Here is a 243,793-nt window from a genome sequence, read left to right on the forward strand (position 1 = left end):
TGAAGCCGCCCACAAGTTGGGCGCCAGTTAGAGAACCGGGTCTTATGAGCCGAGCGGCGCAGGGCACGCCTAATATCTCCGGGTTCACCTGCCTTGTCAGACAGAGACACAAGACACTCTGTTAGGCGTAGAAAATCAGGTTTATTAGCTGCAGCTAAGCACAGTTATCCAAGAAGTACAATGGTATATTCTTAGGAGACTGCCACTTAATTCCGTGGCACACAATCTTTTATAGCACACATATTTACAACGTCTACTCCCAAAACATACAAAACTGAAAAAGAGGAAACGTTTAAAAACAAGCTATCAAGTATCTTGAATACGCCCTTCTTTCAGACCCCGTGTTCTCTCCTCCCCTCAAGTTAATCAATGCTAGTGCCTGTAATCCAATTTGCAGGTGGCAGGGCGTATCTACATGCCTCAAAGGATAGTTGTGTAATAGGAGAATACAAGGAGTAAGGGAAGAATGGTGGGACCCAAACAGTCAACTAAGACAAGGATCAATCAGTCTAGACATGGATTAACAAACTCGGCCAGACCCTGACATCGGTTTCATAAACAATGACAAAGGGTTACTTTTTAACAGAAGAGACGCATAGCAGCTGGAAAAGCAAAAACACTACGTTCGCCGTGCTGCCTGAGTAAAGGCAACACAAAATGGTGACGGTCACAAAATGGCGGCTAAATACGAAGAGAAGTTGAAAACCACACAACCTCAATTGTGCACCAGCAAAGTGGAAAGACGGGGATTTGCTGCATAGTGTTAAATACGGCACATTCTGCCCTTTCCCTGTCCCGCAGCACGCCAAGGGTGACGTGCTCCACTGTGCTGCGCTGCATGAGTTTTTTATAATGGTTATTTTTCATTTTTCCCCATGGAGAATGCCCTAACCTATGCTCACCGAATCTAGGGGGATCTGTTGTAGGGTGGGACAGCTCTAGATTCATAAATGCTCACAAACGTACAAGCTTGTGGGTATTCAGTAACCTACAAAGTTTAATATGCCTTGTATCGCCCACCCCCCACCCCTGCTCTGAGGAGACCTTGATCTCACTGCACCAATAATTTAGACAGGAAATGTAACATCTATAGCACCCACTCTCTAGGAACTAGAATTCTTCATTGGGGGTAATCTGACCCTGATTTTATATCACAGTTTAAGAGATGAAAAGGAGATTAGTCTGTGAAAGAACCGTACGGCTGGACCTCTGCTCTCGGTGGCAACTTATGGGAAAAGCAAGCTATTCCTTATATTCTGCATTAAAACAAAATAATGAATCATTCATATAGCGCACACTGCCTACAAAGGGCTCGACGCTAGTCTGATTTGTGGCTCTACGATAAAGTACCACTTCTTAAGGACTGATTAAACACTGCAGATGACGGCAAGAGTCACCTGAGGACAATTGTGGCACAGAAGGGACCTGGTAAAGTGGGGATTAAAGACAAGAGTACATATAACCGCAAAGAAGGACCCTGTGTCGGGGGCAAGTTGAGACAGTGTCCCTCTTAACCCCTTCCACACGCGGCTAATTCCCCCGCGGTGAGGGTGGGTGAGGGGGGCCGCGCGCAGCATCGCGGTGCTCGTGACGAGCCCAGCTCGTCATGCTGCACAGTGGAGCTGTGCTCATGACGAGCTGAGCTCGTCATGATTCCCCCCACTCCCATGGAACGCCCGCACAGGAGGGGAATTTGCCTCGCGTTGGCGTTCCGCAGTAGTTATGACGAGCTCAGCTCCACTGTTCCTCAAGACGAGCTGAGCTCGTCATAAGCGTCGAAGGGGTTAAATCATATTAAGAGGTCAGTGTGAGAGCACGGGGGGGCAGTGGGTCCAATCTCATGACATTTCTGCAAAGCCAGACCGTAAACAATTGTAGATGTTTGAAAATGACTTTGATGCTGACCGAGAAAACCATATGGACATAAGGTTACGATTAAGGGGTGCCTTCAACGTATCTCCGCTCTTTCCATAGGCAATTCAAAGGAGGAGTTTATTCCTAAACAATAACATGACAAGATGTGAAACTTTCTACGGCTCAAGTAAGTATTGTTTAGTGGCTGGATGATGGGTCGGGAGCAGAGGGACCCCCCTGTTTGTGATGCAGGCCTCTTTTGGGCTGACAGATTGTGGCCTCTTTAGAGACAAATATTCTTCCTGAGTCTTGGAAAGGGGTGATCCCCCCACACCTTATACTGAAAAATCGTAATCTGGCCCCACCCGCGAACCATCAACTTATCGCATTGAGAGATGCAAAGGCTAGAACTGTGCAAACATTCTGATAAAAGAAGCAGGAGTGAGGAGAATGGAAGCCAGCCGGTCACCTCTATGGAGTGAGGAGAATGGAAGCCAGCCGGTCACCTCCGTGGAGTTAGGAGAATGGAAGCCAGCCGGTCACCTCCATGGAGTGAGGAGAATGGAAGCCAGCCGGTCACCTCCATGGAGTGAGGAGAATGAAAGCCAGCCGGTCACCTCCATGGAGTGAGGAGAATTAAAGCCAGCCGGTCACCTCCATGGAGTGAGGAGAATGGAAGCCAGCCGGTCACCTCCATGGAGTGAGGAGAATGGAAGCCAGCCGGTCACCTCCATGGAGTGAGGAGAATGAAAGCCAGCCGGTCACCTCCATGGAGTGAGGAGAATGGAAGCCAGCCGGTCACCTCCATGGAGTGAGGAGAATGAAAGCCAGCTGGTCACCTCCATGGAGTGAGGAGAATGGAAGCCAGCCGGTCAACTCCGGAGGAGAATGGAAGCCAGCCGGTCACCTCCATGGAGTGAGGAGAATGAAAGCCAGCCGGTCACCTCCATGGAGTGAGGAGAATGGAAGCCAGCCGGTCACCTCCATGGAGTGAGGAGAATGGAAGCCAGCCGGTCACCTCCATGGAGTGAGGAGAATGGAAGCCAGCCGGTCACCTCCATGGAGTGAGGAGAATGAAAGCCAGCCGGTCACCTCCATGGAGTGAGGAGAATGGAAGCCAGCCAGTCACCTCCATGGAGTGAGGAGAATGGAAGCCAGCCGGTCAACTCCGGAGGAGAATGGAAGCCAGCCGGTCACCTCCATGGAGTGAGGAGAATGGAAGCCAGCCGGTCACCTCCATGGAGTGAGGAGAATGGAAGCCAGCCGGTCACCTCCATGGAGTGAGGAGAATGAAAGCCAGCCGGTCACCTCCATGGAGTGAGGAGAATGGAAGCCAGCCAGTCACCTCCATGGAGTGAGGAGAATGAAAGCCAGCTGGTCACCTCCATGGAGTGAGGAGAATGAAAGCCAGCCGGTCACCTCCATGGAGTGAGGAGAATGAAAGCCAGTCGGTGACCTCCATGGAGTGAGGAGAATGGAGGCCAGCCGGTCACCTCCATGGAGTGAGGAGAATGGAAGCCAGCCGGTCACCTCCATGGAGTGAGGAGAATGGAAGCCAGCCGGTCACCTCCATGGAGTTAGGAGAATGGAAGCCAGCCGGTCACCTCCATGGAGTGAGGAGAATGAAAGCCAGCCGGTCACCTCCATGGAGTTAGGAGAATGGAAGCCAGCCGGTCACCTCCATGGAGTGAGGAGAATGGAAGCCAGCCGGTCACCTCCATGGAGTGAGGAGAATGAAAGCCAGCCGGTCACCTCCATGGAGTGAGGAGAATGGAAGCCAGCCGGTCACCTCCATGGAGTGAGGAGAATGAAAGCCAGCTGGTCACCTCCATGGAGTGAGGAGAATGGAAGCCAGCCGGTCAACTCCGGAGGAGAATGGAAGCCAGCCGGTCACCTCCATGGAGTGAGGAGAATGAAAGCCAGCCGGTCACCTCCATGGAGTGAGGAGAATGGAAGCCAGCCGGTCACCTCCATGGAGTGAGGAGAATGGAAGCCAGCCGGTCACCTCCATGGAGTGAGGAGAATGGAAGCCAGCCGGTCACCTCCATGGAGTGAGGAGAATGAAAGCCAGCCGGTCACCTCCATGGAGTGAGGAGAATGGAAGCCAGCCAGTCACCTCCATGGAGTGAGGAGAATGGAAGCCAGCCGGTCAACTCCGGAGGAGAATGGAAGCCAGCCGGTCACCTCCATGGAGTGAGGAGAATGGAAGCCAGTCGGTCACCTCCATGGAGTGAGGAGAATGGAAGCCAGCCGGTCACCTCCATGGAGTGAGGAGAATGAAAGCCAGCCGGTCACCTCCATGGAGTGAGGAGAATGGAAGCCAGCCAGTCACCTCCATGGAGTGAGGAGAATGAAAGCCAGCTGGTCACCTCCATGGAGTGAGGAGAATGAAAGCCAGCCGGTCACCTCCATGGAGTGAGGAGAATGAAAGCCAGTCGGTGACCTCCATGGAGTGAGGAGAATGGAGGCCAGCCGGTCACCTCCATGGAGTGAGGAGAATGGAAGCCAGCCGGTCACCTCCATGGAGTGAGGAGAATGAAAGCCAGCCGGTCACCTCCATGGAGTGAGGAGAATGGAAGCCAGCCGGTCACCTCCATGGAGTGAGGAGAATGAAAGCCAGCTGGTCACCTCCATGGAGTGAGGAGAATGGAAGCCAGCCGGTCAACTCCGGAGGAGAATGGAAGCCAGCCGGTCACCTCCATGGAGTGAGGAGAATGAAAGCCAGCCGGTCACCTCCATGGAGTGAGGAGAATGGAAGCCAGCCGGTCACCTCCATGGAGTGAGGAGAATGGAAGCCAGCCGGTCACCTCCATGGAGTGAGGAGAATGAAAGCCAGCCGGTCACCTCCATGGAGTGAGGAGAATGGAAGCCAGCCAGTCACCTCCATGGAGTGAGGAGAATGGAAGCCAGCCGGTCAACTCCGGAGGAGAATGGAAGCCAGCCGGTCACCTCCATGGAGTGAGGAGAATGGAAGCCAGCCGGTCACCTCCATGGAGTGAGGAGAATGGAAGCCAGCCGGTCACCTCCATGGAGTGAGGAGAATGAAAGCCAGCCGGTCACCTCCATGGAGTGAGGAGAATGGAAGCCAGCCAGTCACCTCCATGGACTGAGGAGAATGAAAGCCAGCTGGTCACCTCCATGGAGTGAGGAGAATGAAAGCCAGCCGGTCACCTCCATGGAGTGAGGAGAATGAAAGCCAGTCGGTGACCTCCATGGAGTGAGGAGAATGGAGGCCAGCCGGTCACCTCCATGGAGTGAGGAGAATGGAAGCCAGCTGGTCACCTCCATGGAGTCAGGAGAATGGAAGCCAGCCGGTCACCTCCGGAGGAGAATGGAAGCCAGCCGGTCACCCTGGAAGCCAGCCGGTCACCTCCATGGAGTGAGGAGAATGAAAGCCAGCCGGTCACCTCCATGGAGTGAGGAGAATGAAAGCCAGCCGGTCACCTCTATGGAGTGAGGAGAATGGAAGCCAGCTGGTCACCTCCATGGAGTGAGGAGAATGGAAGCCAGCTGGTCACCTCCATGGAGTCAGGAGAATGGAAGCCAGCCGGTCACCTCCGGAGGAGAATGGAAGCCAGCCGGTCACCTCCATGGAGTGAGGAGAATGGAAGCCAGCCGGTCACCTCCATGGAGTGAGGAGAATGGAAGCCAGCCGGTCACCTCCATGGAGTGAGGAGAATGAAAGCCAGCTGGTCACCTCCATGGAGTGAGGAGAATGGAAGCCAGCCGGTCAACTCCGGAGGAGAATGGAAGCCAGCCGGTCACCTCCATGGAGTGAGGAGAATGGAAGCCAGCCGGTCACCTCCATGGAGTGAGGGGAATGGAAGCCAGCAGGTCACCTCCATGGAGTCAGGAGAATGGAAGCCAGCCGGTCACCTCCGGAGGAGAATGGAAGCCAGCCGGTCACCTCCATGAAGTGAGGAGAATGAAAGCCAGCCGGTCACCTCCATGGAGTCAGGAGAATGAAAGCCAGCCGGTCACCTCCGGAGGAGAATGGAAGCCAGCCGGTCACCCTGGAAGCCAGCCGGTCACCTCCACGGAGTGAGGAGAATGAAAGCCAGCCGGTCACCTCCATGGAGTGAGGAGAATGGAAGCCAGCCGGTCACCTCCATGGAGTGAGGAGAATGGAAGTCAGCCGGTCACCTCCATGGAGTCAGGAGAATGGAAGCCAGCTGGTCACCTCCGGAGGAGAATGGAAGCCAGCCGGTCACCTCCATGGAGTGAGGAGAATGAAAGCCAGCCGGTCACCTCCATGGAGTGAGGAGAATTAAAGCCAGCCGGTCACCTCCATGGAGTGAGGAGAATGAAAGCCAGCTGGTCACCTCCATGGACTGAGGAGAATGGAAGCCAGCCGGTCACCTCCATGGAGTGAGGAGAATGGAAGCCAGCCGGTCACCTCCATGGAGTGAGGAGAATGAAAGCCAGCCGGTCACCTCCATGGAGTGAGGAGAATGAAATCCAGCCGGTCACCTCCATGGAGTGAGGAGAATGGAAGCCAGCCGGTCACCTCCATGGAGTGAGGAGAATGAAAGCCAGCTGGTCACCTCCATGGAGTGAGGAGAATGGAAGCCAGCCGGTCACCTGCATGGAGTGAGGAGAATGAAAGCCAGCTGGTCACCTCCATGGAGTGAGGGGAATGGAAGCCAGCTGGCCACCTCCATGGAGTGAGGAGAATGAAAGCCAGCCGGTCACCTCCTTGGAGTGAGGAGAATGAAAGCCAGTCGGTGACCTCCAAGGAGTGAGGAGAATGGAGGCCAGCAGGTCACCTCCATGGAGTGAGGAGAAAGAAAGCCAGCTGGTCACCTCCATGGAGTGAGGAGAATGAAAGCCAGCCGGTCACCTCCATGGAGTGAGGAGAATGGAAGCCAGCGGTCACCTCCATGGAGTGAGGAGAATGGAAGCCAGCGGTCACCTCCATGGAGTGAGGAGAATGGAAGCCAGCCGGTCACCTCCATGGAGTGAGGAGAATGAAAGCTAGCCGGTCACCTCCATGAAGTGAGGAGAATGAAAGCCAGCCGGTCACCTCCATGGAGTCAGGAGAATGAAAGCCAGCCGGTCACCTCCGGAGGAGAATGGAAGCCAGCCGGTCACCCTGGAAGCCAGCCGGTCACCTCCACGGAGTGAGGAGAATGAAAGCCAGCCGGTCACCTCCATGGAGTGAGGAGAATGGAAGCCAGCCGGTCACCTCCATGGAGTGAGGAGAATGGAAGTCAGCCGGTCACCTCCATGGAGTCAGGAGAATGGAAGCCAGCTGGTCACCTCCGGAGGAGAATGGAAGCCAGCCGGTCACCTCCATGGAGTGAGGAGAATGAAAGCCAGCCGGTCACCTCCATGGAGTGAGGAGAATGAAAGCCAGCCGGTCACCTCCATGGAGTGAGGAGAATGAAAGCCAGCTGGTCACCTCCATGGAGTGAGGAGAATGGAAGCCAGCCGGTCACCTCCATGGAGTGAGGAGAATGAAAGCCAGCCGGTCACCTCCATGGAGTGAGGAGAATGAAAGCCAGCCGGTCACCTCCATGGAGTGAGGAGAATGGAAGCCAGCCGGTCACCTCCATGGAGTGAGGAGAATGAAAGCCAGCTGGTCACCTCCATGGAGTGAGGAGAATGGAAGCCAGCCGGTCACCTGCATGGAGTGAGGAGAATGAAAGCCAGCTGGTCACCTCCATGGAGTGAGGGGAATGGAAGCCAGCTGGCCACCTCCATGGAGTGAGGAGAATGAAAGCCAGCCGGTCACCTCCTTGGAGTGAGGAGAATGAAAGCCAGTCGGTGACCTCCAAGGAGTGAGGAGAATGGAGGCCAGCAGGTCACCTCCATGGAGTGAGGAGAATGAAAGCCAGCTGGTCACCTCCATGGAGTGAGGAGAATGAAAGCCAGCCGGTCACCTCCATGGAGTGAGGAGAATGGAAGCCAGCGGTCACCTCCATGGAGTGAGGAGAATGGAAGCCAGCGGTCACCTCCATGGAGTGAGGAGAATGGAAGCCAGCCGGTCACCTCCATGGAGTGAGGAGAATGGAAGCCAGCCGGTCACCTTCACACAAACCAGCTCACGACCGAACAGGGATACCTCTGGTCACAACCTCGCCCTGATGATGCTCGCTGAACTGTCTTAAAGTGATCTGTCTGCTTGCTGTTAGAGAGGGCAGTGTCCAGTGCCATTGATAGGGGGCGCTAGACAGGAGACTCCAAGAACCTTGATGGAAACTCTGCAGTCTCTACGGAGTGATATCTGGGTGTGGTTTAAATTAGACTGGAACAGGTTCACTACCTCACGTGACACTTTCCGGTTCAAGTCAAAAGTGGGGGGGTATTTGGCGGGAAGCATATTGCCAAAACACAATGGTGCCTGGAGGGTTGTGCCTCGATAGGGTTGACACCTTCCCATATTTGGGCCTCTGACATGAGAGCGGAAGGGACACAAATGCCACTCATTTTTCTTTTTCTTTATTCAACCAGAGATTTTATTAACACCCGGAGGTTAATGTAGTTCCAGAAAATTCATTACATTCAATACATTACATACAATACAGTTCAAAAAGCATACATATGTATATACCATTTTTACCTACTGGCGGTCATCAGTAGGTAGTTATAGTTAGGACCAAGTTTCCATAGGATTGTTTGTTTTGCGTATAAATTTGGCGTCGTTTGATGAATCTTCATGAAATTTTTTAAACAAATTCTTTGTTCTTATCAGCTCCTATGTTGAAAGCGTGGGGGTGATTCGTCAAGGGGGAGCCGAGAAAAAAGGGGTCCCAAAATGTGTTTTCTCCATGCAATTTCCATTGGAAACTTTAGACTAGGCTACAGGTCGAAAGGGTGAACGGAATTACCCCAGATTTGGCAGGGAGAAGGGTCTTGGTCTAGAAAGAGCGCTTTTGTTTATTTGGTGTAAATCTATTCAGTAGTTTTGGAGAAATATCGGAATTTACAGATATCGATATTTGGGAATCCTGCCATCTGATTGGCTTCACACCCGCTTGCACCACAGATAATTGACACCGCTCTCTCCTGTGTAAAATTGCCATTCCATGATACAAAACCTTACCAGAGTGATCATTTATTCCAAACTTCTTCATGTAAACTATTGCTTTAACTGAGCAGATGGCGTCTGGCACTGAGTACCTGCACTACTTTAATTTAAAAGAAAGAGCATCTGCACTTCTCAGCACTGCTGAAATACATTTAATGGGAGAAGCAGGACTTCGGAGGAGCGAATAGGTACTATAGATAATACGTAGCAGCACTTTTTCTATGTTTCCATTTAAAATACTGCCTATAACATTGCATAGGTGTACGTCACCCCTCCAACCGCATATATCACTCTATCAGCACTGATTGCTCGCTTCTTTTGGACAAGTCGCTTACAAACTTTCGGGTCCACAGGGTTCTGCTAGATTGCCAATCGCCTGAACTGGTGCTGGTGTTCCGCTGATAGCATCTGGTGCTGGGCCTCTCTTGACTTTGGAGGCTCAGGGATGCATTACACAGTTGACAGTCTGCAGAATATTTTAAAAATAGTTTCAAGTTTCAAGTTTCTTTTATTTTGCATAGTTATTTAAAACCATTGCAACATTTGCTTAAAAAAATGTAAAAATGATTGTTGTACAATGATAAAAACCATAATGCAGGGACCAAAATTACTATACAAAGAAAGTAGGCTATGCAGGCGATGGCACGGTTCATCTGTTCACAAGATACAGTGCAGTGCATTTGCTGTTCCTAGCTGGTACTGGACGCAGGCGTGTTAAGGTGCCCTATAGAATTTATTGTTCTTGTTGTTAGTTCCTGCTCAAAAATTGTTGATCTAGAAAAGTGCTGATGCTCTATCCTTTGAGGGAAGCCAGTCCCGGATTATAACTTAGTTGCACCACCAGGGCTTTTTACTCGTGTGTCTTATTTATATGGCTATTCCAATATTAAGTGTTTTTTGTTCAGCCAGCTTTAAGTAGTTCACTAGTCTGCAGTTCAGCTGCGTATTTCCCGGATTAAAGCCAGCCAACACCGCTTGTCTCCTGGTGCGGATTCCTGGCTGCTTAAGGGGGGCTTTTACTAGCAGTGTCCGTTCTTGATGTAGATCCTTACAGGGGCAGATTAGGTGTAAGATGTCTCCTAGCGTGGAGTTGCACAGCCTACACGTGCTTTGGGTTGTGGCCCTCAGCCAAGGTGCAAGATGCTGGATGCTCGGGAAGATACCCAGTCTGTGATTCAAGAATTTCATTTTTATCTCTTTGAAGTAGCCCTGATTAAAGTACTTTTGTGGTGCAAGTAATTTGTAAGAGCTCAAGGTCATCCAGGCATGGGATCTATCTGCAAAGGTTAACTTGTCCTCTCCCACAACACTTTGTTTTACACATTTCCATGCCAACTTCTTGAAAGCTGAATGTCCAAGTTGAGTGTTCCAGGGATCCTTGAGCTTGGTACTTTCCAGCGATGTCTGCAGATATCTCCTTGCTTGGCTTGGCAAGGATCCCTGTGCTGGATTTCATGCCACAGCAGTTGGTTCCGCGTATTTGGAGTGGCGTTTCTGATTTCGGGCCAACAGATAACATAAGACCCTTTTGAAAATAATACAGCACAGAGCTCGTCTGGACGGACACAAGGACCCCACCATTACCACAACACACATGAAGAATGATTTATTTTATTTACATCAAAGGCCCGCAAAGACGGAATCTCTGCCCAGGGGCTAGGGCTGATGAGACAGCAGGGGGCACAGCAGGACTTAAAAACACTCCTGCCTGGTGCCAGTGTGAGCGCAAACTCCTGCGGAGCAGCACTGAGAGGTTGAGCATGGACTGGAGGCCCTCAGTCTGAAGAACTCAAAATAATATTCAAAATCTAGTCACTGCTTTAAATCCGTGAATAAATCAATCATGGGACATCTGAATGGACCCTAACCCACAGCGGCACCACCCTGAGCCTGGAGAGCGGTGAGCAGAGCTACAGGCTCGGAATTTGTCGGGCTGTTAGTTTTAAATACCTCAGTGAGCCACGCAGCCGCCTCTCCTCGATGACAGTCTGTGACCTCTCTTCTCGGAACAGGTCCGGTCGCAGGACGCCATGATGAGGCACCGTGACCAATTTGGCACAGGCAGCCGCGCGAGCAGTGGCTGCCACTTATACTACACACACAATTCGTAACTGCCGCCCGCTCGCACCGCGTCCCCTCCCGCCTCTGGAGTAACTTAACTTCCTGTCTCCCCCTCAAGAGATAGACACACTGTTGCAGTCCTTATGCCATGTCACGTAAACGCAGCCGCCGCAGTAGTGAATGCAACAGCCGGCTAACACTCGGCAGCGCATCATGACTTCTGCGCAGTGTGTAGAGTGGTACAGTTCAGCCCATGTCTGTCCAGTGCTTTATTTGAGCCAGCTCTGCCACAGATGCGCCACCCTGGCCAGCTCGTGGCCTGCACTCCCGCTGCTTGCTCAAATGACTGCTACTTTAACATAATGTACTATAGCCCGGTGATCATGATGCGTGACTTTGCATTTTAGTGCGGTGATGCGGATCCCCGCACTAAAAGGCGTTAGTCTAACGCCTGATGTGTGACACTTGGCAGGGCTGGACCTATGCTACATTTTATTTGATCTGGTGTTTAAAACTCCCTGGTATTTTCCTCAGTTTACTTTCCTATGCACCACGCTGTGGATTTTAAAAACCTGCAAATAAATTATTTAAAAATAAAAAAGCTTCCCAGTTTAATTGCAAAACTGATCGATATGCTCATATATTCATTGAAATACAGATATATTCTTTGAAATACAGACTGCCACTTCCAGTTGTCACCTTTCTGTAATCACTGAACTTTGCCGCAACTTCAACAAGCCTGAAATACCTTTCCCTCGAGGACCGGGCGACATCGCTTGAGGTCCGACATCGTTGACAAGCCCGCTGCTGCAGCCCGGATGAAGGAAACATGGCGGCTCGACATGGGTGGGCTGAGTAGGGACCTTATAGCAAGTGGATGGATGACCTGGGCTGGGCTCTGGAGAGCTCAGTGAGGCGAGATTCAGCGGTATGCCGATGATGGATTCTCTTGCCCCTGAGGCCGTGGGGCAGTCGAGACCCTCTGCCTGCCATCGTCTACCCAGAGGAGTTTGATTTGTTTTGACTGGTCAGATGCAGTCTGACAGCTGGCGAGGCCCCCCCGCTAGCTGGGGCTGGAGCCGTCGCCCCGTCGAGGAGACGAGTCAGTGAACAGTGGTTGCCGAGAAAGACACAGATTCCTCCTGAGGCACAGCCGGGAGCAGCGCTCTTTGCGATTATTTTAAAAATTGTATAATTGTGTGCTTTTAAAACTGTCCATCACTCACCCCCTGGGCTTTCATTTTGCTTCAGGCACTGACGCCCCCGCACAGCGGATCTATCGCTGCAGCGGGTGAGGTGTCTGGACCTTCTTGCCGCCATTCCCCGCGACCGGCGGGACACGCCCACTTGCGTAGGCCACGCCCCTTCCCAACCCCCACGTCACTGGTATAAAGTATGTGTCCTTTCCGGAAGCGAAGAGGACGAGCACAGCGGGCGCGCCGGATGCGCGCCGAAGGCGCGCCTAAGGCAGGCCCGTCTGCGCCCATCCGCGACCGACCGGACCAAGGGCCACCCCCCCCCCACCCCACTGAGACATTATTCGTCGGCCCAACTGTACAGTTTTCAAGGCCCCTGGCTGATTAATGATTCGGTGATCTCTCACATTGACAATTTGGGACTCACAGCCCCCACACACCCCTCCTCTCTTCCCTCCCCGTCTTACTCCCCTTTGCATCCCCCTGTCTCCCGTCCTGAGCACTCTGCTGCACCCACTCCCATTTCTCTCTCTATCTAATACCTTAACACGCGTTCTGCTGTTAAGCACTATCACGAGTTCTCTGTTCTTTTAGACCTACACAAACCTGATCTCTTATTCCTCACAGAGACCTGGTTTCGTGATAGCTCTCTTCCTTCCCTACTAGCGGCTCTCCCTGCCACTTATTACGCGCTTCGAGCAGACCGACCCGCGGATAAAGTGGGTGGGGGTGTTGCTTTGATCGCTCGGAAAGAACTCCTCTTTCAGCCTCTTACTTTTCCCCCTATTGACACTTCGGACTTTCTAGTTGTCCGTTCTCTTTCCCTCAAAGTTCCTCTCACCTGCTTACTTATGTACCGTCCCCCACAACTTTCCCAAGCCTTTCTCCCTGGGTTCCAAGAGCTGGTGGCCACCCTAGCGGTTAACAACTCCTCCGTCATGGTGCTAGGTGATTTTAACTTTTGGCCCTCGGACCCCGCAGAATGCTCTAATTCTAAAGAATTTTCAGATACCCTTCGTTCTCTCAATTTTAACTCCCATGTTCACTCCCCCACTCACAATCTGGGTCACACTCTTGCCCAGATCTGGTCTCTTAACTGTCCTATAGTGTCTCTCTCTATCTCCCCCTGTTCCTGGTCTGATCATTTTTTGATTTCTTTTTCTTTACCTTCTGACCCAACCTCCAAGCCCCCACTTCCCAAAAATATCTGGGCACGCTCTTGGGGCCGGATTGATGCATCCTTAGTGGCTTCCACACTCCTCCCCCTTTGCCCAGACCTACTAGTATTACCGCTCTCAATCCAAGCTGACGCCATAAATTCATGGCTCCAGTCAGGTTGTGACTCCATTGCACCTTTCCGACGAGTCTCTTCTAAACGGCCTAATGACTCCAATCGCTGGTTCAGTGAGGAACTTAAGACGCTGAAACTCTCAGTTCGCCACGCCGAACAAGCCTGGAGACGTCATTACTGCCCCTACCTTAAAACCCAGTACATCTCCCTCCTGTCGCAGTACAAGAAAACTATCTTATCCACTAAAACAGAATATTTCTCTTCCAAAATCTTAGCAGCTGAGAACCAGTCTAAAGAATTTTTTTCCATAGTCCATAATCTCGCTTATGCTGATAGAACCACTCTTAAACCCCCTCCTTCACAGTTTCTTTGTGACTCCTTGAATTCTTTCTTTTTGGATAAAATCGATAAAATCAAAGCCAATATTCCTCCCCCTCCTTTTTTCTTTTACAGCCCCCCAGCCCTCCTGTAAAGGCCCGTTTTGACTCATTTCCCCCCTTAACGGAAGAATCTTTTCTCTCCCTACTTTCCTTGGTCAAATCAGGTTCCCCTCTAGACCCTTTCCCCGCACATCCTTAGGCTCATTTTCACAACCTGCTGGTTACCTCCACTCTCTTTTATTAATTGCTCCTTATCTCAGGGCATTGTTCCTCCATTCTTAAAAGCAGCCATTATTCTTCCTATTTTAAAAAAACTTGGTGCTGACCCCTCTGCTCCAGTCAACTTCCGTCCCATCTCCTTACTCCCCTTTTTAGGGAAAGTACTGGAACGGCATGTGACCCGAGCTCTTACCATCTTTGTGGTAGAAAACCAGGTTTTGGCCTCTCGTCAAGCCGGATTCCGCCCCGCTCATTCCACCGAGTCTGTGGTGCTATCCGTCCTTGACAACCTTAGAGAAGGCATGGACACCAACCTTCCCCAGGCCCTGGTCCTCCTCGACCTGTCCGCCGCCTTCGACACGGTGGACCATTCCATCTTACTTTCCCGTATCGGGGCGGCCGGGGTCGGCGGGGTAGCCCTGGTCTGGTTGTCCTCCTTCCTAAGGGACCGCACCCAAGCAGTGCAGCTGGGCGACTTCTCGGCTGAGCCCTGTAAAGTGCCTTGCGGGGTCCCCCAGGGTTCTTCCCTTTCCCCACTACTGTTCAATCTGTACATTGCCCCTCTTATCTTTGCCCTTCAACAAATGGAGGTCTCCGAATTTAATTATGCGGACGACCTCCAGCTTATTTTCACCCTTTCTTCATCCCCCGATTCTATATCCAATTTTCACACTATTATGACATTCTCCCGGGACTGGATGAGCCACAACCACCTGAAACTAAACCCGGATAAAACCGAACTGGTTTTGACAGGTGGTTGTGCCAGTCCCTGGTCATCTCTCTTTTGGCCCCCTTCCTTAGGTTTCCCCCCTTCCCCGACTCCTTCCGTCAAAGCGCTCGGTTTCAAGATTAATGATCAACTCACTTTGCACTCCCAGGTGAGTTCTGTAGTGTCCTCTTCTTTCCTCTCCCTCCGCACTATCCGCAAGGTATCCCGCTTTTTCTCTCTCCCTGCTCTAAAACTCATCGTATTGGCTATGGTCGTCTCTAGACTAGATTACGGCAACGCTTTATATTGTGGTATACCAGCTTACAATGTTCGACGGCTTCAGCTGGTGCAGAACCAGGCCGCTCGCCTAGTCTATAAATTGACCAAGTCACATCACGTCACCCCGCTTCTAAAATCCCTTCACTGGCTCCCCATTCGTTAACGTTCATTGTTCAAAATGGGTTGCATTACCTTTCAGGCCCAGTCAGGATCCGCCCCGCCTTCATATCTTCTGAAATAAAAGCCTATACACCTGCGAGGGAATTTAGATCATCTTCCCAACACCTGTTGATTGTCCCCCGATTTCGCCGAAAAAAATGGGGAGGCTCCAAATTCTCCACCATTGCCCCCAGTTTTTGGAATTCACTTCCGCCTCACCTTAGGTCTCTGACTGAATATTCTCAGTTTCGAAAAGCTTTAAAAACTTTTCTATTTTCACAGGCCTTCCCCCTATAATCTTCCTTCTGTTCCCCGGACCCCCCTGCTAATTGAGGCTCAGTGAACCACAGCGCCATGAAACCGTAAGGTGTACGTGCGCTTTAGAAGTGATTTAAACTCAAACTCAAAGAGGGGAGCCTCGGATCGAGGGCCCCCTGCTAACAGGCAATGAGTCCTTCCCTCCAGATAGGAAGCGAGACGTAGTGGGGCCAGTGGTGAGATACGAGAGCCTCGGAGGCCTAGTTACACAGGTCCTATCGTTAGTTCCGGATGCAAAAGCCTTTCCCAATGAGACTCCCGTTGGCAATAATTTGCTCACTTCCAATGGACGCAGCTGTCCTCATGACAAAAAGGCTCCCGTCGATGGCGCTATGAGACACAGAGGGATGGGTAAGTGACTTGCCAATCACCCCAGTCTCACTCCTTTTTCTTCTTTTTTTATTTTTATTTTTGTTACGATCAGATAGAGAGCGCCCGCAGTGCACACCACAGGGCGTCAATCGTGAGCCGAATGACAATTGGTCCAACCTGCCTCATTTTTATGCCCACACTGCTTGTTAGCGAACAATGTTTGGTCGTGTATCACCTGCAGTTCCTGCCCCATCGGACGTCTAATCTGCTAGCAGTCTTGTCCGAGGGCTTTGGCCTGACTCCTTGTTGAACACTCCATTGAACAATGTGCAATTTATGTTGCTGAACTTTCATTGAGGCAGATAAATGGATGTGAGATAGAACTGTCGATATAGGTGGTAATTTTCCTTTGTCTGTCCCTGCTCAGCTATTTTTATAGCTACTGGCACTGAAGAAAAAAATTTAAAAATCTTGAGAGACAGAAGATGTCTTCACAAGCCCCTCCACACAGAAACTGAAAAAGGACTGATCAAAGAGCCTCATAGATATAAAAAGAGGACTGACCGAACCTCAGCAGTGGCCATCTTGGCATGGGCAAATGACCAACAACCCTCTCAAACTATTCAGCTGAAGGAGACCCGATAATCCCCACTGTACAATTAGATGGCATAATTTCTATTTGAAGTAATTTTAGTTTATTTACGTCTCGACATTCTTAACATTCAATCATGTGCCCATCTAACCCCACCCAGAACTCTAATCTCGTACGTTATGGACCCAACTCCTGGTACATTAATTACCCTAACAAAATGACCAGTAATGCAAAAAAGAACTTCAAGCACAGCACTCTAAAACAACACCCTGAAACACTCATTGTAGATAACTATCACTCAGCGACCAACCGCAGCATGAAAACAAACTTCATTTTCTACACTAATCGCCCGGCTCAATGGAAAAACACCTTCTCTCTTCATCTTCAAGTCGCAAAGTCAGTAATAATTCCCTATGGTGAAAAAATCTCCACTACCATCTCCCCGACCTTCAATGGGGAACACACCATTTCCATCTACAGAACTGGAACCATTCTCATACAGGCCACTGACGCGCACCTCACCACTTTTGACCGCCTCTTCCCCACACTTTTCTCCTCGCTAACTCAACTGAGCCATCAAACCCTTTCTCCCCCATTCCCCACTACCCTCACGAACATCGTGGAACCGATCCAATCTCCCTGCCCTGAAGACCCTATCCTCAACTCAGGGACTTCCACCATCACCCACTACAATCACACTACCCCTATTCTTACTCTTCCTTACACCCACCTGTTTCACATCTAATGATCACACCAGGAGCAACAAACTCACAGCTAACAATCCCCTCAAGGCCAATTTTAACAACTTGGTCTCCAACCTCAGCCCTCCTGCGACTATAATCCCCACAGGCACTCCCCTCTCTACCCTTGAGAATCTGAACCCTCCCCCACAACCTTCCCCTTCCACCTACCCCCCAGGTCTAACGTCATTTCCAATCCAGTGGTCTCTCTCCTCCCTTCTACAACAGCACCATCCCCTTCCGCTGTCACACCCCCCATACACAACCCGCCTTGAACTCTATCCTCTCGGACACGCCCCGCAACTCCGATGACTTTTCTTTAATTTCTCTTCCTCCTCACCTAGACTCTAGTCCCACTTCTCCTCCTCTGAACTCTGTGAATGGGAACATTACAAATCTGGCTCCCTGCGTCTAACCTCGACCCTCTCCTAATCACAAGGACCTCACAGACTCTCCCCTCTCTACCCCTGATAATCGGAAGCCTCCTCAAAATCTTCCCCTACCACCTACACTGTCCCTGTTCCCCCGACCCTTACTTCCCCCCTGTCTAACGTCAGTTCCAATCCAGTTGTGTCTCTACCCCCTACTACCACTACATAGTCCTCTTCCGCTGTCGTGCTGCCACATTCACAACCTGCCTCCACCGCCAATCTCTCTGACAATGCCCAGAACTCTGATGTCCGTCCCAGAATTTCTCTCCCTCCTCACTTGGACACCAGTCCCACTTCTCCTCCACCGAACTCCTCGAATAGGAATATTACAACACCGACTCCCCGCGTACAACCTCCCCCTATCCTAATCCCGGGGACTCCATCCAACCCCGGACCCCTGCTCAATCTTCCTCAATAGACCCAAGTCATCCCCGACCCCTTCCTAAAACCTTAAACTTTCTCAGCTCAATAGCACAGCAACTGAACAGAATGGAGCAGAAAATTAACTCCCTTGCTGCTGATTTCCTTTACCTACAACAAGACCTTCTTAACGGACCTATGCCACCGAGCTCCCTCCCCGAGGTGTTGTGCTCCTACTACACTCAATCCATCTCACATGGCCCCACAGAGCACCCCTTGACCCTCCAACCCATCATCGAACCAGGCTCTCAGTCCCAACGGGGATAGCCAACCCTTTTCAGTACAGAAACCTGAGGAGCTCTACGACTCTCACCTCGCTTTGTACCAGAAGTCAGTACCTCTCCATATCCCTGTTATTATCGGCACTAACAGAATCGCGAATACTGTCCACTCGCCCAGACCCCCTGCTCAATACGCCTCTATCCACCTAACTCCCCCCATTATCGAGGCTCCCCGTCCTCTCTGTTGCATGCTCCTAAGCTGCAGATCAGCAGTACACGTTATTGACATTGCTGAAACTCTTCTCACTGAAGAAATTGACATCACCTTCCTCACAGAATCCTGGCTCAATGCCCACTCCACCCCCATTCTTGACATTCTCACTCCTCCAGGATACAACATCATCAGACAAGACAGACCGATCAAAACTGGGGGGGACTAGCCCTCATTCATAGAGATGGAATACAGATTACCAAACTCAAACCTGCAGAATACCTATCGTTTGAATACCTAGGCGTCGAACTCACTACCAAGGGCACCCCACCCATCAAATTCCACACCATCTACCATCCTCCTGGAAAGCGTACCCTTTTCCTCGAATAACTAATAGACCTAATAACACGATTCTCCTTGACAGACACTAAAGACGTGTTCTTGGGTGACCTCAATATCCACTGGAACGACCCAGAAGACTCCACTGTCCTGAACCTTTCCAACCTTCTGGAAATATATAACCTCAAGCAACTCTGCAATAAACCGACTCTAGGTGCAACACTAGATGCGATCATAACCAACAACGATCTGATCTCCATGAGAGAGAATACACCCATTGACTGGTCCGACCACCACCTCATTCTGTTCAGGATCGACACACTTGCCAGCCTCCAACCTATTTGTGTTGTCAAACCTAAACTCTTGACCAGAAACATCAAAGAAATACCTCTTTCCGAACTTGAAGCCAAGATTCATCCCCATCTTCAACTCCATCCCTCATCATGGACGGCTGATGACCTTACTTCACACTTTAACTCAAGAATGACAGAGGTTTTAGACCAAGTAGCTCCCCTCAAACTCAAACAACTATGGAGAACCAAATCAAAACCCTGGTGTAACGTGGAGCTGAATGATGAACAGCGTCAACTCAGACAAATGGAAAGGTCTTGGAGACAAAACCCCTCGTCCTTGCACCCAGCACATCTTAGATCTGCTCGGCGGTCATACAAAAAACACATCTTCAGGGAAAAGGCATCTTTTTTCCACAGCCAACTAGCTCTTGCGAAAAACAGACCAAGAGAACTCTTCAACATAGTTAAAAGCCAAACTAACTGCACTCCCTCTCAAGAAATCGAAGCCACCAAACAGCGATGTGAAGAAATTGCCCCCTTCTTCACTAATAAAGTCTCTAAAATTGACCAATCCTTCATACAAACCACGAACATTCCTTCCCTCGTAACCTGCCCCCCTTCTACCTCCCATGACCACTCGGAAAGAGCTTTTAACAAGGACAATCAGACCTACCTCCAGCTAAAAAACAATGCGCATTGGTCCGACTTTGAGCTAATGTCGGTAAGCAAGGTCTTCAAGATAATTTCTAATCTAAAACCTTCCGCCCACACTTTGGATCCCCTCCCTTCCACAATTATAAAAAAACTCAACCACACCATTTCCCCTTTCTGGACAAAAATCATCAACGCCTCTCTCACCTCAGGCTGTGTCCCTGACTCCCTTCAACTAGGACAAATAACACCCATTCTCAAGAAACCTGGGGCTGACCCTAACGATCTTAACAACCTCAGACCTATCTCCAACCTCCCATTCCTTGCAAAATCATTGGAGAAATGTGTTCTCCTCCAACTCAATAAACACATTGATAAGTTCAGCCTTCTCGACGCCTTTCAATCTGGTTTCAGAAAAGGCTGTAGCACGGAAACAGCTATGCTAAAAGTCTCCGATGACATTCACAAGGCCCTAGACGGAGGTGATGCCTGCCTACTCATCCTTATTGACCTATCTGCTGCATTCGACACAGTAAACCACCCAGCCCTTCTGGAGACCCTGTCAAAACGTTCCCGCATGAATGGCACAGTTCTAAAATGGTTCACCTCCTTCCTTCAATACCACTCGCAACAAATTAAAATTAACTCCTGTCTCTCAAATTTATTTATTTATTTATTTATTTATAAATTTGTAAAGCGCCTGGTGACCCGGAGGCATCCCCGCGCTGTAGAAATGCGATGTCCAAAAGGAGGGGGGGGGCAGGACGACTATTTGGGGAATAAGAAGGTTTTAAGTTTTTTTCGGAAGATGGCGTGGGAGGGTTCCAGTCGCAGGTGGCGAGGCAATGCGTTCCACCCTGACGATGCTTTGACCGAGAAGCGGCGGCCGCCGGTACGAGCCTTCTTAAATTTAGGGACGATGGCTAGATGTTCGTCATCCGAGCGCAGTGACCTTGGAGCTTTGTAGGGGGTGACAAGGTCTTTCAGGGCGGCCGGGCCGGCGCCATTAATGAGTTTATGACTGGTGCACATAGCTTTAAAATCAATTCGCTGGCGGACAGGGAGCCAGTGAAGGGCCTTGAGGGCTGGTTTGGCAGAGGCTCTAGGGGGGAGGCCCAATATGAGCCTAGCCGCAGCGTTTTGTGCCCGTTGGAGTTTGGCTAAGGTGAACTCTGGTGCACCAAGGTAGACGGCATTGCTATAATCAAGTCTGGCTAGAATGAGCCCTTGAACCAGCAGCTTCCTGGATAGCGGGGGGAGGAGGGGGAGGATCTTGCGGGTAGACCGCAGGAGGCCAAAGCATGTTCCAGCGGTCTTGGTCGCCTGGGTTTTCATGGTAAGGCTTGGTTCGAGCCAGACGCCTAGCGTTTTGATTTCAGTCTTTGGAGTGGGAATCTCGCCAAAGGTGTCCGGCCACACTGCGGCGGGGATTGAAGACCATTTATTACCCAGGAGCATAATTTCGGTCTTAGCCCCGTTCAATTTTAGGGAGGATTCGCACATCCAGGAATAAATGTCCTGGAGACAGTTCCGCAAGCTGTCTGGATGTTTGTCCAGCTGGGAAAGGGAGACGACCAGTTGGGTGTCATCAGCGTAGTTGACAACCTTGATCCCATGGGGGGTCACAACATCTTCCAGGGGGGCCATGTAGACATTAAACAGGGTGGGACTAAGCGAGGACCCCTGCGGAACTCCGCATGTGAGTGGAAGGGGGTCTGAGCGAGAATTGCCGTCCCACACCTGAAAAGTGCGGCCTGATAGAAAGGAGTTAATCCAGGCGTGTGCAGAACCCACGATTCCTGCACTGGCCAGGCGATGTAGAAGGACACGGTGATCCACCGTATCAAAGGCGGCACTAAGGTCCAGGAGGATCACCGCCACTGATCCTCCTGAATCCAGAATGCGCCTTGATTCCTCAATGACGGAGAGGAGGGCTGTGTCCGTGCCCTGGCCGGGCCGGAAGCCGGTTTGAGATGGGCGCAGGATTTTGTTGGTCTCAAGGAATTGGGAGAGTTGGGAATTAACTAGTTTCTCTGCCATCTTGCTGATGCATGGAAGGAGTGATATGGGTCTATAATTAGACATGTCGTCAGGATTCAGATGGGTTTTTTTTAGCAGGGCTTTGACAACCGCGTTTTTCCAGCTGGGTGGCACTGTGCCTTGGCGTAAGGAGGTGTTGATAAGATCCCTGATGGTGGTGACTATGCTAAAGCCAACTAAAGTCACACTTGAGGTCCCGCAAGGCTCGATCCTCTCGCTGACCCTCTTCAATCTCTTCATGGAGCCCCTCTCAAGCATATTGGACAAGGCTGGAGTGAATTACCAACTTTACGCGGACGATACCCAAATGTATTTCAGGATCAAGTCTCCCAGCGACATCCAACTCCTCAATACTACTCTAACCGAGATCCAAACTTGGTTCTACGTTAACCACTTAAAGCTCAACCCAGACAAAATGGAGCTAATCCTATTATCTCCAAAAAGTAACCATCGCCCAATCCAAGAGTGGCTAAAGAATCTAGTTGCCCTAAACTGCCCCTTACCATATCCGTCTCTAAGCATCATCCTTGACAAGAACTTTTCAATGGCGGCCCGAATCAAAAACTCTGAAAAAAGTGTTCTTTTCTCTCTGAAACACCCCTAAAAATGTAAACCTTTTCTACCACACGATGACCTCAAGACAGTAGTCCAATCCCTAGTTCTCTCTAAAATCGACTACGGGAACGCCATCCTTACAGAGACTCCAAAAGCTCACCTAGCCCCTCTAAGGGCAGTGCTGAACATGTCCGCTCGACTCGTATCTGGAGTTAAAAGATTTGAACACATCACTCCAGCTTTCAACTGCCTCAATTGGCTTCCCATGGAAGGGAGATGTATCTATAAACTGGCCTGCATCACACACAAAACCCTTCACTCTCCTGCCCCCAACTACCTAAATAACAAACTGATAAGAGCAGGGCAATACAGAACGCTGAGAAGCTCCTACTCACTCCTTATTCCTTCGAAACTGAAAAAGAAAACCACCCAATACCGATTGTTTTCTGGCAACGCTCCCAGGATATGGAACGCTCTCCCTGGAGTCCTCAGATGCAACCCCTCCTTCTCCTGTTTCAAAAGGGACCTGAAACTCCATCTCCTAAACAAATACTTTCGTGACCAACGTCAACTTACCTAGACTTCTAAATCTGAGTTGTCTCCTCTCTCTTTATATCTGGGTGCCAACAAAGCTAGCATAAAACGCCTGCAGCGGGTTCAGAACGCAGCAGCACGTATGTTAGTGGCTCTACTAAGATCCCAGTCGGTGTTGCATGTGCTTACCAAGCTGCATTGGCTGCCCATCGAAGAACGTATTCAGTTCAAGGTGCTGTGCATCTCATAAAATCCTGATGCACCAAGCCCCCATTGGGTTATCTGGTCTATTGAAGCCCTATATGCCCAGGCGTGCTTTGCGATCCGCCGACCCTTGGCTTGTCTTTGTCCTTTGAGTCTGGAGAGCGAGGGCTGGGGGCCGTTCATTCAGTCTCTTGGCGGCCAAAGTCTGGAACTCTCTCACAGCGTACATTCGAGACATCCCTAATCTCTTGATGTTTCGTAAGACTATAAAATCTTGGCTGTTTCCCACTATCTGCGGTTCAGGCGCTTGTGGGTCTCTCTGTTGCTCCTCTGGTTTCTGGTTGTGCTCGGACGCCTCGCCGCTGAGGCAGCCATTCGCTCTAAAAATCCCTCAGAAATAAATAAATAATATAAATCTCTCTCTGGACATTCAAGGATAGTGGGTGACCGGACTATGTCATTCGCACCATTTTTTCTTTTTCTTTTTATTGCTCGCTCCCCCTCCGCTGCACTGCATATTTATTTCCCATACTGTATTTTTTTCTTTGGTTTGCTTCCTTACTGCCGGCCTACTATGTAATGTAATGTCCTTTCTGCTGTTTACTGTGTGTATGTAAAGCGCTCTGATACCTACGGGTCAAGCCAGCGCTATATAAAACCTTTAAAATAAATAAATAAATAAAAAATAAATAAAAAAATACTCTTACATCTCTTTACATCAGTGTTTGGAAGATGCTCATCTGGAGTGAAGCTATAAATACTTTTCCACAGCAGCAACCAAGTGTGAGGCCCTGTACTTGAACTGTCTTTCCCTTAAAAACATTCACGTCTGTGACATCTGGAATCCCAGGTCTTTACAGGTATAAATGCTTGTTTGTGTGAAATGTATTCACTGCTGGAGCCTGGAGGCGGTGGTTCCATCAGCGGCCACCAGAGGGCGCTCCTCGCCTGCTGATGAAACCCAATGAGCTGAACATGGGATGAAAGGGAGAAGGGTTTCCTCTTCCGGGTCAGCGGCGGCAGAGACAGCACCAGCAGTGGCAGTGACATCACTTCCTGTCTCTCCTGGTGTGTGCAGCCTGCTGCAGAGGAGGAAGGAGCCCTGTCTGGTGAGCAGTTACCTCCATCTTCAGTCCCTCACAGAACACAAAGGGTAGAGCAAAGTAAATAATAGATATCAGCAAAAATATGAAAGAAATAGGTCTGAAGGGGAGGAAACAAGAGTTCCAAAAGAAGAGCAGAAAAAGAAATGGAATTAACATTATTTATACCTTGTAATAGGTTTAAATATATGTTGTGAGCTAAAAATGAGATTTAAGTGCCATGTAAATGTGATTCTTCAAGAGTTATAGGTGTCATTTGCTGTTGATTGGTACCAATACTTGAACCACATTTAGTGCTATCAATCTGAGATTTAATCCCAGTCACCAAACAGTGTAAATGCCCCATCTGGAGGGATCCATGTATTTATTTCTTGCGGGTACAAATTTCAACTCTAGTGAGATAGCTAAGGTGTCCCAGGTTCCAACTCCTGTACAAGTGAGTTAATGCTCATACTGCACAGATCTATTACCTTTCCATCACAAGTACCAATACTAATACATTCCTAATAAAAATTACAATAAAAAGTACTCAACCAATTTTGCACCCAGGACCCTCTCCAGCTGTCCCAACTCTGGACATGTTTGTACTATTAAAAAGAGCTATAAATGTGTCTTATGTCTAGCTAATATTTAGGTTGTACGTTTGTGGTTTATAAATAATTAATTACCGGTTCTATTTTTCGGGATACTCATATAAACAGATAGCTCAATAAATAAGAGTCAGGATTCGAGGTAGCTAGAGTTTACAGGCTTTAATAGGCATAAAGGACAGGAACAGGACAGCCTGTACGGGAATAGGATGGCAGCTGCCGGGGGCAGGAATAGGCAAAAGGAATAGGCTAGCTTTTAATCACAGTGCACAATATATATAGTTAAACAGAATACATTACAGTCAATACAGTAGGCGTAGCAGTAGGCGTGGTTTCGTAGCAGTCGCGAAAGATAAGGGCAAAAATGATGTAACAAGAAGGCGTGTACAGGGCGTATACATAGACATGTGATGCAAACGTAACAGAATATGTCATAAAAGGGGCGGAAACATAGAGGGGGCTGCTTGAGCAGCTGGGACCTCTAACCTAGTGGTGCGCGCAAATGGGCAATGACGTGTTACCAGGGAGAACTGGGGGCTATGACTTCTGCGCTAGAAGAGGAGAGGAGACTAAAGTCTGGAGTGTCAGAGCGACATGTACCCAGGCATATCTAGTATCTGGTGTTTAGAGTACATGTTGATAGAATCCAAAAGTTATCAGGGCAAAGGCTAATAGACTCTAAGACTGGTGCATGCATAATTCTATATGTAGTGCGTGTGTGAGGAATATTCTATGAATATTAATACAGTATTTCTCTTACATGGAGACATAAAGGCTAGACCATGACGGAAACTATTGATGCGATTCAGTAGCTTAGGAATGCAGAGAAGGAGGGCTGGACTGATAACTAGAAACATAACATATTCTTGGCAGACTGGGAGGCAGAGCCAGGCCTGGCCGGGCACTGCGAGGCAAGAAGTAAGCTAAGGGTCAGGGATACAGGTGGGGGCTGTATCGCTCCTCGGAGAGGGTTCAGGAGACAGGAGCTGAATCTGAGTCCGGGCCCTTTTGAGGCCTAGAAACGGGGACAATTCAATGAATTAACATGCACACTGTGAAATGTGGCAACGTAGGTTTACATAGGCTTAATATTCGTTGTATTCACGAAGACTGGAAACGGGCATACTAGAGAGGGACACAACTGTAATTGCGTCTTTAATCGATCAGAGGGGGATACATGCATATCGATCATGCACATATAACATAAGATGGGGAACACGTAGGCACATACAACATGGCAAAATTTACTTTTCCACAGGTTGGACAAGTGGATTTCTTTAAAGGGCAAGCTGATTCCTGTATTAATCTGCCCTTAAAACAACCAGATTTGAAAAATTATTCCACACCCCCATAAGGGGTATTTACAGATATGTATGGTGCACTGATTATCTCTCCCAGTAAGAGGGTGTTTAGAGTTTAAGAAGTCTGAATGCAGCGCTAGCAGACGAGGAAACCTCTACACTGCATTCGTTTTTACTTCACTGCAGACTTAATCTGTGCACCTGGCACTGATTTTTACCACAACGGGGGAAACAAGTAGACTATGGATAATGTTAAGATATGCTTAGGGTATTTGTAGAGCGCAGTATCACCCGGGAGGGGTGCCCTGGCATAGACACATGGATAATGTTATGTTAAGTGTATTTATAGAGCGCTCTATCACCCGGGAGGGTGTCCGGGCATAGACACATGGATAATGTTATGTTAAGTGTATTTGTAGAGCGCACTATCACCCGGGAGGGTGTCCGGGCATAGACACATGGATAATGTTATGTTAAGTGTATTTGTAGAGCGCACTATCACCCGGGAGAGTGTCTTGGCATAGACACATGGATAATGTTATGTTAAGTGTATTTATAGAGTGCACTATCACCCGGGAGGGTGTCCTGGCATAGACACATGGATAATGTTATGTTAAGTGTATTTGTAGAGCGCACTATCACCCGGGAGGGTGTCCTGGCATAGACTCATGGATACTGTTATGTTAAGTCTATTTGTAGAGCGCACTATCACCCGGGAGAGTGTCTTGGCATAGACACATGGATAATGTTATGTTAAGTGTATTTGTAGAGCGCACTATCACCTGGGAAGGTGTCCGGGCATAGACACATGGATAATGTTATGTTAAGTGTATTTGTAGAGCGCACTATCACCTGGGAAGGTGTCCGGGCATAGACACATGGATAATGTTATGTTAAGTGTATTTGTAGAGCGCACTATCACCCGGGAGGGTGTCCTGGTATAGACACATGGATAATGTTATGTTAAGTGTATTTGTAGAGCGCACTATCACCCGGGAGGGTGTCCGGGCATAGACACATGGATAATGTTATGTTATGTTAAGTGTATTTGTAGAGCGCACTATCACCCGGGAGGGTGTCCGGGCATAGACACATGGATAATGTTATGTTATGTTAAGTGTATTTGTAGAGCGCACTATCACCCGGGAGGGTGTCCTGGCATAGACACATGGATAATGTTATGTTAAGTGTATTTGTAGAGCGCACTATCACCCGGGAGGCTGTCCGGGCATAGACACATGGATAATGTTATGTTAAGTGTATTTGTAGAGCGCACTATCACCTGGGAAGGTGTCCTGGCATAGACACATGGATAATGTTATGTTAAGTGTATTTGTAGAGCACACTACCACCTGGGAAGGTGTCCTGGCATAGCCACATGGATAATGTTATGTGAAGTGTATTTGTAGAGCGCTCTATCACCCAGGAGGGTGTCCTGGCATAGACACATGGATAATGTTATGTTAAGTGTCCATATTTGTAGAGCGCACTATCACCCGGGAGGGTGTCCTGGCATAGACACATGGATAATGTTATGTTAAGTGTATTTGTAGAGCGCACTATCACCCGGGAGGGTGTCCTGGCATAGACACATGGATAATGTTATGTTAAGTGTATTTGTAGAGCGCACTATCACCTGGGAAGGTGTCCGGGCATAGACACATGGATAATGTTATGTTAAGTGTATTTGTAGAGCGCACTATCACCTGGGAGGGTGTCCGGGCATAGACACATGGATACTGTTATGTTACGTGTATTTGTAGAGCGCACTATCACCTGGGAGGGTGTCCGGGCATAGACACATGGATAATGTTATGTTATGTTAAGTGTATTTGTAGAGCGCACTATCACCTGAGAAGGTGTCCTGGCATAGACACATGGATAATGTTATGTTAAGTGTATTTGTAGAGCACTCTATCACCCGGGAGGGTGTCCTGGCATAGACACATGGATAATGGTATGTTAAGTGTATTTGTAGAGCGCACTATCACCCGGGAGGGTGTCCTGGCATAGACAAATGGATAATGTTATGTTAAGTGTATTTGTAGAGCGCACTATCACCTGGGAAGGTGTCCGGGCATAGACACATGGATAATGTTATGTTAAGTGTATTTGTAGAGCGCACTATCACCCGGGAGGGTGTCCGGGCATAGACACATGGATAATGTTATGTTATGTTAAGTGTATTTGTAGAGAGCACTATCACCCGGGAGGGTGTCCTGGCATAGACACATGGATAATGTTATGTTATGTTAAGTGTATTTGTAGAGCGCACTATCACCCGGGAGGGTGAACTGGCATAGACACATGGATAATGTTAAGTGTATTTGTAGAGCGCACTATCACCCGGGAGGGTGTCCTGGCATAGACACATGGATAATGCTATGTTATGTTAAGTGTATTTGTAGAGCGCACTATCACCCGGGAGGGTGTCCGGGCATAGACACATGGATAATGTTATGTTATGTTAAGTGTATTTGTAGAGCGCACTATCACCCGGGAGGGTGTCCGGGCATAGACACATGGATAATGTTATGTTATGTTAAGTGTATTTGTAGAGCGCACTATCACCCGGGAGGGTGTCCGGGCATAGACACATGGATAATGTTATGTTATGTTAAGTGTATTTGTAGAGCACTCTATCACCCGGGAGGGTGTCCGGGCATAGACACATGGATAATGTTATGTTATGTTAAGTGTATTTGTAGAGCACTCTATCACCCGGGAGGGTGTCCGGGCATAGACACATGGATAATGTTATGTTATGTTAAGTGTATTTGTAGAGCGCACTATCACCCGGGAGGGTGTCCGGGCATAGTGACATGGATATTGTTAAGTGTATTTGTAGAGCGCACTATCACCCGGGAGGGTGTCCTGGCATAGACAAATGGATAATGTTAGGTGTATTTGTAGTGCGCACTATCACCTGGGAAGGTGTACTGGCATACACACATGGATAATGTTATGTTATGTTAAGTGTATTTGTAGAGCGCACTATCACCTGGGAAGGTGTCCGGGCATAGACACATGGATAATGTTATGTTATGTTAAGTGTATTTGTAGAGCGCACTATCACCCGGGAGGGTGTCCGGGCATAGACAAATGGATAATGTTATGTTAAGTGTATTTGTAGAGCGCACTATCACCTGGGAAGGTGTCCGGGCATAGACACATGGATAATGTTATGTTAAGTGTATTTGTAGAGCGCACTATCACCCGGGAGGGTGTCCGGGCATAGACACATGGATAATGTTATGTTATGTTAAGTGTATTTGTAGAGAGCACTATCACCCGGGAGGGTGTCCTGGCATAGACACATGGATAATGTTATGTTATGTTAAGTGTATTTGTAGAGCGCACTATCACCCGGGAGGGTGAACTGGCATAGACACATGGATAATGTTAAGTGTATTTGTAGAGCGCACTATCACCCGGGAGGGTGTCCTGGCATAGACACATGGATAATGCTATGTTATGTTAAGTGTATTTGTAGAGCGCACTATCACCCGGGAGGGTGTCCGGGCATAGACACATGGATAATGTTATGTTATGTTAAGTGTATTTGTAGAGCGCACTATCACCCGGGAGGGTGTCCGGGCATAGACACATGGATAATGTTATGTTATGTTAAGTGTATTTGTAGAGCACTCTATCACCCGGGAGGGTGTCCGGGCATAGACACATGGATAATGTTATGTTATGTTAAGTGTATTTGTAGAGCACTCTATCACCCGGGAGGGTGTCCGGGCATAGACACATGGATAATGTTATGTTATGTTAAGTGTATTTGTAGAGCGCACTATCACCCGGGAGGGTGTCCGGGCATAGTGACATGGATATTGTTAAGTGTATTTGTAGAGCGCACTATCACCCGGGAGGGTGTCCTGGCATAGACAAATGGATAATGTTAGGTGTATTTGTAGTGCGCACTATCACCTGGGAAGGTGTACTGGCATACACACATGGATAATGTTATGTTATGTTAAGTGTATTTGTAGAGCGCACTATCACCTGGGAAGGTGTCCGGGCATAGACACATGGATAATGTTATGTTATGTTAAGTGTATTTGTAGAGCGCACTATCACCCGGGAGGGTGTCCGGGCATAGACACATGGATAATGTTATGTTAAGTGTATTTGTAGAGCGCACTATCACCCGGGAGGGTGTCCGGGCATAGACACATGGATAATGTTATGTGAAGTTTATTTGTGGAGCGCTCTATCACCCGGGAGGGTGTCCTGGCATAGACACATGGATAATGTTATGTTAAGTGTATTTGTAGAGCGCACTATCACCCGGGAGGGTGTCCGGGCATAGACACAAGGATAATGTTATGTTAAGTGTATTTGTAGAGCACTCTATCACCCGGAAGGGTGTCCTGGCATAGACACATGGATAATGTTATGTTAAGTGTATTTGTAGAGCACTCTATCACCCGGAAGGGTGTCCTGGCATAGACACATGGATAATGGTATGTTAAGTGTATTTGTAGAGCGCACTATCACCCGGGAGGGTGTCCTGGCATAGACACATGGATAATGTTATGTTAAGTGTATTTGTAGAGCGCACTATCACCCGGGAGGGTGTCCTCGCATAGACACATGGATAATGTTATGTTAAGTGTATTTGTAGAGCGCACTATCACCTGGGAGGGTGTCCTGGCATAGACACATGGATAATGTTATGTTAAGTGTATTTGTAGAGCGCACTATCACCTGGGAAGGTATCCGGGCATAGACACATGGATAATGTTATGTTAAGTGTATTTGTAGAGCGCACTATCACCCGGGAGGGTGTCCGGGCATAGACACATGGATAATGTTATGTTAAGTGTATTTGTAGAGCACTCCATCACCCGGAAGGGTGTCCTGGCATAGACACATGGATAATGTTATGTTAAGTGTATTTGTAGAGCGCACTATCACCCGGGAGGGTGTCCGGGCATAGACACATGGATAATGTTATGTTATGTTAAGTGTATTTGTAGAGCGCACCATCACCCGGGAGGGTGTCCTGGCATAGACACATGGATAATGTTATGTTATGTTAAGTGTATTTGTAGAGCGCACTATCACCCGGGAGGGTGTCCTGGCATAGACACATGGATAATGTTAAGTGTATTCGTAGAGCGCACTATCACCCGGGAGGGTGTCCGGGCATAGACACATGGATAATGTTATGTTAAGTGTATTTGTAGAGCACTCTATCACCCGGAAGGGTGTCCTGGCATAGACACATGGATAATGTTATGCTAAGTGTATTTGTAGAGCGCACTATCACCCGGGAGGGTGTCCGGGCATAGACACATGGATAATGTTATGTTATGTTAAGTGTATTTGTAGAGCGCACTATCACCCGGGAGGGTGTCCTGGCATAGACACATGGATAATGTTAAGTGTATTTGTAGAGCGCACTATCACCCGGGAGGGTGTCCTGGCATAGACACATGGATAATGTTAAGTGTATTTATAGAGTGCACTATCACCCGGAGGGGGTGTCCTGGCATAGACACATGGATAATGTTATGTTAAGTGTATTTGTAGAGCGCACTATCACCCAGGAGGGTGTCCTGGCATAGACACATGGATAATGGTATGTTAAGTGTATTTGTAGAGCGCACTATCACCCGGGAGGGTGTCCTGGCATAGACACATGGATAATGTTATGTTAAGTGTATTTGTAGAGCGCACTATCACCCGGGAGGGTGTCCTGGCATAGACACATGGATAATGGTATGTTAAGTATATTTGTAGAGCGCACTATCACCTGGGAGGGTGTCCTGGCATAGACAAATGGATAATGTTATGTTAAGTGTATTTGTAGAGCGCACTATCACCTGGGAAGGTGTCCGGGCATAGACACATGGATAATGTTATGTTAAGTGTATTTGCAGAGCGCACTATCACCTGGGAAGGTGTCCGGGCATAGACTCATGGATACTGTTATGTTAAGTGTATTTGTAGAGCGCACTATCACCTGGGAGGGTGTCCGGGCATAGACACATGGATAATGTTATGTTAAGTGTGGACTCACCACTGACCACGGACTCACCACTGACCACGGACCCTGCCGGAGGTGTATTGCCTGCCTCCACGCTTGCTTCCTGTGTTTTTCTGGACACTCTGCCACGCCTCGCGGCCCCCGCTTCGCGGGTGCCGCTCGCAGGCTTGCTACATCGTTAAAGAGCCAACTCCTGGGCTTTTTTCTGTGCACCTGGGCACCAACGCGCACTGAGGGAATTTGCTGCTGACCCAAGGTACTGAGGCGGGACTGCGAGGACCAGCGTGATCAGCGGCGCTGATCGGCCGCAGCTGGTCCTCTTCCCGCCCCCTCCTCCTGCAGTCAAAATCAACGCGGAGTGAGCTGTTCCTTGGGACTCACCACTGACCACGGACCCTGCCGGAGGTGTATTGCCTGCCTCCACGCTTGCTTCCTGTGTTTTTCTGGACACTCTGCCACGCCTCGCGGCCCCCGCTTCGCGGGTGCCGCTCGCAGGCTTGCTACATCGTTAAAGAGCCAACTCCTGGGCTTTTTTCTGTGCACCTGGGCACCAACGCGCACTGAGGGAATTTGCTGCTGACCCAAGGTACTGAGGCGGGACTGCGAGGACCAGCGTGATCAGCGGCGCTGATCGGCCGCAGCTGGTCCTCTTCCCGCCCCCTCCTCCTGCAGTCAAAATCAACGCGGAGTGAGCTGTTCCTTGGGACTCACCACTGACCACGGACCCTGCCGGAGGTGTATTGCCTGCCTCCACGCTTGCTTCCTGTGTTTTTCTGGACACTCTGCCACGCCTCGCGGCCCCCGCTTCGCGGGTGCCGCTCGCAGGCTTGCTACATCGTTAAAGAGCCAACTCCTGGGCTTTTTTCTGTGCACCTGGGCACCAACGCGCACTGAGGGAATTTGCTGCTGACCCAAGGTACTGAGGCGGGACTGCGAGGACCAGCGTGATCAGCGGCGCTGATCGGCCGCAGCTGGTCCTCTTCCCGCCCCCTCCTCCTGCAGTCAAAATCAACGCGGAGTGAGCTGTTCCTTGGGACTCACCACTGACCACGGACCCTGCCGGAGGTGTATTGCCTGCCTCCACGCTTGCTTCCTGTGTTTTTCTGGACACTCTGCCACGCCTCGCGGCCCCCGCTTCGCGGGTGCCGCTCGCAGGCTTGCTACATCGTTAAAGAGCCAACTCCTGGGCTTTTTTCTGTGCACCTGGGCACCAACGCGCACTGAGGGAATTTGCTGCTGACCCAAGGTACTGAGGCGGGACTGCGAGGACCAGCGTGATCAGCGGCGCTGATCGGCCGCAGCTGGTCCTCTTCCCGCCCCCTCCTCCTGCAGTCAAAATCAACGCGGAGTGAGCTGTTCCTTGGGACTCACCACTGACCACGGACCCTGCCGGAGGTGTATTGCCTGCCTCCACGCTTGCTTCCTGTGTTTTTCTGGACACTCTGCCACGCCTCGCGGCCCCCGCTTCGCGGGTGCCGCTCGCAGGCTTGCTACATCGTTAAAGAGCCAACTCCTGGGCTTTTTTCTGTGCACCTGGGCACCAACGCGCACTGAGGGAATTTGCTGCTGACCCAAGGTACTGAGGCGGGACTGCGAGGACCAGCGTGATCAGCGGCGCTGATCGGCCGCAGCTGGTCCTCTTCCCGCCCCCTCCTCCTGCAGTCAAAATCAACGCGGAGTGAGCTGTTCCTTGGGACTCACCACTGACCACGGACCCTGCCGGAGGTGTATTGCCTGCCTCCACGCTTGCTTCCTGTGTTTTTCTGGACACTCTGCCACGCCTCGCGGCCCCCGCTTCGCGGGTGCCGCTCGCAGGCTTGCTACATCGTTAAAGAGCCAACTCCTGGGCTTTTTTCTGTGCACCTGGGCACCAACGCGCACTGAGGGAATTTGCTGCTGACCCAAGGTACTGAGGCGGGACTGCGAGGACCAGCGTGATCAGCGGCGCTGATCGGCCGCAGCTGGTCCTCTTCCCGCCCCCTCCTCCTGCAGTCAAAATCAACGCGGAGTGAGCTGTTCCTTGGGACTCACCACTGACCACGGACCCTGCCGGAGGTGTATTGCCTGCCTCCACGCTTGCTTCCTGTGTTTTTCTGGACACTCTGCCACGCCTCGCGGCCCCCGCTTCGCGGGTGCCGCTCGCAGGCTTGCTACATCGTTAAAGAGCCAACTCCTGGGCTTTTTTCTGTGCACCTGGGCACCAACGCGCACTGAGGGAATTTGCTGCTGACCCAAGGTACTGAGGCGGGACTGCGAGGACCAGCGTGATCAGCGGCGCTGATCGGCCGCAGCTGGTCCTCTTCCCGCCCCCTCCTCCTGCAGTCAAAATCAACGCGGAGTGAGCTGTTCCTTGGGACTCACCACTGACCACGGACCCTGCCGGAGGTGTATTGCCTGCCTCCACGCTTGCTTCCTGTGTTTTTCTGGACACTCTGCCACGCCTCGCGGCCCCCGCTTCGCGGGTGCCGCTCGCAGGCTTGCTACATCGTTAAAGAGCCAACTCCTGGGCTTTTTTCTGTGCACCTGGGCACCAACGCGCACTGAGGGAATTTGCTGCTGACCCAAGGTACTGAGGCGGGACTGCGAGGACCAGCGTGATCAGCGGCGCTGATCGGCCGCAGCTGGTCCTCTTCCCGCCCCTTCCTCCTCCCTTACTCCTGATAAACAGTTAGAGCCACGCGCACGCGGGACGCGCGCGGGGCAACGACCGGGGCGAAGACCGGGCAAAGAGCGGGCCGTTTAAGGCCGTTCAAGGACGGCAGAGGACGGCCCAGGCCCCGAACCCCTGCTTCATCTCGCCAAAACCACCTAATCGTTAAGGTAGGCGGAACTGTGTCCTTGTGTGTCGTATCATCAGGGGCCGCCTTTTTAACTTTATCATCATCATCTTCAATTGTTCTTGCGTCACAGATGTCAGCTATGCGCAACAGAATTAGAAGTTGTACTAAAAAAGCTACGGCGGTAGCACAGGTGACCGGACCTATAGACCTTTTTATTTCACGGGTGAATGAGACTATTGATAAAAGCATTGTTTTATTAGAAAAAAGAGTTTCCATGGATCTGGCGAACGCAAAGCGCTCGTCCTTGGGCTCCCTTGCTAACGCCAAATCGCCCGCTCAGCAGTTATCGAACAATTGTTCTTTGCCTTTAACTGTTCCCTCTATTAGTGCTCCGTCTGTACCAAATGCTGTTGATTTATCAGTTGCACTTTCCGACTCAGATCCGTCTTTTGTCGATCTGGAGACTACTCCAGATTTAGAAGCCTGTCAATCATCAAGCAAAGCGGATCCGAGCCTGGGTGGGTTGGTTGATGTGGAAACGGTACCTATACTTTTAAATTCAGGGGGGAGGGTTATCGTTCCTCCAAAAGATCAAATGAATTGTAAAAACAAAGTAAAAGTTGCAGCTAGGAACCACAATCTGATATCACCTACCCCGCAATTGGCGCCAGGCATACCTTGTTGGGTTCAAAATATGGTAACAGATCTTAAATTGGATCTTGAAGCCACAATAGCAGCACAAATCAAGCCCTTAATTTCAAAACTTGACAGGCTCACGTCTTTAATGCATTCGAAGTGGCCAAATAAGACGAATGGGCAAGGGCCTGTTCAGCCACAAGGGTCTATTGATGCAGTTTCTAAATGTTTATCTTGTGTCCAACTTTCTAAAGATGTATCAAATAATGCACAGGTTATTACTGCTTCTGGGAATTTAGTTTTAACTAATTTGTCGCAAACAGGGAATAATCATGTTCAATCCGCAGCTTCATCTACCCCGAAGGCTGTGGGTCCTACTTTGATTCCCCAACACTCTGTTGCTACTAACCAAACTTTTACATCTCAAGTTAAAGACGATGTAGGTAAAGCTAAAACCCTTTTAGTACCTCCCCCTGCACATAAGATTGATGGCTCTAAATCAAAGCAGGCACGTTTTAGGTCAATTAACCTACCACCAGAAGTCTCTCCTTTTGTGGTCGTGCTGACAGCTGTTCCCCCACTGAAGGAGGGAGTAAAAGAAACCTTTGTTGAGCTAAGAAATAAATGCGCTCAGTGGCTCCATCTACATAAACCCTTACCTAATAATATGAACGGTGAAATTCTTACCGTGCGTAGAGGGGACTGGGTGGGCAGAAGCAAGAAAACAATAGTTGGGGATGTAATTACAGTTAATTTTAGGGATGTAGGGGCAGCTAGTTACATATGCAATGCCCCCAATAGTGGTCCTGCTACACAAATCAATCCACTCCCTCTTTCTTATTTTTTACCGGCGCCCCCAAGACCAAACCCATTGAGTTTTATTAATTCTAGTAATAGAAGTTCTGTGTATCCTTTGCAACACACCACCACTAAACCTTGGCAGCAACCACCGCATCTTTCTTCATTCTTTCCACACCACGCCAGTTTTCAGCAGCAGCCATCACATGTTCCATTTTTTCCCCCACACCATGTTAATCCTCACTGGCAATTACCTCCTCATTTTCCACTACCACCTCATTTCCCACCACCTTCATACCAGCCTGCCCATCAGTGGCAACAACCTCGTCAGCCCCCACAACCAGATAAACCTCATTGGCAACAACCATGGCAGGACTTACCCTCTTCCAAAGAGCTCTCGTATTTACAATTTGCCCATCCTAACAGATATGCTGTGTTGGATGAGGTAGATTGACTTAGCTCTGCGAATGAACTAGATTTAAACATTCCTACGTTTAATTTGGAAATGGAATGCGTCCCATCGGCTACTTCATCAATCACACCATATGTACTCCCGACAAAGTTATCACCTACATCCCTTATGTATACAGGAAGTGGGGACAGTCCTGGTGGATGTACCGCTACTGTTACCCCCAGTTTGGGTTTAGTTGCCAACCTCGGGGCGGATGGTTCAATTCTGCCATGCTTAATGGAGCCAGAGTTGAGGATTGGTGACCCTGGTAAACAACCGGGACTTTCATTTATTTCCTGGAACATCGCTGGCTTAGCCAGTAAAATAGGTACGCCCTTCTGGTCCAGATTTATTGAGGAGGGTTTTGACCTAATTTTGTTGCAGGAAACGTGGTGTCTAGACCTTATCAGTATTGAAGGGTACGCATCCCACTGCCTTAAAGCGACTAAATCTGGCTCGGGCAGGGCTAAGGGGGGTCTTTTGTTGCTTTTGTCCACCAAGTTGCACGATTGTACGGTCAAAAGTAGCACGACAGTTGGGACTCACAGTCAAGTAATAAGGGTGGAGTGTAAGAAGGGCATTGATTTAGTTGTAGTAAATTTTTACAACAATATTTTTGATGCCACCAGAGGAGATATCCTACCGCCTTTAGAAAAGGAAATTGTCAAAGCCATGGGTTTTTCGAAAAGAAAGGCTGAGGTTGTTTGGGCAGGGGATTTTAATCTGCAGCCTTGTAATTTGCCTAATGGGAATATGTGTGGCTTTGGAGTGGCCATGAGCAGTCAATGGGGGGGTCGGGGAACGAGGGTAGATTCGCCTCACTTCCAACATTGTAGTTATGGTACTATACTAAATAATATGTTAATCACTCTAGACCTGACCCTGCTAAAATGTAATATAAATAATCAGGCAATGTCATGTCCTACATTTACAGGAAGAAATGCAGGGTCATTCATAGATCATATCCTTATATCTAGTAGTGGAGACTATACCAACTTGCATGTACAGGAAGAAAGTCTCAGTGACCATAATAGCATTCGTGTAACCCTCCTAGGGCATGGTATCACGATAGATCCAGGTGAAAAATGCTCTACTAACTTAGTGCCCATAAGACCGAAGGGCCTAAGGATTAAATGGACTGGTTCAAATTCTAAGGTTAAGCAGAAGGAGGTCGTTACCAGATGTAAGAACCAAATCAGTTCTTGTCTGGACAATGATTGTGACCCAGGTTGCTTACTAGTCCATTTTGTCTCTATGAACAGCATCATTGATGGCATTTTTTCCAAGGCCCCGTCACCCAATAGTGGTCTAAAGCGGGGGTGGTTTGATAAAACCTGTATAATCGCCCTTAGAGACTTAAAGAAAGCTTTAGCTACCAAACCACGCGTCAAAGAGGATATACAATATTTTAGGACCAGATACAGAACAGCAGTTACCAATAGGAAAAAGGTACTGCAGTCTGAAGCATGGGAAAAGCTGAAGGAAGCAGCTGAGACCAAAAATAGCAAACTTTATTGGGATACAATTAACAGCTCTTTTCTCAATAAAGAAGATGTACCAGAACTGACATCCTATGTGACATGCAGCGATTGGGTTAGTCACTTCTCAAACATCTTTAATCCAGAAGGGTTATCCCTTGCATCATTGCCACCTGAGTCTACCCCCTGGTTACCCCTCCCATTGGGTATAACATTAGAGCAAAGCCATGAGGGAATTTCAATTAGTAAGGGAGGCAAGGCCCCTGGCCCTGATGGGGTTCCGCTTGATTTATACAAAGATGAACCAGTGTTGTGGGCTCCCATCTTGGTGAGGATTTTTAACTGTGCGGCAGAAACTAATTTCCCTCCGACCTGGGGTCAATCGGTTATTGTCCCTCTACACAAGAAAGGTAATAAATCAGAGGCCTCCAACTATCGGCCAATTTCATTATTGGACGCCTCTGTAAAAGTAATGAGTAGGATTCTGCTCAAAAGGTTAGAAGATTGGGCTACTGATTCTAATATTTTAACTAGAGTCCAATATGGCTTCCGGAAAGGCTTGGGCACACTGGAGCAATGTGTTAATTTGGACCTTTTAATTAATAAATACACTGTGGCGAAAAAGGGTAACCTTTTTTTATGTTTTGCTGATTTGAGTAGCGCATTTGATTTGGTTAACCACGCTATTCTTTGGGAGGTTTTACTTGGTGCTGGGGCACCGAGGGAAATCGTTCATTTTTTAGCCAGACTTTATGAAAAACTTTCTTGTAAAGTCCGCTATGGTACCCTAGGTGAATGTACCCCGTTCTTTAAAGTATCTCGGGGCATACGCCAGGGATGCGTTTTGGCCCCGCTTTTATTTTCTCTTTTTATCAACGATGTTGACCGTTCCTTGGTGGATATCCCAGCAGATGCCCCTTTGATCAGTGGCAAACCCGTCCCGTTGTTACTTTATGCGGATGACGCGGTACTCTTATCTCGCACACAAATTGGCCTCCAGCGTTTAATTGACAAATTTATGCAGTTTATCCAAGGCCGGAGGCTTCGAGTGAATAAAGCTAAGACATATGTTATGTCATGTGGCCAGGCAGTAAAACAGTCTAAGCATTCTTTTTTCCTGGATAAAGAAAAACTGACTCATGTCAAGTCTTTCTGCTATCTAGGTATTACATATAATGATAGTGGGGCTTGGACCCCTGAATTTGACTCAGTTAGGCTAAAAATGCTGCGGTCTACTAGCAGTATTTTTCGATTTGCCTCTAAACTTGGCTCACGAAGCATTTTAGATATGATGAACATATACAATGTTTGTTGTGTCTCCTCAGCACTGTACGGGGCAGGTGTATGGGGCCACAGCAAGGGTATACCCATGCAAAAGGAGGAAAACAAATTCCTAAGGAGGCTGTTATGTGTCCCCCCTTCGGCCTCTGTTCAACTGATTCATGAAGAAGTTGGGGTCGAGCTCATCTCCGACTTAGCAGCAGTCCGGCCACTTTTATTGTGGCGTTCTATTTGGGCTAAGCCGGAGACCCGATTCACTCAGGATATTATTCTTGATTGTATAGGCTTGCACCATTCTTCACGTATACAGTGGTTGAGATACATCCATTACTGGTATCTCCATCTTTTTAATATCGATGTGTATCTTGAGCCAGAAGAGGTTGTCTCTATTTCAAAAAAAGAAATTAAGACAACGTTTCTAAATTTTCAAAAGGCAGAACGAAATAGAATTTCTGATGATCTTACTACCGTGAAATTCTATAAAAATCTGAATCTAATTCCGGGGTTCCAACCTTATCTGGGGTTTGTGACTCGTCCCACTCATCAGTATGTTTTGACACGTGTTAGATTGGGTACTGTCCACCACTTGGTTGCATTTCCTAATGCAAAAGCCAGGTCAGAGTCACCCTGTCCGTGTGATAGTATCTCTCGCCAAAGTAGTCGTCACTTTTTACTTTTTTGTAAATTTTTTCATTTTTTTAGGTTAAAATACCTTAAACCAATTTTTAAAAAATATAATATTCGTACTACTGAAACAGCACTGCTACTCTTATCCTCTTTAGAGAATGAGGAGATTTGCTTTTTTTTGGCCACTTTTATTTTGAAGTGTACAGCTGCCAGGAAAAGTATAGTACTGTAATATTCTTTGTGCTTACCTGTCTGTACCTATGTTATTTATACAGCTGCCAGGAATTGTATTATGCTGCTATTTTTCTTCTTACATTTCTGTCTGTATATATGAGCTTCTAAATTTTATAACAATATTTTTAATCAAGGTTATTCTTATTTGTTGATGACCACAGTGTGTTATGATTATTTAAATGAAATGTACAGCTGCCAGGAAATGTCTATTGAGTAATCCTTATTGATTTCCTGTCTGTCCATTTTCTGAGTGTCTTGTATATGTTAACAGTATGTTGATTTAAATTTACAAGATCACTTTTTTTTAATTGTTGCCCACTACCCTTTTTATAGCTTCCTACCTCCTTTCTTATATATGTTTATATGTCGATTTTCGAAGTTTTAACTGTGTATTTCATCATGCTTGTATGATTTGTATGTACAAATCGAATAAAAGCTTTATGAATTGAATTGATGTTAAGTGTGTTTGTAGAGCGCACTATCACCCGGGAGGGTGTCCGGGCATAGACACATGGATAATGTTATGTTATGTTAAGTGTATTTGTAGAGCGCACTATCACCCGGGAGGGTGTCCGGGCATAGACACATGGATAATGTTATGTTATGTTAAGTGTATTTGTAGAGCGCACTATCACCCGGGAGGGTGTCCGGGCATAGACACATGGATAATGTTATGTTAAGTGTATTTGTAGAGCGCACTATCACCCGGGAGGGTGTCCGGGCATAGACACATGGATAATGTTATGTTAAGTGTATTTGTAGAGCGCACTATCACCTGGGAAGGTGTCCGGGCATAGACTCATGGATACTGTTATGTTAAGTGTATTTGTAGAGCGCACTATCACCCGGGAGGGTGTCTTGGCATAGACACATGGATAATGTTATGTTAAGTGTATTTGTAGAGCGCACTATCACCTGGGAAGGTGTCCGGGCATAGACACATGGATAATGTTATGTTAAGTGTATTTGTAGAGCGCACTATCACCCGGGAAGGTGTCCGGGCATAGACACATGGATAATGTTATGTTAAGTGTATTTGTAGAGCGCACTATCACCCGGGAAGGTGTCCGGGCATAGACACATGGATAATGTTATGTTAAGTGTATTTGTGGAGCGCACTATCACCTGGTAAGGTGTCCGGGCATAGACACATGGATAATGTTATGTTAAGTGTATTTGTAGAGCGCACTATCACCTGGGAAGGTGTCTGGGCATAGACACATGGATAATGTTATGTTATGTTAAGTGTATTTGTAGAGTGCTCTATCACCCGGGAGGGTGTCCGGGCATAGACACATGGATAATGTTATGTTAAGTATATTTGTAGAGCGCACTATCACCTGGGAAGGTGTCCGGGCATAGACTCATGGATACTGTTATGTTAAGTGTATTTGTAGAGCGCACTATCACCCGGGAGGGTGTCCGGGCATAGACACATGGATAATGTTATGTTATGTTAAGTGTATTTGTAGAGCGCACTATCACCTGGGAGGGTGTCCTGGCATACACACATGGATAATGTTATGTTAAGTGTATTTGTAGAGCACTCTATCACCCGGGAGGGTGTCCGGGCATAGATCCGGGCATAGACACATAGATAATGTTATGTTCAGTGTATTTATAGAGCGCACTATCACCCGGGAGGGTGTCCTGGCATAGACACATTGATAATGTTATGTTAAGTGTATTTGTAGAGCGCACTATCACCTGGGAAGGTGTCCTGGCATAGACACATGGATAATGTTATGTTAAGTGTATTTGTAGAGCGCACTATCACCCGGGAGGGTGTCCTGGCATAGACACATGGATAATGGTATGTTAAGTGTATTTGTAGAGCACACTATCACCCGGGAGGGTGTCCTGGCATAGACAAATGGATAATGTTATGTTAAGTGTATTTGTAGAGCGCACTATCACCTGGGAAGGTGTCCGGGCATAGACACATGGATAATGGTATGTTAAGTGTATTTGTAGAGCGCACTATCACCTGGGAAGGTGTCCGGGCATAGACTCATGGATAATGTTATGTTAAGTGTATTTGTAGAGCGCACTATCACCCGGTAGGGTGTCTTGGCATAGACACATGGATAATGTTATGTTAAGTGTATTTGTAGAGCGCACTATCACCCTGGAGGGTGTCTTGGCATAGACACATGGATAATGTTATGTTAAGTGTATTTGTAGAGCGCACTATCACCCGGGAGGGTGTCCGGGCATAGACACATGGATAATGTTATGTTATGTTAAGTGTATTTGTAGAGCGCACTATCACCTGGGAAGGTGTCCGGGCATAGACTCATGGATACTGTTATGTTAAGTGTATTTGTAGAGCGCACTATCACCCGGGAGGGTGTCTTGGCATAGACACATGGATAATGTTATGTTAAGTGTATTTGTAGAGCGCACTATCACCTGGGAAGGTGTCCGGGCATAGACACATGGATAATGTTATGTTAAGTGTATTTGTAGAGCGCACTATCACCTGGGAAGGTGTCCGGGCATAGACACATGGATAATGTTATGTTAAGTGTATTTGTAGAGCGCACTATCACCCGGGAAGGTGTCCGGGCATAGACACATGGATAATGTTATTTTAAGTGTATTCGTAGAGCGCACTATCACCCGGGAGGGTGTCCTGGCATAGACACATGGATAATGTTATGTTAAGTGTATTTGTAGAGCGCACTATCACCCGGGAGGGTGTCCGGGCATAGACACATGGATAATGTTATGTTAAGTGTATTTGTAGAGCGCACTATCACCCGGGTGGGTGTCCTGGCATAGACGCATGGATAATGTTATATTATGTTAAGTGTATTTGTAGAGCGCACTATCACCCGGGAGGGTGTCCGGGCATAGACACATGGATAATGTTATGTTATGTTAAGTGTATTTGTAGAGCGCACTATCACCCGGGAGGGTGTCCTGGCATAGACACATGGATAATGTTATGTTAAGTGTATTTGTAGAGCGCACTATCACCCGGGAGGGTGTCCTGGCATAGACACATGGATAATGTTATGTTATGTTAAGTGTATTTGTAGAGCGCACTATCACCCGGGAGGGTGTCCTGGCATAGACACATAGATAATGTTATGTTCAGTGTATTTATAGAGCGCACTATCACCCGGGAGGGTGTCCTGGCATAGACACATTGATAATGTTATGTTAAGTGTATTTGTAGAGCGCACTATCACCTGGGAAGGTGTCCTGGCATAGACACATGGATAATGTTATGTTAAGTGTATTTGTAGAGCGCACTATCACCCGGGAGGGTGTCCTGGCATAGACACATGGATAATGGTATGTTAAGTGTATTTGTAGAGCACACTATCACCCGGGAGGGTGTCCTGGCATAGACAAATGGATAATGTTATGTTAAGTGTATTTGTAGAGCGCACTATCACCTGGGAAGGTGTCCGGGCATAGACACATGGATAATGTTATGTTAAGTGTATTTGTAGAGCGCACTATCACCTGGGAAAGTGTCCGGGCATAGACTCATGGATAATGTTATGTTAAGTGTATTTGTAGAGCGCACTATCACCCGGTAGGGTGTCTTGGCATAGACACATGGATAATGTTATGTTAAGTGTATTTGTAGAGCGCACTATCACCCTGGAGGGTGTCTTGGCATAGACACATGGATAATGTTATGTTAAGTGTATTTGTAGAGCGCACTATCACCCGGGAGGGTGTCCGGGCATAGACACATGGATAATGTTATGTTATGTTAAGTGTATTTGTAGAGCGCACTATCACCTGGGAAGGTGTCCGGGCATAGACTCATGGATACTGTTATGTTAAGTGTATTTGTAGAGCGCACTATCACCCGGGAGGGTGTCCTGGCATAGACACATGGATAATGTTATGTTAAGTGTATTTGTAGAGCGCACTATCACCCGGGAGGCTGTCCGGGCATAGACACATGGATAATGTTATGTTAAGTGTATTTGTAGAGCGCACTATCACCTGGGAAGGTGTCCTGGCATAGACACATGGATAATGTTATGTTAAGTGTATTTGTAGAGCACACTACCACCTGGGAAGGTGTCCTGGCATAGCCACATGGATAATGTTATGTGAAGTGTATTTGTAGAGCGCACTATCACCCGGGAAGGTGTCCGGGCATAGACACATGGATAATGTTATGTTAAGTGTATTTGTGGAGCGCACTATCACCCGGGAGGGTGTCTTGGCATAGACACATGGATAATGTTATGTTAAGTGTATTTGTAGAGCGCACTATCACCTGGGAAGGTGTCCGGGCATAGACACATGGATAATGTTATGTTAAGTGTATTTGTAGAGCGCACTATCACCCGGGAAGGTGTCCGGGCATAGACACATGGATAATGTTATGTTAAGTGTATTTGTAGAGCGCACTATCACCCGGGAAGGTGTCCGGGCATAGACACATGGATAATGTTATGTTAAGTGTATTTGTGGAGCGCACTATCACCTGGTAAGGTGTCCGGGCATAGACACATGGATAATGTTATGTTAAGTGTATTTGTAGAGCGCACTATCACCTGGGAAGGTGTCTGGGCATAGACACATGGATAATGTTATGTTATGTTAAGTGTATTTGTAGAGTGCTCTATCACCCGGGAGGGTGTCCGGGCATAGACACATGGATAATGTTATGTTAAGTATATTTGTAGAGCGCACTATCACCTGGGAAGGTGTCCGGGCATAGACTCATGGATACTGTTATGTTAAGTGTATTTGTAGAGCGCACTATCACCGGGAGGGTGTCCGGGCATAGACACATGGATAATGTTATGTTATGTTAAGTGTATTTGTAGAGCGCACTATCACCTGGGAGGGTGTCCTGGCATACACACATGGATAATGTTATGTTAAGTGTATTTGTAGAGCACTCTATCACCCGGGAGGGTGTCCGGGCATAGACACATAGATAATGTTATGTTCAGTGTATTTATAGAGCGCACTATCACCCGGGAGGGTGTCCTGGCATAGACACATTGATAATGTTATGTTAAGTGTATTTGTAGAGCGCACTATCACCTGGGAAGGTGTCCTGGCATAGACACATGGATAATGTTATGTTAAGTGTATTTGTAGAGCGCACTATCACCCGGGAGGGTGTCCTGGCATAGACACATGGATAATGGTATGTTAAGTGTATTTGTAGAGCACACTATCACCCGGGAGGGTGTCCTGGCATAGACAAATGGATAATGTTATGTTAAGTGTATTTGTAGAGCGCACTATCACCTGGGAAGGTGTCCGGGCATAGACACATGGATAATGTTATGTTAAGTGTATTTGTAGAGCGCACTATCACCTGGGAAGGTGTCCGGGCATAGACTCATGGATAATGTTATGTTAAGTGTATTTGTAGAGCGCACTATCACCCGGTAGGGTGTCTTGGCATAGACACATGGATAATGTTATGTTAAGTGTATTTGTAGAGCGCACTATCACCCTGGAGGGTGTCTTGGCATAGACACATGGATAATGTTATGTTAAGTGTATTTGTAGAGCGCACTATCACCCGGGAGGGTGTCCGGGCATAGACACATGGATAATGTTATGTTATGTTAAGTGTATTTGTAGAGCGCACTATCACCTGGGAAGGTGTCCGGGCATAGACTCATGGATACTGTTATGTTAAGTGTATTTGTAGAGCGCACTATCACCCGGGAGGGTGTCTTGGCATAGACACATGGATAATGTTATGTTAAGTGTATTTGTAGAGCGCACTATCACCTGGGAAGGTGTCCGGGCATAGACACATGGATAATGTTATGTTAAGTGTATTTGTAGAGCGCACTATCACCTGGGAAGGTGTCCGGGCATAGACACATGGATAATGTTATGTTAAGTGTATTTGTAGAGCGCACTATCACCCGGGAAGGTGTCCGGGCATAGACACATGGATAATGTTATTTTAAGTGTATTCGTAGAGCGCACTATCACCCGGGAGGGTGTCCTGGCATAGACACATGGATAATGTTATGTTAAGTGTATTTGTAGAGCGCACTATCACCCGGGAGGGTGTCCGGGCATAGACACATGGATAATGTTATGTTAAGTGTATTTGTAGAGCGCACTATCACCCGGGTGGGTGTCCTGGCATAGACACATGGATAATGTTATATTATGTTAAGTGTATTTGTAGAGCGCACTATCACCCGGGAGGGTGTCCGGGCATAGACACATGGATAATGTTATGTTATGTTAAGTGTATTTGTAGAGCGCACTATCACCCGGGAGGGTGTCCTGGCATAGACACATGGATAATGTTATGTTAAGTGTATTTGTAGAGCGCACTATCACCCGGGAGGGTGTCCTGGCATAGACACATGGATAATGTTATGTTATGTTAAGTGTATTTGTAGAGCGCACTATCACCCGGGAGGGTGTCCTGGCATAGACACATAGATAATGTTATGTTCAGTGTATTTATAGAGCGCACTATCACCCGGGAGGGTGTCCTGGCATAGACACATTGATAATGTTATGTTAAGTGTATTTGTAGAGCGCACTATCACCTGGGAAGGTGTCCTGGCATAGACACATGGATAATGTTATGTTAAGTGTATTTGTAGAGCGCACTATCACCCGGGAGGGTGTCCTGGCATAGACACATGGATAATGGTATGTTAAGTGTATTTGTAGAGCACACTATCACCCGGGAGGGTGTCCTGGCATAGACAAATGGATAATGTTATGTTAAGTGTATTTGTAGAGCGCACTATCACCTGGGAAGGTGTCCGGGCATAGACACATGGATAATGTTATGTTAAGTGTATTTGTAGAGCGCACTATCACCTGGGAAAGTGTCCGGGCATAGACTCATGGATAATGTTATGTTAAGTGTATTTGTAGAGCGCACTATCACCCGGTAGGGTGTCTTGGCATAGACACATGGATAATGTTATGTTAAGTGTATTTGTAGAGCGCACTATCACCCTGGAGGGTGTCTTGGCATAGACACATGGATAATGTTATGTTAAGTGTATTTGTAGAGCGCACTATCACCCGGGAGGGTGTCCGGGCATAGACACATGGATAATGTTATGTTATGTTAAGTGTATTTGTAGAGCGCACTATCACCTGGGAAGGTGTCCGGGCATAGACTCATGGATACTGTTATGTTAAGTGTATTTGTAGAGCGCACTATCACCCGGGAGGGTGTCCTGGCATAGACACATGGATAATGTTATGTTAAGTGTATTTGTAGAGCGCACTATCACCCGGGAGGCTGTCCGGGCATAGACACATGGATAATGTTATGTTAAGTGTATTTGTAGAGCGCACTATCACCTGGGAAGGTGTCCTGGCATAGACACATGGATAATGTTATGTTAAGTGTATTTGTAGAGCACACTACCACCTGGGAAGGTGTCCTGGCATAGCCACATGGATAATGTTATGTGAAGTGTATTTGTAGAGCGCTCTATCACCCTGGAGGGTGTCCTGGCATAGACACATGGATAATGTTATGTTAAGTGTCCATATTTGTAGAGCGCACTATCACCCGGGAGGGTGTCCTGGCATAGACACATGGATAATGTTATGTTAAGTGTATTTGTAGAGCGCACTATCACCCGGGAGGGTGTCCTGGCATAGACACATGGATAATGTTATGTTAAGTGTATTTGTAGAGCGCACTATCACCTGGGAAGGTGTCCGGGCATAGACACATGGATAATGTTATGTTAAGTGTATTTGTAGAGCGCACTATCACCTGGGAGGGTGTCCGGGCATAGACACATGGATACTGTTATGTTACGTGTATTTGTAGAGCGCACTATCACCTGGGAGGGTGTCCGGGCATAGACACATGGATAATGTTATGTTATGTTAAGTGTATTTGTAGAGCGCACTATCACCTGAGAAGGTGTCCTGGCATAGACACATGGATAATGTTATGTTAAGTGTATTTGTAGAGCACTCTATCACCCGGGAGGGTGTCCTGGCATAGACACATGGATAATGGTATGTTAAGTGTATTTGTAGAGCGCACTATCACCCGGGAGGGTGTCCTGGCATAGACAAATGGATAATGTTATGTTAAGTGTATTTGTTGAGCGCACTATCACCTGGGAAGGTGTCCGGGCATAGACACATGGATAATGTTATGTTAAGTGTATTTGTAGAGCGCACTATCACCCGGGAGGGTGTCCGGGCATAGACACATGGATAATGTTATGTTATGTTAAGTGTATTTGTAGAGAGCACTATCACCCGGGAGGGTGTCCTGGCATAGACACATGGATAATGTTATGTTATGTTAAGTGTATTTGTAGAGCGCACTATCACCCGGGAGGGTGAACTGGCATAGACACATGGATAATGTTAAGTGTATTTGTAGAGCGCACTATCACCCGGGAGGGTGTCCTGGCATAGACACATGGATAATGCTATGTTATGTTAAGTGTATTTGTAGAGCACTCTATCACCCGGGAGGGTGTCCGGGCATAGACACATGGATAATGTTATGTTATGTTAAGTGTATTTGTAGAGCGCACTATCACCCGGGAGGGTGTCCGGGCATAGACACATGGATAATGTTATGTTATGTTAAGTGTATTTGTAGAGCGCACTATCACCCGGGAGGGTGTCCGGGCATAGACACATGGATAATGTTATGTTATGTTAAGTGTATTTGTAGAGCACTCTATCACCCGGGAGGGTGTCCGGGCATAGACACATGGATAATGTTATGTTATGTTAAGTGTATTTGTAGAGCACTCTATCACCCGGGAGGGTGTCCGGGCATAGACACATGGATAATGTTATGTTATGTTAAGTGTATTTGTAGAGCGCACTATCACCCGGGAGGGTGTCCGGGCATAGTGACATGGATATTGTTAAGTGTATTTGTAGAGCGCACTATCACCCGGGAGGGTGTCCTGGCATAGACAAATGGATAATGTTAGGTGTATTTGTAGTGCGCACTATCACCTGGGAAGGTGTACTGGCATACACACATGGATAATGTTATGTTATGTTAAGTGTATTTGTAGAGCGCACTATCACCTGGGAAGGTGTCCGGGCATAGACACATGGATAATGTTATGTTATGTTAAGTGTATTTGTAGAGCGCACTATCACCCGGGAGGGTGTCCGGGCATAGACACATGGATAATGTTATGTGAAGTTTATTTGTGGAGCGCTCTATCACCCGGGAGGGTGTCCTGGCATAGACACATGGATAATGTTATGTTAAGTGTATTTGTAGAGCGCACTATCACCCGGGAGGGTGTCCGGGCATAGACACAAGGATAATGTTATGTTAAGTGTATTTGTAGAGCACTCTATCACCCGGAAGGGTGTCCTGGCATAGACACATGGATAATGTTATGTTAAGTGTATTTGTAGAGCACTCTATCACCCGGAAGGGTGTCCTGGCATAGACACATGGATAATGGTATGTTAAGTGTATTTGTAGAGCGCACTATCACCCGGGAGGGTGTCCTGGCATAGACACATGGATAATGTTATGTTAAGTGTATTTGTAGAGCGCACTATCACCCGGGAGGGTGTCCTCGCATAGACACATGGATAATGTTATGTTAAGTGTATTTGTAGAGCGCACTATCACCTGGGAGGGTGTCCTGGCATAGACACATGGATAATGTTATGTTAAGTGTATTTGTAGAGCGCACTATCACCTGGGAAGGTATCCGGGCATAGACACATGGATAATGTTATGTTAAGTGTATTTGTAGAGCGCACTATCACCCGGGAGGGTGTCCGGGCATAGACACATGGATAATGTTATGTTAAGTGTATTTGTAGAGCACTCCATCACCCGGAAGGGTGTCCTGGCATAGACACATGGATAATGTTATGTTAAGTGTATTTGTAGAGCGCACTATCACCCGGGAGGGTGTCCGGGCATAGACACATGGATAATGTTATGTTATGTTAAGTGTATTTGTAGAGCGCACCATCACCCGGGAGGGTGTCCTGGCATAGACACATGGATAATGTTATGTTATGTTAAGTGTATTTGTAGAGCGCACTATCACCCGGGAGGGTGTCCTGGCATAGACACATTGATAATGTTATGTTAAGTGTATTTGTAGAGCGCACTATCACCTGGGAAGGTGTCCTGGCATAGACACATGGATAATGTTATGTTAAGTGTATTTGTAGAGCGCACTATCACCCGGGAGGGTGTCCTGGCATAGACACATGGATAATGGTATGTTAAGTGTATTTGTAGAGCACACTATCACCCGGGAGGGTGTCCTGGCATAGACAAATGGATAATGTTATGTTAAGTGTATTTGTAGAACGCACTATCACCTGGGAAGGTGTCCGGGCATAGACACATGGATAATGTTATGTTAAGTGTATTTGTAGAGCGCACTATCACCTGGGAAGGTGTCCGGGCATAGACTCATGGATAATGTTATGTTAAGTGTATTTGTAGAGCGCACTATCACCCGGTAGGGTGTCTTGGCATAGACACATGGATAATGTTATGTTAAGTGTATTTGTAGAGCGCACTATCACCCTGGAGGGTGTCTTGGCATAGACACATGGATAATGTTATGTTAAGTGTATTTGTAGAGCGCACTATCACCCGGGAGGGTGTCCGGGCATAGACACATGGATAATGTTATGTTATGTTAAGTGTATTTGTAGAGCGCACTATCACCTGGGAAGGTGTCCGGGCATAGACTCATGGATACTGTTATGTTAAGTGTATTTGTAGAGCGCACTATCACCCGGGAGGGTGTCTTGGCATAGACACATGGATAATGTTATGTTAAGTGTATTTGTAGAGCGCACTATCACCTGGGAAGGTGTCCGGGCATAGACACATGGATAATGTTATGTTAAGTGTATTTGTAGAGCGCACTATCACCTGGGAAGGTGTCCGGGCATAGACACATGGATAATGTTATGTTAAGTGTATTTGTAGAGCGCACTATCACCCGGGAAGGTGTCCGGGCATAGACACATGGATAATGTTATTTTAAGTGTATTCGTAGAGCGCACTATCACCCGGGAGGGTGTCCTGGCATAGACACATGGATAATGTTATGTTAAGTGTATTTGTAGAGCGCACTATCACCCGGGAGGGTGTCCGGGCATAGACACATGGATAATGTTATGTTAAGTGTATTTGTAGAGCGCACTATCACCCGGGAGGGTGTCCGGGCATAGACACATGGATAATGTTATGTTATGTTAAGTGTATTTGTAGAGCGCACTATCACCCGGGAGGGTGTCCTGGCATAGACACATGGATAATGTTATGTTAAGTGTATTTGTAGAGCGCACTATCACCCGGGAGGGTGTCCTGGCATAGACACATGGATAATGTTATGTTATGTTAAGTGTATTTGTAGAGCGCACTATCACCCGGGAGGGTGTCCTGGCATAGACACATAGATAATGTTATGTTCAGTGTATTTATAGAGCGCACTATCACCCGGGAGGGTGTCCTGGCATAGACACATTGATAATGTTATGTTAAGTGTATTTGTAGAGCGCACTATCACCTGGGAAGGTGTCCTGGCATAGACACATGGATAATGTTATGTTAAGTGTATTTGTAGAGCGCACTATCACCCGGGAGGGTGTCCTGGCATAGACACATGGATAATGGTATGTTAAGTGTATTTGTAGAGCACACTATCACCCGGGAGGGTGTCCTGGCATAGACAAATGGATAATGTTATGTTAAGTGTATTTGTAGAGCGCACTATCACCTGGGAAGGTGTCCGGGCATAGACACATGGATAATGTTATGTTAAGTGTATTTGTAGAGCGCACTATCACCTGGGAAGGTGTCCGGGCATAGACTCATGGATAATGTTATGTTAAGTGTATTTGTAGAGCGCACTATCACCCGGTAGGGTGTCTTGGCATAGACACATGGATAATGTTATGTTAAGTGTATTTGTAGAGCGCACTATCACCCTGGAGGGTGTCTTGGCATAGACACATGGATAATGTTATGTTAAGTGTATTTGTAGAGCGCACTATCACCCGGGAGGGTGTCCGGGCATAGACACATGGATGATGTTATGTTATGTTAAGTGTATTAGTAGAGCGCACTATCACCTGGGAAGGTGTCCGGGCATAGACTCATGGATACTGTTATGTTAAGTGTATTTGTAGAGCGCACTATCACCCGGGAGGGTGTCCTGGCATAGACACATGGATAATGTTATGTTAAGTGTATTTGTAGAGCGCACTATCACCCGGGAGGCTGTCCGGGCATAGACACATGGATAATGTTATGTTAAGTGTATTTGTAGAGCGCACTATCACCTGGGAAGGTGTCCTGGCATAGACACATGGATAATGTTATGTTAAGTGTATTTGTAGAGCACACTACCACCTGGGAAGGTGTCCTGGCATAGCCACATGGATAATGTTATGTGAAGTGTATTTGTAGAGCGCTCTATCACCCGGGAGGGTGTCCTGGCATAGACACATGGATAATGTTATGTTAAGTGTCCATATTTGTAGAGCGCACTATCACCCGGGAGGGTGTCCTGGCATAGACACATGGATAATGTTATGTTAAGTGTATTTGTAGAGCGCACTATCACCCGGGAGGGTGTCCTGGCATAGACACATGGATAATGTTATGTTAAGTGTATTTGTAGAGCGCACTATCACCTGGGAAGGTGTCCGGGCATAGACACATGGATAATGTTATGTTAAGTGTATTTGTAGAGCGCACTATCACCTGGGAGGGTGTCCGGGCATAGACACATGGATACTGTTATGTTACGTGTATTTGTAGAGCGCACTATCACCTGGGAGGGTGTCCGGGCATAGACACATGGATAATGTTATGTTATGTTAAGTGTATTTGTAGAGCGCACTATCACCTGAGAAGGTGTCCTGGCATAGACACATGGATAATGTTATGTTAAGTGTATTTGTAGAGCACTCTATCACCCGGGAGGGTGTCCTGGCATAGACACATGGATAATGGTATGTTAAGTGTATTTGTAGAGCGCACTATCACCCGGGAGGGTGTCCTGGCATAGACAAATGGATAATGTTATGTTAAGTGTATTTGTTGAGCGCACTATCACCTGGGAAGGTGTCCGGGCATAGACACATGGATAATGTTATGTTAAGTGTATTTGTAGAGCGCACTATCACCCGGGAGGGTGTCCGGGCATAGACACATGGATAATGTTATGTTATGTTAAGTGTATTTGTAGAGAGCACTATCACCCGGGAGGGTGTCCTGGCATAGACACATGGATAATGTTATGTTATGTTAAGTGTATTTGTAGAGCGCACTATCACCCGGAAGGGTGAACTGGCATAGACACATGGATAATGTTAAGTGTATTTGTAGAGCGCACTATCACCCGGGAGGGTGTCCTGGCATAGACACATGGATAATGCTATGTTATGTTAAGTGTATTTGTAGAGCACTCTATCACCCGGGAGGGTGTCCGGGCATAGACACATGGATAATGTTATGTTATGTTAAGTGTATTTGTAGAGCGCACTATCACCCGGGAGGGTGTCCGGGCATAGACACATGGATAATGTTATGTTATGTTAAGTGTATTTGTAGAGCGCACTATCACCCGGGAGGGTGTCCGGGCATAGACACATGGATAATGTTATGTTATGTTAAGTGTATTTGTAGAGCACTCTATCACCCGGAAGGGTGTCCGGGCATAGACACATGGATAATGTTATGTTATGTTAAGTGTATTTGTAGAGCACTCTATCACCCGGGAGGGTGTCCGGGCATAGACACATGGATAATGTTATGTTATGTTAAGTGTATTTGTAGAGCGCACTATCACCCGGGAGGGTGTCCGGGCATAGTGACATGGATATTGTTAAGTGTATTTGTAGAGCGCACTATCACCCGGGAGGGTGTCCTGGCATAGACAAATGGATAATGTTAGGTGTATTTGTAGTGCGCACTATCACCTGGGAAGGTGTACTGGCATACACACATGGATAATGTTATGTTATGTTAAGTGTATTTGTAGAGCGCACTATCACCTGGGAAGGTGTCCGGGCATAGACACATGGATAATGTTATGTTATGTTAAGTGTATTTGTAGAGCGCACTATCACCCGGGAGGGTGTCCGGGCATAGACACATGGATAATGTTATGTTAAGTGTATTTGTAGAGCGCACTATCACCCGGGAGGGTGTCCGGGCATAGACACATGGATAATGTTATGTGAAGTTTATTTGTGGAGCGCTCTATCACCCGGGAGGGTGTCCTGGCATAGACACATGGATAATGTTATGTTAAGTGTATTTGTAGAGCGCACTATCACCCGGGAGGGTGTCCGGGCATAGACACAAGGATAATGTTATGTTAAGTGTATTTGTAGAGCACTCTATCACCCGGAAGGGTGTCCTGGCATAGACACATTGATAATGTTATGTTAAGTGTATTTGTAGAGCACTCTATCACCCGGAAGGGTGTCCTGGCATAGACACATGGATAATGGTATGTTAAGTGTATTTGTAGAGCGCACTATCACCCGGGAGGGTGTCCTGGCATAGACACATGGATAATGTTATGTTAAGTGTATTTGTAGAGCGCACTATCACCCGGGAGGGTGTCCTCGCATAGACACATGGATAATGTTATGTTAAGTGTATTTGTAGAGCGCACTATCACCTGGGAGGGTGTCCTGGCATAGACACATGGATAATGTTATGTTAAGTGTATTTGTAGAGCGCACTATCACCTGGGAAGGTATCCGGGCATAGACACATGGATAATGTTATGTTAAGTGTATTTGTAGAGCGCACTATCACCCGGGAGGGTGTCCGGGCATAGACACATGGATAATGTTATGTTAAGTGTATTTGTAGAGCACTCCATCACCCGGAAGGGTGTCCTGGCATAGACACATGGATAATGTTATGTTAAGTGTATTTGTAGAGCGCACTATCACCCGGGAGGGTGTCCGGGCATAGACACATGGATAATGTTATGTTATGTTAAGTGTATTTGTAGAGCGCACCATCACCCGGGAGGGTGTCCTGGCATAGACACATGGATAATGTTATGTTATGTTAAGTGTATTTGTAGAGCGCACTATCACCCGGGAGGGTGTCCTGGCATAGACACATGGATAATGTTAAGTGTATTCGTAGAGCGCACTATCACCCGGGAGGGTGTCCGGGCATAGACACATGGATAATGTTATGTTAAGTGTGTTTGTAGAGCGCACTATCACCTGGGAAGGTGTCCGGGCATAGACACATGGATAATGTTATGTTAAGTGTATTTGTAGAGCGCACTATCACCTGGGAAGGTGTCCGGGCATAGACACATGGATAATGTTATGTTAAGTGTATTTGTAGAGCGCACTATCACCCGGGAAGGTGTCCGGGCATAGACACATGGATAATGTTATTTTAAGTGTATTCGTAGAGCGCACTATCACCCGGGAGGGTGTCCTGGCATAGACACATGGATAATGTTATGTTAAGTGTATTTGTAGAGCGCACTATCACCCGGGAGGGTGTCCGGGCATAGACACATGGATAATGTTATGTTAAGTGTATTTGTAGAGCGCACTATCACCCGGGTGGGTGTCCTGGCATAGACACATGGATAATGTTATGTTATGTTAAGTGTATTTGTAGAGCGCACTATCACCCGGGAGGGTGTCCGGGCATAGACACATGGATAATGTTATGTTATGTTAAGTGTATTTGTAGAGCGCACTATCACCCGGGAGGGTGTCCTGGCATAGACACATGGATAATGTTATGTTAAGTGTATTTGTAGAGCGCACTATCACCCGGGAGGGTGTCCGGGCATAGACACATGGATAATGTTATGTTATGTTAATCAATCAATACATTTATAGAGCGCACTACTCACCCGTAGGGTCTCAAGGCGCTAGGAGGGGGGGGTGCCTTTACTGCTCGAACAGCCAGGTCTTGAGCTTCTTCCTGAAGGAGAGGTGGTCTTGGGTCAGGCGCAGGTCGGTCGGGAGGGATTTCCAGGTCTTGGCGGCCAGGTAGGAGAAGGACCTTCCTCCTGTTGTCGCTCTTCGGATGCGGGGGACGGCGGCGAGGGCGTGGCTGGTTGATCTGAGGTGGAGCTTGGGAGCGTAGAAGTTGATTCGGTTGTTGAGGTAGCTAGGGCCTTGGTCGTGTAGGGCTTTGTGTGCGTGGGTGAGGAGGCGGAAGGTTATTCTTTTGTTGACGGGGAGCCAGTGCAGGTCTCTCAGGTGCCTGGAGATGTGGCTGTTTCGTGGGATGTCGAGGATGAGTCTGGCTGAGGCGTTCTGGATCCCCATGGAGTCTCTTCTGGAGCTTGGCAGTGGTTCCGGCGTAGAGGGCGTTGCCGTAGTCCAGTCGGCTGGTGACGAGGGCCTGGGTGACAGTCTTCCTGGTCTCTGTGGGGATCCACCAGAAGATCTTCCGTAGCATGCGCAGGATGTTGAAGCATGACGAGGAGACGGCGTTGACTTGTCTGGTCATGGAGAGGGAGGAGTCCAGGATGAAGCCCAGGTTGCGTGCGTGGTCCGTCGGTTTGGGTGCGGTGCCCAGGGCGGGGGGCCACCAGGAGTCGTCCCAGGCGGAGGGCGAGGAGCCCAGGATGAGGACCTCCGTCTTGTCTGAGTTCAGTTTTAGGCGGCTGGTCGTCATCCACTCGGCTACATTTCTCATCCCTTCGTGCAGGTTGGCTCTGGCGGTGGCGGGGTCGTTGGTCAGGGAGAGGATCAGTTGGGTGTCGTCGGCGTAGGAGATTATGTTGAGGTTGTGTTGGCGTGCGATGGCCGCGAGGGGGCTCATGTAGACGTTGAAGAGGGTGGGGCTCAACGAGGATCCTTGAGGGACGCCGCAGATGACTTCGGTGGCCTCTGACTGTACGGTGGTAGGCGGACTCTCTGTGTTCTTCCGTCGAGGAAGGAGGTGATCCATTCCAGTGCCTTCTCTTGGATTCCGATGTTGCCAAGGCGCTGCACTAGGGTGCGGTGGCAGACAGTGTCGAATGCCGCGGAGAGGTCCAGGAAGATGAGGGCCGCTGTTTCTCCGTTGTCCATCAGGGTTCGGATGTCATCGGTGGCAGCGATGAGGGCGGTCTCGGTGCTGTGGTTGGCTCGGAAGCCAGACTGTGAGGGGTCGAGGGATCCATTTGTCTCGAGGAAGGCGGCCAGCTGTTTGTTGACGGTCTTTTCGATGACTTTGGCCGGGAACGGGAGGAGCGAGATGGGACGGTACTTCTTGAGTTCGGTGGGGTCCGCTGTAGGTTTCTTGAGTAGAGCGCTGAGTTCGGCGTGCTTCCAGCTCTCAGGGAAGGTGGCGGTGTCGAAGGAGGTGTTGATAATGTCCCGCAGGTGGGGTGCGATGACGTCGTCGGCCTTGTTGAAGACGTGATGAGGGCAGGGGTTGGTTGGAGATCCGGAGTGGATGGAGTTCATCGTGCGGATGGTGTCTTCGGTGCTGATTGGGGTCCAGGCGTGGAGGGTGGTGGTGGGTGGCGTTGCTGCGGTTGTGGCGTGCGTTGGTTGGATGCTGAAGCTGTTGTGTATGTCCGTGATCTTGTTGTGGAAGTAGGAGGCGAGGGAGTTGCAGAGGTCTTGCGATGGGGTGATGTCGTTGTTTCCGGCGTTTGGGTTGGAGAGCTCTTTCACGATGTTGAAGAGTTCCTTGCAGTTGTGTGCGTTGTTGTCCAGACGGTCCTTGTATGCAGTTTTCTTGGTGGCGCGGATCAGTTGGTGGTGTTTCCGGGTGGCGAGCTTTAGGGTGGTCATGTTGTCCGGTGTCGGCTCCCTTCTCCAGGCTTTCTCGAGGGCTCAGCAGTTCTTCTTGGAGCTCTTGAGTTCGTCGGTGAACCATGGGGTTTTTCTGCTGCTGGGCCTGCTGGGCGGGGTCCTCAGAGGGGCGAGTTCGTCCGCGCAGTTGCTGATCCACTTCGTGAGGTTGTCGGCGGCCTGGCTGGGGTTCGTTGAGCCGGCAGGAGGGTGCTGGCTCAGGGAGGCGGTGAGCTGGTCGGCTGTGATCTTGTTCCAGCTTCTTCGGGCAACCTGTTGCTGGTGGTGGTGGATCGTCGTTCTTTTGAAGGTGAAGTGGACACAGCTGTGGTCCGTCCAGTGGAGTCCTGTTGCGTGGCTGAAGGCGATGTCTTTGCTGAGTTGAGGTCCCCCAGGAGGATGTAGTCGGCGGAGGGGAGGGCATGCGGGCTGATGAAGTCGGCGATGTCCTCGCTGAATCGTGTGCGTGGTCCTGGGGGTCGGTAGATCAGGGTGCCTCTGAGGGTGGTCTTCGGGTCGGTGTGGATCTGGAAGTGCAGGTGTTCGGCAGTGGTTAGGGTGTCGTTGGTGTTGGTCGTTATACGGATGGTGTCCCTGTGGATGATGGCGATGCCTCCTCCCGTCTGGTTGGCGGTGCGGTCCCTCTGGGTGATCTTGTAGCCCTCTGGGATGGCGATGGCGATGTCGGGCGCTGAGGAGGCGTTCATCCAGGTCTCCGTGAGGAAGGCGACGTCAGGGGCTGTGGTGTCGAGGAGGTTCCAGAGTTCGATGGCGTGTCTGTGGACGGAGCGGGTGTTGAGCAGGATGCACTTGAGGTGAGTGCTGCTGGTGTTTGGCTTGGCGGCTGCTGGTGCAGGGTAGGTCCGGGCGCAGGAGAACTTGCAGGTGTGGCAGCTGAAGGGTCCGTGGGTGTGCTTCGGGGTGGCTCGGTGACATCCCGGGATGCCGCCGGTGTTGAGTGCGATGAGTTCGGCGGCGTTGTAGGTTCGTCGGGTCGGCTTCCGTCGGTGGGGGCCAGGGGTTCTGGCCCTGGGCGCGGTCCAGGCGCGGACGGGCGCAGACGGGCTTACCTTTGGCTCGCCTTCGCCGCACAATCGGCGCGCCCGCTGCGCGTCAACGCTGCACGTTCGCACGGTCGCCATATATGGCCAAGTGCGCGGGGGGGGCGGAGCAGCTGGGAGGCGGGAGCGGGGAGGGTGCACAAAGAAAAGGGGCGGGGCTAGCGGTGAAGGCGGGAAGCGGGGAGGGTTTGAGACGGGGACGAGAAAAACGAAGGCGAAAGCAGGCGCAAATGGGGAAGGAAGAAACAAAACAACAGCAAATATCACACAGCTCAATACAAACAACAGATCACTATGGCAACAGCAGGAAGGGACACAGGCCGGGAAGCTGGCAGAGACCACGCCGCTCGGTGTGAGGGGGCGTGGTCACGCGGCCGAGCCGGAGCAGAGAGGCAGAAGGCGGGGAGCACCTGCAGCAGCTGGTGGCCGTGCGGCGCGGGGGTGTCCTAGAATTAGGTCACACTCACCTGCGTCGCACGGTCGCCATATATGGCCAAGTGCGCGGGGGGGGCGGAGCAGCTGGGAGGCGGGAGCGGGGAGGGTACACAAAGAAAAGGGGCGGGGCTAGCGGTGAAGGCGGGAAGCGGGGAGGGTTTGAGACGGGGACGAGAAAAACGAAGGCGAAAGCACGCGCAAATGGGGAAGGAAGAAACAAAACAACAGCAAATATCACAAAGCTCAATACAAACAACAGATCACTATGGCAACAGCAGGAAGGGACACAGGCTGGGAAGCTGGCAGAGACCACGCCGCTCGATGTGAGGGGGCGTGGTCACGCGGCGGAGCCGGGGCAGAGAGGCAGAAGGCGGGGAGCACCTGCAGCAGCTGGTGGCCGTGCGGCGCGGGGGTGTCCTAGAATTAGGTCAACAATTGTGTATTTGTAGAGCGCACTATCACCCGGGAGGGTGTCCTGGCATAGACACATGGATAATGTTATGTTAAGTGTATTTGTAGAGCGCACTATCACCCGGGAGGGTGTCCGGGCATAGACACATGGATAATGTTATGTTAAGTGTATTTGTAGAGCGCACTATCACCCGGGAGGGTGTCCGGGCATAGACACATGGATAATGTTATGTTATGTTAAGTGTATTTGTAGAGAGCACTATCACCCGGGAGGGTGTCCTGGCATAGACACATGGATAATGTTATGTTATGTTAAGTGTATTTGTAGAGCGCACTATCACCCGGGAGGGTGTCCTGGCATAGACACATGGATAATGTTAAGTGTATTTGTAGAGCGCACTATCACCCGGGAGGGTGTCCTGGCATAGACACATGGATAATGTTATGTTATGTTAAGTGTATTTGTAGAGCACTCTATCACCCGGGAGGGTGTCCGGGCATAGACACATGGATAATGTTATGTTATGTTAAGTGTACTTGTAGAGCGCACTATCACCCGGGAGGGTGTCCGGGCATAGACACATGGATAATGTTATGTTATGTTAAGTGTATTTGTAGAGCGCACTATCACCCGGGAGGGTGTCCGGGCATAGACACATGGATAATGTTATGTTATGTTAAGTGTATTTGTAGAGCACTCTATCACCCGGGAGGGTGTCCGGGCATAGACACATGGATAATGTTATGTTAAGTGTATTTGTAGAGCGCACTATCACCCGGGAGGGTGTCCGGGCATAGACACATGGATAATGTTATGTTAAGTGTATTTGTAGAGCGCACTATCACCCGGGAGGGTGTCCGGGCATAGACACATGGATAATGTTATGTTATGTTAAGTGTATTTGTAGAGAGCACTATCACCCGGGAGGGTGTCCGGGCATAGACACATGGATAATGTTATGTTATGTTAAGTGTATTTGTAGAGCACTCTATCACCCGGGAGGGTGTCCGGGCATAGACACATGGATAATGTTATGTTAAGTGTATTTGTAGAGCGCAATATCACCCGGGAGGGTGTCCGGGCATAGACACATGGATAATGTTATGTTAAGTGTATTTGTAGAGCGCACTATCACCCGGGAGGGTGTCCGGGCATAGACACATGGATAATGTTATGTTATGTTAAGTGTATTTGTAGAGAGCACTATCACCCGGGAGGGTGTCCTGGCATAGACACATGGATAATGTTATGTTATGTTAAGTGTATTTGTAGAGCGCACTATCACCCGGGAGGGTGTCCTGGCATAGACACATGGATAATGTTATGTTATGTTAAGTGTATTTGTAGAGCACTCTATCACCCGGGAGGGTGTCCGGGCATAGACACATGGATAATGTTATGTTATGTTAAGTGTACTTGTAGAGCGCACTATCACCCGGGAGGGTGTCCGGGCATAGACACATGGATAATGTTATGTTATGTTAAGTGTATTTGTAGAGCGCACTATCACCCGGGAGGGTGTCCGGGCATAGACACATGGATAATGTTATGTTATGTTAAGTGTATTTGTAGAGCACTCTATCACCCGGGAGGGTGTCCGGGCATAGACACATGGATAATGTTATGTTATGTTAAGTGTATTTGTAGAGCACTCTATCACCCGGGAGGGTGTCCGGGCATAGACACATGGATAATGTTATGTTATGTTAAGTGTATTTGTAGAGCGCACTATCACCCGGGAGGGTGTTCGGGCATAGACACATGGATATTGTTAAGTGTATTTGTAGAGCGCACTATGACCCGGGAGGGTGTCCTGGCATAGACATATGGATAATGTTAGGTGTATTTGTAGTGCGCACTATCACCTGGGAAGGTGTCCTGGCATACACACATGGATAATGTTATGTTATGTTAAGTGTATTTGTAGAGCGCACTATCACCTGGGAAGGTGTCCGGGCATAGACACATGGATAATGTTATGTTATGTTATGTTAAGTGTATTTGTAGAGCGCACTATCACCCGGGAGGGTGTCCGGGCATAGACACATGGATAATGTTATGTTAAGTGTATTTGTAGAGCGCACTATCACCCGGGAGGGTGTCCGGGCATAGACACATGGATAATGGTATGTGAAGTTTATTTGTAGAGCGCTCTATCACCCGGGAGGGTGTCCTGGCATAGACACATGGATAATGTTATGTTAAGTGTATTTGTAGAGCGCACTATCACCCGGGAGGGTGTCCGGGCATAGACACAAGGATAATGTTATGTTAAGTGTATTTGTAGAGCACTCTATCACCCGGAAGGGTGTCCTGGCATAGACACATGGATAATGTTATGTTAAGTGTATTTGTAGAGCACTCTATCACCCGGAAGGGTGTCCTGGCATAGACACATGGATAATGGTATGTTAAGTGTATTTGTAGAGCGCACTATCACCCGGAAGGGTGTCCTGGCATAGACACATGGATAATGTTAAGTGTATTTGTAGAGCGCACTATCACCCGGGAGGGTGTCCTCGCATAGACACATGGATAATGTTATGTTAAGTGTATTTGTAGAGCGCACTATCACCCGGGAGGGTGTCCTCGCATAGACACATGGATAATGTTATGTTAAGTGTATTTGTAGAGCGCACTATCACCCGGGAGGGTGTCCTCGCATAGACACATGGATAATGTTATGTTAAGTGTATTTGTAGAGCGCACTATCACCCGGGAGGGTGTCCGGGCATAGACACATGGATAATGTTATGTTAAGTGTATTTGTAGAGCGCACTATCACCTGGGAGGGTGTCCTGGCATAGACACATGGATAATGTTATGTTAAGTGTATTTGTAGAGCGCACTATCACCTGGGAAGGTGTCCGGGCATAGACACATGGATAATGTTATGTTAAGTGTATTTGTAGAGCGCACTATCACCCGGAAGGGTGTCCGGGCATAGACACATGGATAATGTTATGTTAAGTGTATTTGTAGAGCATTCTATCACCCGGAAGGGTGTCCTGGCATAGACACATGGATAATGTTATGTTAAGTGTATTTGTAGAGCGCACTATCACCCGGGAGGGTGTCCTGGCATAGACACATGGATAATGTTAAGTGTATTCGTAGAGCGCACTATCACCCGGGAGGGTGTCCGGGCATAGACACATGGATAATGTTATGTTAAGTGTATTTGTAGAGCACTCTATCACCCGGAAGGGTGTCCTGGCACAGACACATGGATAATGTTATGTTAAGTGTATTTGTAGAGCGCACTATCACCCGGGAGGGTGTCCGGGCATAGACACATGGATAATGTTATGTTATGTTAAGTGTATTTGTAGAGCGCACTATCACCTGGGAAGGTGTCCGGGCATAGACACATACATAATGTTATGTTATGTTAAGTGTATTTGTAGAGCGCACTATCACCCGGGAGGGTGTCCGGGCATAGACTCATGGATACTGTTATGTTAAGTGTATTTGTAGAGCGCTCTATCACCTGGGAAGGTGTCCGGGCATAGACTCATGGATACTGTTATGTTAAGTGTATTTGTAGAGCGCACCATCACCCGGGAGGGTGTCCGGGCATAGACACATGGATAATGTTATGTTATGTTAAGTGTATTTGTAGAGCGCACTATCACCCGGGAGGGTGTCCGGGCATAGACACATGGATAATGTTATGTTAAGTGTATTTGTAGAGCGCACTATCACCCGGGAGGGTGTCCGGGCATAGACACATGGATAATGTTATGTTATGTTAAGTGTATTTGTAGAGCGCACTATCACCCGGGAGGGTGTCCTGGCATAGACACATGGATAATGTTATGTTAAGTGTATTTGTAGAGCGCACTATCACCCGGGAGGGTGTCCGGGCATAGACTCATGGATACTGTTATGTTAAGTGTATTTGTAGAGCGCACTATCACCTGGGAAGGTGTCCGGGCATAGACACATGGATAATGTTATGTTAAGTGTATTTGTAGAGCGCACTATCACCCGGGAAGGTGTCCGGGCATAGACACATGGATAATGTTATTTTAAGTGTATTCGTAGAGCGCACTATCACCCGGGAGGGTGTCCTGGCATAGACACATGGATAATGTTATGTTAAGTGTATTTGTAGAGCGCACTATCACCCGGGAGGGTGTCCGGGCATAGACACATGGATAATGTTATGTTAAGTGTATTTGTAGAGCGCACTATCACCCGGGTGGGTGTCCTGGCATAGACACATGGATAATGTTATGTTATGTTAAGTGTATTTGTAGAGCGCACTATCACCCGGGAAGGTGTCCGGGCATAGACACATGGATAATGTTATGTTAAGTGTATTTGTGGAGCGCACTATCACCTGGGAAGGTGTCCGGGCATAGACACATGGATAATGTTATGTTATGTTAAGTGTATTTGTAGAGCGCACCATCACCCGGGAGGGTGTCCGGGCATAGACACATGGATAATGTTATGTTATGTTAAGTGTATTTGTAGAGCGCACTATCACCTGGGAGGGTGTCCTGGCATAGACACATGGATAATGTTATGTTAAGTGTATTTGTAGAGCGCACTATCAACTGGGAAGGTGTCCTGGCATAGACACATGGATAATGTTATGTTAAGTGGATTTGTAGAGCGCACTATCACCCGGGAGGGTGTAATGGCATAGACACGTGGATAATGTTATGTTATGTTAAGTGTATTTCTAGAGTGCAGTATCACCCGGGAGGGTGTCCTGGCATAGACACGTGGATAATGTTATTTTATGTTAAGTGTATTTGTAGAGCGCACTATCACCCGGGAGGGTTGTAGGAAGGTAGATCCCTGACTATGGTTGCCCCCAACTTTTTGCCTGGTGTTTTGCTGGTTTTCTGACTTAGTTGACCTGAGGCCCTGCTATTCAGGACCTCAGGCCCACTGCTCTCTCTGTTAAAATGGATTCCATGTACCTTAGGTACATATCCAATTGGATACTGAGTCACCTTATCAGTCCCTGTACAGTGTACCTTAGGTACCCAGGGCATAGGTGTACCCAGGGCCTACCAGGGGCTGCAGCATGTATTATGCCACCCCTGGCTGGCCATCCAAATCTGACACAACTGGCTGCTTGACAGCTGGGGCAAAGTGGTGTAATCACCCTTTGCTTTAGATATAGTATACCTATATCTAAACCTAAATGGGCACACAGATCTCCTATCAGTCACTCCTATGGCAGGCCTTGACAATCCTGAAGGCAGAGTGCTTGGAATCGTGTGAGATAGTGCTCTGGCATGAGCTGAGCCTATCTGCGGCTTTCGGGATCTATCCCTTAGCCGTTTCCATGATAGCGTCAGACCATATACTCTTAAGTGCCCTATTTGTTTCATTTCACCCTTGAGGCGGAAGCCGGGGGTTCTCTGCCTCTCCTGTGCCCTAATCTCGCTGTGAATAGCAATAGCGTGTTGGTACTGTTAAATTTCATTTACTGGAGCATATTAGACACTCATACTGTGATTACTACAGCGTGTTTCTAAAAATTGTAAATATTTTAAATTGTTCGTTTTAATAATTGCGCTCACCTCGGAGCGAGAGTAAAGTCGCCTCGAGGTGCCAGACAGGCTCCTGTAACACAGAGACCTCAGCGCTGTGTTAAACGCTGACACCTTACATCACCCACCTCAGCAGCCATCTTGAGCGAGGTAGGGTGGCGGTCTAGTCGCTCAAACCCCACCGCCCTCCCAGTCTTCTTAAGGGGTGGAGAGCTAAGCAACCAGTAATTCTATTTGTTTCATTTCACCCTTGAGGCGGAAGCCGGGGGTTCTCTGCCTCTCTTGTGCCCTAATCTCGCTGTGAATAGCAATAGCGTGTTGGTACTGTTAAATTTCATTTACTGGAGCATATTAGACACTCATACTGTGATTACTACAGCGTGTTTCTAAAAATTGTAAATATTTTAAATTGTTCGTTTTAATAATTGCGCTCACCTCGGAGCGAGAGTAAAGTCGCCTCGAGGTGCCAGACAGGCTCCTGTAACACAGAGACCTCAGCGCTGTGTTAAACGCTGACACCTTACATCACCCACCTCAGCAGCCATCTTGAGCGAGGTAGGGTGGCGGTCTAGTCGCTCAAACCCCACCGCCCTCCCAGTCTTCTTAAGGGGTGGAGAGCTAAGCAACCAGTAATTCTATTTGTTTCATTTCACCCTTGAGGCGGAAGCCGGGGGTTCTCTGCCTCTCTTGTGCCCTAATCTCGCTGTGAATAGCAATAGCGTGTTGGTACTGTTAAATTTCATTTACTGGAGCATATTAGACACTCATACTGTGATTACTACAGCGTGTTTCTAAAAATTGTAAATATTTTAAATTGTTCGTTTTAATAATTGCGCTCACCTCGGAGCGAGAGTAAAGTCGCCTCGAGGTGCCAGACAGGCTCCTGTAACACAGAGACCTCAGCGCTGTGTTAAACGCTGACACCTTACATCACCCACCTCAGCAGCCATCTTGAGCGAGGTAGGGTGGCGGTCTAGTCGCTCAAACCCCACCGCCCTCCCAGTCTTCTTAAGGGGTGGAGAGCTAAGCAACCAGTAATTCTATTTGTTTCATTTCACCCTTGAGGCGGAAGCCGGGGGTTCTCTGCCTCTCTTGTGCCCTAATCTCGCTGTGAATAGCAATAGCGTGTTGGTACTGTTAAATTTCATTTACTGGAGCATATTAGACACTCATACTGTGATTACTACAGCGTGTTTCTAAAAATTGTAAATATTTTAAATTGTTCGTTTTAATAATTGCGCTCACCTCGGAGCGAGAGTAAAGTCGCCTCGAGGTGCCAGACAGGCTCCTGTAACACAGAGACCTCAGCGCTGTGTTAAACGCTGACACCTTACATCACCCACCTCAGCAGCCATCTTGAGCGAGGTAGGGTGGCGGTCTAGTCGCTCAAACCCCAACGCCCTCCTCCCACTTTTTATGTACAAAAGTAACCGCTTTCCCCGTCCGCGCAGCGGGCGGGCGCAGCGGGCGCGCCGATGGCGCGCCAAAGGCAAGCCCGTCTGCGCCCGTCCGCGCCGGGACCGAGCCGAGGGCCATACCCCCTGGCCGATTGACGTGGGCCACAGACCTAGCCTACACGCACACAAAGCTATTAGAACTTAGACCACCAGCTAACGCGCTCTGCTTGCGACGTGATCCCGCTAACGGGGGACATGACCTTGGTGTAACTTGCCCACATTGTAATTATTCTATCCCTCTACATACGGCCACTGAGTATGCTAAACCTCTGACCATTATTAAAGAGCAATCATTTCTAATAGCACTAATCAATGTGTGGAAAAGTAAATTCTGCCATGTTCTGTGTCCCTACGCCTCCTCCATCATATGTTATGTGTGCATGATTAATATGCATATGTATTCCCCATGTTTGATTGAAGACGCAATTACAGTGGTGTCCACCTCTGGTATGCCAGTTTCCAGTCCTCGTGAATACTACGAATATCAGGCCTATGTAAAGCTACGTTGCCACGTTTCTCAGTATGCACGTTATTTCATTGTAAAGTCCCCGTTTCTAGGCCTCAAAAGGGCCCGGACATCAGATTCAGCTCCTGTCTCCTGAACCCTCGCTGAGGAGCGATCCAGCCCCCACCTGTATCCTCGACCCTTCACTTACTTCCTGCCTCGCAGTGCCCGGTGCAGCCTGGCTCTGCCTCTGAGTCTGCCAAGACTATGTTATGATTCCAGTTATCAGTTTAGTCCTCCTTCTCTGCATTCCTAAGCTACTGAACTGCATCAATAGTTCCGTCATTGTCTAGCCTTCACGTCTCCATATAAGAGAAATACTGTATTTAATGGTCATTTAATATTCTTCATCACGCACTACATGTAGAATAATGCATGCTCCAGTCTTAGTGTCTGTTAGCCTTTCCCCTCCTGACTTCTAGTTTATATCAACATGTTCTCTAAACATCAGATACTAGATACTGCTTAGGTACATGTCGCTCTGACTTTCCAGACTTTAGTCTCTGCTCCTAGCACAGAGTTCATAGCCCCCAGCTTCTCCTAGTAACACGTCATTGCCAAGTTTGCGCACACCACCAGATTAGAGGTCCCGGCTCCTTAGGTAGCCCCCTCCAATGTTTCCGCCCATTCATGACATATTCTGTTACGTTTGCATCACATGTCTATGTATACGCCCAGTTACACCTACTTTCACCCTTATCTTTCGCGACTGCTACGCGTCACACCTATTGCTCCACCCACTGTTACGCCTATTGCAATGTAATGCTATGTGTTTGCGTTATGTATATATGCTCATGTATTGTTATTAAAAGCCAGCGCGCTCATCCCAGATCCAGCCCCGGCAGCTGCCGGGCCACGCTAGTCCAAGCCGGCCCCCCTGTCGGGCTTTGTCATCCTATTCCTGTGCAGGTTGTCCTGTTCCTGTCCTTATGCTGTATTAAACCTGCAAGAAACTCCTACTACCTCGAATCTTGACTCTTATTTATTGAGCTATCTGTTATTCATTTATACATTCAAAAATAGGGTATTATTTATTTATTTACCACATAATGGCGCCCGAACAGGGACTTGCCCTTTCCCCACGCGTCGGTGAAGCCACGCCGACCCCCTGACCCTCTGCAGTCGTGACGGAACTCTTCTGCGCAACGGCAGATATTTCTGCTCAAGTATCCCTCAGGCCCACGGAGGAGACGGAGGAGGCGGTCCAGCATCCAGACGAGACGGTGGAGGAACGCGGCGAGTCCCGACCAGAGCCCAAGCCGAGAGTCCAAGGTCCGAGGTATCCGGAGGTCCACCCGTAACTGAAGTCCGAAGTCCGTCGTCGTCGAAGCAGTCCAATCCAGTCCGAGGCCTTCCGTTCTTGCTGCCCGGTGAGTACCATTACTGGGGTAGTATCTAGACAGGGTCAATATAATTGACTCTGGTCCGTGGGTTGGTGGTACCCAGACACACAAACGAAGTGTCCACTTCGGTGGATACGGGTCCTGACGTGTCTCTTTATGAGACCGGTAAGTTTCGTACTGTTTCAGCAGTGCATCTAGTTTCTGTTCTAGTCAGTTCAGTTCTCGAGAAAATTCATGCATTCTGTTTTCCTGAGTCAGTATTTCCGTATTCCAGGTGGTATCCTGTTCGAACTGTTATTTATAATGTTCTTTATGTATCTTGATGTTGTGGTATGAGTGAGAAGTGATTCTCGTGTTTATTGTGTATTGTACTGTGTCCAGATTATAGTTCAGTCATGCCGCTGTTTTCAAAATTACGTCAGTTAAAAACTAGAAAGGGTTTGTTAGAGGAAGCAGTTCCTGTCCCGCCTAGGGACAGTCCAGGTCACTTTATGTATCAGAAGCATGGCATAAGCGCCATATTATATCTAGATTTATGGGTAGAGTATACCAAGGAGCTAGAAGAAAAGTATAGATGGCCCGTATCAGGTACGTGGGATGCCGAGTGCATCATGAGAGTAGAAGAGGCATTATGGAAAAAGAAAGCCAGACAATCACAGAAGGATGCCATCGAGCTATGGCGTAAAGAAGCTCATAAAAGAACCGAAAAAGAAATCAGAAAGTCAGAATTAAGTAGAGAATCTTCAGAACGAGCACAAGAAAAAGAATTAATCGAGATAGGTGAACGAGTTAGAACTGAGCAATCAGACAGACAGAGGAATGCCCTCATTAAGGGTATGTACCCTCTTCTTGCCGAGGGCTTGCCAAAAGCGACCCCGGAGACATCTAGCAACTTTCCGCCACCATTAGTTCCGACCAAGCTACGTCACAAACCGACCGCAGCTGATATTTTTATTTCGTCCTATCTGGACGACACAGTCCCTGAATATGCAAATCCTGTCCGCGCTCCGCCAGTCCATGTAAATCAGGCACTTCCCGCTCCTCCAGACACCGGGGCACCCCATGCAGTACCTGCTATTGTGCCCCCGGTCCAGCCAACATTTCAATTTCCCACTCTGCCACGAAGGGTATCAGTCGACGATTCTAGTTTAGGGGCCGCAGGAGGAGGTCCTCCTCAAACCCCGCCGCCACACAAACGTTTATCAGCAGTCGAATTACATGCTCAAGCATCACAGCGTACGCCCAAGTGCAATAAGTCTGTTGCAGAAATCAGGCGAGCCCTTAGCGAATGTGGCTATGATCCAGTTCCAGGCGAGAATAATATGGTTTTATATTCAGTACGCATAAGGAGGGTGGCCGAGTATCTAGTCACCCTGCCGAATATGAAACAAGATCTAGACAGAATATATCGTTTCATCCGTACAGGGGATGATCCAGAAAGTATTGGCGAGGCTATGTCTCAAAGGAAAGCTGAGATCCAGCGCATGATATTAAGGTTTTTTATTAACTGTCTAATAAGAGAACAAGATTACCCGTCTAAAGACCCGGACGAAATGAAAATTCTAACAAAGTGGAGTGATAATATAGCCGAGGGTAAGCACAATACCATCAGTGCTATGGAGAGTATGTACAAGAAAATCCGTAGAGAAATAATAAAGATACACGACCAGCGTAAAGCAACACAAGTAAGCGAGAAAGAAAGTAACTCTGATACTGAAGAGATAGACGACGAGAATTCCGCCAGAATAGCGTATGTAGGAAAATCTAGATTTCCAGATCGCCATTTACGTCTAGAACCCAAGTCCACTTTTCACCATCCAGTACCAGATCAAGGTTCTCTAGAACAAGTGTTTCAAGCTACCGATCACATTCTGAAATCACGAATCAGTTACAGTGAGTTAAGTACTATGCATGAACAAGAAATAGTCCGATCAGCAGTCCGATGGATTACTGATTCTACCACTTTTCCAGACGAAATAGTGGCACAGATGTTTCTGAAGTTGCCCCCAGCCGAACAGCGACTGGTGGGTATGTATATGATCCAGCACCTCATTACTCTGTATGAGGGTCAACATTCTGATCCAGGTCCGTTACATGATATTCTGAACGAGTTACTCCAGTATAGATGGAGAGGTCTAGGTACCGATTTAATTAGTGTCATTCTAGAACAGCGCCACAAATATAGAACGTTCTTGAACCCGCATTTTGTTCATGTCTCACCCCCAGAGAGTAAACCATTTTACATAGAAAGACAGAACCCGTTACGAGAAGTGCATCCAGTTAAGGCAGAGGATGGTGAAATGCAACGAGTGTTTGTTTACACCCCGATTACAAAGATGGAACTCCTTGAGATGAAGAAATTAATTCCCTGTCATGACAAAGATCCAGCAGGGTTCCATAGAGAATTGAAAGACATGCTCCGTATGGGAGAATACACTTATCCAGATATAATTAAAATGTTAAAAGTTCTGTTGCCCGCAGGGGTGTATGAAAAGCTCAAAGAAAAAGAATGGGAGGTGGGAGAGAAAAAGATAGATTGGACAGTTCTAGAAGCTGAAGACAAGTCACGTGTACCAGGTACCGGTCTAGGAGAGAAATGTAAAGAATTACCAGAATTATTGATTCAAGTTTTACCCAGATTGTTAACAACGAAAAAGGAAGACTGGGATGCAATCTCAGCCTGTAAACAGAAACAAGATGAAGATATTAGTGATTTTTATTCTAGATTTGAAAAATGTTTTAGTATTAACAGTGGTCTCAAGACGAGTAGTGAGTCATACCCTCACCTCTTTGTTACTAAATTAGTCGAGAATTCAAGTCCACCAATTAAAAATCGAGTTCTGAAAGTCGAAAGCACCTGGCAAGCTAATACCCCGTCCCAGATGCTCCAGATGCTCCAGTATCACCAGAATAGAATCAGAGAAGAGCAAGAACACGAAAGAAAACGTATGAAAGACACGAAAATGAAAGTGCTAGTTGCACAATCCGTTCCTCAAGACAGTCAGAAGAGGGGTCCGAATCAAGCCAGTCATCCTGCAGCTCCCGTTAAAGGGAACTGCAACTATTGTAAACAGCCAGGTCATTTCATAAACGAGTGTGCAGTTCTGAAACACAACATAGCTACTGGTAAAACTAAAGAAAGACCACGTCCGCCTAGACAAGAACAAGTTTCACAGACTCCTCAGCCACAGAATGCACCACAGACAGTTACAGCACCGCAGCCTATTGCTGCAACACAGCACGTTACACAGCAGATGTACCAGTATGCACAGTCTGAGTATCCAGAGTATCAGCAGTATTCATGAAACAGCCTAGAGAGGGAGGTAGGTTTGCCTCTCATCGAGATACCTGTAGATCAAGAAGGTCCCTATGTTCACAGTCAAGTATTAGGGAAAGACAGAAAGTTTTTGATTGATACAGGGGCAAGTAGGACCACAATTAGTCACGCCGAAGTTCCAGGGGCTCCGCTCTCAGGCTCAAGAAATGTTTCCCTTGGATTTTCAGGAAAGCCTATCGTAAATGAGATCTCAAAGCCAGTTACTCTAGAAGTAGGTCCATTGTCCCGCACTACTGATCTGTTACTTACTAAGTCATGTCCAGAAAATCTATTAGGCATTAAAACACTGAAAGAGTTAGGTGCAGTTATATGCTGTTCCCCAGAGGGAATACGATTGTTCCTACGTGACTTTAAGGGTCACTATGTATTACGAGATTTTGATCCCAGACTGTCTAATGTCCCGCAGCATCTATGGGCGCAAGGTCCAACTGATGTAGGTTACATGCAAATCACACCCCATCGTGTGACTCTCAAACCAGGTGTAGTGTTACCACGAATCAGACAGTATAGATTGCCACCTGAGGCTGTAGCAGCCTTATCCAAAATTATTGACGAGCTCATCGCTCAAGGAGTAGTTGTAGAAACTGACTCCAATGTATGCAACTCTCCGATCATTCCAGTCATGAAACGTACTGATCCAAATGCACCCCCAGTATATCGATTAGTGATTGACCTACGAGAACTTAACAAATGTATTATTCCTCAATACCCAGTTGTTCCAGATATCTCTTCCCTATTGACAGCCATTGATTCCGAAGCCATGTTCTTTACAGTAATAGACCTTAAGAATGCATTTTTTAGTGTTCCCATTCATCCAGACAGCCAGTTTCTTTTCGGATTCTGTTTAAATGGAAGGAGCTATATGTTTACACGAGCTCCTCAAGGGTTCACAGAAAGTCCTAGTATTTACAGTCAAGCACTTAAGAGACAACTTGATAATGTTCACATGCCAACTAACACTGCCCTGCTCCAGTATGTCGATGATCTACTGATCACAGCCCGTTCTGAACGTGACTGCGAGCGAGCGTCACTGACGGTTCTGTATTTCCTAGCCGAGATGGGGCACAAGGTGTCCCCTTCGAAGCTTCAATTCTGTGTCCAGCAAGTGGTCTACTTAGGACACTTACTGTCCAAGAGGGGTAGGCAGTTGACACCAGACCGTATCCAGTTGATAGCGAGTCTTCCTCAGCCCAGGACCCAGAAGGAGGTACGTGCCTTTATTGGCCTTACTTCTTATTGTAGACAATGGATTCCGCAGTATGCGTTTCTAGCCAAGCCACTGATACAGTTAACGACACAGGAGGCAGCCGCACCGACTGTTCTCCCTTGGACATCTGAACATACACTTAGTTTCAATGAGTTAAAGAAAGCCCTATGCCAAGCTCCAGTTCTAGCTACACCGAACTACAGTAAGCCTTTTACACTTTTCGTTACTGAACGCGAAGGTACAGCATTATCTGTTCTCACACAAGATCAAGCAGGACAATACAAGCCATGTGCTTATTTTTCTAGCACATTAGATCCAGTCGCCCAGGCTTTGCCTGCGTGCCTCAAGTCAGTTGCAGCCACAGCACTAGCTATCAGACAAAGTGATTCCATAGTTTTAGGACATTCCCTGACAGTACAAGTTCCACACTCCGTGGAAGTTCTTTTAAACCGAACACAGACTCAGCACTTGACAATTGCACGTTTAACAGGTTATGAATTGACACTGTTCCAGCCACACATAGAAATCAGACGCTGCAACGTTCTGAACCCTGCTACACTGTTACCATCAGTTAATTCAAATTCTGCCACACATGACTGTGTGGAAGTAGTCAACATTATGACAAAACCAAGACAAGACCTGACAGATATTCCATTATCAGATCCCGACCTGACACTTTATGTGGATGGTTCATGCATGAGAACTAGTACAGGAGATCTAGTCGCCGCGTATGCAGTGACTACTGACACTGAAGTTATAGAAACACATCGTATTGACATCCTGTCCGCTCAAGCAGCAGAGCTAGTTGCTCTGACACAAGCCTGTATATACGCCAAGAATCTGAAAGTTAATATTTACACAGATTCACGCTACGCATTTGGAGTCGTCCACGACTTTGGAGTGCTCTGGCAGGAGAGAGGTTTCATGACTTCTCATGGAACCAAGATTCAGCATGGTCTCCTTATTCAAGCTCTGTTAGATGCCATACATTTACCGACATCCATTGCTATCATGAAATGCAAAGCACATACGAAAGTCACTGACATTATTTCCCAAGGTAATGATCTAGCAGATCGCACAGCCAAGCTTACAGCACAGACTTCAGACATCCGAGTCAATCCGACACAGACACATACTCCAGATCCGACTACATGTATGACAGTTAAGGACCCTACACAAGATGTCATAGACATACAGTTACATGCTACTCCCGAAGAAATTAAGAAATGGTCCGAACAAGGAGGGGTCCAGACAGATCAAGGATGGGTAACGAAGGGTAGAGCCACATGGTTTCTCCCCGACTCTATGGTTCAAGTCATTATTAATACCGCACATAGTCCAGCACATTTAGGAGAAAAAGCAATGTTAGACAGTATCCAGAACATTTGGTTCAACAAGCATTTACGAGCTGCAGCCAAGCAGAAAGTCCGTACCTGTATGATATGTTGTCAGTTTAATCCAGGTAAAAGTGTCCCGGTGGAACAAGGTGGATTCCAGCCCCCTGACCACCCTTTTGAAGTCCTCCAGATGGATTACATTCAGATGGAGCGATGTCGAGGTTTCAAGTATGTCCTTGTAGTTGTATGCGCTTTGTCCAGGTGGACAGAAGCATATCCAGTCCCAGATTACACAGCCGCGACCACTGCCAAGCAGTTGGTTCGTGAGTTCTTCCCTCGTTATGGACTCCCTAGAGTCGTATATTCTGATAACGGCCAGCCATTCTCATCTGAGTTGATGAAGCACGTTTCCCTGTTGTTAGGGTACCAGTGGAAGTTTCATTGTGTACGCCATCCTGAAGCAGCCGGTCTCGTCGAGAGACATAATCAGACTCTGAAAATTCGTACCGCCAAAATATGTAAAGAAAAGGGTGTGGACTGGCTAGTAGCTCTGCCAGTTGCTTTGTTTTATATGCGCATGGTCGCACATTCCAGATCAGGTCTGTCCCCGTATGAGGTCGTATTCGGCCGCCCCCCAAATATGTGGGGTACTCCTAGACCCCGAAGTATTACCGATGTTTCAAGTAATATGCTGACAGATTACCTAGCTTCCTTGATGTCTGCCCTCAACTCATGTCGTTCACAGGTTGCCGCCGCATTTCCAGACAATACCGAGGTGGCACCGCATGAAATCGTTCCAGGATCCATGGTGATGGTCCGCAACTTTGACAGATCAAGTCCGCTGGAGCCCCGCTGGAAGGAGCCCCGACAAGTCCTCCTCACCACCCGTACAGCCGTGAAGTTGGAAGGTCGTAAAGGCTGGGTGCATCTTTCTCATATTAAACTTTTTAATGGACTGAAACCCGTCTTAAAGAACATTTCCCAGGATTTAAAGGATTGCCAAAATATTGTTCTCAAGGACTGTCCCGCAAATGACATTGTTACTGCACCCCCCCTGTTAGAGAAAACTCCGCAACAGGAGTACAAGCTAAAACTCCGGTCTAGTAAAATAAGTCAGTCAGTTTGATTGTATAAGTCCTCCCCTAGGTGAAACGGTTAGACTGTTTCTGACATGTGTAAAATAGACCCCCATAGTGAGAGAGTCAGTCAAAACTCAATCCGATGTATCGTTTTTCTAAGTTTCATATTATTTTTCAGCCTTATGATTTCCTGCACCAGTTATGCATTCTATCTGTATCTTCCAGTTCCTCATGTGAATAAGTCTGCTAATGTTACAGTAGAGCACACGTTTAGTGATTTGCCTCCTCATGAATTCTCTTATCGCCTCGCTATGCGAAATAATACTTTTATCCGCATGTTACATTATTCACACCAGACCAGCAATGCCACTAATTGTTGGGTGTGTGGTCGACTCCCCCCTTTCCAGACGTCGAAGGGAGTTCTGCCACTCTTTCCTTATCCTTTTTCACATAATGGTTCGTGTGGAGCATGGTCCACGTTAACGTCATCCTCAACAGATATGACTTTTCTTAACAGTACATGTTTCCCAGACAAGCAAGGTCTCCCCCACAGAACAGGTTTAGATCTAGAAAATGAAGTATACAATTTAGGTAACTATTCGTCGAATTTTATGGTCCTGAATGTTCAGTCTGATACCACTCCAGACTTACCTGCTATTTCAGTATTACCAGTTAAAGGTGAATTATGTGTCCGTAATTATGGTTCTGTACATGTAGGACATAGTGATTGTACTACTATTGTCAAGTATAGTGACAGTGGGAAATCTATTTTCAAAGCTTCACGTCATTCTTATTTTATTTGTGGTCAAACTGCATATGTCCGTCTGCCCCTCGATTGGGAGGGAACCTGTTACATTGCCTTCCTACTGCCACCTGTTTTTCTAGCCCCATCTGATTATCACAGAAACACACATCTAGTACACATTAGACATAGAAGGGAGTCCCCAATTGTCGATTATACTGAAACTGCTCTAGAACAGTATACAGATTTCAATAGAGGTTTCTTCTTCTTTATAGGACCTATCCAGAATAGTAAACTGATCCGTAGGTTAACAAGAACCCTTGAAGCTGTAGTAAATGAGACTGCCTCTGCTCTAGGTAACTTAACCGAAGAGCAATCTGCTATGAGATTTGTCGTTTTGCAGAATCGTCTCGTCCTTGACGTCATACTGGCCGATAGGGGCGGGGCCTGTAGAGTCATCGGATCCAGTTGCTGTATTTTCATTCCAAATAACGCGCCGTCTGTTTATTCAGCTATAACCAGACTCCATAAAATTGCCCATCTGTTACACCAAGATCCAGGCACCTGGACATGGTCCGGTTGGTTCTGGAATATAATTTCCGCATGGGGATGGAAAATATTGTCCTTTCTAGGTATTGCAGTAGCGATCATATTCAGCTGCTGCCTCTGTATACAATGTGGCCCTGCGATTTGCGGCATTTGTGCTACCTCTTGTATTCCTAGTCCCAAGCCCCGTTCTAAATCCCGTTCCAAGATAATTCGAGATGAGCAAATGATACTGTATGAAATGATAGATGGTATCATGAATATTGATGTTTCCTGATGGAAACGTAGTGACAAGGAGGGAATGTGGAAAAGTAAATTCTGCCATGTTCTGTGTCCCTACGCCTCCTCCATCATATGTTATGTGTGCATGATTAATATGCATATGTATTCCCCATGTTTGATTGAAGACGCAATTACAGTTGTGTCCACCTCTGGTATGCCAGTTTCCAGTCCTCGTGAATACTACGAATATCAGGCCTATGTAAAGCTACGTTGCCACGTTTCTCAGTATGCACGTTATTTCATTGTAAAGTCCCCGTTTCTAGGCCTCAAAAGGGCCCGGACATCAGATTCAGCTCCTGTCTCCTGAACCCTCGCTGAGGAGCGATCCAGCCCCCACCTGTATCCTCGACCCTTCACTTACTTCCTGCCTCGCAGTGCCCGGTGCAGCCTGGCTCTGCCTCTGAGTCTGCCAAGACTATGTTATGATTCCAGTTATCAGTTCAGTCCTCCTTCTCTGCATTCCTAAGCTACTGAACTGCATCAATAGTTCCGTCATTGTCTAGCCTTCACGTCTCCATATAAGAGAAATACTGTATTTAATGGTCATTTAATATTCTTCATCACGCACTACATGTAGAATAATGCATGCTCCAGTCTTAGTGTCTGTTAGCCTTTCCCCTCCTGACTTCTAGTTTATATCAACATGTTCTCTAAACATCAGATACTAGATACTGCTTAGGTACATGTCGCTCTGACTTTCCAGACTTTAGTCTCTGCTCCTAGCACAGAGTTCATAGCCCCCAGCTTCTCCTAGTAACACGTCATTGCCAAGTTTGCGCACACCACCAGATTAGAGGTCCCGGCTCCTTAGGTAGCCCCCTCCAATGTTTCCGCCCATTCATGACATATTCTGTTACGTTTGCATCACATGTCTATGTATACGCCCAGTTACACCTACTTTCACCCTTATCTTTCGCGACTGCTACGCGTCACACCTATTGCTCCACCCACTGTTACGCCTATTGCAATGTAATGCTATGTGTTTGCGTTATGTATATATGCTCATGTATTGTTATTAAAAGCCAGCGCGCTCATCCCAGATCCAGCCCCGGCAGCTGCCGGGCCACGCTAGTCCAAGCCGGCCCCCCTGTCGGGCTTTGTCATCCTATTCCTGTGCAGGTTGTCCTGTTCCTGTCCTTATGCTGTATTAAACCTGCAAGAAACTCCTACTACCTCGAATCTTGACTCTTATTTATTGAGCTATCTGTTATTCATTTATACATTCAAAAATAGGGTATTATTTATTTATTTACCACAAATGCCCGCTCACTATGTAAGCACAGCCAAGAAATAGCCGATCTAATCACGGATAACAAACTTGACATACTCTTTGTCACCGAAACCTGGACAAATGAGTCATGAGAGCCAGATCTAGTTACAGCTGTACCCAGCGGTTATAAAGCCTATCGGCAGGATAGAGCCAGGAAAAAAGGAGGCGGTCTAGCGATTATAGCTAGAGACAGCCTCACTGTTACTATCACTCCCATTCCTTCCATTCATTGCGAGGCCCTACAGTTTAGAATAAAGCTCTGCTCTCTATCTAGTTTTAAGGGATTACTGATCTATCGCCCTCCTGGGACAAAAACCGGCTTCCTGGCCAATCTCACGACTATGATGGAAACGTTAGCTATAGAACAAACGCTAACAGTCTTAGGAGATTTTAACTTTCATTTAGACCAGGCTGATCAAACTGATTCAGCCTTTCTCATTTCGGACATGGCAACTTTGGGGTTGAAACAATTAGTTGCGCAGGCAACGCATGTAGCGGGTCATACGTTAGACGCTATATTTTCCAATCTGGATGGCCTTCAAATAACGGACATCTGCCCAATGCCGTGGACTGATCACTACGCCATTTTTGGTAAAATTACCACCAATTCCTTACATAACAAGAACTCTGCCACAATAACCCATGCGCCGTTTAAAGACTGGAAGAATATTAATCATACTGAAATGAAAATACAACTGGATAAAACCAGTCTAGTAATTTCTACTGACCCGAATGTAGCTACACAACAATTTTACACATGGATTGCCCAGGCTACCGAGAATACAGCCCCCATTAAAACTGTGTCTAAGAATAGGTCAAAACCAACGGCCCCATGGTATTCCATTGAGCTAAGACAACAAAAGCAAATTAATAGGAACTTGGAAAGATGCTGGAGAAAAACATATGATACAGCAAGCAAGAAAGTTTATAAAGATGCCTTAGGACTTTATAAAGACATGATCACCAAAGCAAAAAAGGTATATTACACCAACCAAATTGAGCAAGCAAAAAACTCTAGTAGACGACTGTACGAAATTACCAAGACATTGGCAGGAAATGCCCCTGATATTATCCCCCCTCCTTCCCAAGCCCTCTGCGAGGACTTGGCCAAATTCTTTTTTACTAAGGTGGACGATATCTTTCAAGCCTTCACAACTAAATCATCTAGGACGAATGGCGTGCTCTCAGGTCCACATCAGACTATCGCTTTCTCTAAATTTCAGGAACTGTCAGATGACCGTACATCGACCATAGTCTCTACTATAAAATCTGGCTCTGCTTTGGACCCTTGTCCTTTGTCAGTGTTACCACCAGTCTGGGATTCGATTATACCAACGCTGACACAAGTTTGCAATACCATTCTATCCTCAGGAATCTATCCCAAGCTATTAAAGAAAACTCTACTAAAGCCCCTATTAAAAAAACCTGGCCTCGATAAATGTGAACTTAAAAATTACAGACCTATAGCGAGCCTACCATTTTTGGCCAAACTGACCGAAAAGGCGATGAATATCCAACTCACAGATTACATTGAGAAGCATCGTTTGCTGGATGACTCGCAATACGGCTTCAGGAGATTTCATGGGACTGAGACTGCCCTTATTAAGGCTGCTGACGACGTTAGAGCTATAAGGGATCAAGGTGGGACTGCGATCCTAGTCCTACTTGATCTGTCAGCAGCTTTCGACACGGTCGATCACAACACCTTGATCGATCGTGTCGAAAGGCTAGGCATTGGGCATGCTGCTAAAGACCTGCTTGCCTCCTTTCTCGCGGAGAGAACTCAAGCAGTCTCCCTTGGACCATTTCAGTCTACTCAATTCACGTTGCCATGTGGTGTCCCCCAAGGCTCATCCCCTAGTCCGACACTTTTCAATATCTACGTGTCGGACCTTGCAAATGTCATCAGAGCATACGGGATGGGCCTAACATCTTACGCGGATGACACGCAACTGGTCCTGGCCATCAAGGGGGATGGAAAACAGGTAGCCCACAATTTTAAAAATGGAATGACAGCAATAAGTGCATGGATGGCCACAAATTGCTTAAAACTCAACTCGGAGAAGACCGAGGTAGTCATCTTCGGTTCCCTTCTCCCAGAATGGCCATCCTGCTGGTGGCCTACGGACCATGGATCACCCCCCATCCCAATTACAAAGGTCAGGAACCTGGGAGTCATTTTTGACAATGGGCTCAGCTTTATGGACCATGCAAATAAAGTTGCAACAACGGCTCATTTTAAATTAAAAATGATAAGGAAGATCAGACCTTTCCTACCAGAAGCATTAATTAAAACACTGGTTTGTTCATTGGTCCTGTCCTCATTGGACTATTGCAACGGACTCTTTCTTGACGCCCAGGTTAGAGTCATAAACAAGCTTCAGTCTATACAGAATGCGGCAGCACGCCTGCTTTCTGGGACTGCCAAGTTTCACCCTATCGCTGAAACAATAAGGCAATATCATTGGCTCACCATTAAAAATCGAATAAAGTTCAAGTCCTTATGCATTGTCTACAAAACCCTTAACAACCAAGGACCCCATACCCTTAAGGAACAATTAAAACCTTACAATCCCAGCAGACACCTGCGATCATCGGAGCAGCATCAATTGGTTGTTCCACGTTCAAAGACGGTGTCATGGGGAGATCGTCGTTTTCTTGTAGCAGCATCCAGGCTATGGAATGCACTTCCTCATCACATTAAGACGAGTTCCTCTCTCCTCCAGTTCAGGAAACAAGTAAAGACATGGCTATTCAATCAATGAAATTATTTGCACAACAAGGAAACAAGCTGAATGGTCTAGCGCCGAGACGCCTTAGGGTATTCGTCGCGCTCAATAAATGTCATAAATAAAATAAATAAATAAATAAAATAATCCTTGCGGTTATGGTAACTTTGGACTGACATTATCCAAACATGTCGTGTAAGGTGTCATACGCTTTGGAATACTACCCCCTCGCCAGTTCTGGCGACGGGGGTAGCATTCCACCCCTCTAGAGGGAGAAGACATGTTGGTAACCTGTAACCCGGTTAAAGTCAGACATAGCCTTAGCTCCACAAAATGGATGCTGCCACCGAGACACAAGTCTGCCCTCCTGCTGCTGGGAGTCCTCCCAGAGCAGGAGGCAAGGACAAAGGGTTTCCTGTCAGGGGCGGTGCCAGCACCGTCCCAGACAGGATTTTGTGTATCCTAGGTAGGCAGGGCTTCAGAGGAAGGTGACTGCAAGTGGCACCCCGGTGCTCACTATGCATAGGCCGGCTTGAACCAGTTCCAGGGGCACTCCAGACCCTGAGCTGGGGAAAAGCCCGCCAAGGAAAGGGGTGTAACCACCCCCCTCCTGGTCCCACCCATAGGGCAGGACTTAGTCGCGTGCCAGCCCCCTTTTTCAGGATAAAGGTAGGAACTGGCCCCCTCCCAGATTAGATCATCTTTGAATCCTGAAACTACTTTCCACGAAAGGAACTCTCAACTTCTTCTCAAGATTTCTCCCTTGTGACTAAGGAGTAGTCACCCTGCAGCAGCAGGCACCAACCAAGCATCGCGGTCTGCTGTAAGTCTCTCCTCCGGATCAAGACTGCCCAGCACGACGAGAACCGGCTTCCCTGTTACCTCTGACCTCAACCTGCATCATCAGCCCAGCTGTGATCCGTGGGTGTGACGAGACCTCGAGGGACCGGCCATCTTTGAAGACTGCACGACGCTTGTCCAGCACGACCACCGAGTGACCCTCGACTGGGTGCTTTGGGGTAAGAGAAGCCCCGACCCTGAGCAGCTCCAGCACCGAAGTTCAGCCCCCCTGCATCCACGAGATCTGCGTGGGGCCCTTCTGCTCTTTGCTGCTCACCGCGTTGTCCAGGTCGCTTGCCCGTTGGCTAGTGGCCCTCTCACGACGCTCCACGACGACAAACACTGCTGGTCTGGTTGCTCCAGACTAGCCCTTGCTCCCCTCCAAAAGAGGAGCCCCCTGGACCCTCCTGGTCCACCCAAGACGCCATTTTAGGTCCACCGCGTGGGCCTTGCATTTGCCAAGACTTGTTGCCCAATCCTGGGTCCAGCGACGTCCGAAGCAGATACCTACGTGGGACAGCTCGCACCTCCATCCTGGTCGCCGACAACGCCTCCTGGTCCGAGAGACTGCAGAGCCCAGCAGCGCCCACTCACCTGGTCGAGGTGACTTCGTCCGGTGCCACCCTGGTGCCCACTCAATCACTGGCTAGTGATTCAGAACTTGGTCCCCTCTGCTTTCAGGTCTTCCTCTTCCCTGATCCAGGCTTGGATCACCACGAACTTCTTCACTGGCCGCCTGCCAGCAACTTCTTTCTTCAGGCTCCTGGTTCTTCAACGAGGGTTTCCGACGCAACTTCAACCCTATGCAGCCGCAGCCCCTGGGCTAGGTAAACCGAGTACTCCGGTGCTCCAGCATAGTCCAACACTCTAAGTGTTCGGATCCACTCTTGTTTTCGACCCACCTAGTCGGGTTCGCCCGAGAACAGTAACTTTGTGAATACTAGCCTCCATAGACTTTTTCCCGCCTTACGCGTGAGAGTTCCCACTCTGCACACGACGTCCACAGGCCTCCTGCTTCTAATCCAAGGGTTTAGTATTGTAGGCCTAGCGTTTCTAAAGTCTATGAGAATAGTTACTTACCTGCTAGTAATTCGTATTCCACTTTTGTAATATATGGTTTTCCGTGCCCCTAGGGCATTTGTGTAAATTGTGCGACTGGAAGTATTTTCTTAAGAGTTTTGTTATGTGCTTAGCTCCCTGACTCATAAAGAGTTCAGGGTAGTCTTGTTATAAATAAATACCTGTTTATTTTCATAACAACTTGTGTGGTGTCCTTTCACTTGGTGTTCAAGGGGTAATGTGATGGTAAAACAGCTGGCTTAACACGCCCTCTAGAGTCTTAGCCTTAGACTGCTCGTATCCATGCTACTAGGATAGCTGGTCTATAAGGTTGACTTACAACCAATCATCAATAAGGGTTGTTTGGACTGATACAAAGTGCTCACTAGAATAGTGAACATTATATATCAGGCCAACTTCTCACATTGGTGAGCAGCGGTTGGGATTTGAGCTTGCTGTTGTTTTACCACGCATATCCTAAGAATATCATTTGAAAGATCACATAAAGTAAAGTAAAGTCCACATTTGTAAAGAGCACAATCACCCGTAAGGGTCTCTAGGCGCTGGGGGCCGTCGGGAAGATTAAACGAGCTATTGCCCAGAGTCACATGGTGCTGGGCTAACCTGCCGCCGGAGCCGGGGATCGAACCGTGGTCCCCAGATTCCAGCGTCAGTCGCCCTGGCCGCGGCGCCACACCTCTTCCACATAAGTACATATACATAGTACATATACACAGTACATATAAGTACAAATACATAAGTACTGAGGTACATATAACTTAGCTTAGAATACTCTGAGTTCTACTGAACCAGCTGTTGTAGCTCCTAGGGCCTAGCACACCCTAAACTACAACTATAGCAAGGGATCAGTAGGCAAACATATAGTGTAGGTAAGTGCACCACTTACACCTCACTAGAAAAGCATGTCTAACCATGGAGAGTTCACTGAGACTCCCCTGGTAAGCATTGACCCTCCACAGGTCACTTCAAGATATGCAGCTCTCAGTTTCCAGGAGATGAGACAAGTGTGTACCTCCAGGAAACTGAAGCATGGGTCTAACCCCACCATTCCCTTTCTGATAGGTCTCTTAGAGACATATGATGCGAGAAAGATTTCTCAGCTAGATGGGAATATGCCAGCCTTAGAGGGTACCTCTGGGGATCCAGACCTCCACAACACTACAAATGCAGTTGAGGAGGAGGAACTCGAGGAGCTCTCTGGGGATGAGGCAGACAAGGGTCTTGAGGTAGTCAGACGGCTAACTAGGGCCAACTTAGACTTGCTTGGGCTAGGATCTGGGGGACCCCCAGTACTGACCCGAAGTAGGCCTAACCTTGGAGTTAGGAGAGATAGATCTCTTTCTAGGGACTCCAATAGGTCTCTGCACTCTAATGCCTCTTCTCAGAGGAGAAGGAATCCTCCACAGAGGAGATTGACTTCCCCCCAGAGAAGAGAGCATGAAGCCAGAATGAGACAAGCTGCTCTGATGATTGAAAGGGAAGAACTTGCCCTGGCCAAAGAAAAGCTTGCCTTTGCTAGAGAGCAGCAGATGAGTGGGGTAGTTCCCACTGGTGGCAGCAATCTCCCAAGAGAAAAAGAGAAGGGTTTAGATACTAAACACCTGACAAAGATAGTGCCCCCCTTTAAACAAGGGGATGACATCCAGAAATGGATGGCTGCTTTGGAGAGGGCCTGCACTGTGCAGTGCATTCCCCAGAGTCAGTGGGCAGCTATACTGTGGCTCTCCTTTGATGGCAAAGGTAGAGATAAGCTCCTCACTACTAGAGTTGAGGATGCTAACAATTACCAGGTCCTGAAAAATACACTGGTTGATGGGTTTGGCTTAACCACTGAGCAGTACAGGTTGCTGTTCAGAGACCCCCAGAAAACTCAGTCTCAGGACGGTCTGACTTTGTTGATTGTGCCACTAAGGCTTTGGAAGGCTGGCTACTGGGTAGCAAGGTTACTGACTTCACAGGATTGTATAATCTTATTATGAGAGAGCAAGTCTTAAATAATTGTCAGAACCAGTTATTACACCAGCACCTGGTAGACTCTGATCTGACTTCTCCACAAGAATTGGGTAAGAGGGCAGACAAATGGGTCAGAACCAGGATTAGGCCCAAGAACCAAGGTGGTGACCAGAAAAAGGAATCAACCAAGCCTCAAGAGAAGGGTGGGAATAAATTTCCAGATCAAACCACATCAGGGCCCCAAAAATCCTCTGAGGGGGGTGGGTCCCAGAATCCTTCTAATAACCAGAAGAAACCTTATTGTTACCCCTGTAAACAGGTGGGTCATTTGAAAACTGACAGCAGTTGCCCAAAGAACAACAATAAGGAGAACATACCCCCAGGTAACATTCCCAAACCTCCCGTTACTATTAGTAGTAATCCCCCAGGTGGTGAGAGTGCCCCCAAGAATTTGGGTGCATTTACTTTGGGAGTTCCTGGAGACTCTGGCCTAACCAGGTCCCCAAACTTAGATACTCTTGTCTGTGAGACTGGCATGGGGTTTGCCAACTTCACCACTTGTCCCAACACTTTGGGCAAGTACAGACAGGAGCCCCTCATCAATGGTATAAAAGTTGAGGCCTATAGAGATACAGGGGCTAGCATCACTATGGTGACTGAGAGTCTAGTCCCCTCAAGGCAACTTTTACCTGGTGCCACATACCAGGTGACCAATATTGATGGAGTACAGAGAGATCATCCCATGGCAGTGGTCAATCTCAGCTGGGGAGGTGTCACTGGCCAGAAGAGAGTGGCAGTGTCACCAAACTTGCCTGTAGATTGCCTACTGGGGAATGATTTAGAGCTCTCAGCCTGGGCTGAAGTAGAGCAAGAAACCCATTCTAAAATGGTAAACATCCATGGTAAGGTTAGTGGGGCAGTGATAGCCACAGCCCCAGTCCAAGATATCCTCCCTGAACAGGTCAGGAGGGCTGTGCCAGTCACAGCCCAATCTCAGACAACTTCCTTCCCAGAACAGGTTGTCAAGGCTGTAATGGTAACAGCCCATACCCAGACTGAGCCCCCTCCTGAAAAGGTTGGGAGAGTTGTGATGGCCACAGCTCAAACTCAGACAGATGATAGTGTTGTGAAGCCTGAAACTATGGATCACTCCACTCAGACAGAGAGCATTGAGGAGGAAGATAAATCTCCCTCCCACCAGACTTTAGGAAAAGGTCAGCCTCCTCAGGGAACTGATCTGACCCCTTGTGAAGAAACTGCCACAGAGGTAGTCAGGCCTAGCCTGGCTGAACCCCTGATGTCAGTGGACCCTTCCAAGGTGGGACCCAGTCTGGAGCAGGTAACCTGCCCCTCTCTACCCTGCCTCAGTCAGCCCAGGGCTGTAGAGGTCAGGGAGGCCAGTGTTGGACCCCAAAGGGCCCCCTGTCCAAAATAATTCCCCAATCAGCAGATTAAGGGCACTGAAGCTAGCAGTCCTAGCCAAGTGAAAATAAAACAAACTCCTGAGGGATCCCCCTTAAATTTAGTTAGGGACCTCCCACAGATGGACACTGTTGGGCCCAGCCAGACCTGGGACCTAAGGGCCCCAAACCTGACCTGTCCCTCCAGTAAGCCAAACAGAGAGACCCAACCTCCAGCTGTAGGTAGCCAGAGGTTGACCCTGAGAGCCCAAAACAACTCAGTCTTGGAAAGAAAGGCCTCTATGGTAAAACATGATTGGAGGAAGCTGAGCCCAAAATTAGTGGAGCCTCACTTCAGTACTCCATCTCAGCACCAGCCTTTTTCTTTGACAAAACACACCACAGGTAGGGATTCCCTATGGTGGAGACCCTCAGACACCCTTAGGGTGAGGGATTGCTTAGTGGACCATGAGATAGGGGGTAACCATGCCAGTGCTGGTACTTCCTTATATGGCCACTCAGGCAATATAGGCTTACCTGTCAAGGATAGTCTTATCTCCTTTTGTTTGGGGGGGGGGGGGTTATGTAGGAAGGTAGATCCCTGACTATGGTTGCCCCCAACTTTTTGCCTGGTGTTTTGCTGGTTTTCTGACTTAGTTGACCTGAGGCCCTGCTATTCAGGACCTCAGGCCCACTGCTCTCTCTGTTAAAATGGATTCCATGTACCTTAGGTACATATCCAATTGGATACTGAGTCACCTTATCAGTCCCTGTACAGTGTACCTTAGGTACCCAGGGCATAGGTGTACCCAGGGCCTACCAGGGGCTGCAGCATGTATTATGCCACCCCTGGCTGGCCATCCAATTCTGACACAACTGGCTGCTTGACAGCTGGGGCAAAGTGGTGTAATCACCCTTTGCTTTAGATATAGTATACCTATATCTAAACCTAAATGGGCACACAGATCTCCTATCAGTCACTCCTATGGCAGGCCTTGACAATCCTGAAGGCAGAGTGCTTGGAATCGTGTGAGATAGTGCTCTGGCATGAGCTGAGCCTATCTGCGGCTTTCGGGATCTATCCCTTAGCCGTTTCCATGATAGCGTCAGACCATATACTCTTAAGTGCCTTATAATCCTTGCGGTTATGGTAACTTTGGACTGACATTATCCAAACATGTCGTGTAAGGTGTCATACGCTTTGGAATACTACCCCCTCGCCAGTTCTGGCGACGGGGGTAGCATTCCACCCCTCTAGAGGGAGAAGACATGTTGGTAACCTGTAACCCCGGTTAAAGTCAGACATAGCCTTAGCTCCACAAAATGGATGCTGCCACCGAGACACAAGTCTGCCCTCCTGCTGCCGGGAGTCCTCCCAGAGCAGGAGGCAAGGACAAAGGGTTTCCTGTCAGGGGCGGTGCCAGCACCGTCCCAGACAGGATTTTGTGTATCCTAGGTAGGCAGGGCTTCAGAGGAAGGTGACTGCAAGTGGCACCCCGGTGCTCACTATGCATAGGCCGGCTTGAACCAGTTCCAGGGGCACTCCAGACCCTGAGCTGGGGAAAAGCCCGCCAATGAAAGGGGTGTAACCACCCCCCTCCTGGTCCCACCCATAGGGCAGGACTTAGTCGCGTGCCAGCCCCCTTTTTCAGGATAAAGGTAGGAACTGGCCCCCTCCCAGATTAGATCATCTTTGAATCCTGAAACTACTTTCCACGAAAGGAACTCTCGACTTCTTCTCAAGATTTCTCCCTTGTGACTAAGGAGTAGTCACCCTGCAGCAGCAGGCACCAACCAAGCATCGCGGTCTGCTGTAAGTCTCTCCTCCGGATCAAGACTGCCCAGCACGACGAGAACCGGCTTCCCTGGCACCTCTGACCTCAACCTGCATCATCAGCCCAGCTGTGATCCGTGGGTGTGACGAGACCTCGAGGGACCAGCCATCTTTGAAGACTGCACGACGCTTGTCCAGCACGACCACCGAGTGACCCTCGACTGAGTGCTTTGGGGTAAGAGAAGCCCCGACCCTGAGCAGCTCCAGCACCGAAGTTCAGCCCCCCTGCATCCACGAGATCTGCGTGGGGCCCTTCTGCTCTTTGCTGCTCACCGCGTTGTCCAGGTCGCTTGCCCGTTGGCTAGTGGCCCTCTCACGACGCTCCACGACGACAAACACTGCTGGTCTGGTTGCTCCAGACTAGCCCTTGCTCCCCTCCAAAAGAGGAGCCCCCTGGACCCTCCTGGTCCACCCAAGACGCCATTTTAGGTCCACCGCGTGGGCCTTGTATTTGCCAAGACTTGTTGCCCAATCCTGGGTCCAGCGACGTCCGAAGCAGATACCTACGTGGGACAGCTCGCACCTCCATCCTGGTCGCCGACAACGCCTCCTGGTCCGAGAGACTGCAGAGCCCAGCAGCGCCCACTCACCTGGTCGAGGTGACTTCGTCCGGTGCCACTCTGGTGCCCACTCAATCACTGGCTAGTGATTCAGAACTTGGTCCCCTCTGCTTTCAGGTCTTCCTCTTCCCTGATCCAGGCTTGGATCACCACGAACTTCTTCACTGGCCGCCTGCCAGCAACTTCTTTCTTCAGGCTCCTGGTTCTTCAACGAGGGTTTCCGACGCAACTTCAACCCTATGCAGCTGCAGCCCCTGGGCTAGGTAAACCGAGTACTCCGGTGCTCCAGCATAGTCCAACACTCTAAGTGTTCGGATCCACTCTTGTTTTCGACCCACCTAGTCGGGTTCGCCCGAGAACAGTAACTTTGTGAATACTAGCCTCCATAGACTTTTTCCCGCCTTACGCGTGAGAGTTCCCACTCTGCACACGACGTCCACAGGCCTCCTGCTTCTAATCCAAGGGTTTAGTATTGTAGGCCTAGCGTTTCTAAAGTTTATGAGAATAGTTACTTACCTGCTAATAATTCGCATTCCACTTTTGTAATATATGGTTTTTCGTGCCCCTAGGGCATTTGTGTAAATTGTGCGACTGGAAGTATTTTCTTAAGAGTTTTGTTATGTGCTTAGCTCCCTGACTCATAAAGAGTTCAGGGTAGTCTTGTTATAAATAAATACCTGTTTATTTTCATAACAACTTGTGTGGTGTCCTTTCATTTGGTGTTCAAGGGGTAATGTGATGGTAAAACAGCTGGCTTAACACGCCCTCTAGAGTCTTAGCCTTAGACTGCTCGTATCCATGCTACTAGGATAGCTGGTCTATAAGGTTGACTTACAACCAATCATCAATAAGGGTTGTTTGGACTGATACAAAGTGCTCACTAGAATAGTGAACATTATATATCAGGCCAACTTCTCACAAGGGTGTCCTGGCATAGACACATGGATAATGTTATGTTAAGTGTATTTGTAGAGCGCACTATCACCCGGGAGGGTGTCCGGGCATAGACACATGGATAATGTTATGTTATGTTAAGTGTATTTGTAGAGCGCACTATCACCCAGGAGGGTGTCCTGGCATAGACACATGGATAATGTTATGTTAAGTGTATTTGTAGAGTGCACTATCACCCGGGAGGGTGTCCGGGCATAGACACATGGATAATGTTATGTTAAGTGTATTTGTAGAGCGCACTATCACCCGGGAGGGTGTCCGGGCATAGACACATGGATAATGTTATGTTATGTTAAGTGTATTTGTAGAGCGCACTATCACCCGGGAGGGTGTCCTGGCATAGACACATGGATAATGTTATGTTATTTTAAGTGTATTTGTAGAGCGCACTATCACCCGGGAGGGTGTCCTGGCATAGACACATGGATAATGTTAAGTGTATTTGTAGAGCGCACTATCACCCGGGAGGGTGTCCTGGCATAGACACATGGATAATGTTATGTTATGTTAAGTGTATTTGTAGAGCACTCTATCACCCGGGAGGGTGTCCGGGCATAGACACATGGATAATGTTATGTTATGTTAAGTGTATTTGTAGAGCGCACTATCACCTGGGAAGGGTTCCGGGCATAGACACATGGATAATGTTATGTTATGTTAAGTGTATTTGTAGAGCGCACTATCACCCGTGAGGGTGTCCGGGCATAGACACATGGATAATGTTAAGTGTATTTGTAGAGCGCACTATCACCCGTGAGGGTGTCCGGGCATAGACACATGGATAATGTTAAGTGTATTTGTAGAGCGCACTATCACCCGGGAGGGTGTCCTGGCATAGACACATGGATAATATTAGGTGTATTTGTAGTGCGCACTATCACCTGGGAAGGTGTCCTGGCATACACACATGGATAATGTTATGTTATGTTAAGTGTATTTGTAGTGCGCACTATCACCTGGGAAGGTGTCCGGGCATAGACACATGGATAATGTTATGGTATGTTAAGTGTATTTGTAGAGCGCACTATCACCCGGGAGGGTGTCCGGGCATAGACACATGGATAATGTTATGTTATGTTAAGTGTATTTGTAGAGCGCACTATCACCCGGGAGGGTGTCCTGGCATAGACACATGGATGATGTTATGTTATTTTAAGTGTATTTGTAGAGCGCACTATCACCCGGGAGGGTGTCCTGGCATAGACACATGGATAATGTTAAGTGTATTTGTAGAGCGCACTATCACCCGGGAGGGTGTCCTGGCATAGACACATGGATAATGTTATGTTATGTTAAGTGTATTTGTAGAGCACTCTATCACCCGGGAGGGTGTCCGGGCATAGACACATGGATAATGTTATGTTATGTTAAGTGTATTTGTAGAGCGCACTATCACCTGGGAAGGGTTCCGGGCATAGACACATGGATAATGTTATGTTATGTTAAGTGTATTTGTAGAGCGCACTATCACCCGTGAGGGTGTCCGGGCATAGACACATGGATAATGTTAAGTGTATTTGTAGAGCGCACTATCACCCGGGAGGGTGTCCTGGCATAGACACATGGATAATATTAGGTGTATTTGTAGTGCGCACTATCACCTGGGAAGGTGTCCTGGCATACACACATGGATAATGTTATGTCATGTTAAGTGTATTTGTAGTGCGCACTATCACCTGGGAAGGTGTCCGGGCATAGACACATGGATAATGTTATGTTAAGTGTATTTGTAGAGCGCACTATCACCCGGGAGGGTGTCCGGGCATAGACACATGGATAATGTTATGTTATGTTAAGTGTATTTGTAGAGCGCACTATCACCCGGGAGGGTGTCCGGGCATAGACACATGGATAATGTTATGTTAAGTGTATTTGTAGAGCGCACTATCACCTGGGAAGGTGTCCGGGCATAGACACATGGATAATGTTATGTTATGTTAAGTGTATTTGTAGAGCGCACTATCACCTGGGAAGGTGTCCGGGCATAGACACATGGATAATGTTATGTTATGTTAAGTGTATTTGTAGAGCGCACTATCACCCGGGAGCGTGTCCGGGCATAGACACTTGGATAATGTTATGTTAAGTGTATTTGTAGAGCGCACTATCACCCGGGAAGGTGTCCGGGCATAGACACATGGATAATGTTATGTAAGTTTATTTGTAGAGCGCACTATCACCCGGGAGGGTGTCCTGGCATAGAAACATGGATAATGTTATGTAAGTTTATTTGTAGAGCGCTCTATCACCCGGGAGGGTGTCCTGGCATAGAAACATGGATAATGTTATGTAAGTTTATTTGTAGAGCGCACTATCACCCGGGAGTGTGTCCTGGATCTGTGCCGGTGTGGAAGTCTAGCCTCAAGGGCGGAGTCATTCGAGGAGCTGGTCTTCATCTTCTTGCTTAACTCAAGAAGCGAGGAGGAGGCTCTGATGTGTTGAGGGAAGTCGCTCCATGCTTTCGGAGCAATGTATGAGTTGCCGTGGCCTCCGGATCTGTTTCTGTGTATGTCTGTGATGTGTCCGAGTATGAGTCCGGCTGAGGGGGGTACCTAGGGTGTTGACGGAAGAAGTTGCGGTTGTTCATGGAAGCAGGGCCTTTTTTGTGTAGTGCCTTGAATGTGTGGGTGAGTAGTTTGAACTGTGGGTTCTTATGTATCTGGAGACAATGGAGCTCTCTGAGGTGTGGTGTGATATGTGTTCTGAGTGAGAGGTTAAGGATGAGTCTGGCAGCTGCGTTCTGGGTGGTTTGCAGCCCTCTGGTGAGCTGTTTGATGATTTCTGCATAGAGAGAGTTCCCGTTGTACAGACGACTGGTGATGAGTGCATGGATGACGGGCTTCTGGTGTTGCTTGGGAGTCATTTGAAGATTTTCTTCAGCATTTTCAGTGTGTGAAAGTTGTGACGACGTTGGCCTGGGCGATCATGATCCCTACATCACGTGTGTGCAAGCTGGGGGTGAGAGTAGGTCCTAGGGTGGATGGCCATCAGGTGGAGTCCTGTGGGCAGGTGTTGTTTCCAAAGATCAACACATCTGTCGTGTCAGTGTTGAGTTTGAGACAGTTAGATTTCATCCATGTCATGCAGGCGGTAAGCGTGTTCCTTGTGTTGTGGGTTTTATTCAGAGAGGGACAGTATTAGTTGCATGTCGTCGGTGTTGAAGAGGATGGTGATGTAGTAGGCATGGATGACGTTGGCCAGTGGGGTTATGTAAGTTTTGAAGAGGGTCCGGCTTAGAGATGAACCTTGAGGTGCTCCGCAGATGAGATTTCCGGTTTCCAAGGACTATGATATCAGGTTGCCTGTCTGAGTTCTGTTTGTCAGGAAGGAGCAGATCTATCATAGGCAGGTCCTTGAGTCCCATCTCGTGAAGGTGTCCGTGAGGTTGAGGTGTGATACCATGTGAAATGCCACCAAGACGTGCAATAGGATTAAGGGTGGGTGCGTGAGTGCTGTTTCCCTGCTGTGGTGAGGCCTGAATCCCGACTTGGTGGCCATCTTAGGCAGATCCAGGCAGGATTTTTTCGCTTTGGAAGCAGCTTTGTATTTCTGTATTTTTAAACACTGTTTCACCTGTGCATAACGCGCATAACGCACTGCATATACTTTAGAAAAGGGTAAGTTGGCATATTTTTTAGCACACTGTTTTTAATGTTTCTCACTTAAAATCACGAACAAACGCCTTTGTGCACCTTGTCTCCCCCGCACTGGGATCCTGTAGCCTTTTGATTTCCGGTCTGCCACAGCTTGTGCTGGTTGAGCGGAGAAAGCCTCTGACATCACTTCCGGCGAAAGCGCGGTTAGCGCTCCGGTGGTTGTGGCATACACGGCCATAAAAGCAGATGCCGGGTGTTGGACTTGGCCCATTTTCCCCAAAATGTTTCGCTTTTCACCCCCCTGTTTAGGATGTCGCCCCCATGGTAGGAAAACTGTATAGGCCATCTGTGGTATGAGATGCCCTGTTTAATATGAAAATGTGACGCAACGGTGTGCAGTTATTAATCCCTCATCAAGAAAATGCTGCATTTAAAATGCATTCGCTTCAAAAAATTGAGAGCTACCCAAAGAACCAGAAAGGACTGGGTGTGAATAATGACAAAAAAAAGGGGTGTTCCTTTCTGTGTTGTTACTATTTCAGTATGTGACCTCCAGGCCTACAAATTCACAACATTTTCAATCATGCAGAAGTGACACTAATAATAATTTTCATACACCAGTAGTTTTAATAAAAAAACTCAATTATTTATTAACACATTGGGTTCAATAAAAACATTTTCTGTTTATGTAGCAATGCACATTCATATAACTATTACGAGACAATTGTATGCTTACATACACTGTTGATCATGAGCATGTTCTATACACAATAATTCCTAAACTAAACAAAACAGTTTATACATAGTATATTTCTTAATTACATATTACAAATCCATATCACAAAATAAAACAATATTTAAAAATCCTAAGTCGACGCGTTTCGGTGCTTTGTTCTGTTACCACACCTTCTTTAGGAGAGATCTTGAATGTTTAAAAACAATACATTTTTGATCTAAAAAGTAAATACATACAATTAGTCTTGTTGTTTAAATATCAGAATGTATCTACTATTTGCTACTTTATCTACTGGGTATCATAGGTATTACTGCATGTTGAAGGGAGTGTATATGTGTAAGGCTTTCTTACTTAGATTATTTTGCCTTGTACCAAAATATCTCGGGTTCTGGATATCGTGCCCTGCCAGGGATTTTGGTTGTTGGTTCCACTCTCCACTGATTATAACTTTGTGAGTGGCACTCTTTCTGTGTGGGAAAATAGTATTTCAGTCTTATAATTTGGACTTTGAGGGCGAGGAGAAATGAATAAATATAATCCTGCACACTCACTTAAAACCGGGAAGATCGGTGTTCCTCGTGTCCTCATTACTGTTTGCGCGTTTCAATTGACGCAGAATTTCATACGGTGGTTTGTCTATTGCCTGTAACAATAGGTATGTTTGTTACAACCTATCTTTGTGTGTCATGTACTAACTCGAATGTCCTAATGAACTCTGATAAGCTGTAATACATACCAGTAAAGTTTGTGGTACTGTCCCCTTATCTTTACACAGTAATCACAGCTTAAGTTGTATCCTATGGATATATTAAATCATCCTCAGGTTCCTGGTTTCTTTTTTTCAAAGATCTTTTCTCAGGTCACCTGAAAGTAAAGAGTGGAGGCATCTATCAGGCTTCCATTATTAATATTCACGTGTAATTATGGCTATCTATGTCTACACATGGGTCATCATGTACTATCTTTATCCAGAGGCTTGGAGTTTAATCTACCAAGCTTGAAATATTTCAAAAGAGCGGCGAGCTGCTGCTTTATGGATGCTTTAAACAAGCTACACCGATTTTATGTTCATGTGATGCATCTGAGCATCTGGTCTCACTACTCAAGAACGTTATTAAATACCGTTCTCACTATACCGTATTTACTGAAAGTTAGGAGTGAGTTTTGGTAACGGTTAACCACTTAGTCCCCCACTCTAACAGCAAAAATGTTTATGGGGCCGTAGAGCACGTAAAAACAAGTGCCCTTCTATCTAATCGCGTAACGCTCTCCGTTTCGATCGCGTCCTTACCTCCCGTCTTGCTCGGTATAACATCCGACACGTCCTCTCCTTCCCGGGTGGAATGAAGGAAGGACAGCGGTTGTCCGTATTTATACCGTGCTCGACCTTAATTGGGTCCTCTATTGATGGTAATTATTCGTTCAATTAAGCATGGTGTTCCACCATATTCGTAGTTCCCTGTAGTTGTTTTGTTTACTGGGGCGGCCACGTGATACGAGTATGGGTGTGCCTTGTATCTCGTGCCGGCTTCCTCATTTTAGTTTGTTTACGTATTGCGGGTCGGCCATTACTGCGTGTGTGTTCTGGCGTATAATTTGATATAAAAGGGATTAATTAAATCTCTATCGGGCCCGGTTTTATGAGTTTTGAAAAAACTTTACAGGCACTGTTAATTACGGTAGTGGCACTGAATTTCGGGCCAAGTTGTCGAGTGTTATGTACTTTCACAATTTTTTATTTTATCACTCGACTATGCCACTTCCTTATTCTGTAGTGCAATATCCATCTGCCATTGCTCGATATATTATCTAAGTTTCTCAGTGCATGTGGTTGTGACATCGTGAGGTTATTTCATCTGGTGGTTCTGATACGTTATCTGCAACATCATGTAATCCCTCAAGCTAACAATTCCGATACAATACAAACATCATACTTTAGTGTCTATGCGGTTACAAATGTTCTCCAATTCATAAAGTTTGCCTCGTTACAGCATAGGGCCACCTTTTTTACAATAAAGTAGGTTCTGTTTATACATATCAATAGTCCCTGTCTAGTACATACATTAGAATTAAATATCTTTACATCATTTTTTATACTCAAATATTAAGAAGTTGTTGCAAACCCTCTGGTATATGCTTCCATCAAATTTTTACATAAGACATTATCCACATTGTTTACAGTGTATTCGTGTTCCAATCATAGTGTTGTAACCCCTAGTTCTATACAGTAGGATCCTCCTATATTCCTATCGATATTTCAAGGACCTAGACACATCTCTATGTAATTCCTCATTAAATGATCAAAAACTCCCTGTATATAGGATGAATCTACTATTCCCTACCTGATCAATCTATCCCATTCTTCACGGGCATTGAGCCCTTGGTAGTAGGTTTTAAATTTCGACATGAAGAACTGTTCTCTTTGTTTTCTCTGTTTATCAAGGTCCCCTCCTCTCACAGATATTTAAATTTTTTCGAGGATGAACCATTTGATGTCACCTACATCATGTTTCTCGGCAGCCCAGTGGTCTACCAATGGTGCATTCTTTTTTTTATTTTTTAGGGCTGAGCGATGTTCAGTAAGGCGCTGCCGCATTTCTCGCCCAGTCTCACCAATGTAGCATTTGTTACATGGGCACATGAGCATGTAGACTACATTAGATGTTCGACAGTTCACATGGTCATTCATCCAATGGGAGATGCCACTGACCTCAACTTTATCTGATCTCACGATATTGGTACAGTGCGTACATGTCCAGCACGGAAAATTACCTCTGACGGGGGCATTGGTAATCAGGCTTTTCTGACTGTGGGTTTTAGGTTCGCTATAGGTCTGAACTAAATGGTTTCTGATAGTTTTGTTTCTTCTATACGCATAGGTAGGTTTTTCCATTGGGATTGCTCCTGTATTATTCAGTATAGACCAGTTCTTGTTGATTAGATTCTTCACTTTATTACTAAAACCATTAAACTCAGACACCATTATTATTCCTGTTTCTTGTCCTGCCGTTTTGCTCTTACCTTCAAAGAGGCTATCGCGATTATAGTATTTAGCGCGTTTGTACGACTCTCTAATTAGGCGCTTGGGGTAGCCCCTCTGTGCCAGCTTAATTTTCAAAGTTTCTGCATGTTTATCAAAAGTCTGTCTATCACTGCAGTTCTTTCTGATTCGAAGGAATTGACTAAAGGGTATCCCATCTTTCTGACACCTGGGGTGGTAGCTCGTATGGTGAAGGAGTGTATTCCTGTCAGATGGCTTGACGTATAATTCAACGTTAAGGGTCCCTTCCTTCTCCATAATTTTAATGTCCAGAAAGTCTACTGTGTTTTGACTTTTTGTGGAGGTAAATTTTAAATTGGGGTCCCCACAATTTATCCACTCTAGGAAACTGTTGAGGTCTTCTTCTGGTCCATCCCAAATAAAGAAAATGTCGTCTATAAATCTAGACCAGTGTGTCACATTTTCAAAAAAGGGACTCATTTCATTGTAAATGTGGTGACCTTCAAATTTGCCCACATAAAGGCACGCCAGACTTGGTGCACATGTAGCACCCATGCGGGTGCCTTTTGTTTGTAAGTAGAAATCTTTCTTGAACAAAAATATGTTGTTCTTTAAAATGATCTCTATACAATCTACGCTGAAAGTATCGTGGGGGTTAAGGTCTCTCTCATCATTTCCCAAAATATCTACCATCATGTTTACTGTGTCTTGCTGTGGAATATTCGTATACAACGATTCTATATCCAAACAGACAAGCCATTGGGTATTTTTGTTGAACTTGACACCTTCTATTTTAGAGATCATATGTGTCGTATCTTTTATGTACGATGACATTTAAAATGGATGCCATGGCTATGTGTTGTGCCACCTGACTGCAGTAGGTTAGCGGTCTAGATGTTCGGTACCCAGCAATCCCAGCATTTGGGGGGAAGCCTGGCACCCAGGGTGCTTGACTCCTCCCCCTGAGCCAGTTAGAACTAGTTCGCCTGAGAATTCTAGAAGCTTCTGGCACTGACTGGTAGGTGGGGTGAGGGGCATATAAATAAGGGGGATGTGTCACCATGTGCTGAGACCGAGCTGGGACAGGAACATGAGGGGACCTGCTGTCAGGGGATACCACCCCTTGGGCCTGTGTGCTGGACCCTGAACCCATCTAGAACCCCTCTGCTGTCCCCAGGGCTAGTGGAAGCCCCACTGCAGGAGTTCAGGCTGCTGTGAAGGAAGAGGAGGGCCACATTGCAGGAGGTGACCTTTGTCCCTGCTTGCAGGGCCGGTTGCTCCACGCACCGCGCGGCCCCCCCCTGTGAGTGCCAGGACCCCTGACGCCTCTGCTGCAGCCTCGCTCCAGCTGAGCGCCTGGATTGCTTGTGTTAGTAACTTGTGCCAGTTTCTTCGTTCTGTATTAGCTTGTGCCCTTGTTTTTGCCAGTCTCTTGTTTTCTTAGCTGTACCCCTGCTACTTTGTTGTCCCCGTGTACCAGTGATTGTTTTCCGGCCGCTTCTCCCCCTCCCCGCTCCCCGCCGCTGCTCCCCTGCGCCCGGACCCCTGCCTCCGACGATGCCAGACCACACAACGGACCTACGACGCCGCCACCCTCAACGCACTCAACGCCGGCCGGAACCCGCCTGCTACCGAGCCACCCCGAAACGCACCCACGGACCCTTCACCTGCCAAGACTGCAATTTCACCTGCCTCCGGACCTGCACCGCACCTGAAAGGCAAGGCACCACCAACAACCACCTCAGGTGCATCCTGCTCAACACCCGCTCCGTCCACAGACACGCTGTCGAACTCTGGAACCTCCTCGACACAACATCACCAGACGTCGCCTTCCTCACGGAAACCTGGATGAATGCCTCCTCAGCGCCCGACATCGCCATAGCCATCCCGGACGGATACAAGATCACCCGAAGGGATCGCGTCACCCAGACCGGAGTAGGCATCGCCATCATCCACAGGAACACCATCCGCATCACGACCAACTCCGACGATACCTTCACCGCCGCCGAGCACCTCCACTTCCAGATCCACACCGACCCCAAGACCACCCTCAGAGGCACCCTCATCTACAGACCCCGGGACTATGCACACAATTCAGCGAAGCCATTGCAGACTTCATCAGCCCGCACGCCCTCACCTCCCCTGACTACATCATCCTGGGGGACCTCAACTTCCACCTGGAGAACAACAAGGACAACAACTCCACCACCCTGCTGGTCAACCTCGCCAATCTCGGACTCAAGCAACTGGTGAACACCCCCACCCACTACACCGGCCACACGCTTGACCTCGTCTTCTCCTCCAGCAAGCACATCTCCTTCAGCCACTCCACCGGACTCCATTGGACTGACCACAGCTGTGTCCACTTCAGCTTCAGGAGAACCACGACTCACCACCACTCACAACAGGTTCCCCGCAGGAGCTGGAGCAAGATCACCGCCGGCCAACTCACCACCTCCCTCAGCCAGAACCCTCCCGCCAGCGCAACGGACCCCAACGAAGCAGCCAGCATCTTCACACAGTGGCTCACCAACTGCGCCGACGACCTCGCACCACCGAAGAACCCTCCCACCACCAAAAAACCCTCCCTCTCAAGGCGCTGGGGGGGGTCCGCTATTGCTCGAAAAGCCAGGTCTTGAGTTGCTTCCTGAAGGAGAGGTGGTCCTGGGTCAGCCGTAGGTGGATGGGGAGGGAGTTCCATGTCTTGGCCGCCAGGAAGGAGAAGGATCTTCCTCCGGCAGTGGCTCTGCGAATACGTGGTACGGTGGCGAGGGCGAGGCTGGACGATCGCAGCTGGCGGGTGGGCGTGTAGAAGGTGAGGCGGTTGTTGAGGTACTTGGGGCCCAGGTCGTGGAGAGCCTTGTGTGCGTGGGTGAGGAGTCTGATTGTGATCCTCTTGCTGACGGGGAGCCAGTGCAAGTCTTTCAGGTGGGTCGAGATGTGGCTTTGGCGAGGGATGTCCAGGATGGGTCGTGCGGAGGCGTTCTGTATGCGCTGGAGTCTTTTCTGTAGTTTGGCAGTGGTTCCTGCTTAGAGGGTGTTCCCGTAGTCCCGTCGGCTGGTGACGAGTGCCTGGGTGACCGTCTTCCTGGTTTTGGTGGGGATCCATCGGAAGATCTTACGGAGCATGCGCAGGGTGTTAAAGCACGATGACGATACGGCGTTGACTTGTCTGGTCATCGAGAGGGAGGAGTCCAGGATGAAGCCCAGGTTTCGTGCGTGGTCCATTGGCTTGGGGGTGGTGCCCAGGGCAGGGGTCCACCAGGAGTCGTCCCAGGCGGCGGGCGATGAGCCCAGGATGAGGACTTCCGTCTTGTCTGAGTTCAGTTTCAGGCGGCTGTTCTTAATCCACTCGGTGACGTCATTCATCCCTTCGTGAAGGCTGGCTCTTTCGTGGCGGGGTCGTTGGTGAGGGAGAGGATCAGCTGGGTGTCGTCGGCGTAGGAGATGATGTTGAGGTTGTGTTGGCGTGCGATGGCTGCGAGGGGGCTCATGTAGACATTGAAGAGGGTGGGGCTGAGAGATGATCCTTGTGGTACGCCGCAGATGACTTCGGTGGCCTCAGATCTGAACGGGGGGAGGCGGACTCTCTGGGTTCTTACAGCGAGGAACGAGATGATCATATCCAGAGCCTTCCCTTGGATTCCGATGTTACTGAGGCGCTGTACTAGGGTGCGGTGGCAGACAGTGTCAAACGCCGCAGATAGGTCCAGGAGGATGAGGGCCGCTGTTTCCCTGATATCGAGCAGGGATCTGATGTCGTCGGTGGCTGCGATGAGGGCGGTCTCGGTGCTGTGGTTGGCTCGGAAGCCGGACTGCGAAGGGTCGAGGGATCCGTTTGTCTCGAGGAAGGCGGCGAGCTGTCTGTTGACGATCTTCTCGATGACTTTGGCAGGAAAAGGGAGGAGCGAGATGGGGCGGAAGTTCTTGAGGTCGGTGGGGTCCGCTGTTGGTTTCTTCAGGAGGGCGCTGAGCTCGGCGTGCTTCCAGCTCTCCGGGAAGGTGGCGGTGTTGAAGGAGATGTTGATGATGTCCCGGAGTTGGGGTGCGATGATGGAGTTGGCCTTGTTGAAGACGTGGTGGGGGCAGGGGTCGGTTGGTGATCCGGAGTGGTTGGTGTTCATTGTGCGGGTGGTGTCTTCGGTGCTGACTGGGGTCAAGTTGCAGAGGGTGGTGGTGGGGGGCGATGGTTCGGTGGTTGGGTGCGTGGTCTGTGCGCCGAAGCTGTTGTGTATGTCGGCGATCTTGCGGTGGAAGAAGGTGGCGAGTGAGTCGCAGAGGTCTTGCGAGGGGGTGATGTCGTTGTTTCTGGCGTTGGGGTTGGAGAACTCATTGACGATGTTGAAAAGTTCCTTGCTGTTGTGGGTGTTGTTGTCCAGTCGTTCTTTGAATGTTGTCCTTTTGGTGGTGCGGATCAGCTGGTGGTGTTTGCGGGTGGCGTTCTTGAGGGCAGTCATGTTTTCTGTGGTCTGGTATTGGCGCCAGGCTTTTTCAAGGGTGCGGCAGTTTTTCTTGGATGTTTTGAGTTCGTCGGTGAACCAGGAGGCTTTCTTGCTGCCGGGTCTGGCGGGAGGGTTCTTAAGTGGTGAGAGGTCGTCGGCGCAGTTGGTGAGCCACTGTGTGAAGGTGTGGGCTGCTTCGTTAGGGTCCGTTGTGCTGGCGGGAGGGTTCAGGCTGAGGGAGGTGGTGAGCTGGTCGGCGGTGATCTTGCTCCAGCTCCTGCGAGGAACCTGTTGCGGGTGGTGGTGGGTCGTGGTTCTCCTGAAGCTGAAGTGGACGCAGCTGTGATCCGTCCAATGAAGTCCGGTGGAGTGGCTGAAGGAGATGTGCTTGCTGGAGGAGAAGACGGGGTCAAGTGTGTGGCCGGCGTAGTGGTTGGGGGTGTTCACCAGTTGCTCGAGTCCGAGGTTGGCGAGGTTGTCCAGCAGGGTGGTGGTGTTGGTGTCGTTGTTTTTCTCCAGGTGGAAGTTGAGGTCCCCTAGGAGGATGTAGTCAGCAGAGGGGAGGGCTTGCGGGCTGATGAAGTCTGCGATGTCTTCGCTGAATTGGGTGCGTGGTCCCGGCGGTCTGTAGATGAGGGTGCCTCTGGGGTGGTCTTGGGGTCGGTGTGTTTCTGGAAGTGGAGGTGCTCGGCGGCGGAGAAGGTGTTGTCAGAGTTGGTCGTGATGCGAATGGTGTTCCTGTGGACGATGGGGATGCCTCCTCCGGTCTGGTTGACGCTGTCCCTCCGGGTGATCTTGTATCCGTCCGGGATGGCTATGGCGATGTCAGGTGCTGAGGAGGCGTTCATCCAGGTTTCCGTGAGGAAGGCGACGTCTGGTGATGTTGTGTCGGGCAGGTTCCAGAGTTCGACGGCGTGTCTGTGGATGGAGCGGGTGTTGACCAGGATGCACTTGAGGTGGTTGTTGCTGGTGCCTGGCCTTTTGGGTGCGGTGCAGGTCCGGAGGCAGGTGAACTTGCAGGCTTGGCAGCTGAAGGGTCCGTGGGTGCGTTTCGGGGTGGCTCGGTAGCAGACGGGGTTCCGGTCAGGTTTGAGTGCATTGAGGGTGGCGGCGTCGTAGGTCCGTCGTGTGGGCTGGCATCAACAGGGGCCAGGGGTCCTGGCGCTGGGCGTGGTCCAGGCGCGGACTGGCGCAGATGGGCTTGCCTTTGGCACGCCTTCGGCGCACAAATGGGCGCGCGGGCTCAATATGAGGCGAAGTGGGAGGGAGGAGCAGCTGGGAGGCGGGAGCGGGGCGGCCAATCGGGTAACAGAAGAAAAAGGGGGCGGGGCCGCGAGGGAACAGCGGCGGGAAGCGGGGAGCGGGGAGGGGGCACACCAGGGGTAAGACAATTACAGAATCAAGAAGGCACAAAAAAGATAGTTTAAGAATCACGAAGTACAAATAGTAAAAGGACACAATGCGGGCAACAGCAGGGCAGAAAGGAAACGAGCAGCAGTGGGGGCACCGAGGCCAGGGACGAACCTGTGGCGCTGGTCGGAGACGCGCTACAGCTGGCGAGCCGCGCGGCGTGGGGGGTGTCCTGGGACAGGTGTCGGTGCCAACCCCCACCCCCCTCCGCCTACTACATCCGAGCCCGGTGAGTGGGGCTCAGCTGAGTTGGTGGGTGTGCCGGGGCACAGGGTCGGTGCCCACCCCCAGGAACAGTATTGCTTTCCAGGTGCCCCGTCTGTCAGCGGGCACCTGCAACATTGGGCCCAAGACTGCTCGTCTAGAAAGGAACCGAGGCTCCTGAACTGGGCTGAAGAGCGGCTTATAGCTGGTTGAGTAGTACCTAGGGAGGACCCGCTGGAGTTATATAAATGTATGTTTCCCCTAAGGTGCGGCCCCTGAGGTAATGCCTGATGCCCCGCACCCTGTGTTGGATACCCCCTGCTAAAGTGATCATGCTCAGGTTATGCCTAAACTAAGGCGATTGATTCCCACAGGCTTGTGTCCGGTGCTAATGCTTATGCCCCCATGGTAAATGTGATTCATGCCTGACATGTTTTAGGTGTACCTCCTGTTGCTAATGTTGTTGATGCCATGTTTATGCGCACAGGGTTGCTGGCCTAAGTAGTTTATGCATAATGAGCTTTCATGCCTAGTCTTTCTTTCCCTCACATTGATAGTGCTGATATTTCGAGTTATGTGATAACGCCTTGTCTTTATTTCAGCCCTGGAAACTAACGGACTTACCTTTTTATTCTTTTTCTGATTACCCCAGTGAATAATCCCCCTGGTATATATTGCCCTGGTGCCTGTTGGCGCCCCACTGTGATTACTGTGTCTTACTTTTGCAGGTTGGAGACAATACATGAGTTATTCTTTTTCATCCAAACCGGTGTTGTGTCTCTTTTTGTGCTGTGCCTGGTGTGTTGTCTGTGGGTACTGCGTGGATGCTTCACACATGTCCTCAGGAGTTTGGCCTGCCCGCTCTGCTCCATGCTACCCCCGTAGAATTGGCAACCCCATATCTAACATTGTTGGCGAGCGGTGGGATAGGACTTGAGTTTGCGCAGTACCACAGCGGCCACAGGTTACACTGCAAATAGAGCCCTTGTGGAAAAGTAAAATTTTGCCATGTTATATGTGCCTACGTGTTCCCCATCCTATGCTATATGTGCATGATCGATATGCATGTATCCCCCTATGATCGATTAAAGACGCAATTATAGTTGTGTCCAACTCTAGTATGCCAGTTTCCAGTTCTCGTGAAAGCAACGAGTATTAGGCCTATGTTGCCACGTTTTACAGTGTGCACGTTAATTCATTGAATTGTCCCCGTTTCTAGGCCTCAAAAGGGCCCGGACACCAGATTCAAGCTCCAGTCTCCTGAACCCACTCTGAGGAGCGATACAGCCCCCACCTGCATCCCTGACCCTTCACTTACTTTCACGCAGCGCGGTGCCCGGCCTGGCTCTGCCTGCCTGTCTGCCAAGAATATGTTATGCTTCTAGTTATCAGTCTAGCTTTCCTTCTTCACATTCCTAAGCTACTGAACCGCATAAACAGTTTCAGCTATGGTCTAGTCTTTCTGTCTCCATGCAAGAGAAATACTGTATTAATATTCATAGAAGATTCATAGCACACACAATACATGTAGAATAAGGCATGCACCAGCCTTAGCACCAAGTAGCCTTTGCCCTGATAACTTTTGGATTCTATCAACATGTACTCCAAACACCAGATACCAGATATGCTATAGGTACATGTCGTCCTGACACCGCAGACTTTAGTCTCCTCTTCTAGTGTAGAAGTCATAGCCCCCAGTTCTCCCTGGTAACACGTCATTGCCCGTTTGCGCGCACCACTAGGTTAAAGGTCCCAGCTGCTCGAGTAGCCCCCTCCATGTTTCCGCCCCATTCATGACACTTCTGTGACGTCCACATCACATGTCTCAGTACACGCCCTGTGCACGCCTTTTTTTTCCCACCCATGTCTTCTTATCTTACGTTTGTCATAAGTTACGCCTACTGTATGTAATGTAATGTAATGTTTTACTATATATATGCTGCACTGTCGATGAAATGGTGCAGCTGCCTTCCTTCCTTCTTATTTTATTTCAGGCTGTCCCGTTCCAGTCCCCTCCCTTTTGCCTGAATAAATCCTTTTGACTCGGACACATCGGATCCTGCCTCTTATTTATTGAGCTATCTGTTATTGTTAATATAGTCAAAAATAGTCCCGGTATTATTTATTTATATACCACATAATGGCGCCCGAATAGGGAAGAGCCCCTTCCTCACGCGCTGGCGATGCTACGCAGGCCCCCTGACCCTCTGCAGCCGTGACGGAACTCTACTGCGCACCGGCAGATATTTCTGCTTCAAGTCTCCCTCAGGCCCACGGAGGAAACGCAGACTGCGGTCCGACATCCAGACGAAGCGGTGTGGAATGCGGTTCGTCCCGACCAGAGCCCAAGCCGAGAGAGCAAGGTCCGAAGTATCCGGAGGCCCACCTGTAACCGAAGTTTCCGAAGGTCGTAGTCCGACGTCGTAGCAGTCCAGTCCAGTCTGAGGCCTTCCAGTTTCTGCTTCCCGGTGAGTACCGTCGCGGGGGAAGTATCTAGACAGGATCATTAGTTTGGTCCTGGTCCGTTGGGTTTGGGTACGCAGATCCAGTCTGAAGTATTCACCTAGGTGAATACGGGTCCTGACGTGTCTCTTTATGGGACCGGTATGTTCTGTACTGTTTTTGCAGTGCATCCAGTAATTCTAGTAAGTTTCGTTCTCGAGAAATTCATGTGTTCTGTTTTCAGTGTATCAGGTAGTATTCTGTTCGAACTGTTATTAATGTATTTTTATGTCGTGGTATGAGTGCTTTGTTCGCTATATTATTACTGTGATTATTGTGTATTGTGTTTCAAGTGTATTACCGAAATGCCTCTGTTCTCGAAATTACGTCAGTTAAAGACCAGAAAAGGGTTACTCGAAGAAGCAGTTCCTGTCCCTCCTAGGGACAGTCCAGGACATTTTATGTATCACAAGCATGGCTTAGATGCCATAATATATCTAGACTTATGGGCGGGCTATACTAAGGAACTAGAAGAGAAATATAGATGGCCCGTATCAGGTACATGGGATGCCGAGTGCATCATGCGAGTAGAAGAAGCATTATGGAAAAAGAAAGCCAGACAGTCCCAGAAAGATGCCATCGAGTTATGGCGCAAAGAATCTCATAAAAGAACCGAAAAAGAATTCAGAAAAACAGAATTAAGTAGGGAATCCGCAGAAGAAGCCCAAGAAAGGGAATTAATCGAAGAAGGTGAACGAGTTAGAGCAGAACAGTCAGACAGACAGAGAAATGCCCTTATTAAAGGTATGTATCCTCTCCTTGCTGAGGGCTTGCCAAAAGCAACCCCGGAAGCACCCTGTAATTTACCGCCGCCATTGATCCCGACTAAGCTACGTCATAAACCGACCGCAGCTGATATTTTTCTTTCGTCCTATTTGGACGACACAGTCCCAGCTTATGCAAATCCTGTCCCGCCTGCTCCCGTTAATAATGTAATTCCTGCTCCTCCAGCCGCTGGTCCCGTGGGTCCAGTTAATGTTGCAGTACCTGTTACAGTACCCCCGGCCCAGCCCACCGTACATGTACCCGCTTTGCCAGTCACTCTACCAGCACGTACAGTATTCACCGACGATTCTAGTTCAGGAGCCGCGGGGGGAGGTTCTCCTCGTACCCCGCCTCAACCCAGACGTCTGACGCTACATGAACTAGCGTTACAACGTACGCCAAAGGTGACTACATACGGAGATATCAAGCGAGCACTTACTGAATGTCGTTATGATCCAGTTCCAGGCGAGGATCACATGGTCATATATTCATTACGTTTAAGACGGGTTGCCAGCTATTTGGACACCCTGCCTGACATGAAAGAACATCTAGACAGAATATATCGTTTTATCCGTACAGGAGTGAATCCAGGAAGTATTCACGAAGCCATGGTTCAAAGAAAAGTCGAGACTCAGCTCATGATTTTAAAGTTTTTGATTAACTGTTTAATAAGAGAACAAGATTATCCAGAAAAAGATAAAGAAGAAATGAAAGTCCTGACTAGGTGGAGTGACAATATAGCCGATGGAAAACACAAGACACAAAATTGTATAGAGAGTATGTACAAGAAAATTCGTAGGGAAATCATAACTATACACGAGAAACGAGAAGCAAAACAAGCAACCGAGAAAGAAGATGACTCTTCTACTGAAGAGGTAGACAACGAGAATCCCTCCAGAATAGCGTATGTAGGTAGAACTAGACTTTCCGACCGACATTCACGCCTAGATTACAAGAAAGTTTTTCCTCCTCCAGCACCAGAACAGTGTTCTCTTGAGCAAGTATTCCAGGCCACCGATCACATTCTGAAGTCACGAATAGGGTATAGTGAGCTCAGTACAATGCATGAACAAGAACTAGCCCGATCAGCAGTCCGGTGGACTACTGATTCTACCACTTTTCCAGACGAAATAGTGGCCCAAACGTTTCTGAAACTGCCCCCAGCCGAGCAGCGACTGGTGGGTATGTATATGATCCAGCACCTCATTACACTGTATGAGGAACAGCATTCTGATCCAGGTCCTCTACATGATGTATTAATCGAGTTACTCCAGTACAGATGGAAAGGTCTAGGTACCGATTTAATTAGTGTCATATTAGAACAGCGCCACAAATACCGAACGTTTCTGAATCCACATTTTGTTCACGTCTCACCCCCAGAAAGTAAATCATTCTACATAGACAGACAGAATCCGTTATGAGAAGTACATCCAGTCAAGAAAGAGGGGGGTGGTCTAGAACGAGTATTTGTTTACACCCCTATCACAAAAATGGAACTTTTAGAAATGAAAAAGTTAATTCCCTGTCATGATAAAGATCCAGCAGGGTTCCACCGTGAATTAAAGGACATGCTCCGTATGGGAGAATACACGTATCCAGATATCATTAAAATGCTAAAGGTCCTGCTGCCTGCGGGCATATATGAAAAATTAAAAGAAAAAGAATGGGAGGTGGGAGAGAAAAAGATAGATTGGACAGCATTAGAAGCTGAAGATAATTCACGAGTACCAGGTACCGGTCTTGGGGATGAAGCTAAAGAATTGCCCGAGTTATTAATACAAGTCTTGCCAAGATTACTAGCCACGAAAAAGGAAGATTGGGATGCCATCTCAGCCTGTAAACAGAAACAAGACGAAGATACTAGTGATTTTTATTCTAGATTTGAGAAATGTTTTATTATTAATAGCGGTCTGAAAACAAGTAGTGAATCATACCCTCATCTTTTTGTCACTAAACTAGTCGAGAATTCAAGTCCACAAGTTAAAAATCGAGTCCTGAAAGTCGAAAGTACCTGGCAAGCTAATACTCCGTCACAGATGCTCCAGATGCTCCAGTACCACCAGAACAGAATCAGGGAAGAGCAGGAACACGAAAGGAGACGTATGAAAGACACGAAAATGAAAGTATTAGTTGCACAATCTGTTCCACAGGACAGTCAGAAGAGGGGTCCGAATCAAGCCAGTCATCCTGCAGTTCCCGTTAAAGGGACATGCAATTACTGTAAACAGCCAGGTCATTTTATAAACGAATGTGCAGTTCTGAAACACAACATAGCTACTGGTAAAACTAAAGAAAGACCACGCCCGCCTAGACCAGAACAAGTTTCACAGACTTCCCAGCCACCACAGAATGCACAACAGACAGTTACAGTACCGCAGCCTATAGCTGCAACACAACACGTTACACAGCAAATGTACCAGTATGCACAGTCAGAGTATCCAGATTATCAGCCATATTCATGAAACAGCCTAGAGAGGGAGGTAGGCTTGCCTCTCATCGAGATACCTGTAGATCAAGAGGGTCCCTATGTACACAGTCAAGTATTGGGGAAAGACAGAAAGTTTCTGATTGATACAGGGGCAAGTAGGACTACCATCAGTCATGACGAGGTTCCAGGGGCTCCACTCTCAGGCTCTAGAAATGTTTCCCTGGGATTTTCAGGAAAGCCTATTGTTAATGAAATATCGAAACCATTTACTCTAGAAGTTGGTCCATTGTCCCGAACCACAGATTTATTACTCACGAAATCTTGTCCAGAAAATTTGTTAGGCATTAAGACACTGAAAGAATTAGGAGCAGTCATATGCTGCTCCCCAGAAGGGGTCCGTCTGTTCCTCCGTGATTTCAAAGGTCATTATGTAGTACGTGATTTTGATCCAAGATTATTGAATGTACCACAGCATTTATGGGCGCAAGGTCCAACTGATGTAGGTTGTGTGCATATCACACCCCATCGTGTGACTCTGAAGCAAGGTGTTGTATTACCACGAATCCGACAGTACAAATTGCCACCTGAGGCTGTAGCAGCCTTATCCAAAATCATTGACGAGCTTATTGTTCAAGGAGTGGTTGTAGAAACTGACTCCAATGTATGTAATTCTCCTATCATTCCAGTCCTGAAACGTACTGATCCAAATGCACCTCCAGTATATCGATTAGTGATTGACCTTCGAGAACTTAATAAATGTATTATACCACAGTACCCAGTGGTCCCAGATATTTCTTCCCTATTGACAGCCATTGATTCTGAAGCCACGTTCTTTACAGTTATCGATCTCAAGAACGCATTTTTCAGTGTCCCCATTCATCCAGACAGCCAGTTCCTTTTCGGATTCTGTTTAAATGGAAGAAGCTATAAATTCACACGAGCACCTCAAGGTTTCACAGAAAGTCCTAGCATTTACAGTCAAGCACTTAAGAGACAACTAGACAATATTCACATGCCAACTGACACTGCCCTGCTCCAGTATGTCGATGATCTACTGATCACAGCCCGTTCTGAACGTGACTGCGAATGTGCGTCACTTACAGTTCTGTATTTTCTGGCCGAGATGGGGCACAAGGTGTCCCCTTCCAAATTGCAATTCTGTGTCCAGCAAGTGGTCTACTTGGGACACTTACTGTCCAAGAGGGGTAGGCAGTTGACACCTGACCGTATCCAGTTAATAGCACGTCTTCCACAGCCCAAGACACAGAAGGAGGTACGAGCTTTTATCGGCCTCACTTCTTACTGCAGACAATGGATTCCTCAGTATGCATTTCTAGCCAAGCCACTGATACAGTTAACGACACAGGAGGCAGCCGTATCGACTGTCCTCCCTTGGACCCAGGAACATACACTTGTCTTTAATGAGTTAAAGAAAGCCTTATGTAATGCACCTGTTCTAGCAACACCGAACTACAGTAAGCCTTTTACACTCTTTGTTACAGAACGTGATGGTACTGCATTATCTGTTCTCACACAAGATCAAGCAGGACAATACAAGCCCTGTGCTTATTTTTCCAGCACATTAGATCCAGTGGCCCAGGCTCTGCCTGCGTGCCTCAAGTCAGTTGCAGCCACAGCTCTAGCTATCAGACAGAGTGATTCCATAGTGTTAGGACACTCCCTGACAGTACAAGTTCCACACTCCGTGGAAGTTCTTTTAAACCGAACACAGACTCAGCACTTGACAATTGCACGTTTAACAGGTTATGAACTGACATTGTTTCAGCCACACATAGAAATCAGACGCTGCAACATTTTAAATCCAGCTACACTGTTACCGTCAGTTACTTCAAATCCTGCCACACATGACTGTGTGGAAGTTGTTAACACCATGACAAAGCCAAGACAAGACTTGACAGACATTGCATTACCTGATCCCGACCTGACACTTTATGTGGATGGTTCATGTATGAGAACAAGTACAGGAGAACTAGTAGCCGCGTATGCAGTGACTACTGACACCAAAGTTATAGAAACACATCGTATTGACACCCTGTCTGCTCAAGCAGCAGAGCTTGTCGCTCTGACCCAAGCCTGCATACATGCCAAGAACCTGAAAGTTAACATATACACAGATTCACGTTATGCACTCGGAGTCGTACACGACTTTGGAGTGCTCTGGCAGGAAAGAGGTTTTATGACTTCTCATGGAACCAAGATTCAGCATGGTCTCCTCATTCAAGCTCTGTTAGATGCAATACATTTACCGACAGCTATTGCCATCATGAAGTGCAAGGCACATACGAAAGTCACTGATATTATTTCCCAAGGTAACGATCTAGCAGATCGAACGGCCAAGCTTACAGCTCAGACTCCAGACATTCCAGTTAATACGACACAGACACTCACTCCAGATCAGACTACTTGTATGACAGTTAAGGACCCTACACAAGATGTCATAGACATACAGTTACATGCTACTCCTGATGAAATCAAGAAATGGTCCGAACAAGGAGGGGTCCAGACAGATCAAGGATGGTTGACGAAGGGAAAAGCCACATGGTTTCTCCCCGATTCTATGGTTCAAGTCATTATTAACACCGCACATAGTCCAGCACATCTAGGAGAAAAAGCCATGTTAGACAGTATCCAGAACCTTTGGTTCAATAAGCATTTACAAGCAGCAGCCAAGCAGAAAGTACGTACCTGCATGATATGTTGTCAGTTCAATCCCGGTAAAAGTGTCCCGGTGGAACAAGGTGGATTCCATCCTCCTGACCACCCTTTTGAAGTCCTCCAGATGGATTACATTCAGATGGAGAGATGTCGAGGTTTCAAGTATGTCCTCGTAGTTGTATGCGCTTTGTCCAGGTGGACAGAAGCATATCCAGTTCCAGATTACACAGCTGCGACCACTGCCAGGCAGTTGGTTCGTGAGTTCTTTCCCCGCTATGGATTACCTAGGGTCGTGTATTCAGATAACGGCCAGCCATTCTCATCCGAGCTCATGAAACAAGTTTCCCTTCTGTTAGGGTACCAGTGGAAGTTCCATTGTGTACGCCATCCTGAAGCAGCCGGTCTCGTAGAGAGACATAACCAGACCCTGAAAATCCGCCTTGCAAAAGTGTGTGCAGAGAAAGGTGTAGATTGGATAGTAGCACTGCCAGTTGCCCTTTTTTATATGAGAATGGTCGCTCACTCCCGTTCAGGTCTATCTCCATACGAGATAGTGTTTGGTCGTCCCCCTAATATGTGGGGTACACCTAGACCCCGTACCATAACTGATGTTGACAGTAATATGTTGACAGATTACCTTGCCTCCTTGATGTCTGCACTACAATCTTGTCGTTCACAGGTTGCCGCCGCATTTCCAGACAACACCGAGGTGAAACCGCACGAGGTCGTTCCAGGAGACCTGGTATTGATAAGGAACTTTGATCGTTCAAGTCCGCTGGAGCCCCGTTGGAAGGAGCCCCGCCTCGTTCTTCTTACCACCCGGACTGCTGTGAAGGTGGAAAACAGAAAAGGGTGGCTACACGTGAGCCACGTCAAGAAATTCCATGGACTTAAACCTAAAACTTTTCTCAAGGACTGCCCCGTTCTCAAGGACTGCCCAGACCAAGAATCTAAAATTCCCCTGTTAGAGAAAACTCCGCAGCAGGAGTATAAATCCAAGTTGAGGTCTAGTAAGTCAGCCAGTTTAATTGTCTAAGTCCCTCTCGGGTGAAACGGTTAGACAGGTTCCTGACATGTATGAGATAGACCCACACAGTGAGAGAGTTAGTCAAAACTCTAAAAGATGTATCATCGTTCTGTTCTTTTTATTGTTCCTGAGTCTTATGGTTACATGCATAAGTTATGCGTTACATTTATGTTTTCCTATTTCACATGTACATATGTTTTCTAATGTTACAGTAGAGCACACATTTAGTGATCTGTCTCCTCACGAGTTATCTTATCGTCTTGCTATGCGTAATAATACTTTTATCCGAATGTTGCACTATTCACACCAGACCAGCAATGCCACTAATTATTGGGGGTGTGGTCGACTCCCCCCTTTCCAGACACCGAAGGGAGTTCTGCCACTCTTTCCCTATCCATTTTCACATAATGGTTCGTGTGGAGCATGGTCCACGTTAACGTCTTCCTCGACTGATATGTCCCTTCTGAATCGAACCTGTTTCCCAGACAAGCAAGGTCTTTCCCATAGAACAGGGTTAGATCTAGAAAATGAAGTATATGATTTAGGTAATTATTCCTCGAATTTCATGGTTCTGAATGTTCAGTCCGATACTACTTCAGATTTGCCTGCTATTTCAGTTCTACCAGTCAAAGGCGAATTATGTGTCAGAAAGAATGGTTCCGCACATGTAGGACATAGTGATTGTACTATTGTGGTCGAGTATAGTGACAGTGGGAAATCTATTTTCAAAGCCTCACGTCATTCTTATTTTGTTTGTGGTCAGACCGCATATGTTCGTCTGCCCCTCGATTGGGATGGAACATGTTACATTGCCTTCCTACTGCCACCAGTTTTTCTAGCCCCATCTGATTATCACAGAAACACACATCTAGTACACGTTAGACATAGAAGAGAGACTGAGTCCCCAATTGTCGATCAAACTGAAACTGCTCTAGAACAATATCAAGACTTCAATAAAGGTTTCTTTTTCTTTATAGGTCCTGTCCAGAATAGTAAGTTAATACGTAGGCTAACCAGAACCCTTGAAGCAGTAGTGAATGAAACTACTTCCGCTCTAGGTAACTTAACCGAAGAGCAATCTGCTATGCGTTTTGTTGTGCTCCAAAATCGTCTCGTTCTTGACGTCATACTGGCCGATAGAGGAGGAGCCTGTAGAGTCATCGGATCTAGTTGCTGCATTTTCATTCCTAATAACGCGCCGTCTGTTTATTCAGCTATAACCAGACTTCATAAAATTGCCCATCAGTTACACCAGAATCCAGGCACCTGGACATGGTCCGGTTGGCTCTGGAGTATTATATCTGCCTGGGGATGGAAAGTATTGTCATTCCTAGGTATAGCAGTAATGATCATATTCAGTTGCTGCCTCTGTTTACAATGTGGCCCTGCGATTTGCGGCATGTGTGCTACCTCTTGTATTCCTAGTCCTAAATCCCGTTCCCAGACAATTCGAGACGAGCAAATGATGCTATATGAACAGATAGATGGTATCATGAATATTGATGTTTCCTGATGGAAACGTAGGGCACAAGGAGGGAATGTGGAAAAGTAAAATTTTGCCATGTTATATGTGCCTACGTGTTTCCCATCCTATGCTATATGTGCATGATCGATATGCATGTATCCCCCTATGATCGATTAAAGACGCAATTATAGTTGTGTCCAACTCTAGTATGCCAGTTTCCAGTTCTCGTGAAAGCAACGAGTATTAGGCCTATGTTGCCACGTTTTACAGTGTGCACGTTAATTCATTGAATTGTCCCCGTTTCTAGGCCTCAAAAGGGCCCGGACACCAGATTCAAGCTCCAGTCTCCTGAACCCACTCTGAGGAGCGATACAGCCCCCACCTGCATCCCTGACCCTTCACTTACTTTCACGCAGCGCGGTGCCCGGCCTGGCTCTGCCTGCCTGTCTGCCAAGAATATGTTATGCTTCTAGTTATCAGTCTAGCTTTCCTTCTTCACATTCCTAAGCTACTGAACCGCATAAACAGTTTCAGCTATGGTCTAGTCTTTCTGTCTCCATGCAAGAGAAATACTGTATTAATATTCATAGAAGATTCATAGCACACACAATACATGTAGAATAAGGCATGCACCAGCCTTAGCACCAAGTAGCCTTTGCCCTGATAACTTTTGGATTCTATCAACATGTACTCCAAACACCAGATACCAGATATGCTATAGGTACATGTCGTCCTGACACTGCAGACTTTAGTCTCCTCTTCTAGTGTAGAAGTCATAGCCCCCAGTTCTCCCTGGTAACACGTCATTGCCCGTTTGCGCGCACCACTAGGTTAAAGGTCCCAGCTGCTCGAGTAGCCCCCTCCATGTTTCCGCCCCATTCATGACACTTCTGTGACGTCCACATCACATGTCTCAGTACACGCCCTGTGCACGCCTTTTTTTCCCACCCATGTCTTCTTATCTTACGTTTGTCATAAGTTACGCCTACTGTATGTAATGTAATGTAATGTTTTACTATATATATGCTGCACTGTCGATGAAATGGTGCAGCTGCCTTCCTTCCTTCTTATTTTATTTCAGGCTGTCCCGTTCCAGTCCCCTCCCTTTTGCCTGAATAAATCCTTTTGACTCGGACACATCGGATCCTGCCTCTTATTTATTGAGCTATCTGTTATTGTTAATATAGTCAAAAATAGTCCCGGTATTATTTATTTATATACCACACCCTGAAAAGTAATCACAGGTTTTTGGGGATTATTGTGTTTTCTTTGCTGATTGTTCTTTTCCTGATTATTGTATTTCCTCCTGAAGGTGTTTTGAATTGTGTCCCCTTGTTGCACGGTGGGTGGTGTGTCCCGGGTGTACCTTGCCAGTATGGGGTTGATTTATAATGAGGCCGAACTCATGGATTACACCGAGCAAGAAGTATTGTGTTTCTGCAAGTAGAGAGGGATACCCCCAGTAGGCAACCTTCACAGGAAGCTGTTTCTCTATGAGGCCCTGAAGAGGGGGGAACCCTTAGAGCCCTGGGGGGACATGTCTGATTACCCCTCCGTGTATTTGAAGGGTGGATTTGGTAGAGACCAGAGGGAGGGCTCCCAGTCCATAACCCTTGAGGGTGGTGACTTTCAGGAAGAGGAGGAAGAAGTTTATAGGGCAGAGACACTAGTGCCTGATTCCCAGGAAGATGGGGATGGGTTGGAGTTCAGGGGCAGGGGAAAGCTGTCCCACCAGTTCTGGGGAGAGTTTGAGGTGGAGTGTTGGACTGCATTGGAGGATTGGGTGGTGAGTAGAGCAGTCGAGGATTGGAAAGGGCTGTTCCATGTAGTTATCAAGGAGCACATTCTAAGGAGTTGTTTCCGAAGTCTGTGTCACCACCTGTTGCAGTGTGGGTTCTCAGACCCCAGGGAACTTGCACGGGAGGCAGACCTTTGGGTAAGTGCCAGAGAGTCTGAGAGGACATTGGGGAGTGTTCCTGAAGGGAATGGTGCAGGGATCTTCCGACCCAGCGAGGCAGGAGAGGTGAGGAATGGCCCAGCTAGGTCCCAGAGAGGTGAGAGGGTTGTAGGGCCTCACATCCTATCTACAGGAAGGAATGAGACTGGGAGGTGTCCCGAGGTGCCCCAACCGCAGTCACAGGGCCTGGAGAGTTTCAGAAGGGAACCCCAGGTTGGGAGCCTATGATGTCCTGATGTGCCTTCCAGTGAAAGGGATCCCCTCGTGTCAGGAGAACCCGGAGCATCTGTAATCAGAGCTCCAGAGGTTCAGGGGTCTGCTCAGTCGCAGGGTTTAGATCCTGGGCCTGGGTTCCAGGTTCAGGGGTTGCCTGACCTGGAGGGTGGGACGTCTGTAAACAGTGTCCCCCCGGGTTTGACTCTCAGGGGTACTTCTCCTCTTAGGAGGGTGCGGAACTCTGGGAGGGGGTGCAGAAGGAGGAAGGTCTCTCCTCTGGCACCTGCTCAGCCACAGGGCATAGATCCTGGGCTGGGAGGCCATGGACAGGGGTTGCCTGACCTGGCGGGTGGGACGTCTGTAACCAGGGTCCCCCCAGAATTGACTTCCAGGGGTACTACTCCAGGTAGGGGGGTGTGGGAAGGGGTGCAGGGGGAGGGAGGACTCGCCCCTGTCACCGGTTCAACCTGAGGGTTTCGACTCTAGGTTGGGGAGAGAGTGGTTGTCTGAGGGTGTCCCTCATAGGAGGAGAGGGCGGAACCCCAGAAAGAGAGGTAGGGGGAGGAGAGCCTCGCCCCTGAGTGCTGGTCAGCCTGAGGGTTCGGACCCCAGGTAGGAGGACCAGTGGCAGTTTGGTAGGAGGAGAGTGGTAAAAGGGTAGTACGGGCCTGGGGCTAAAGCCTCCCACTCTATGAGAGAGCAAGGGCCAGAGACGTCTGGATGGCCTAGTGGCCGGTCCTGGCCACATCCCACTAGAGAGCTTCAGTGGGGTGGTTTGGTTGGTGAAGGGAGGGTTGAGAGAGGGAACCATCGGGTTCCAGAGTGGAGAAGGAACTGCAGGTGCTCCTGTAGTTGCGGGCCTGCGTCCACCTTTTTCCGCCCCAATCAGGGAAGCCCATCAAGGCAATGATTGGTCTACCCTGGCTTTTGGCTGGGGGGAGTCGTGTTGGACTTGGACCATTTTCCCCAGAAATGTTTTGCTTTTCACCCCCTGTGTGGTTTGAGATGCCCTGTTTAATGTGAAAATGTCACACAATGGTGTGTGCACTTATTAACTCCCCCCCATTGTGTAAATGTACCCTGGTAACATGCTGTATTTAAAATGGATGCCTTGGCTATGTGTTGTGCCACCTGACTGCAGTAGGTTAGCGGTCTAGTTGTTTGGTACCCAGCCACCCCTACTTTTGGAGGGAAAGCCTGGCCCCCAGGGTGCTCTACTCCTCCCTCTGAGCCAGTTAGAACTAGTTCCCCTGAGAATTCCAGATGCTTCTGGCACTGACTGGTAGGTGGGGTGAGGGGCATATAAATAAGGGGGCTGTGTCACCATGTATTGAGATAGAGCTGGGACAGGAACGTGAGGGGACCTGCTGCCAGGGGATACCACCACTTGGGCCTGTGTGCTGGACCCTGCACCCATCTAGAACCCCTCTACTGTCCCCAGGGCTAGTGGAAGCCTCACTGCAGGAGTGCAGGCTGCTGTGTAGGAGGAGGGCCACGCTACAGTGGAGGATGGTGTAAGCCTACCGCCCTGTTTTGATGAGTCCCCACTAACTGCTGACCTGGCCCAGTAGTGCCTGCTGCTCTGTCCCCTGGCCCCTTGATAGGTGAGGAGGGCCATCCTCGGCCCCTGAGGCCACTGGGACCCGGCGCCACGCAAGCGCTGCGCCTAAAAGCGCCTGGAAAGGAAGGAGTACCTTGGACTGGACCCCCCAGGATATGAGAGGCGTTATACTGGGGCCCCTGGGGCTTGCTGCTGGGACTGTCTGCCCCCTAAGCGCCACAATCCTAAAGAGCTGTGCCTAGAAGGAGTGCTGTGTGCCTGCAAAGCGCTACCTTGGTCCAGGACTTTTGTAGCCTACTGTATCTTGCATCATGGCCATCAAAGCGCTGTATGTATAGCCTGCACTGTGCTATTTACAAGCGCTACAGCGCTGGATTCTGCTACTACGGTGCCTAGAAGAAGCGGGTGCCTACCTCGCATTAGCGCTGCCTCGGGAACTGCCTGGAATCACCGCCACAGCCCGGTAGCAAGGAGGAGGCGAGGCCGCATTTCTGCATGATTGGAAACTAAGCGGGTGCCTACCCCGCGTGAAGACGCGCTGCCGCAGAACTCACCGCCGCTGGCCGGGTCTCTGCGTGGGGGCGCCGGGAACCGGTGAAGCACTGTGGCCTGCATATCCCGCCGCGGCCCCCGGAGCCAGGTGAGGGCCGCCGCGGCATCAAGGAGAGTCCGCTGGGAAGGGTTCAAGCATCGCCGATGCCCCGGGCGCCAGAGAAGAGGAGCATCTGAATGACGGACCTGCTGCGGTATTAGGAAGGCCCGGGGTGGGCCTGTGAAGCTAGAGCGGCCACCGCCACGTGACTGGGCTAAAGCGGCCACCGCCACGTGACGGGGCGCCGGCTGCGTCATTGTCCACGCCCCCCCTGCTGCTGTGCAGCCATTGGTGGAGGCTGCAACGCCCCCGCGAGCCGCGCTGCAATTGGCGGCTGCGGGTGCACCTCCGCCCCGCTGTACACTGATTGGTCCCTGGGCCGGGAAGGACATCGAGGGGCCGGGGACAGTCGACGACCATCGGAGAGGGGGCTCCCAGGAGCGGGAGAGCCCCCCGACACTGCCCTGATCAGGCCTGCAGAGTGAAGGCCTCACGGAGGCCCCCCAGCGAAGGTAACCCCCTCGCTACTGGGACAGCGGGGGCTTCCGAGGAGCCTCGGAGAATCAAAGAGGCAGCCCTGCGACCGCCCCTCCCCTCCAGGTGACTGCAGTTGGGCCCGGTAGGCCCTAGTTCGCCCTGTGGTGGCCCGGTGGGCCTCGAAGACCTAGAGTGGTGGTGGGACTAATTAGGGGCCTTAGGAACTAGGCTCCCGAACCACCCTGCTTGTCGCTGACATTGTTCAGGGTTATCAACACTGCTACCTTTAGAGAACTGGTGCATGTAGTGACCTACATTTATGTTCCTGTGCCTCTGCAGAATTGACGCAAAGTTCCCCTGGTGCAAGGAAGGATTTATATCAGAGGTGGTCCAGGGAAGTGTTGTTTTATAGATACTGCTTAGGCCCCATGTTGTTATTGAGGCCCTGTTGAGTTGTTTTGAGGAACCCTGTTCACCAGCAAGGGCTTGTCATGGCGTATGCCCAGGGCTAATGGGTTGGTGCAGCTAGGCTGTGGGTGCTAAAGAGAGATCTGTGTTCTGCCTATTCCAATGTGCCTAATGTTTCCCGGGCCTATGGTGAATGTCCTGTCAACAGGTTTGATTGCAGATGTCCCTGCCTAGGGTTCCCATGTTACCTTTTATGCATAATGTGCTTTCACGCCTAATGTTTTATTTCCTGCTTTCACGCCTAGTGTTTCTTTCCCTCACATTGATATCGCTGATATTTCATGTCATGTGATAGCGCCTTGACTTTATTTCAGCCCTGGAAACTAACGGACTTACCTTTTTCTTGCTTTTCACATTTTCCCTGTACATAATCCCCCTGGTATACTTTGCCCTGGCGCCCGTTGGCGCCCCATCGTGATTACTCTGTCTTACTTTTGCAGGTTGGAGACAATACACGAGTTATTCTTTTACTTTACAACCGGTGTTGTGTCTTTATTTCGGGTGTCGTCTGTGCGTACTGCTTGGATGCTTCACACATGTCCTCAGGAGTTTGGCCTGCCCGCTCTGCTCCATGCTACCCTCGTAGAATTGGCAACCCCATTTCTAACACACACACTCCTCAGTACAACCATACACGTGAAGCAGAGGATGGCATACACCTGTCATTGATAAAAATTTTAAGCAAGGTATTCTAAAAGAAGAGATATGGAGCCCATGTAACTCTACTATCACGGGAATTAAATAAACAGGTAGAAAAAGGAGAATAGTAAAGGACCTGAGAAGAATTCATACTATTGTTGTCCCATGTTGCTATATTGTATGGTAGAACAAGCAAGATCCAATGCCAATCTCCTGCTTTAAGGTGAAGAGTCATAATTAATTATTCATTTTGTAGGTGTGTTTTATAAAATTACATTTAGTTGTGCTATGTTTTCATGAACATTCATTGGTTGTTGTCATTTTTACCTCATCATGAACCATGTCAATAATGTGTTCTCTCTGTCTAAAAACTTATAAAATGTACTGTTTTGGGATATTTGCTGCAATTGTTTTATTTTACCCTTTTCCAAAATGCAGACTACATGTCACCCGTCTTACTGATTTTGTACGTAAGAACTTTTCCTTGATTTTGAACTAAGCAGATTCTATGTCAGTTTGCTATTTGATATTATAGAAAAAGGTTTTCTTATTTATTAGCACACATTTGTTGTGGTGGTCTGTCTATTAACTATACAGCTGGAGTTATATCTGAGTCTGGCTTTTGATATCATTTACAGGTTAACTGTATGTGATCCTTATGCAAATATTATGATGATTATTTCTCTGACTAAGTAACCATTATTTTAAATCTTTAATATGACCCTACTGCTTGCTGTAACTCCAAAGCTAAATGCAAGTGCCTTTACCAAGGGAACGGTCCTTTAAAGGCAGTATTGCCTGCTACGGCTGACTATAAGGTCACTACACTGTTTGCCCCATGAGGGCAGAATGTGTTAATTAATAAAACAAAGGTGTCCCAGAGACCGAGGGGGTTGAAACACCTCTTTGTTTCACAGTTGTTGCTGTGAATGTTAAACAGTTAACAGTCGCATGCAGGCCCACAGGGGTTAATTGTTGAACAGTCACAGCAATAGCTGTGAAAGGAGGCTGAAGTCAGCCCCTGGCTCTCCCTGGGCTCGGCTAAACTGCTTTTCATCATTCAGTTGAGCCGGGGAGATGCTGGAGATGAGCAGAACCCCCCTCTTCCTTCTTAGATACCAGTGACACTGTGATCTACGGCAGGAGGAAGGGGGAGGCTCCTGTGCGCCCTGCTGCAGGCTTCATCTTCTGCCTTCTCCTGCCCAATCCATATATTTCCGAGAGGCAGAGGCTGTGTATTAGGACATTGTAATGTTGAGAGCAGCGGGCCTATATCAGGTTGTATAGTCTGCTGCTGCTCCGTTGTCTCCAATGGAGGTCTAAACATTTCAATGTTCCAGCTTTGTCTTGTGAAGGGTTTATTGATACTGACCCTCCGCATCATCCCTTCAGATAAATTATAGATAAAAAGAACCAACACAATGATGCTTTGCTGCTTCCATTGCTCAGCATTCGAACTCTGCATCAGCTTGAACTTGAATTACTGTTGCTCCGAGAGCATAGTTTGGACAGAATTATGTACAAGGACATTAACATACCTTTGCAAACCAGATTGTTTTGATTTGCAAGTTTCATGATCTGTAAATGGAAAGATGGGGGTTATGAAGACATGGACTGGGTTGTTGGGGTTTGTTCTCTGAGACTGTGGGTGCACTCTATAATCACAGAGACCTTTTCCAGCAAAGGATCATGGCTCTTGCACCAAAAAAAATGTTTTATTCATAACCAGAGTTGCTTCACAATGGCATCCAGACAACAAGAGATTCTTTTGTTTTGTAAGTTCAGAATGGTTATTGGTAAAATGTGATGAAGTGTGATAGTCGTCTGAAGCAAAACCATTTCTTTACTTCCTTTCAAGATATTCTGGGATGACCAGGCAGTGCAGCGTGGCTGCCACCCTCGGAAGAACAAAATATAATATAACTGTCAGGTAAGGATTCCTATAACTCTATGTTTCCTTTTCCCCTGTTTCTTCTTTCTCTATTCCCTTTCTTGATCTCTGTTTTTTTTTGTCTCTTCAGCTTCAACATTTGACTCCCTCGGCACACTACTCTTGTTGTTATCAAACTTCTGATAATCACCGCTTGGATCCACATTCACCCTGGTACATGTTGGGAGTGTAGTGCAGGTCCAATTCTTTTTAGGTCAGTTTTGCCCAGCAGTTCCTTAACAATTGGCACATTTGTCACCTCTTCCAGACCACATGACACCATCCTCTCTCTGTCTGTCTTTCGGCGTCTTTTCTCTCTGGATCTGACTTCCATCTCTTTGCGTCCTCCCATCCTGCCCTTTTTTGTCCTGTCTACTACAAGCAAAAGACACAGTACATGTGTGTGGACACACATGCACACATGGCTTGCTTTAGGGTGGTGCGACCTGTGGAACTGCACCTGGTGCTGACCTTGAGCGCACTGTATTTAGAAGTAACTTATGGGTTCACAAGCATCGGCTGAAGAGTTGGCGGTGGGCGGAATTTGAGTAGTCGCGCTACACAAAGCGTCTCAAAGCGGTAAAAAATGTCCGCAAGCATGCAAAAGTTCAGCGAACACGCGGAATTGCTTGGTCCGCCTGTTCGCGTTGATTTTTTCCTGTTCGCGAATGCTGTTTGCGTGCTCGGGGAGAAATATCTTGCGAACACGCATTTTGAAAGCGCGAACAAGCAAAGAATTCCGCAAAAACGCGGATCTCAGAATTTTTGGCAACTCCGTGTTCTCCACAGAACGCTAAATTACCCAAATTCCACGAGCAGAACGGAATTTATCACCCAGGCTTACTGCAGAGTTTCCTGTGCTGGACCCCTGTGGTGAGAGTGGAAGATAGCCTTTTTTCTCTTTCCTCTGTTTTGTGTTTTTCTTTTCTTTAACCTTTTTGGTTTCCTTTACTGTTGTGCTGTTCAATAAATTTTCCCTTCCTAGATCACTGGAAAAAGGAATAGATTAACAGTCTAGGTGGGCAGGGGAGTAAATAACATCTAGTAATTTATTACAAGAATTACAAATATCTCACTATGACGCCAGCCGTTGCCACTGAAATTGCAATTTGATAGTGGTGGCTGCTTCTGAGAATCTGTGTTTCTTTCTTAAATATTTACTTCTTTTGCTCACATCCTTGATTTCCAGTGATCCCGAGCTCCCGATCTACACTGTTTCACCACTATCAGAAATGCAACTCAAACTGATTTCGTATCTTGTTTTTGTTAATGCTTTCTTTGTGCAAAGTATAAAGTCCCAAATATTTTGTCTTTGTGTTCATTTACAATTTTTGACTCCATTTCTACAGGTGACAGAAGCATGAACAGAAAAAAGAAGGTTTAAATTTAGTGAAACACAACAAAAAGGATTATTTCAAGGAAAGTTAAAACATTCTCGAGCTCTAGAGAAGAAACACATTCTATGTGCCAGGAATGCTGAGGATGTTGGAGCGGAAAAAACTGGTGTATGTGAAAGTTGTCAAATCCTAAAGGAAAATGATCATAAATGTTTACCAAGTGTCAGTAACTGAGATTGAGGAGAACATTGGCCACAATTGATTCCCACGCAGTGCACTTGAGAAAACTCAGTGTTGTAAATTCTGTTTGATGGTTTATGAGAAAGGCTTTGGAGACCCAACCCCTCCCCAACAGATCAGCATCCGTGGATGTGTTGTGATGTGACAGAAGCGCCAAAAAGACTAATATCCCCGGTTTACAAGCGCAAGCTTTTGACTGTGTCTCCTGTGATTCAGAGGAGTGAAAAGACTGTTTAAAAGAAACAAATTGTAAATGCTCTTTCTCAGATGTCGTTTCGGCAAAGATGCTGGATTATCATTTCCAATATAGGAAGATTTTCCCCCACCAACTCTGTCTCTTGGGTTGATCCGAGCAGTTTCAAAGTGTTCTGTAACTTACAAAGTCGATCATGTGCCTGTCTTAGCCACTGAACAAAAAACCATATACTGTCTCAGAAAGTATAAAAGGGGCCAGTGTTACACTATTGATAATTCATAAACCACCCTGGCATGCCCTAATCATCTGTCAATACTTGTATGAACAAACATACCTACCAGGCAAACACTAAAGCCCAAAGACCTAATCAGTGCTTTTAGAACTCCTAAATCAAATGTGATAAACTAGAATCACTAAATGAGACTAAACATGAGAGAATTCACCCGGGCATAACTTGGAGAAAATGAATCCATGAGGGCATCTTAATAAATACAAGGGGCTCCTCGGTGAAAGTTAATAAGACAAGTTAGGTAGGTGCCTTTAAAGATAGGAAAATTATCTCCAGGAAAAAAATATAATTAGTTAAATACATATGTTAAGAAGAGCATCTGAAATGTATTTTAGAAGGTCATGCTGAGTTGTGACAAACAAGTACATGATCATAAATCAAATTCAGTCTGAAGATGACAGGTATCCAGGAACAAACCCAACTTGGAGAAACAAACAACCCTAATAGGATCAATGACTGTGAGAACAGCTTTAGTTATCAATCCCACCTCACTAAACATGAGAAAAGTAGCGCTGGACAAAAACCCTATCAGTGTTGTGAATGCCAGAAAGGCTTCAGTCGCAAATCCAGCCTTATGGTACATGAAAGAACCCACACTGGGCTTAAACCGTATCAGTGCTCGGAAGGCTGTAAAAGCTTCAGTACCAAATCCAATCTCACTTTACATGAAAGAACCCACACTGGACAAAAACCGTATCAGTGCTCCACGTGCCAAAAAAGCTTCAGTTTTAGTGACAGTTTGATTCAACATCAGCGAACCCACACTGAACAAAAACCTTATCAGTGCTCTGAATGCTCGAAAAGCTTCAGTAGCAAAGCCAATCTGACTAAACATGAAAGAAACCACACTGGACAAAAACCGTATCAGTGCTCTGAATGCTCGAAAAGCTTCAGTCAGAAATTCAGCCTTACTGCACATGAGCGAACTCACACTGGGCAAAAACCGTATCAGTGCTCTGAATGCTCAAAAAGCTTCAGTCAGAAATCCAGCCTTACAAAACACGAGAGAACTCACACTGGGCAAAAACCGTATCAGTGCTCTGAATGCTCAAAAAGCTTCAGTCAGAAATCCAGCCTTACAAAACATGGGAGAACTCACACTGGGCAAAAACCGTATTGGTGCTCTGAATGCTGTAAAAGCTTCAGTGGCAAATTAAATCTCACTTTACATGAAAGAACTCACACTGGACAAAAACCGTATCAGTGCTCTGAATGCTCGAAAAGCTTCAGTATCAAATCCAACCTTACTGCACACGAGAGAACCCACACTGGGCAAAAACCGTATCAGTGCCCGGAATGCTCGAAAAGCTTCAGTATCAAATCTAATCTCACTTTACATGAAAGAACCCACACTGGACAAAAACCTTATCAGTGCTCTGAATGCTCGAAAAGCTTCAGTCATAAATCCAGCCTTACAAAACATGAGCGAACTCACACTGGGCAAAAACCGTATCAGTGCTCGGAATGCTGGAAAAGCTTCAGTCAGAAATACAACCTTACTGCACACGAGAGAACCCACACTGGGTATAAACCGTATCAGTGCTCTGAATGCCAAAACAGTTTCTGTTACAAATCCAGTTTAAATGTACATCAGAGAATCCATACTGGCCTCAAACCGTATCAGTGCTCTGAATGCTGTAAAAGCTTCAGGCAGAAATCCAACCTTACTGCACATGAGCGAACTCACACTGGGCAAAAACCCTATCAGTGTTCTGAATCCCAGAAAAGCTTCAGTCATAAAATAACTTTCACTCACCATGAGGGAACTCACACTGGGAAAAAACCTGATTAGCTCTCTGAGTGTTGATAAAGTCGGACATCTGGTCTCACTCAACCTGCGAGACCTTACCTGGAAAAAACCTCGTCATAGCTCTAAATGCCTGGGAAGGGTCTGCTGGAGATTCAGTTTCATTCAACGTGAGAGAACCCACAACGAGAAAGAAAATGACCCGTGCTCTCAATGTGACAAAAACTTCAGTTGTAAAGGTAACCTTTCTACGTAAGAGAGACAATGTGGGAGAATCAAAGGTGCTCACTGTCAACCCCGAGGAGGAGCTTTCAGCATCGCAAAACCTTTACATGAAGCAACCACAGAGACTCCACTCCATTGATTGTTCTACAAACTCTACTGAGAACAGCAAACAGCGAGGGATGGAAATGCTTGAATTAAACTCATTCCTTTGTAACTATTTGTGGCCTCATTCCATTCAGTGTGTCTTGCTCCCTGAGAGTTTAAAATGGCTCTGACCCTCAAAGGCCATTCGATCCTGAACTTTGAGGCTACACTGCTAGATTCAGGAATCCACGTAACCTCAAACTGTTTCCAGCCTTAATGAGCTGCACCAGGGGGCTGCAGCAGGAGTCCCTGGGTCGTAGGTCTCTTTGGGACCAACATCTGATCTGTGCCACTTAGGGATGATCACTGAGATAAATTAAAGGTGATGGAAGGACTGCTAGTTAATCTCAGCAACACCCGACCACATCATTCTCTAGTCTTTGTGCAACTACAGACAAGGCCAGCCATATGCAAACCGTTCTTGGCTCCACTGTAATGAGTCCGAATGACCTCTGTTCCGAGGGGACATGGCCTTGCATTACAAAGATCCACTTGAGTGACCTCTCTCTATGTCCTTTTTGCTACAAATGGAACCTGCTTCCCATCTGCTGAGGACAGTTTCACCAGCTGTACAATCTCATCAGATACACCCAAGAGAGTCTCACAGATAATCAGGCCTATTCATAAACTACAATAGGACGACTAAAGTACAACAAAATGCGATTCACAAAGTATGTGCTGTCGGTCTGCCTCTCCTATCCTTTTCTTTGTGGAGTTGCCTGCCTCGACTGCAGAGTTTCCGCACATGTTTATATACTTTTTGTAGTAAATGCGAGAGGGACAGAGTGGGAGTGGGTGTAAAATGGGAAATATTTATGAATAAAGGGGAGGGACTAAGGAAGGAGCAAGGAGGGGTGTAGGGATGGACAAGCACTCACCCACAAAGGAGTAAACCCATTGCTATTTACAAACCACACCTCTACAGTCACAACGGCCATGATGTACCTAAAACAGTTGTAAATGTACCCGAGCTCAGAGTCCAACATCACACATGGTGATCCACTGGAACTGCAACACACTCCCATTAATAATAATAGAGGTACGGACGTACATTAAAACGGCATTAAATTAAATATTTTAAACTAATTTAAAATCTAAACAAATGTCATTCAAGGCAAAAAATATCTAAAAAGAAAATCATATTTAATCATTTGACAATGTTTTAATAACATTTGTTGAACACTAATATAACATTCATTTTTAGTTAAGTATAATTACCTATGTTATAATTAATGCCCAAAATCAAATTTCAGGGTATTTCAGGCAATCAGGTGACACCACTTTGCAGAGATTTTCATATTTTCAATCCAAATAACAGACTAACATGTTCACCACTCAAATTAATTTAAATTTTCACTATACTAATTCACCCCTAATCCTTTAATGGGTTCCGCAGTAGTGTGCTACTCGCCAAAAAAGCGCTTTGATGGCTCGTGAGGGGTAATAAGCACTATATACATGCAATTACAATACAATATATTTAAAAATTATTAATACATATTATAAATGTTAATTTAGGTGGGACATCTTTAATTAAACCTTAATACAAATATATCTTCTATATATTCAACTTGGGTGGAGTTTTCCCTGTGTAAAAAATATAAAGAATATTTAAATTGTTTATTACACTACAAATGTAAATGTTATACACTTTAAATATAGAACAAATTAAAAAATGCTACAATAATAACTCACAGTTTACTTAGAGATTTAATTGATTTTAAATGTAAAAAAAAGTTTTTCTTACAGATCAGTTTCAAAAATCCCAACTAGCTAAAATCATCTGATTTTCTTATTATGTACTCGGATTTACTGATTTGCCTTATTCACCTCTATTCGGAGGGGTACATCTTTAACAAATCATGTATAGAATTAATTGAAAGTATTTTTTAATAGGTGCAATATTTTTTTTAATTAAAAGATTAACATATATTATCATGAACTAATTAATTTTAAATATATGTAATTTTATAACATTCTTTTGAAGGAGTGTGTATTTTTAAAAGGCAAAATACATAATTTTATTTTATCTTTATTTTCGAATGGGTTAGATTTTTAAGTCTCTCTCTCCATTATTTTCTATGGGAGGGCTTTGCATTACCAGTGGTTGGCTATTTATAGTGCTGCACTTTCTATTGCTCCACTTTGGCCGAAGTAAGTTACATTTGTAAATGTTACTCCACCTCTGTTTAAGCGTGTGCAGATAAGCAAGTCCACACTTTTGAGTAACTTTATCGTAATGGAGAATAGCTAAAACTAGCAAAGTTACTCTACGAGCATCCTTGTATGTATAGATTACTCACAGGTGTAAGGTACCTTTGTGAATAAGCTCGAGGTGTACAACGCAACCTGAGTGTTTCCTTTTTGTGGTAACGCTAAAGTGGACGCGAGCAATTGGGATGGTCCTGTGCGAACACCAGAGCACTCGTCCGGTGTGTTTGTTTGGCTGGGGAACGGCAACAAATACCTTGAAGTAATTTTCCTGGACTTGCTACATCACTCGCCTCCTGAGGACCTCCTGTTGCAGCAATTTATCATTACCGTAGTGGGATCAGGTCATTTCTCCATGGTCTTAACCATGTTATCGTGATTTGCTTTTGTATTTTCCCTTCTCTTCCTTTTACCTGATTTTGTTGGTTTCACCACAACATAAGCACGGAAATGTACTTTGCTTTTACCTGGTTCTGAAGTCTTATCCTTTGTATACATTTTTATACGATGAACACCTTCGCTGTACGGCTACAGTGTAAGCACAAAGAGCCCAAACCCCGAGATGCCTGCACCTTGATCTTTTTTGTATGTGACTTCCTCATTGATTCAGTGGATCTGCTTTTTTTCTTTATTTTTCTTTTTTGTGGTTTTGAACACACAACTAAATGAGTCCTTTATTTCCTTTGGAACAGTTGTTTTTGCTAATTAATAACCCTTAAACTACTGACCTGGTTTTAAATTTCACTCCTGAGTAATTATTAAATACACCTGTTTCTCTAAACTTTGTTTGAATTTTGAATTTCTTTGTCTCTTTTTTCTACATTGTATTGAAATTTGTGACATCCACTGTTTTGATTTACCTTCGAGCGTGGCCTTATTGCTCAAGCCACGTTACCAAAAGCGAGCTAGTGACATTTTAGTGGAAGACACATTTACCTTTGCCGACCATAGTAGGGAAAGCAAAGGAGGCTGATTCCAGGAAGCAGTACACCTACCTGACAACGGTTACTGTCTTAGGTGGAATCTGGACCCACTGTACATGCAAAAAGTAAAGGTTATGAGGGAAGCTGTTGGTATCTGTGCCCCCAGTATTTGAGACTACCACCCTCTCTCGAACAGTTGAAAGAGCTAAAGATGCACCCGTCAGACATTCATGTCTCAACAACTAAGACCACCCACTCATATCATACAATGGTCACACTGTTACCTGAGTCACTTTACACTGTGATGTGTGCATGCATTTTATGTAACAAGTGTGTTCTGCGTTGTGAACATCGTATACAAAGAGAGGGTCTGGCTCCTTTGCAGGAAGGCCAAGCCTGAAACTTAAAGAAACAACTACAATTGCCAGTACTGCAATGTTTTCTTTTAAAATAGTTGTAACACGAAGAACAGAAATTAAACTAGTTCTTCAGACTGGTGAGTTTTGTGATTTAATCTATTTATTTTTCAAAACAAAGTCACTCGGTATTATTTAAGCGGCAAATTTTTGCAATTTTACAAAGATTAGGAAATTTATTAAACAGGAGAAAGGAAAAGAGAAAAATCCTATTCACAGTATTTACAATCACTTAGGGTACACATTCAAACCAGTGTTCACTCATGGAATCTCAGTCATACTCATACATACTTTGTGGGAACAGTGTAGAAGAGGGGCAAGGTGGAAGGAAGGGTACATGTATCAAAAATAAATACAAAACTGTGTTCTATGTTGCAAATGATTAGTCGATTATTGCACTTGGAACATATTTACAATGGAACATTTGCTACTTTACGCCATCTGAAATACAAAATGGTTTACAAAATCTGTTTTCAGTGATTAAGCACAGATTGGCCTAGCACGGTGTGGTCGACGCGTTTCGAGTTCCTTGGGGGAGGAACTCTCTTCAGGACCTCAATTTGGTTCTTAAGGTTCACATCCTTTATTTCATGCTGTCCGTCTTTCTCCATATGCTCCTTCTTGGGAAATCGTTGTCAGTCAACGATTTCCCAAGAAGGAGCATATGGAGAAAGACGGACGCCAAGCTGACTGAGCGAGACGCCAGATTAATACAAAACGCCTCCGCTACAAGCAAATTAAGAGAAAATAATCACGAGGCAACAAAGACACCCCTGGGTCCAAGATTCAAGCTTCCAAAAAATACTCCACGCCTGAACTGACAACGTTAAAAGTACGATTGTTATAAGCATGAAATGTAAGACATTGTTCTACATTCTGTCCATCAACTGTGTTTTTTGCAATTTCACCCCGAGTGGGCTGGGTATGCTCAGACGTGAGTCCCAGGCTCTCCACACCACAGGAGTCAAGCTATCCAGGCTGAAGAAGGCTGATAGCCAGAAACCGGTCCTTGGATGCTTGATTCCGGTCTGGGAAAGACATGGCTTGGTAGTTCGGGCTGGACTGTTCCCATGAGGCACAGGGTCAAGGCTGATTTGCATATAGTCATTGTCTGATCTAGGGTGGTGTGGAGTGCAAAAAAACGATGGATTTAGGCCCAGATCTTTGTACTGGGGTGAATGTAAGACATTGTTCTACATTCTGTCCATCAACTGTGTTTTTTGCAATTTTCACCCCAAGTGGGCTGGGTATGCTCAGACGTGAGTCCCAGGCTCTCCACACCACAGGAGTCAAGCTATCCTGGCTGAAGAAGGCTGATAGCCAGAAACCGGTCCTTGGATGCTTGATTCCGGTCTGGTAAAGACATGGCTTGGTAGTTCGGGCTGATAGCCATTGTCTGACCTAGGGTGGTGTGGAGTGCAATAAAATGATGGATTTAGGCCCAGATCTTTGTACTAGGGTGAATGTAAGACATTGTTCTACATTCTGTCCATCAACTGTGTTTTTTGCAATTTTCACCCCGAGTGGGCTGGGTATGCTCAGACGTGAGACCCAGGCTCTCCACACCACAGGAGTCAAGCTATCCAGGCTGAAGAAGGCTGATAGCCAGAAACCGGTCCTTGGATGCTTGATTCCGGTCTGGGAAAGACATGGCTTGGTAGTTCGGGCTGGACTGTTTCCATGAGGCACAGGGTCAAGGCTGATTTGCATATAGCCATTGTCTGACCTAGGGTGGTGTGGAGTGCAAAAGAAACGATGGATTTAGGCCCAGATCTTTGTACTGGGGTGAATGTAAGACATTGTTCTACATTCTGTCCATCAACTGTGTTTTTTGCGGATTTCATGCCACAGCAGTTGGTTCCGCGTTTTTGGAGTGGCGTTTCTGATTTCGTGCCAACAGATAACATAAGACCTTTTTGAAAATAATACAGCACAGAGCTCGTCTGGACGGACACCAGGACCCCACCATTCCCGCAACACACATGAAGAATGATTAATTTTATTTACCTCAAAGGCCCGCAAAGATGGAATCTCTGCCTAGGGGCCAGAGCTGATGAGACAGCAGGGGGCACAGCAGGACCTAAAAACACTCCTGCCTGGTGCCAGTGTGAGCGCAACCTCCTGCAGAGCAGCACTGAGAGGTTGAGCATGGACTGGAGGCCCTCAGTCAGAAGAACTCAAAATAATATTCAAAATCTAGTCAGTGCTTTAAATCAGTGAATAAATCAATCATGGGACATCTGAATGGACCCTAAACCACAGCGGCACCACCCTGAGCCTGGAGAGCGGTGAGCAGAGCTACAGGCTCGGAATTTGTCGGGCTGTTAGTTTTAAATACCTCAGTGAGCCACGCAGCCGCCTCTCCTTGATGACAGTCTGTGACCTCTCTTCTCGGAACAGGTCTGGTCGCAGGACGGCATGATGAGGTACCGTGACCAATTCGGCACAGGCAGCCGCGCGAGCAGTGGCTGCCACTTATACTACACACACAATTTGTAACTGCCGCCCGCTCGCACCGCGTCCCCTCCCGCCTCTGGAGTAACTTAACTTCCTGTCTCCCCCTCAAGAGATAGACACACTGTTGCAGTACTGACGCCATGTCACGTAAACGCAGCCGCCGCAGTAGTGAATCCAACAGCCTGCTAACACTCGGCAGCGCATCATGACTTCTGCGCAGTGTGTAGAGTGGTACAGTTCAGCCCATGTCTGTCCAGTGCTTTATTTGAGCCAGCTGTGCCACAGATGCGCCACCCTGGCCAGCTCGTGGCCTGCACTCCCGCTGCTTGCTCAAATGACTGCTACTTTAACATAATGTACTGTAGCCCGGTCATCATGAGGAAGAAGCGGCAGCGCTATGATGCGTGACTTTGCATTTTAGTGCGGTGATGCGGATCCCCGCACTAAAAGGCGTTAGTCTAACGCCTGATGTGTGACACTTGGCAGGGCTGGACCTATGCTACATTTTATTTGATCTGGTGTTTAAAACTCCCTGGTATTTTCCTCAGTTTACTTTCCTATGTACCACGCTGTGGATTTTAAAAACCTGCAAATAAATTATTTAAAAATAAAAAAGCTTCCCAGTTTAATTGCAAAACTGATCGATATGCTCATATATTCATTGAAATACAGATATATTCTTTGAAATACAGACTGCCACTTCCAGTTGTCACCTTTCTGTAATCACTGAACTTTGCCGCAACTTCAACAAGCCTGAAATACCTTTCCCTCGAGGACCGGGCGACATCGCTTGAGGTCCGACATCGTTGACAAGCCCGCTGCTGCAGCCCGGATGAAGGAAACATGGCGGCTCGACATGGGTGGGCTGAGTAGGGGCGTTATAGCAAGTGGATGGATGACCTGGGCTGGGCTCTGGAGAGCTCAGTGAGGCGAGATTCAGCGGTATGCCGATGATGGATTCTCTTGCCCCTGAGGCCGTGGGGCAGTCGAGAGCCTCTGCCTGCCATCGTCTACCCAGAGGAGTTTGATTTGTTTTGACTGGTCAGATGCAGTCTGACAGCTGGCGAGGCCCCCCCTCTAGCTTGGGCTGGAGCCGTCGCCCCGTCGAGGAGACGAGTCAGTGAACAGTGGTTGCCGAGAAAGACACCGATTCCTCCTGAGGCACAGCCGGGAGCAGCGCTCTTTGCGATTATTTTAAAAATTGTATAATTGTGTGCTTTTAAAACGGTCCATCACTCACCCCCAGGGCTTTCATTTTGCTTCAGGCACTGACGCCCCCGCACAGCGGATCTATCGCTGCAGCGGGTGAGGTGTCTGGACCTTCTTGCCGCCATTCCCCGCGACCGGCGGGACACGCCCACTTACGTAGGCCACGCCCCTTCCCAACCCCCACGTCACTGGTATAAAGTATGTGTCCTTTCCGGAAGCGAAGCGGACGAGCGCAGCGGGCGCGCCGGATGCGCGCCAAAGGCGCGCCTAAGGCAGGCCCGTCCGCGACCGACCGGACCAAGGGCCAGCCCCCCCTGCCCCACTGAGACATTATTCGTCGGCCCAACTGTACAGTTTTCAAGGCCCCTGGCTGATTAATGATTCGGTGATCTCTCACATTGACAATTTGGGACTCACAGCCCCCACACACCCCTCCTCTCTTCCCTCCCAGTCTTACTCCACTTTGCATCCCCCTGTCTCCTGTCCTGAGCACTCTGCTGCACCCACTCCCATTTCTCTCTCTATCTATTACCTTAACACGCGTTCTGCTGTTAAGCACTATCACGAGCTCTCTGTTCTTTTAGACCTACACAAACCTGATCTCTTATTCCTCACAGAGACCTGGTTTCGTGATAGCTCTCTTCCTTCCCTACTAGCGGCTCTCCCTGCCACTTATTACGCGCTTCGAGCAGACCGACCCGCGGATAAAGTGGGTGGGGGTGTTGCTTTGATCGCTCGGAAAGAACTCCTCTTTCAGCCTCTTACTTTTCCCCCTATTGACACTTCGGACTTTCTAGTTGTCCGTTCTCTTTCCCTCAAAGTTCCTCTCACCTGCTTACTTATGTACCGTCCCCCACAACTTTCCCAAGCCTTTCTCCCTGGGTTCCAAGAGCTGGTGGCCACCCTAGCGGTTAACAACTCCTCCGTCATGGTGCTAGGTGATTTTAACTTTTGGCCCTCGGACCCCTCAGAATGCTCTAATTCTAAAAAAAATTCAAATACCCTTCGTTCTCTCAATTTTAACTCCTATGTTCACTCCCCCACTCACAATCTGGGTCACACTCTTGACCAGATCTGGTCTCTTAACTGTCCTATAGTGTCTCTCTCTATCTCCCCCTGTTCCTGGTCTGATCATTTTTTGATTTCTTTTTCTTTACCTTCTGACCCAACCTCCAAGCCCCCACTTCCCAAAAATATCTGGGCACGCTCTTGGGGCCGGATTGATGCATCCTTAGTGGCTTCCACACTCCTCCCCCTTTGCCCAGACCTACTAGTATTACCGCTCTCAATCCAAGCTGACGCCATTAATTCATGGCTCCAGGCAGGTTGTGACTCGATCGCACCTTTCCGACGAGTCTCTTCTAAACGGCCTAATGACTCCAATCGCTGGTTCAGTGAGGAACTTAAGACGCTGAAACTCTCAGTTCGTCACGCCGAACGAGCCTGGAGACGTCATTACTGCCCCTACCTTAAAACCCAGTACATCTCCCTCCTGTCGCAGTACAAGAAAACTATCTTATCCACTAAAACAGAATATTTCTCTTCCAAAATCTTAGCAGCTGAGAACCAGTCTAAAGAATTTTTTTCCATAGTCCATAATCTCGCTTATGCTGATAGAACCACTCTTAAACCCCCTCCTTCACAGTTTCTTTGTGACTCCTTGAATTATTTCTTTTTGGATAAAATCGATAAAATCAAAGCCAATATACCTCCCCCTCCTTTTTTCTTTTACAGCCCCCCCAGCCCTCCTGTAAAGGCCCGTTTTGACTCATTTCCCCCCTTAACGAAAGAATCTTTTCTCTCCCTACTTTCCTTGGTCAAATCAGGTTCCCTTCTAGACCCTTGCCCCGCACATCCTTAGGCTCATTTTCACAACCTGCTGGTTACCTCCACTCTCTTTTAAATGTAAATGTTGGATCCTTGTAAAGCGCACTGTTACTCTACCCGAGTGTCCTTTTTATTAATTGCTCCTTATCTCAGGGCGTTGTTCCTCCATTCTTAAAAGCAGCCATTATTCTTCCTATTTTAAAAAAACCTGGTGCTGACCCCTCTGCTCCAGTCAACTTCCGTCCCATCTCCTTACTCCCCTTTTTAGGGAAAGTACTGGAACGGCATGTGACCCGAGCTCTTACCATCTTTGTGGAAGAAAACCAGGTTTTGGCCTCTCGTCAAGCCGGATTCCGCCCCGCTCATTCCACCGAGTCTGTGGCGCTATCCGTCCTTGACAACCTTAGAGAAGGCATGGACACCAACCTTCCCCAGGCCCTGGCCCTCCTCGACCTGTCCGCCGCCTTCGACACGGTGGACCATTCCATCTTACTTTCACGTATCGGGGCGGCCGGGGTCGGCGGGGTAGCCCTGGTCTGGTTGTCCTCCTTCCTAAGGGACTGCACCCAAGCAGTGCGGCTGGGCGACTTCTCGGCTGAGCCCTGTAAAGTGCCTTGCGGGGTCCCCCCTCGGGTTCTTCCCTTTCCCCACTACTGTTCAATCTTTACATTGCCCCTCTTATCTTTGCCCTTCAACAAATGGAGGTCTCCGTATTTAATTATGCGGACGACCTCCAGCTTATTTTCACCCTTTCTTCATCCCCCGATTCTATATCCAATTTTCACACTATTATGACATTCTCCCGGGACTGGATGAGCCACAACCACATGAAACTAAACCCGGATAAAACCGAACTGGTTTTGACAGGTGGTTGTGCCAGTCCCTGGTCATCTCTCTTTTGGCCCCCTTCCTTAGGTTTCCCCCCTTCCCCGTCTCCTTCCGTCAAAGCGCTCGGTTTCAAGATTAATGATCAACTCACTTTGCACTCCCAGGTGAGTTCTGTGGTGTCCTCTTCTTTCCTCTCCCTCCGCACTATCCGCAAGGTATCCCGCTTTTTCTCTCTCCCTGCTCTAAAACTCATCGTATTGGCTATGGTCGTCTCTAGACTAGATTACGGCAACGCTTTATATTGTGGTATGCCAGCTTACAATGTTCGACGGCTTCAGCTGGTGCAGAACCAGCCCGCTCGCCTAGTCTATAAATTGACCAAGTCACATCACGTCACCCCGCTTCTAAAAACCCTTCACTGGCTCCCCATTCATTAACGTTCATTGTTCAAAATGGGTTGCATTACCTTTCAGGCCCAGTCAGGATCCGCCCCGCCTTCATATCTTCTGAAATAAAAGCCTATACACCTGCAAGGGAATTGAGATCATCTTCCCAACACCTGTTGATTGTCCCCCGATTTCGCCGAAAAAAATGGGGAGGCTCCAAATTCTCCACCATTGCCCCCAGTTTTTGGAATTCACTCCTGCCTCACCTTAGGTCTCTGACTGAATATTCCAAGTTTCGAAAAGCTTTAAAAACTTTTCTTTTTTCACAGGCCTTCCCCCTATAATCTTCCTTCTGTTCCCCGGACCCCCCTGCTAATTGAGGCTCAGTGAACCACAGCGCCATGAAACCGTAAGGTGTACGTGCGCTTTAGAAGTGATTTAAACTCAAACTCAAAGAGGGGAGCCTCGGATCGAGGGCCCCTGCTAACAGGCAATGAGTCCTTCCCTCCAGATAGGAAGCGAGACGTAGTGGGGCCAGTGGTGAGATACGAGAGCCTCGGAGGCCTAGATACACAGGTCCTATCGTTAGTTCCGGATGCAAAAGCCTTTCCCAATGAGACTCCCGTTGGCAATAATTTGCTCACTTCCAATGGACGCAGCTGTCCTCCATGACAAAAAGGCTCCCGTCGATGGCGCTATGAGACACAGAGGGATGGGTAAGTGACTTGCCAATCACCCCAGTCTCACTCCTTTTTCTTCTTTTTTTATTTTTATTTTTGTTACGATCAGATAGAGAGCGCCCGCAGTGCACACCACAGGGCGTCAATCGTGAGCCGAATGACAATTGGTGCAACCTGCCTAATTTTTATGCCCACACTGCTTGTTAGCGAACAATGTTTGGTCGTGTATCACCTGCAGTTCCTGCCCCATCGGACGTCTAATCTGCTAGCAGTCTTGTCCGAGGGCTTTGGCCTGACTCCTTGTTGAACACTCCATTGAACACTGTGCAATTTATGTTGCTGAACTTTCATTGAGGCAGATAAATGGATGTGAGATAGAACTGTCGATATAGGTGGTAATTTTCCTTTGTCTGTCCCTGCTCAGCCATTTTTATAGCTACTGGCACTGAAGAAAAAAATTTAAAAATCTTGAGAGACAGAAGATGTCTTCACAAGCCCCTCCACACAGAAACTGAAAAAGGACTGATCAAAGAGCCTCATAGATATAAAAAGAGGACTGACCGAACCTCAGCAGTGGCCATCTTGGCATGGGCAAATGACCAACAACCCTCTCAAACTATTCAGCTGAAGGAGACCCGATAATCCCCACTGTACAATTAGATGGCATAATTTCTATTTGAAGTAATTTTAGTTTATATACGTCTCGACATTCTTAACATTCAATCATGTGCCCATCTAACCCCACCCAGAACTCTAATCTCGTACGTTATGGACCCAACTCCTGGTACATTAATTACCCTAACAAAATGACCAGTAATGCAAAAAAGAACTTCAAGGACAGCACTCTAAAACAACACCCTGAAACACTCATTGTAGATAACTATCACTCAGCGACCAACCGCAGCATGAAAACAAACTTTATTTTCTACACTAATCGCCCGGCTCAATGGAAAAACACCTTCTCTCTTCATCTTCAAGTCGCAAAGTCAGTAATAATTCCCTATGGTGAAAAAATCTCCACTACCATCTCCCCGACCTTCAATGGGGAACACACCATTTCCATCTACAGAACTGGAACCATTCTCATACAGGCCACTGACGCACACCTCACCACTTTTGACCGCCTCTTCCCCACACTTCTCTCCTCGCTAACTCAACTGAGCCATCAAACCCTTTCTCCCCCATTCCCCACTACCCTCACGAACATCGTGGAACCGATCCAATCTCCCTGCCCTGAAGACCCTCTCCTCAACTCAGGGACTTGCACCATCACCCACTACAATCACACTACCCCTATTCTTACTCTCCCTTACACCCACCTGTTTCACATCTAATGATCACACCAGGAGCAACAAACTCACAGCTAACAATCCCCTCAAGGCCAATTTTAACAACTTGGTCTCCAACCTCAGCCCTCCTGCGACTATAATCCCCACAGGCACTCCCCTCTCTACCCCATAGAATCTGAACCCTCCCCACAAACTTCCTCTTCCACCTACTCAAACCCTGCTCCCACGACCCTTACTTCCCCCTGGTCTAACGTCATTTCCAATCCAGTGGTCTCTCTCCTCCCTTCTACAACAGCACCATCCCCTTCCGCTGTCACACCCCCCACACACAACCCGCCTTGAACTCTATCCTCTCGGACACGCCCCGCAACTCCGATGACTTTTCTTTAATTTCTCTTCCTCCCCACCTAGACTCTAGTCCCACTTCTCCTCCTCTGAACTCTGTGAATGGGAACATTACAAATCTGGCTCCCTGCGTCTAACCTCGACCCTCTCCTAATCACAAGGACCTCACAGGCTCTCCCCTCTCTACCCCTGATAATCGGAAGCCTCCTCAAAATCCTCCCCTACCACCTACACTGTCCCTGTTCCCCCGACCCTTATTTCCCCCCTGTCTAACGTCAGTTCCAATCCAGTTGTGTCTCTACCCCCTACTACCACTACATACTCCTCTTCCGCTGTCGTGCTGCCACATTCACAACCTGCCTCCACCGTCAATCTCTCTGACAATGCCCAGAACTCTGATGTCCGTCCCAGAATTTCTCTCCCTCCTCACTTGGACACCAGTCCCACTTCTCCTCCACCGAACCCCTCGAATAGGAACATTACAACACCGACTCCCCGCGTACAACCTCCCCCCTATCCTAATCCCAGGGACTACATCCAACCCCGGACCCCTGCTCAATCTTCCTCAATAGACCCAAGTCATCCCCGACCCCTTCCTAAAACCTTAAACTTTCTCAGCTCAATAGCACAGCAACTGAACAGAATGGAGCAGAAAATTAACTCCCTTGCTGCTGATTTCCTTTACCTACAACAAGACCTTCTTAACGGACCTATGCCACCGAGCTCCCTCCCCCGAGGTGTTGTGCTCCTACTACACTCAATCCATCTCACATGTCCCCACAGAGCACCCCTTGACCCTCCAACCCATCATCGAACCAGGCTCTCAGTCCCAACAGGGATAGCCAACCCTTTTCAGTACAGAAACCTGAGGAGCTCTACGACTCTCACCTCACTTTGCACCAGAAGTCAGTACCTCTCCATATCCCTGTTATTATCGGCACTAACAGAATAGCGAATACTGTCCACTCGCCTAGACCCCCTGCTCAATACGCCTCTATCCACCTAACTCCCCCCATTATCGAGGCTCCCCGTCCTCTCTGTTGCATGCTCCTAAGCTGCAGATCAGCAGTACACGTTATTGACATTGCTGAAACTCTTCTCACTGAAGAAATTGACATCGCCTTGCTCACAGAATCCTAGCTCAATGCCGACTCCACCCCCATGCTTGACATTCTCACCCCTCCAGGGTACAACATCATCAGACAAGACAGGTCGATCAAAACTGGGGGGGGGGACTAGCCATCATTCATAGAGATGGAATACAGATTACCAAACTCAAACCTGCAGAATACCTATCATTTGAATACCTAGGCGTCGAACTCACTACCAAGGGCACGCCACCCATCAAATTCCACACCATCTACCATCCTCCTGGAAAGCGTACCCTTTTCCTCGAATAACTAATAGACCTAATAACACGATTCTCCTTGACAGACACTAAAGACGTGTTCTTGGGTGACCTCAATATCCACTGGAACGACCCAGAAGACTCCACTGTTCTGAACCTTTCCAACCTTCTGGAAATATATAACCTCAAGCAACTCTGCAATAAACCGACACTAGGTGCAACACTAGATGCGATCATAACCAACAACGATCTGATCTCCCTGAGAGAGATTACACCCATTGACTGGTCCGACCACCACCTCATTCTGTTCAGGATCGACACACTTGCCAACCTCCAACCTATTTGTGTTGTCAAACCTAAACTCTTGACCAGAAACATCAAAGAAATACCTCTTTCCGAACTTGAAGCCAAGATTCATCCCCATCTTCAACTCCATCCCTCATCATGGTCGGCTGATGACCTTACTTCACACTTTAACTCAAGAATGACAGAGGTTTTCGACCAAGTAGCTCCCCTCAAACTCAAACAACTGTGGAGAACCAAATCAAAACCCTGGTTTAACGTGAAGCTGAATGATGAACAGCGTCAACTCAGACAAATGGAAAGGTCTTGGAGACAAAACCCCTCATCCTTGCACCTAGCACATCTTAGACCTGCTCGGCGGTCATACAAAAAAACATATCTTCAGGGAAAAGGCATCTTTTTTCCACAGCCAACTAGCTCTTGCGAAAAACAGACCAAGAGAACTCTTCAACCTTGTTAAAAGCCAAACTAACTGCACTCCCTCTCAAGAAATCAAAGCCACCAAACAGCGATGTGAAGAAATTGCCACATTCTTCACTAATAAAGTTTCTAAAATTGACCAATCCTTCAAACAAACCGCAAACATTCCTTCCCTCGTAACCTGCCCCCCCTTCTACCTCCCATGACCACTCGGAAAGAGCTTTTAACAAGGACAATCAGACCTACCTCCAGCTAAAAATCAATGCGCATTGGCCCGACTTTGAGCTAATGTCGGTAAGCGAGGTCTTCAAGATAATTTCTAATCTAAAACCTTTCTCCCACACTTTGGACCCCCTCCCTCCAACAATTATAAAAAAACTCAACCACACCATTTCTCCTTTCTGGACAAAAATCATCAACGCCTCTCTCACCTCAGGCTGTGTCCCTGACTTCCTTCAACTCGGACAAATAACACCCATTCTCAAGAAACCTGGGGCTGACCCTAACGATCTTAACGACCTCAGACCTATCGCCAACCTCCCATTCCTTGCAAAAACATTGGAGAAATGTGTTCTCCTCCAACTCAATAAACACATTGATGAGTTCAGCCTCCTCGACGCCTTTCAATCTGGTTTCAGAAAAGGCTGTAGCACGAAAACAGCTATGCTCAAAGTCTCCGATGACATTCACAAGGCCCTATAAAAGATGATGCCTGCCAACTCATCCTTATTGACCTATCTGCTGCATTCGACACAGTAAACCACCCAGCCCTTCTGGAGACCCTGTCAAAACGTTCCCGCATGAATGGCACAGTTCTAAAATGGTTCACCTCCTTCCTTTAATACCACTCGCAACAAATTAAAATTAACTCCTGTCTCTCAAAGCCAACTAAAGTCACACTTGAGGTCCCGCAAGGCTCGATCCTCTCGCCGACCCTCTTCAATCTCTTCATGAAGCCCCTCACAAGCATATTGGACAAGGCTGGAGTGAATTACCACCTTTACGCGGACGACACCCAAATGTATTTCAGGATCAAGTCTCCCAGCGACATCCAACTCCTCAATACTACTCTAACCGAGATCCAAACTTGGTTCTATATTAACCACTTAATGCTCAGCCCAGACAAAACGGAACTAATCCTATTCTCTCCAAAAAGTAACCATCGCCCAATCCAAGAGTGGCTCAAGAATCTGGTTGCCCTAAACTGCCCCCTTACCAAATCCGACTCAGTTAAGTCTCTTGGCATCACCCTTGACAAGAACTTATCAATGGAGGCCCACATCAAAAACTCTGAAAAAAGTGCTCTTTTCTCTCTGAAACACCCCAAAAAATTGAAACCTTTTCTACCACACGATGACCTCAAGACAGTAGTACAATCCCTAGTTCTCTCTATAATCGACTGCGGGAACGCCATCCTTACAGGGACTCCAAAAGCTCACCTAGCCCCTCTAAGGGAAGTGCTGAACATGGCCGCTCGACTCGTATCTGGAGTTAAAAGGTTTGAACACATCACTCCAGCCCTCCACTGGCTTAATTGGCTTCCCATGGAAGGGAGATGTATCTATAAACTGGCCTGAATCACACACAAAACCCTTCACTCTCCTGCCCCCAACTACCTAAATAACAAACTGATAAGAGCAGGTCAGTCCAGAACGCTGAGAAGCTCCTACTCACTCCTTATTATTCCTCCGAAACTGAAAAAGAAAAACGCACAATACCGATCGTTCTCTGGCAACGCTCTCAGGATATGGAACGCTCTCCCTGGAGTCCTCAGAAGCAACACCTCCTTCTCCTGTTTCAAAAGGGACCTGAAACTCCATCTCCCAACACAAATACTTTCATGACCAACGTCAACTTAGCTAGACTTCTAAATCCGAGTTGTCTCCTCTCTCTTTATATCTGGGTGCCAACAAAGCTAGCACAAAACGCCTGCAGAGGGTTCAGAACGCAGCAGCACGTATGTTAGTGGCTCTACCAAGATCCCAGTCGGTGTCGCATGTGCTTCCCAAGCTGCATTGGCTGCCCATCGAGGAACGTATTCAGTTCAAGGTGCTGTGCATCTCTGATAAAATCCTGATGCACCAAGCCCACATTGGGTTATCTGGTCTATTGAAGCCCTATATGCCCAGGCGTACTTTAAGATCAGCCGACCATGGGCTTGTCTGTGTCCCTCGAGTCTGGAGAGCGAGGGCTGGGGGCCGTTCGTTCAGCCTCTTGGCAAGCAAACTCTGGAACTCTCTCCCAGCGTACATTCGAGACATCCCTAATCTCTTGCTGTTTCATAAGACTATAAAATCTTGGCTGCACTTCCCACTGTCAGGCACTTGTGGGTCTCTCTGTTCCTCCTCTGGTTTCTGGTTGCGCTGGGACGCCTCGCCGCTGAGGCAGCCATGCGCTCTACAAATCCCTCATAAATAAATAAATAATATAAATCTCTCTCTGGACATTTAAGGATAGTGGGTGACCGGACTATGTCATTCGCACCATTTTTTCTTTTTCTTTTTATTGCTCGCTCCCCCTCCGCTGCACTGCATATTTATTTCACATGCTGTATTTTTTTTCTTTGCTTTGCTTCCTTACTGCCGCCCTACTATGTAATGTAATATCCTTTCTGCTGTTTACTGTGTGTATGTAAAGCGCTCTGATACCTACGGATCAAGGTAGCGTTATATACAACTTTTAAAATAAATAAATAAAAAATAAATTAAAAAATAGTCATGCGTCCTTTACATCAGTGTTTGGAAGATGCTCATCTGGAGTAAAGCTATAAATACTTTTCCACAGCAGCAACCAAGTGTGAGGCCCTGTACTTAAACTGTCTTTCCCTTAAAAACATTCACGTCTGTGACATCTGAAATCCCAGGTCTTTACAGGTATAAATGCTTGTTTGTGTGAAATGTATTCACTGCTGGAGCCTGGAGGCGGTGGTTCCATCAGCGGCCACCAGAGGGCGCTCCTCGTCTGCTGATGAAGCCCTCTGAGTTGCACATGGGATGAAAGGGAGAAGGGTTTCCTCTTCCGGGTCAGCAGCGGCAGAGACAGCACCAGCAGCAGTGGTGACATCACTTCCTGTCTCTCCTGGTGTGTCCAGCCTGCTGCAGAGGAGGAAGGAGCCCTGTCTGGTGAGCAGTTACCTCCATCTTCAGTCCCTCACAGAACACAAAGGGTAGAGTAAAGTAAATAATAGATATCAGCAAAAATATGAAAGAAATAGGTCTGAAGGGGAGAAAACAAGAGTTCCAAAAGAAGAGCAGAAAAAGAAATGGAATTAACATTATTTATACATTGTAATAGGTTTAAATATATGTTGTGAGCTAAAAATGAGATTTAAGTGCCATGTAAATGTGATTCTTCAAGAGTTATAGGGGTCATTTGCTGTTGATTGGAACCAATACTTGAACCACATTTAGTGCTATTAATCTGAGGTTTAATCCCAGTCGACAAACAGTGTAAACACACCATCTGGAGGGATCCATGTATTTATTTCCTGCTAAGGTGTCCCAGGTTCCAACTTCTGTACACGTGAGTTAATGCTCATACTGCAGAGATCTATCACCTTTGCATCACAAGTACCAATACTAACACATTCCTAATAAAAATTACAATAAAAAGTACTCAACCAATTTTGCACCCAGGACCCTCTCCAGCTGTCCCAACTCCGGACATGTTCGTACTATTAAAAAGAGCTATAAATGTGTCTCATGTCCAGCTAATATTTAGGTAGTAGGTTGGACAAGTGGATTATTTAAAGGGCAAGCTGATTCCTGTATTAATCTGCCCTTAAAACAAGTAGATTTGAAAAATTATTCCACACCCCCATAAGGGGTATTTACAGATATGTACGGTGCACTGATTATCACTCCCAGTAAGAGGGCGTTTAGAGTTTAAGAAATCTGAATGCAGCGCTAGCAGACGAGGAAACCTCTACACTGCATTCGTTTTTACTTCACTGCAGACTTAATCTGTGCACCTGGCACTGATTTTTACCACAACGGGGGAAAACAAGTAGGTTATGGATAATGTTAAGCTATGCTTAGGGTATTTATAGAGCGTACAATCACCCGAGTGGGTGTCCGGGCATAGACACATGGATAATGTTAAGCTATGCTTAGGGTATTTATAGAGCGCACTATCACCCGGGAGGGTGTCCTGGCATAGACACATGGATAATGTTATGTTAAGTGTATTTGTAGAGCGCTCTCTCACCCGGGAGGGTGTCCTGGCATAGACACATGGATAATGTTATGTTAAGTGTATTTGTAGAGCGCACTATCAACCGGGAGGGTGTCCTGGCATAGACACATGGATAATGTTATGTTAAGTGTATTTGTAGAGCGCACTATCACCCGGGAAGGTGTCCTGACATAGACACATGGATAATGTTATGTTATGGTAAGTGTATTTGTAGAGTGCACTCTCACCCGGGAGGGTGTCCGGGGATAGACACATGGATAATGTTATGTTAAGTGTTTTGTAGAGCGCACTATCACCCGGGAAGGTGTCCTGACATAGACACATGGATAATGTTATGTTATGTTAAGTGTATTTGTAGAGCGCACTATCACCCGGGAAGGTGTCCTGACATAGACACATGCATAATGTTATGTTAAGTGTATTTCGTAGAGGGGGGGGCGTGGCCACGGCGGCAACCGCAATGGCCGCACTGCCGTGAAGCTCCTCCGGGCGGGCGCCCAAATCGGACGAAACGGAATGTGATCCACGTCCCAGCCATCACTAACTGCACCGTCCAGCCGCCTGATGATCCTGGGCAGCCTTGGGGACGTTCCTGAGCCGCGGGGACGGCTGATTACCGCGGCCGCGACGGAGGGAATCTGAGGCCTCCAGAGCCTGGCGCCATCTCCCCCGCAACGCTGGAGAGTCGGGTGAGTGCACCTCGGCGGACTGCGGCCCCGCCGCCACCCCTTTCATCCCCTGGCTCTGGCGCTTCCGCGCGCTGCTTCCCCCTAGCCGCTCGGCCCGTCAAGGCCCTGGTTCCGGTCTCCCGGGGGATGGCAGCTATTTGGGCCTGCTCGGGGAGTGGAGCCGGGGACTGGATTTGGGTCTTGGGCCGGGTTGGAGGGGGGTGCTGCGGGCGCGTTCGGGGGCCCGGGGGGAGGGGGGGTGCGAGCTTGCTGGTCGGTCCGGGGGCGCTCCCTGGTAGCGTGTGGCGGCCGCGCACTGCGCCTGAACACCACGCCGCCCTCCGTCGCCCCGCACAGCTGCTACTGCTGACGCCTCGGTTGGGAGGCCTACCACTGATCCTCGTGGCGCCATTTTGAGCTCCCCGGCTGCCTGTATCCCTGCTACCCTGACTGCGGCTTGGGCCTTCGCCTGCTGTCCTGTCCGCATGCCCGGTTGCTGGGGGCCGTCCTGCCTCTGCCATTGATCCTCGCTCACCTCCTTTCTCGCAGAGACTGCGGCCACACCACACATCCACCACGATGGGGAAAAAAGACCCGGCCCAAAAGACTCTCAACTTTGACAAGGCTCTCCCTGCCGCTGACCCCCCTCCGGGCGCTGCGGCTGGAACCCTGGCCACACAGCCTGCTGGAGATGCGGCGTCCATGATGGCCACTATAATGGGGGAGATGCGGGCTGGCTTCAAAGCCCTGGACACTAGGTTCGACAGCCTGGAACAGAAGCTATCCGCCATTAACTCCACAGTACAAGCCCACGATAGGCGTCTGGACCTGGCGGAGTCTAGAATATCCGACCTTGACGACGACTCCTCTAAAACCCGAAAGAGACTCGAGAGGGTGGAGAAAATTCTAAAGGAAGTTGCCATTAAAAACGAGGATTTGGAGGCGCGTGGCAGGCGCAATAACATCAGAATCCTTGGCGTGGCGGAGACGACTGCCATTGGCCGGTTTGATACCTTTGTGGAAACTCTCCTTATCGAACTGTTTGGTAAAGACACATTTACGTCCGGTTTTGTAGTGGAGAGGGCACATAGGTCATTGGGGCCTAGGCCGAGCTCGGGACAGCTACCCCGGCCCATCATCGCAAGGATCATGAACTTCAGAGACCGGGATGCCGCGCTTCAGGCGGCGCGAGAAATGGGTGAGGTGCGATGGCAGGGGAGCAGGCTGTCGTTCTTCCCGGACTATACAGTTATGGTGCAAGAGGCCCGGAGAAAATACACCAGCGTCAAGGCGGCTTTTCGTAACCTGGGCCTAAAATACAATATGCTCTACCCAGCTCGACTGAAAGTGGAAATCAATGGCCGGTATCGCATCTTTGACTCTCCAGCTGAGGTTCAAGACTTTTGTCACACTTATAAGTCTGGGTCTGGTTCGGCCCACGGCTCTGGGCCCACTTCTCCCCCGCGGTCGGACACGCAGGTCAGCGCTGACCTGTTCACAGACGCTGGACAGGGCTGATTGCTCACTCCGCTTTAGTCTTGGATCCTTATTGGTTTCGGGAGTGGTTACTGTTCCTTCGTGTTTATCCTGTTGTGACATTCTCAATGTTCCATTGGATTGCCCGCCCGGGGGTTAGCGTTGCCTCCCCCCCTAGCGCGGGCTGATATGTTTCGTAGCGTCCTCTGGGGGTTTCTAGCTTGTGTAGTGCTACCTTGTATGCAAACTGTTCCTACATTACACTCGCTGTTATGCCTTTTGGATATGCAAATGGGGGGGTTCTGCCTCTCACGGGTTGTTGGGAGGCTGGGTGGTGGTGGGGGGTGGGGTTATTTGTATTTTTTGTGTTGTTTTCTTCTTCTGCATTTTGATCGCGAGACACATGGCACTGGTTTGTTCACGGGTGGCCTTCTGCCCACGATTTTCGGATTGGCTCTATGGCCCGAGTAGGATTGCAGACTGGACCTTCCATGCTAAAGTTGATGACCTGGAATGTCCGGGGCTTGAACTCCACCCGGAAAAGGAAACAGGTTTTACAGTATGCAGCGAGACATAATGTGGATATTTTAGTACTGCAGGAGACGCACATGGTGCACTCAGACACTTCCTCCTTTGCACGGAGCTGGGGCGCACACAGAGTGTTTTCTTGCTTCAGCAGATATGCTCGGGGGTGGCGGTCTTGGTTCACAAACGCTTACCCTTTGTCCTGACCGATAGCAGGGTGGACCGGGAGGGACGATATGTGATTCTGCACGGGCTGCTGTTTGGGTACAAGGTTTCCATTGTGGGGGTTTATGGCCCTAATGTCGATTCCCCGGCCTGCCTGGCGGACCTGCACATGTCTCTGGTTCATGCAGATATTGACCTTCTGGCGTTGGGGGTCGACTTTAACCTGTTAATGAACCCCGGCAGGGACAGCACATCCCCCTCCCCTGACCGCAACCCATTATCCCGCGCGGCGATGGCGGATTTATGCTCCCACTTTACACTACAGGACATTGAGGCTACCCGTAATGCCGCCTCCCCGTCCTTCACGCACCACTCTGGCTACCACAACACGAGTACCAGGATTGACTACTGGCTATTGTCCCCGGGCTTGGCGGGATGGGTTACTGACTTGCACACGCTTCCACGCACCATATCTGACCACTCTCCGGTGATTCTGGCGCTTGCGATCCCCAGGTTGGGTGGGTATGAGAGGCAGTGGAGATTCCCTGGGCGTGCATTGGCGGACCCAGTGTTCACGGAGGAGATCCGCTCGGCAATCGAGGACTATTTTGACCTCAACACCGGCTCCGTGACTACGTGGGCCACACTATGGGAGGGATTCAAAGCAACAATCAGGGGGGTCTGCATCACCAAGCACGTGGGGGCGCTGCGTGAGATACGGTCCACCCTATCCCGCATTGAGACTGACCTATCGGCCATTGAATCTCGGATCCTGACTGATCCCTCCCCGGCTAACGAAGCCAAACGCAACGAACTCCTGTTAGAGTTCAGAGACACGGCGGACAGGGAACTCAAATACCTAGGCAAGTACCATTCGGCCTGCCAATATGGCGAGGGGGACAGACCGGGACGATTATTGGCACAACTTTTGCGCCCCCCCCCCCGGCAGGCAGCGTACATCACACAGATTGTGGCTCCAGATGGCACACCTCACTTCAACACTCCTGACATTTGCAACACTTTCTTGTCCTATTACAAGCATCTCTACAAATCTGCACTAACGGGGGTAAATCGCGACCCTGGTCCCTACATCAACGAAATAGCCATGGTGTTCTTGGAAAAGTACATGCAAGACTTCTTGGCGCACCCTATTACTCCCGAACTGATCGCAGAAGCGATAGACTCGCTGAAAGGATCCTCGGCGCCGGGCCTGGACGGTTTCACAGCCGATTTTTATCAAACATACAAGGAGGAGTTGGTTCCTATCCTAGTCGAGATGTACGCTGAGGCCCTGGAGTCCGGTGTTCTCCCGCCTACGCTCCGAGAGGCAGTTATTGTCTTGTTACCCAAACCTGGCCGAGACCCAACGATCTGCGGCTCCTATCGACCGCTGTCACTCCTAAACCTAGACTATAAAATCCTTGCCAAGGTGCTCGCTATGCGGCTCGCGCTGCTAGTGAATTCTATCATTTCACCGGTTCAGTCTGGCTTCGTGCCCCAAAGGTCGACTTACCTGAATCTCCGTACGGTCTTCTCGGTCCTACACAGAATTGATCCGACCGTTCCAGCGGCTGCGGTCTTTCTGGACACTGAGAAGGCGTTTGACACCCTTGAGTGGCCTTTTTTTCTGGAAGTGATGCGTAGGATGGGCATGCCGGCTATGTTTGTGGCGACCGTCGAATTGCTTTACACAGCTCCCACGGCGCGTCTTCGCCTCAATGGTACTATCACCGACAGGTTCACTCTGTCTAGAGGTACCCGCCAGGGATGCCCCTTATCCCCCTTACTTTTTATTTTGGCTATGGATCCTCTGGTCCGTCACTTTCAGGAGAAGCACTTGCACAGGGGACTCCAGTTCCGCACAGGGCCTCTGCCAGTGTCGCTCTACGCGGACGACATGGTTTTGTACATCCGCGCCCCAGAAACCAACCTGCAGCCTCTACTGGCGGAGATTGTACGCTTTGGTGACTACTCTGGCCTCAGGGTTAATTGGCACAAGTCACAACTGTTCCCCCTAACCCTCGCCACTACAAAGTGGCCTTGCTCCCTCCCATTGGAATTGTGCGAGGACTCCGTTAAATACCTGGGGATTCACATCCACTTGAATACCGTGGCTATCATTCGCATGAATTATGGACGAGCCCTCGATTTCCTGGAAGATAACACTGATAGATGGCTCCGCCTTCCCCTGTCGATGGCTGGGCGCATCGCTATAGTGAAAATGGTGGTACTGCCCCGGTTCCTGTATTTATTCAACAACATCCCCATCCCTCTCACTCGGGTCTTTTTCGCGCAGCTGCGCACCGCCCTGCTGAGGCTGGTTTGGGGTGGGAAGCATCCTCGCCTAGCTTGGAGCGCGTTGACACTGCCATATGAGAGGGGAGGCTTTGGGGTCCCGGACTTCTACCTCTATTACCTGGTTGCCCAGTGCTCGTATGCCCACTCCTGGTTCCACCCGGACGCCAGGATCCAACACTTGAAACCTGAAGCTGACGCCGCACTCCCTGTGTCTCTGAACAATGTACTCCCTAAGGGCCTTCCTCGCGATCCACATGACATACTTCCTCTTACCACCACGGCTTGGGCCTGGGACAAACTTAGGCGCCTACTGCGGGTTGACACTTTGTACTCACATGCCCTCCCACTACCCAACCCTCATTGGCTCCCCATAACTGGCGAAACGTTGATCTGTCGTACACTAGCTAAATACCAACTGACTACGATCGGTGACTTGTTCCCCGACGGCCACGCGCTTTCCGTTTCCGAGGACCCTCGCTTCTCGGAACGCACCTTCATGGACACCTTTGTGTTTGCTAGAATCAAGGCCTTGATGCGTTCCACGTTCCACACCTTCCCGTTGCCACCGGACGACACTTTAGCACTCACTTCCATTATTCAGAATACTTCGGGGGCCCATGTGGTGTCCAAACTTTACAAATTATGCTTATCCTCACTCCCATCATCGGATGAGGCGGTTCGTGCCGCTTGGGAAGCGGATCTGGGTACCCAAATCTCTGACGATCAATGGGACGCATGTTGTGCCACGACCAGGGAGGTATCGATGAATAACAGACACAAGCTAATTCATTTCAAATTCCTTCGTCGACTATACCACACCCCAGCGATGGCCAACAGAATCGACCCTGCGCGCCCCCACACCTGCCCTAAATGCAACGCCCCACAGGCGGACTTTGCCCATCTGTTCTGGACATGCCCGAAACTCCACACCTTTTGGGTTGCTATACATGATACACTGGGTGAGATTTTGGGCCTACCATTGGCTGTCTTACCAGAGATCGCCCTGATGGGCTATATGTCCGACTTTCCCCGAAAGATACGTAAATTGGCATCGATCTGCTTCCTTCTGGCCAAGAGGGAGGTAGCACTGCACTGGTGCGCGAGACGGGCTCCCACCGTTGCCGCTTGGCTGCGCAGTGTGGCTTATTGCAATATCAATAGTGTGGAATATTCTGACCAACTCCCAGCAACCTCCCGCCCCACGGACATATGGGTCCCATATCGCCAATACATTGCGGGGAAGACGAAGGAAGCTTCATCTCAGTCCTTACACCCCAACTTACCTACTGGGGTGGGCTAGGCCTCAGAAACCCCACTCTGCACTCCATCAGTTAAGGCCTCTGCCACGACACGCTGCTCCCTTGCGACGTGGGGCAGGAACATCCCTTTTTCTTGTTGATGCACCCTACTCTTGGCCCCCCTGGCATGTTGGCGCTCTGTGGCCTTTGGGTTTTACTCCTGTTCCTTCTGGGTAGGATGATTAGTGTTTGCTGTTATGGTAATATGGTCATTGTCTGCGATGCCTCCTAATGTGATACGGAACGGACTATTGTGCTGGTCTCGCACTCTGTTCCTTCTGCATGATATCTCCCCCTTTTTTTTTTTTCCTTTTACTTTTTTTTTAACTTATGGATTATTGTTTCTGTTTGCTTTGCATTTCAGTTGCTTATCACAAAATTTTCCTATTGTGACATTGGTTATGCTACACGGTGCGACCTAACTGTTTCTTACCTAGCGTCACGTTTCAGTTCCTGGAACTGTATTGATTATGCATGATTGGACGCTATGATCGAACTCTGTCTGTTGAATTACTATGGTTTGCACCAGGTTGCTCTAATAAAGTGTTTTAAAAAAATAAATTAAAAAAAAGTGTATTTCGTAGAGCGCACTATCACCCGGAAGGTGTCCTGACATAGACACATGGAAAATGTTATGTTATGTTAAGTGTATTTGTAGAGCGCACCATCACCCGGGAGGGTGTCCGGGCATAGACACATGGATAATGTTATGTTATGTTAAGTGTATTTGTACAGCGCACTATCACCCCGGAGGGTGTCCTGGCATAGACACATGGATAATGTTATGTTAAGTGTATTTGTAGAGCACTCTATCACCCGGGAGGGTGTCCGGGCATAGACACATGGATAATGTTATGTTATGTTAAGTGTATTTGTAGAGCGCACTATCACCCGGGAAGGTGTCCTGACATAGACACATGGATAATGTTATGTTAAGTGTATTTGTAGAGCACACAATCACCCAGGAGGGTGTCCTGGCATAGACACATGGATAATGCTATGTTAAGTGTATTTGTAGAGCGCACTATTGTGGTAAATAAATAAATAATACCCTATTTTTGACTAGACTTATAGCATAACAGATAGCTCAATAAATAAGAGTCAAGATTCGAGGTAGTAGGAGTTTCTGCAGGTTTATTACAGCATAAGGACAGGATCAGGACAACCTGCATAGGAACAGAATGACAGGGCCCAGCAGGACAACTGGGGCCCAACAGGGGAAAAGAGGCCCAGCAGCTGCTGGGGCTAGGTCTGGGATGAGCGCGCTCACATTCAATAACAAAACACAGGCATATATACATAGCGCGAACACATAGCATTACATTGCAGTAGGCGTAGCAGTGGGTGGAGCAGAAAGGCGTGACGCGTAGCAGTCGCGAGAGATAACAGTAAAAGTGGGTGTAACTGGGAGTATACTTAGACATGTGATGCAAACGTAACAGAATATGTCATGAATGGGGCGGAAACATAGGAGGGGGCTACCTAAGGAGCCGGGACCTCTGACCTAATGGTGCGCGAAAACTGGCAATGACGTGTTACTAGGAGAAGCTGGGGGCTACGAACTCTGTGCTAGGAGCAGAGACTAGAGTCTGGAGGGTCGGAGCGACATGTACCTAAACCCTATCTGGTATCTAATGTTTAGGGAACATGTTGATATGAACTAGAAGTCATGAGGGGAAAAGCTAACTTGATTCTAAGACTGGACCATGCATTATTCTACATGTAGTGCGTGATGAAGAATATTAAATGACCATTAAATACAGTATTTCTCTAACGTGGAGACGAGTAGGCTAGACAATGACGTTCAGTAGCTTAGGAATGCAGAGGAGGAGGACTGAACTGATAGCTGGAACTATAACATACTTTTGGCAGACTCAGAGGCAGAGCCAAGCTGCACCGGGCACTGCGAGGCAGGAAGTAAGTGAAGGGTCGAGGATACAGGTGGGGGCTGTATTGCTCCTCAGCGAGGCTTTCAGGAGACAGGAGCTGAATCTGTGGTCCGGGCCCTTTTGAGGCCTGGAAACGGGGACTTTATAATGGAATAACGTGCACACTGGGAAACGTGGCAACATTACTTTACATAGGCCTGATATTCGTAGTATTCACGAGGACTGGAAAATAGCATACTAGAGGTGGACACAACTGGAATTGCGTCATTAATCGGACATGGAGAATAACATATGCATATTGGTCATGCACACATAACATATGATGGATGAGGCGTAGGGACACAGAACATGGCAAAATTTACTTTTCCACATTCCCTCCTTGTCACTACGTTTCCATCAGGAAACATCAATTTTCATGATACCATCTATCATTTCATACAGTACCATTTGCTCGTCTCGAATTGTCTTGGAACGGGATTTAGAACGGGGCTTGGGACTAGGAATACAAGAGGTAGCACACATGCTGCAAATCGCAGGGCCACATTGTATACAAAGGCAGCAGCTAAATATGATCGCTACTGCAATACCTAGAAAGGACAGGACTTTCCATCCCCATGCGGAAATTATATTCCAGAACCAACCGGACCATGTCCAGGTGCCTGGATCTTGATGTAACAGATGGGCAATTTTATGGAGTCTGGTTATAGCTGAATAAACAGACGGCGCGTTATTTGGAATGAAAATGCAGCAACTAGATCCGATGACTCTACAGGCCCCGCCCCTATCGGCCAGTATGACGTCAAGGACGAGACGATTTTGCAAAACGACAAATCTCATAGCAGATTGTTCTTCGGTTAGGTTACCTAGAGCAGAGGCAGTCTCATTAACTACAGCTTCAAGGGTTCTTGTTAACCTACGGATCAGTTTACTATTCTGGACAGGTCCTACAAAGAAAAAGAAACCTTTATTGAAATCTGTATACTGTTCTAGAGTAGTTTCAGTATAATCGACAATTGGGGACTCCCTTCTATGTCTAATGTGTACTAGATGTGTGTTTCTGTGATAATCAGATGGGGCTAGAAAAACAGGTGGCAGTAGGAAAGCAATGTAACAGGTTCCCTCCCAATCGAGGGGCAGACGGACATATGCAGTTTGACCACAAATAAAATAAGAATGACGTGAAGCTTTGAAAATAGATTTCCCACTGTCACTATACTGGATAACAGTAGTACATTCACTATGACCTATATGTACAGAACCATAACTACGGACACATAATTCGCCTTTGACAGGTGGTACTGAAATAGCAGGTAAGTCTGGAGTAGTATCAGACTGAACATTCAGGACCATGAAATTCGACGAATAATTACCTAAATTATATACTTCGTTTTCTAGATCTAAACCTGTTCTGTGGGGGAAACCTTGCTTGTCTGGAAAACATGTACTGTTAAGAAAAGACATATCTGTTGAGGATGACGTTAACGTGGACCATGCTCCACACGAACCATTGTGTGAGAATGGATAAGGAAACAGTGGCAGTACTCCCTTCGGTGTCTGGAAAGGGGGGAGTCGACCACACACCCAACAATTAGTGGCATTGCTGGTCTGGTGTGAATAATGTAACATACGGATGAATGTGTTGTTGCGCATAGCGAGGCGGTAAGAATATTCGTGAGGAGGCAGATCACTAAACGTGTGCTCTACTGTAGCATTAGTAGACATATTTACATGAGGAACTGGAAAACACAGGAAAAGTGCGTAGCTGGTGCAAGAAATCATTATGCTGAGAAATAATATGAAACTCAGAAAAACGATACATTGAAGTGAACTTCGACTGACTCTCTCACTATGGGGGTCTATTTTATACATGTCAGAAACAGTCTAACCGTTTCACCTAGGGGAGGACTTATACAACTTGTACAACTTGTACAACTTGTGGGACACCCCCGCGCCGCACGGCCACCAGCTGCTGCGTGTGCCCCCAGTGCCTGCCTCTGTCTCAGCGCCGGCCTCGCTGCCGCCCTGAGCGCTCTCCTTGGTTTTTCCCCCCGTTTTTTGCCTGAATTTGTGCTTGTTTTCCTCGTGTTTCACTGCCTTTTTCCCCGTTTTTTGCCTGAATTTGTGCTTGTTTTCTTCGTGTTTCACTGCCTTTTTCCCCGTTTTTTGCCTGAATTTGTGCTTGTTTTCTTCGTGTTTCACTGCCTTTCTCCCCGTTTTTTGCCTGAATTTGTGCTTGTTCTCTTCGTGTGTCACTGCCTTTATTTTCCCCGTTTTGACTTAAATTTGTGCTTGTCTTTGTATCTGCCGATCTCGGCGTGCTCTGCCCATCTCGCCGCCCCCCGCTCCCGCTTCCCGCCACCGCCTTAGCCCCGCCCCTTTTTTCTTCTGTTTCCCTCCCCGCTCCCGCCTCCCAGCTGCTCCGCCCACCCGCGCACCTGGCCTTAAATGGCGACCGTGCGACGCAGGTGAGTGTGACCCACTTGTGGGACACCCCCGCGCCGCACGGCCACCAGCTGCTGCGTGTGCCCCCAGTGCCTGCCTCTGTCTCAGCGCCGGCCTCGCTGCCGCCCTGAGCGCTCTCCTTGGTTTTTCCCCCCGTTTTTTGCCTGAATTTGTGCTTGTTTTCCTCGTGTTTCACTGCCTTTTTCCCCGTTTTTTGCCTGAATTTGTGCTTGTTTTCTTCGTGTTTCACTGCCTTTCTCCCCGTTTTTTGCCTGAATTTGTGCTTGTTCTCTTCGTGTGTCACTGCCTTTATTTTCCCCGTTTTGACTTAAATTTGTGCTTGTCTTTGTATCTGCCGATCTCGGCGTGCTCTGCCCATCTCGCCGCCCCCCGCTCCCGCTTCCCGCCACCGCCTTAGCCCCGCCCCTTTTTTCTTCTGTTTCCCTCCCCGCTCCCGCCTCCCAGCTGCTCCGCCCACCGCGCACTTCGCCTTAAATGGCGACCGTGCGAACGCGCAGCGTTGACGCGCAGCGGGCGCGCCGATTGTGCGCCGAAGGCGCGCCAAAGGTAAGCCCGTCTGCGCCCGTCCGCGCCTGGACCGCGCCCAGCGCCAGGACCCCTGGCCCCCACCGACGGAAGCCGACCCGACGAACCTACAGCGCCTCCGACCTCGTCGCACTCAACACCGGCCACATCCCAGGATGTCACCGAGCCGCCCCGAAGCACACCCACGGACCCTTCAGCTGCCTCGCCTGCAAGTTCACCTGCATCCGGACCTTCCCTGCACCCGCCAAGCCGAACTCCAGCAGCACCCACCTCAAGTGTATCCTGCTCAACACCCGCTCCGTCCACAGACACGCCGTAGAACTCTGGAACCTGCTCGACACCACCGCCCCCGACGTTGCCTTCATCACCGAGACCTGGATGAACGCCTCCTCAGCCCCAGACATCGCCATCGCCATCCCAGAGGGCTACAAGATCACCCGGAGGGACCGCGACAACCAGACCGGAGGAGGCATCGCCATCATCCACAGAGACACCATCCGCATCACGACCAACACCGACGACACCCTCACCACCGCTGAACACCTGCACTTCCAGATCCACACCAACCCGAAGACCACCCTCAGAGGCACCCTGATCTACCGACCCCCGGGACCACGCACACGATTCAGCGAGGACATCGCCGACTTCGTCAGCCCGCACGCTCTCCCCTCCGCCGACTACATCCTCCTGGGGGACCTCAACTTCCACCTGGAGAACAACAACGACCGCAACACCACCACCCTGCTCGACAACCTCGACAACCTCGGACTCAAGCAACTGGTGACCACCCCCACCCACCTCGCCGGACACACACTCGACGCCGTCTTCTCTTCCAGCAAAGACGTCACCTTCAGCCACGCAACAGGACTCCACTGGACGGACCACAGCTGCGTCCACTTCACCTTCAGAAGAACGACGATCCACCACCTCCAGCAACAGGTTGCTCGAAGAAGCTGGAACAAGATCACAGCCGACCAGCTCACCGCCTCCCTGAGCCAGCACCCTCCCGCCAACTCAGCGAACCCCAGCCAGGCCGCCGACAACCTCACGAAGTGGATCAGCAACTGCGCGGACGAACTCGCCCCTCTGAGGACCCCGCCCAGCAGATCCTGCAGCAGAAAAACACCATGGTTCACCGACGAACTCAAGTGCTCCAAGAAGAACTGTCGAGCCCTCGAGAAAGCCTGGAGAAGGGAACCAACGACGGACAACATGGCCACCCTCAAGCTCGCCACCCGGAAACACCACCAACTGATCCGCGCCACCAAGAAAAATGCATACAAGGACCGGCTGGACAACAACGCACACAACTGCAAGGAACTCTTCAACATCGTGAAAGAGCTCTCCAACCCCAACGCCGGAAACAACGACATCACCCCGTCGCAAGACCTCTGCAACTCCCTCGCGTCCTACTTCCACAACAAGATCGCGGACATACACAACAGCTTCAACAACCAACCAACGCAAGCCACAACCGCAACGACGCCACCATCCACCACCCTCCGCACCTGGACCCCGATCAGCACCGAAGACACCATCCGCACCATGAACTCCATCCATTCCGGATCTCCGACTGACCCCTGCCCTCACCACGTCTTCAACAAGGCCGACGCTGTCCTCGCACCCCACCTGCGGGACATCATCAACACCTCCTTCGACTCCGCCACCTTCCCTGAGAGCTGGAAGCACGCCGAAATCAGCGCTCTCCTCAAGAAACCCACAGCAGACCCCACCGACCTCAAGAACTACCGTCCCATCTCGCTCCTCCCGTTCCCGGCCAAAGTCATCGAGAAGACCGTCAACAAACAGCTGGCCGCCTTCCTCGAGACGAATGGATCCCTCGACCCCTCACAGTCCGGCTTCCGAGCGAACCACAGCACGGAGACCGCCCTCATCGCCGCCACCGACGACCTTCGAACTCTGATGGACAACGGAGAAACAGCGGCCCTCATCCTCCTGGACCTCTCCGCGGCTTTCGACACTGTCTGCCACCGCACCCTAGTACAGCGCCTCAGCAACATCGGAATCCAGGAGAAGGCACTGGAATGGATCACCTCCTTCCTCGACGGAAGAACACAAAGAGTCCGCCTACCACCGTACAAGTCAGAGGCCACCAAAGTCATCTGCGGCGTACCCCAAGGATCCTCGCTGAGCCCAACCCTCTTCAACGTCTACATGAGCCCCCTCGCGGCCATCGCACGCCAACACAACCTGAACATCATCTCCTACGCCGACGACACCCAGCTGATCCTCTCCCTGACCAACGACCCCGCCACCGCCAGAGCCAACCTGCACGAAGGGATGAGAGACGTAGCCGAATGGATGACGACCAGCCGCCTGAAACTGAACTCAGACAAGACGGAGGTCCTCATCCTGGGCTCCACGCCCTCCGCCTGGGACGACTCCTGGTGGCCCCCCGCCCTGGGCACCGCACCCAAACCGACGGACCACGCACGCAACCTGGGCTTCATCCTGGACTCCTCCCTCTCCATGACCAGACAAGTCAACGCCGTCTCCTCGTCATGCTTCAACATCCTGCGCATGCTACGTAAGATCTTCCGGTGGATCCCCACCGAGACGAGGAAGACGGTCACCCAGGCCCTCGTCACCAGCCGACTGGACTACGGCAACGCCCTCTACGCCGGAACCACGGCCAAACTCCAGAAGAGACTCCAGCGGATCCAGAACGCCTCGGCGAGACTCATCCTCGACATCCCCCGACGCAGCCACATCACCGGACACCTGAGAGATCTGCACTGGCTCCCGGTCAACAAGAGAATCACCTTCCGGCTCCTCACCCACGCGCACAAAGCCCTACACGACCAAGGCCCGAGCTACCTCAACAACCGGATCAGCTTCTACACTCCCAAGCGCCTCCTCAGATCAACCAACCACGCCCTCGCCGCCGTCCCCCGCATCCGAAGAGCGACAACAGGAGGAAGATCCTTCTCCTACCTGGCCGCCAAGACCTGGAACTCACTTCCGACCAATCTGCGCCTGACCCAAGACCACCTCTCCTTCAGGAAGAAGCTCAAGACCTGGCTGTTCGAGCAGTAGCGGCACCCCCCCCCCTCCCAGCGCCTTGAGACCCTACGGGTGAGTAGTGCGCTCTACAAATGACCTGATTGATTGATTGATTACAATCAAACTGACTGACTTATTTTACTAGACCTTAATTTGAGCTTATACTCCTGCTGCGGAGTTTTCTCTAACAAGGGAGGGGTTGTAATAATGTCTTGTGCGGGACAGTCCTTTAAAACAATGTTCTGGCAACCTTTCGAATCCTGGAAATCCTTGGAAATGTTCTTGGAGACTGATTTCAATGGATTGAAAAGTTTTACATGAGAAAGGTGGACCCACCCCTTCCTGCCTTCCAACTTGACGGCAGTTCGGGTGGTCAAGAGGACCTGGCGTGGCTCCTTCCAACGTGGTTCCAGCGGACTTGATCTGTCGAAATTTCTGATCATCACAAGGGAGCCTGGAACGATCTCGTGCGGTGCCACCTCGGTATTGTCTGGAAATGCGGCGGCAACCTGTGAACGACATGAGTTGAGGGCAGACATCAAGGAAGCTAGGTAATCTGTCAGCATATTACATGAAACATCGGTAATACTTCGGGGTCTAGGAGTACCCCACATGTTAGGGGGGCGGCCGAATACGACCTCATACGGGGACAGACCTGATCTGGAATGTGCGACCATGCGCATGTAAAATAGAGCAACTGGCAGAGCTACTAGCCAGTCCACACCCTTCTCTTTACACACTTTTGCAATACGGATTTTCAGAGTCTGGTTATGTCTCTCAACGAGACCGGCTGCTTCAGGATGGCGTACACAATGGAACTTCCACTGGTACCCTAACAAAAGGGAAACGTGTTTCATGAGTTCGGATGAGAATGGCTGACCGTTATCAGAATATACGACTCTAGGGAGTCCGTATCTAGGGAAAAATTCACGAACCAACTGCTTGGCAGTGGTCGCGGCTGTGTAATCTGGGACTGGATATGCTTCTGTCCACCTGGACAAAGCGCATACAACTACAAGGACATACTTGAAACCTCGACATCGCTCCATCTGAATATAATCCATCTGGAGGACCTCAAAAGGGTGGTCAGGGGGCTGGAAACCACCTTGTTCCACCGGGACACTTTTACCTGGATTAAACTGACAACATATCATACAGGTACGGACTTTCTGCTTGGCTGCAGCTCGTAAATGCTTATTGAACCAAATGTTCTGGATACTGTCTAACATAGCTTTTTCTCCTAAATGTGCTGGACTATGTGCGGTATTAATAATGACTTGAACCATAGAGTCGGGGAGAAACCATGTGGCTCTACCCTTCGTTAACCATCCTTGATCTGTCTGGACCCCTCCTTGTTCAGACCACTTCTTGATTTCTTCAGGAGTAGCATGTAACTGGATATCTATGACATCTTGTGTAGGGTCTCTAACTGTCATACATGTAGTCGGATCTGGAGTATGTGTCTGATTAACTGGAATGTCTGGAGTCTGTGCTGTAAGCTTGGCTGTGCGGTCTGCTAAATCATTACCTTGGGAAATAATGTCAGTAACTTTCGTATGTGCTTTGCATTTCATGATAGCAATAGATGTCGGTAAATGTATGGCATCTAACAGGGCTTGAATAAGGAGACCATGCTGAATCTTGGTTCCATGAGAAGTCATGAAACCTCTCTCCTGCCAGAGCACTCCGAAGTCGTGTACAACTCCGAATGCGTAACGTGAATCTGTGTAAACATTAACCTTCAGGTTCTTGGCATGTATACAGGCTTGTGTCAGAGCGACTAGCTCTGCTGCTTGAGCAGACAGGGTGTCAATACGGTGTGTTTCAATAACTTCAGTGTCAGTAGTCACTGCATACGCGGCTACTAGTTCTCCTGTACTAGTTCTCATACATGAACCATCCACATACAGTGTCAGGTCAGGATCTGGTAACGGAATGTCTGTCAGGTCTTGTCTTGGCTTAGTCGTAATGTTAACTACTTCCACACAATCATGTGGGTCAGAATTTGAATTAACTGATGGTAACAGTGTAGCAGGATTCAGAACGTTGCAGCGTCTAATGTCTATGTGTGGCTGGAACAGTGTTAATTCATAACCTGTTAAACGTGCAATTGTCAAGTGCTGAGTTTGTGTTCGGTTTAAAAGAACTTCTACGGAATGTGGAACTTGTACTGTCAGAGAATGTCCTAAAACTATAGAATCACTTTGTCTGATAGCTAGTGCTGTGGCTGCAACTGACTTGAGGCACGCAGGCAACGCCTGGGCGACTGGATCTAATGTGCTAGAAAAATAAGCACAGGGCTTGTATTGTCCTGCTTGATCTTGTGTAAGAACAGACAATGCTGTACCTTCCCGTTCAGTAACGAAAAGTGTAAAAGGCTTACTGTAGTTCGGTGTAGCTAGAACTGGAGCTTGACATAAGGCTTTCTTTAACTCGTTAAAACTAAGTGTATGGTCAGATGTCCAAGGGAGGACAGTCGATACGGCTGCCTCCTGTGTCGTTAACTGTATCAGTGGCTTGGCTAGAAATGCATACTGGGGAATCCATTGTCTACAATAAGAAGTAAGGCCGATGAAGGCACGTACCTCCTTCTGGGTTCTGGGCTGGGGAAGACTCGCTATTAACTGGATACGATCGGGTGTCAACTGCCTACCCCTCTTGGACAGCAAGTGTCCTAAGTATACCACTTGCTGGACACAGAATTGAAGCTTCGAAGGTGACACCTTGTGCCCCATCTCGGCTAGAAAATACAGAACTGTAAGTGATGCTCGCTCGCAAGCACATTCAGAACGGGCTGTGATCAGTAGATCATCGACATACTGGAGCAGGGCAGTGTCAGTTGGCATGTGAATGTTGTCTAGTTGTCTCTTGAGTGCTTGACTGTAAATACTAGGGCTTTCTGTGAAACCTTGAGGAGCGCGTGTAAACATATAGCTCCTTCCATTTAAACAGAATCCGAAAAGAAACTGACTGTCTGGATGAATTGGAACACTAAAAAATGCATTCTTGAGGTCTATGACAGTGAAAAACATGGCTTCGGAATCAATGGCTGTTAACAGGGAAGAAATATCTGGGACAACTGGGTACTGAGGAATAATACATTTATTAAGCTCTCGTAAATCAATCACTAATCGATATACTGGGGGTGCATTTGGATCAGTACGTTTCATGACTGGAATGATCGGAGAATTACATACATTGGAGTCAGTTTCTACAACTACTCCTTGAGCCATGAGCTCGTCAATAATTTTGGATAAGGCTGCTACAGCCTCAGGTGGCAATCTGTACTGCCTGATTCGTGGTAACACTACACCTGGCTTGAGAGTCACACGATGGGGTGTGATTTGCATGTAACCTACGTCAGTTGGACCTTGCGCCCATAAATGCTGCGGAACTTTAGACAATCTTGAATCAAAATCTCGTAATACATAGTGACCCTTAAAGTCACGTAGGAACAGACGTATTCCCTCTGGGGAACAGCAAATAACTGCACCTAATTCTTTCAGTGTCTTGATGCCTAACAGATTTTCTGGACATGACTTAGTAAGTAACAGATCAGTAGTACGGGACAATGGACCTACCTCTAGAGTGACTGGCTTAGATATCTCATTAACTATTGGTTTTCCTGAAAATCCAAGGGAAACATTTCTTGAGCCTGAGAGCGGAGCCCCTGGAACTTCGGCATGACTAATTGTGGTCCTACTTGCCCCTGTATCGATCAAAAACTTTCTGTCTTTCCCTAATACTTGACTGTGAACATAGGGACCTTCTTGATCTACAGGTATCTCGATGAGAGGCAAGCCTACCTCCCTCTCTAGGCTGTTTCATGAATATGACTGGTACTCTGGATACTCAGACTGTGCATACTGGTACATCTGTGATGTGACATGCTGTGTTGCAGCAATAGGCTGCGGTACTGTAACTGTCTGTTGTGCATTCTGTGGCTGAGGAATCTGTGAAACTTGTTCTTGTCTAGGCGGACGTGGTCTTTCTTTAGTCTTACCAGTAGCTATGTTGTGTTTCAGAACTGCACACTCGTTTATAAAATGACCTGGCTGTTTACAATAATTGCAGTTCCCTCTAACGGGAGCTGCAGGATGACTGGCTTGATTCAGACCCTTCTTCTGACTGTCTTGAGGAACAGATTGTGCAACTAGCACTTTCATTTTCGTGTCTTTCATACGTTTTCTCTCGTGTTCTTGCTCTTCTCTGATTCTATTCTGGTGATACTGGAGCATCTGGAGCATCTGGGACGGAGTATTTGCTTGCCAGGTGCTTTCGACTTTCAAGACTCGATTTTTAATTTGTGGACTTGAATTCTCGACTAATTTGGTAACGAAAAGATGAGGGTATGACTCACTACTTGTCTTGAGACCACTGTTAATACTGAAACATTTTTCAAATCTAGAATAAAAATCACTAATGTCTTCATCTTGTTTCTGTTTACAGGCTGAGATTGCATCCCAGTCTTCTTTCCTAGTTGTCAATAATCTGGGTAAAACTTGAATCAGTAATTCTGGTAATTCTTTACATTTATCTCCAAGACCGGTACCTGGTACTCGTGCCTTGTCTTCAGCTTCTAGAGCTGCCCAATCGATCTTTTTCTCTCCCACCTCCCATTCTTTTTCCTTTAACTTTTCATACACCCCTGCGGGTAACAGGACCTTTAACATTTTAATAATATCTGGGTAAGTGTATTCTCCCATACGGAGCATGTCTTTTAATTCTCTATGGAACCCTGCTGGATCTTTGTCATGACAGGGAATTAATTTCTTCATTTCAAGAAGTTCCATCTTTGAAATCGGAGTGTATACAAACACTCGTTGCATTACGCCACCCGCCCCTTGGACTGGGTGGACTTCTCGTAACGGATTCTGTCTGTCTATGTAGAATGGTTTACTTTCTGGGGGTGAGACATGAACAAAATGCGGGTTCAGGAACGTTCTATACTTGTGGGGCTGTTCTAGAATGACACTTATTAAATCGGTACCTAGACCTCTCCATCTATACTGGAGTAACTCGTTCAGGACATCGTGCAACGGGCCTGGATCAGAATGTTGACCCTCATACAGAGTAATGAGGTACTGGATCATATACATACCCACCAGTCGTTGCTTGGCTGGGGGCAGCTTCAGAAACATTTGTGCCACTATTTCGTCTGGAAAAGTGGTAGAATCAGTAATCCATCGGACTGCTGATCGGGCTAGTTCCTGTTCATGCATGGTACTTAACTCACTGTAACCGACTCGTGATTTCAGAATGTGATCGGTAGCTTGAAATACTTGTTCTAGAGAACCTTGTTCTGGTGCTAGATGAAAAATAGACTTGGGTTCTAGACGTAAATGGCGATCTGGAAATCTGGATTTTCCTACATACGCTATTCTGGCGGGATTCTCGTTCTCTTCCTCTTCAGGATCAGAGATACTTTCTTTCTCGCTTACTTGTGCTGCTTTACGCTGGTCGTGTAACCTTATTATTTCTTTACGGATTTTCTTGTACATACTCTCCATGGCACCGACGGTCTTGTGCTTACCCTCGGCTATATTATCACTCCACCTTGTCAGGATTCTCATTTCGGCGGGATCTTTAGACGGGTAATCTTGTTCTCTTATTAGACAATTGATCAGGAACTTTAATATCATAAGCTGAATCTCGGCTTTCCTTTGAGACATAATCTCGCCAATACTTTCTGGATCATCCCCTGTACGGATGAAACGATATATTCTGTCTAGATCTTCTTTCATATTCGGTAAGGTGACTAGATACTCGGTCACTCTCCTTACACGTAAGGAATATAAAACCATAGTATATTCGCCTGGAACTGGATCATAAACACATTCGTTAAGGGCTTGCCTGATTTCTGTAACAGACTTATTACTTTTAGGAGTACGCTGTGATGCTTGAGCATGTAATTCGAGTGCCGATAAACGCTTGTGTGGCGGCGGGGTTTGAGGAGTAGCTCCTCCTGCGGCCCCTAAACTGGAGTCGTCTACTGAGGCTCTACGTCCTGGCAGAGTGGGAAATGGAACTGTAGGCTGGACCGGGGGTACCATAACAGGTACTCCGGTGTCTGGAGGAGCGGGAAGTGCCTGATTTACAGGGACTAGCGGAGCGCGAACAGGATTTGCATATTCGGGGACTGTGTCGTCCAAATAGGACGAAATAAAAATATCAGCTGCGGTCGGTTTATGACGTAGCTTGGTCGGAACTAATGGTGGCGGGAAATTACTGGATGCCTCTGGGGTCGCTTTTGGCAAACCTTCGGCAAGGAGAGGATACATACCCTTAATAAGGGCATGCCTCTGTCTGTCTGACTGTTCGGCTTTGACTTGTTCACCTATCTCGATTAATTCTCTTTCTTGGGCTCGTTCTTGGGATTCTCTACTTAATTCTGACTTTCTGACTTCCTTTTCCGTTCTTCTATGAGCTTCTTTACGCCATAACTCGATGGCATCTTTCTGTGACTGTCTGGCTTTCTTTTTCCATAATGCTTCTTCTACTCGCATGATACATTCGGCATCCCATGTACCCGATACGGGCCATCTATACTTTTCTTCTAACTGTTTGGTATACCCTACCCATAAATCTAGATATAATATGGCGCTTATGCCATGTTTCTGATACATAAAGTGACCTGGACTGTCCCTAGGCGGGACAGGAACTGCTTCCTCTAACAGACCCTTTCTAGTTTTTAACTGACGTAACTTGGAAAATATAGGCATGACTGAACTGTAATCTGGACAAAAATACAATACACAATAAAAACACGAAATCACATCGCACTCATACCACAACAGTAAATTACATGAAGAACATTATAAATAACAGTTCGAACAGAATATTACCTGGAATACTGAGAACAGAAATAGAACAGATTTTCTCGAGAACGGAACAGACTAGAATTACTGGATGCACTGCTGTAACAGTACGGAACATACCGGTCCCATAAAGGGACACATCAAGACCCGTATCCACCTAGGTGAACACTTCGTTTGTGAGTCTGGGCACCACCAACCCACGGACCAGGAGTCAATTTAGATTGGTCCTGTCTAGATACTACCCCAGCAATGGTACTCACCGGGCAGCACGGAACGGAAGGCCTCGGACTGGACTGGACGACGGACGACGAACTTCGGACTTCGGACTTCAGTTACAGGTGGGCCTCCGGATACCTCGGACCTTGAACTCTCGGCTTGGGCTCTGGTCGGGACTCGCCGCGTTCCTCCACCGTCTCGTTCGGATGCTGGACCGCCTCCTCCGTCTCCTCCGTGGGCCTGAGGGATACTTGAGCAGAAATATCTGCCACTGCGCAGAAGAGTTCCGTCACGACTGCAGAGGGTCAGGGGGTCGGCGTGGCTTCACCGACGCGTGGGGAAAGGGCAAGTCCCTATTCGGGCGCCATTATGTGGTAAATAAATAAATAATACCCTATTTTTGACTAGACTTATAGCATAACAGATAGCTCAATAAATAAGAGTCAAGATTCGAGGTAGTAGGAGTTTCTGCAGGTTTATTACAGCATAAGGACAGGATCAGGACAACCTGCATAGGAACAGAATGACAGGGCCCAGCAGGACAACTGGGGCCCAACAGGGGAAAAGAGGCCCAGCAGCTGCTGGGGCTAGGTCTGGGATGAGCGCGCTCACATTCAATAACAAAACACAGGCATATATACATAGCGCGAACACATAGCATTACATTGCAGTAGGCGTAGCAGTGGGTGGAGCAGAAAGGCGTGACGCGTAGCAGTCGCGAGAGATAACAGTAAAAGTGGGTGTAACTGGGAGTATACTTAGACATGTGATGCAAACGTAACAGAATATGTCATGAATGGGGCGGAAACATAGGAGGGGGCTACCTAAGGAGCCGGGACCTCTGACCTAATGGTGCGCGAAAACTGGCAATGACGTGTTACTAGGAGAAGCTGGGGGCTACGAACTCTGTGCTAGGAGCAGAGACTAGAGTCTGGAGGGTCGGAGCGACATGTACCTAAACCCTATCTGGTATCTAATGTTTAGGGAACATGTTGATATGAACTAGAAGTCATGAGGGGAAAAGCTAACTTGATTCTAAGACTGGACCATGCATTATTCTACATGTAGTGCGTGATGAAGAATATTAAATGACCATTAAATACAGTATTTCTCTAACGTGGAGACGAGTAGGCTAGACAATGACGTTCAGTAGCTTAGGAATGCAGAGGAGGAGGACTGAACTGATAGCTGGAACTATAACATACTTTTGGCAGACTCAGAGGCAGAGCCAAGCTGCACCGGGCACTGCGAGGCAGGAAGTAAGTGAAGGGTCGAGGATACAGGTGGGGGCTGTATTGCTCCTCAGCGAGGCTTTCAGGAGACAGGAGCTGAATCTGTGGTCCGGGCCCTTTTGAGGCCTGGAAACGGGGACTTTATAATGGAATAACGTGCACACTGGGAAACGTGGCAACATTACTTTACATAGGCCTGATATTCGTAGTATTCACGAGGACTGGAAAATAGCATACTAGAGGTGGACACAACTGGAATTGCGTCATTAATCGGACATGGAGAATAACATATGCATATTGGTCATGCACACATAACATATGATGGATGAGGCGTAGGGACACAGAACATGGCAAAATTTACTTTTCCACATTATCACCCGGGAGGGTGTCCTGGCATAGACACATGGATAATGTTATGTTATGTTAAGTGTATTTGTAGAGCGCACTATCACCCGGGAGGGTGTCCTGGCATAGACACATGGATAATGTTATGTTAAGTGTATTTGTAGAGCGCACTATCACCCGGGAAGGTGTCCTGACATAGACACATGGATAATGTTATGTTAAGTGTATTTGTAGAGCGCACTATCACCCGGGAGGGTGTCCTGGCATAGACACATGGATAATGTTATGTTAAGTTTATTTGTAGAGCGCACTATCACCCGGGAGGGTGTCCGGGCATAGACACATGGATAATGTTATGTTAAGTGTATTTGTAGAGCGCACTATCACCCGGGAAGGTGTCCTGACATAGACACATGGATAATGTTATGTTAAGTGTATTTGTAGATCGCACTATCACCCGGGAGGGTGTCCTGGCATAGACACATGGATAATGTTATGTTATGTTAGTGTATTTGTAGAGCGCACTATCACCCGGGAGGGTGTCCGGGCATAGACACATGGATAATGTTATGTTAAGTGTATTTGTAGAGCGCACTATCACCCGGGAAGGTGTCCTGACATAGACACATGGATAATGTTATGTTAAGTGTATTTGTAGAGCGCACTATCACCCGGGAGGGTGTCCTGGCATAGACACATGGATAATGTTATGTTATGTTAAGTGTATTTGTAGAGCGCACTATCACCCGGGAGGGTGTCCGGGCATAGACTCATGGATAATGTATGTTATGTTAAGTGTATTTGTAGAGCGCACTATCACCCGGGAGGGTGTCCGGGCATAGACACATGGATAATGTTATATTAAGTGTATTTGTAGAGCGCACTATCACCCGGGAAGGTGTCCTGACATAGACACATGGATAATGTTATGTTATGTTAAGTGTATTTGTAGAGCGCAGTATCACCCGGGAGGGTGTCCGGGCATAGACACATGGATAATGTTATGTTAAGTGTATTTGTAGAGCGCACTATCACCTGGGAAGGTGTCCTGGCATAGACACATGTATAACGTTATGTTAAGTGTATTTGTAGAGCGCACTATCACCCGGGAGGGTGTCCTGGCATAGACACATGGATAATGTTATGTTAAGTGTATTTGTAGAGCGCACTATCACCCGGGAGGGTGTCCTGGCATAGACACATGGATAATGTTATGTTAAGTGTATTTGTAGAGCGCACTATCACCTGGGAAGGTGTCCGGGCATAGACACATGGATAATGTTATGTTAAATGTATTTGTAGAGCGCACTATCACCCGGGAGGGTGTCCTGGCATAGATACATGAATAATGTTATGTTAAGTGTATTTGTAGAGCGCACTATCACCCTGGAAGGTGTCCGGGCATAGACACATGGATAATGTTATGTTAAATGTATTTGTAGAGCTCACTATCACCCGGGAGGGTGTCCGGGCGTAGACACATGGATAATGTTAAGTGTATTTGTAGAGCTCAATATCACCCGGGAGGGTGTCCGGGCATAGACACATGGATAATGTTATGTTAAGTGTATTTGTAGAGCGTACTATCACCCGGGAGGGTGTCCAGGCATAGACACATGGATAATGTTGTGTTAAGTGTATTTGTAGAGCGCACTATCACCCGGGAGGGTGTCCGGGCATAGACACATGGATAATGTATGTTATGTTAAGTGTATTTGTAGAGCGTGCTATCACCCGGGAGGGTGTCCGGGCATAGACACATGGATAACGTTATGTTAAGTGTATTTATAGAGCGCACTATCACCTGGGAAGGTGTCCGGGCATAGACACATGGATAATGTTATGTTAAGTGTATTTGTAGAGCGCACTATCACACGGGAGGGTGTCCGGGCATAGACACATGGATAATGTTATGTTAAGTGTATTTTTGGAGTGCACTATACCCGGGAAGGTGTCCGGGCATAGACACATGGATAATGTTATGTTAAGTGTATTTGTAGAGCGCACTATCACCCGGGAGGGTGTCCGGGCATAGACTCATGGATAATGTTATGTTAAGTGTATTTGTAGAGCGCACTATCACCCGGGAGGGTGTCCGGGCATAGACACATGGATAACGGTATGTTAAGTGTATTTATAGAGCGCACTATCACCTGGGAAGGTGTCCGGGCATACACACATGGATAATGTTATGTTAAGTGTATGTGTAGAGCGCACTATCACCCGGGAGGGTGTCCTGGCATAGACACATGGATAACGTTATGTTAAGTGTATTTGTAGAGCGCACTATCACTCGGGAGGGTGTCCGGGCATAGACACATGGATAACGTTATGTTAAGTGTATTTGTAGAGCACACTATCACCTGGGAAGGTTTCCGGGTATAGACACATGGATAATGTTATGTTAAGTGTATTTGTAGAGCGCACTATCACCTGAGAAGGTGTCCTGGCATAGACACATGGATAACGTTATGTTAAGTGTATTTGTAGAGCGCACTATCACCCGGGAAGGTGTCCGGGCATAGACACATGGATAATGTTATGTTAAGTGTATTTATAGAGCGCACTATCACCCGGGAGGGTGTCCTGGCATAGACACATGGATAATGTTATGTTATGTTAAGTGTATTTGTAGAACGCATTATCACCCGGGAGGGTGTCCTGGCATAGACACATGGATAATGTTATGTTAAGTGCATTTGTAGAGCGCACTATCACCCAGGACGGTGTCCGGGCATAGACACATGGATAACGTTATGTTAAGTGTATTTGTAGAGCGCACTATCACCCGGGAGGGTGTCCGGGCATAGACTCATGGATAATGTTATGTTAAGTGTATTTGTAGAGCGCACTATCACCCGTGGGGGGGGCCTGGCATAGACACATGGATAATGTATGTTAAGTGTATTTGTAGAGCTCACTATTACCCGGGAGGGTGTCCGGGCATAGACTCATGGATAATGTTATGTTAAGTGTATTTATAGAGCGCACTATCACCCGGGAGGGTGTCCTGGCATAGACACATGGATAATGTTATGTTATGTTAAGTGTATTTGTAGAACGCATTATCACCCGGGAGGGTGTCCTGGCATAGACACATGGATAATGTTATGTTAAGTGCATTTGTAGAGCGCACTATCACCCAGGACGGTGTCCGGGCATAGACACATGGATAACGTTATGTTAAGTGTATTTGTAGAGCGCACTATCACCCGGGAGGGTGTCCGGGCATAGACTCATGGATAATGTTATGTTAAGTGTATTTGTAGAGCGCACTATCACCCGGGAGGGTGTCCTGGCATAGACACATGGATAATGTTATGTTATGTTAAGTGTATTTGTAGAACGCATTATCACCCGGGAGGGTGTCCTGGCATAGACACATGGATAATATTATGTTGAGTGCATTTGTAGAGCGCACTATCACCCAGGAGGGTGTCCTGGCATAGACACATGGATAATGTTATGTTAAGTGCATTTGTAGAGCGCACTATCACCCGGGAGGGTGTCCGAACATAGACACATGGATAACGTTATGTTAAGTGTATTTGTAGAGCGCACTATCACCCGGGAGGGTGTCCGGGCATAGACACATGGATAATGTTATGTTAAGTGTATTTGTAGAGCGCACTATCTCCTGGGAAGGTGTCCGGGCATAGACACATGGATAATGTTATGTTATGTTAAGTGGATTTGTGGAGCGCACTATCACCCGGGAGGGTGTCCTGGCATAGACACATGGATAATGTTACGTTATGTTAAGTGTATTTGTAGAGCGCATTATCACCCGGGAGGGTGTCCGGGCATAGACTCATGGATAATGTTATGTTATGTTAGTGTATTTGTAGAGCGCACTATCACCCGGGAGGGTGTCCTGGCATAGACACATGGATAATTTTATGTTAAGTGTATTTGTAGAGCGCGCTATCACCCGGGAGGGTGTCCGGGCATAGACACATGGATAATGTTATGTTAAGTGTATTTGTAGAGCGCGCTATCACCCGGGAGGGTGTCCGGGCATAGACACATGGATAATGTTATGTTAAGTGTATTTGTAGAGCGCACTATCACCCGGGGGGTTGTCCTGGCATAGACACATGGATAATGTTATGTTAAGTGTATTTGTAGAGCGCGCTATCACCCGGGAGGGTGTCCGGGCATAGACACATGGATAATGTTATGTTAAGTGTATTTGTAGAGCGCACTATCACCCGGGAGGGTGTCCGGGCATAGACACATGGATAATGTTATGTTAAGTGTATTTGTAGAGCGCGCTATCACCCGGGAGGGTGTCCGGGCATAGACACATGGATAATGTTATGTTTAGTGTATTTGTAGAGCGCACTATCACCCGGGAGGGTGTCCTGGCATAGACACATGGATAATGTTATGTTAAGTGCATTTGTAGAGCGCACTATCACCCGGGAGGGTGTCCGGGCATAGACACATGGATAATGTTATGTTAAGTGCATTTGTAGAGCGCACTATCACCCGGGAGGGTGTCCAGGCATAGACACATGGATAATGTTATGTTAAGTGTATTTGTAGAGCGCGCTTTCACCCGGGAGGGTGTCCAGGCATAGACACATGGATAATGTTATGTTAAGTGTATTTGTAGAGCGCACTATCACCCGGGAAGGTGTCCGGACATAGACACATGGATAATGTTATGTTAAGTATATTTGTAGAGTACTCTATCACCCGGGAGGGTGTCCGGGCATAGACACATGGATAACGTTATGTTAAGTGTATTTGTAGAGCGCACTATCACCCGGGAGGGTGTCCGGGCATAGACACATGGATAACGTTATGTTAAGTGTATTTGTAGAGCTCACTATCCCCCGGGAGGGTGTCCGGGCATAGACACTTGGATAATGTTATGTTAAGTGTATTTGTAGAGCGCACTATCACCCGGGAGGGTGTCCGGGCATAGACACATGGATAACGTTATGTTAAGTGTATTTGTAGAGCTCACTATCCCCCGGGAGGGTGTCCGGGCATAGACACTTGGATAATGTTATGTTAAGTGTATTTGTAGAGCGCATTATCACCCGGGAGGGTGTTCTGGCATAGACACATGGATAATGTTATGTTATGTTAAGTGTATTTGTAGAGCGCACTATCACCCGGGAGGGTGTCCGGGCATAGACACATGGATAATGTTATGTTAAGTGTATTTGTAGAGCGCACTATCACCTGGGAGGGTGTCCGGGCATAGACACATGGATAACGTTATGTCAAGTGTATTTGTAGAGCGCACTATCACCCGGGAGGGTGCCCTGGCATAGACACATGGATAATGTTATGTTAAGTGTATTTGTAGAGCGCACTATCACCCGGGAGGGTGCCCTGGCATAGACACATGGATAATGTTATGTTAAGTGTATTTGTAGAGCACACTATCACCCGGGAGGGTGCCCTGGCATAGACACATGGATAACGTTATGTTAAGTGTATTTGTAGAGCGCACTATCACCCGGGAGGGTGTCCTGGCATAGACACTTGGATAATGTTATGTTAAGGGTATTTGTAGAGCGCTCTATCACCCGGGAGGGTGTCTGGGCATAGACACATGGATAACGTTATGTTAAGTGTATTTGTAGAGCTCACTATCCCCCGGGAGGGTGTCCGGGCATAGACACTTGGATAATGTTATGTTAAGTGTATTTGTAGAGCGCATTATCACCCGGGAGGGTGTTCTGGCATAGACACATGGATAATGTTATGTTATGTTAAGTGTATTTGTAGAGCGCACTATCACCCGGGAGGGTGTCCGGGCATAGACACATGGATAATGTTACGTTAAGTGTATTTGTAGAGCGCACTATCACCTGGGAGGGTGTCCGGGCATAGACACATGGATAACGTTATGTCAAGTGTATTTGTAGAGCGCACTATCACCCGGCAGGGTGCCCTGGCATAGACACATGGATAATGTTATGTTAAGTGTATTTGTAGAGCGCACTATCACCCGGGAGGGTGCCCTGGCATAGACACATGGATAATGTTATGTTAAGTGTATTTGTAGAGCACACTATCACCCAGGAGGGTGCCCTGGCATAGACACATGGATTACGTTATGTTAAGTGTATTTGTAGAGCGCACTATCACCCGGGAGGGTGTCCTGGCATAGACACATGGATAATGTTATGTTAAGGGTATTTGTAGAGCGCTCTATCACCCGGGAAGGTGTCCTGGCATAGACACATGGATAATGTTATGTTAAGTGTATTTGTAGAGCGCACTATCACCTGGGAGGGTGTCCGGGCATAGACACATGGATAACGTTATGTCAAGTGTATTTGTAGAGCGCACTATCACCTGGGAAGGTGTCCTGGCATAGGCACATGGATAATGTTATGTTAAGTGTATTTGTAGAGCGCACTATCACCCAGGACGGTGTCCGATCATAGACACATGGATAATGTTATGTTAAGTGTATTTGTGGAGCGCACTATCACCCGGGAGGGTGTCCTGGCATAGACACATGGATAATGTTATGTTAAGTGTATTTGTAGAGCGCACTATCACCCGGGAGGGTGTCCGGGCAGAGACACATGGATAATGTTATGTTAAGTGTATTTGTAGAGCGCACTATCACCCGGGTGGGTGTCCTGGCATAGACACATGGATAATGTTATGTTAAGTGTATTTGTTGAGCGCACTATCACCCGGGAGGGTGTCCTGGCATAGACACATAGATAATGTTATGTTAAGTGTATTTGTAGAGCGCACTATCACCCGGGAGGGTGTCCGGGCATAGACACATGGATAATGTTATGTCATGTTAAGTGTATTTGTAGAGCGCACTATCACCGGGAGGGTGTCCGGGCATAGACACATGGATAATGTTATGTTATGTTAAGTGTATTTGTAGAGCGCACTATCACCCGGGAGGGTGTCCGGGCATAGACACATGGATAATGTTATGTCATGTTAAGTGTATTTGTAGAGCGCACTATCACCGGGAGGGTGTCCGGGCATAGACACATGGATAATGTTATGTTATGTTGAGTGTATTTGTAGAGCGCACTATCACCCGGGAGGGTGTCCGGGCATAGACACATGGATAATGTTATGTTAAGTGTATTTGTAGATCGCACTATCACCTGGGAGGGTGTCCGGGCATAGACACATGGATAATGTTATGTTATGTTAAGTGCATTTGTAGAGCGCACTATCACCCGGGAGGGTGTCCGGGCATAGACACATGGATAATGTTATGTTAAGTCTATTTGTAGAGTGCACTATCACCCGGGAGGTTGTCCGGGCATAGACACATGGATAATGTTATGTTAAGTGTATTTGTAGAGCGCACTATCACCTGGGAGGGTGTCCGGGCATAGACACATGGATAAAGTTATGTTATGTTAAGTGTATTTGTAGAGCGCACTATCACTCGGGAGGGTGTCCGGGCATAGACACATGGATAACGTTATGTTAAGTTTATTTGTAGAGCGCACTATCACCCGGGAGGGTGTCCTGGCATAGACGCATGGATAACGTTATGTTAAGTGTATTTGTAGAGCGCACTATCACCTGGGAGGGTGTCCGGGCATAGACACATGGATAAAGTTATGTTAAGTGTATTTGTAGAGCGCACTATCACTCGGGAGGGTGTCCGGGCATAGACACATGGATAATGTATGTTATGTTAAGTCTATTTGTAGAGTGCACTATCACCCGGGAGGGTGTCCGGGCATAGACACATGGATAATGTATGTTATGTTAAGTGTATTTGTAGAGCGCTCTATCACCCGGGAGGGTGTCCGGGCATAGACACATGGATAATGTTATGTTAAGTGTATTTGTAGAGCGCACTATCACCTGGGAGGGTGTCCGGGCATAGACACATGGATAATGTTATGTTATGTTAAGTGTATTTGTAGAGCGCACTATCACCCGGGAGGGTGTCCGGGCATAGACACATGGATAATGTTATGTTAAGTGTATTTGTAGAGCACTCTATCACCTGGGAGGGTGTCCGTGCATAGACACATGGATAATGTTATGTTATGTTAAGTGTATTTGTAGAGCGCACTATCACCTGGGAGGGTGTCCGGGCATAGACACATGGATAATGTTATGTTAAGTGTATTTGTAGAGCACTCTATCACCTGGGAGGGTGTCCGGGCATAGACACATGGATAAAGTTATGTTATGTTAAGTGTATTTGTAGAGCGCACTATCACTCGGGAGGGTGTCCGGGCATAGACACATGGATAATGTATGTTATGTTAAGTGTATTTGTAGAGTACTCTATCACCCGGGAGGGTGTCCTGGCATAGACACATGGATAATGTTATGTTAAGTGTATTTGTAGAGCGCACTATCACCCGGGAGGGTGCCCTGGCATAGACACATGGATAATGTTATGTTAAGTGTATTTGTAGAGCACTCTATCACCTGGGAGGGTGTCCGGGCATAGACACATGGATAATGTTATGTTAAGTGTATTTGTAGAGCGCAGTATCACCCGGGAGGGTGTCCTGGCATAGACACATGGATAATGTATGTTATGTTAAGTGTATTTGTAGAGCGCACTATCACCCGGGAGGGTGTCGGGGCATAGACACATGGATAATGTTATGTTATGTTAAGTGTATTTGTAGAGCACTCTATCACCTGGGAGGTTGTCCGGGCATAGACACATGGATAATGTTATGTTATGTTAAGTGTATTTGTAGAGCGCTCTATCACCCGGGAGGGTGTCCTGGCATAGACACATGGATAATGTTATGTTAAGTGTATTTGTAGAGCGCTCTATCACCCGGGAGGGTGTACTGGCATAGACACATGGATAATGTTATGTTATGTTAAGTGTATTTGTAGAGCACTCTATCACCCGGGAGGGTGTCCGGGCATAGACACATGGATAATGTTATGTTAAGTGTATTTGTAGAGCGCACTATCACCCGGGAGGGTGCCCTGGCATAGACACATGGATGATGTTATGTTAAGTGTATTTGTAGAGCACTCTATCACCTGGGAGGGTGTCCGGGCATAGACACATGGATAATGTTATGTTAAGTGTATTTGTAGAGCGCAGTATCACCCGGGAGGGTGTCCTGGCATAGACACATGGATAATGTATGTTATGTTAAGTGTATTTGTAGAGCGCACTATCACCCGGGAGGGTGTCGGGGCATAGACACATGGATAATGTTATGTTATGTTAAGTGTATTTGTAGAGCACTCTATCACCTGGGAGGGTGTCCGGGCATAGACACATGGATAATGTTATGTTATGTTAAGTGTATTTGTAGAGCGCTCTATCACCCGGGAGGGTGTCCTGGCATAGACACATGGATAATGTTATGTTACGTGTATTTGTAGAGCGCTCTATCACCCGGGAGGGTGTCCTGGCATAGACACATGGATAATGTTATGTTATGTTAAGTGTATTTGTAGAGCACTCTATCACCCGGGAGGGTGTCCGGGCATAGACACATGGATAATGTTATGTTATGTTAAGTGTATTTGTAGAGCGCTCTATCACCCGGGAGGGTGTCCGGGCATAGACACATGGATAATGTTATGTTAAGTGTATTTGTAGAGCGCTCTATCACCTGGGAGGGTGTCCGGGCATAGACACATGGATAATGTTATGTTATGTTAAGTGTATTTGTAGAGCGCTCTATCACCCGGGAGGGTGTCCTGGCATAGACACATGGATAATGTTATGTTAAGTGTATTTGTAGAGCACTCTATCACCTGGGAGGGTGTCCGGGCATAGACACATGGATAATGTTATGTTAAGTGTATTTGTAGAGCGCTCTATCACCTGGGAGGGTGTCCGGGCATAGACACATGGATAATGTTATGTTATGTTAAGTGTATTTGTAGAGCGCTCTATCACCCGGGAGGGTGTCCGGGCATAGACACATGGATAATGTTATGTTAAGTGTATTTGTAGAGCGCTCTATCACCTGGGAGGGTGTCCGGGCATAGACACATGGATAATGTTATGTTAAGTGTATTTGTAGAGCGCTCTATCACCCGGGAGGGTGTCCTGGCATAGACACATGGATAATGTTATGTTAAGTGTATTTGTAGAGCACTCTATCACCTGGGAGGGTGTCCGGGCATAGACACATGAATAATGTTATGTTAAGTGTATTTGTAGAGCACTCTATCACCCGGGAGGGTGTCTGGGCATAGACACATGGATAATGTTATGTTATGTTAAGTGTATTTGTAGAGCGCTCTATCACCTGGGAGGGTGTCCGGGCATAGACACATGAATAATGTTATGTTAAGTGTATTTGTAGAGCACTCTATCACCCGGGAGGGTGTCCTGGCATAGACACATGAATAATGTTATGTTAAGTGTATTTGTAGAGCACTCTATCACCTGGGAGGGTGTCCGGGCATAGACACATGAATAATGTTATGTTAAGTGTATTTGTAGAGCACTCTATCACCCGGGAGGGTGTCCTGGCATAGACACATGAATAATGTTATGTTAAGTGTATTTGTAGAGCACTCTATCACCCGGGAGGGTGTCTGGGCATAGACACATGGATAATGTTATGTTATGTTAAGTGTATTTGTAGAGCGCTCTATCACCCGGGAGGGTGTCCGGGCATAGACACATGGATAATGTTATGTTAAGTGTATTTGTAGAGCGCTCTATCACCTGGGAGGGTGTCCGGGCATAGACACATGGATAATGTTATGTTATGTTAAGTGTATTTGTAGAGCGCTCTATCACCCGGGAGGGTGTCCTGGCATAGACACATGGATAATGTTATGTTAAGTGTATTTGTAGAGCACTCTATCACCTGGGAGGGTGTCCGGGCATAGACACATGAATAATGTTATGTTAAGTGTATTTGTAGAGCACTCTATCACCCGGGAGGGTGTCCTGGCATAGACACATGAATAATGTTATGTTAAGTGTATTTGTAGAGCACTCTATCACCCGGGAGGGTGTCTGGGCATAGACACATGGATAATGTTATGTTATGTTAAGTGTATTTGTAGAGCGCTCTATCACCCGGGAGGGTGTCCGGGCATAGACACATGGATAATGTTATGTTAAGTGTATTTGTAGAGCGCTCTATCACCTGGGAGGGTGTCCGGGCATAGACACATGGATAATGTTATGTTATGTTAAGTGTATTTGTAGAGCGCTCTATCACCCGGGAGGGTGTCCTGGCATAGACACATGGATAATGTTATGTTAAGTGTATTTGTAGAGCGCTCTATCACCTGGGAGGGTGTCCGGGCATAGACACATGGATAATGTTATGTTATGTTAAGTGTATTTGTAGAGCGCTCTATCACCCGGGAGGGTGTCCTGGCATAGACACATGGATAATGTTATGTTAAGTGTATTTGTAGAGCACTCTATCACCCGGGAGGGTGTCCGGGCATAGACACATGGATAATGTTATGTTAAGTGTATTTCTAGAGCGCACTATCACCCGGGAGGGTGTCCTGGCATAGACACATGGATAATGTTATGTTAAGTGTATTTCTAGAGCGCACTATCACCCGGGAGGGTGTCCGGGCATAGACACATGGATAACGTTATGTTCAGTGTATTTGTAGAGCGCACTATCACCCGGGAGGGTGTCCTGGCATAGACACATGGATAACGTTATGTTCAGTGTATTTGTAGAGCGCACTATCACCCGGGAGGGTGTCCTGGAGCTGTGCAGGTGTGGAAGTCTAGCCTTGAGGGCGGAGTCATTCAAGGAGCTGGTCTTCAGCTTCTTGCTTAACTCAAGAAGCGAGGAGGTGGCTCTGATGTGTTGAGGGAAGTCGCTCCATGCTTTTGGAGCGATATATGAGTTGGCTTGGCCTCTAGATCTGTTTCTGTGTATGTCTATGATGTGTCCGAGTATGAGTCCGGCTCTGGAGTGATCGGTGCACGCATCTGCATCTGCCATCTTCCGTGCTTCGTGTCATAATGTATAGTTAGAACACAATTTTCATGTCTGCCCGTGGCTATGGTATGACGTCATGAATGTTTATATCAAGTGAATGTCCTCTGGAGTGATCGGTGCACGCATCTGCATCTGCCATCTCCCATGCTTCGGGTCATTATGTATAGTTAGAACGTAATTTTCATGTCTGCCCGTGGCTATGGTATGACGTCATGTCATCTGCAGTGATTGGTGCACGCATCTGCATCTGGCATCTTCTGTGCATCTGCAGTGATCGGTGCACGCATCTGCATCTGCCATCTTCCGTGCTTCGTGTCATCTTTCATGCGTTAAAACTTCATTTTCATGAGGTATGATGTCATCATGAATTTTCATGTGTATGACATCATATCCGTCACCTTCCATCTCCCATCTCGCATGTCATTGCAGCACGAGTTGTCATCGCGTCGTCATGGCTTGCGATGTTAATGTCAATGCGCATTAGTAGCATGCGTTCTAAAAGCATGCGATGAAAGCGTCCTGCGATGGGAAAGTCGCGTTGCGCTGGCAGAGCGTGAAAACACCGTCGTTGTAATGGGTGTTTCCCATTGCATCGGTGGGTGCGTGAGTGCTGTTTCCCCTGCTGTGGTGGGGCCTGAATCACGAATTGGTGGCCATCTTAGGCAGATCCAGGAAGGATTTGTTCGCTTTGGAAGCAGCTTTGTATTTCTGTATTTTTAAACGCTGATTCACCTGTGCATAACGCGCATAACGCGCTGCATATACTTTAGAAAAGGGTAAGTTGGCATATTTTTTAGCACACTGTTTTTAATGTTGCTCACTTAAAATCACGAACAAACGCCTTTGTGCACCTTGTCTCCCCCGCACTGGGATCCTGTAGCCTTTTGCTTTCCGGTCCGCCACAGCTTATGCTGGTTGAGCGGAGAAAGCCTCTGACATCACTTCCGGCGGAAGCGCGGTTAGCGCTCCGGTGGTTGTGGCATACACGGCCATAAAAGCAGATGCCGGGTGTTGGACTTGGCTCATTTTCCCCAAAATGTTTCGCTTTTCACCTCCCTGTTTAGGATGTCTTCCCCATGGTAGTAAAACTGTATAGGCCATGTGTGGTATGAGATGCCCTGTTTAATATGAAAATGTGACGCAACGGTGTGCAGTTATTAATCCCTCATCAAGAAAATGTACCCTGATGGAATGCTGCATTTAAAATGGATGCCATGGCTATCTGTTGTGCCACCTGACTGCAGTAGGTTAGCGGTCTAGATGTTCGGTACCCAGCAATCCCAGCATTTGGGCGGGAAGCCTGGCACCCAGGGTGCTCTACTCCTCCCTCTGAGCCAGTTAGAACTAGTTCGCCTGAGAATTCCAGAAGCTTCTGGCACTGACTGGTAGGTGGGGTGAGGGGCATAAAAATAAGGGGGCTGTGCCACCATGTGCTGCGACAGAGCTGGGACACGAATATGAGGGGACCAGCTGCCAGGGGATACCGCCACTTAGGCCTGTGTGCTGAACCCTGCACCCATCTATCACCCCTCTACTGTCCCCAGGGCTAGTGGAAGCCCCACTGCAGGAGTTCAGGCTGCTGTGTAGGAGGAGGGCCATGCTGCAGTGGAGGATGGTGAAAGCCTACCGCCCTGTTTTGATGAGTTCCCACTAACTGCTGACCTGGCCCAGTAGTGCCTGCCGCTCTGTCCACCAGCCCCTGAAGAAGGAGGCCCCCCCTAGGTCCCTGAGGCTGGTGGGATCTGGCGCAACGCAAGCGCTGCACCTAAAAGCACCGGGAAAGGAAGGAGCACCTTGGACTGGACTCCCCAGGAGGTGAGAACCGTTACCCTGGGGCTTGCGGCTGGGACCGTCCGCCCCCCTTGTGCTGTGTGCCTGGAAGCGCTGCACTTAAAAGAAGCGCTGGGTGCCTGGAAGCGCTACCCAGCTTAGAACTGTGCCCTTGAAAGCGCTGGCCTGCAGGAGACTGCCTCGTGTCCCCAGAGCGCCGTGACCAAGACTGCCCCTGGTGCTAATTTAAAATAAAAGCGGGTGCCTACCCCCGCATATGTGCTGATTCTCAACTGCATCAGTAAATCGGGTGCCTACCCCGCTTCATGAACAGCTTATAGGCGGGTGCCTACCCCGCACTGGCAAAGAGAAAAGAAGCACCGCCGCCGCCCGGGGCCAGAAAAAAGAGAGTGCCTTGACTGCACCCCCGCGGGAGCCTACCCCGCGTTTTGGCACCCTTATGCACATTTAAATCGAAGCGGGTACTCACCCAGCATATGCCTGCTAACGGAGCGAGTGCCTACCTCGCATAGTGTGGTCCCTGACGGAGGGAGCCTGACCCTCGTCACTGCCCAAATCACTGCCCCGGACCCGGCGTCCCAAATCCGACCGAGGCGCTGGCCTGGAGAGCGCCTGTGGGCTGAAATCACTGCCGCTGCCCGGCGCCTGGCATAAGGAGTTCCTGTGGCGTCCCCCGGAGCCTGGGGAGGGCCGCCGCGATCTCAGGAAAGGCCCCGCTAGGCTTTAGAAGCTGGCAAGGGAGTCGTCACGTGGGTAGGGGAGCCGGCAACATCACCAGCCGCACCCCCTGCCTGCCCCGCTCCGATTGGGCACTGTAACTGTGCCCTCGCAGGCCGCGCTGCCATTGGTGGCTGCGGGCTCGCCCACCAGCAGCGAGCCTTTGGATTGGTTCTCGGGCCCCTGAACGCCCGAGGCCGAGGAAGCGCCTGTCTGGAGTAAACAGAGGGGGGCCTCGAGGCACATTGTTGCTGCCAGCCCCCCCCCCTACTACATCGGAGCCCGGTGAGTGGGGCTCACCTGAGTGGGAGTTCGTGGGTGTGTCGGGGCACAGGGTTGGTGCCCGCCCCAGGAACAGTATTGCTCTCTAGGTACCCCGTCTGTCAGCGGGCACCTGCAACGTTGGGCCCAAGACTGCTTGTCTAGAAAGGAAGCGAGGCTCCTGAACTGGGCTGAAGAGCGGCTTATAGCTGGTTGAGTAGTACCTAGGGAGGACCCGCTGGAGTTATATAAATGTATGTTTCCCCTAAGGTGCGCCCTGAGGTAATGCCTGATGCCCCGCACCCTTTGTCGGATGCCCCCTGCTAAAGTGATCATGCTCAGGGTATGCCTAAACTAAGGTGATTGATTCCCACAGGCTTGTGTCCGGTGCTAATGCTTATGCCCCCATGGTAAATGTGATTCATTGTTATTGTTATTGTTAATATGTACTTATATAGCGCCAACTCACCGACAGGTCTCAAGGCGCTTTAACCACAAAAACAACCGTCTAATTACGTCATGAAAACGAAAGGCTATCCCAGATTCAGCGCTGCCCTAAACAGAACAGTCTTTAGGGTCTTCCTAAAGCGAAGCCTGTTTCCATCCCTGCGAAGGGCTTCAGGTAGTTTGTTCCAGATCCTCGGCAGCAGGACTGAAAAAGCTTTCCCACCTTTTGTGGCTAAGTTAAACCGAGGGCACATCAGTAAATGAGCCTCAGAGGACCTTAGTGTTCTTCCAGGTCGATAAATCTCCAGCCTTTGCTTAACATATGCTGGGGCTTGGTCATAGATGGATTTATGGGCTATGCAGAGGCTTTTAAAAACAGACCTTTGTGACACTGGCAGCCAGTGAAGGTTCTGTAACAGCGGGGAAGCATGAGAATTCCGTGGAAGTTTAAAAATGAGTCTTGCTGCGTCATTTTGAACGACCTGCAATCTGTTGGTTAGTGTCTTTGGTAGACCCAAATAAAGAGCGTTTCCGTAGTCCAGTCTCGAAAGTATAGTAGCAGAGACTACGGTACGGAGCATAGACTGGGACAGAAGCGGGACTAGTTTGCGTAGTTGTCTGATGAGGCCATTACAGATTCCTACCACGGTGGAGACTTGGCTCTTCATTGAAAGAGCTCCGTCTATCTTGATGCCGAGGCTTTTTACCGAGTCGGCTGGTTTGGGGGTGGGACCCAGTTCTTGAGGCCAGTAGAGGTCGCTCCAAGGGGAGCAAGTAGATGAAACTATCAAGACCTCCGTTTTCTCGGGGTTAATCTTCAGGAGGTTACTTGACATCCATTTAACTGTGTATCTAAGCACCTCCTGAGCTTGTAGCTGGGCCTGTACAGTGTCCTCCATACTTAATAGTAACTGAGTATCATCCGCGTAATTAAATACGCGGCAACCCATCTCAGTCAACGTTTTTATTAAGGGTTGTAGATATAGATTAAATAGGAGGGGAGACAAAGCAGAGCCCTGCGGGACCCCACAAGTCAGTTCTCCCACACCTGAAACCATATCTCCCAACTGGATTCTCTGGGTTCTGCCCAGCAAAAAGATTCCAACCAATGGTATGCTGAATCTCGAAACCCAAAGCCAGCCAACCTGTCCAAGAGTAAGGGATGGCTGACAGTATCAAACGCTGCTGACAGGTCTAAGAGTATCAGCGCGCTTGGTTTTTTACTGTCAGCCCTAGTTCTTAAGTCATCTAACACCGAGAGCATAACCAACTCGGTGCTGTGATGTGCCCGAAAGCCTGCCTGCATCTCATGGAGAAGATGGTTAGTATCCAGGAATGAAGTCAGGGCTATCAGCACATGCTGTTCCAAAACCTTGGACAGGTAAGGTAGCTGGGAGATTGGTCTGTAGTTTTTCAGCACTTTAGGGTCAGCCCCTATTTTCTTTATTAGTGGTTTCACCCTAGCTTCCTTAAAGTTGGTAGGTAGTCGGCCAGTGTCTAGTGATTTATTTAACACCGATAGAATGTGTTCTTCTAGACTATGGCGGGCTAGGCGAAATACACTTGGGGGACATGGGTCCGCCGGGGAGCCTGACTTTATCTTCCTCATCAGGGTTTCAAGGCCTAATGGGTCTAGTTGGGGGAAATTGGACATATAGGTTCCCACTAAGGTTGGAGATGCCTGCGGCTCAATAGTGCCAGTGGTATTCTTCTTTATTTCATTTAAAATGAGATCGACCTTGTCCGAGAAATACGTTAAGAAAGCATCACAGCTGATAGTAGTGTCTATCTCTTGTGCTCTCTTTGTTAAGTCGGCAAGTATCTTAAAGATTTCCTTTTGGGTATTATCCGCCTCACTAATTCGCTTTTCATAAAAAGTGGCCTTGGCATCCTGTATATGTTTTTTATAGGTGTGAAGCAGTTTTTTGTATTTCTCAAGCGATTAATCGTCTTTTTTTTCCTCCAAACTCTTTCTTCGTTACGTAGTCCTTTCCTATGTTCCCTTAGGGTAGAAGTAAACCAAGGTGCGCCTTTCCCACCTCTATTTATCTTCTTGGATGTCTCCGGGGCAATCTGATTTATTGCTCCAATTAGGTAGTCCATCAGAGCGTTACACTCCTGATCTAAATTAGCATTAGGATCTACAGGTTGTATGAGATCAGTGAGTTTGACGGTCAGCGATTCTAAATCCACATTTTTCCATTTGCGGATCATTTTAACCTTGGGTGCTAGTGGCAAGGGTTTCGTACCAATCGGAACATCACAGTAAATTAAATGATGGTCTGACCATATACAGGGAAGTATTTTCGCTACACTGGTTTTAGGATCTAAAGTCCATATCAGGTCAAGAATGTGACCTTTAATATGCGTGGGGGAGTTTACCAACTGTTTAAAGCCCAAGGAGGACATGGTAATCTCTAATGATTCGGATGCGGGGTCTTTCTTTTCCTTATCCCAATGAAGGTTGAAATCTCCTGTGACTAATATGTGTTTATACCGGGAGCACACATCAGACATAGTCGACATGAATAGGTCGTTAAACGCCGTGGTGGAGTTAGGCGGGCGATAGACGGTGAGGATAGTTAAACACAAATTATCAAACATAATTTTCACTGCCAACATATCGGCCAAGTCTAGTGTATCTGCCAGAATCTTAGTTACAGTGAGATGGTTTTTGAATAAGATTGCCACTCCGCCCCCACGAGCATTTCCTGGCCGGTTGTGCCAATGTATGACATAGCCCGGCGGGACAGCAGCTATAATGTCAGGTAGCGAGTTTTCCCCAAGCCACGTCTCAGTCAACGTCAGGATATCGATATTTTCATGCCTGACATGTTTTAGGTGTACCTCCTGTTGCTAATGTTGTTGATGCCATGTTTATGCGCACAGGGTTGCTGGCCTAAGTAGTTTATGCATAATGAGCTTTCATGCCTAGTGTTTCTTTCCCTCACATTGATATTCCTGATATTTCGAGTCATGTGATAACGTCTTGTCTTTATTTCAGCCTTGGAAACTAATAGACTTACCTTTTTATTCTTTTTCTGATTACCCCAGTGAATAATCCCCCTGGTATACATTGCCCTGGCGCCCGTGGGCGCCCCCCTGTGATTACTGTGTCTTACTTTTGCAGGTTGGAGACAATACATGAGTTATTCTTTTTCATCCAAACCGGTGTTGTGTCTCTTTTTGTGCTGTGCCTGGTGTGTTGTCTGTGGGTTCTGCGTGGATGCTTCACACATGTCCTCAGGAGTTTGGCCTGCCCGCTCTGCTCCATGCTAACCTCGTAGAATTGGCAACCCCATTTCTAACGTTGTTGGTGAGCGGTGGGATAGGACTTGTGTTTGCGCAGTACCACAGCGGCCACAGGTTACACTGCAAATAGAGCCCTGAAAAGTAATCACAGGTTTTTGGGGAATATTGTGTTTTCTTTGCTGATTGTTGTTTTCCTGATTATTGTATTTCCTCCTGAAGGTGTTTTGAATTGTGTCCAGGGTGTACCTTGCCAGGATGAGGTTGGTTTATAATGAGGCCGAACTCATGGATTACACCGAGCAGGAAGTTTTGTGTTTCTGCAAGTAGAGAAGTGGAGAAGTGTGGCTCAACGGTTAGAGTGTAGATTAGAACAATTCCCAACTGGTATCATTTGAAAGACAATTTCAAAGGTGTATGCAATACGCATTACATAAATGAACAGAAAGGAGTCTCTGAGGTTTTTTGAAGAAGGGTATTATTCACCACTTTGAGAGCAAGGCGGGTCTTTTACATGGTAATACAGTTAAACAGCACTGTACAGAACAAATCGTGTGAAAACCCGGTAGCACTTGGTGAAAAGTGATATATACACAGATATATACAGTGGGTGATAGTGATAGTGCAAGTGCTGGGGCGAACAGCGTGGTCGGCGCGTTGTGACAATTTGTGAAATTATAGAAAAGTAGTGGCTCCAAGGATCAAGTTGTAATCACTTAAAACATGAATAGGTAAATTTTTAGGAGTACAAAACATAATAGGCGCCATAAAATTTAAGCTGTTTGGTCGACGGCGTTTCGATCCCCGTCAGTCTGGATCGTCATCAGGACTGGGTTGTCAGTGATGGGCACCCAAGGCGGAGTCGCATGGGTGGCAGGGATATGGGTGTTCAGTTATCGGGGGCGATGAGGACTATCGCGATGGGCTGAGGCTCGCAGTTATGCAGGAGCTCCGCGCGGCTCGATGGCAGCGGCTGGGATAATCCCAGCCGCTGCCTGCAGCTCCTGCATTAACTGCGAGCCTCAGCCCATCGCGATAGTCCTCATCGCCCCCTCCGTCCGGATTCATTCAGACGCCGCTTGGTCCCGCTGAACTGAGCCCTCCGAATTGCCGACCAGCCGTGGACCGATAACTGAACACCCATATCCCTGCCAAGCCATGCCTTCCCTGGATCGGAAACAAGCTTCCGAGGACCGGTTTCTGGCATTTCAGCTGTCTTCAGCCACCCGTAAGATTATGAGACCACCATGAGACAGACCACCCGTAGGAGCATGAGGCCACCATGAGCCAGACCACCCGTAGGAGCATGAGACCACCATGAGCCAGACCACCCACCTAGGATCATGAAACCACCATGAGCCAGACCACCCGTAGGATCATGAGACCACCATGAGCCAGACCACCCGTAGGATCATGAGACCACCATGAGCCAGACCACCCGTAGGATCATGAGACGACCATGAGCCAGACCACCCGTAGGATCATGAGACCACCATGAGCCAGACCACCCATAGGATCATGAGAACACCATGAGCCAGACCACCCGTAGGATCATGAGACCACCATGAGTCAGACCACCCGTAGGATCATGAGACCACCATGATAACCATCTCTGAACAGGTTGGAGTAATTGTACCCTGTCATGCAATGAAAATCGGTGTCTCTCAACAAGTATCCGGTCCTAAAATTTAGCAACTGAGCACTTGAGGAACTTAAATCGGCCTATCTTTTCTTGTCCCCTGATATCTTTGATCCACAAGAGAAAAAAAGGTCCTGAGGAAGGTGGTTTATCCACCGAAACGCGCGTCGACCGATCATGTGCGGGGGCCTCAAGTTCTTCTGAGACCCTAGAATTTGACAAAATGTATTTATGATGAATCATGTATTTTGTATATGAAAAACTGAAATGAAAAAAACTTAATTAAAAATGAAAATAAAAACTATGATAAAGTAAACACTTTTATATAATTCTGTCACCTTTCTTAATTATTTGATGCATATTGCCTATAGATACATATGACCACTGAAGGAACAACTTTCTAGAACAAATTTCTTTTTTCCCCTCTGTTCCTTGGTCGCAAATTATTTCTTTGAGGGGGTCCCAACTTTCATGCTGTACCACCATGAGTCAGACCACCCATAGGATCATGAGACCACCATGAGCCAGACCACCCGTAGGATAATGAGACCACCATGAGCCAGACCACCCATAGGATCATGAGACCACCATGAGCCAGACCACCCACCTAGGATCATGAGACCACCATGAGCCAGACCACCCGTAGGATCATGAGACCACCATGAGCCAGACCACCCGTAGGATCATGAGACCACCATGAGCCAGACCACCCGTAGGATCATGAGACCACCATGAGCCAGACCACCCGTAGGAGCATGAGACCACCATGAGCCAGACCACCCCTAGGATCATGAGACCACCATGAGCCAGACCACCCGTAGGATCATGAGACCACCATGAGCCAGACCACCCATAGGATCATGAGACCACCATGAGCCAGACCACCCATAGGATCATGAGACCACCATGAGTCAGACCACCCGTAGGATCATGAGACCACCATGAGTCAGACCACCTGTAGGATCATGAGACCACCATGAGCCAGACCACCCGTAGGATCATGAAACCACCATGAGCCAGACCACCCGTAGGATCATGAGACCACCATGAGCCAGACCACCCCTAGGATCATGAGACCACCATGAGCCAGACCACCCGTAGGATCATGAGTCCACCAAGAGCCAGACCACCCGTAGGATCATGAGACCACCATGAGCCAGACCACCCGTAGGATCATGAGACCACCATGAGCCAGACCACCTGTAGGATCATGAGACCACCATGAGCCAGACCACCCGTAGGATCATGAGACCACCATGAGTCAGACCACCTGTAGGATCGTGAGACCACCATGAGCCAGACCACCCGTAGGATCGTGAAACCACCATGAGCCAGACCACCCGTAGGATCATGAGACCACCATGAGCCAGACCACCCCTAGGATCATGAGACCACCATGAGCCAGACCACCCCTAGGATCATGAGACCACCATGAGCCAGACTACCCGTAGGATCATGAGACCACCATGAGCCAGACCACCCATAGGATCATGAGACCACCATGAGCCAGACCACCCGTAGGATCATGAGACCACCCTGAGCCAGACCACCCGCAGGATCATGAGACGACCATGAGCCAGACCACCCGTAGGATCATGAGACCACCATGAGCCAGACCACCCGTAGGATCATGAGACCACCATGAGTCAGACCACCCGTAGGATCATGAGACCACCATGAGCCAGACCACCCGTAGGATCATGAGACCACCATGAGCCAGACCACCCATAGGATCATGAGACCACCATGAGCCAGACCACCCGTAGGATCATGAAACCACCATGAGCCAGACCACCCGTAGGATCCTGAGACCACCAGGAGCCAGACCACCCGTAGGATCATGAGACCACCATGAGCCAGACCACCCATAGGATCATGAGACCACCATGAGCCAGACTACCCGTAGGATCATGAGACCACCATGAGCCAGACCACCCGTAGGATCATGAGACCACCATGAGCCAGACCACCCCTAGGATCATGAGACCACCATGAGCCAGACCACCCGTAGGATCATGAGACCACCATGAGCCAGACCACCCGCAGGATCATGAGACCACCGTGAGTCAGACCACCCGTAGGATCATGAGACCACCATGAGCCAGACCACCCGTAGGATCCTGAGACCACCATGAGCCAGACCACCCTTAGGATCATGAGACCACCATGAGCCAGACCACCCGTAGGATCATGAGACCACCATGAGCCAGACCACCCCATGGATCATGAGACCACAATGAGCCAGACCACTCGTAAGATCATGAGACCACCATGAGCCAGGCCACCCGTAGGATCCTGAGACCACCATAAGCCAGACCACCCGTAGGATCATGAGACCACCATGAGCCAGACCACCCGTAGGATCATGAGACCACCATGAGCCAGACCACCCGAAGGAGCATGAGACCACCATGAGCCAGACCACCCGTAGGATCATGAGACCACCCTGAGCCAGACCACCCGTAGGATCCTGAGACCACCGTGAGCCAGACCACCCGTAGGATCATGAGACCACCGTGAGCCCGACCACCCGTAGGATCATGAGACCACCATGAGCCAGGCCACCCATAGGATCATGAGACCACCATGAGCCAGACCACCCGTAGGATCATGAGACCATCATGAGCCAGACCACCCGTAGGATCCTGAGACCATCATGAGCCAGACCACCCGTAGGATCATGAGACCACCATGAGCCAGACCACCCGTAGGATCATGAGACCACCGTGAGCCAGACCACCCGTAGGATCATGAGACCACCGTGAGCCAGACCACCCGTAGGATCATGAGACCACCGTGAGCCAGACCACCCGTAGGATCATGAGACCACCGTGAGCCAGACCACCCGTAGGATCATGAGACCACCATGAGCCAGACCACCCGTAGGATCATGAGACCACCATGAGCCAGACCACCCATAGGATCATGAGACCACCATGAGCCAGACCACCCGTAGGATCATGAGACCACCATGAGCCAGACCACCCATAGGATCATGAGACCACCATGAGCCAGACCACCCATAGGATCATGAGACCACCATCAGCCAGACCACCCGTAGGATCATGAGACCACCATCAGCCAGACCACCCGTAGGATCATGAGACCACCATGAGCCAGACCACCTGTAGGATCATTAGACCACCATGAGCCAAACCACCCGTAGGATCATGAGACCACCATGAGCCAGACCACCCGTAGGATCATCAGACCACCATGAGCCAGACCACCTGTAGGATCATTAGACCACCATGAGCCAAACCACCCGTAGGATCATGAGACCACCATGAGCCAGGCCACCCGTAGGATCCTGAGACCACCATAAGCCAGACCACCCGTAGGATCATGAGACCACCATGAGCCAGACCACCCGTAGGATCATGAGACCACCATGAGCCAGACCACCCGAAGGAGCATGAGACCACCATGAGCCAGACCACCCGTAGGATCATGAGACCACCCTGAGCCAGACCACCCGTAGGATCCTGAGACCACCATGAGCCAGACCACCCGTAGGATCATGAGACCACCGTGAGCCCGACCACCCGTAGGATCATGAGACCACCATGAGCCAGGCCACCCATAGGATCATGAGACCACCATGAGCCAGACCACCCGTAGGATCATGAGACCATCATGAGCCAGACCACCCGTAGGATCATGAGACCATCATGAGCCAGACCACCCGTAGGATCATCAGACCACCATGAGCCAGACCACCCGTAGGATCATGAGACCACCATGAGCCAGACCACCCGTAGGATCATGAGACCACCATGAGCCAGACCACCCGTAGGATCATGAGACCACCGTGAGCCAGACCACCCGTAGGATCATGAGACCACCGTGAGCCAGACCACCCGTAGGATCATGAGACCACCGTGAGCCAGACTACCCGTAGGATCATGAGACCACCATGAGCCAGACCACCCGTAGGATCATGAGACCACCATGAGCCAGACCACCCATAGGATCATGAGACCACCATGAGCCAGACCACCCGTAGGATCATGAGACCACCATGAGCCAGACCACCCATAGGATCATGAGACCACCATGAGCCAGACCACCCATAGGATCATGAGACCACCATGAGCCAGACCACCCGTAGGATCATGAGACCACCATCAGCCAGACCACCCGTAGGATCATGAGACCACCATGAGCCAGACCACCTGTAGGATCATTAGACCACCATGAGCCAAACCACCCGTAGGATCATGAGACCACCATGAGCCAGACCACCCGTAGGATCATGAGACCACCATGAGCCAGACCACCTGTAGGATCATTAGACCACCATGAGCCAAACCACCCGTAGGATCATGAGACCACCATGAGCCAGACCACCCGTAGGATCATGAGACCACCGTGAGTCAGACCACCCGTAGGATCATGAGACCACCATGAGCCAGACCACCCGTAGGATCATGAGACCACCATGAGCCAGACCACCCGTAGGATCATGAGACCACCATGAGCCAGACCACCCGTAGGATCATGAGACCACCATGAGCCAGACCACCCGTAGGACCCTGAGACCACCATGAGCCAGACCACCCATAGGATCATGAGACCACCATGAGCCAGACCACCCGTAGGATCATGAGACCACCATCAGCCAGACCACCCGTAGGATCATGAGACCACCATGAGCCAGACCACCTGTAGGATCATTAGACCACCATGAGCCAAACCACCCGTAGGATCATGAGACCACCATGAGCCAGACCACCCATAGGATCATGAGACCACCATGAGCCAGACCACCTGTAGGATCATGAGACCACCATGAGCCAGACCACCCGTAGGATCATGAGACCACCGTGAGCCAGACCACCCGTAGGATCATGAGACCACCGTGAGCCAGACCACCCGTAGGATCATGAGACCACCGTGAGCCAGACTACCCGTAGGATCATGAGACCACCATGAGCCAGACCACCCGTAGGATCATGAGACCACCATGAGCCAGACCACCCATAGGATCATGAGACCACCATGAGCCAGACCACCCGTAGGATCATGAGACCACCATGAGCCAGACCACCCATAGGATCATGAGACCACCATGAGCCAGACCACCCGTAGGATCATGAGACCACCATGAGCCAGACCACCCGTAGGATCATGAGACCACCATCAGCCAGACCACCCGTAGGATCATGAGACCACCATGAGCCAGACCACCTGTAGGATCATTAGACCACCATGAGCCAAACCACCCGTAGGATCATGAGACCACCATGAGCCAGACCACCCATAGGATCATGAGACCACCATGAGCCAGACCACCTGTAGGATCATTAGACCACCATGAGCCAAACCACCCGTAGGATCATGAGACCACCGTGAGCCAGACCACCCGTAGGATCATGAGACCACCGTGAGTCAGACCACCCGTAGGATCATGAGACCACCATGAGCCAGACCACCCGTAGGATCATGAGACCACCATGAGCCAGACCACCCGTAGGATCATGAGACCACCATGAGCCAGACCACCCGTAGGATCATGAGACCACCATGAGCCAGACCACCCGTAGGACCCTGAGACCACCATGAGCCAGACCAGATTCACCCCACCCGTAGAGCAAGAAGCAACAGCTAAAACACAGACATTCGCTGTATCAGAAGTCCACAGTGACGGGTAGAGAAGATGTAGTCATGCAGTGACTTGCATGTATTCTCTTCCTTTGGCTTTCTCTTTTTTGATTTTATTTCTTTCATTGTTGTCCTTTCTGTCTGTTTTTCTTCTTCCCCTCACCCCACCCAATGGCCCTAAATTCTTTTATTTGTCAACCAAGGGGTAAGATGGTGATTAGAGCTTGATTTCAGCCGGTGGTCGCAGATGGGGCCCATCAGCACTCTCCTATTGGGGGCCGGGAATTATTTTTTCTCATCAGACTTTGACCCATAACGAGTGAAAAACACACAAGGGGGAAGAAAGAGGAAGAGAAAGATGAAAAAAGTGACAAAGGGAGAAAGCAGGGACCTACAGGAGTGAGATAAAGGAGCCGAGAGTGTCTGGGGGTGGATTAAAGAACCATGAGGTGGAATCAAGAGTGTGATAAAGGAGCCGGAGTGTCTGGGGGTGGATTAAAGAGCCATGAGGTGGAATCAAGAGTGAGATAAAGTAGCCAGGAGTGTCTGGGGGTGGACTAAAGAGCCATGAGGTGGAATCAAGAGTGAGATAAAGGAGCAGAGAGTGTCTGGGGGTGGATTAAAGAGGCATGAGGTGGAATCAAGAGTGAGATAAAGGAGCCGGGAGTGTCTGGTGGTGGATTAAAGAGCCATGAGGTGGAATCAAGAGTGAGATAAAGGAGCAGAGAGTGTCTGGGGGTGGATTAAAGAACCATGAGGTGGAATCAAGAGTCAGATAAAGGAGACGGGAGTGTCTGGGGGTGGATTAAAGAGCCATGAGGTAGAAACAAGAGTCAGATAAAGGAGCCGAGAGTGTCTGGGGGTGGATTAAAGATCCACGAGGTGGAATCAAGAGTGAGGTAAAGGAGCCAGGAGTGTCTGGGGTGGACTAAAGAGCCAAGAGGTGGAATCAAGAGTGAGATAAAGGAGCCGAGAGTGGCTGGGGTGGATTAAAGAGCCATGAGGTGAAATCAAGATGAGATAAAGGAGCCGAGAGTGGCTGGGGTGGATTAAAGAGCCATGAGGCGGAATCAAGAGTGAGATAAAGGAGCCAGGAGTGTCTGGGGGTGGACTAAAGAGCCATGAGGTGGAATCAAGAGTGAGATATAGGAGCCGGGAGTGTCTGTGGGTGGATTAAAGAGCCACGAGGTGGAATCAAGAGTGAGATAAAGGAGCTGAGAGTGTCTGGGGGTGGATTTAGGAGCCATGAGGTTGAATCAAGAGTGAGATAAAGGAGCCAAGAGTGTCTGGGGGTGGATTAAAGAGCCACGAGGTGGAATCAAGAGTGAGATAAAGGAGCCGAGAATGTCTGGGGTGGATTAAAGAGCTAAGAGGTGGAATCAAGAGTGAGATAAAGGAGTCTGGAGTGTCTGAGGGTGGATTAAAGAGCCATGAGGTGGAATCAAGAGTCAGATAAAGGAGCCAAGAGTGTCTGAGGGTGGATTAAAGAGCCATGAGGTTGAATCAAGAGTCAGATAAAGGAGTCGGGAGTGTCTGGTGATAGATTAAAGAGCCATGAGGTGGAATCAAGAGTGAGATAAAGGAGCCGGGAGTGTCTGGTGGTGGATTAAAGAGCCATGAGGTGGAATCAAGAGTGAGATAAAGGAGCCGGAGTGTCTGGGGGTGGATTAAAGAGCCATGAGGTGGAATCAAGAGTGAGATAAAGGAGCCAGGAGTGTCTGGGGGTGGACTAAAGAGCCATGAGGTGGAATCAAGAGTGAGATAAAGGAGCAGAGAGTGTCTGGGGTGGATTAAAGAACCATGAGGTGGAATCAAGAGTCAGATAAAGGAGACGGGAGTGTCTGGGGGTGGATTAAAGAGCCATGGGGTGGAATCAAGAGTGAGGTAAAGGAGCCAGGAGTGTCTGGGGTGGACTAAAGAGCCAAGAGGTGGAATCAAGAGTGAGATAAAGGAGCCGAGAGTGTCTGGGGTGGATTAAAGAGCCATGAGGTGAAATCAAGATGAGATAAAGGAGCCGAGAGTGGCTGGGGTGGATCAAAGAGCCACGAGGTGGAATCAAGAGTGAGATAAAGGAGCCGAGAATGTCTGGGGTGGATTAAAGAGCTAAGAGGTGGAATCAAGAGTGAGATAAAGGAGTCTGGAGTGTCTGAGGGTGGATTAAAGAGCCATGAGGTTGAATCAAGGGTCAGATAAAGGAGTCGGGAGTGTCTGGTGATAGATTAAAGAGCCATGAGGTGGAATCAAGAGTGAGATAAAGGAGCCGGGAGTGTCTGGTGGTGGATTAAAGAGCCATGAGGTGGAATCAAGAGTGAGATAAAGGAGCCGGAGTGTCTGGGGGTGGATTAAAGAGCCATGAGGTGGAATCAAGAGTGAGATAAAGGAGCCAGGAGTGTCTGGGGGTGGACTAAAGAGCCATGAGGTGGAATCAAGAGTGAGATAAAGGAGCAGAGAGTGTCTGGGGGTGGATTAAAGAACCATGAGGTGGAATCAAGAGTCAGATAAAGGAGGCAGGAGTGTCTGGGGTGGATTAAAGAGGCATGAGGTGAAATCAAGAGTGAGATAAAGGAGCCGGGAGTGTCTGGTGGTGGATTAAAGAGCCATGAGGTGGGATCACCTTTCCATTCATCCACCATCCATTCATCTATCCACCCACACATCCATCTACCCATCCACCCACCCATCCATCTATCCATCTAACCACCCACCCATCCATCCACTCACCTATCCATCCATCCAACATCCATTCATTTATCCATCCACCCACCCATCTACCCATCCATCCAGCCACACATCGATCCACCCACCCATCCATTAAACATCCATCCATTCATCTATTCATCCAAAATATCCATCTGGCCATCCATCCACCCACACATCAATCCATCCATCCATCCATCCATCTATCCATCCACCCGCCCATCTGTCCAGCTATCCACTCACAGATCCAGCCATCCACCCATCCAGCCATCCACCGATCTGTAAATCCATCCACTCACACATCCATCCATCCATCAACCCATACATCCATCCATCCATCCCACAATCCGTCTAACCATCAACCCATAGATCCATCCCATCCATCCACCCACACATCCATCCATCCATCCATCCATCCATCCACCCACCCATCCATCCGTCTATCCATCCACCCTTCCACCCGCCCATCTGTCCAGCCATCCACCCACAGATCCAGCCATCCAGCCATCCACCCATCTATAAATCCATCCACCCACACATCCATCCATCAATCAACCCGCACATCCATCCATCCATTCATCTGTCCATGGATCCATCCATCCATCCATCCATCTGTCCATCGAACCACCCATCCATCCGTCTATCCATCCACCCACCCACACATCCATCCATCCACTCATCCATCCATCTCCACTTCTTTCCTCTCTCTCTGATCTCTTTCTCTCCTCCCCCTGTTTCTCCCTCTCCCTCCTCCCAGAGAGGCCTTGGCAAAGTGGGCTCTGGCCCCGGGCCCCAGCCTTTCAGGGGCCCCTGATAGACCTGGCCCTGTTCTCCACACTGCCCTGCCCTGATGACCTTGAATGGTTTTTAAACAGTTTGTTTTCATATATTTGTATTACAGGGGGGTGGCAGGGATTGAGCGCCGTGACGTCAGTGAGCTGCAGCTGAGCCATTGGACACACTTTAGAGTCTGGAGCAGTCTGATTGGATCATGAATTCACAACTGGTCTGAGCAGGGGCCCCTAAATGTTCATCCAGGGCCCCCCAAATCCTTAAGATGTCCCCAGTCTCCCCCTTCCTCTTCCTCTCTTTCCATCCATCTACCTATTGCCCCAACCTCACAAAGAGAAGCAGGGGGGCCCCTCCAACAAGGAGAAGCAGGGGGGCCCTCCCACAAGGAGCAGCAGAGGGGGCCTCCCACAAGGAGCAGCAGAGGGGGCCCTCCCACAAGGAGCAGCAGGGGGGGCCCTCCCACAAGGAGCAGCAGGGGGGGCCCTCCCACAAGGAGCAGCAGAGGGGGCCCTCCCACAAGGAGAAGCAGGGGGGCCCTCCCACAAGGAGCAGCAGGGGGGCCCCTCCCACAAGGAGCAGCAGGGGGGCCCCTCCCACAAGGAGCAGCAGGGGGGCCCCTCCCACAAGGAGCAGCAGAAGGGCCCCTCCCACAAGGAGCAGCAGGGGGGCCCTCCCACAAGGAGCAGCAGGGGGGCCCCTCCCACAAGGAGCAGCAGAGGGGGGCCTCCCACAAGGAGCAGCAGGGGGGCCCCTCCCACAAGGAGCAGCAGAAGGGCCCCTCCCACAAGGAGCAGCAGGGGGGCCCTCCCACAAGGAGCAGCAGAAGGGCCCCTCCCACAAGGAGCAGCAGGGGGCCCCTCCCACAAGGAGCAGCAGGGGGGCCCCTCCCACAAGGAGCAGCAGAAGGGCCCCTCCCACAAGGAGCAGCAGAGGGGGGCCTCCCACAAGGAGCAGCAGAGGGGGGCCTCCCACAAGGAGAAGCAGGGGGGCCCCTCCCACAAGGAGCAGCAGGGGGGCCCCTCCCACAGGAGAAGCAGGGGGGCCCTCCCACAAGGAGCAGCAGAGGGGCCCTCCCACAGAGCAGCAAGGGGGCCCCTCCTTCAAGAAGCAGAGGGGCCCCTTCCACAAGGAGCAGCAGAGGGGCCCCTCCCACAAGGAGAAGCAGAGGGGCCCTCCCACAAGGAGCAGCAGGGGGGCCCCTCCTTCAAGAAGCAGAGGGGCCCCTTCCACAAGGAGCAGCAGAGGGGCCCCTCCCACAAGGAGAAGCAGGGGGGCCCCTCCCACAAGGAGCAGCAGAAGGGCCCCTCCCACAAGGAGCAGCAGAGGGGGCCCTCCCACAAGGAGCAGCAGGGGGGCCCCTCCCACAAGGAGCAGCAGAAGGGCCCCTCCCACAAGGAGCAGCAGAGGGGGGCCTCCCACAAGGAGAAGCAGGGGGGCCCCTCCCACAAGGAGCAGCAGGGGGGCCCCTCCCACAGGAGAAGCAGAGGGGCCCTCCCACAAGGAGCAGCAGGGGGGCCCCTCCTTCAAGAAGCAGGGGGGCCCCTCCCACAGGGAGAAGCAGAGGGGCCCCTCCCACAAGGAGCAGCAGGGGGGGCCCTCCCACAAGGAGCAGCAGAAGGGCCCCTCCCACAAGGAGCAGCAGAGGGGGGCCTCCCACAAGGAGCAGCAGAGGGGCGCCTCCCACAAGGAGCAGCAGAGGGGGCCCTCCCACAAGGAGCAGCAGGGGGGCCCCTCCCACAAGGAGCAGCAGAAGGGCCCCTCCCACAAGGAGCAGCAGAGGGGCCCCTCCCACAAGGAGCAGCAGAAGGGCCCCTCCCACAAGGAGCAGCAGAGGGGCGCCTCCCACAAGGAGCAGCAGAGGGGGCCCTCCCACAAGGAGAAGCAGGGGGGCCCCTCCCACAAGGAGCAGCAGGGGGCCCCTCCCACAGGAGAAGCAGAGGGGCCCCTCCTTCAAGAAGCAGAGGGGCCCCTTCCACAAGGAGCAGCAGAGGGGCCCCTCCCACAAGGAGAAGCAGAGGGGCCCTCCCACAAGGAGCAGCAGGGGGGCCCCTCCTTCAAGAAGCAGAGGGGCCCCTTCCACAAGGAGCAGCAGAGGGGCCCCTCCCACAAGGAGAAGCAGGGGGGCCCCTCCTTCAAGAAGCAGAGGGGCCCCTTCCACAAGGAGAAGCAGAGGGGCCCCTCCCACAAGGAGAAGCAGGGGGGCCCCTCCCACAAGGAGCAGCAGAAGGGCCCCTCCCACAAGGAGCAGCAGAGGGGGCCCTCCCACAAGGAGCAGCAGGGGGGCCCCTCCCACAAGGAGCAGCAGAGGGGGCCCCTCCCACAAGGAGAAGCAGGGGGGCCCCTCCCACAAGGAGCAGCAGAGGGGCCCCTCCCACAAGGAGCAGCAGAAGGGCCCCTCCCACCAGGAGAAGCGGAGAGGCCCCTCCCACAAGCAGAATCAGAGGGCCCCTCCCACAGGAAGAAGCAGAGGGGCCCCTCCCTCAAGAAGCAGAGGGGCCCCTCCCACAGGAAGACGCAGAGGGGCCCCTTTCAGAAGCAGAGGGACTCCTCCCAGAAGCAGAGGGGCCCCTCCCAGAAGAAGCAGAAGGGCCCCTCCTAACCTTCTACAGGGGCCCCAGGGGGAGGCAGCAGCAGTCCCCCAGGGAGGGGTTTATTCTGTATTTATTGTAGGATATTTATGAAGCGTGAAGGAGGGGGGGGACACACACAGTATCACCCCCCCCCCCCCCCCAGAGGGACAGACTTCAGGAGTGGGGTACAGGGGGGGCAGTGTCAGCTGCACAAGACAGGAGCATCACCACAAGCCAGAAATACCCCAGAGTCCTGCCCCCCCAGAGGGGACACTTCGGGTTAAAGGTCGCTGAGGGGGGGGGGCAGCATCACCGGAGCCAGGCCCCAGGCTGAAAGATGGAAATGGATCCGGACATTTCCCTCGAGTCTGGTGTGTGGGATTAAAGTGCCTTGGTCCGAGCCTCAGTTCTGCGGGGAGGGGGGGTGGGCGCCTCTGGGCTGGTCCAGGGGAGCAGTGTCTCTCTTCTGGGCCTGTGCATAGCGCCCCGAGGCTCAGGGGGGAGTCAAAGGCGCTGGATGGGGTGGAAAGAACTCTGGGCTCCTCTGTCCTGGATGAGAATTCTTCACCGAGTGGCCTGTCCAGAGGAGGAGAGGCCTGTCCAGAGGAGGGGCAGAGGAGGTGAGGCCTGTCCTGGGGTAGAGGAGGTGAGGCCTGTCCAGGGGTGCAGAGGAGGGGAGGCCTGTCCAGGGAGTGCAGAGGAGGAGAGGCCTGTCCAGGGGTGCAGTGGAGGCGAGACCTGTCCAGGGGTGCAGAGGAGGTGAGGCCTGTCCAGGGGTAGAGGAGGTGAGGCCTGTCCAGGGGTGCAGAGGAGGGAAGGCCTGTCCAGGGAGTGCAGAGGAGGAGAGGCCTGTCCAGGGGTGCAGATGAGGAGAGGCCTGTCCTGAGGGGTACAGAGGAGGTGAGACCTGACAATGGGGAAGAGGAGGAGAGGCCTGTCCAGGTGTGCAGAGGAGCTGAGGCATGTCCAGGGGTGCAGACGAGGAAAGGCCTGTCCAGGGGTCAGACGAGGTGAGACCTGTCCAGGTGGAAGAGGAGGAGAGGCCTCTCCAGGGGTGCAGAGGAGGTGAGGCCTGTCCAGGGGTCTTCCCGAAGTTCCTCTTGATGGTCCAAAGTGTCCAAAACACAACCCAAGGGTCTGGAATCTCAAAAATGGGCCTTGAAAGGTTAGGACCACAATTCCCACAATGCACCTGGACAACACCCTTAAAAGTCCACTGGATTCACTCCAGGCAGGGGACTCTTGGTGGAGTTGATGCAGGTGAGCTCTTTTAACCTGCAGCTTGCAGGGAGCCCACTCGTTATTCCTCTTGAAACAAGGTACATTTAAAGGGCTGTAGTTCCAGAAAACAATAAACAAATACAACCGCCAATACTGCCACTTGTTTTTCTACTTCAGAACGAGGAAAAAGAATAAAACCAGTCCTTCTTAACCACTCTTTCAGTTTGAATTAATCTATTTATTTTTTCAATTATCAATTTCTTTTTCTTTTTTCAAAATTCAACTCATTACAAAATTAGCATACTCAAACTATACAAACTATAAAAAATTCCCCACAGAAAATGTCACCCTTTTTGGAACCTAATTAGTGTTCCTTTTTCAACAATCTTACCTCAGCATTCTCTCTTTCATACTCACATATAGTGTCACATTCATACTTGGGTTTGGACTCATTACCACATTCATACATACATCTTTCTTTCATTCACTCTAAACCCACCCTGGGGTACCAACAACAAATCTTATTCAATGCAAATATAACAAAAAATGTTTCCAAAAATACAAACAAAGACTAATACATTTCAAATTTCAAAACAGGCCATCCGTGATTCAACAAAACCATACACTTCTTGAAATGATGATTTGACTTGATTGGCCTAAAAACGTGGTCGACGTATTTCGAATCCCTTTATTGAAGGAATTCTCCTCAGGACCAAGTGTCTCTGAAAAACATGATTGATAGTTTCTTACTATGCTGCTTTGTGGCTTAATACTCCAATATCTATCTAGGACTACAGCTTGAGACTTCTTACCTTTTCAACCATTCGGCAGATTCTCATGGATTTTTTCTCATGTCTTATCTATAAACACAAAACTCACAAATTTCATTAAATACACTTGTCACAGTCTCTGTCTTAAATATGTCATGGCATACATTACTGGTCTGAAAAACCGAAGTTGCTGACTTCAAACCGTCCAGGCGCAGAGCGCCTGAATCTGGGTAGTCTTCCCAATGTTGTTCTTGTCAGTGTGCTGATTTTCTGAAAAGTGAGGATTGGTTCTATCAGTAACCAAGATGTCAAAAACGGTTGCAGTGAGAACAGTTAAGGTTGCATCTTCATACCTGTTTAGCTCTAATGCTCTTCTGTGCGGAATTCTCTCTATGTAGAGCCGGGGTTCTGAAAATGCACCCCTGGACAGGCCTCACCTCCTCTGCACCCCTGGACAGGCCTCTCCTCCTCTTCCACCTGGACAGGTCTCTCTATGTAGAGCCGGGTTTCTGAAAATGAAAAAGGGACCAAATGTATTATGCTTATTTTTTGATGGTATTATTCTGCATTGGAATGGGGACGTTCTATCGTGCCATGGCGGCAATGAATTTGGCTCAGACGTGCTGAAAGAATTGTCTGTTTATAAGCTGGCATTATTTATAGAACTACAAACTCTATTGCTTACCAGTAACCGGGCTGAGCATAAATTGGCAGAATGTACTTCTTTTGTTCTTGATATTTTGTCCTAAAACTCAAACTTTCTAATTTTTCCAAAATGTTGAGTGTGGGAATAATAAACACTAACTGCTCAAGCAAATGCCTTATGTATTAGCGGAAACGCCGTGTTATGTCTACGTGGTCGGCAAAGCTATTTTTATCCGGACATAGTGAGTGTTTAAAGCTCCGCGTATTGTTTTGGGCTCTGCTTAGCGTTGCGAGGTCCTGGATGGGGGAATATATCTTTTTCTTTCTGCTACTGATACAAAACTCTTAACGAATTACAGGGGACGCCGTATTATAGGCAAGCGAACGGCAGAACTATTTACCTCCGGGGCTTGTAAATCCTTAAAGAGCGGCTATTGTATTGCTGTCTAACCTGTTGCCAAATGTTGTGGGCTCTACTTGCCGTTACAGGGGCACAAATAAAATGCTTAAAGACTGCAGCCAGCGTTATCATAATTTCTAGACATTGGGGTCTACCTCTGTTGTCTCGGCCGAGTTCTGCTCGTCTTGTTTGTTACTTTTTTCGCGGGTGCGGAAGGACGTATCCTCGCGGTACTTGAACGCGAGGAATATGCATTGAATTCTGGGAATTGTAGTCAATACTTCTTTGCGAAAAGGCCATGCCATAAATACGTCTGTGATCTTAATCTCTCAGATTTGACACAATCGATCATCATGTAGCTGTCATACGATTTCCTGTATACATTGTTTGCCCATAGTTACTTCTCCCGAAGTCCAATAAAAACAAGCATTAGAAATGCAATCGGGCTCGGATTTATTTGAGTTTGAGCTAATGGCATTGTAAATGGCAATGTATTTTTGCTAAGTGTTATGGAGTGTGTTAATGTGGTGGTGGTGGTAGTGGTAGTACTGTTGGTGGTGGTAGTGGTAGTACTGGTGGCTGTAGTAGTGGTAGTACTGGTCGCTGTAGTAGTGGTAGTACTGGTGGCTGTAGTAGTGGTAGTACTGGTGGCTGTAGTAGTGGTAGTACTGGTGCTGGTAGTACTGGTGATGGTGGTGGTACTGGTAGTGGTAGTACTGGTGGTAGTGGTACTGGTAGTGGTAGTACTGGTGGTGGTGGTACTGGTAGTACTGGTGGTGGTGGTACTGGTAGTGGTAGTAGTGGTAGTACTGGATGTGGTGGTACTGGTAATGGTAGTACTGTTGGTGGTAGTACTGGTGGTGGTAGTACTGGTAGTGGTGGTACTGGTGGTGGTGGTACTGGTAGCGGGAGTACTGGTGGTGGTGGTACTGGTAGCAGTAGCATTGGTGGTAGTGGTACTGCTGCCCGTAATACTTCTACCAATCTGCACTCTGCACTACCAATCTGCACTCTGCACTACCAATCTGCACTCTGCACTCTGCACTACCAATCTGCACTCTGCACTACCACTCTGCACTCTGCACTACCACTCTGCACTCTGCACTACCACTCTGCACTCTGCACTCTGCACTACCACTCTGCACTCTGCACTACCACTCTGCACTACCACTCTGCACTACCAATCTGCACTCTGCACTACCACTCTGCACTCTGCACTACCACTCTGCACTCTGCACTACCACTCTGCACTCTGCACTACCACTCTGCACTCTGCACTACCACTCTGCACTACCACTCTGCACTACCACTCTGCACTCTGCACTACCACTCTGCACTACCAATCTGCACTCTGCACTACCAATCTGCACTCTGCTCTACCAATCTGATGTATGCTTCTTTACCGCTGTATATATTTTAAAATCAATATCTGCTAGGAAACGTATATCTCTGTAATTTTAACATCTGCAAATCCACATTTTTCAAATGTCGTTATGTGATGTACTGTATGCACTTTTATGATTATTTTTAAAATGATCGAATAAAGTTTTCTAAATTGAATTGAATTGAAAACCAGAAAATTTGTGTTGTCGCTACAATGTCTTTAGCAAACCAAACAGCAGCGCAGTCTGGTAGGGTGCGACCTAACAAAATCAGAAGAATGTGTGTCATGTCACTGTGGCGCTGAGTAGAGACACTACCTAGGGTTTGCCATATATCTCTCATCGGCTCATCTTTCATTAACGATCAGCATAACCATAGAGGGGGAGAGGAGCAAGGGCTTTCAAATCAGCTCAGGCTGAACTTCAAGATCACAGCTGGGAAACGCTTCCTGGGTCGAACATGAGGGTGCCTGCTGAGAAACTATTTTACTGATGGCGAGAAGGGTGATTTTCCAAGCATTGCAGTTGATGAAAAAGTCTATGCACAGGAGAAAAACTTTGGTGTGGATAAAAGGGGGTCATGCCATTTTGAAGTAAACTCTAGCAATGTGCAGAGTAGTGGACAAGAGAATCCAAGCTTTGTCCTCTTACTGTCAGTGGAGGATATAGTCCAAAGATGCCGCACAGTGGTGCAGAGAAACTCAAGACACCAAGTATCACAAGCATCCCTTAAAGAGCGCTGCAGCAATGACAGCTAGTAAGGACTGCATAGTACAGTAATAAAGTCCATACAAATGTCAGATAAAATTGGGCTCGCTAACAGACATCATCTTATAAACAGACTAAGTGACACCCAGAGTACAATGCGGGCACATTCTGGCACAGGCTCCTATGTCTGCATATCTAGGACAGGGGTGGCTAACAATGGAAAGAGCCATGCCTAACTTTCTGAAAAACTCTGGTTATGGAAATAATTCCCTTTAAGATGAAATGCATGCAGATTTATCTCATGTGAATAACCCAATACTTGTATGGGGCCAGCCTCCAAGGACCAGCATTGAAAACCATTTGTCTACGATTGGAGTAGCAGAGAAACTGGTGTCTTCGCATTGGTTTCTTTGGGGAGGAGGAGGAGGAGTGCCTCAACCTCTTAAAAAGAAGCACTGCCTTTTAGTTGTTAGGCCGAGCACAGCATCACATTTACAGAACTAGACAGTACTGCTGGTATATGTGAGAAGTTGGCCTGATATGCAGTGCTCACTATTCTAGTGATCACTATGTATCAGTCCAAACAACCCTTATTGATGATTGGTTGTAAGTCAACCTTATAGACCAGCTATCCTAGTAGCATGGATACGAGCAGTCTAAGGCTAAGACTCTAGAGGGCGTGTTAAGCCAGCTGTTTTACCATCACATTACCCCTTGAACACCCAGTGAAAGGACACCACACAAGTGTTATGAAAATAAACAGTGTATTTATTAGAATCACAACAACCCTGTACTCTTTATGAGGACAGGGTGCTAGGCACACAACAAAACTCTTACGAAAATACTTAAGTTAGCACAGTATATACAAATGCCCGAGGGGCACGGAAAACCATATACTCTCAAAGTGGAATGCGAAATTACTAGCAGGTAAGTACAGTACTAATAGGCTTTGGAATCGCTAGGACTTGACTAGGGAATCGTTAGATTACTTCTAGGAGGCCTAGGAGACTCGGGTGCAGAGTGTGCACTCTCACGCGGGATGCGGGACAAAGTCTATGGTAGCTAGTAACGCTAAAGTTAGTGTTCACGGGCGAACCCGACCTGGTAGGGAGAAAACGACAGTGGATCCTGACCCTTGGATAGTGAGGCTATGCTGGGGCACCGAAATGCCGAAGTTACCTAGCCCAGGGGCTGCAGCTGCATATGTCTCAAAAGACGTCGGGAATCCTCGTTGCCGGACCAGGAGCCTGGAAGGAAGATGCTGGCAGGCTACCAGTGAAGATAGTTCGAGTTGATCCAAGCCTGGATCTGGAAGATGGATGACACCTGAAAGCAGAGGGGACCAAGTTCGTGACTACTAGCCAGTAGTCAGTGGGCACCAGGAGGGCACCGGATGGAAGTCACCTCGACTAGGTGAGTGGGCGACGCTGGCTCTGCAGATCTCACGGACCAGGAGGCGTTGTCGGCGACCAGGATGGAGAGGCGAGCTGTCCCACGATGGATGAAGCTGTCGGCGTCGAAGAACCCAGGATTGGGCAACAAAGCCTTGGCTAATTCAAGCCCACGCGGTGGACTCAAAATGGCGTCTTGAGTGGACCAGGAGGGTCCGGGGAGCTCCTCTTCTGGAAGGGAGCAAGAGCCAGTCTGGAGCAACCAGACCAGCAGCAGTGATGTCGTCGGGCGTCATTCAGAAGGCCACAAGCCAGCGGGCTAGTAGCCAAACAACGCGGTGAGCAGCAAAAAGCAGAAGGGCCCCACGCCGATCGTGGAGATGCTGGCGGGCTGCTCTTCGGTGCTGGAGCTGCTCAGGGTCGGGGCTTCTCGGATCCCAAAGCACTCGCCAGGAAATTACTCGGCGGGCTTGCTGTGCAGAAGTCGTGCAGTCTTGGCAATAGTCGGTCCCTTGAGGTCTCGTCGCACTCACGGTTCTCAGCTTGGCTGTAGAGGTGAGTAGAGGTCGGAGGTGCCAGGGAAGCCGGGTCTTGTCGAGCTGGGCAGTCGGATTCCGGAGGAAGGACTTACAGCAGACCTCAGTGTTCTTGCGATGGTGCCTGCGGATGCAGGGTGACTACTCCTTAGTCACAAGGGAGAATCTTGAAGAAGGAAATCTTGAAGTCCTTTCGCAGAAAGTCGTGTCTTGATTCCAAAGATGATCTAATTTGGAAGGGGGCCTGCTCCTACCTTTATCTGGGAAAAGGGGGCTGCATACATGTCGTGTCCCTCTAGAAGGGTGGAATGCTAACCCCGTCGCCAGAATTGGCGAGGGGTTAGTATTCCAATTCGTATGACACCTTACTCGACATGTTTTGATAAAGCGATACCAGAGTTGGCACATAACCGCGAGGATTATAATGCACTTAAGAGTATATGGTATGCGATATCATGGAAACGGCTAAGGGATGGATCCCGAAAGCCGCAGACAGGCTCAGCTCATGCCAGAGCACCATCTCACACGATTCCAAGCACTCTGCCTTCAGGATTGTTAAGGCCTGCCATAGGAGTGACTGATAGGAGATCTGTGTGTCCATTTTAGGGTTAGATATAGGTATACTATATCTAAAGCAAAGGGTGAGTACACCACCTTGCCCCAGCTGTCGTGCAGCCAGTTGTGTCAGTTTAGTTAGTCAGCCCAGGGGTGGCACAATACATGCTTCAGCCCCTGGGAGACTTCTGGGTGCACCTCAGCCCTGGGTACAGGGACTTGGAGAGGGCCCAGTGCCAATTCAGCACCTGAGTACAATTTGGATAGAGAGAACAGCTAGGCTGTGGGTCTGATTAGCAGGCCCACAGCCAGGGAAAGTCGTAAACCAGTGCAGCAAAAAAGCAAAAATCTGGGTGATCATAGGATTGCAGACCCTACTCTCCTACAGTATACATATAACTTTTTTTTACATTTTTTTTTCTTTTTTTATTGGCATTTTGACAAGAGGAAACATACAGCACGTGGTGCCAAATAATACAGATATGAAACGACTCTTTTAGCTGAACAAACAAAACTATTGGAATTCAGGAAATGCACTTGTTTGACTATCTGGGGTTTCTGACCGGGAGGTACCAAATATCAAAGACACCCCTGGGTACCAGAAAAGACCAAAATGCATCGAATTGTCACCTTCTTTTGCCTCCCAATCGCCCTAAATTATAAATGCAGCTCCAGGAAGACATTACTGGATCAGTAAGCAGAAGAAAAACATATCACTTACAGAAATTAGACAATTAATGAGGAAAAAATGCTTTCAGACCCACAAGTATTTATTTAAAATCTTAGCAGCTTAGCAAAACCCCCATCCACACCCCCACCAGAGAACTGCAGATTTCCAGCGACCTGTAGTTCACCACATGTTGCATTCACAGAGTTGTGTCACCCTCTGCTTACTTCTAGGAACATTTTGTGCTGCAGTGAAGTGCTTGGTTGTAATACTGCCCAATCGACTTAGATGAGGAAGTGAAGTGCGATGTAAAGATTGTGGGATAAAGTGTTTCTCAGACCTTGAAAAAGCCCGTCCTGGCTGCGCACAGTAGCTCCCACTTTTGCTATAAAACGTTATGCTAGGTAAAAACGTATGGAGTTATAACTTGTGACCCGCATGCGCTAACAACATTTGTGTTTCACAGTAGATATTAATTTCAACCTTTCTTGATTGTGGCAATTAATTAATATACATTAGATTTTATTTGGTCCCAATGTTCTCACCAACTCCTATGAGGAAGCCTTGACTGCTTAGCTACAATTACCACTGAAACGTTAAAATAAATTCACTGCAATCCTAGGAGACAAAATCCAGGCCCAGGAGGAAGATCATAAATAATCCGACATCTGTGACACCATATAGGGCGCACTAGCAAAAAAATTAACAGGATGTGGAGAAAACGTCTGTCAATTAATGTTTGGAGAAGTGTTACAGAAATACCAACGTTCCTTAGGTCAGGGTATTTCTTTCACAAACTTGACTAACAAGCACGAACGCGCGCCACTCACTGCAGACTGGTGAACGCGCCCAGAACATCTGGATTCCATTACCGCGGCCCCCTGACAGCTGTAATTGATAATTAATTGCGCTCCCCTGCGCGTGACCGCACACAATATGCAGGAACTCTACATTGAGAAATTCCTACGGCCTATGGCGTGCTGCCTTACTATAACACAGCCTTGCCAGGACCTATTGCAAAGCATATGCCACAAAAACACCATGAAAATTCTCGCGCATAATGGAATGTCTGGCATTTTTCAACTGCTTTTCTGCAAACCCTCACAAGAGGGCTTCGAAACTCCGCCCACTTCTGACGAAGTGGCGCAGGCCTCGTCCTAAAAAGGGGGCGAATCATTCGCACAATCATTTGCCATTAGGTATTACATAGCACTATTACTACTCTAATAGATAAGTGAAACTATCGCAATCTAGTTCATGGTTGGAATCAAAATGAAGTGAACATGCGAGACAGAATCCCAGCACTTTTTTTTTACATGGAGCTTAATCGGATGAGAATCCTGTCTTATTCAAGTTAAAAAATGCTCTTAAAAGAGGAATGATAGTGTTGATCTCATAATTTCTCTGGGAACTTGGATTGTGAACTCAAGATGTCTGTCACGATTATATAAGCGCAGTTCAGCCTTTCCTGTCACTTTACTGTTGTATAACCTGGGTACTCAGCAAAGGATGGTATCTTCTGTTCTCTAAAGCGTTATCCTCGCTGACCAAAAGAGAAGCAACACTATTTATCAAATTCAACACGGCAGTCGATGGACTTAATGAACGTTCAGAAATGTACCATCTTTAATCTATATCACAATTACCACACACAGTTTCTGCAAGCATAGTGAGCGAGGCCACCATGAGTGTGGAAGGGTATGCTCAGACATGAGTCCCTTGCTCACTGCACCATCAGGATTCAAGCAAGCCGGGCCGAAGACGGCTGTAATGCCAGAAACCGGTCCCCGGAAGCTTGTTTCCTTTCCAGTGAAGAATTGGCTTGGTAGTTTGGTCTGCCCTGTTCCCATGATGCACTGGGCCAGGGACAGACTAATTTGCATATAGCCAGGTTCTGAACTGGGATGGTGCAGTGAGCTAAAAAACGGTGATGGATCAAGCCCTGATCTGTTGACTGGGTAGGAGTGTTCTGATTAACTCAGATACTCTGTCCATCACCACCCCCTTTTTGAAATTATTTTGGCCACCATGAGTGTGGAAGGGTATGCTCAGACATGAGTCCCTTGCTCACTGCACCATCAGGATTCAAGCAAGCCGGGCCGAAGACGGCTGTAATGCCAGAAACCGGTCCCCGGAAGCTTGTTTCCTTTCCAGTGAAGAATTGGCTTGGTAGTTTGGTCTGCCCTGTTCCCATGATGCACTGGGCCAGGGACAGACTAATTTGCATATAGCCAGGTTCTGAACTGGGATGGTGCAGTGAGCTAAAAAACGGTGATGGATCAAGCCCTGATCTGTTGACTGGGTAGGAGTGTTCTGATTAACTCAGATACTCTGTCCATCACCACCCCCTTTTTGAAATTATTTGGCCACCATGAGTGTGGAAGGGTATGCTCAGACATGAGTCCCTTGCTCACTGCACCATCAGGATTCAAGCAAGCCGGGCCGAAGACGGCTGTAATGCCAGAAACCGGTCCCCGGAAGCTTGTTTCCTTTCCAGTGAAGAATTGGCTTGGTAGTTTGGTCTGCCCTGTTCCCATGATGCACTGGGCCAGGGACAGACTAATTTGCATATATAGACAGGTTCTGAGCTGGGATGGTGCAGTGAGCTAAAAAACAGTGATGGATCAAGCCCTGATCTGTTGACTGGGTAGGAGTGTTCTGATTAACTCAGATACTCTGTCCATCACCACCCCCTTTTTGAAATTATTTTGGCCTCTGTGACGAGCATGCAGAATCAAAGGCATTTAAATTGGAACATGCCTTCAGTCACGATGGCCCCACAGCCCAATACAGAATAGAACGCCAAATTCTTAACAAATTCAGGATTTCAACAAAATTCTTCAGTGATTAACAATGATTTTCCACAACTTCCACCTACACTAGGAGTTTCTTCTGGACTGAATCAGACACAATGACGGTGCCTGAGACGGGAGAAGGATTGCATGCTTGGTGCAGTCCTAGAGGTCACCCAGAGTGGCCCTTTTGTAGAAGAAGTAAATGGGAATCCGGCATCTCTTTTAATCAATAATTGTGCCTCCCGTTCCACAGTCAGACTGACGGGAGCGCCCAACCCACCCCTCTGGGAAACGAGTCCAAGTTGTAGGCATTTCTAATAAATAACTAATAAGCTGTCAGCACATGTTCCCGTACAATTTGTCTCAATGATGAATGGCCACAAACTTAAACTGTGATTAAGATCCAGTTATAATGTTAGGGAATAACCTTGTGAAATGACTTGTGTAAATTACTGTACACTGGATGGGTTTGGTATTCACACATAACGTGAAGACTCTAAATTATATTCGGCAACTCGAGAGTTAATTTGTTTCCAGGCTTTACATAAGAGTATTTAACTCCAGATTTAAATTGCACAGTAAATCAAGAGGCTTGGGATTTTACAGGAAAGAAATGTGAATTGATTGAAAGTGCAGAGCCAGCTTAAATCACGGTGAAACCGAATGCAGTGTGTCCACACTGTTGGACTTGGCCCATTTTCCCCCCAAAAATATGCTTTTCACCCCCCTGTTTAAGATGTCTCCCCCATGGTAAAGAACACTGTATAGGCCATGTGTGGTTTGAGATGCCCTGTTTAATGTGAAAATGTCACGCAATGGTGTGTGCACTTATTAATCTCCCCCCATTGTGTAAATGTACCCTGGTAACATGCCGTATTTAAAATGGATGCCATGGCTATGTGTTGTGCCACCTGACTGCAGTAGGTTAGCGGTCTAGTTGTTTGGAACCCAGCCACCCCTGCTTTTGAAGGGAAAGCCTGTCCCCCAGGGTGCTCTACTCCTCCCCCTGAGCCAGTTAGAACCAGTTCCCCTGAGGATTCTAGAAGCTTTTGGCACTGACTGGTAGGTGGGGTGAGGGGCATATAAATAAGGGGGCTGTGCCACCATGTGCTGAGATAGAGCTGGGACAGGAATGTGAGGGGAACTGCTGCCAGGGGATACCACCACTTGGGCCTGTGTGCTGGACCCTGCACCCATCTAGATCCCCTGTACTGTCCCCCGGGCTAGTGGAAGCCCCACTTCAGGAGTTCAGGCTGCTGTGTAGGAGGAGGGCCACGCTACAGAGGAGGATGGTGAAAGCCTACCACCCTGTCCCCACTAACTGTTGACCTGGCCCAGTAGTGCCTGCTGCTCTGTCTCCTGGCCCCTGGAGAAGTAACGAGGGTCAGCCTCGGTCCCATTAGCCACTGGGACCTGGCGACACGCAAGCGCTGCACCTAAAAGCACCTGGAAAGGAAGGAGCACCTTGGATTGGACCCCCCAGGAGGTGAGAAGCGTTACCCTAGGGCCCCTGGGGCTTGCTGCTGGGACTGTCTGCCCCCCAAAGCGCACAATCCTAAAGCGCTATGCCTAGAAGGAGCGCTGTGTGCCTGCAAAGCGCTACCTTGGTCCAGGACTTTTGTAGCCTGCTGTGCCCTTGCATCATGACCATCAAAGCACTGTATGTATAGCCTGCACTGTGCTATTTACAAGCGCTACAGCGCTGGATTCTGCCACTACGGTACCTACCTAGAAGAAGCGGGTGCCTACACCGCGATAGCGCCACCTTGGGAACTGCCTGTAATCACCGCCGCAGCCCGGGAGCAAGGAGGAGGCGAGGCCGCACTTCGGCATGATTATAAACTAAGCGGGTGCCTACGCAGAACTCACTGGCCAGGTCTCTACGGCCCCCGGAGCCAGGAGAGGTCCACCGCAGCATCAAGGAGAGTCCGCTGGGAAGGGTTCAAGCATCGCCGCTGCCCCGGGCGCCAGAGAAGAGGAGCGTGTGAACGACGGACCTGCCTTGGTATTAGGAAGGCCCGGAACGGGCCTGTAAAGCTACAGCGGCCACCTCCATGTGACGGGACCTGCCTTGGTATTAGAAAGGCCCGAACCGGGCCTGTAAAGCTAAAGGGGCCACATCCATGTGAAGGGCACCGGCTGCGTTATCGGCCACGCCCCCCCTGCCGCTGTGCAGCCATTGGTGGAGGCTGCAACGCCCCTGGGAGCCGCGCTGCAATTGGCAGCTGCGGGCGCGCCTCCGCCCCGCTGTACTCTGAGTGGTCCCTGGGCTGGGAAGGACATCAAGGGGCCTGGGACCATCAACGACCATCGGAGCAGGGGCTCCCAGGAGCGGGAGAGCCCCCCCGACACTGCCCCGATCAGGCCTGCAGAGTGAAGGCCTAAAGGAGGCCCCCAGCGAAGGCAACCCCCTCTGGGGTGGACGAGAGGCTACTGGGACAGCGGGGGCTGCTGAGGAGCCTCGGAGAATCAGAGCGGCAGCCCCACACCGCCCGTCCTCTCCAGGTGACTGCAGTTGGGCCCGGTATGCCCTAGTTCGCCCTGTGGTGGCCTGGTGGGCCTCGAAGGCCTAGAGTAGTGGTGGGACTAATTAGGGGCCTTAGGAACTAGGCTCCCGAACCACCCTGGTTGTCGCTGACATTGTTCAGGGTTATAAGCACTGCTACCTTTAGAGAACCGGTGCCTGTAGTGACCTAAATTTATGTTCCTGTGCCTCTGCTGAATTGTCGCAAAGTTCCCCTGGTGCAAGGAATGATTTATGTCGGAGGTGGTCCAGGGAAGTGTTGTTTTTAGATACTGCTGAGGCCCCATGTTGTTATTGAGGCCCTGTTGAGTTGTTTTGAGGAACCCTGTTCACCAGCAAGGGCTTGTCATGCCTGATGCCCAGGGCTAATGGGTTTGTGCAGCTAGGCTGTGGGTGCTAAAGAGAGATCTGTGTTCTGCCTATTCCAATGTGCCTAATGTTTCCCGGGCCTATGGTGAATGTCCTGTCAACAGGTTTGATTGCAGATGTCCCTGCCTAGGGTTCCCATGTTACCGTTTATGCATAATGTGCTTTCACGCCTAATGTTTTATTTCCTGCTTTTACGCCTAGTGTTTCTTTCCCTCACATTGATATCGCTGATATTTAATGTCATGTGATAGCGCCTTGTCTTTATTTCAGCCCTGGAAACTAACGCACTTACCTTTTTCTTGCTTTTCACATTTTCCCTGTAAATAATCCCCTGGTATACTTTGCCCTGGCGCCCGTTTGCACCCCATCGTGATTACTGTGTCTTACTTTTGCAGGTCGGAGACAATACATGAGTTATTCTTTTACATCCCAGCCGGTGTGGTGTGTCTGTGCGTACTGCGTGGGTGCTTCACACATGTCCTCAGGAGCTCTGCTCCATGCTACCCTCGTAGAATTGGCAACCCCATTTCTAACACACACACTCCTCAGTACAACCATACACGTGAAGCAGAGGAGGGCATATACCTGTCATTGATAAAAAAAATTAAGCAAGGCATTCTAAAAGAAGAGATATGGAGCCCATGTAACTCTACTATCACGGGAATTAAATAAACAGGTAGAAAAAGGAGGCTAGTAAAGGACCTGAGAAGAATTCATACTATTGTTGTCCCATGTTGCTGTATTGGTTGGTAGAACAAGCAAGATCCAATGCCAATCTCCTGCTTTAAGGTGAAGAGTCATAATTAATTATCCATTTTGTAGGTGTGTTTTATACAATTACATTTAGTTGTGCTATGTTTTCATGAACATTCATTGGTTGTTGTCCTTTTTACCTCATCATGAACCATGTCAATAATGTCTTCTCTCTGTCTAAAAACTTATCAAATGTACTGGTTTAGGATATTTGCTGCAATTGTTTTATTTTACCCTTTTCCAAAATGCAGACTACATGCCACTTGTCTTACTGATTTTGTAGGTCAGAACTTTTCCTTGATTTTGAACTAAGCAGATTCTATGTCAGTTTGCTATTTGATATTATAGAAAAAGGTTTTCTTATTTCTCAGCACACATTTGTTGTGGTGGTCTGTCTATTGACTTTACAGCTGGAGTTATATCTGAGTCTGGCTTTTGATATAATTTAGAGGTTAACTGTATGAGATCCTTATGCGAATATTATGATGATTATTTCTCTGACTAAGTAACCATTATTTTAAATCTTTGATATGATCTTATAGCTTGCTGTAATTCCAAAGCTAAATGCAAGTGCCTTTACCAAGGGAACGGTCCTTTAAAGGCAGTATTGCCTGCTACGGCTGACTATAAGGTCATTACACTGTTTGCCCCATGAGGGCAGAATGTGTTAATTAATAAAACAAAGGTGTCCCAGAGACCGAGGGGGTTGAAACACCTCTTTGTTTCACAGTTGTTGCTGTGAATGTTAAACAGTTAACAGTCGCATGCAGGCCCACAGGGGTTAATTGTTGAACAGTCACAGCAATAGCTGTGAAAGGAGGCTGAAGTCAGACCTGGTTCTGCCTGTGCTCGGCTAAACTGCTTTTCATCATTCAGTTGAGCCGGGGAGATGCAGGAGATGAGCAGAACTCCCCTCTTCCTGCGAGCTATGGGAGGAGGAATGGGGGAGGCTCCTGTGTGCCCTGCTGAAGGCTCCATGTTCTGCCTTCTCCTGCCCAATCCATATATGTCCGAGAGGCAGAGGCTGTGTATTAGGACATTGTAATGTTGAGAGCAGCGGGCCTACATCAGGTTGTATAGGCTGCTGCTGCTCCGTTGTCTCCAATGGAGGTCTAAACATTTCAATGTTCCAAGCTTTGTCTCGTGAAGGGTTTATTGATACTGACCCTCCGCATCATCCCTTCAGATAAGTTATAGATAAAAAGAACCAACACAATGATGCTTTGCTGCTTCCATTGCTCAGCATTCGAACTCTGCATCAGCTTGAACTTGAATTACTGTTGCTCCGAGAGCATAGTTTGGACAGAATTATGTACAAGGACATTAACATACCTTTGCAAACCAGATTGTTTTGATTTGCAAGTTTCATGATCGGTAAATGGAAAGATGGGGGTTATGAAGACATGGACCGGGTTGTCAGGGTTTGTTCTCTGAGACTGTGGGTGCACTCTATATTCACAGAGACCTTTTCCAGCAAAGGATCATGGCTCTTGAACCAAAAACAAATATGTATTCATAACCAGAGTTGCTTCACAATGGCATCCAGACAACAAGAGATTCTTTTGTTTTGTAAGTTCAGGATGGTTATTTGTAAAATGTGATGAAGTGTGATAGTCGTCTTATGCAAAACCATTTCTTTACTTCCTTTCAAGATATTCTGGGATGACCAGGCAGTGCAGCGTGGCTGCCACTCTCGGAAGAACAAAATATAATATAACTGTCAGGTAAGGATTCCTATAACTCTAAGTTTCCTTTTCCCCTGTTTCTTCTTTCTCTATTCCCTTTCTTGATCTCTGTTTTTTTTTGTCTCTTCAGCTTCAACATTTGACTCCCTCTATCCACTATTCTTATTGTTATCAAACTTCTGATAATCACCGCTTGGATCCACATTCCCCCTGGTACATGTTGGGAGTGTAGTGCAGGTCCAATTCTTTTTAGGTCAATTTTGCCACAGCAGTTCCTTAACAATTGGCACATTTGTCACCTCTTCCAGACCACATGACACCATCCTCTCTCTGTCTGTCTTTTGGCGTCTTTTCTCTCTGGATCTGACTTCCATCTCTTTGCGTCCTCCCATCCTGCCCTTTTTTGACCTGTCTACTACAAGCAAAAGACACAGTACATGTGTGTGGACACACATGCACACAGGGCTTGCTTTAGGGTGGTGCGACCGGTGGAACTGCGCCTGGTGCTGACCTTGGGGGCACTGTATTTAAAAGTAACTTATGGGTTCACGAGCATCTGCAGAAGAGTAGGGATGGGTGGAATTTGAGTAGTTCGCTACGCGAAGCTTCGCGAAACGGTAAATAATCTCCGCGAGCACGCAAAAGTTCAGCAAACACGCGGAATTGCTGGTTCCGCCTGTTTGCGTTGATTTTTTCCTGTTCGCGAATGCTGTTTGCGTGCTCGGGGAGAAATATCTCGCAAACACTCATTTTGAAAGCGCGAACAAGCAGAAAATTCCGCGAAACCAAGGATTGCAGAATTTTTGGCAATTCCCTGTTCTCCGCAGAACGCAAAATTACCCAAATTCCGCAAATTCCACGAGCAGAACCGAATTTATCACCCAGGCCTACTGCAGAGTTTCCTGTGCTGGACCCCTGTGGTGAGAGTGGAAGATAGCCTTTTTTCTCCTTCCTCTGTTTTGTGTTTTTCTTTTCTTGATCCTTTTTGGCTTCCTTTACTGTTGTCCTGTTCAATAAAATGTCCCTTCCTAGATCACTGGAAAAAGGAATAGATTAACAGTCTAGGTGGGCAGGGGAGTAAATAACATCTAGTAATTAATCACAAGAATTACAAGTATCTCACTATGACGCCAGGCGATGCCACTGAAATTGCAATTTGATAGTGGTGGCTGCTTCTGAGAATCTGTGTTTCTTTCTTAAATATTTACTTCTTTTGCTCTCACATCCTTGATTTCCAGTGATCCCAAGCTCCCGATCTACACTGTTTCACCACTATCAGAAATGCAACTCAAACTGATTTCCTTTCTTGTTTTTGTTAATGCTTTCTTTGTGCAAAGTATAAAGTCACAAATATTTTTACTTTGTGTTCATTTACAATTTTTGACTCCATTTCTACAGGTGACAGAAGCATGAACAGAAAAAAGAAGGTTTAAATTTAGTGAAACACAACGAAAAGGATTATTTCAAGGAATGTTAAAACCTTCTCGAGCTCTAGAGAAGAAACACATTCTATGTGCCAGGAATGGTGAGGATGTTGGAGCGGAAGAAACTGGTGTATGTGAAAGTTGTCAAATCCTAAAGGAAAATGATCATAAATGTTTACCAAGTGTCAGTAACTGAGATTGAGGAGAACATTGGCCACAATTGATTCCCACGCAGTGCACTTGAGAAAACTCAGTGTTGTAAATTCTGTTTGATGGTTTATGAGAAAGGCTTTGGAGACCCAGCCCCTCCCCAACAGATCAGCATCCGTGGACGTGTTGTGATGCGACAGAACCGTCAAAAAGACTAATATCCCCGGTTTACAAGTGCAAGCTTTTGACTGTGTCTCCTGTGATTCAGAGGAGTGAAAAGACTGTTTAAAAGAAACAAATTGTAAATACTCTTTCTCAGATGTCGTTTCGGCAAAGATGCTGGATTATCATTTCCAATATAGGAAGATTTTCCCCCACCGACTCTGTCTCTTGGGTTGATCCGAGTAGTTTCAAAGTGTTCTGTAACTTACAAAGTCGATCATGTGCCTGTCTTAGCCACTGAACAAAAAACCATATACTGGCTCAGAAAGTATAAAAGGGGCCAGTGTTACGCTATTGATAATTCATAAACCACCCTGGCATGCCCTAATCATCTGTCCATTACTTGTATGAACAAACATACCTACCAGGCAAACACTAAAGCCCAAAGACCTAATCAGTGCTTTTAGAACTCCTAAATCAAATGTGATAAACTAGAATCACTAAATGAGACTAATTAAACTTGAGAGAATTCACCCGGGCATAACTTGGAGAAAATGAATTATCTCCAGGTAAAAATTATAATTAGTTAAATACATATGTTAAGAAGAGCATCTGAAATGTATTTTAGAAGGTCATGCTGAGTTGTGACAAACAAGTACATGATCATAAATCAAATTCAGTCTTAAGATGACAGGTATCCAGGAACAAACCCAACTTGGAGGGGAAACAAACAACCCTAATAGGATCAATGACTGTGAGAACAGCTTTAGTTATCAATCTCACCTCACTAAACATGAGAAAAGTAGCGCTGGACGAAAACCCTATCAGTGTCGTGAATGCCAGAAAGGCTTCAGTCGCAAATCCAGCCTTATGGTACATGAAAGAACCCACACTGGGCTTAAACCTTATCAGTGCTCGGAAGGCTGTAAAAGCTTCAGTACCAAATCCAATCTCACTGTACATGGGAGAACTCACACTGGGCTTAAACCGTATCAGTGCTCGGAAGGCTGTAAAAGCTTCAGCACCAAATCCAAGCTCACTTTACATGAAAGAACTCACACTGGACAAAAACCGTATCAGTGCTCCACGTGCCAAAAAAAGCTTCAGTTTTAGTGACAGTTTGATTCAACATCAGCGAACTCACACTGGACAAAAGCCTTATCAGTGCTCTGAATGCTCGAAAAGCTTCAGTAGCAAAGCCAATCTGACTAAACATGAAAGAGCCCACACTGGACAAAAACCGTATCAGTGCTCTGAATGCTCGAAAAGCTTCAGTCAGAAATCCACCCTTACTGCACATGAGCGAACTCACACTGGGCAAAAACCGTATCAGTGCTCTGAATGCTGTAAAAGCTTCAGTCGGAAATCCAGCCTTACAATACACGAGAGAACTCACACTGGGCAAAAACCGTATCAGTGCTCTGAATGCTCGAAAAGCTTCAGCCAGAAATTCAACCTTACAAAACATGAGCGAACTCACACTGGGCAAAAACCGTATCAGTGCTCTGAATGCTGTAAAAGCTTCAGTCTCAAATCCAACCTTACTGCACACGAGAGAACCCACACTGGACAAAAACCGTATCAGTGCTCTGAATGCTGTAAAAGCTTCGGAACCAAATCCAACCTTACTGAACACGAGAGAACCCACACTGGACAAAAACCGTATCAGTGCTCCTCATGCCATAAAAGCTTCAGTTTTAGTGGCAGTCTGATTCAACATCAGCGAACTCACACTGGGCAAAAACCGTATCAGTGCTCTGAATGCTGTAAAAGCTTCAGTACCAAATCCAACCTTACAAAACACGAGAGAACCCACACTGGACAAAAACCGTATCAGTGCTCTGAATGCTGTAAAAGCTTCAGTACCAAATCCAACCTTACTGCACACGAGAGAAACCACACTGGACAAAAACCGTATCAGTGCTCTGAATGCTGTAAAAGCTTCGGAACCAAATCCAACCTTACTGAACACGAGAGAACCCACACTGGACAAAAACCGTATCAGTGCTCCTCATGCCATAAAAGCTTCAGTTTTAGTGGCAGTCTGATTCAACATCAGCGAACTCACACTGGGCAAAAACCGTATCAGTGCTCTGAATGCTGTAAAAGCTTCAGTACCAAATCCAACCTTACAAAACACGAGAGAACCCACACTGGACAAAAACCGTATCAGTGCTCTGAATGCTGTAAAAGCTTCAGTACCAAATCCAACCTTACTGCACACGAGAGAAACCACACTGGACAAAAACCGTATCCGTGCTCCTCATGCCATAAAAGCTTCAGTTTTAGTGGCAGTCTGATTCAACATCAGCGAACTCACACTGGGCAAAAACCGTATCAGTGCCCGGAATGCTGGAAAAGCTTCAGTATCAAATCTAATCTCACTATTCATGAAAGAGCCCACACTGGGTATAAACCGTATCAGTGCTCTGAATGCCAAAACAGTTTCTATTACAAATCCAGTTTAACTGTACATCAGAGAATCCATACTGGCCTCAAACCGTATCAGTGCTCTGAATGTTGTAGAAGCTTCAGGCAGAAATACAGCCTTACTGAACATGAGAAAACCCACACTGGGCAGAAACCCTATCAGTGTTCTGAATCCCAGAAAAGCTTCAGTCGTAAAATAACTTTCACTCACCATGAGGGAACTCACACTGGGAAAAAACCTGATTAGCTCTCTGAATGCTGAAAAAGTCGGAAATCTGGTCTCACTCAACCTGCGAGAACTTACCTGGAAAAAACCTCATCATAGCTCTAAATGCCTGGGAAGGGTCTGCTGGAGATTTCATTCAACATGAGGGAACCCACAACGAGAAAGAAAATGATCCGTGGTCTCAATGTGAAAAAAACTTCAGTTGTAAATGTAACCTTTCTACGTAAGAGAGACAATGTGGGAGAATAAAAGGTGCTCACTGTCAACCCTGAGGAGGAGCTTTCAGCATCGCAAAACCTTTACATGAAGCAACCACAAAGACTCCACTCCATTGATTGTTCTACAAACTCTACTGAGAACAGCAAACAGCGAGGGATGGAAACGCTTCAATTAAACTCATTCCTTTGTAACTATTTGTGGCCTCATTCCATTCAGTGTGTCTTGGTCCCTGAGAGTTTAAAATGGCTCTGACCCTCAAAGGCTATTCGATACTGAACTTTGAGGCTATACTGCTAGATTCAGGAATGCACGTAACTTCAAACGGTTTCAAGCGTTAATGAGCCTCACCAGGGGGCTGCAGCAGGAGTCCCTGGGTCGTAGGTCTCTATGGGACCAACATCTGTTCTGTGCCACGTAGGGCTGATCACTGAAAAAAACTAAAGACGATGGAAGGACTGCTGGTTAATCTCAGCAACACCCCACCACATCATTCTCTGGTCTTTGTGCAACTACAGACGAGGCCAGCCATATGCAAACCGTTCCTGGCTCCACTGTAAAGAGTCCGAATGACCTCTGTTCCAAGGGGACATGGCCTTGCATTACAAAGATCCACTTGAGAGACCTCTTTCTATGTCCTTTTTGCTACAAATGGAACCTGCTTCCCATCTGCTGAGGACAGTTTCACCAGCTTTACAATCTCATCAGATACACCCAAGAGAGTCTCACAGATAATCAGGCCTATTCATAAACTGCTATAGGACGACTAAAGTACAACAAAATGCGATTCACAAAGTATGTGCTGTCGGTCTGCCTCTCCTATCCTTTTCTTTGTGGAGTTGCCTGCCTCGACTGCAGAGTTTCCGCACATGTTTATATACTTTTTGTAGTAAATGCGAGAGGGACAGAGTGGGAGTGGGTGTAAAATGGGAAATATTTATGAATAAAGGGGAGGGGCTAAGGGAGGAGTAAGGAGGGGGGTGTAGGGATGGACAAGCACTCACCTGCAAAGGAGTAAACCCATTGCTATTTACAAACCACACCTCTAAAGTCACAACAGCCATGATGTACCTAAAACAGTTGTAAATGTACCCGAGCTTAGAGTCCAACATCACACATGGTGATCCACTGGAACTAAAACACACTCCCATTAATAATAATGGAGGTACGGACATATATTAAAACGGCATTAAATTAAATATTTTAAAATAATTAAAAATCTGAACAAATGTCATTCAAGGCAAAAAATATCTAAAAAGAAAAACGTTTAATTATTTTACAATGTTTTAATAACATTTGTTGAACACTAATATAACATCTATTTTTAGTTAAGTATAATTACATATGTTATAATTAATGCCCAAAAGCAAATTTCAGGTTATTTCAGGCAATCAGGTGACACCACGTTGCAGAGATTTTCATATTTTCAATCCAAATAACAGACTAACATGTCCACCACTCAAATTAATTTCATTTTTCACTATACTAATTCACCACTAATCCTTTAATGGGTTCCGTAGTAGTGTGTTACTCTCCGAAAAAGCGCTTTGATGCCTCGTGAAGGGTAATAAGCACTATATACATGCAATTACAATACAATACATTTAAAAATTATTAATACATATTATAAATGTTAATTTAGGTGGGACATCTTTAATTAAACCTTAATACAAATATATCTTCTATATATTCAACTTGGGTGGAGTTTTCCCTGTGTAAAAAATATAAAGAATATTTAAATTGTTTATTACACTACAAATGTAAATGTTATAAACTTTAAATATAGAACAAATAAAAAAATTCTACAATAATAACTCACAGTTTACTTGGAGATTTAATTGATTTTAAATGTAAAAAAAAGTTTTCTTACAGATCTGTTCCAAAAATCCCAACAAGCTACAATCATCTGATTTTCTTATTATGTAATCCGAATTACTGATTTGCCTTATTCACCTCTATTTGGCGGGGTACATCCTTAAAAAATCATGTATAGAATTAATTGAAAGTATTTTTTAATAGTTGCAATCACCGTTCCCTCTAAAGCGCGCGCGCACCGCTCCTGACCTCAGTGCGCACCACCTTGCGTGGAGTGCGCACACAGTCAGGACGTCGTGCCGCCGGCTGCTATGGAAGAAGCGAGCAACGCAAATGCGGCGGAGCGGTCGTGAGGAGTGCAGGTAAGGAGGCGGGGGGCTGGTGGTGCTTGTGTGCTGTGAGGACGCGGGGCAGACTCTGGCCTTTTGTTTAAGTATTGCAGTTAATCAGAGCCCTTGAAGGGGCTCTGAAACAGCAATACTTAAACAAAAGGCCAGAGTCTGCCCCGCGCTTTACTAACAAAAGCGTAGACAATTTCCAAACACAGCGTGTGCTAAATTACGCGCTGTGTTTGGAAACTGTCTATGCTTTTGTTAGTAAAGCGCGGGGCAGACTCTGGCCTTTTGTTTAAGTATTGCTGTTAATAAGGGGCTCTGATTAACAGCAATACTTAAACAAAAGGCCAGAGTCTGCCCCGCGTCCTCATAGCAGACAAGAGCTGTGACACAGCAGGCCGAAGGGCACAAAAAAGAAGGGGAAAACAAATGAAACAGAGGGCAGGAGGGCACCAAATAAAAGGGGGAAACGAGTGAAACAGAGGGCAGAAGGGCACAAAAAAAGGAGAAAACAAGTGAAACAGAGGGCAGAAGGGCACAAAAAAGGGGAAAACGAGTGAAACAGGTCAGAAGGGCACAAAAAAAGGGGATAATGAGTGAAACAGAGGGCAGAATGGCACAAAAAAGGGGAAAACAAGTAAAACAGGGCAGAAGGACACAAAAAAGAAGGGGAAAACGAATGAAACAGAGGGCAGAAGGTCACAAAAAAAAGGGGAATACAAGTGAAACAGAGGGTAAAAGGGCACAAAAAGAAGGGTAAAACGAGTGAAACAGGACAGAAGGGCACAAAAAAAGGGGAAAACGAGTGAAACAGGACAGAAGGGCACACAAAATTAGTGGAACAGAGGGCAGAAGGGCACAAAAAAAGGGGAAAACGAGTGAAACAGAGGTCAGAAGGGCACAAAAAAGGGGAAAGCAAGTGAAACAGAGGGCAGAGGGGACAAAAAGAGGGAAAACGAGTGAAACAGGGCAGAAGGGCACAAAAAAGAATGGGAAAACAAGTGAAACAGGACAGAAGTGCACAAAAAAAGGGGAAAACGAGTAAAACAGAGGGCAGAAGGGCACAAAAAAGAAGGGGAAAACGAGTGAAACAGAGGGCAGAAGGACACAAAAAAAGGGTGAAACAAGTGAAACAGGGCAGAATGGCACAAAAAAGAAGGTGAAAACGAGTGAAACAGAGGGCAGAAGGGCACAAAAAAGGGGGAAACAAGTGAAACAGAGGGCAGAAGGGCACAAAAAAGAAGGTGAAAACGAGTAAAACAGAGGGCAGAAGGGCACAAAAAAGGGGAAAACAAGTGAAACAGGCCAGAAGGGCACAAAAAGAAGGGGAAAATGAGTGAAACAGAGGGAAGAAGGGCACAAGAAAAAGGGGAAAACAAGTAAAACAGAGGGCAGAAGGGCACAAAAAAAGGGGAAAACGAGTGAAACAGAGGGCAGAAGGGCACAAACAAAAGGGGAAAACAAGTGAAACAGAGGGCAGAAGGGCACAAAAAAAGGGAAAACAAGTGAAATAGAGGGCAGGAGGGCACAAAAAAGAAGGGAAAAACGAGTGAAACAGAGGGCAGAAGGGCACAAAAAAGGGGAAAACGAGTGAAACAGGGCAGAAGGGCACAAAAAAGGGGAAAACGAGTGAAACAGGGCAGAAGGGCACAAAAAGAAGGGGGAAACGAGTGAAACAGAGGGAACAAGGGCACAAAAAAGAAGGGAAAAATGAGTGAAACAGACGGCAGAAGGGCACAAAAAATGGGTGGAACAGAGGGCAGAAGGGCACAAAAACAAGGGGGAAACAAGTGAAACAGAGGGCAGAAGGGCACAATAAAAAGGGGAAAACAAGTGAAACGGAGGGCAGAGGGCACAAAAAAGAAGGGGAAAACGAGTGAAACAGAGGGCAGAAGGGCACAAAAAAGGGGAAAATGAGTGAAACAGAGGGCAGAAAGGCACAAAAACAAGTAGAACAGATGGCAGAAGGGCACAAAACGAGTGGAACAGAGGGTAGAAGAGCACAAAAAACAAGGGAAAACAAGTGGAACAGAGGGCAGAAAGGCACAAAAACAAGTACAACAGAGGGCAGAAGAGCACAAAAAACAAGGGAAAAACAAGTGGAACAAAGGGCAGAAAGGCACAAAAAACAAGTGGAACAGTGCAGAAAGGCTCAAAAAAGTATTGGAACAAAGGGCAGAAGGGCACAAAAAACGAGGGAAAAACGAGTGAACAGAGGGCAGAAAGGCACAAAAAACAAGTGGAACAGAGGGCAGACGGGCACAAGAAACGAGTGGAACAGAGGGCAAAAAGGTAGAAAAGAGGGCAGAAGGGCACAAAAAACGAGTGGAACAGAGGACAGAAGAGCACAAAAAACAAGGGGAAAACGAGTAGAACAGAGGGCAGAAAGGCACAAAAACAAGCACAACAGAGGGCAGAAGGGCACAAAAAAGCGAGTGGAACAGAGGGCAGAAGAGCACAAAAAACAAGGGAAAAACGAGTGGAACAGAGTGCAGAAAGGCACAAAAAACTATTGGAACAGAGGGCAGAAGGGCATAAAAAATGAGGGAAAAACGAGTGGAACAAAGGGCAGAAAGGCACAAAAAACGAGTGGAACAGAGGGCAAAAAGGCACAAAGAAAAGAGTGGAACAGAGGGCAGAGGGGAACAACAACGAGGGAAAAACGAGTGGAACAGAGGGCAGAACAGGCCAGGTTAACCAATTCATGTAATGGCATGCTTATCCAATTTGCAAACTGCCCTTAAGACCCTCATTGTGGCGCTGTATGTGTGAAAATGCACCATCTTTTCACTTTGTAAAGTAAACGTTTTGAGTGCCATTTGGCGCCGCAGACACGCGCGGTTTGGTTCATGGCGCACATAGCCATGGTTGCAGCGCACAGAGACCCTCCACTGCCGCACACAGAGGAAATAAATTAGAGAGAATATTTTTAAAATTAAAAGATTAACATATATTATCATGAACTAATTAATTTTAAATATATGCAATTTTATAACATTCTTTTGAAGGTGTGTGTATTTTTAAAATGCAAAATACATAATATTATTTTATCTTTATTTTCGAATGGGTTTGATTTTCAATTCTCTCTCCCATTATTTTCTATGGGAGGGCTTTGCATTACCAGTGGTTGGCTATTTATGGTGCTGCACTTTCTATTGCTCCACTTTGTCCGAAGTAAGTTACATTTGTCAATTTTACTCCACCTCTGTTTAAGCGTGTGCAGATGTGCAAGTCCACACTTTTGAGTAACTTTATCGTAATGGAGAATAGCTAAAACTAGCAAAGCTACTCATCCAGCATCCTTGTATGTATAGATAACTCACAGGTTGACCATCAGCGCACCACTAGCAGCGCTCCTACTCTCAGCGCGCTCTTGATTGCTGCTTTCTCAGCGTTTTTAAAAGCCCGTTTTTTGGTATTTGTGTTAATTTTGTTTAAATTGTTTACCCTGTTTTTAACTTAGTTGGCCTTTGCCTACCTGCAATAATATCCCCTCACTCGCACTCTAATTGGTGGAACCACCGCTCTTTGCGGGTCCCTCGTCCCCGTTTTTGCCGGCGGCCATCTTAGGTTGGGTAAGAGGTTGTACGCGCTAGTCCTCTCTCTAGGAGGCGACTAGGGTATAAAATTAGGCAAATTAGGTCAGCTCGCCCTTGACCATCAGCGCACCACTAGCAGCGCTCCTACTCTCAGCGCGCTCTTGATTGCTGCTTTCTCAGCGTTTTTAAAAGCCCGTTTTTTGGTATTTGTGTTAATTTTGTTTAAATTGTTTACCCTGTTTTTAACTTAGTTGGCCTTTGCCTACCTGCAATAATATCCCCTCACTCGCACTCTAATTGGTGGAACCACCGCTCTTTGCGGGTCCCTCGTCCCCGTTTTTGCCGGCGGCCATCTTAGGTTGGGTAAGAGGTTGTACGCGCTAGTCCTCTCTCTAGGAGGCGACTAGGGTATAAAATTAGGCAAATTAGGTCAGCTCGCCCTTGACCATCAGCGCACCACTAGCAGTGCTCCTACTCTCAGCGCGCTCTTGATTGCTGCTTTCTCAGCGTTTTTAAAAGCCCGTTTTTTGGTATTTGTGTTAATTTTGTTTAAATTGTTTACCCTGTTTTTAACTTAGTTGGCCTTCGCCTACCTGCAATAATATCCCCTCACTCGCACTCTAATTGGTGGAACCACCGCTCTTTGCGGGTCCCTCGTCCCCGTTTTTTTGCCGGCGGCCATCTTAGGTTGGGTAAGAGGTTGTACGCGCTAGTCCTCTCTCTAGGAGGCGACTAGGGTTTATAATCAGCCATGTCCACGCGCAGCGGAGACGCGCAGCGGGGATGCCGGAATATCGCCGGAGTTTCGCCAGAGTCAAGCCCGTCTTTGCCCGTCCGGGCCCAGACGGGCTCAGGGCATGCCACTCTGCTCAATCCATCTAGACTTCTGGCCCCCCCCATAGGTATTCACGGGACTCACTGCTCTCGTTTCGCGCGCCTAAACTGCCCAGTTGCCGCTACTACTGGGTTGAGGGTACTGCTTTCAAACATTGTCTTGGGTGTCGCCCGTCTAATAGCTGTGTGAACCTAAATTCACTCACTATGGCTCTGCTTAATTGCAGATCACTGCCTTGTCACGCGATGGAAATACACTCCCTCCTTTTGGACCACTGTCTGGATGTGTTATTCCTGACGGAAACGTGGTTGACCGCGTGTTCGGGTCCCGACATCGTCAATGCTCTCCCGCCGGGATATCTCACCTTCCATCTTGATAGACCGGATGGGAGAGGGGGTGGAGTGGCCATCGTGTATAGAGACACATTCGTGTGCAGGGCTGTAGACTGCGGTATTACCAACTCTGAAAGCTGTCATTTCTCCCTCGGCATATCTTCTTCCGTCTCCATCTCCGGCCTCCTTTTGTATCGGCCTCCTGCTACGCTGGGGAACTTTGTTGATTCTCTTATTGAGGCCATTATACCAATAGCTGCTGCCTCGTGCAATTTTGTACTTCTTGGGGATTTTAATCTTCACTTTGATGACCCCAATGATGTTGTAGCAAGAGATTTACTGAGCTCGCTTGGTGCACTTGATCTTCATCTTGCTCATTCGGGATCCACTCATAACAGAGGTCACCAGCTTGATGCTGTTCTGGCTAATACTATCAACCTGCAAGCCCTCCAGATGTTGGCCCTTCCTTGGACGGATCACCACCTTATTCCTTTCAGCTGGTTGTTGAAGAACCAGGGTGATCCCGTGCCTAGACAACATACTGTGGAACGACTCTGGTCGAGGCTGCCGGTTGATAGGTGGGTTGAAGAGCTAGCTATTTCTCGCCCTGACCCTGTAGATGACCCTAATATTGCTGATCAACACCTGGCCAATTGGCTCACTAACTCTCTTGATCTACTGATTCCTAAAAAAAGGAGGCTTATCAGGGAGAGAAGAATCGCTTCTGCCCCCTGGTACACCCCGGAACTTAGGAGTTGTAGAACCTCTTGCAAAAGGCTTGAACGTGCATGGAGAAGAGAGCAGACGGAAGAAAGCCGGGCTAACTATAAAAGAGAGATGAGGAAATATAAAAGTGCACTGAAGGATGCCAAAAAGAAGTTCTTTAGTGATAGGATTGAGAGGGCAAGCTATTCTCCAAGAGAATCGTTTAAAATTTTTAAAGAACTCTTGAAAGCCCCGGTCCCGCCAGTCGTGCATGCTAATCCTAAAGATAAATGTGAGGAACTGGCTAGTTTCTTTCATTCAATAATAGATACTATCCTATCCTCTCTGCCCGCTATGCCTCAAATCTCTGAGCCGGCTGCTGGCCCAATAAGCTGTCCGACCGAACTGGTCTCCTTTGGCCCCTTCTCGGAAGAGGAGGTCATAAAGGTCTTGTTGGAGATGAAGAGTGGATCTCCGAGTGATCCAGTGCCTTTGAAACATCTTAAACTTGTGGCTAGCACTCTGTCAGCTCCGCTGACCGACCCTATTAATCTTTCTCTCTCGCATGGCATAGTCCCTCAGAGATGGAAAAGGGCCGTAGTAAAAGCCTTACTGAAAAAACCAGGCTTAGATCCTGCCAACTTGACCAACTTCAGGCCAATTTCGCTTCTGCCGGGGTTTTCTAAAATCACCGAGAAGTTGGTTAACCGCCAGCTGTCCTACCATCTTGAGTCCAACCACCTGTTGGGAGACTCCCAGACTGGTTTCCGTCCCGGCCAGGGAACGGACACAGCCCTGCTGGCGGTAGTGGAGGAAGCAAGGAGCACTCTTGATACTGGAGGATCAGTGGCAGTGATCCTCCTGGACTTGAGTGCTGCCTTTGACACCGTGAGTCATCAGGTGCTCCTCCAACGCCTGTCAGAGGTAGGTGTCTCAGGGACGGCCCTGAAATGGTTGGGATCTTTCCTCTCCAACCGTTTCTACCAGGTCTGGGAAGGGGCAGAGCAGTCTTCCCTATTCCCTCTTCAATGTGGAGTCCCGCAGGGCTCATCGTTGAGCCCTACTTTGTTCAATGCATACATGACTCCACTTGAAAGAGTGGTAGCCCCTTCGGGGTTGAAGATCATCAGCTATGCTGATGATACTCAGCTGGTGGTGGGCCTCACTCAGCTGGCGGAACAACCTAATGTGTTACATGACTTCCTGGCCAATGTCTATCATTGGATGTCCAACTCGGCTCTTAAGCTCAATGGAGGAAAAACTGAGCTGATGCTCCTGGGTAACTCCAGTCCCTCCATTATTGCCACCTGTTGGCCCCGGTCTCTTGGCGATCCACCATCCCCCAAGAAAGAGATCAAGTCCTTGGGAGTATGGTTGGAGGAAGATCTGTCCTTCAGGACTCACGCCAGGAAGACTGCAGGGGTTTGCTTCGGTCTACTGAAGTCAGCCCGAAAGGTGTTACCAGTGCTTCCGGATCCAGCTAAGAAGCTTTTGATGCGTGGTTTAATCCTTTCGAGGCTTGACTATGGAAATGCCCTGTTTCTTGGTGCCCCCGAAGCGACCTTTAAAACTCTCCAACAGGTGCAAAACGCAGCTGCCAGAGTCGTGATGGAGATTCCTAGAAGGCAGTCTGCTGCCCCGGCCCTCAAAGCGCTTCACTGGCTCCCTGTTAAGGAGCGGGTGAAATTTAAGGCGCTGTGTACGGCCCATAAAATTCTACATGGCCAAGGCCCCCCCATCCTTTTTAATATGGCCCGTCCTTATAAACCTCCACGTCTTCTGCGCTCGGACCAGCAACATCTTTTGCGATCTGCGAGAGTTAAGAGAGCTCGGACTGGGGGCAGGCGTTTCTCGGTACAGGTGGCATCTCTGTGGAACTCTCTGCCCCTTAAGATTCGCTCAGAGCCCAAGATCCTACTATTCAGGAAACTTCTTAAGACCTACTTGTTTCCATAGTAGTGAGTAATCGAGTCTTTCCTTCTTCTTGGTCTGTCGCGCCGGGATGCCCCCGGGTAAGCTGAGCGCGTTACAAGTTTCATATAATAATAATAATAATAACAGGTGTAAGGTACCTTTGTGAATAAGCTCGAGGTGTACAACTCAACCTGAGTGTTTCCTTTTTGTGGTAACGCTAAAGTGGACGCGAGCAATTGAGATGGTCCTGCGCGAACACCAGAGCACTCGTCTGGTGTGTTTGTTTGGCTGGGGAACGGCAACGAATACCTTGAAGTAATTTTCCTGGACTTGCTACATCACTCGCCTCCTGAGGACATCCTGTAGCAGCAATTTATCATTACCGTAGTGGGATCAGGTCATTTCTCCATGGTCTTAACCATGTTATCGTGATTTGCTTTTGTATTTTCCCTTCTCTTCCTTTTACCTAATTTTGTTTGTTTCACTACAACATAAACACGGAAATGTACTTTGCTTTTACCTGGTTCTGAGGTTTTATCCTTTGTATACATTTTTATACGATGAACACCTTTGCTGTACGGCTACAGTGTAAGCACAAAGAGCCCAAACCCCGAGATGCCTGCACCTTGATCTGCCTTTATTGGTATCCTTTCCACTTTGATAAGTGAGATATGGGTTCGCATCTCTGAACAACCTTTAAACCTGCTGTGATACACCTTGGCGGTTACAAGTTTCATGTTTGAACTTCCAGCGCGAGCTCCAGTACGCTGCTTGTCTCACACCGCGTTCCATGCTTTGGCTCTTATCATCAAACTTGAACCATCTCCATAACTTGGAAGCTCCGAAGACTTCGCAGCTGTTATAACTGCCTGAAGTTTCATAGATTTTGATGGCCGTGAATTCAGGTTCAACTTGATGACCCAGCTCTACTCTGTGGGAATTTTGCACTTCATGACACTTCTGCGCATCTCGTCAGCTTCTGGAACTGATTGATCCCAAAACATTGCAATAAAATTCCAGTGTTGATCTTCACCAGAAATTGGACTTACCAGTGCCCTTCGAGCATGGCTAGCGAGGTCCCCTACTTTTTTGTATGTGACTTCCTCATTGATTCAGTGGATCTGCTTTTTTTCTTTATTTTTCTTGTTTGTGGTTTTGAACACACAACTAAATGAGTCCTTTATTTCCTTTGGGACAGTTGTTTTTGCTAATTAATAACCCTTAAACTACTGACCTGGTTTGAATTTTCACTCCTGAGTAATTATTAAATACACCTGTTTCTCTAAACTTTGTTTGAATTTCTTTGTCTCTTTTTTCTACATTGTATTAAAATTTGTGACATCCACTGTTTTGATTTACCTTCGAGCTTGGCCTCATTGCTCAAGCCACGTTACCAAAAGCGAGCTAGTGACATTTTAGTGGAAGACACATTTACCTTTGCCGACCATAGTAGGGAAAGCAAAGGAGGCTGATTCCAGGAAGCAGTACACCTACCTGACAAGGGTTGCTGTCTTAGGTGGAATCTGGACCCACTGTAGATGCAAAAAGTAAAGATTATGAGGGAAGCTGTTGGTATCTGTGCCCCCAGTATTTGAGACTACCACCCTCTCTCGAACAGTTGAAAGAGCTAAAGATGCACCCGTCAGACATTCATGTCTCAACAACTAAGACCGCCCACTCATGTCAGACAATGGTCACACTGTTACCTGAGTCACTTTACACTGTGATGTGTACATGCATTTTACGTAACAAGTTGTGTTGTGCGTTGTGAACAGCCATCACCCCCTTTTATGTAAATGAGCTTCTGTCGCCAGACACCCCAGGCTCCCATCTCTTCTAGTGCGGAAGATAACGTGAGCACTGTAAGGTAATCACAAACAAGGGCTATATTGAGAAATAATCAACTTACAGGTCACACAGCTGTGGTTATGTAGTTCCGTTGTTAGTTTTCAATTTACGTTAATTTCCAGTATTCTCCAGGTTACATTTTTCTGAGTTTATCACTTTCTATCGCTCTTTGAGCTCCATCAATTAAACATTTGAGGTTTGTCGTAGGATATATTGTTAGTGTTCATCGACCTTGTCACAATCCCTTCATTCTCGATTTGTCGGCATGTGTTTTGTCCTCCTGCTGGTCTAGGACAGGCCTTCTCAATGCAGAAGGAGCGTTAATAGGAATACTAAATCAGGCATATATGCAATTGTCAGAGCTACAAATTGTGACAGCAAAGAGCTGAAAATGCACCTCTTTAAAGATTATCATATCATGACGCATAAACAGTCCTCTCTCTCTCTTAGAAACCATCTCTCCTCTAATCACATTGCGACTCTCTTTGTCTTTGACCATGTACAGAGCTCTGATGCCTCTCAGCGATAGTCATGGCATTCTGATAAGACATATATGTACGGTGAAATGTGTTCACACTTGAGTACGTTAATGGTAATGTTATTGGTATTTGTATAGCGCAACTGATACCCGGAGGTGTGCTGGCGCTGTGTGAAGGCCGACAGAGGATTGAAAGACGTGGGAGAGGATGGCAAGATCAGTTAGTAAACAGCCATGTTTTCAGTGCCTTCCTGAAGGCCAGAAGATTGGTCAGGCTTCGCAGATATAATGGCAGAGCATTCCATGCTCTGGCCACATTCCCAGTGAAGCTTCTTCCACCCCAAGTGGCTTTTTTTACCCTTGAGACAGTTATGAGTCTTGCCTCTGAAGGCCGCAGTGTTCTATGAGGCGTATACCAGCAAAACCGTTGTTTTTTTAATTCTGGTCCGGTTCCCTGAAGCTTTAAACACCAGACAGAGGGACTTAAATTGAGTGCGCTTCCTAACCGGCGGCCAGTGAAGTTTTTTAATTTTGGCAGGGAATGAGTCGAACTTTGGCGTGCCTGTAAGGAGTCTAACTGCTGCGTTCTGCAGTATTTGAAGTTTGTTTAAAGATCCTTCCTGGATTTTGAGACATAGACTATTGCAGTAGTCTAATCTGGACATTATTAATGCAGTGACGTCTGTTTGTGGCGCATCTTTGGGTAGCACTAATAATAATAATAATAATAATAATCCACATTTGTAAAGCGCACAATCACCCGTAAGGGTCTCTAGGCGCTGGGGGTCGTCTGGAAGATTGAGCGAGCTATTGCCCAGAGTCACATGGTGCTGGGCTAACCTGCCGCCGTAGCCGGGGATCGAACCCTGATCCCCAGATTCCAGCGTCAGTCGCCCTGGCCGCGGCGCCACACCTCTCCCACTCATCTCTCTTAAAATGTTTGGCGGGGAGCTATGTTGTGCATACTGTTTCTTTTGTGATTTCCAAACTCTCTGTGCTAAAACTTAGCAGAAGCAGCACATAGAAACCCTGTACATAGAGGTTCTTAAGATGGATCGCACAGCACACCTTCTCTCTGTGTTTAGATAATCTCTATCACAGTTTTGCCCCAATATAATAACAGTTTCTTTAGATGGATCACACAGCGCACCTTCTCTCTGTGTTTAGCTGTTTTCTATCACAGGTTTGCCCCAGTATGATAACAGTTTCTCAAGAGCATTTTTTGTTTTGTATATAACTTTGACGTCGTTTGATGAATCTTCATGAAATTTTCCAAACTTAGGGGCTCATTATGATTGCGGTTTTTCCGCATCCTCTGGGCCGGCGGAATCCACCGCCGGCCCGGAGGATGCGGAAAAACCGCAGCAGACCCACCAAAGACCCACCGCCACATTAGGATGGCTGGTGGGTCCTGGTTTCCGTCCGCAGCTTTTCCGCCGCGGTTGGCTTACAACCGCGGCGGAAAAGCTGTAATATGGTGACGGTGTCTCTCAGACACCGCCCACCATATTAGGATGCACAGAAAGAAATGCTTTTACACGGCGGATATTCCGCCGTGTAAAAGCATACGGTGCTTCACTGCGGGGGCCCGTTGCGGGCCCCCTGGGTGAAGGGGGGGTGCACATGGGGGGTACCAATGGTACCCCCTGCATATGTATGCAGCAAGCGGCAGGCACTGCGCGGTGCCTGCTGCTTGCTGCATACATATGCAATGTATGCTTTTTTAACATTGCGGCGGGTGCAGCTTGAAGCTGCACCCGCCGCAATGTTAAATATCCAGGATGTGACCGCCAGGGTGGCGGTCACATCCTAATTTGCACGGAGGGACCGCCGCAGCCCATGCGGACGGTCCCTCCTACTCTAGGGTGGCGGACGGACGCAAGTCCGTCCGCCATCCTAATGAGCCCCTAATTCTTTGTTCCTATCAGCTCCTATGTTGAAAGCGTGGGGGTGATTCGTCAAGGGGGAGCTGAGAAAAAAGGGGTCCCAAAATGTGTTTTCTCCATGCAATTTCCATTGGAAACTTTAGACAAGGCTACAGGTCGAACGAGTGAACGGAATTACCCCAGATTTGGCAGGAGAAGGGTCTTGGTCTAGAAAGCACACTTTTGTTTATTTGGTGTAAATCTGTTCAGTAGTTTGGGAGAAATATTGGAATTTACAGATATCGATATTTGGGAATCCTGCAATCTGATTGGCTTCACACCCGCTTGCACCGCAGATAATTGACACCGCTCTCTCCTGTGTAAAATTGCCATTCCATGATACAAAGCCTTACCAGAGTGATCATTTATTCCAACCTTCTTCATGTAAACTATTGCTTTAACTGAGCAGATGGTGTCTGGTACTGAGTACCTGCACTACTTTAATTTAAAAGAAGGAGCATCTGCACTTCGCAGCACTGCTGTAATACATTTAATGGGAGAAGCAGCACTTTGGAGGAGCGAATAGGTACCATAGATAATAAGTAGCAGCACTTTTTCTATGTTTCCATTTAAAATACTGCCTATAACATTTCATAGGTGTACGTCACCCCTCCGACCGCATACATCACTCTTTCAGCACTGATTGCTACCTTCAAACGTTCGGGTCCACAGGGTTCTGCTGGATTGCCAATCGCCTGAACTGGTGCTGGTGTTCCGCTGATAGCAGCTGGTGCTGGGCCTCTCTTGACTTTGGAGGCTCAGGGCTGCATTACACAGTTGACAGTCTGCAGAATATTTTGAAAATAGTTTCAAGTTTCAAGTTTATTTTTTGTTTTGCATAGTTATTTAAAACCATTGCAACATTTGCTTAAAAAAGTATTCACATTATTGTTGTACAATGATAAAAACCATAAAACAGGGACCAAAATTACTATACAAAGAAAGTCGGCTATGCAGGCGATGGCAAGGTTCATCTGTACGCAAGATAAAGTGCAGTGCATTTGCTGTTCCTAGCTGATACTGGGCGTAGGCGTGTTAAGATGCCCTATAGAATATATTGTTCTTGTTGTTTGTTCTTGCTCAAACATTGTTGATCTAGAAAAGTGCTGATGCTCTATCCTTTGAGGGAAGCTAGTCCCGGATTATTACTTAGTTGCACAACAAGGGCTTCTTACTCGTGCGGCTTATTTATATGGCTATTCCAATATTAAGTGTTTTTTCTCCAGCTTTAAGTAGTTCATTAGTCTGCAGTTCAGCTGCGTATTTTCCAGATTAAAGCAAGCCAACACCGCTTGTCTCCTGGTTCTTGAAGGCGATCTTTTAATAGCAGTAACCGTTCTTGATGTAGATCCTTACAGGGGCAGATTAGGTGTAAGATGTCTCCGAGCGTGGAGTTGCACAGCCTACACGTGCTTTGGGTTATGGCCCTCAGCCATGGTTCAAGATGCTGGAAGCACGGGAGGATGCCCAGCCCGTGCTTTAAGAATTTCATTTTTATCTCTTTGGAGTAGCTCTGATTAAAGTACTTTTGTGGTGCAAGTAATTTGTAAGCATTCAAGGTCCTCCAGGCATGGGATCTATCTGCAAAGGTTATCTTGTCCCCTCCCACCGCACTTTGTTTTACACATTTCCATGCCAACTTCTTGAAAATTAGGGGGGCGTGGCTTGGCGGCCGAGCGGAATGGCTGCTTGAACTCGCAGCTCCGCCGATCGAGCGAATTAATCCGCTATTAATCCGTATTTCCTGAACCTATGACTCCGACCCTGGTCCCCATATAGCCTGCGGAGTGTCCCCACCTCGAACTGCGAAGAATTAGCGGGAGCACGGTAACTTTTGAGGGACATTAGACACTCTGCCCTGAACTTGCTGTAAGGCCTGCTGGGACACGAGAAGCCGGGGGCTGGCGCTGAGACTGGCAGACCGGAAGTGGCTGTTGGCCCGGCAGCGCGTGCAGCGACCGTGCCGCTCGGGAGACCGACGACGAAAACTGATCGCCCTCCCTGAAACCCGACGGCTGTCCGGGCCCAGGACCAAGCGCCAGCGATAGCGGAAGCCTTCTTTCAGGACGCCCATACCGAGACACCGACCGGAGTGATTGCGGGTGCACGGAGACTGCCTGGCTGCGGGCTAGTGACCGGAGAGATGGACGGAGAGATGGCACACACCTGCCCTACGGAACAGTGAGTGGCCATATGGTGCACAGCCTAGCCTCTACTGACTTTACTATAAAACGAATCCCCAAAATCGTGAGCGGCTACCAGTGAGGTCCGGGGCGAGTAAGGGAATATCGGCGCAAACCGCCATTTTGTCGGAGGGCCTTGGTCCGAGATCACGGCGTGTAACTGCGATAGCCTGGCCACAGCGGCTCCTCGCAGGGACGCATTTGGGGCGCAAATTCCACTGTAAACAGTGTGCAGCACTTTCGGAGGTCGAAGGACTGGTGGTGGGAAGGATATCGTTGCAGAAGGGACACACTATAACGGCCCTGGCTGAGGCCTGGCATCGTGCTCACTGCCTACGTACACACTCTAGTCGTATATCACACGCGGTGGAGAGGTGACCGCAGTAGGCCGTGGGTGGACACGACGGCACATAACGTCATCATGGGTAAGCCTGATACACGGCAACCCAGAATCACCTTCGATAAATCGACCAAAAAACCTTCAAACCAAGACGCTCCGGAGCAGGAGCCATCGGTGGACGGCCGCCCAGTCCTACCGGCGGATGACATCAAGGCCATGTTCCAAGATCTGAAAACGAGTCTGCAAGGAATAGATTACAAAATGGACGTACTGGCTGCCAGGATGGACAGCATGACGAAGAGGATGGACAAACATGAGGGAGTAGTCGGAGTGCTGGAAAGGCGTGTGACGGAAACTGAAGAATGCCAGACAGAACTAGACAAAAAGCTGAGAGGCATGGACAAGGTGCTGTCATTGATACAAATGAAAAACGAGGATTTGGAAGCGAGGTCCAGACGAAATAACGTCCGTATCACGGGCGTGGCGGAGTCGACAGACATTGCAAATATGAAACGATACATTGAACAGATGATGAGAGACTTATTTGGTGATGGACTATCGGCAATGTTCCTAGTGGAAAGAGCACATCGCATGCTGGTCCCGGTGCCCAAGCCAGGAGCTACCCCGCGGCCCATACTGGCCCGAATTTTGAATTACAGGGACAGAGATTCGATACTGCGCTTGGCCCGTAACATGGCGGACTTGCAATACAAAGGAAATCACATAGCCATGTACCCTGACTTTACTCTCCAAGTTCAAGCGGCCAGGCAGGAGTTTCTACCTGCAAAAAAAGGTGTTCCAACAGATCGGCACGAAATATTACTTAATCTACCCGGCAAAACTGAGAGTGAAAGGGCCGGGAAAACCTACTTTCTTCACTGACGCTAAGGCTGCCTTGAAATTCGCTAAGCAACTTGCTAGAGAACAGAAGGGACCTTTGGTAGAGGAGGAACGGGATGTTGTTGAGCAGCTAAGTGATGTTGAATGATGCACGGTATTACTATTCGTCACACTGAAATTATTGTACCTGTATTCACAATTGTGTTGTTGGGATGATATGGTCATAATTGTTATTTACGTAAGCTCCTCTCGCGCGAATAGCGACCACTTCGCTAGGTTTGGGGGTCAGGGAATCCTTGAGCCTTAAGGGTCAGATGCACGCTCGATCACCCTGTCATAAGTACAGGGTTAGTTGGCGCTTTCCTGCGTACCCCGAGGGATGACTCCCACAATATGGTTAACCCATCTACTGTTGATGTTCTTTGGTTCAAGTAGGGTGGGCAGGGGGGGGATACATGCACGACCTGATTGGGGGGTTGGAGCGGGTGGGTGGGGAGGTACTGGGTCTGGGTTTGTTGGGGTTGCACTGTTTAATTATGAAGGCGAAATGTTGCAAATATCACCGCTGCTTGCTAGAATTATGTGCATTGTCACTACTGTTGTATACCTGACGGGGAGGTGGTGGTGGGTGTATTGGGTGGCGACTGGGGGTTCGAAACATATACATCACGTGCAAATTGCATTGAGTACTCTGTTGTATCGATTAACAGATATACTACACGTGTTGGCTTTGAGATGGAATATAAAGACACAGTAGAGAATAGGGAGATCACTGACCGTAGTATGAATGCTGCAATGACATCGATAAAATGCTTATCATGGAATGTAAGGGGGATGAATGACAGGAGGAAAGCGAGACTTGTCCAAGCCTACCTATTGCGAAAACAAATAGATATTTGCATGCTGCAAGAAACACACCTGCATACCAAGGCTGCACCACAACTTAAACATACTAGATGGGGTGAAATAGTGCATGCACCTTACTCGAATTATGCAAGAGGAGTAGCCATACTGATCCGAAGGGCCTCCAATGGATGACACACCAGGTATTGGGAGACGAGGAAGGTAGATACATACTAGTGCTGGGGGTCCTATGCGCGGTCCAAGTGTTGCTGGTGAATGTTTATGGACCGAACAATGACGCACCTGAATTCTATGAGAAATTGTGGAATAAAATGAGGACATTTGGTGATGTGGCAATAATGTGGGCGGGTGATTTCAATCCAGTGCTTTCTGACACAGTAGACAGGCAGGGCTCTGCCCGGGAGCACCACCCGAAAGCGGCTGAGGCACTGGGGAGCATCATCTCAGAGGCGTCGCTGGTGGACTCATGGAGGCTATTACATCCACATGTACGCGCGGGCACCTGCATTACTGCCCATAGGGCTGCATGGTCGAGATTGGACTACTGGCTATTATCCAGAGACCTTCATGCGTCGGTATTGGAGGCTCTTCACCTGCCACGATCACTGTCAGACCACGCTCCGGTGGCAGTGACATTGGCCACCCCCACACAATACATACAGCCATTCAGCTGGAGATTCCCTTCGCAGGCCCTACTAGATCAGGTCTTCAAGGAAGAACTTGGAGAAAAACTGGAGGAATATTTTATGCAGAACGAGGGGTCAGTCGAATCGCCTGGAACGCTCTGGGAAGTCTGCAAGGTGGTGACCAGAGGACACTGCATGGCGCTAAAGACGGGAGTGTTGCGTTCCATCAGAAACACGCTAGACGGGCTTGAGAAGGAACTAGCAGCCCTAGAGGTCATTTTGAATGGCACGCCTACTGATGGGGCACGTGCTGAATTCAGGACAAAACTCACTCAATATCAAGAGGAAGCTGAGAGGGAAGTGAAATTCTTGCATAAATATGCACAAGCTAGGCGATATGGGGAGGGAGACCGTCCTGGTAGGACACTAGCTGCTATGCTACGAAAACCCAGAGGGGCGGAATATATCTTGGAACTGACTGACGAATCGGGTGACACTATCAGGACACCGCAGGACATTTTGCACACAATGGAAGATTATTATGAGACGCTATACACCTCCAGGGTGCAGCCGGATGACCAAGTCATCACTGAATACCTAGACACAATAGCACTGGCATGGTTTAACAACGGAGCGCGCAAATACATGGATCTTCCCATAACGCAGGAAGACATACGCAAAACTATAGCTGGCATGCCCTCTGGCAAGGCGCCTGGACCTGATGGCCTCACGGCATCATTCTATAAAGAATACGCAGACATTATTGTCCCAAGATTACCCAAATTGTATATGGAAGCAATAGAGGTTGGTAGTCTCCCCCCGTCGCTACGAGAAGCCATGATTATAACACTCTTGAAGCCAAACAAGGACCCTAAGTGCCCGGACTCGTACAGGCCGCTGTCCCTGATAAATCTAGATGCCAAGATCTATGCTAAACTACTGGCAGAATGCCTGAAACCAATGTTGCCCATGATAGCGCTATCGGATCAATCAGGATTTGTGACGGGGAGATCCACCTCGCACAACCTGCGAACCCTGTTTGGATTACTCCACTACCTGGACCCTAAGGTCCACGCTGCAGCTGCCCTACTGGACGCCACCAAGGCTTTCGATTCACTTGAATGGAAGTTCCTACAGACGTTATTCACCAGAATGGGCTTCAGTAGACTGTTCATCCAGAAAATCTGTATACTATATAATTGCCCTACGGCTAGAGTCAAGGTAAATGGGCAGATATCGCGGCCTATACAGATAACGAGGGGAACCAGGCAGGGCTGCCCCCTATCGCCGTTGCTATTTGCCATCGCCACGGAACCATTGGCGGCTAGACTCAGGCAACATAACACCCAACGCAGTATTGGCTTTACCTCCAGGGGGCTTTTAGTGTCCCTATATGCGGACGATATCACGATTTTTATGCAGAACCCGGCGGAAAACTTCGACCCCCTCATGAGGGAACTAGTGCGATATAGTGGCCTGACGGGAATCGACATTAACTGGACTAAATCCACAATGCTGCCGCTGACGGACGGCACGGCTAAGTGTCAAACGGAATTTCCCATTAATTGGGTGGAGAGTGAGGTGAAGTACTTAGGAATTCACATTAGCCGCTCGATACAGGACCTCTGGCTACTAAATTATGGCGTTGCGGTGGAGTGGCTCGAGACCAAAGTAAAAAAGTGGGTCACCTTGCCGCTATCCCTCACTGGGCGAATAGCCATAACTAAATTGATTATATTGCCGAAATTCTTATACCGCTTCGCAAACATACCACTAGCACTGACAATCTCCTTCTTTAAACGAATCCGTTCCGCACTTCTGGAACTGACATGGGCGGGCAAACAACCTAGAGTCCAGTGGAAGGTACTGACGTTGCCATTCCGGCAGGGAGGCCTAGCGGCACCAGACTTTGAGCTGTATGCTTACTGTGCCCAGGCCCAATATCTGCACTACTGGCAGCACCCGATCCCGTATCAGCCACATGTGGCGATTGAAATGGACGTGTCGGCTCCAACTCCCTTGACTGCGACGCTATACCATAAATTCCAGCGCTCGTTGGAGGATATAGAGTTGGTTGAAACAGTGAGATGGGCCTGGCAAAGCATAGCAAAAAGAGCCGGAAGTGCAGAATTATACGCCCCATCCATGCCACTGTGCGGTAATCTGCTGATTGGGCCCCTACAGGATAAAGCAATATCAGAGAGGGCACGCAGATGTGGCTTGTCGGTGGCAAGCGACCTCTACCCAGATGACACCTTTGTGCAACTAGAGGATATCTGCGAATCAGAGAGACCTACAGCCTCTGAATTGCTCCTCTACTACCAACTGCGAGCAGCATGCAAAGCCAGATACCCGATGTTCCCAGCGGCCCCCCCGTCACTATCAGCACTTGAGGACGTATTGACCAATAAATCCTCGAGCAAACTGATCACCCGCATTTATAAAAATACACAAGACACGGCACCGTGGGTAAGACCGAATTCGAAGGCGCTATGGGAAGCAGAGATTGGCATAGATATTTCGGATAAACAGTGGAAGTTCTGCTGTACCCAACTCGAAAACTTGTCGCCTAACTACAGACTGAGACTGATTCATTTTAACTTTTTACACCAAACATACCGTACGCCTGCGCAACTCTCGAAAATGGGATTGCTGGCTGAGGCCAGATGTTGGAGATGTAGGTCGGAGGACGCTAATTTCTTCCACCTCACATGGCTATGCGCGCCAATACAACACTATTGGGTAGAGGTGTTTTCGAAACTGGGACGAATCACTGGGGAACAGATAACTCCTGATCCGCTTGTGGCCTTACTGGGTCTGGTGATGGGCATACCAAGTGCCTCGAGAAAACTGGTCGCAATGATGCTCCTACTGGCGAAAAGACAGATTTCACTGCATTGGAAGAAAAGGGCCCCTCCAACAATAGCGGGATGGGTAAACTCTGCACTATGTTGCCGAGACCAACTGACCACATACTGGGAACTCCTCCCTCTGAGAACAAGACCTGCAGATATCTGGCAGCCCCTGACGACATGGCTGGCTGGGGAGGAGGTGGATGAATGAAATGTCGGATGATGCGACTGGGCGCCTCAGTTTGGATGGTTGTTTGGTTATATCAAGCTTGAAGAGAACTTCGTGTTACTAAGTGAGGAGAGGAATGGAAGGTGTGGAAGCGGCGAGAACGAGGACGCAGACGGTGTGATGGTGAGTGAACGAATAGATGGGATGAGAGACGCGAGGACGCCTGATGGATTTGTCGCCCTTCGATAGATTGATTCCCTTTCCCCCCCCCCCCCGCCACCCACCCTAGCTACAGGATACTAAGCGAAATTCTTATGGAGATGACAGTGCACTTTACCGATTGATAATTTAATAATGCAAATGAAAACAACGCCTTTGGTTTGGTTCTATAAGTTCTAATAAGACTCATGCTAAATGATTTGTATAAGTGTGTAAAACATTGGCCGCACATTGTGGTCAGATGGATATTACTTATGCTGCCTGCCTCCGGGTTGTTGGCTAAACAGCGGTGTAAGCACACGTATCGAATAATAAAGGTTTTTGAAAACTAAAAAAAAAACGTCTTAAAAACTGAATGTCCAAGTTGAGTGTTCCAGGGATGCTTAAGCTTGGTCCTTTCCAGCGATGTCTGAAGATATCTCCTTGCTTGGCTTGGCAAGTATCCCTGTGCTGGATTTCATGCCACAGCAGTTGGTTCCGCGTATTTGGAGTGGCGTTTTTGGTTTCGGGCCAACAGGTAACATAAGACCCTTTTGAAAATAATACAGCACAGAGCTCGTCTGGATGGATACAAGGGCCCCACCATTCCCGCAACACACATGAAGAATGATTTATTGTATTTACATCAAAGGCCCGCAAAGATGGAATCTCTGCCTAGGGGCTAGGGCTGATGAGACAGCAGGGGGCACAGCAGGACCTAAAAACACTCCTGCCTGGTGCCAGTGTGAGCGCAAACTCCTGCGGAGCAGCACTGAGAGGTTGGCATGGACTGGAGGCCATCCGTCAGAAGAACTCAAAATAATATTCAAATCTAGTCAGTGCTTTAAATCAGTGAATAAATCAATCATGGGACATCTGAATGGACCCTAAACCACAGCGGCACCACCCTGAGCCTGGAGAGCGGTGAGCAGAGCTACAGGCTCGGAATTTGTCGGGTTGTTAGTTTTAAATACCTCAGTGAGCCACGCAGCCGCCTCTCCTTGATGACAGTCTGTGACCTCTCTTCTCGGAACAGGTCAGGTCGCAGGACGGCATGATGAGGCCCCGTGACCAATTCGGCACAGGCAGCCGCGCGAGCAGTGGCTGCCACTTATACTACACAAACAATTTGTAACTGCCGCCCGCTCGCACCGCGTCTCCTCCCGCCTCTGGAGTAACTTAACTTCCTGTCTCCCCCTCAAGAGATAGACACACTGTTGCAGTACTGACGCCATGTCACGTAAACGCAGCCGCCGCAGTAGTGAATCCAACAGCCTTCTAACACTCGGCAGCGCATCATGACTTCTGCGCAGTGTGTAGAGTGGTACAGTTCAGCCCATGTCTGTCCAGTGTTT

The 243,793-nt window shown here is 48.1% G+C and overlaps 1 protein-coding gene across 1 annotated transcript; it reads left to right on the plus strand.

Annotated features, from left to right (window-relative positions):
• Window positions 1-124,443: 124,443 nt before the first annotated feature.
• LOC144826105 (uncharacterized) lies at window positions 124,444-222,799 on the plus strand. Its single transcript, XM_078684491.1, has 3 exons — window positions 124,444-125,809; window positions 214,384-214,390; window positions 218,882-222,799. The coding sequence occupies exons 1-3, from the start codon at window positions 124,471-124,473 to the stop codon at window positions 220,443-220,445; spliced, it is 2,910 nt and encodes a 969-aa protein (XP_078540617.1). The 5' UTR covers window positions 124,444-124,470; the 3' UTR covers window positions 220,446-222,799.
• Window positions 222,800-243,793: the final 20,994 nt, after the last annotated feature.

Source organism: Lissotriton helveticus, chromosome 3_2 (assembly GCF_964261635.1).
Source record: "Lissotriton helveticus chromosome 3_2, aLisHel1.1, whole genome shotgun sequence".
Lineage (NCBI taxonomy): Eukaryota > Metazoa > Chordata > Amphibia > Caudata > Salamandridae > Lissotriton > Lissotriton helveticus.

Excerpts from the sequence above, each read along its gene's own strand:
- LOC144826105 (XM_078684491.1), top strand. The coding sequence starts at position 124,471 with ATGACAGGTATCCAGGAACAAACCCAACTTGGAGAAACAAACAACCCT.